Raw genomic sequence first — 288,358 nt, 5'->3', positions numbered from 1 at the left:
ATGTGTGCTATAGAAGTATAGTCGCTGCTATTTTTAAAGTGCCAACTCTCATTTGTACCTTTAGAAAAATCTCTCTGAGAAATTAATTCCCGTCGCTGCTCAGCCTCTGAGCAAACGTAGTTAAAGGTGCCGACATCACCAGTCAGAAATGCAAGGAAGCTTGCAAGAATGGAAAATCCCTGTTTTGCTCAGCTGTGACTGCAGAGGTTTAGTGTAATAATGGGGTTCAGAAGAGAAGTGCTGGGCCTGATTCCCCCCCGGAAATACTGGCATGGTGTAATGCACACGCTGTGCAGGTGCAGCTTTGGCTGGTACCTGTGCAAAGCACTGGCACGTGCTGCCGAGTCAAGCATGAAGTGCCTGATGTTTGTGCCCTGACTACAGAGGAATTCAGAGCTATGCAGAGGCACTCCATAGCTGTGTGCAAAAATCAGTTCTTTTCACTTCCTAAAGCACTTTCTTTGCTTTATTCTTCTTACACAGTGGGATAAATATCCTTACCATCCCATTCCTCCTTTTACCTATTCCTCATGATCCTGAAGATCACAATTTCCTACTGATTTGTGAATACCCCCATGGAGAGGAATAATCCAATGTTAGTTTAACAACATGAATGTTTCTATTTGTCATTGCTAATGACAAAATATTTATGTCAAAGAAAGTTCACAGCTGATCACTTAGTTCTTATAATAAACACAGTCATTATGATTTACTCCATGGAGATATCTGGCAGCAATAGATGAGGCATAATGGGGCCAGTAAATGTGAGCAAGACATTGATATTAGCCTTCTCTCAAAAAGCTATATATAGAGCTATACGTTGTCATTGTTTCCACTACATTAAGGCAGACAAGGTTCAGCCTCTTGCTGTCATGAGTTGCTCAGTTTGTTTTCAAGGCCTAGAGGCTCAGCTCTGTCATTGGCTGGGTTAGCTTCCCATGCACTAGGACTGCGAGCACCAGCACTGGGGTACCACTGTATCATAGTGGTAGATGAGCTCAGGCTTGGTGGTTGCTGTCCTTGTGAGGCAAAACTGCTTTAAGGGCTGAGTGGATAAATCAGCTCTGTGCCACAGACCTATGAGCTGGCAACAGCTGGCTCCCTGCCCCACACACTGTCACTTAACTGTCATGCCTGAGCTGCTTTGGCACTCTAACCTTAACATGACCTTGCCCTAAGTTTAGTCCCTGGGGCAATAACCACATGTTCACTTCTTGGTGTTCTTCATTGCTCAGTACAGCAAAAATAAACCTTGTAGTAAGCTTCCCCACTGGGTTTGGCTGGTCTCTGGTTTCTGGCTCTCCTAGCTTTTCTTGGCCTCTCCTGTCTGCTTTACAACCTGGCACTAGCTGAACATGTTTATCAGCAGATTTTGGTAGGTCTCATTCTGTTTTTTAGTGAAAAAATCTTTTCTTCATTCTAGAGCAAGCCTGTAGCAGTGCTGAGCACCCCTAGGTGAGCACCATGCCTTTGTACCTGCTAATAGCCCCTCCCAAAACGCTGATAATTAAACATCCAAGCATGTTTATTTTCTAGGTTCCCCACTAACACCAGCAGCCCCAGCCCTACTTCTGTGGAGGGTAAAACTCCATTGAATGTAATGGGAACAGATGAGTATTATGATGTCTATGCTCATCAAGCAAAGCTCTCAAAGTGCTTTGAAAAGATGGATTAGTTAAGGCCAGGACAAACCTGTGGTATATGTATTATCCTCATCTTAAAGTGAAGAGGTGATCGTTGCCAAGGTCAGTGAGGAGGGTCAGGGCATTGCTGGGGGGACCCTGGCTTTCCTCTGTCCCCAGTACATTTTCATGGTGTAGGTGAGCTTCCACTGGCCCCTGGCTGCTGCCTCCCCTGAGAGAGTGCAGAGGGAAAGCTGGCAGCCCTCTGACAGATTACCCAAGGGGAATGGAGGTACCTGTGCTCCTTGTTTCAGCACAAGTATTCCTACTTGAATGAGCATGGGAAGGTTCTGGGAAATGTTGTCATGTTTGAGGAATGAGTGGTTGAAGAAAGATGGCAAGGTTTCCACTGGTAGATCTAAAAGCAGAAGGTATCTACTGCAGTGTTTTCAGGGTGCTCTGTGGCAGTTCTGACTGCAGGGAGGGAATGTTGTTAAGCTGATTTGAATAGCAAGAGAATACTTATGTTAGACGTATAGAATTATGTCAATGTGTAGAATGTATTGTCAAATTATGAAATAAATTATAATACCTATGCAACACAGTATACATCGACATGTATGCACATATACTACATTAAAGTTGCCCTTCCTAAGGGGAATTCCTTTGTACCAAAATTAACCTGCATAAGAAAGGTATTTGTTTTCAATTAAAAACTAATCCTAGCAACCAGCTCCACTTTCAGCACAGCAAGTATAATGAACAATTCAAACATTACTCAGCAGTAGCATCTCCTCAGACAAACGTGTTCCAACCTTTGATAGGAACAGTCTTTGTGTGAATGTGAGGGTCAGAGAATGTTTTTTTTTGGTGTTGTGGGAACTCTCTTCAGCCTGGCCTTAAAGAGGTACTGATGTTCTCAGGAATGTTCTCCTTTTCCCCATTCACAAGTCTCTCCTAGACACGTCATGATTCCTGTGAGTGGTTTAGCTGAAGCTTGCAGTTGCTCTGGTCCAACAATGTGGATCATCAGTCCAATGGCTATGGACGTTTTGTGACTCCTCTCCTGAGATGCTGGCACTGCAGTGTGGGGAAGGTGGCCTTAACTCAGTGCTCTGCATCTCAGCTGTGTCAGAAACCCAGGTTTGGACAAGAAAAATACATAGTAAAGCAAAACCTGAAGTATTTGTTGGTACCCGAACCTCGTATTGACAACATCCATCAGGCATCCATCAGATCTGATTAAAACCTATGTCACTAACGAAAGCTGGATGAACAGGTCAAAACAAATGGAAGGGGCAGTTTATTTCAAAGTTCATTTTTTCTGCAGTACATAATCAGTTCCAACTATGATGAGTCGAACTTAGTGCTGTTTGGACTAAGATTCATGCAGAGCCTCTAGCCAGAAGCACAGATTAGTTTTGTTTTATTTAAGTCCATTTGCTCTTGCTCGGTTTTTGAACAAAATGGAGTTGTAATTCTCATTTGCAGTGCTTAAAGAGCATAAACCCCAGAAATGTGCTTTCATTGGTACGGATGAAGAAAACATGACTGTACTTCCCAGATTTTATTTTAAATCTAAGATTCCTTGCGGGCATTTATTAAAAAGAAAACAATTCTTTTTGCTAGCAGAATGAACTGAAGATGCAAGCAGAGACGTCTGTCTTTGTCTTAATATTTGAAAGTGTTTGTAGAGGGAAAGAACTGCACTAAGTATGCTTTCCATGACAAGAAATCTCTGCCATGTGCCAGGTACGCTTTGCTTGGCTGGTTTCAGTAGTGTGTGAGGGTAGCACAAACTGGGAATGGTAACATGCTGTAGCACAGAGCACCAGAAGCAGCTTCTTGCTTCCCTGAGGATCCTTTTATATGACTAAGTCCAGTCTTTTGTTACCATTTTCTGCAGCAATTCAGCATCAGCTTTCTCTACCCTAGCATCCAAATGCGTCATAGTGTGTTTGCCCTTCCAGTTGTCCTGTGAAGGAGAGCAGCACAGTTATCCCAGTTTACTTGAGAGGGTACAGAGGGACTAACTGGCTTCTCAGGGCCTGTGATGGAGCAAGGAATTAAGCCATAATCCACCCCTAATCCCTGGACCACTTTCTTCTCTGGTGCAGCTGGATTCCAGCCATATGTGTTCAGAAGGCAGCTGTAATACACTTCCATGAAACTGCCTAGGAATTAATCTCAGATTGGGTTTCTTCATATTTCTTGGAATCTTGTGTGTATTTGGCACATTTTCAGCTCTGAAAAACTTCCTTCACATGGCTGTAATTTTTGTTCATTTCAAAATATCCATCTACTGCTCAGCACACTTTATTTCTTTTGTATCATGTGCTTTTATTAACTGTACTGATCAGACATTAAACAAACCCTTTATTTCTTGTAATTGGAGCATTTAACCACTTCCACTATGAGCAATTACTGTAACATCCTTGTAGTTCTCCATGTCTGCTGTTCTTAAAAACTATAGGTTCATTGACTGTCAGGATAGGAAAGGAGTGTAACCCACTTTCTGAGGTGATGTTTGCTGTCTGCTGCCAGAAGAACCCAGCCTCTCTGGTGGAATAGGGAGCTTTCACTCTTTGTTTGCTTATCTGGGAATTTCTGGTAAATGTGTTCTTCATAGCATGAAAGTTCAATCGCTTTAGAAAAGAAAAGGAAAACAACCAAAAAGTGTTGTTTTCTCTCCTGTCAATGTGCCAGAAGTTTTATTAATAATACATAATAATTATACATTGCGTTTCTTAGCTTCTTTCATCTGAGGATCTTAAAGTGGTTCAGAAGCATTAATTAAGTAATCCTCATGACTGCCTGGTGCAGTAACTATTGCTATCAATTAAATATGACAGTGTAGAAGAAAGAGTAAATAAGAGAGTCTCCCAGAGACAGGCAAGAGCAAACCTGGCCTAGAAAGGGTAAAGCAAGCGGAAAACCATCATTTTGTTGTTGTGTTCTGTGTGAGTGAATCTACCAGTCTGCCTGTCAACAAATGGGAGCTATCCTACCTCTGAAGTTGACTGGTGTTGAAGAGGAGACCAACACAGTATTACCTCTGCTGGCAAGAAGAAGGTTGTGACTGGCAGCACTTAGGACTGGGTTTGTTCTCAAAGAATAGCTTTTGTTAGGGTGGAATAGAGGTGAAAAATGCTAATATTCTGGCATTAAATACCCCCTCGCTTTACAGCTGTACCTCTTGCCAGTGAGATGAATTAAACTTAGGTTAGTCAACACATGGTTGTTCTTAGCCTCTAATCTTCCCCAGGTAAGAATGTGATAGATCTCAGCAGGTTTTGCAGCACTTAGCAGAGAAAAGCTGTGCCTTGCAATGTGTTACCTGTTACTATGAGGAAGGCAGGCTCACACAACAGCAATTTTGGTTTGCAGTGTCAGGTACCCACCAGTTTTTCCAGTGTATGAAGATTATGGCAGTGTTGGGAGGGACTACTTGGAGGTGGCTCAGCCCAGTTTCTCAGGAGTGCTGAAGAGTCTCTGGAGCTACGAGAGCTCTCAAATGCATTCTGCCTTCTGGAGGAGATGCCAAATGGCATGACTGGCGTTTATTTTTTGCTCACTTTGACAGAGTTGTGGGTTTGGCAGCTGACTCCGGGTGTGCTGGGTCCTACTTATTGTTAGTTTGATCCTTCAAGGTAAATTTGAAGTTGATGAGGTATAGCATGTGAAGTCTGATTAATTCCCACTGGTCTGGTGCATGATCTCGCCCTGCCTTTGCTGAAGCAGATCTTGTCAAAGGCAGCTTTTCAGGAACGGGAACCTCAAACTTCACACATCATTCATGCCCCTCAAGGTGACTGCAGACCCAACACCCACTGTATGTGTTTTGACCTCACGTTTGTGTATATGGCTTAGCATGACAGGACACTTTGGGGCTGTTCCGATAAAGTGATATTTCCACCAAAGATAAGATGTGCTGCGTTCTAGACCACATCAGGTGTCGGAGTTCATTTTGCTAATTGACATGTTTGTGCTCTCTCTGTTTGTGTTTACACACAATGTTATTCTATAGGAGTAACTTGAGACTTCCAGCAATCCCAGGGAACGGTCTCATCTAACACCTGTAGCCCTGGCTAAAGCCAGCCTTAGCATATGCAATCTATCTACTGAAATATGAGATTTCCATCAGGCCAAGCAAATGCATTGGGTCCCACTGCAGTGACAGCTGGCCTCTCTTTTCTCTCTGCTGGACACTGGGGCAGGTATAAATTCCATTGGTTTTGCATGTCCATTAAGCTAAAAAACAAATTTGTTCAAGTTTCTGGCAATGAATGAATAACCATGAATGAAATCCACTTGACTTAGTAGTTATTTTAAAGGATGCTCTTAAGAGCTGCTTGTGAAATGGCTGTGAAATACTTCTTAGTTTGCACAGTCTTCTAGAGAACTTGCTTCATGGTGCAGATTACTTGGGCATGGCAATGCCTCTTCCTGGAGTTACAGATGTAGTTTATTTCATTCATAAACTCTTTGTAGGAAGTACCTTCTTTTTGTTGGGTGCTTCTATAGCACTGAGTGCAAGACTTCCCTGACTCTCAGCTTGTGTACAGTACCCCAAAACAAGATTTTTACAGAGAAAACAAAAGCCAATGTAAAAAGGTATGGGGTTAGTTTCCATGATTGCTAATCGTGTAAACAAACTGGCCTGTTTCTTGAGGAGGAATGGCAGAAGGATGGTGTGCCTCTTCCTGCTCTTCAACTGTGCTGCTCACTTCATCACCACTTGGTTGCCAGAACTGGGATCCCGGTTGCCAGCAGAACCCTGAGCTGTGCAAAGCATTGAGAGATTAAAGGACCAATTTGGTCATCCTCCTCTAGCACAGATGCAATGATCTTCAAAACAGTCAGTGAAGAGAAAGTTAGGGCTTTGGCTGTCCCTGCTTAATTCACCTAAGCTGGTTGCATCACAGGTTTTGTTGCTATAAACTAATCCTAAAGCAGATGGGAAGCTCTCCCCAGGTGCTCCATGCCGGTAACTTGAGTGTGTTACTGATACTTTCCACACAGACGTAATCTGTGGTGTTGATTTGTGCAAAGGAAGGATGAACAGTTAGGTGGTTCACACAGTTGCTGTGATTTAGCATGCAAATTGGGTAGTTGGAATACGCAAATGTATCTTGCAGTTTATACAAGCAATTACTTAATCTCTGTGTGTAAAAACAGGATAATTGTGTGCAAATTAGACCTATCATTGCATACAGTGCAGTGGTGTGTTTAAATGGTCACTAAATCCTTTCTATCAGTAATTAATGACTTTATATCCTAAGGGAAACTAAGTACTACGCCTCTTCCTAATTTTATTCTTTTCTCCTTTTCCACCAGGTCCTGAAACAGGTCAAATTTCTGCTGTCATTTCATCCCTTGTTCCCTTCATTATCACCTACCTGCTGGAATATTTCTTTTCCTTAGTGTTTTCTTGAGGTGAATAAGCCATAAACACTGTTAATAGTCTCCCTTTTTCCTGCTTGCGGAACCCTTTCTATCGGAAGTACATTACAACCCTCTCTTTAAAAGCCTGTTTCTTTCAGCAAGTGTCCTTCATCACTGACCTCCTTGCTGCTGTCTTTCCTGAAGTGTTTCTGGTGAGTCCAGTTAGTCAAAATATAGCTCCGTGTTCATGAAATCAGCCCCATGGCATTGTACTGCTCTGGTTTGTCTTCTTTCTAGGCAGAAGGATGAAACCTCAAGCTGAGACAGTCTGTTGGGCAGTGATATGGCTGATATTGGCAGAGCGGGGGTCATGGCTTTGTTGTGTGTTTTCTGCACAGACTTCACAGGGTGCTTTTTATCCCTTGCGCCTCTGCCCAACATTGGCAAAAGATGGAAAATCTCTCTTTGCTTTTCCCATGCTTGTCTTGGTAGGGCATAAATTCTTTGGGCACCACTTCTTTGTTCTGTACTTGTACATCGAAGCCCTAATTCAAGGGGCAAAACAAACACAGTCTGTCTTTTTACTGCCCTTCTGGCACAACATCATCATTTCTGCTTGTGTTCTTCAGAAGGAATGCAGATAAAGCTTAGTTTAGTCAGCTGTCGCCCTTTTGATTTAGTATCTTAGGTGGTCAGCAGCTAATGATTAATCTTAAATGTCACCTCTTTTCCTTTCATACTGACTCCTTTAAGCTGTTGGGAGCTTACATTTCAATACATTTTAAGTAAAGCAATGATGCCCTGTGCCAAAGAACAGAGAGCCAGTATGGCGAAGCTCCAGCCTTTGCACCTGTTCTGGTTTGCTTTTTCTGTGAAGTGCTGTATAATTGTCTTCTTCATTAGCAGCCTGCTGAATTCTGGTGTGTGAGGGATTAAAAATCTAATGAATATGGATTATTTCAAATATTTTCCTTTGGGACCCAGTAGGAATGGAGATCTTTGGAACTGCATGTTCGTATAATAACAAGGAATGGAAGATGCCTTCCCCCAGCCTTTTTCAAAGTTCTCTCTTAAGAGTGAGTATCAGAACAGACGGATGATCCTCCTGCTCTGCCTAGGGCCTACATGATGATGCTTCGATCCTGCTGACCCTCTGGCTGGATATGGCTAGAGGTGAAATGAAAACCCTGTTAAGAGTGGAAAACTTTAGCACACACACAACTTTCAGCATATGAGCAGCCTCCTTGAAGTCAACAAGTCTTAAGCATCTGCTTAACATAAAGCATGTAATAAAAAGGGAGCGAGTTATGATGCAATTAAAGGGCTCGCTTTGCTGAGGGGGACAGGAGTGTGTGTTTGCTGTGTTTCTATGAAATAAGGACATTTTTCTCCTCCTATTAAAATTCTTCAGTGCTTAAGGTTAAGGTGTCATCTGCAACATCCAAGAGGCCTGGAGAGGTTGTTTCTGGGGAGCAGATGTTCAACAATTTGTATTTTAGATTTTTTTTTGTCAGTTTGGATGCTTTCTTGTTTCTGCTTGCAGAAATAGCGTCATTCTCATCTGCAGGAAAGGCTGTTCTTTGCCCTGGTCAGTCTCCATAGTACTCTTCCCTAGGGGATCACAGAGTGCTCTGTAGGAACCTGCTTAAGCCCTCTTTGCAGGCAGGGAAACTGAGGCACACTGAGACACTAGCAGCTTTCCTAACCGCCAGGTCAGGTTTGAGCCACAGGCAAGTGTTTCCCACACCAAGTCAGCCATGCAGGCAATGTATGGCTGGTGCCCATCAGATGTGTGCTGTGGCCCCTTGGCTATGGCTCACAGCAGGCACACCAGTGGATGACTCTCTCAGCTGATACATTAGGCTGTGAAGTGAATGCACATGAGTGAAGTGAATCAGGCATACGAGTGAAGCACCTCATGAGCCTGATCCTAGCATCTTATGTGACCATTAAGGTCTCATCTGCTTTTTTGTGGCTGTGACTGTGACAATGCTGGGTGCAGGAGCTATGAGGTACGGCTGAAATGGGGAAGGGAATCTGTATTTCTTTAATTCAACCATCTGTCTCCCATTGCACATTCAGATCAAGTCCTTTCCCCTCCCTGGTGAAAGCAACACTAGGATTCTCTCCTGCCAGCATTGCAGAGCCAGTCTCTCTGCAAGAGTGTGGGACTAAGCAAGGAGAACCGATTTTTGACCTCATTTGCAAATATCCTCCCAAACTGCAGAGCAAACCCCCTCTCAAAGCAGAAATCCATATGACAGCAGCTCTCTGATGGGCCAGGTTTCTCACTAGGGTGAAGAAGTAGGATGCCCTTGCAGGTGCCCAGTTAGATCAATAGGCTGGTAGGGGTAGGGTGGCTTAAACCCGTCTGCTATTCTGAAGATTTTTGCAGGGAAAAAAACAAAGGGATGAAACTTTTACAGGAATTCTTGACCGGTTCCTGAAGTGGCGTCCTGCTGTAGGGGCAGCAGCTGAGTGGCTCCCCCAGGAAAGCCCCCAGCCAGCACAAGCAGATGCTTTCTCTCCTGCAGAGAACATTGAGGTCTCTTTTGCCAGATAATAAATCTCAGTCCTTAACTGGCTGTGGAGGGATACAATTCCTCTCCAGGTGAAGAATCACATGGCCATAAAATTCTCTAATATAAACAGGGCAGACATGGTCAGAAACCTATTTGGACAGATTTATAGCTTGACTACGGAGCAGCAATCTTGGCTGGGCTTTATGCCACTGGTAATTAATATGCATCCTGGGCTCTGTTTTCCTTCTGGAGAGTGTACTCTTGCATGCTTGTGTTTTGGACTGTAAGCATGAGAGTGTGCTGCCTTCTGACAAAGACTTTCCTGGGGATTCTGTGCTGGAAAGCTTTGCCCTGCAGATTGCATGGAAATGAAAGGTAGTGAATAGCCAAATTCGGGAGAGAAGTGTTTCCCAATGTGCTTAAAGCCTCCAGGTAGCTGGCACCGAGTCTGTGCAGTGATTGTCATAAAGACAATTAATGTTTGCCATAGTTTCTGTCTACAATGAAATGAAGAGGTTGCTGGAGAAACCACGTTTTGTCTGTTGACTTTTGACAGTGATTTCTACCTCTCTTCCAAGTCTGTGGGATATTTATGGGAAACAATAGTGTCTAGGTGCAAGTGCCTACATCAAATCTTTGAACACTATTTCTCTGCTGCTAATTTATTTCAGTCTAATTCAACAAAGCATGTACATGTAAGGCTTCATTTTCAGTGTGTGCTTTCATAACGTGTATATGTCTCTTCTGAAGAGGTTCAGTGCCATGGAAGAGTTGGGTGTCTGTTGAGACAATCTGGAGCATTTTGGTGACATGAGAGAGGCAAGGACGTCTGGGAGATATTTATCACCAGCAAACCCTCCTAGCAGTAGGGCATTTGGCCCATAAAGAGGCATCAGACCAGATGAAGACAGGCCATGCTGTCTCAGTATTTACCTCCTGTCCTTAAGTGCTGGGTGAAGTCTTCAGTTTTTCTCTTGATGAGGAGACATCAGTGCCCTTCACTGTCCTCGCAGCCAGAGGTGACCTCAGGATTCACCACCCCTCTGAGCTGCCCAGGCTTGCCACTTTCCATCATTCACCCTCAGATCATCTCTTCATCATTCCTTTGCAACCTTTCCCTTGGAAAACTTAGAAAAATAATGAAGGAATTAAAGAAAAAGGCAGGGAAAGGAGGGAAACTTTCTTCAAGTTATTCCAGGGGCCATGATCCCAGTACTGGGTACGGGCATAGATTTTCAACTTGGACAGTCCCTTATGTATGAAATCCCTGCTCAGCATCATCCACTTCTGTAGCCAGAAACTACTCACAAGAATACAGTTTTTCATCTTGCATAGCAGCTCTTCTCTCTTCACTATCCTTCCCCCTTTCTGTAGGTATTTAATCACAGTGCTTGTGTACAGAGGAGTTTTGGCATTGTGAGCCCTGTTAGTAGGGGTACAGTATAAAAGATGCCTCTAATTAATGACCAGTGACCTAGTGCCATTCACAACTATTCCTCATCAAGTAGGAGGAAAGATGCCAAGCACATTAAAATCTGCCACCTTTTGGATTTGAACGCGAAACAAGCTCTGTTGTGTTTCTGGGTTATTTGTTTTATCATTAATGAGATTTCTCTGCACTTCTCTGTCTCTGTATGGGTTGGAGAGCACATCTTGGTAGGCTGGCAATCCTAGAATCATAGGCCTTAACAACAAAATCAATACAGTTTCATTAACTTAGTGCTTGGTGTGCAATTATGTTATTTTCTCAACAGTAAGTGGCTGTATCAGCCCAGGCAGGGAGAAAAGCTTAGCTGAAAGCCTGCTGAGGCTTGCCTGGGCATGGATGTTGGGCTGCTGGAAGCCAGGGCTTGGGTTTACCGTACACCAGCTTTGTACTAACTCCCCACAGTGATGTGCTTGTGTGTCGCATGTGTAAGACAGTTTACTCCTTGATTGCGTGTTTGAAGCCATGGAGACTGTGGACAGCAAAGGCTACCTTGTGTTTATGCTTGAGTTAGTCACTGAGGGTTGAATAAAAGCATTCTGCAGCAAATGATTCCATCGCAGGTGCTCTGTGACCCTACCACACATTATCCTAAAATAATTCAGTCAAAGTGGTGGTTTTACAATGTGTGTATGAGCCAAATAACTTTTTTTAAACAAGTAGATAAGGTAAAAGGACCTGGTTTTCTGGTTAATGACTTAAGCTATACTGATCAAATGACAACCATTCTGAAAGGCCGGTTGCCTTGGGATTGTCTGATTAACTCCGTTTTGGGGTGGGTGTTTTGAGGTTCTTTAGGTTCAGAAGTCAATAGTATAGCTGCATTAATGCCAAGGCATGTGGCTTGGTCTGGTTTATACTTTTCCTGTTATTTACAGAGATCTCACATGGTTTATGGGATTTCATGTGGACAGCAAGATGCAAGTGCGCTTTGGGATGCTCCAGAGTGCTGTGCTGATGAATAACGTTTCTTATGCTAGCAAAGACCTGAGAAAACTCTGCACTGATGTCTGCCTTCATATCTTCATCCTCATTGAGCCCTTCCCAGCGCTGCCTGGCAGCGTTTGATCAAAGTCTTTAATTTGAGCTTCGTGTTGCAGAGGAGAAGCAACACAAGCGAGTGCTCTCCTTTACTTCTAAGCAGAAGGTGTGAGCTGCTTCTGTCCCAGCTATGCCCGCAACTAGGTCTCCTCACCAGGGTTTTCAAAGCAGTAGATGTTCATTGTATAGTACCACACAGACTTTATGTGTATTTCTAAGCTTCTGGAAAGGTTCACTAAGTGTGGGTGGAGTGGCAGGTTATTTGTTATTTGAGGTGAACAATACACACTGCATTCAAAAAGACCTAACCAGTATAATTATAGAGCTAACAGCTGTGTTATAATTGAGATTTCCAAGTGAATGCTTCCCCCACTGCTGGGGAAGGGTGTAAAAGTGCATAAACTATCAAATCTGCTCCTTTAAAATTTGTTTAATTATATGAGATTTGTATAGAGTAAGGTGTCCATACTGGCAGCACTAAGAATGGTGAAGGTGACAGGTAACCTGGAAATGTTACCTACGGGATACACCTCTGAATCTTTTCCCACTGCCCTCGTGTTCCCTTCCCATTATTAACATTCAGGGATGCTCCAGGGAAAGGAGTATTCTTAAAATTTCATACCCTCATAGGTGCAAATCAGTCCTGGGTCTTGCACCATTAAAGAGATATTTGCAGTTATCAGGATGATGAATGGTAAAGGCTCCCGAGCTTCTCAGAGGAGAGCTACTCATTGACTGCTGAATGAGAGGTTGTTTAGAAGGTTTAGCACTCAATAAATCCATCACAGGAGTACCAAGATATAATCACTTGGGTTTGGAATGTCCCAAAAGAGCTCAACTCCCTGGCAATTTTGCATCATTTATATACTCTCAGCTAGATAATATGACTTTCTAGAAATGGATCAGATAAACGGAGCTCTTTGAAAGAGGGTCTGCCTCTCCTATTCTTATGTTTCTTCACTTTGCATTCAGCCAAAATAATAATTTTCCTCAGGGGCACCATTCATTCATATGCTCAAAACATGGCCACAAACGCAAACACCAATAAAATTCCATGTTTTTGTAATTAACAGCCTTGGAAAGCACCACGTCAGGCAGGTAGATGCTATCAGCACTTCAAAACAAAGTACACTTAGAACCAGGTGTAGCTATTTACCAAAAGCTTCCAGAAAGGCAGCTGTAAAACTGTTTGTTTTTCCAGCATATGTTGTGCACTCACCCCTATTTCTGTAGGTGGAGGGAGCCATCCATGAGATGGTAGCGACACACAACTTAGACCAACACAGCTGTAAAATGATGCTAGATAAACAGAAGCCAAAGGAAGTCTTCCTGGTTTACAGCTGTATCCTCTGTGTGAGGCAGAAAAGGTTACAGGGCAGGATCTTATTTGAAGGGTGCGTTGGGCAGTGTTGCACAGAGGTCTGGATGCAGCTCTTAGCAGAGAGGACACCAGCTTGTAAGGCAGGTGGGAACACAGCAAGATAGCTCGCATTGGAAGCTCTTTGTTGCAGGATGGGAGCAATGAAATCGGTCCTTTGAGATGAACTCAGCTTTCATAGAAACCAGCAAGGAGATGTGATTTGTGTTTTCCCTTCTGCAGTAACGTGCAGTGCAGAACAGAGAGCTGGAAATAGAGCAGGAGAGACACGTCTGAGCCCAGGAACAGCTCTTTACCTTGGGAAAGCGTTGGTGGCCGACACCAACAAAAGGCAGGCAGAGGAAGCCCTCGTGAGTGGTGGTGGGAAATCAGGTGGAATTAGTTGCAGGCTGCAGAGAGGCTGTGAGGCATAAACTGCATTGATTGTGGACCTGGGGAGTCACCTGGATTCCATGGGGAAGGTCTCATGCGTTGTCACCTGCAGGGTTTTAGATGCAATGGTGATATAGTCTGGCATTATGTAGAAAACTGCAACTCCAGAGTGGTTCCGAAGAAATGGTATCTGCTGTTTCAGACCCAGGGACAATGGAAAAACTCACTTTTCCTAAAATAACAGGCATGTCAAAGCTCAGATCTTATTTATTGACCTTTTCAAAACACCATAAAATAATCCTTTTACAGAAGTACCGGCAGCCTCGTGCTTGGCTCTGGAGGCTTGGGAGGCATGTGAGACCCAGCATGGCCACTGCTGGTGTCACTGAGAGCAGGACATGAGATCTGGGCCCTTGAGTGTGCGCTCATACAAAATTCACTGGTGTGCTTCCTCAAAGGACATGAGCTCTGTCTTGTGTCAGCCACACACTCCTGACTGATGAACTGCTGCTTCTTTCACTTAAGCTCTGCCCTTGTTCTGACAAAGGATTTCTAGTGGTTTGGTTTTGATTACAAACAGCTTGGTAGGAAGCTCGACACAGACATTACTCTCCTGGTAATGCTGAATTCCACTGCAGTGGGGTATTTTTTCAGCCTGTCCATCAGACAGATAAAACAGGCTCCTTTTTATCTCCGTTGTCAGATTTTTCAAAGGCTTTTTCAAAGCAGGTGCATAAATTATAACAAAACTGAAGTCAGAGGAAAACTCTTAAGTCTGCACCCTGCTGAGAGGGATTATGGGGAGTGGAAAGTATGAGTCATGACGTGGCTACTTCTTTTAGACAGTTAATACAGCTCCAGCCAGAGCAGGAGAGAGTCCTCTGGAGGGGCAGCTTGTTCTCGCTTCTTTAAAACACATTTCCAGCCCTGCAAATCTGATCAGAGTTTGTAAAAAACACCCAAAACCAAGCAACCAACCAAACCCCAACCCACCAAAACAAGAAGGAAACAAGTCAATAAGATGTGCTCATCGTTTGATCTTTCCCTAAGGTCCAGTTTCTTGGCTTGATTTACAAGTATTTCAGTACTAAAACCAGCAGTGTTTAACTCTAGTTTGGCAGTTCAGCCGCTGCTCCCAGGGGTTTATCCTGGCTGCTCTTTATCTTTGCAGACACGCTTACGCATAGAGCCATGGATTAAATGCTCTTGGCTAAAACTTTGCTTTTGATTCTCTCATCTTCTGTGTTGCATTGGGTGTCCCATGGCAGCCAGGGAAGCAGTCAGTGCCTGGCCTGGGGTAAGATCTGCCTCCCTGGACCCCCTCTCTGGACTTTCTGCTCATTATTCCTCCCCTTCACAAACTGAGCTTTATAAATATTAACTGAGGGGCTAAAGGAGCCATGTACGTCAGCTCCCATAAAGCTCCCATGATACCGAAGAGCTGTGTCTAGGGTTGCCTTTGTCTGCCTCAGCCGAGGGAAGCGAAGGGGATGTCTGACACTGTGCACCCTCCACCGAACAACGCGGGCACCACTGTGAAATTGGAAATGTTCACTGTGAAATTGGCTTCTTTCTGTTCTGCTCCCCTGTGATCCTCTTCTTCAGTCTCTGTCAGTCAATGGGCTGTTTCCCACTGGGAATTTGTGGGATCCTGGCATGCAAAGCCTTGAATTTCATGGCTCCTTGTGAGTGGGAAAGGCAGAACATGACAAAGGTCACTCAAAACTGATGCAGGGAAGGGTTTGCTTTCCTACCAGCTCGGGTGGAGTTTAAACCTGTCTCCCCAGTGGGAAGCAGATTTGGTTCCATGTGTGCACTGACCAGAAGCGACCAATGCACCCAGATGAATTTGTGTTAGGAAACAGCTGAAACCAACACTTTCTCAAAAGGTTCACTGTGATCTGCATAATTTTTAGGTGTTTTAATTAGAAGTGAGCATAATTCTGGGTAGGATAGCCTTGCTCAGCAGTGCCCTTGCGAGCATGCAGTTTGGGTTTCTTTAAAGCACAGATGGTGCCTTCAGTTGACAGAGCTACATGCTGCACCAGAAAGATGTCTGCAGACCTGTTGAGCCCTGGAAGTCCCCTCAGAGTTGGAAGGAGGATCTTGATTCTCCATCCTTCAGCAACAGCGTCAGAGTTAGGGTTGGCCTTGTGTTATCCTGGTTAAAAAGGCCAGGATTTGCAAACCGAGTTCATTGGTCACTGTGCAGTAAGTGAGCTTCAGATGAGGGGATGCTTGTGGCACTACCAGCACGCTGCCATTAGTCTGGAACTCCCATCCCTCCCAGAAGAGCTCTTTGAAGAGGCAGAGAATAAAAAATCCCCAGTCTGTACTTCCGAAGGCTTCTAAGGGAGCAAGGTTAATAAGGGCTGCCTTAGTCTCCAGTTGCATAAAGGCAGGTTACATGGAAATGAGAAAACAAGGCTAATAGGGTTTGTATTTTTTCCCTAAGCAAACACAGGAGATGGATTAAACTGAGGGATGCCTTGTTCTTCAGTTTATTCTCAAGATACAACACATAACCAGAGGGATATGAGTTTTCGTTAAGTTTACAACACTCTGTTAGATCCATTTCTGATGATTCACTTGTCACAATAAGAACCTCAGTTGAGAAACAAACCATCATGGCTCTTCCACCACCCTTTGCTCTGCCCAGCAGAAGTTTCTCTGATGATGGCCACAACATCCATCATAACCTGCACAAGTTCTCCTGCAGTGGTGAGCAGGTGCCCTGCCACCCCTGACTCCCTTGGGGATCCCTCTCAATGAAGGTGATCCACTTTGGATCGCTGTTTGAGCATGCTTGGATTCCACTTCTCATTGAGGAGTGAGATCGTTTGGTCTAATGCTGTTTTCCATCCCCTCTGCCACCTGATTGACTGTGTCACCACAGATGGCAGCGAGGGGTAATCACCCTTAGAGGAGAAATGTTCTCTGTGCAGCAGCAGCTTTGTTGGCTTGACACAAGTGGAAGATTAAAGTGTCAGTTACCTGAAACTGGGGGGGGGGGGGGGAGCTTAAGACATTAAATTATGTGATAGTGTGTGGTGACAGTTATGGGTTCTGCCTTGTATTTGCGCTGACAGCTCATCTATCCATGTTCTCTCATAGAATCATAGAATAATTAGGGTTGGAAAGAACCTTAAGATCATCTAGTTCCAACCCCCCTGCCCCTTGACTCTCCTCTCCTCCTGCACCTGCATCTACCTCCTTTGTTTCAGTCTGGCCAAGCTCAGCCCACTTTCCCATCCCCACAACAAGGGGGTTTGTGCCAGGCAGGGCTGCTCACTACCTGCTCACACTTTGGATCCTCTCGTTGATCATCTCTACGTGCCCTGGGACACCATCTTCCTTTCCCATTGATATATAAATTTCCTGTTACTATATATTTCTTCCCTTTCTTTGTTGCTATATAAAATGCAGGTAATAAAATTTACAGGGAGATTCCCTCCCCTCTTCCAGCTGTGAAGTAAGGGGGAGTCCTACTGCCTTGTGCTGAGCTGCTTGGAGGTTTGAGGGATATTCTTTTGGGGCCATAAACATAGCTGTATTGTGTTCAAGGTTGAGGTGGATCAGTGTAAGGTGAGAAATGTTCTGAACAAAATCCTTTGCACTGTTCAGGCTGTGAGGAAAGAGTTCTTTCTTTTTCTTGCTGTGAGCTGAGCTTTCTGCCCTGGTTTTAATTTCTCTTCATTTTTTGAAGAAAGCTGCCCTGCAGACACTCGCTCCATCCCAAATCCTTGCTATGTAAGCACAGGAGCGAGAGGGAGGGACGGCAGGGTCTGTGAAGGGGCAAGACCCTTGCGTCTCAGTTTCACTGGGAGATGCCCTGCTTCTCATTATATTTTCTGTAACTGAATTTTTCCATCTTTAACTGAGCTCAGGTAGCTGCTGAGGTTGTGATGGCAGGTCTGTCTGTTCCAGTAACGCCCGCCTCGGGACTGGTGTTACTGGGACAGACAAACCCAGCCTGGCCAGAGGTGATGAGACGGGCAAATGTGGTCGGGGAAGAGATGTGCAGGAAGCAGAGTTATATGAACACTGACAGGGAACCAGAGGAGCTGGTTTTTAAAATTTGAGGTGACCTAGCCCCAAAACCCTGGGAAAACCTTTCCTAGGTCCTTGCCTCCACTCAGGCTTTAATATAGAAATGCAGCACAGACCTGCCTCAGGGTGATGGAGCAGGAAAACCTGGTGAGAGACCATACTTTTAGAGTCAAAAGAGGCTCACGTGGGCAGATGTGTGATACCCACCGGGGCTGTCACCCCACCCAGGGTGTTCCAGCCACCTCAGCACACCTTGAGCTATTGTAGCATCTTTTCTCTGTGCAGCACCCACAGCTCAGGAACCGGTCCTCACAAAGGCTGGAAGGATGGGCACACATCAGCAGATCATCTCTCTCGCTAGGTTTAACTTTCCCTTCCCGTAGATTCTTGCCTTACAAATACTTTGTGGTTTTCAGCATCCTCACTAATGGGCCTTGTTGACAAATCCACAAACATTGACATGATACACTTCTAATTCATATTTCCATTGTCTTAGCGATAGCCTTAGGGAGAGGGATTGCAGGCAGCACTGCAGCAGCTCGTTAGGCATGCAGCTCTGTGAGTAGAAGTTTTTCAGGGCTGTTGTCAGTCTGTACCCTGAATAACTCTGGTGCTGCTGGGCAGGGGGAGTGGGTGGCTCATCCACTGCTGCCAGGGGTCCCTGCCTTGCTGGGCACATAGTGGAACAGCCTCAGCTCCCTCAGTGCTCCCTCTGCCCTTGCTTTTGCTGCTTGTATTCCTTTGATACATCAACTGGGTTTGAGCTGATGTTCTCAAACCCCTCCTGGAGAGGGCTGTGGTAGTCATGCAGTAGCAGCTCTATTGCCATCCCAAGCCTTTATAAACCATCCCAGCCTCCCTCAAGCCAGCCAGGCTGCACCAGCCACCAGTAACTGATTACCTGGGGATGACTGTCTTGACATGGTTATATTACAGTTATTAACAGCAGTATGCAACACACTGCCCATAATTTTAATCCAAAACTGTGAGTTACTATGAAAGCAAAAGACTGCTATGTCATTTATTCTAATTCTGGCCTTTGTTAGTAATGTTAACATTTAATCCCTCTTCCCTTCTTGTAATTTACCTGTTGTGAAGCTTCTCAGCTGGTGTTAGCCCAGCCCTGTTGCTAACATAATGCAGTGGGTTAATGTTGGTTGGTGCCAGCTCAGGATCTGACACTGCAGGCTGATAAAAAAGAATGCTCTTTGGTATTATTTTCAATGAGAAGGTCAGACACTTCAGATTACTATGAAAGTAATTTTCTGCCAACACTTAGATCAGCTACACTGAACTCACATGTCGGAACAATTGTGATGATTTCCTTCATGCTGACTAATGCCATCATGAAGGCTGTGGCTCGTTCCACCTCTTCAGGGCATTATTCACCAGCTTTATTCAGATGATCAGCTGAAAAATTCAAAGCTAGGCTTTATGAATCATATTTATTTATATTATGGTAATGCTCGGGAGGTCTAATCCCGGGTCGGGAGCCTTCTGCACTAGGTTGCTGTGCAGGCACCTTGCCCCAAAGGCTTTACTATGGCTTTTAAAAGGAAAGAGAAGGGAAAGCAGGCAAAGGCAGGGGTCACCCCATGTGAAGACTGGGGAACAGCATTTGTAGGTTTGCCAAGTAGGAGATGCTGGGAATGAGAGAAAGATTTTACTTTCCTAGATAGGGGAGGGGACCGCCCCAATGTGCTGCAGAGCAAATATTTCCTCTCTAGAATGGTGCTAAACCCAGCTATTAGTGTGGGATTGGCACAGGGGTTTGCTTTTTATTGGCTTAGAGTGAAAGTTTCATAGCAAAGCTTCTCTTTGAGGAAAAGATAAATGCTCTCCGCATTGGCAAATTAGTGCATTATCCCCCAGATTAATTACTGTAAAGTGAAATAAGGTGCTCGTTATTTATTCAAAGCTTCACTAGAAATCCTTGGTGGATACTGAGCTCAGAGGCCTGACTTGATACAGAGGAAAGGACAAAGCCACCGAGGTGGTGTGTAAATAACCACGCTTGTCTCTGTGCTGGTGAGGAGCTGAAGGGAAAGGGAACCGAGCGGCTTCCCCACACAGAGAGCAGGTCGATCGTGGGGCGGCTCCACACCCGCAGTGTGGGAAGAGCCCGTTCTCACAGGGAATCACCACACTTCCCTCTGTTCCCACTGCTGACACTCTTTTACACATGTCATTTCAGTGGCATCTCCACCGAGTTCTCTATGCTTGCAGGCAGCTCCTGTTTTCCCTTAGTAGTAGTGAAAACTCCTTACCTTTTAACCAGTTAACTGGCCAGATCACCACTGACCTGGCAGCTCTGTTTCACCAACCTGCTCGGAGGCTGCCCAGCGGTGCGATGCTGGATAACCAACCTTTTCACATGAAAAAGTATGTAGAAAGCTCAAAACCTGTCCCATGTGCAAACTGAGGTCAGCAGTGCCACGGCAGGGATGAACTTGGCCTTGGGCAGTGATTTCTGCAGCTCCTCAGCCTTGTGCAAAAAAACAGCTGGATAATTGGCAGGTTTGGGTGTTGTCTGCTTCCTTGTTTGCTTTTTCCTTCCATGCCTGATCGTGGCTTTGAAATGCTAATTGCAAACTTTATGTGGTCTGTCAAAGGGAGTTTGAGTTATTTTGATGTATATTTGATGCGCTCTGGAGCTTCACGATTAAACTTTGAGGTTTACTTAGGAAGGTAAGAACTGTTCCTCATCGGAGATGACAGCCAGAAGCAGAGCAGGAAAGGGGCTGAGAGAATCTGCAGTAAGGGCTGAAAGTTGAAGTGTCTGTATGGAACTCCAAGGCTCACGTGGAGGTTCAGGCATCAGTGTGTGGAGGCTGGAGAGGTGTCACACCAACAGCGCTCTTCTCCGCGGGTGTTTGTGTGTGGGTACCTGGAGTCGGGGTCGTGCAGTTGCATGGGGGGGAACTGGCTTTTATTCTGCTGCATTAAGCATCACCCCTTTTGCCTCTATTTCCCCAGCACACTGATCTATTTAAACTTGGAGCTGCTGTGGGCAGAGCTGGCCCTGTGCATGGTGGGGAGCACAGAGCCAGAACATGGGCTCTGGGGAATATTTTAGGCACTGGTGTAAGACAAATGAGAAGTGCCGTTCCTTCAGTGGGCTACAGAAACTGGGTTGTATTGAAAAGAAATGTTATATAAGGGGCTAAAATTAGCAGGATGGAAAAAGAATTCTGCTAAATACTCCCGTCTCTCTGTTGACACAAGCAGGCTTCCACCAGAAGGGGTGGGCTCCTTAATTATACTTTTCTGACGTATTCCGGAAATTAGGAATTGAGAGAGTCCATGAGCTCAGGCTGCCTACCCCAGCGGGTCGCTTGCATGGGCATGATCCAGGGCTCTTCCCTATGGCCACAGCACCATGGGGTAGGAATAGATCCTGCCCCATCCTCTATGGGAAGGGAACCTGCCACTGGTACAGACAACATTGAACAGGCAAACGGAGCCGGCACTGGTAGAGGTGGATTTTTGGAGGTAGCAGGGTGGGAGCCATTAGCTCATTCTGACAGGTTAATACTGGGTTTGCATCCCTGTGGGAGGAAATGGTGGACCATTTCTCCCAGTGAGGCACCCAAGCAAATGGATTTATTACTTTTGAGGGACCCTCCTGTGGATTTTGAGCTTGTTGTGCGGTACAGCTGAGGTTCATTCTCCCTGCTTTTGGCTCTGCCCCCTCTGTCAACAGACTGGCTTATTTGCTTTTCATGATTTATCCCCTAAGCTGTAACCTCGGAGACCTTCCGTGTCCTGTAAATTCCAGTTGTATTTTGCTCTTTATCCAGAGAAATGGTATGGGGATATCAGGTGGGCCCGGATGGGTGCTGGGGAGATGTTGCTATTTACACTGCACTCTTTGGGGGCTAGGGCTGTGTACACAGCCATTGCTTTGCCCCTGCCAAAGCGCCCTGCAGGACATGGCACGAATTAGGTTGTTTCACTGAGCTGTGAAAACAGCTTCAGCATCTCAGTGGGAGGGAGGGGATTAAAGCAGTGAAAGGACAGTGGAAAGCAAATTCTCTTCCCAAGGGATGCTCCCATCCGCATGGCAGCGCAAGCAGCTGCATCACCCGCCGCTCGTGCCTGCCTTCCCAGCGCTGCCACGCTGCGGGAAGCAGACGCTCACCCCAGTACTGTCATCCCTGACAGAAAACATCCATTTTGCTGACACCCACACGCTCGGCATCACAGGAAATCAGAGGCTTTATATAGAGGTGGGAACCACACTCCCCAGCCGCCTCGGCGCGGAGGGGTTGCCTCACACGTGTGCTCACAGCACCTTCCGAGGAGGAAGGAGGAATGCCGGGATCCTTGCTCCAGCTCACGGAGAGCCCAGCCAAAGGGCCCCTTTGCAGGGCTGTGTCCCTGAGCCTAAAGGAGAGCAGGACCCATGTACAGAAGCTTCCTCACATGGCAAAGTGGCCTCTTGCCTGCAGTTCCCTCCCTCTGGCAGCAGACCAGCTCATCCGCTATTCCAGTGCTTTCCTTTCCCAGGGCCCCTGGAAGCAATTTCCAGAAAACCTTTTTCTAACTGAAAATACATTTCATCAAAATGAAGGGTTTTTTGCTGGGAATGTGCTGGTTTGGGGATTTTTTTTTTTTTCCCTATAGACCATTTGGATTTTTTTTTCCAGAAAACCTGAAATGATTTGTCAGTGCTTTTGCAGGGATTCATGGGAGTCGTAGTCCTGTGCCTTGCATCCCTCCTCTTTCCTCTGAGTTCTCAGAATAGAATATACTTTGTGATGTACCACATAGATTTATGAAGGGGAGAAACTGCATAGTAACCGAAGTTTGTTCAGAAGCTGTTGTCCAAAAGTTAAGATGAAATTGAGGTTTTCACACCAAACTCGGCAGCAGCTGTGGTTGGATGCCGCAGAGAATAACAGTCCAAGAACTAAAGCTAGAAGTTCTTATAACTTGAACAAAAAATAGTGTTTTTTTTAGGGATTTTATGGTAGAGCCTTGCCAGATGCACGGGAGGTCCTACAGTGTTCACAGTGCCTTGTCTGAGCAGAGATGGATGTAATGTCAAGGCATCTTAAGTATTCCCAAGTGTGTTTACCTGCAGCCATCGACTTTGATTCCTCTTTCACCCATTGCTTTGCTGGGATACTGCTAAGGGCAAAATGGGAAATTCACTGATGAAAATGAGCTGAGTTATTTTTGGCAGAGGCTCGTAAATCACCTCATATCTGAAGGTTTGGGTTTGAACTTTGCTTTGAATTCAGACAATGGAAAATAGGTCTCCCAGATCAAATAAGAGTCTATTGACAGAGAAATAAACATGAGCTGCTTAAATATCTGTAGAGCATAATTTATTAATCACATGAGAATGAAAAAACACAAGCGCAGTGTGATCTCAAGAAAAGTATGAGTCTCAGGGGTGCACAAAAGGCTGGGAGAGGTCAAGAGCTGGAAAATGAAGCAGTTGTGGGTTCCAAGCTAGGATGTGGCACATACAAGTTTTTAATGTCTCCAGACAGCACCGGATAGGACAGAGTGGGGATGCAAACCAAAACCATGTCCTCTGCAAGGTTTCCAGATTCCCGTTCATGCACCAGAATGGACAGTTGTAGCTGAGGCTCATTTCTCATACCCTTGAGCTGTGTTGGCAGCCATGGAGATAGCCCTGGTCTGAAGCTGCCTGGAGGAGGCAGGACAGGATCCTGGCACAAGCATGTGCTTGTATGGCTGGCACCAGCCACTGTCCAGGTCCTCAGCCTCCTCCAGAGAAGCTCACATGGGGATGAGCTGAGCTCCTGGGGCCATGGGTAGCATGCAGTGTGCATGGAGCTTGTGTTAGGATGAACAAGATGCTCTGGCTGAGAGGGATTGATCTCGTTCTCCAGTGCCTTTGATAATGTACCTCCTCTTGGTCATGTATGTGTCAACAAAGGTCCCTCTCCACTGAACCCTGCCACCCTGGGACACCAGGCTATGAAGCATCATGAATTCAGAGAATATGTTTGCACGTTCCCTTTTGCAATTCCACTATCCTTAAATTTTAATTTGAGTTGTCTTGGTCATCTTATAAGCATTTTACAAAGGGGATTGGTTTGAGGGAGTTCTTACTGTAGTAATACAATAGTGCGTATGTATATATTTATTGAGCATGTATATATATGGTACCTTTATTCATAAGCATCAAATACCTGCTGACCAACTTCTAGCATATGGGCTCTTCTCACCCTCTAGATCTACCTGGTAGTAACAGACTTTTCCTACAGTGCATGCATAGAGCAGTTTGGAGCTGCAAGTGCAGGTTTAGGTGTGCATAGATATTTGACCAGTCATAGGTAAAAGGTGGGTCCAAAACAGCAATCATTCTTCAGCAAAATAACGCACCAGTATTTCCAGTTTGGAGTAACTAAACTTTCTCCTGAAAGAATATGTAACACTCTGAGAGGCTGCATTGCTCCATAGTTTTTAACTATCACTCCCAATCACTACCCAATGGCTGGAAACCTGTCACGGGATAGCTTTTTTCTGCCTTTGACTGGCGTGCTTGGAGTAACAGCCCTGTTACTCCATAGGGACAAACCGTGTCCTTCCCAATGAAAACCAACAGAGGCTGTGCAATGGGAACTGCACACTCAAAAAGGCAGAGCCACGAAGTCTCAAAGTCAATGCAGTATTCCCAGAGGGACGTCCTCGGGCTCAGCACGCTGCTGTGGGACCGGGACGCGCTCCGGGCAGCACATGCTGCCTGTGGAGGGAAGCATCCAAGGGGAGTTGGGAATCCCATCTGTTCACTGCATCAGGCTGCTTGCTTTATGCCAGTTCTCAAGACTTTTCCTTTCTGCATCATGGAAAATCTTTTATCTGCAAAGAAGGCTCTAAGAAGTGACTAAGTCATGGGTCTGTTGAGCACACGATCACAAGCACATAAATCCATGAAGGAAAGGACTTAGGGAAAATGTAAGTTAACACTTGCAAACCTCACTTTTCCCTTTCCCATGGTACTGGTTTCAGTCAATTTCTGTTGTGCTGGACCATGTGGGAAAAAAAAAATCACACAATCCCTGACAAAGCAAAAGCAAAATTAAATTCCAAGTAAATGCTTCACTTCTTCAGTAAAATCTCTGCAGCGAGCAAGCTTACTTTTGACTTTGGAGACAACCAACTTAGAAAATAGTTGGGAGGTGCTTTCCAGTAGCCATAAATCCAAAGAGTTTGGATAGTTTTGTCTTTCCAATTACAACATGAGACTTGTGCTTACTATCAAGATCTGAATTTCAAAGCTTTCTCCAGGCACTTTCTTATTCCAATGCTTCAGGCAGAGTCTCTTCAGGCAAAAAGGCTCAGACTCTCTTTTTACCACATTGTATCTCCAACTCTTCTCCCCCCTTGCTGTGGAGATACTGGCTTTGCAGCTGTGGGGCTTTTACAGGCCTTCAAAAGCCTCAAATGGGATCCGGGACCCAGTTTGCTGCTGTCAGGAGGCAGAGCAGTGCTCGGTGCCAGTGAGCCAGCCAGAGCAGGCAGGGATGGGGCTGCCTGCAAGGCCTCAGTAGGGACGGGAGGAATGGTCTGCATCTCCCAAAAGAGCATCAGGTTGTGAAGGGTTAGTAAAGCAGCTTGCACAAGGAATTGACCTGGGTAGTCATGTCCCAAATGCAAATGAACACCACCTTTCTATTTTGGTCTTACTGGAAGAGGATGAGATTGGGGTGGTTGTGTTTTCCCTTTGACTCAGATGCTAGTAACGTGCCCATGACCCAACCAACCAAGTCTACTGATAGCATGGCTTCTCAGGGACCCCATGTTCAGGTGCAGGGACTGGAGAAGAACACACTACGAGGGGACATGGTGGCCTCCCCAGGTTTGGGTGAAACATGGGGTCACAAGAACAGTGTGTCCTTGGCTGCTCAGAAACTCTCCTGAGGACCATACTGCATTCCTGGCTCACCCTGGCCATGCCACAGCCCTGACAGTGATGGCAGTGCCCAGGGAAACGTGCTGTTGCATTTAGGAAATCCCAGCATTTAAAGCTTCACTGCTCAAAAAGTAGGGATGGAATTTTTTTCCAAAACTAGAAGAAGAGACCGTGAAATCCTCTGGCTGCCTCCGAGGTTTGCTCTTGCTGGGAGGGAGGCCTGACCTTTCCACACTGCCTAAATCTGTGCTCTTCCACAGAAAGCTTCTGCTTTTCTTCACACTCCAGCATCTTCCCCAGCCCTTCTTTGCCCTCCCACTATCAGCAGGAACCACAAGCACATACCGTCCTGCTTCGTCTTCTGAGCAACTTCAGATGCAGAGTTTTGAAGGGAAAAAACTCAGTTAGTTCTCTTAAGCTGGACATCTCTGTGACTTTGCATTAGTTTTAATAAACAATTGTCTTTTAAGGGCTTACCAACAGTGAAACCTGTCTTTCTGTCTGCCAATGCAATTCTTATTACTGCGGTTTCACTTCCAAAAGCTGACAAGCAGAAAAACAAGTTCTCTCCTCCCCTCCATCTTTTCCTTCTGTAAGTTCAGGCAGCTGCAGAGTGGCTGAATTCCTCCTGCAGCCCTTCAGGGTGAGGGGGCAGAGGCAACCTGGGAGGTTATTGGTTTTATAGAAAGACACCCAGATCCTCAAAGGGGACCAAAGGAACGGCCTGTGTGTGTGCAAGGCAGTGCACGCTGCCCACCTGGAGGATGCCTGTATGTGATAAATGGGTCATTTCTTTACAAAGTCTGTGATTCCCATCCAAACCAGAGCAAAATTCTCTTGAAGGCTTTGTCATGCCCTCGTTTTTGAAGCAGGAGGATGCAATTTAAAGGGAAGAAGTGACTCACCCCACACTGAGCTAATGGGAGCTGGAGGGTCAGGAGGAGCTGACCCTTTGGTTTCATGCCTCTAAAGTATGCTCTTTTTCTCCTGTATGCATCTGCTCACTGCATCTGGTACATCTTGAGGCAAGGAGCTCCAGGCAAATGCTTGATGAATTTTCATCAACCTGGGCAAGATGAGAATAAAGGCTCAAGAAGCAAAGTCAGGGAGGGAAAGAAATCAGGAGGGGCATCCTGGGGGACTTACTCCAGAAAGGTTTAAAATGAGGAGTTAGGGGGATTAAATCTTGGCTGATGCATACCTGGAGCTATAGGAAAGGAAGCTTCACTCCTGTTTCTTTTCAGGGAACCAAGGCTGTTCATTCTGCATAAATAAGTAGGATTTCATCAGAGAAATGCCTATGTCCTTTGTCAATTTTCCCTATTAGTTAGGTCATCCAGTGGGGCCCCAAACTTTGATTCAGATCAAACAGGGGTAAATCTGGCTGTCAGAAGCAGAAGCAGGGCTGGTATCACTGCTGAATCTGATGGAAGAAATGACCAAGCCATGCACAGAGCCTAGGACCTTAGGCCAAAAGACTTTAAATGAAGGCTTAAAACAAGAGGCGGAGATCTTGCAAGAGGAATTAAAGTAGATCTAAGGCAGCTAGAGGCTTTGCACAAGGAATTAAAATGAGATTAGAGCAAATTCTAATAAAGAGCGTAGGCTTCAAAAAAAGGAGTTAAAGGAGCATCTGAAAGACTCCCAGAGAGGCTGAAAGATGCCTTGCAGGCAGAGATGGAGTTTATGCTGGGGAGGAGAGCACAAAGCATCCCAGCAGGCGGCTGAGCACAGATGCAGTTGTGCCAGTCCTCCCTTGGGACTGGAGAGTCAAGAGACTTTGGACCAGCATAGATCTTGCCAACCAAGTGTGAAGGAGCTGAAAAAGCACCTACAAAAGAGAAAGAAAATAGGCCAGTAGAAATCAGTCCTTGTCTGAAAATGAGCCCAGAAAAGGTCTAGCTCCAGACCAGGGTTTTGTTGCAGTTTTCTTTACTGTCAAACCTCAGAGGCCTTGAGAAGAGGTCAGGCTATCTCCATTCAAGCAGTCCTTGAGGAAAAAAACTTCTGAGGGAGACTTATTGCTCAGTTGAAGATCACTGAGCACAGAGCTGGCTGGAAGGTGAATACCAAGGCCTTTTCCAGCTGCAAGTGACAGCGACCCAGCTCTGCTGGTGCTGCAGAGATGGAGCGATATCTGGTTTAACACAAGGGGTTGAAGGTTAGAGAGAGAAAAGCCTGCCTGAATTCCTGACATTTCCAGGTGCCCACAGGGGTTTCCCAAATGAGCTGGCACTCGATCAGCCCAGAAGGTGTTTTCTCCAGAGGCCAAAGGGGCTCAAGGAGCACATGGGATGAGCAACAGAGCAGGGACCTCTCTCTGCCCTGACAGTGAGAGGAGCTGAGCCCTGAGCCAGCCTTCAATGCTTCAGGAGCTGGGGAGGGAGTGTGTTGCTGCTTGCTCTCTGCTTTGCTTTAGTCCTGCCTGGAGAAACCTGCATGGGAAACAGCAGAAAGCTGAGGAAATCCATGAATGTGCTCTGCTCTGAGAGACCATCGAGAGCTTTTGCATCGAGTGCCAGCTGCAGGAGGTGGCAGGGAAGATGCTGCTAATTGCTTTTCTCAGGTACAGGATGGGAAACATCTCTTTGTAGCTGAGCAGATTTCCAGGACATGCAAACCTGGCTGTGTTGTGATAATGAGGTGGAATTCCAGGGAGCACTGAGGCAAACCTGGGCGCTAAGCCTTGGTTATTCTGTACGGCAGAGGGATCATACTGATAGATAGTGTCAACGTCTTGATTTTTCTGTTAAGCGGATGCCAGTCTTATCCAAGGTCTCTCTCTCTCTGTATAGTGAAATTTTGTGTCCCTGGCAACAAGGGACCACCTCTGATTGACAGCACAAGAGCTTCGCAGCAAAAAAACTTGGTAGGAGCTTGGCAGTTAAAACCTGTAAATGGCATTTCCCTTGAACGCTAGATAACTTAAAGTGATTAAAGACGGATTCACAACAAGTGAACAAAGCTATGGATGCACCCCAAGGTGATGCATTACTGCTTCAGGATCCTTTCTTTTGATTGTCAGGGGTGAAGTGATGTTTGAACACCAGACTTGAGCCCTCTTGGCATGATGGGGTGCAGGTAAATGGAGAAGGTGGAGGGTTTCTGTGGCCCCTATGATAAAACCCAGATGCATCATCCATCCTCAAACAAATGAAATCTGTGCCCTCTCCTCTCCTTTCCAGCCATTGCAGCTTTGCCTGCAATGTGCTCTGGCAACACTCGTGTGTTCTTTGGTCAAAAGAACTTCTAGCTGGCTTGTGAAATCCTCCCTCCTCTCATTAAAGAAGCGGGCAGTCAAATAACCCAGATACCAAGCAGAAGAAACCTAAAGCTGGGCTGTGCGGTGAATTACTTGCACAGTAGTTTTGTAGCCATTACTCTTTCCCCACCTGTGTCCCTGTTTTTGCTGTCTGGGCATGTCTTGGACTTGGCACGCTGTCTTCTGGGACAGTTCTACAGCTCCAGAGGCCTTGTTCCCTGGGGCTGGTACAGTTCATTAATCCTTAAGCTGTCTGATAGCTCTTGTCACAAGAATTGCATTTAGTTGGTTATCAGTCTGTCAAAATATCCCTCGACAGCAGTTTCAGTTAACTTGCACAGATCTTATCTGCTGTGCTTATCTCAAAACTTATTAATCAACAACTAAGCTGGGATGTTCAGTGTTGGATGGTGTGAGAGCATGGCTCTGACAGCAGAGGATCCATCAGCAGGCTCTTCCAGGACTCAGGGTTTGGGTGTTTGCATTTCTGGCTCTCTTTCCCACACCTCAAGAGAGCTTTTTTGTATGCCTGGAGCAGGAGATGGGGAGCCAGGATGGCACCTCTGCTGTTGTCAGCATCCTGTCACCCTGAGCCTCTGACCCTGGGCCAGATTCTGAAAGGCTTCTGGGTACCAAAGATGCAGACTTGATGGTGGCTTTATTTGGGACCTCAGGTAGGTTAAGTATCTGCTGACTTCTCTTAAATAACATTTATGGGTCTGTAGTTTTCAAGCTGCATCATTAACACCTCAATTTTCAGCAACTCTGGGTAGCATGTGGGGTTTCTGTTGCACTTGTGTTTTGGGATGCTCACCAAACTCTTTCAAGCCCACGCTGTCACCAGCACCAATGAAGCTTTAGGCTTTGAGGGTTCCTGCCTCCCACTGCCTTGGTGCATGCAGCTCAGCACTTTCTGAGTGCAATCTCTTGCCTCCTTTTGCCCGTCAGCCTCATTCAGCTGAGGAACTTGTGACTTATTGACAGCGCTTTGCAATGCCCTAATGACAGAGAGAGATGTGGGTGGGGGATGATGCGAATCATGGTCTACCTGCAAGAGATGGAAATAGTTCTTTTTCCCTTGCAAGTCTCATAGCGCCAGGAAATACCTTTGTGGCAGCAAATGTCATTGAAGGAAACTCGTTAGCCCAGGACAAGACTGAAAGATCTGGATTTCTCTGAATTTCTGGCTAATGATCCCTTTGTGCCCAGCATTATTTGCAGTGAATTTGCTCCACAACGGGTTTCAAAACCGTTTATCTTAGCATTGCAGGCGTACACCGGATCCCACAAGGGGTAGCAGGGGTAATTTCAGAGTTGCGTGTCTTGGGGAGGAAACGCTCTTCAGCTGTGTGTTAGGCAGCCACTGTTAGAAAAGGGCATTTGCAAGGTTTCCATGGCAGCTGATTCCCACTGCTGGAGCTGCAAGCTGCGACTGGGGACACTTTAAAAGCACAAGAAGGAAAATCCAGACACCCCGCTCGTTTGGAGCCTGCAAAGCCTGCAGGGCAGTTAGTGGACCCGGTTTGCTTCACAGTTATGTGCCAGCCCCAGCTCCTGGAGCTGTCAAAAGGCAGATGTGGGCCTGATGCTCCCTTTGGAGAGAGGCTGGGCTGGACCCTATAGACGGGGGAATCCCAGTCGTGTAGAGATGGAGAGAGGCTGTGAGCATCCCTCCCTCCAGCATCCCTGAATTATCCCCTATTTATTGCATGGGCAGCACATGTCATGCACAGTTTGCACAGGAGGCAAAGCAGTTTGTCAGTCCCTGGCATCCAGCACCAGCAGAGATTACAGTGAAAAAAGGAAGCCCCAAGCATGAGACAGATTTACTGGGGTTGCTGCAGCCTCTTTATCCCCTCCTTACTCATTAGGCTGGGCCCTCCAGCAAATAGTTTTCCACCCACAGTGAGTATACTTGAGATTTCCCCCTCTTTACAGCTGATGGGCCCTTGGTGGCTGGTTCAGGGGAGGCAGGAGACCAGCACTCGCACATGCTGCTGGGTGGGAGGTAGAAAACCCCTTTTGGGTCCTCTTGCAGAGGTTGGGCCACATCTTTATTACTGGAGCAACTGCTCAGGAGCTCCCAGTCAATACCCACTGTGCCATTGGACCGAAGAAAAGGAATCCTGCTTTTCCAGCACATCCATGGTCCCTCGCAGCCAGCTGCAGCATGGAGTGCTTTTGCGAGCCCCGTGGTGCACGGGGCTGGTGGCTGGAGTGGGTTGTATTTACAAGCTGGTGTGAGTAGCAGCAAGGGAATGTATTTAGTAGCATTGCATAAGCATGGTATTTGCAGACGCAGGCGAGTTCTTGTGCTGATGTCAAAGAGCAAAGCTCAGCTGGAGCTGATGCAAATCTCCACCTACTAAGGATCAGCCTGTGGTGCCAGAACTCTGGAGTGTTTTGTTTTCAGGCACCAGGAGAATATTTCATCTTTTTTTTGCGCTCTCTTTTTTCCCCCTGCAGTTGGAGAGTTGAAGTAAATCCTGGCACAAAGCAGCTGTCTCAGTGCTAAGGACTCTGCTGGACAGGCTTTTTGGCAGCTAATGGAACCCCAGGACATTTCAAGAGGGTTGGTTGTTCCTCAGTATGAGACATGGTCACAGGCCAGTGTTAAAGACCCTGCTCAGATATTCAGGTTGAGACCTTTCTGATGCAAGACCAGGTCTAATGGCACTGCAGGTTCCTGTAGGCTCTCTAATGGTGAGCATAGCTCTCCTGGGCTGAGGAACCCCATCAGTGGGAAAAGGACCTCCTTCCAAAGCTGCCTTCCACCAAGGCTGCCAGTCTCCTTGTCCTCCCAGCTGGGGAGGCAGATTCCTTGTGTGTCCTAAGCACTCTCCTCAACCCTACTCATACATCAGCAGTTTTGCCCAGCCTGCAGTTTTCCTCACTTTTAATGGATTGCCCTGTGCATGGTTTGCTTTGCAGTCATAGAGAAGTAGGTGTGGGGAATTAAGCTGCTTTGGCTCACCGCAGGGATCTGTTTAATTGGGAGGGAAATTGCAATGGGATTTAAGTTTTCCCACCCTTTTCCCTCTACCACAGGAGGTGCTTTGGGATGGTCACAGTCTGGGTATAGAGCGATTTGCTGGTGGATTTGAAATAGGGTGGGGAGAAACTACTCAGGGCTGTCAGACCTGTTGAGATGACTGTCTGCAAGAGTAGAGGTTGGTGAGTGATCAGAGAGGGAGGGTATTATCAAATCTAAGTGCAGTCCTTAACTGAACAAGGAGCAGCACTGGTCCATTTTCTTACCCGGTGATGACTCTTCACATCGACTCCTTCCTCACACTGCTGGGCTGTGTCCGCTGGTGATAACAGGCATCCTGACCTGAAAGCATGTCTCCTGCTTGTTTTTTCCTATATTTTGTGATTCCTCTGTTCAGCCTGGATGTGACAGTTCCTGGGTGAAGAATCAATGCTGTGTCAGACACCGTTGCCTTCCATCTATGTGAGCAGCTGCTCTCGCACTACGCTGGTCACCATGGATTTTGATACCAGATACACAATGGGAATCTTTTGGAGCATGAATTGGTTTGGGGTTCCTGCTGTTGGACAAGGGCACATAAGTTCTGGTCAGAGCAAAGTCAGCCCAGCTGAGACGTCCTGAAGGAAGGCAGTCAGATGTATTACAATAAGCTGTTGCCCTGTTATGAGTTATGAAATGCAGTGCCAGCACCTTGTTACCCTCTTGTGCTGGGACTTGCTGCTGAGTCAGGATGCTCTGGACTGAGAGCCCTGGAAGATGTGTTTTCATCATATGCTGGCATTTTCTGATGGGCACACGGTGGTGTAAAGAGGCCAGGGGGACCGAGCTCATATGTTTTGGAGCTGTTCTGAGAAGGTTGTCAGCAGCCCTGGAGAGGGAGAAGGTGTCTTGTAAAAGTTCTATGTTCAATTTTCTATGTCGCTCTAAGACTGAGCCATGTCATAATGTGTATGGTTAATAGTTATTCTCCTAATAAGTGTGTTTCTGCCTGTGATCATCAATCTCTTGGCAGGCAGAAACAACAGAGAAGCCAAGGACCAAGTAGATGGCAGCATCCATGTAGATAACATGTGTTGGATAAGGACAAGAGGAATTCACTCTCTAAGGGCACTTTTCCAGCACACAACCCCTTTGAGCAGCCACGGGGAGAGGTGGCAGCCTGGGTAGCGACTCCTGTCCTGCCCTGGGGGATGCTCCTTTGCTCTGGACCACCTGGTCCGTGCCTTCGCCTGCCTTTCTGTAAGAAACCTGAAATTAGACTTTGTGTTCTACACAGACTGTTGGCTCTCAGGAAAAGGCTGGGTAGAAGCAGGGTCCTTGCTGCCCAGCACCGTGCTCTTGGCTGGGTCCAGAGAGTGGCTGCAATGCTGCCAGCACATGGTGAGGCCCTGCAGCACTGAGCCTACCTTATGTGCCACCCTGAGACAGCCACTGGATGTTTCAGGGTCCGGCAGCCTCTATTGTAAACTTTGATGCCTGCTGGATCAGCCTCTGCTGTGCTCCTCCAGCTCTCCTTGCAGTAATTAGCACTAAAAACATGTCCTGTCTAGAGCTGCCACCACATCTCTGGCTTCTTCTCCCTTCCTTCATCTTTGAAGGGGTGGATAGTTGACAGGAGAACCTCCTCCTGCACTGGGGGCAAGGGCAGCGGGGTGCTCTATGTATCCCTGCCTGCATCCCAGCCTGCTGAGCAGAGCTGCTGGCAGGAGCCAGCGCTCTGTCCTCTTGACCAAATTCATAAAAGGAATTATTTATGTCTTCTGCATATTTCTGGGCTTGACTGCCAAAAATGGCAAGCAGCACTGGGGCACCCTGACAGTGAGGTGGCTGGAGCAGCAGCTACGGCTGGGGACAGGCAAACAGAGACCCACCAACCAACCTCTACATCCCTGCTAATAGTAGGGGGAGCAGGCAAGGGGAAGGGGCTGGGAGGCACTGAGGATGAGCAGCTCAGCAATTCCTGATGGATTCAGTGCAGTCTCTTTTTCCCTGAAGTACTTCTTAAAAAAAATAAAAAAATAAAAAAATCATCCTTTTTTTAGCTCTCTGTAATGCACAAAAATAGCGAATATGTTGTAAGAGAGACAGAGGCGTGCCTGCCCCGAGAATCGCTGTCCTGGTTTGTGTCCTGAGATGTTTGATTGCAGCAGCTCTGTCAGATGTCTGCTGAGGAAGGGGGAAGAGCTGGCTCTTAAAAGGAGGGTTTCAAAGCACCAAAGTGGTGCTGGTCTCTTGAGAAGAGAGCAGGGAAGCCTGGGGAGAGAAACTGGATAATGTTTGCTTAAAAATGGTGGGGTTAAGTAAGCAGGAGGCTGCGGGGCAGCAAAAGAGGAGCAGGGACTGTGCTCCCACTGGCCAGGAACAGCCTCAGGCTCTGGAAATGTTCAGATCTTGTCCAGGCTTTTGTTAGGGCAGGACTGTGCCTGAGGAAAAATGGCTTTGCATTAAAGCCATGTAGCATAGCTAAAAACTTTGGTTTTGTTCAGAAATCGGGCAGCAGAACCACAGCGTTTCAGCCGTGTTCATATTAAGATGCTTTGTGGGTTGTGTTAATTTTGTCTGAATTCCCCACTGGAACAGCCCAAATGAACTGATGGTCTTGTTTTGTTTAATTTTGTTTAAATACAGATATTATATTTAACTATAATTTCCTTGTTATAGTTAATATTCATATCACGCATATCAATCTTGTTAAAGCACAGCGTTTCAGTGAGTCAACTTTTTCTTTAACTTCATTCCATAGGAAATGTCAAGATTCAGGGCTGCCTTTTTTTTTTTCCCACCAAGGCAGAAGGATTTTATTAAACTAAACCCATAATAATCAGGATTTCCTGCGGCTGGCAGTCCTGGTTCCTGCCCACATGGCTCCATCAATCCCAGCTGCTGCTGTGCCCCTGGTGCTGTGCTGGGGCTGTTCTGGTGGCTGCGGTGCTGTGCTGGTGCCACTGGCACTGCTAAATGGGAGGGGGGGGCAGGACCAGGTCCTGCTGTGCACAGGGAGATGTGCTCTACCACACACAGACACACCCCTTTTGTGGGGGGTATTATTGCTTGGGGTATATGTGCTCACTAGGTTTGCATCTAATCATACCAAGCTGGGTGGCAGCATGCTGTGTAGGGGCAGTTATTGCAAGCTATAGGTACATATGTGATTTAGTCTCTCATCTCTATGCAACCATCCCCAAACTAGGGACATACATGTTGATGAAATCATGCTGTCAGATGCCAGTGAAACCTTGAATCAAGGACCCCATGAAAAATGCATGGACGAACACTTCCCTGCCCAGACCACAGGTTGCATTCATGATCAGGAACTTGATCTTTTCCTTTTTCCTGAAAATGAGAGTAGAAAATGCCATCCCCTGAAGTACTGCTGAGTGTCAGGATGCAGCATGCAGTACAGCCCTACGAGTGGAATTACTAATAACCTCCTAATGAGGGAAAATGACATTAGGCAGTCTTTAGCTGGTGCTTCCTTTGGATAATATAATCCAAGCGTGCAGGCTGTCAGCCTGCAGCCTAACCCCACTGCCACGGACAGGGAGATTCATTGGATATATTGACATTTATCTCATAATAAAATTTGTCAACTTCCAGAGTTTCTAAGGCTTTGTGCTGCAGAGCCTCTGTGCTGAAACCTGCTATGGCAGGAGATTAAACCCTTAGCTGGGCTGCAATGCACGGCCCTGATCCTGCTTCTGGGTGGGGAGCAGTCCTGCAGGTTCTGGCTTTGCTCTGCCTCTGTTCAAAGACAAAAATCCCATTAATGTCCACAGCCCCCGAGTGTGCACAAATGAAAGGGAAGTGCTTCCGAGGTGCAATCTTTACTCGGTTGATAATAATAGAGGTTTTTCAAGGGGGTTAAAAGGCAAGCAGAGGAAAGCTTCAGCAGCAGGGGAAGGCAGGGTGAGGGACTGGTTCTTCCATTCCTGGTCCCTGGCCATCAGCGTCGTTACAGCCTGCTGTCTGTGACGGAACCAGTTTATCTTGGAAATGCCATTATCCCACTGGACACCCAGTGACTGCTCTCTTTGCCAGAGCCACCTGAGGAGTCTGGCAATGAGGAACCCTGGGCACTGGGTCCTCCCCTGTGCTTCCTCCGGGATGGTAAGGGAGTGGTTTATAAATGCAGAATAGTTTTCCATCTGAAAGCACAGCTTTGTTGGATTTGTTGTATAATGACATCAGTTACATTTCTTTTACACTTCTTTCTTCTTCACGTAAGGATGAACCCTTTCCACTGCATTTTCAGAGGTGAGCAGTGTGAAGGTGTAGTGTGCTCATTCTCTTGGCTGCTTCAACACAGTCAAAAAACCTGATTTGGCATTGCTCTAACAAAAGCTGTCTGCATTTGTGTTCTGCGGTACACCTCAAACCCATAGTTTTCTCCCTTTATTTTGGATCAGAAGCTCTGTTTTTCCTAATCCCCCTTGTTGCTCTAATGGCTGACTGCACATTTTATTCCAGGGAGCCCATCAGCATGGCGTCTGGGCCTGAGAGACAGAGACCTGCCTTAGATAACAGTGCACAACTGTAATTGTTCATCTTGGCTAGCATGAATGCCTGAATGTACTTGCGGTGCTTCGGGACTATTGCAAGATCAAAATCTAAGTATCAGGAAACCCATTCCCATCCAAAGGCAGCCCGGGCGATCAGTGGGACATGGCTGCTTTGCTAGGGCTGAGCCTTCCATGTGTGAGATCTGAACGGCAGGTCCGGCCTCAGATCAGCCGTCCTCATCCCCTGGGCTTGTTAGATGTGGAACAGAGACTTTCATCTTGAGAAGCAAAGGGAACATGCGATGAACAGTCTCATTGGCATGGCAAAAATCTGGTCTGCTCTGAGCAGAGGGAAGGAAAGCAATGCCTGTTGTGTGTCCTCCATCCTCCCTGGGGAAATCAAGGCTTATAGCAGAGAACAGCACTGTCCCTCCTCCTGGGGACATGGCGCAAGTCCTGTTCAGTTCAGGGCTGGGCCTGGTGCTCCCTTAGAGGCTTTTTGCTGCTGGAGGTGTGCATGAGCATCCCTGTGGATATGGTGACTCTGAGGAAAGCAGAATATCTCCAATCCGTAAATGCCTTTTGCACACCCATGGTCTTGCACATGTGAACACATCTGCACACAGGCTGTCATGCGCATGTGCATGAATGTACATATGCATCCCTACATACACAAACCTGTTCCTTCTCTTAGCAACTCTCAAAATGAAAAATGTGCTTGCAAATTTTGTTGAATTCTGTGTTTAAGTCCTACTTTGATAGTATTGGTTTATCTGGTGATCTATTTTAGCTTGCAGTCTGTTGCTTCGTATTGTGGATTTCTGCCCCTTTCAGCTATTGGGATTATGTGTCCTGCTGACATGTTATTGCAAACCATCTTTCACTGTCAGGATTCAGTCCTGTAGCTGTTACCTTTAGAGCAAAATTCTGCAGATTTATCCTTCCTCGCCAGAGTGACTGAACCAGCCCCATCTCTAAGTGACAGGGGAGTGGTAGAATTTATCTGGAAAGGGGATTTGTTTGTTTAATACTGGGGACCGCATATTTAACCATTACTTGAACCATTCAATCTGGAACCTCTCCATCTGTGGCTCCTTTTGCTGTTCCCAGGGATGCATGCAGTTACATGGCCACTATTTAGTGGAACATGCTTGGATTGCTTCTTTCTCCCATAAGCTGTTCAGAACTGTTTTTCTTGAGAAATGAGATATGAATAGATGAGTATTTCCTGCCCCCTGATGAGGAGGGTGGTGCAGAATGGCTTTGATGGGATCCTGCTCCTGCAGCCCGATCAGGAGCAAGTGCCACATGCTCAGGATAGGAACTTTGGCTCTTTTCTAGGAACTTCTGCTCAGAACTGAGGCTGAACAGCCCTGCAGGAGAACAGAGTGCAAGGGAAAGCGTGGCCAGAAGTCGCTGTCTGTCCCTAGCATGAGCTGGGCATGACCAACCGAGCATGCCATTCAGTAGCCTTTTGCTGAGATACCAAGGAGACAGGACTTAAACAGGGGAAGTTTAGATTGGATATAAGGAGGAAATCCTTTCCTGTTAGGGTGGTGAGGCACTGGAATAGGTTGCCTAGGGAGGTTGTGAATGCTCCATCCCTGGCAGTGTTCAAGACCAGGTTGCACGAGGCCTTGGGTGAGATGGTTTAGTGTGAGGTGTCCCTGCCCATGGCAGGTGGGTTGGAACTTGATGATCTAAAGGTCCTTTCCAACCCTACCTATTCTATGATTCTATGACTGGCTGAGCTGGGGCATGGCTGGTTTTCAGGCTGTTCTGCATCAGCTGCAGCACAAAGATACTGTCAAACCATCCACACAGATAGCGGGCGAGATATCAGTGATTTTTCTTTGTGGTCTTGCGGTCTGAAAACTGAGGCACACCTCTGTGTCAGTATGACATTTCCTCACTCACTCCTTGATGTCCAAGACCAGCTTGGTTAGATATGCCTGTACGTGAAATAAACCAAGGGGTTAGCATTCTTCTAGGAGATTCCCAAACTCGGGCATGTCCTGGAGTGCTTACTTTCCCATGCAGTTCTTTTAGCTTGACTGATCCCTGCTCATTCCCCACCAGACCAGTGAGGACCAACAGAGGACATGCCCAGCTCCAACATATTATCGGTGCTGCTCCTGTCCCAGTGGGAAATCACATATGGATCTCTGCTCTTATGTGCCTTGTGGTGCCTCTGCCTGAGAAGGCTCCATCCAGCAGCTCCTGGAGACCTGAGCCCTTCCCAACACACAGGCTTGGGAAGTCAGCAAACAAGAAGCAGAAGTAAATAGGGAAGGCAGACAGAAATCCCATCAAAACATAACCGTGACAGACAAGCTAGGAGCAGCAATGAGGCTTTATTTACATGCTAATCAAATCTATCCTGCTTTGTCAGCCACATTATCTGAATTGAAAGAGGCTATAAATACTCAGGAGCAGAAAGAAGCTCCCAAGAAGAAAGCATCTAATTCTGGTGTGGTTTTGCTGTAGATAGAAGGATACACACTCTCTACAAGACCTGACAAAGAGTTTTTGCCCCTGCAGTGCACAAACAGCTATGCCTCCAAACCTCAGTCTGGACAGCTGTGAAGTGTCTCTTGCTATTTCCTTTCCCTGGCTGTTTGATATAGCACTCATGTGACAATTTGTGTCATCTTATGTCAGATACAACAGCTTGCGTTGTGTTGCTGCTTCTTGTTGTGTGAGTTTATCGCTTGCTATAACGCGGCGTGACTCCGCGCAGCAGCCTTCGTGCACGGGAGCACATGGCTTTGTGGAAATGGAAGTGCATTTCCCTACTCTCCCTCCTTTTATGCTTTTCCAGGGTCACTCAGAACGGAATTCAAAACTGCAGTGCTTTAATGGATTTTCTAGAACACTTTCATTACAACAAAAAAAGGATAAATAGGATTGGGAGCATGGGAGGTAACCGCTGCAGCCATAAAGCAGGATTGGGCTTTTTTCAATAGGCAATGTTGGCATAAAATTGTAACTTCTCGGAGAATTTCAGTATTTGAATCTCAGTATCTAGCATCAGGATATATTTCTTAGCAGAAAATATGTTCTCTACTATTGTACCTGCTCTTATCACAGTGGCAGACTGAGTACAAAGGGTGTAATACCAGTCTTTGAAATGGGAATCTTGCCTCGGCTTTAACGGGATTAAGACTACAACTTTTTGAGGAAAGTCAAGCTAAAAAGACATGGTGGATGCTGGTACATAAGAGGACAATTTTAAGATACTTGACAAAAGTTGGTTTAGATTTTATATTAGTTTGAGTAACATAAGAAAGGCAGAAATTTATTGCTTTCTTTGCGAACATACATGCTGTGATTCACTGTGTAGATGTCCTTTAGGGACAGAACAGTATGTAGTTGTTTAAGATCATAAAACTTAGAAACATGCATGGATGTCCCTGGCAGATAACTCCAGAACCTATTTCAGCTCGCTTCTCTCTGCATAATTTCAACAGCACGTAGGTGGTGGGTACTTTACGGCTAAGAAATAATCCATCGAACTAGGAAAACAAACACATTATACTGTAGTGGCTATGTACAAATGGACTGAGGGCTTCAGTACAAGATGTCCAGTCTCTTAGTCATGCTCTCTTTAAAGCCTTCCGTGACAAAACTGAGACTACGTAATGGTCTCGACTTCATATAAAAGAAGAAAAGAGTCTCAGGTCCTCATGAATGCAGGAGAAAGCCTGAAGATACAGATCTAAAGGTTAAAAAAGCAGAAAGCATTTAAAAAGCCTGAAAAAAAACAGTATTGTTGTACCCATCTCATGATCTGAATCTTTAAAGTTATCAGTATGTCCCTCTGGGTGTGATTCACCTAGGTCTTGGCATGTATGCAGCTGTCTGTAACAACCAGCGCACACACTGTCCTCTCATCTCCTGACCTCCACAGTGTGTATGGAGGGTGCTGGCACTGCTTATTCCCAGCTAGGGGAAACTGAGGCACTGGCTGGAGGGAGACCAGGAAAGCAGCACTGGAGTTGGGAGATGGGCAGCTCCAGGCTGGGTTACTGCCCTGGGCAGTCTCCTGCACGCTGTCCATCCATCTGGAGACTGGTGTGGGTCACAGGCATCAAGCTGTGTGTGTGTTCTTCACCACCAGCTCCCTGCCTTATTCAGCCAACAGTTTTCATCGTGTTTCCCACCAAGAGGCCAGGCCTTTGCAGAAGATTTTCATGCATGGTTCATAGAACTTGCACACCCATGAAATTGCCCTTTCTCTTATGGGCTCATGGACTGGATGGCTGGAAGCCACACACTGAAATTTTACCACATCATAGCCATGGGTTGGAGGACAACCAAATTTTTTTTATGCAAGTTTTATTCAGGTACTTTTCATGTCCACGTTTGTGAAATTAGGACCTCAGGTACCTATCCTCTTTCTTTCATCCCTGAGACACAGGCTGATCATCCTTTTCCTTGTACCTCTTCTTCAACAGGTTCAGCTCCCTGTAGCTCTAGTAGACATCCTCTGAGCCCCTCCTCCCCTACCAGCTCATTTGGAGAGACTTTTCTCTGGGTGTTCTAAATAAAAATAGGTCAGTTGTAAGTAATTATTATGCAATGATTCTGCTATAATTTACCAGTTATAAAAATCATACAGTTGTAGCAAACTCTTGTTTTGGACATAATGGTTCCACTCCAGCTGTTACAGCTCTTCATATAAGTTGCTCTTGAACATTTTTCGGTTGTCAAATATTGTTCTTCCTGCAATGAATGAGCAAGTCAATGAAGTGTCTCTTTTTCTTGAGAAGAACTTGAAAAGACTGAGTATGCCAAAAATGTTAAGTGATAGTAGAGTTTTACATCCTAAAACTGTCTTTCAGCTAAAAACCAACCAAACTTCCAATCCCCATGTGGGTTAAATGAACGTTAGGGCTAGCTTGAATCTTAATTTTTAAGCGCAGCAGGTTTGAGATATGTATGCCTTAAATACCATATTTGCTGAGCATTTAGGGCTTAGCTGGACAATGAATTCTCTATTGTCTGTGGCCTGTGTTTGAGCCCTCCATCCTCACCCTCCCTACCTCCTCCAGTCAAGGCTGTTGGTCCTGCGGTGACAACCTCTGCTATGGTGCTGGTTCAGGGATCAGACACTGCAGGAGGCTTTGCCTCCTCTCCCTCTATGTGCATGCAAGCATCACAGCATGTGGCTCTCTGGGTCTAATGCCCTGAGCCAGACCAAAGGGTGAAGGATTCCAGGTACCCAGACTGTGACGAGCCTGACCAAGCGTGTTTCTTTAGCGTGTGGAGAACCTAAGCAATGCTCTTCTCCACCTTTTTCACATGTACAGAAGCAAAATGGATTGCTGTCAATTTTTTTTCTACCTATTTCCCCTTTCTAACATCTAGATTTTAAAAAAGTTCAATGCAATTTGTAAAATCCCCTAAGTTCCATTAGAAATAAGAATCTGCGTACAAGTGGCTGCTCTTTTATCTGATGGTGCAACGCAGTAGGACATGTTAGCTGGTATTTCTATTATACTCTTTTGTATGAATCTGAAGCACTGGCACTCCCAGGCCCCATTCTCTATTCTGAGTACAAGTTGTGCACTCTGTGAATAGGATCAGAGTTTCCTTTCTGGACTGATTAATGAGCATAGGCAGATGAGAGAGACTCAGAGTCAGCCCTAGGAACCAAAATGTGTCCATTTTTTCCTCTCCTCATCTTTTGCTTCACTTGTATGAACCACCTCCGCACCCAGAAACGTATTTGCAAAGTCTATTTTCAGCCTCAGAAGGCAACATGATACATATCGGCTCACATTTATCGACTGAAAAGATGTTGATTGGTTAAAAATTACAGAGCAAACCTCCCTGGATGTAAACTGTGAGAGCTTTCTAGCCATTCATTTATACCATCTACAGAGCTGATACTATTTTTACCACTAAATATTAAAATGTTCTTTAATGCATAGACTATGCTAACGCTCACATGCAATTACTGGGAATGCACAGGCAAAGGCTATTTGGTTCTGCAACTGCAGTAATTAAACGTGCATAAATTAGGTGCATTTTTGTGAAACACGGCTGTTTGAAATGAAAAGTTTTTCACCTTTTAATTAGTAAAAGCTCAGATGGCTTATGAGGGCTGAAAAAACTAATGGGAGAAAAATCCATTTTACTGGGGGCCTTAGAGAGGGGAAAAAAGGTTGGGTTTGGTTCTACAAAATTCTGTTGCCTTTCAGCGCTGCTGATCAATGTTATCACTTAGAAACACGTTGAGGATCCACTTACAGCTGTTCTTCTGTCATCCCATGGTCATTATGTACATGAGATTGGCTGCCACCTTGCCCTAGAAGAATCTTGTGGGAAACTGTGGAGTCTGAGCTCTCCGTGGGCCTGAAGGATGTCCTGGATGGGAGTGGGGATGAGGGGAGCAGCACTCCTGGCGTGCTGCTCTCAGCTGGGTAAGGACAGAGTACAAGTACCCACAGGCCTGCTGCCCTACACACAGCCAGCAGCAGCATAAGGCTGGTGTTTTGCACCCCTTCTTACATGGAAAGTGAGTTTTCTGTCCCCTCAGTCACTATACATTCAAGCAGCAGATGTCAGGTTGTTATATCTCATTGTCAGACTAAAATGTCTCATTTACATTGTTCAGTAAAAGGTCACTGGCAAAAGAGGTTACAGTCTGTGCTGGTCCAGCAGTGAATTCCTTATTCTGCCTTAAACATGCTGTTGCCTGTGCCTCTCTCTGGAGGACTTGGGTGCCTTCTGGGTGGGTGTTTACTTGCTGGAAAACAAAATTGTTCTTTTCATACAGAGGCAGTAATGCTTCAGGGTATAAATTGTAGTCAATAAAAACGTGGCTGTAAAATATGCATCACGCTGACGCAGAGACTGAGCAGCACTGGTGTGTGCCTTAACGTTATGGGCAAGATTGTTAAAATTACAGCTGGCTTTTTGTGTCTTGCTCTTATCCTCCAACATAAACTCTTGTAATATCATCTGATTTTATTGTATCGTTTTCCTGTCAGTCGCAGCAGACAGCCCCACCAAGGTAAAATCTCTGGAGCACTAAAAATCAGCTTTGTTTTATTTTATTTTGAGTGTTAGTTCTTGCTTATTCTTAACATACCAAAGGTGTCCTGGGGACAATATAGTAAATACATCCTCTCTCATTGATTAGGTTGTGCAGTACATACCAGCAGCTTGCTCACATAAGACAGGCTGGCCAGCTGTTAGGGGACACAGGCAACCCATCTCTAGCAGAGAGATGTATCAGACTCCATTTGAGTTTAATGGGAGGGTAATGGAGCAGGAGAAATTAAGGCTGTGGTGTCAAAGAGCCTTTATTTTGATGTGCTTCAAGTCCATTGGATTTGTGTGTGGTGATCAGGTCAATCCCATCCAACACTAACAGCTGTAAAGTCAGAGGGCTCTTATGCCTTCCCTTGGGACCCCAGTGCTTTTGACTTGCTGCAGCCTTTGGCTTCCTTGTGCTCTTCTGGATGTTGGCAACAGTGGAAATAACTCCTGTTTGCCCTTGTTGTTGTATTACCTGTCTGAATATATAGAGGTCCCCTGATGCATCACACTTGAATTAGTCTTTCATCTTGCTCAAAGTTGAGTAAGCAAAGCTGGTGGAGGTACTATGCAAGGATCAGGAAAAGTCAGGGAAGGGGGTATTGTCAGCCAAGGCATTAATTTAGGCTCTACAATCTCCATGCAAAAGTGGTTATACAGTAAAAAAATAATAAAAAATAAATTGCCCTGTACATCATTTCCTTGTGTAAAACTCGGATACTGGCACTGTTACTGCCTAACCTGCAAGATTCCCACTCATTCAAACTGAGATTGGACCACATCCATTGATTATGTATGGCAAAAAGATGAGCAGAGGACTGTCCTGTTCCTCTGTATTTGCCTTTCATTCTTCCCAGACCAGACCAAGGTATTTAAAAACAAGCAACCTTAGAATATGCATGTTTTAAAAAGGAAAAATAGATCAGTAAAGCTGTTCAGACACAGCAGAGCGTGCTCAGTACACATTGTATTTTGGGAGGGACAACTGAGCTGTGCTCAGGAAGGCTGCTGAGCTAGAAGTCAAGTTTGGGAAGCTTTGCTGCTATGAAACGTTTCAGTTCTTCCTTTTTAAAATCCTGGTAGATGCGAATAGGCTCTTCCCAGTTGTGGAGGATTGAAAAGCACCACCACACCTTTTCAGTGTGCCCTGGCAAGAGCCTGTGGGGCAGTGCCTGCTCCCAGGGGAAGTTGCCCACAGAAATTCCTGGTTTTGTTTGCAGCACGGGCAAATGATAGGGGTACATTTTTGGAGAGGCTCTTGGGCAGCAGTTACTGTTAGATGACTTCAAAGAAGAGACAGTTCTGGAGGAACGCAAAAGTGACGTTCACCTCCAAGAGATTCTGGACTGCTCATCAGGTTCTCTCTGCCAGTCTCTGAATCATTATGATAATAATATAGTAACAATAGTAATAAACTGTGACCATCTGCAGTGGAACATTAACCATTTACCCACTGTCTGTCATAGTTCTACAAAATCAGCATCATGGCAAGTCAAAAATATTCCCAGGTCATTAATTTCATCCTGAGATCATCATTCACCACTGTTTTCTTTAAGGCCAGAGATTTTTGCCCCAAGAGGTCTTATGCATGTGTTTTCCCATGAATTTTCAAAGTTGTTAATGCCCAAGGGATAAGGCAGTGATGTGGAAAATAGCCGGCCCTCATACGATTAGTGCTCATGATGATGCCATGTGCTCTCTGGTTCATTGAGGATAAAACAAAATTCCAGTCCAGCTTCCAAAAGCTCCAAAGTTCCTAATTCCTATGCAAATGCTTAGCAGCATAAATCTATTAGTCCAGCTAGGAATTAAGTAGCTAAATATTTTGTTGTTTCTTGGCATATGTATTTGACTGTGGCTCCCTGCAGGGCAGAGCAGAGGATGGTGAGAAAGGACCAGGGCACCTTAATTCTGGGCAGAGAGAGGAGACCATGCATAACCTTTTCTTTCTATGGAAAAGTTCCTAATCCTCTGAAGGACTAAAACATGCCAGGCAGGATCCAGCTATCTGACCTCCAGTTATTTCAGCTGCTGCCTCTGAGGATTAACCCCTGTATTTCACTTAGTGCTGAAGCAGCTGTGAAAAGCTGGAGCCTGGCTGAAGTCATGAGTCATTTGGAAAGAGGATAGTGCTGCTGAAACAGGGCATCCTGAATGCCCCTCAGTCACTGTGGATTCCATCTCCTCTTCCCAGCCTTTTTTCTTCTACAAGAAAGGAATGAGGTCAGAAGGACCCTGAATATTTTCATTTTTAGCTGGCCAAGAGGTCATTGCCCTTTCCATGCAAAGAAGGTTATGGGAGCTGCTGGCACAGAGTTATTCTGTAAAGCTTTTGACTAGAAATAGAAAACTTAGACCTGTTCTGACCCTCATCTTAGCATGCACACAAGCCGACCCAGGTTTCCATTTATGATTCAGAAGGAGATGATGGGCCTTTTCTTTTCTTTGTAAAAATGCCTTTAATTCACACTTTATCTAGAAAATGTGTGAAACAGTCACTCTTCAGAGATCAAGAAAATTCTGTTTGAGTTTAGCAGGAGGATAGATCCAGGGACTGTGTGCATCTTCTGACCAGACTCTTCTAACTTCAAGTGAGGGAACATGTAACTCCTTGGAACTGATGTCTTTTTCCTTTGAGTGCCCTGTTGTGGTCTTATTTTTGGTGTCATTGCTTAAAGAACATACAGTGGCTCAGAGAAGACATTTCTTGTAGCTGAGCAGACTTTGTGGGGAAGTTTTAAGGGATTAAGTCCCAGTCCTGTTGCTCTTTGTGCAACCTCACAGCCCTGTGGCACTGTGATTACATCACTTCGTGGCCATGATGCGGTTATGGGTAGAGGGTAGGCAGCTCTCTCTGGTGCAGCCTGGAGATCCTGAATCTTCCAGAACAGATGGAAAGAAAAAAGACTTTGTTTAATGCAAGACAGAAAAGGAAACTTCCAGTACATAATTGCTGCTCTATTCGTATTGTTTAGACATTTAAAGCTTGTGAAACTCCCTGGAGAGGAATGCGATCAATGACTTTGCTGTCTCGTAACATTTTGTCTGTCCCAAGAGCAACAAAAGAACTGAACTGCAAGCTAACAATGAGATCCCTCTGAGTTTCCGAGTGATTCAATGTCCCCTTCTGCTGCCATGGCAGAGAGCACAGAGCTTGGGGGAGAGCTCGCTGGCATTTCGGTGGCTGCCCGCTTGCTTTGTGCTCCTCGGCTCATGGGTCTGGGTACAAAAACTTTCCTGTTCTGTAGCTCCCAGGGCTTGTAACCATGTATGGCATAGATCTACTCTAATTGCATATTTCTGTGGCAGCTTGTATATATGGTTTGTGGCATCTCATGAGCAAAACCGATTGCAGCTAGTCAGGAAAGTGGCAGAGGGAGGAAGGAGTTTGTCATTCCTCAGGGTACCCTTTGTGTTGAGGGAGAAAAAATATGGGGCGATGGAGAAAGAAAATCTACTGCTTTCATGTTTTAAAAGAACAGGTTAGAAGGACCATGTGGTTATATTGAGATCTGGGAACAATCTGATGCTGTAGAAATGCTGTTTGGGAACTTGCTGGTGAAATATTTTGGTTAGAAGATGACTGTTGAAGCTGAAGCTGCATAAATGGAAGTGTCAGTTTTCAGGGCTCCCTTCTTTGAAGCAAGTTTAAAACAAGAGTTTAAAAGAAGCTTTGAAACGGGATTTTCTCATGTGTGATTCAAGACAGCTGTTATAATGAAACTTCAGCTAATTTATGCTGAAAATTGATATTAAAATCAAACAATTTTTAGAATTCTGAAAAAAAGGATTTGAAATAATATACAAATAATTTAGATTATCCTCCTTGTATGAACTTTTTTATATTTTCAATTTTTATATTTATATTTTATTTTCTTTTTTATTTTCTCTTCAAATTTGGGCATAAATTTTCCTTCACTCTCCAGTGCGAATTTAGTCTAGGGACTGGGTGAGGTTGGAGGATGGGGCACCTGCTTCCCACCAGTGCTGTTTCTTGGTGGCTGTCACCTACTCCAAAGAAAAAGGGGTCTGAGTCTTCTAAAGCTCCTTTCTCACTGTGCTGCTTGTAGTCTGTCATACCTGCCCCTTAACTCTTGATAGGTAGACAGTTTGGCACTGGGATTTGTGTTTGATTTGTGGTGGGAGCATCAGTAATTGCTACAGCTGAGGATGTGTGTACAAGCACCTTGTGTATCTGCCTGTCTGACAGGTGGACATGGGAGATGCTAAAAGACTGTCAAGGCCAAAGGCAGAACGTTTTCTCCTCCTGGATATGTTGCAGCAAGTCTGAGGGTGTCCTTAGGGAAATGATTCACCCCTGCTTGCAAACACTTTGTCATCACGAATGCCAGCCCTGGAAATGCAGCCGCTGGCCTTCAAGCACCGAGACCAAGGAGAAAAAGCTTGACTTCATGTCTCTGAATGATGTCATTGTGGCTACTGTGGGATAAAGAGGGTAGAGACTTCCTGAATTCTCAGGCAGGGTTCCTCCTTTCCGTCCCATGTGGGAAAAGCAAGTAAAGTCCCATGCCAACCCCAGCCTACACCCCCCCAGGTACGTGTCTTGCTGCATGTCCATCTGCTCCTGGGGCCTCCAATGAGAGTTGTTTCCTCAGGACCTTAGGAGGAGAAAGGGCATTCATATACCTTGATTAATAATCAACCAAAGCTCCTTGGACCTGTTTCCATGGGGACCGCAGCATGGCTTAGGCTTATCTTCAATGTAGTTAATGTGTATAATAAAAGCAATGAAGACATCGCAGAGCAGACTTCCAACCTGTGTCTCCGTGGGTGGGTGCACTGTGTTGGGGCTGTTTCCCTCCCTGCTGCTGTTGCTTATGCAAAGGGCAAGCATGAGGCTGGAGAGGGATCCCTGCAGCATGCTCTGAGGCTGTTTCCAAAGCCACAAGAGGGCCAGCACAGCAACAAAGGGTGGCAGGGTCATTGTTTGAAGGATGCGATGAATAGGCAGCAATGCAAAAGGTCACTGGGGGGGTGAAGTTATTCAGCTGCTGGTGCTGTGCTGTGACTGTTTTCACAGCTAATGTGATCCAAAGGGCTCCAGGCTCTGTCTTAGCACTCCAGATGCTTCTGAGATGCATCAGCCTAGGTGTTTCAGGGCTGAAATGGTTAGCCAGCTCATAAGAAAAATTTAGGAAGACAGGAAGATATCCAGGAAGTCTTGCTTAAGACCTTTGCTAAGACCCCACTTTATGCCTGAAGTCGTGTTCTCAGATGAAGAGCTTTGGTACGGTCGAAAAGCCATCAAATGAGCAGGAGTACTTTTTAATGGAGACAAGAAGGAATTAGCACAATTAACAGCCATCGCTACAGACACTGTTGGTTCTGGTGTTAGATCTGTGTATTCCAGGTGGGAGTTTGTATGCAGAATGAAATTTTTCTTTTGTATCCCACCCATATAGAATCATAGAATCGTTAGGGTTGGAAAGGACCTTAAGATCATCTAGTTCCAACCCCCCTGCTGTGGGCAGGGACACCTTACGCTAAATCATATCACTTCTAGGACCAGTAAAATGCTGTCCTGTCTGGTTTGTGATCTTATAGTATTTCTTCTAGTCAGAACAGAACAGAGGTGAGCTGAGATAGTCAAGTATTAGCCCCCTTGTTTCACTCTCTCTGTGAAGAAATAAGCTGGTCCTTTTGCCAGTATGGCTGATCTTGCCCCAATATCTTTTGAATATCCAGCTAATGTAGCACATGAACAGTGTTGTCCTGGGGAACTACCTCTAGGCATTTTGAAATGAGACAAATAGTTGAGAAAGAAAAAATTCTTTCATTCCAGGCATATAAAAGGCAATCTGTATGATGATCACGCATGTAAAGTGCATTAAGCAGCAGGTGTGAGAGGCTGCTCAGGTTCTGCCAGAGACCATTACTGCAGCAGAGAAAGAGGCAAGCAGACCCACAGGATGCTAGCAGTTCCTCTCCCTTTTTTGACACATTTAGTATCTCAGCATTCCATGCAAAAGCTGCTGGAGCTCTGTGAGCTTCCCAAACCAAACATGCTACGGATAACAGGGGGAGTGTTGTGTGCTGACCAGTCAGATGGCAAGTTCCTGCCTAGCCAGAGCCTGGCACACCTCGGTTGGGTTGGCTCAGACATCGCGCTCACCTTCCATCTCTGTCCCAACAAGAGTTTTCATGCCACTTCAACAAGTCCACTCTTCACAACAATCACAACTGATTGCCCTCATTGGTCACGTGTGGTGTGAAGAGATATTACAGTCACTTCAGAGAGACAGGCAGCCCAGCCCTGCTGTCAGTGACACCCAGCCTGATGGTGTCCTGTCACCCAGCAGCATGTTCAGTGAGGCCCCTCAATTAAAATGAAAGTGCCAGCCACTAGATACAGGGCCATCCAGAGGGTCTGCAAAGCTTGCAAGAAACAAAGCCCCATCCCACGTCTCCTCAGGGTGGAGGCACACCAGGACTTCCCCTGCATTCCTCCAAAAGTTGCTCTTCCTCCTACTCCAGCCTGTCGTCTTCTGAGCTCAGAGGCTGTTTTCATGCAGCAAGGCTGGAGCTTAGCTCAGCTCATGGCTTCCAGTTTCTAATTCTGTTATGCAGGACCCTGTTGTTTTGTGAGCAGTTGTCATGTGTGAAGAGCAGGCGAAGCTGAGCAGTTGAAAGAAAACTGTGGAAAGGAGTTTGCATTGTAGAAGTCTTGGGTTCTCCACATGTTAGTTCCATACCTCTTTTGTAAGGTGCACAAAATATTCAGCTGCTGTATACAACATACATTGCACTGAATACCTTTGGATAAGACCTAAATCATCTTCTAAAGAGGTAAATCTCATCATCTCACCTTCTGTCTTGAGGGTGAGTTGATCATGCCAGTAGCTAACAAAATGTTAAAAAACATCCTATTTCAGACAGCCTGGCTCTTCATCATCTTTTCCAAGATCAACTCGTTCTTCAAGCTCTGAGTAGCATCATGCAATGTATTCATGCCCCCAGCTTCACAGGAGCTCCCACATAAGCAGAATAAACCGGTGAGAAAACAAAACAGCCTTGTTTTGAGTCAGGATGCAGCACAGATTACATCTTGTACAGCTCCCAGCACAACTGGAGCACATATTTGGTTGAGGGGCTATGGGAGTGATGGAAACAGACAAGAAGACAGCAATAAATTCCTTCTTGCATGCCAAAAGCTTACATTTCTACAACACCATGGGATTCAGAAGAGCTGTTCCTGCTTCCGCCAGTGTATAGAGGAGACCCAAAGCTGGAAGAAACACTGTGTTTCCTTTGAAAAGAGATGCTAAGCAGCAAGAGCAGCTGGCTTTGGCAGTCAAGATAATAATAAGTTTGAGAGGTAGATTATTTACAGCATTTTGGATCTGAAACAGTGATGAATACAATATGAACACTAAGGCTAGGCTCTGCTGAAGGGCTGGCAATGACTGCTGCTTGTTAGGAGAGAAGCATATAGTGTGAAACACATAAACAAGGAAAATCACTACACTGCATAGGATAAAATGTTCTCATCTTACTCCAAGGATCCAAGCCGAATAAGTCTTTTATTATGCTTAGGATTAATGACGTTCTTTGGGCAAATTATTCTAGTTATTTCCCTTTTCTTTTTTGAGCTTTCTCAAAGAAAGGAAATGAATCTTTAGCTGTGTAAAATATTTTCATTTGAATCTTGGCTTTTTCAGATATTCATTTTCTACTCCCACACCTCCATAGTTCATGTGTCATTGAATGAAATAATGAAGCCAGCATGGCTTGTTATCAAACAGTGGTTTAAGGGCCGACTCTGACCTCGCTCTTACAACCATTTGATCTACCTTGTTTCTGTTGACTCCAGTACAGTTTGTCCTGCTTGGTCTCATGGAAATTGTAAGAGGATCACTGCAGACCTTATCCCAAGCTGTTCAATTAATTTGCTTTTCAGATACCTGGAATGGTTTGGAGCCAAGCCCTTAGTCAATTCCAGCATTTAAGAGTTCTTTTAGAAAGTTGTCCAATAGATCACAAAGCTCTTTCATAAACTTGTCCCAGACAATCTCTTCAAATTGGGAATATGGTTTTTCCCGACAAGGTTTCCAGTATTCCTGTTTTTCACAGTTCTGAAAAGCTTTGAGAGCATGGATTAACTGCAGCCATTCAACACAGCCAGTTCTACAGGACAAAGAGATATAAAAACTAATGGTTGTTGTCCCACTCCCTCCCCCTTGAACTCTTTCCAAACATCAGCATGGTTTTGATTTGGTTAGAAGGCACTGATTTATTGCCGAATTTCTTGATTCTTAGGATTAAAGCTGTGAATGTTGTTTTTTTCCCCCTATATCCTGATACTGTGTAACTCTTCTCTGTCAACCTGGGATTTTGCTAGTTCTCTTTCTTTCTGCAGTGTTTTTGGATTAGAAAATAGAAGTGCTAAATAAGTTATTAGTCATTATAACTAGGAACACTACTAGAATGACATAACTAGAAGCAGCTTGTGCTTCTAATTCTGACTAATATGTTTGGGGGAGCGGACTGAGGACTCCAAAGTCATTTAGTAATGTTTGTCCTGCACATGGAGCCTCCAGAGGATCTCATCAGGCTCTCGGGCAGGAAGGCTATCAGCATGTTGTGTAGAGATGAAAAAAATGACGACTTGAAAAGTACGTGTATGGTAAGTTACTCTGGACTTGGGAATGCATTCAAAATGCAAGTCATGCTCTCTGAGAAAGGAGAAATCAGGAATATCACCATTCAGTCAGCTTCCTTGGCAGGAGAGAGTCTGATGGGAGAAGTCAACATACCACAAAGGCCCCGAGCATGCCAAACCCCTGCAATCTACAAACATCAGCTGTGAAGTCAAATCACAAACACGATTAACTTCCTTGAGCTGGGAGTGCAGTGGGGCAGGTCTGACCCCCCCAGGTGTAGCTGAAGTGACCCAAAAGAGGGCATAGGGAAGGATAAGACACTCTTCAGGTCCTTCCAAGGGCTGTCTCAGAGCCCAGAGTAATGGCCTAACAAAGGGATTAGCTCTAAACGGTTTTATGTTTTATGTTTGTAGGCTCTTTCTGTCAGTGCATTTGCAGTTGTGTAACTCGAGTGTTTGCTGTAAGTTTATTCTGCAATATGCTTGAAGTAAAAACTCAAATGAATCTGTCAGGCACAAAATGCTCTGCTTTCTTCAAAGCCGTAAATCTAGGTAACACTGAGTTACAGCTCACTGAGGTACTTGCAAACCAAGTGAAACCCAAGGATCTCACTGGCTGAGATGCATCTCTTGTTACGAAAGTTAGGAAAAAGGCTGCTAATGTATAGGATTAGGTTTTGGTGGCAGTAAAGAGGAATAAATCGCTATTGCTAAATAGTGAGATAGGGCCCCCCTGACAAAAATTTGGCAGTGAGGAGACAATCTCAACAAACGGAAGCTATTAAGCTAGAGGTTGTTCATTTGAGTCTGAATGCTGAATAAATGAAGAGCACTGTCATAAATATTCAGTGCTCTTGGGTCAGGTGTCCTTCCCAGAGTCTATCAAATGTTATTATATGGTGACCGTTGATGCATTTTTGACTCTTATTCAACATTTTTAGTGAACTCTGGTGAATGATGCTTCTCTGCAGAGAAACATCTCTACTCCTTGAACTTTGCTCCTAGTGCATCCAGTTTAACACAGGGATGGCAGATGCCTTGTCTTTTCCAAAGGCTGATGGCATGTGGGAGAGGCCAATGAGGTGCAAAAATTTCACTTGTGCTTAAACGCAACATAGAATTGTAGAATCATAGAATAGATAGGATTGGAAAGGACCTTAAGATCATCAAGTTCCAACCCCCTTGCCATGGGCAGAGACACCTCACACTAAACCATGTCACCCAAGGCTCTGTCCAACCTGGCCTTGAACACCGCCAGGGATGGAGCATTCACAGCTTCCTTGGGCAACCCATTCCAGTGCCTCACCACCCTAACAGTAAAGAACTTCTTTCTTATATCCAATCTAACCTTCCCCTGTTTAAGTTTGAATGAATAGTCACTGCCCTGCATCCCTATAGGCCCCCTTCAGATACTGGAAGGCTGCTATGAGTTCTCCACGTAGCCTTCTCTTCTCCAGGCTGAACAGCCCCAACTTTCTCAGCCTATCTTCATATGGGAGGTGCTCCAGCCCCCTGATCATCCTTGTGGCCCTTCTGTGGACTTGTTCCAACAGTTCCATGTCCTTTTTATGTTGAGGACCCCAGAACTGCACACAATGCTCCAGGTGAGGTCTCACGCTTTATCTTGTATCCTGCAGTATCTGAGCCTTTCCATGCACTAACTGTGCTTTCATGGGAAACCACAATCCTACCTTTCAGAACTTTGCTTGTTTTCATAAAGACTTTCTATTTTAAGGCATTGTTTTGTCATATGTTTTCGTAGCTCCAGGTTAGGACCTCTTACAAGCTACTGTTAGCTCCAGAAATCATTTTGTCTCACGTTCATCATCAAACAGTGTTGTAATATTGATGCGTCATTACCGTGTCAAGATAGTAATCTGAAAACTCATTTGTTTAGTGAACAGTTGGACAGATGCTTACTTAACCTTATTGTAGCTGCTTCTGAGGTGTCCAAGGTTTTATTAGACCTCTTTGAAACTGCAGGAAAAAGAGCCTATTCGCTGCCTCTTCTCCACTTCCACCCCATGACACCTGAGCACGGGTCAGACCTATTTGCTTATTCACATCAGGAATTCATTTTCATATATGACTTCTCAAAGTTTATTCCTGTCTGGGTGTAAAACCCCACCTCAGGACAAATGTGCAATTCTGCTTCAGGCAGGAGGAGGCTCCTCCAGCCATCTGGAGTGAGGGACCCAGCATCCCTGGCCTCTCCGCATCAGACCTCCACCGGGATGCAAGGGCTGTCACAGGCTGGCTTTGTGGTGTGCTCTGTCACTACTGTTGTCCTTCAGCACCAAGCACGGACACAGCTGGACCCTGGAGTGGCTCCAGACAGATACCTTAAGCAGTGTAAAAGGAACCCGCTTAAATGAAGTTTCCTCTCCTGCAGGTGAATTGGCTGAAAGGAGCAGAGCAAATTACTTTTGGCTAGGCTGTTTCTTTAGCAGACAGAGAAAGAGCCCCAGAGCAAGAGAGAGACTGTCTCAGGTTGCAAAGGTAGAGAAACAGCTTAATTGAGGCACAGATGATGTCTCTGTTTTGATATTTTAATAATTGGCTGGCTCAGGCACTGCTCTGCAAGCAGGTGGCAAACACATGTCCTCTGAAGTCAAAACACAAAGACAGGGTGTAAGATTTCTCCTCCATAGAATATTGAAGGGCAGACCTAGAAATATCAGGTGTTCTGAAATAAAATCACATACTATTTGGCTTTTGCATTTAATTCCAATTTTTATTCCACCTGTACCAGGAAAGCAATATACTGTAGAGCAAAGTATTTTCCACTTTGCACTACATTGTCTTGTTTTCTATTTATTAAGATACTTCTTGGGTACTGAATAAATCAGATATGCACTTGTTTCTTTAAGTCTCTCCTAAAAAAATCTGTAGGATTTTACAATGGATAATGTTCTTTCTTAAACCAAGTATAAGATGATGTAGATAAAGTATAATTCTCAGGATCATATGATTCTATGGAATCATAGAAATCACTGCATAAATTTCTCCATAAACATTTTATTAATGCCTGCAGGTTACAATAATGCCTCTAGCAATGGAGCTGATTTTTACCCACTTTGTCCCTACAAGTATCTGAGAGACTTTTGTAGAGGAGGAGATGAGGCAGAGCATCAAAGGAACTGATTCACGTGAGATAGGAAAGCGCTGAGGCTCACATTGCTCTTGAGTGGCTCTTCATGCCAACAGAAAAGAGCTCAGACATGCACAGAGACCTCCTGCTCCTCAATGGAGTTCATAAGCCTCATGCCAGAGCTGGGCAGTCTCCAGCCTCCCAAACCCATGGGCTGACTTTTGCAGCAGTATTTCAGGCCTGCCCTCCTCCTCTGCAGGGTCTGGGGGCATGAGAGAAGGCTTTGGGAGCTAAAGCACCTCTAGAGGAATGGCAGACACCCCACACAATGCCCAGAATCAGTCCTGGTTGGGAAACCAGAGACATTTTGCACCAGTGTAATGATTTTCCAATGAGCCAGTGCAGAGCCAGCACCTTGAAGGGAGCAGGAGCTGGCACAAGAGGGACAGAGTTGTGATGTTCCTGTTATGATGGCCGGGGACTCCCCAAATCCTCCTCAAGTCAGAAATGTTTCACAGAAGCGCGCCAGTACCGACTAAGTGTTTGATGGGAAATGTCAAATCATTTTGACTTTCCTGTTTGGTTTCAATAACATCAAAGGTGTTTCATTTTGCTAAGGTAGAAATGTTTCCCTTTGATTTGATCATTTCAATTTGAGTCAGTTCGGCTTCTATGTTAGGTGAAAATACAAGCTTTAAAATGTGAGTGTATAAGACTATAAGGTTCAGATGCTGTTTAGTCTTTTATAGTAGATTATGACTCTGCAGTTTTAGCACAAAACATTGTACTTCATCAAACTGAAACAATTCAACATTATCAAAGCACGTTGTAATCCCTTGTTCTCTTTCCTGTTGTCCCAAAGAAAACAAAAGTAACGGCTCCCCAGACCATCACAAGTTTCCACGACACAGATTTTTACGATTAGCTTTGCTAAAGGAAAGATAAAAGCAGCATGCTACCTGTTGAGTTTGGAGGATTGAAATCCGTCTGTGGGGCGTAAAATCAGGGACTATCAGAGTGGGAAATGTGCAGGCTTTCTCCTTTGCACTTTGTCCCTCTTTCCCGCATCAGAAGTGCCTTTTGGAAGAGTTCTGGCAGGGTTTGTCAGCATATACCTGTGGGGTTTTTAACTTTGCTGTGCATAGAGATACTGACTGAACTTGGAAATGCATTTTCAATGCTGCTCTTAGTTCACGTTGAACCAATATGTGCTATTATTTCCGCTTCACATGCTCCATAGTTCTCTGCTAATAACTTTCACAAGCTGCTACCTTCTCTGCACAGCTCCATTGCCATTGTGCATGTTCCAAGTTCCCAGCTGGGTTGCTCCAGGACAACCCATCTCACAGGACGAAGGGCCATTCCCACAGTGAATGGGACTCCAAAAAAACAGCTCCATCTGACTTTATATCTGCAGTGAAAAGAGAGGATAACAAACCCAGCAGTGCTTCACAGCAGTTCATATAACACATTAAAAGGCTGAGTGTATAGCAACCATATAACTGCCTTGGCCATTAGAGAAAGAAACAAGCCAGAAAGCACTGCAATTTGGGAAGAAAAGGGAGTATTGGATTCCATGTCTATTTTAGTGCAGCTGGGAATATCACAGCACCTGCCATGCCGGGCTGACTTTGCTCTCATGAATTTCTCCATCACCCCACCATCCTTGCAGATGCAGTTGTGTGTATCTTGGGGAGGGAGTAAGATTTTCTCCATCATGCAAGTACCATGCTGGAAGGCGGCAGCTGCTCCTGGGCAGTCCTGCCGCTGTGTCCCTGTAGGAGCTTTCAAACAAAAATCACCGTAAGTAACACAAACAGGAGCCAATTTTTGCCTTATGCTCGCAGGTTGGGACTCAGCTGCAGTGAGTTTCCCCCAGTTCGTGCTTCACTGTGCGAGACAGGAGATCTCCAAGGCTTCACTCACAAAACGGGGATTCTTGGAGGTCCCTGGCACTATAAACTCAAAGCTGGACCTGGGGGGGAATCTTTCAAGCCTGACTATAACTGGTGCTGAGGGACTATAGATCTTCATCTCTCAGACACACAGAGCATTGTTAACAAAGGCAGAGTAAATTTACTTCTTCATAAGATTAACAATTAATAATTCAATATCTCTCCAGCTGCAGCTGTAATGTAATCATGGTGTGTGTTTACCACTTGGTTTCAGCTCATTGCAAACTGATGATTCTCAGGTTAATTCTCCCGTGTGCCAACCTTATCTTGTCTCAGAAGGAAATTATTAATAAATTCTCATCTATCTTGGGGAAGCCATTCCAGATTTACATTTTTTTAGAGTGTATGGATTCTTTCGTTCTCCCCTCAAGGCCTTTCAGTCTTATCTAAACAAAACATCCCTGTTGTCATACCAACCATGTAAATTTGTGTTCACATATCTTTCTGGTTTCCTACTTACTTTGTAACTCAACTCGTATCGCTTCAGAACATAAATTCCTACAAAATAGGACAATGTTATCCTGCCGCCTATCAAAATGATTCATTTCATAAGTTGGTTTTCGAGGAAATGGATAATTCTCCAACTGCCAGACTTTGAGCAGTGGAAGGGTTTAGAAAAGCTGTTAGAATTTTGACTTCTGGTGACAGTGAGGCTCAGCGGGAGAATCCCAGGTTGTATTCCTCCTCCTGTGTTACGTTCACAGGCTCTAGTTAGCCATTCCCAACTGGTGCACAGGAGAAACTGATTGCAAAGTATGATTGCAAAAGCCACCGTAAAAACCATGTGAGAGCATGCTGCTGCATACACAGTCCAGGAAACAAATGCAATCAGAGGGATAAAAAAAAGTGAGCATTTGGGATTTAGCCATGGCTGGGTTTTGCAGCAATCAATGCAGTCCACTCAGGCAACATAGTAAAAGCAGATAGTTGAGCTTTTCTGTTAAACTGTGTTACACCTACTCTAATGGGAGGCTGGGGGGTTCTCAGGGCTTGACCAAGCTGCTGAGAATTGAGAACATGAGGGCTCTTCTCTCAGCTAAGGTGGAGATACAGATTTCAGGGGACCTAGGAGGAAGCAAGCAATCAAGAGTAATGGATTCTTTTATTAATATGACATTGATAAAGTCCTTTAACCTCTGGAAGACACAGTGTCATCAATAAAACTGGGGCAATGGTCAATTTATTTCTGCCACAGATGCCACTTGGTGATGGAAATGCAAGCAAGGAAAGGTAAGACCTGGACATGGAGTATTAAAAGGGTGGCAGCTTCCAGAGGAAAACTCACCTCTTGAAAATAGTGTTATCACAATGGCATATTCAATTTGCTTATCTGAATAGGATGAAATTCGGTCTCCACTGTTTAGGGCTATGTATTCAGGAAGAAGTATTTTTAACCTCCCCTCTGTGGCTTGCCTGCTTGCATGCTGCAGATTCACCAGTGGCATGAATATGAAAAGAACACAGCACGAAAATAGCATTGCAGGTCCCAATCCTGCACTGCAATGTGCTTTGCTGAGTCTCCTTAAAATCATTCAGATCTTATTTCATTGCTGATATCAGCTGTACTCACCAACCTCATGGCAGACCGAGGCCTCTGAAATTACACTACACATTTGTCTTTCCCTCTAGAAGAAGTCTCTGTTCATTCTGCCATACGTGGTAGATACTCATTGATCTTATTATTATGCACATGTGTATTGCCAGCAGCAGAAAAGGGCTGCTGCTTTGGGGAGAGGCCAGTGAAGTTGTATTGTTCCATATGCATTTTTGTGCCCGGGCCTGCTTTATCCACCAAGTTTAATTTTTGCTCCAAATAAGTATTTGAAATGGTTCTTGGCAGATGTGGGTGAGGAAAATGTGTCCTGTTGGACATGACTGGCATTGCACGTTTGCAGGGTGCTAACTGCAGAAAGTGCTTTGCAGAGCTTGTTAATTAGAGTGATTTCAGTGTATCTGGTGGTCATTAGCACAACCAAGCCCAGCTGGCAGGCATAGTCCAGCTCAGGCTGCAGTGGTCTTGAATAGGGAGAACATGGACAAGGAACCAGATAGAAATGGCACAGAGAAGGGCGAGACACTTCTTTGTAAGCCAAACTTCTTGAGTCAGCTGTCAAGGGAGTGACCAAGTTTCTGTTAATAAAACATGGGCAACAGCAGAGAGGCACTGGTGCTGGAGTGTTACTGGGAAGGGGAACAAATGGGAACTGGCATGATGCAGCAGCTGAGAGGAAGAAGAGCACACAGCCCTGCCCAGCACAAGGCAGGCAACACATGGGAATGAGCCTTTCTGCAGCCTGGGTAGAGGCTGCAGGTTCCTTGGCCAATACTCAGCCCAGGAGAGTCTGGGCATGCCAGCTTGGTCCCATATTGCTGTCCTTGGACAGCAAGGTATGGATGGGTCCAACAGGAGGTCTGTATTAAGGTACAGGCTAAGGTGAACAGTCACAGCATGGTTTTCTAGGTTGTGCCCTCTTCATTCAATACCAAAGCACAAAGCTTTTACCTGGACACATGGACTGTGGGTCTCGGTCACTCCACTCTATCATAGAATCATAGATACCACCACTTGTCTTTGGTAGAGGAGACCTCTTGAATGGACAGTTTGGACCAGACTGGCTTTCTCTGAAGGCAGGATGTTGACAGCTGGCATATCTGGGCACTGACACTAGCACTGCCACATCATTTTAACTACATCTAGGCTAGTCATACATAGAAGTACACCAGAAAGCCTGGTCCTACCACTGTCCAAGTGGAGAGCACGGACAGAGCACCCTGTAGCTCCCTTATGATCTGGGTGGTTGAGTTTCCATTCTTCCAAAGCCAGAATATACATGCATAGGTGTATATAGATGGCTTTCAGCCTTCCTCAAATGTGTGCTTTTGCAACTACTCATGTAGTAATGCTAAATATCACAGTCACCTGGCAGAGTCTGGCCCCAGGATTTACACATTAGCAACCAAACAAACATTACCCAGGCTAACCTCAATATTTACATTCTCCCCCTTCCCCTGACAGACACTGTTAGTCCTGGCGTTGCTGAAAACTAACCAGGAGCCACTCAGGGGGTGAGCTACCATGGGCCCGCAGGTAGTGATGGGGAAAGATGGATCTGCGGTAAATCTCCCAGTAAATCTCAGAATATCTGTTCCTGACATTTCACATACGTCGGTTACAACCAGCCTCTCCATGGTGCTGTGCAGTAATTAATCATCTCAGTACCCATGATGCAGCGAGAGTGTTAGTGACTGCCCATAACCCTGAGTACCGGTACCCAGTCAGTCTTCCTAACCCAGCAGGCTCCATCACCTGTGCCAACCTTGGCACGAGGACTTGTGCATAACTTGCATCCTGGTCAGTGCCAAAGGGCCCTCCAAAGCAATGGAAAACTAACTGTTGACTTAGAATTGAGGCTGATCCAGCAGAAAATTAGATCACATTTGTTCCCTGAGGCTGTACTGCCTGGTCCTGGCTGAGACTGAGGAGGTGCTGCTGACATGGACGGGCTCATAAGGTCTGGGGCTGTGCCAAGACACAGTTTTCTCGGCTGGAAGTTAGTAGGAGGATTAATATGATAATGGATACATCCTTAAATTTACTTCCTTGAGCTGGTTTGATGTTTTTTTGGGATATATCCCAGCATCTTGGAAATTCTCCACATGGCAGAAGGACTGGCTCTCCTGAACAATGCTTGTAGCCAACTGGCCTGTGTCTGCTGGACGGGAGAGGAGGTGGCCTCCAGGACAGGGGCTGGGCTGGTGAAGTTTTGGAGAAGTGAAACATGGGAAAATAGATAAATATTTGACTCTAATTTATAGAAGACCAAAAGGCCTTAAGTTGGCAGAAGCCAAAATGTTACTCTTCTTACCCCTTCCTTACCCAGTTTTCTCCCTCTCTTTTCTCCTCTCTGCTATTTTTCATCCTTTAATGCCTCCCACCTTTGTTTGCTCCTTAGTTTTGATGGGGAAATATAAGGGATATGTTCTGCGAAATTAGAAAATATATCAAGAACTGCATGTGCTTTATAGATGTTGTTATAAAGACACTCTTTGCAACAGAGTGCTGGAGAGATGAAAGCAAGAGTGCCATTTCAGCATCTTCCATGGCATGAGTCAGAGAGATTGATAGTTATCCTTGCAATTAGAATTTTTATTAGCACTGCCGGTGGCCCTTGGCGTGCTGTGAATGGATGGCATTTTCTTGGAGTGTTTAGTCTTTCATAGCGCTTTAGAGAAAATAAAGTTGGGCTGGAGTCACTCACCATATAATACTGAGGGGGAATCATGTTTTATGCTGCCTCAGGCTGGATTTTCAAGCTCCAGACACCAGTCATAAAACCCCTTAGGTATCTGCACAGAGCAAAGCTCAGCAGAGCTCACATGTCCGCAAGGCTTCGGAGCACCAGGAATGGGCTGAGGCTCGGAAGTTGGGCTGGCTCAATAGGTCTCCCCATTCCTGATCTGAATTCACAGAAAGGCACCTCCAACATCGGCCGCTAATGCTCAGTGATGTGCATCAAAACTGCATTTCCTTCCCTAAAAGAACTCGCCCTTCTCTACTTTTTGTTTCCTTGAGGCAGACACAGACCGCAGACTGACCCAATGAGTGTTAAACAAGCCATGGCACTCTTCTGCAGCATGCTATTTTTAAGCAACTTCATGAAAATCCTGCTATCATACAGAACATCTTTTCCCTTTCTAGAGGATTCTTATTACCAGGGAGAGTCTAACACCTGTGCTAGAGCCGAAGAGCAAACAGGAATATGATTTTTCCCTTGAGACTTTCAGCAACCCCTTATGGTTTTCAAAATTAAACTCCTGAGTAATGCAAGAAGCTGCTCAGTTCAACTCTCCATTGCCCAGGTTATTTCTGTGGCTTTCCCTGATGTTTCTGGGAGGCAGGGGAGCAATTTTCCATGAGCCACCCTCCCAGATCTCAAACTTGCCTGAGAAATGCAACAGGGCATTCTCTGAGCCTTCTGAAAATGCATCCTGGGGATCAAGCCCCCATGGTGATGCAGGTGCTTCCTGCTCTCTTCCCAAATACTGCAGGCTCTGGAGCACCTGCTGGAAACAGGGTTCTGAGCACATCACAAGCATTTCACCTGCTTTAAAGTTACTGACAGGCAGAAATGCAGAACCTGTGGTGGGATTTACATTGCCTTGATCAGTGCCCTGGAGATGGGCTTAGGATCTGTTTGTCTTCTCTGGTGCCTGTAGCCTTAATGATGGTCTGCTCTGCGGTGCCTGTGCCTCTTTTGAGAGCAGAAGGCAGTCTACTAAATGAAGTGCTTACTTCTGAGCATCACACAGGGCCTATGTGCTTGTGCCTGTATCCTTGTGCCTCCACAACCACAAGCTGCTGCAGGTCCCCAGGTCCAGCCCAGGGCCATTCAGCCAAGTGTGTGATGAGCAGGGTGCTGCAAGGGAAGGAGCCCTTGCGTGTCTGTGCCCACCCAGCAGGGACGTATGCTGCACAGAGATGATGAATTACCTCCTTGGGTAGTGACACCTGCTGAAGGTCTCACAATATGCCAACCAAACAAGCCTAAGCTGAGCATACAGACAAGCCACTTGTAATTCAAAACAGGCCTGATTTTTCCTTTAAAAACCCATAATATGCGGGTTTATTTTCTGCAACTCTTCCAGGCTGGTTACCCCAACTGTTGGCAAACTGCGAGGATGGGGTTGCCATGGATACGCTCCGCACTGATTCACATGAAATACATCATTGCATTATTCCCAGAGTGGTGAAAGCCTTTCACAGCTGATAATTTTTAAGAGAATGATTCATCGTTAAATATATCATGGTGCATTGTTTGCTCTTCCTTGGAAGCATAATCTGGAAATAGGAAGCTCTTGGGATGCTCCTGAAGTTGAGAGTGAGACTGTGAGCAAGATGCCTGCCGCAGAGCACAGTGGCACTTGGATTTCATTCAGCCTGTGCTGCGAGCAGGAAAGGGTCCTGTGTAGCATGGCTGCCTGCTGCTCAGGACCAGCTTCTAAGGAAGAAACACCCCACTCTATATAGTGTCCCACTGAAACCCACAGTAATTGCACAGATGCTGTCTGGGATGGTTGGAGGAATCACAGCCCAGTTATGTGGCTCTCAGGGCCAGGGCTAGAACAGCTTCTGTCATTTTTGGCACTTACCTCTTGAGGGGTTATGCTGTACAGTTAGGGGAAAAGCAAAAATCCACATTAGAGGTGCCTGAGAAGGGGACACATCTCTCCCTTGGGTGCTATGCTGCATTCAGCACCCCTTACCACTTGGCACTGCCTAGGAAACCAGATCACCATTCATCAGAAGAGCTGGGATGAGTCTGTGGCTGTGCACACCATGGGGAGCTTCCCCCATCCTCCTCCACCCCTTCCAGCTCCATATCTCCCATCATCATCAGGCTGCATTGCCCCGCAGCTCTCCCACTGCTACAGTGCACTTGGTCCTCCCATCTGCACCTGCAGGGAGTGGAAGGGACTTCATTTCCTGCCATATTCCCCAAATTACCAGTGAACACAGTCAGCCAGACATTGCCAGCTGTGCTTCAGGTTCCAAACAGCTCCCTGGTCAAGGCTGTGAGGGGAGGGAGGTTTAGAACAAACTTCTTCCTCCAGGAAAAGCTAGTGTGAACCTAGGGATCACCAAAAGCCCCTTTTTATCACTGTGAGTAATGAGGGAAGTCCTAGGACACACGGACAGACCTGGCATGAGTGATCTGGGGCATAGACAGAAGCACTGAGCCCTTGAGTGTGTATTAGCCCTGGAAGAAGGGATGATGCCAACTCTCTCCAAGGGACAGATGTTCTCCTTAGTCCCTCAGAGAACTGCCATGGCACAGGCACAGGGGGTGAGCACGGAGAGCGATCAATGAGCAGTGGGTGGGAGAGATGAGTGCCACAGAGGAAAAGAAATAGAAGAGGGAGGATAAGGACACATGGTGAAGGTGGGATCTGCAGCCATGTATTTACTGTTTTCCCCCTGTAATTTCTGTATGTCTGAGAGCAGAAGAAGAGCTCCTATGCCTCCTTGCTGGGTGATGGGAGTCTGCTGCAGCAGCTCAGAGGCACATCTGATGTCCACTGGCTGCATGTGTGCATAAGGTCAGGAGGGGAGTCAGCATCATCTGGATTTTAGCTGGCATCATGGGAAACCGTTGGGTCAGTGGATACCCTGTTCAACTGAGATCAACCAAGAGGTCTCCAAATGCACATAAGTGCTATGGCAGATTGGCAGCTGGGACTTGCAGGCCAGTGCAAAAGGCTCACACATAAGAAGAAACTGAGAAGCAACAGTTTTCTGAGATACTTAATGATTTTCGACCCTTTTCCAGGCTACATAGCCCACTGATTTGATTTTGGTGTCTGTCCTGGGTTCAGCTGGGGGTGAGTGCTGGGGGCTTCTTGGTTGGATTTTCACATATAGAGGCACAGACCTCAACTCGGAATGGGGTTACATGCGAGGCTGCAGCCCTGGAGGTGGGGAAACAGGCACTACACAGCCATCCCTGGTTTTGAAATGGTGCATTGAGAGATTTTGCAGAGAACACAACAACTTCATTTTCTGTAGGAAATGGGCCCTCGTCAAACAGCTGCCTGCACTTAGAACGTAACCCAAAACCAACTGAAATGAACAAACACTGGGCTGTGTGTTCTTGACTCCAGGCCAAAATAATCCTCAGTTATTCCCAAGACGAAACTGTTTCCTCTGTCCCTAAAAGCCAAAGACGCACATTTCATGCATAATTAAAGTGAGATTTTAGCATACATCAGAGCCTAGGGTTGTATGAGGCACAAATGGGGCTTTCCAAACAAGCCTTTTTATTACCAGTCATTTTAAGTGCAGGAAATAATGGCACTTCTGAGTTCTCCAAGCCCTCAGAGAGGAATTTCTGTCACGACTGATGGCTCCTGGTATATTAGGGTTCCAGCGACTATAGCAGCTTTCCCTGAATGGATGGAAACACTGGGAGAGACTGGAATTGCTTAGACCATTAAGCCAGGGGGATGGAGACCCACACCTTGTGCTGTGATTGCCCTATGCCGACCGCTCTCACCTAGCTTGTGGCAAACCAACGCGCACCAGGAGTATTTTTGTAGCTCTAATACCCAGTGAGTTTTCAATCCTTTAATCCCCATTTCCATGCTTCTGTGAGAGCAGCCACAACTGGGTGAGGGGCGAGGATAACAGTTCCCATTTGTGCCCCACTAACACTGCAGCTAAACCTCTCTTCCTTGGGTCAGGCACTGCATGGCTTTTCCCAGGAGACCTTGAAAGATTTAGCTCTGCTTTTGCTGAGGTCAGTAACTATCAGTATCATGAGGGTAGTAGGCAAAAAACTGACTCCATTGTGCTGGGCACAAACCTCATTCCAGTGTCTTCTTCTGACACCCTTGGTATGATGCATCCAGGGCTCGGGAAGTGTGGCTGGTACCCTGCAGGGTAGCTTGCAAATTTCCCATATCCCCACTCCCATCTATGCCAAGTTTGTAAGGAAAACACTTTGTAAATGGAGGTGCCTTCCAGAGCCCCTGTATTGCACGGGCTCTCCTGCAGCGTGGAGTACAACATAATGTCCTCTGTGTTCCACATAGCTCACCCCCTTCCTCAGCAGCCCACCGCCTGCCACCAGCTTTGCACCATATCACAAGTAACCCTCCCTTCTATCTGGGCTCATCCCAATCCTTATTAAGGGTTTGCTTCAGATAAGAGCATTGAGAAAACATGATCTCCTTTCCCCTTTCTTGCTCCCTCTCAATGACACTGTCCCCTTCCCAGTGAGAACAAGTTGCCTGCAAATCCAAATCCACTGCCTGTGCTGGGGTCTCCTTCCCCAAACGCAGGCACAGTACTGACCCCACACTACCTCCCCTTTCTCCATGCCTAATCCGCTCTGTCCCCAGCTATGACACAGGCTGCTCATCCCCATAGAGATCTCCATTACCTCCAGCACCCTCAGCATCCTGGGCTGCAGCGAGGCTTGAGGGCTTTCACTGGGATGACATGAAGTGGGGAAAGGGGAGCTGCTCCGTAAATACACAGCTTATTGAAGACAGATGAAGCCACGTATCCCTGATATCATATAGGGCTGGAAGCTGAGCAGTCATCCTCAGAGCCAGCCCATAAGGAGCTAGCGATGCCTGCCTGCTGCTGCAGGGTGAAGGCTGTAAGCGCTGTGAGTCCTGTCAGAGCTTCTCACTGCAGGGGTGAACGTGTCCCCTGTTTCTCAGCCCATGGACATCCAATGATCAGTAGAAACAGGTCAGAATAATTTGAGGCAAAAAACGGTGTTTTAAGAGACAGATGTGAAGAAGAGAGATGTACAGTGAAGGAGAACTGTGGCCCCTTCACCTCCCTCAGTCTCTTCTGATTAGGAGCAAAAAGCCATGTGATTTTAGGTGGATTTCCACTTGATATATATCCATATTATTAATACTCCTACTTCTCTTTAATTCCCATGACAGCTCAGTGAGGTTGCAAACAGCTGGAGTTTGCTAGGCCTGCATTAATAATTGATTTATGGAAGGATGTTGACATAACACTGCTTAGGATAAAAGTCATCCTTGGGGCATGGGAAGACTAGAAGAAGAAAAGGAAGGAAGGAAAACAGTTTTCCTTCTCCTGCATGGAGCCATTTGGCATCCTGGATTTCAAAGGTCTCCCAAAAACTTCTATAAGCTGGTAACAAAAAAGTAGGTCACAATTAAGCTGTTGGTTTCAAAAGGAATCTGCTAGGAATGATAGATGATGTGTGTAATTATACCAGGGATTGTCTGAGCTGCAGAGCTATTCACTGGAAAGACTTTGAAGGTGTTCTGTGCTTTGCAAAGGCAGATCACATGCAGTGCCCCATGGCAGGGACCAGGGCACCTTCCCTCACCCCTTCTCCAGCGGCACTTCCAGATCCTGCTGGCAGGAGCCAGGGGGTGAGCAGGGGGTTCAGACTGTCTGACCCGCTCAGCCCTTACTGTGTGGCAGCATCTGCTCCCTGCAAAACTGCAGGCGAGTGGGAAATGGGTAGAGCAAGCAGTGGGTTTGTGTGGAATGGGTTGTAAGAAATGAGATGGAGACCTCCCCTTCGTCTCACAATAAAATCCCATGCCATTTTCTCAGACACAAAAACTCTGTAGGCCACCACCGCTTTGCAGGATCCCCTAACCCATGTTCCAGAGGCAGAACTGGTTGGTGGACCCAGCTAAGGAGGACTTTTCTCTGTAGGAAGCTCAGCAGGCAAAGTCAATAGGAAATCAGTATCTTAATGGCCACATAAGACCTGGACTTGACTTGCAGTCCTCTCTCAGGACCATAGTAAAGCTTTGGTCATCTGCAGCTCATGTCTCAAGGGGGTTTTTGTCTCCGGTTAGTTAGGAAAATGAAACACCTTTGAAAGAGCAGCACGGTGTCAGGCTCTTCTTCTGGGAGTTAAGGGGGAGCTGTCACTCCCCTAGTAAATAGCAGAACAAACCTCAGTGTCCCACCAGCTTGCCCAAAAGCATTTTCCCTGGCTGGCACTTTCCTCTGCCTTGCAGGCTCAGCTAGCCCAAGGAAAAGAGGGATTTCCAGACTCAGCTTCTCCACAGGAATGCAGGAGCTCTTCCCAGGGGCAGGTCAGCACCTGCGTCAAAGACAGCAGGTTAGCATGAGCAGGACGGGAAGTTTCTTACAGCAACGGTGCTGAAGTGGCTGCTTCTGATAACACTTTGTCTCTTAATACGTTCCTGCATTTCTTTCTCTGGATTTTAATCTCCTTTGGATATAGCACTGCATGCCTGGTAGCTCGTTCAGTCTGCTCAGAGCATGGCAAGTGAGAAGCACAAACATAGAGCCCTGAAGTGTTCCACCATGCCCCACTCTTTAAAGAAGGGATTTCCAGGTGGGAGAGATTTTGGGTTCCTGAACAGTGGAAACACTGCACATGGTCAGGGTGTGTTTCTGGTCTCACCAGCCCAGCCTAAGGCAGCACAGGTGGCATCTACAGGGCTCTCAGAAGATGCCTGACAACCTGCACTCCTTATAACCAAACCCACTGGATCTTAAGTGCTCAGTGCTGCTGGAGCAGCCTTCATGGACTCAGCAAGTAAGAAGCAGAGGGGAAAATTCTCTGCTGCTGGAGGTGCAGCTTTGCATATTTATACATTCATTCATGATCTAGGGTGCATTTTACGTGTTATATAGGTATCATGGGGCTTGTAAATTAGGCTGTCCATTGAGTACCTGTATTGCTCTACACTTGCACTTGCTGGATGTGAATGAGCAGTATTTTAGGGGTCAGAAAGGGTGTGTAATGAAGAGCACAGTACTTATATTCATTTTTATAACCAGAACCAATTCTGTGGTTCTTCTACCTCAGTTTAGAGGACCAGAGGGAGTCTCTCAATTAGGACAAATGCTGATACAGTTATAATACCCCAGGTTCTCCTTCTGCAACTCATAACTTGACATTTGTAAGTGTTCACAAAATCAGACATGGGTCAGTTAACTTTGCTTGAGCCCTGAGCTGCATTATCTAGTGAATCCTTTAACATCGTACTGTTTTCCAGTGGCAAATTCAGTAAATGGCATCTTGACCTGTTTGCTAATGGATCTTACTGCAGGCTGAAAACATTACTGGATGGTACAAGCACAGCTCTGAAGTACTGTTAAACCTGCAGTATAACAACACACTTGAGGAGCAGAGATGAAATGCAGTAGTTAGTAGGCTTCAGCTGTTCTGGGTAAAGGAATTATACAAAACTCTGGAAACCAGGGAGGAGGAGACAGCTTCCTGCCTGGACCTCTTGATGCTCCCATGAACAGATGAAGTCCCAGCCCTATGCAGTTCATGTTAAAAGCAGGGTTTGCAATGTTCTTCTGAAGCCTTGCAGTTCCGTGTTTGGGGATTACTTTGGGCTGATGTAGCTCACAAAGAAGCAGGTCTCAGGTCTCTCCTGAGTCTGAGCTGAGTCTGAGGCCATGGAGATGTGGCTTTGCACCCGTTGCCTCTTTGTGCTGGGACTGCCATATATCACACCCAGCACAGCAGCTCCCTGGGATCCCTTGACGTGGGATTACTAAGGGCAAAGTGGGGTTTAGTCATACTGACTGCTACCTACCAAGAAATCAGCAGTTCCCTGTTGGTACCTAAACCCTCAAAGCTGCCCAGGCAGTTTCCACTGAAGTTCTTTGCCTACAGAAGCTTGTGTTTTGTTAAAATTCTTGATTCCGTGGCATTTTAGCTCTGCAGACACAGTGTGCTGACCTGCGTGTTAGCCCAAGTCAAGTTTGGCCAGCTCTGTTGGGAAAGAGGGGCTTGCATGAGTGACCGGCCTGAACCAAGGTCTGCTCCCCACACAAGCACAAGGTTACCTGCACAGTGAGATGTTTTACCTGCCTGTTCTGGAGTGTGGATGTCAGCAGAGATGTGAGTTGTGGAGGAAAACAGTAAGGAGATACCGTGTTTGATGAAGCTGAGATGGTAAAACTTGAATTCAGTTTTGGAATGACTTTTCTCCCTAAGACTCGTCTTATTTCCTATTGCACAGGTAAGAGTGTTTCTTAAGGTCATGGTTTTGGAACGGAATTCTTCAGTATTCTCAAAAGGGTTTTATTTATCTGAAACATATTTTCAGAAATGCTGTTGTGCAGTAAATATCAAAATGTCCTTGTTTCCTATGGGAAACAAAAACCCCTGCCTCTTGTCAAGTTCTACTCATAGCAAGGAGCTGTTGGTTAATGGCAAAGACCTGAGGCTGCATACCGGCAACCTTCAGCTCTCTTCTTTACGCACTAGAAAATTATATATAGTTGCATAGAGCTATTATATGGAGTGACCCTTAGTCATATTGTCTAAGCTGCTTATCACAACAGAAATAATATATATATATATATAGTAATCTTCTTATACTTACTGAGAAACCTAAACAGGGCCAGTACTGTGGTGGGGTCACTTATCTCTGGCTATAATAAGGTTACTATACAAGGAGATGTTAATGGTGGAAAAAGCTTGCTGGAGGTTTCACATTTAAGTCAGTGTAATTATTTCTGCCTTAAATAGGCAAATGTAGGTTTCCATAGTAGTTCATGAGTGACTACCCACCCTCCAGAAAGGAAAAGGAATGAGCAGGACATCCCCTTAGGATGTATAATTCTAAGTGTCTTGTACTGCTGGGGTGACCCTCTTCACTCTGTCTTCTCTAAGCAAGTCTTGCAAAGCCAATCATGTGTTGTAGCATTAAAAGATCATGCTGTCTGACAAAGAGGTGTGCGTGGAGTACGTGTCAGTGTTGTTGGAGTAAGGGTAAGTGCTCATTTTCAGTAAAATTAAGAGTGGAGATACAGGTTTTGTACCATAGATGGACGTGACATGCAGATCTGCCTTCCTTCCAAAGAGTGGCCAAAAAGGCCATCATTGGCCTTGGTATGTTCCTGTTCCCTCTACGAGCTCCTTCTTGCACATCCTGCCCAAGCCCATAGGCTGAGCAGGGAGCTCAGGCAGGGGAAGGTGGGGGCACATCCATGTCACAGCTCTCAGGGCACACAGTGACAGCAGTTCTTGCCTTTTAGCCAAGAGATAACTTTCAGTGGGGGGGGGGGGTAAAAAGAGACAGCGGAAAAAAATAAGAGCCAGGGAAGAGTTAATGTTTTTATAGAAAGAGTTACACCTTGTGTTTGAAACTTCAACAATGAAGAATTTTCTGTAAGGAATAAAAAATGTTTTAGCAAAAACCCCTCTGTTTATTCCCTGGGGAAAATATATCCCAGTTGCACTAGCAATTCCCAAAGTGGGATCCACAGAGGGTCTGTGGAACATTTTGGACTTGTTTCGTAGAGGCCAGAAGTGGTCCATGACAGACATTTTCTCTTACAGTACTTTGCGTGGAAAAACTGGAGTCATCAGCTCACATAGAGAGGGGTCACTCTCAGGGCTCAGCTTATGTGTAGGCTCCCCTCTAGCAAGGGCTTTTTGAGACACAGCAGTGCCCGTGAAGTGAGGGCAGGAAGGGGCTGGGGTAGATCTGGGGCAGGAATGACCTGTTGGCCTCTCTCTTCCATCTGGCACCAGCAGAGGTTTGCGTTGGCACCAGTGATCCTGCAGCACAAACTGGTTTATGAAAATAAATCTGGAAGCCGGCACTGGGCCAGTTTGCCAGTGCTGGATGTGATGGTCATGGGAACAGTCACGGGAACAGGGAGCAGGGGCATGTCACAGAGATCCCTTTAATAGAAAAATCACTTTCCAGAAGCACAAACCTGAGACTGAGCAATGAATTTTTGGGGTGAAACCTAAGCCATTAATCTCAGTTGTACTGAATGCTTGCAGCTCCTGTTCAAAAAATGCTTTGGAGAAAAAGTCCCTGAAACAGTGCTTAAAAGATGAGAGGGAGCTTCTGGTTGGTTTTCATCCTTGCTTGCTTGTACGTTATGGATGAGAGAGATTTCTCGCAGGTTTTGGTTGGTACCAGGCCTATTGCAGCTGGTGTGGAACAGTGCATCATCTTCCTGAAGTAATCACCTGGGGCATGAAGCTTTGTAAGCATGTGTCTGAAAACAGGGGCTGTGTAAAGGAAGCAAGGGAAACCTTACTCCAGAGGTGTTTGGGTACTCAGTTGTCAGCCGACAGAGGGCCTCCACTTGCTGGAAATGCCTAATCCAAAATCGTTGTTCATCAGGCTTTAAAAATATAGAATCAAAGAGAGCATCCAGATCTCAGGATTCAGCAAGGCACCAGGCAGAGCAGTATTTCTGAGCTCCCCTGGTCTGGCTTTATTTTTGGAGGTTTAGGGTTTGATAAAGCACACAGTCACACGCAAAACCTAACCACAGCAGCCACCTTGTAATGCCTCTGTCTATTAAAGATGAGCATTCTGAAAAAGGCCAGTTATCCCACCATAATGTCTGTGCCACCCTGTCTTCTCGCACCACTCCTTTTCTCTCCTTCCTTGTGATCTTGAAAAGCAAGAGGCAGCTAACTGCAAACAAAAGGGAGAAATTTAGAGGCCTCATCTGGTTTTGATTGCTCTAAGACATGATGATGAATTAGACCACTGGGATGATCCATTGTGTAACCCATCTCTGTTGGCGTGGGCCAAGCCTGAACCCCGCCATGCCCATGCTTACAGCTTGGCTCTCCCTGCGGTGGGTGAGTCACTGTTCATTCATGAAAGTCAAAAATGGCACTTGGGAAATGCGCCAGATCTTTTAGGAATATTGGCTCCTCGATTACTGACAAGTTTTACCGCAGATCTGGGGACAGGACAGGCATACGACACGCACTGCAGTGAGCAGTCAGAGCTGTGATGGATGGCACAGTGCTGCATCTCCTCTGTCACTGGAGTGTGCATCCTGCTCTACAGTGGAGCCTACGCCTCTGAGGTTGGTTTCTTTCCAGCAGCATAGTGATGAAATATCTATTGTGCTCAGAAACCTCTTTAGAAAAGAGAACAGCTCTATCCTATCCGTCCCTTTGCCCTTTGGCAGATGACTTGAGCTCTTCTCTACCTGGTTAGCCGGGAGATTCATTTTGTGAGCAGGGTGTCAGTTCTCATTTACCTAAAAGCTCCTGATAGTCCTAGTGCTTGCAGATACTGCTGCTGTCATGGCAACAAGGTTATTTATGCATAATAGATACCTACTTTTCTTTTTTTTTTTTCTGTGTTGGTAAGTGGAGATAGGGTCAGAAGGGCCATAAAATGGAGAGGGAAATTCCCAGCCCCGTGCACATGTTAATAAGCTCTCCAGGCATCCTTCCTCTTTGGCTGACCTGGTTCAAGTCCCTGTAACTCCCCTCAGTCCAGCCCTTCACCTGGCAGGAACAAGTGACAGCCGAAGGGCATGTGGAGATTGAATGAGAAGATACTGACACCCCTTTCAACACAGGCTGGGATGCGCTGATTCTACTCAGAGCAGATCCTGTCATGAATCAAAGTGCCATTTGCCAAGCTGCCTTCATCCACCTGACCCTTTATGTAACTTGATTTGTAATGTATGCTTTATCAATACTGCTGTTCAATTATTTAATAGCCAGGCCACCAAAGAAACAGGCTGATCAACAGGTTCTAGGGCTGCAATTTCAATTTGGTTAAGTTCTCCTTTAAATTTTTTGTGTTTTGTCTGTCCATTTTCCATGGCAACCAGCAAGCACCAGAGGTCAGATTGGGAAAGAGGGGATAATTTTATTTAAATTAGATGAAGCTCTGTTAGTCACTGGAACACTTCACATGTGAAGGGTTTTCTATGAAAGGGGCCCCTTGCTCAAGGAGAGACATAGCGTTTGTCCTGGCAAACCTCCCTCTGTAGAACTTGGTTGTTTTCCTGTGCTGAGGAGCTGCTTCTTAGGACCTAAATCAATTCTATTTATGTATAATATTGAGTCCAAAAGGTGGAAAAACCCTCCACAGAAAGAGGGGAGTAAGTGGTTGCCCATAAATCATTGTCAGATAATGATCCAATTTCCCAACAAATAAAAAGCTCCTGCATGCTGCCTCACTTGGCCTTGCAGCTGCCTGCCTCCAATACACCCTTTGCTTTGCTGGGGTTCAAACACCCCGCATAGTGTAACGCTGGGCGGTCACAACAGCAGTTCTCCCTGAGCCCAGCACGCACACATTTGCTGGGAACTCTGATGCTGGGCATGTCTGGGGAGCACCCCTGAGACCCCTCTGGGTGGTCAGTGCCTTTGCTGGCACAGCTCTGGGTGCTGTTTGCAGCCCACCCACAGCACCAGGTCCACGGCACACGGCTGGGCGCTCTGACCCTTTGGTGCTACCGCTCCCAGGTACAGCGTTACCCCTGCCCAGGGCTGGGTGTCAAACAACTCCACAAGCTCATTCATTGCCATTAAATCCAGCACTCAGAGTATCACAGAATCACAGAATGGTTTGGGTTGGAAGGGACCTTAAAGCTCATCCAGTTCCAACCGCTGCCACAGGCAGGGACACCTTCCACTAGAGCAGGTTGCTTCAGGCCCTATCCAACCTGTCTCAGTTCGGAGGAGCTCAGCTTCTGTTATGTTGAGGTGTCAGAGCAGAGAAGCACAGGGAATTTCCGTGTCCTAGGCATCCTGGCAACAGGGGGAAAAGGCAGGAGGTAAGGGAGGAGCAGCACTCATAAATCAAGTGTGTCCTTCCCCATCAGCATCGGATGCTGTTCCTGCAGCGCAGATCCCCTCCTGAGCCCCACCAAGCAGAAGTTAAAATAGCAGGGTGCGCCTGCAGTCGCTAGGCAGGCGGGAGCGAGGAGCACTGTCCTGGGGAAAAGGAGGGCACGTGAAGGAATAACAATACTTTCCTCTTATGTAACTCTTGCCTAAAATACTTCAAAGTGGGCTCATAGATAAATAATTGAAGATAATACGGAATTAGCTGTCATTTTGCATGTCAGAAAGTAAAATTCTCCATTGCTTCTGTGTTGGTTAGGTATTGAAACCACCCCAGTTTTGCGCTGATACGAGGCCATGTGGCTTCAGAAGCTGACCAAGAGAGCAAAAGTGTGCTCACAGCCATTGCGGCTACTCAATGTTTAGGGCAAAAATAATCTACTGAGAAAATTTTGCAAGTAATTCTGAATAATGAATAATTGAGAATTTTCAAATTTGCCCAGAGGCAGTTTCTGAGAGTGGGGAGTGGGGAGCAGCATTTGTCAGATAAATTATTTGTGAATTAACCACTCCGATGCTCTCTGAAGTCGATGGGGTACTTGCATAAATAAGACTATTCATGGAGAAGACCAAGACTTTAATGGTACTCTGAGAATGGTAAATTCATTAGCTGAAAGCGCTGATTATGAATCAAAGGGATAGGGAGGGGAGAAAATCAAGTCACAATTAGTCACTTAAATTGTATCAAGTAGCAAGCAACTGATTTTAAACAAGTCCAAACAAAGGGGAAATGGTTCGTTCTGATTAAGTCAATCTTTCTTGCCCTTTTAAAGATTTATGAATTAATGTCAATAAATCATGGTTCTTGGGACTCAACCTATAAAAACTCCGTGGAAACACAATATAATACAACATCATACAAGTAGGTTAGACACAGTGGAACAGAAATTAAATGCATATTTATTAAGGAGGTATATGATGAGTCTTATGTCACCCAAATATTGACCAGTTGTCTCTAGCCTAAATTCCCACTTCTATTGCTACCAACTATCTGTCTGGCTGCTTTTCTCATTTATCACTGATAAGCTTAATTACACTGCTGAAGGTCATCTTGTAAAACTAAGTGATATGGCTCCAGTATGACGCTGGTGTATTATACAGCATACACATAAAGACCTATTTGGAGTTTCTCCTCTGCCCCAGTGAAGCGGAGCAGAGCTAATAGAGGCATCCTAATAGTGCCTCACAGTAAGATCAACTTTCCCCAGCATTTTGCATTAAGGAAGAAATGTTCTCCTGTGTGTCTGGGTACTGGGGGTGGTTCAGCTCAATTCATCAAAGCACTTGGGTAGATCATAGAATCAGAATTATTTAGATTGGAAAAGACCAAAGATCATTAAGTCCAACCATTAACTCAGCACTGCCAAGTCCACCACTAAACCATATCCCTAAGTGGCACATCTACATATCTTTTAAATAGCTCCAGGGACGGGGATCCTACCACTTCCCTGGGCAGCCTGTCTGATGCTTGACAGCCCTTTTGGTTGGAAACTCTACATTAAAAGTGGGAAAGATCCACGAGCAGTCAGCAGTATCATGGTGCAGCCCTTCAGCAGAGACCTGGCTGCTGCGTCAGTTGAGCTTGCGGTTGTGTCTGTTAGGGACTGTGCTGAGATTTGCCAGCTCATTTTATCTCCACCCATCAGACACCACTGGAGAGATCCTGCAGGCTGGATTGTCACCTGCCTTGTGGATGCAGAAGGCTTTGCTTCACCAAACTTCTCCAGTCCCCCAGCCCTGTCCTGCTCTATTTTTGGTATCAATAATTCTCTTGCAGACATCCCCTTTGTCACAGCCTGTTCCCCAGCCCCAACTCCGGAGGCTTTTCTCTGTTCCAAATGTAATTGCTCTTCATCCTTTCCCCCCCCACACCCTTTTTCCTGCTGTCTGGAACCATAGCTCATCATCCTACACTTCTCATTATCTTAATTAAACCAGGGTAAATCAAGGGCCTGTTTTATAACCTGACTTTACCCTGTGCAAGTTTTTAGCTCAAACGATGTGAATTAGCACTGAGGTATCTCCTCAGAGGAAATTGGCACCTCAGTTCCCTCTGCTTTTAGTACCGTGGTTGTTAGAGGAGGGCAGAGTGAGAAACTGAGCTGGGCCCTCGGTGTGCCCCATCATACCAGGTAAAACCAGTCTTCACCATAGCAGCCCAGCTCCTTCCCACTGTCTCTGGTGCTCACATATGGCTCCTTTAGGCGAATGTATTGCCTTTACAAGAGCAGTGTTTGCAGGCGATGCATCAGGCACAGCTCGTGCCCCACTGCACACAATGGGCATCAGGAGGTACAGGCTGCTGAACCACAGCATAGGGAGGCTTCTCAGTTCTGCTGCACATCCCAGGCAATGTCCCTTGAACTGATTGACCCTCCTCACAGCTCCCCTCTGAGCAAAATACTGGTTTATGTCATGTGGCATCTGAGGGCTATTAAAGGCAACAGGACTGGCATGTTCCCGGTCCACACAGTCACATCTTACCAGTACAGATTTGCTTTTGACTTGATAGCGTTGTTATCTGGATAAAGGTAGTTTAACTTTTCTGTACTGAAGCTACATGTTTTCTCACTAGCCTTTCCGGAGATCAGGTTCTGGGAGGAAAGGAAGGAAAAAAGAGAAGAGAAGAAAATAAGTTAAACCAACATTATTTAATTCTGTCTGGGGGACATGGCCTTCCTGTCCTTTTATACCACAAGCAGTAAGAGCATTTGGATCCCTTTACTCAGGTGTCTCATCTTGTCATGCTTGGGTAATGCTTCTGAAAGAATGGCGAAAATGAAATTAAGGTGGTTTAGAAGTGCATCCAGCCAGGGATGCTGGGAGCTAGGTAGCATCCCCACTGCCCCCAGGGATGGGCACGTGTATTGACCCACGCAGACTGGTGCAAATATGGGCCAGTCATTACATCCCAGTTCTGCATGTGTAAATGTTGATGGTAAAAGTGCTATTCTGGCCTTTCAGAAGAATTATCTGCTATTTAATTAAGCAATGTTTGTACAACATCTAGAAAGGTTCTGTTGTAAACATATGGTGTGCGTCTCGGAGTGCATCGGTGGGGAAGCTGCCGCTTACTTGTATAGCAGTAGCTGATCTTACATTGTGCTTTGCTCCTCTACATTTCAAGATGAGCTATGGAAGAAAGGAGTAGTGCCATTAGCACATCTGGATCTTTGGATTACCGAGCTCCACAGAGCCTCTGGGGGCCACCCTCAGAGGGCAGCTTGTGCCTTTGGCTATCTCACCCCAGACTCATTTCTCTGCATAATGAACAGTAACGTTTTGTGTCATCAGGATGGCCCAATGGGACTACCTGGGCCTTGAGATAGCAGAGACTCCAGAATAGATTACTCAGAGAGTTTACGCTTTTGATCTCCTTATGTTGGTGGTATTTATACTGTAGTTTCAGGATTTATTTTGGAGCTATTTGGCTGACCTGCCAGCCTGGGCAATGGGGTCTGTAGACCAAAAGCAGGGTCCATCTGGGAACTCCTGCCCAGGAGAGGTGCTGGGAATTGTACCCGAGGGCTTGGAGAAACATTAACGTGGTATTAGACGTGAGTCACCAAACACCTTTCCTTAATGAGCTTCAGAAGTGGAGCACCATCTGTCCTCACCTTCAGCACCTCAGTGATACGAACATCCTGCAGCTGCGTATTCAGGTGCACCAGGGAAGCTGCCTTGTGTAACAGGCTTAAACCTGTGGGGAATGCACTGTCCTTGGGCTCTGCGGCTTTGGTGAGAGCAAGAGCATCAGTATCTGATGGGAGAAATCTGGTGGCTCAGTGGCAGCAAAGAAAGTGCTTACAGAAAGGCTGTGGTCAAGATGCCTGTACCTGTGTTGCAGCAAAGGCAGTGGGAGCAGGAGGGGACCAAGTGCTGAATAAGATTTTCCTTGCAATGAAATTACACCTTTAAAATCTCATATAAGGGAGATGTCAGTTCTAGGAGAAAACAAAACAACTGACTGCTTTGATTTTACAGGGAAACAACAAATTCAGATGGTATTGGACATTATTTCTTTACAAAACACTGCCAGAAATATTTCCATTTTTATTCCAAAGTGAAAATGCATTTTAAAAACATGCCTCCCCCCCTGCTGTCTGGCCACTGCAAGACATTCAGCAATATTAGCGGAGCTGATGGCTGCTAAATGGCCTTCTATCCAGCAGTAATGAGCCGCATTTAATAATGGATTAAACATCATTAACCGAGGAAGTTTTTGGTGAATGCTTCTTTAATATCATTGTGCAGCAATTATCACTGCAGTGAATTGCTCAGCTCTGTCCAGCTGCATGATTTGTCATTATTTGGAGGAAACAGTAAAAGCACTCTGGTCCAGGAGGGCTAATAACAGTAAATGACACTGAGTAAAGTTTAACAAGTGTTTCTGTTCATCATGCAGACCACAATAACTAAGATGCTTAATCCTGCTCCACCTTGCTCCTGAGGCTGGATGACCCAGCTAGGCCAGCTATGTTTCTGCAGTCAATGAAAGCCCCTCTCAGTAGGATCTAATTCATGGATACATGAAGTTTCTTTATTAAAAATTGATGCACGCAATTAAACAATGATAAAAGATGATAATGGGAATAATGAAGCTATTTGGTATTAGCAGTCTTTATTGTACAGTGTTAATCCACAGTAATGAGACCTTCCAGACTTATTTATCATGTGTAGTTATAGGGTCAAATTCATAAAAGCATGCTTGGTACTTTTCCAAAATTTTTTCCCTTTAAAATAATGGACTTTGCAAAAAAAAAAAATTATTCAAAATAACTATTTACTGGTATTTGTTTGGCATTTCCTCACTGCCCTGGCTGAGCAATATGTTCTTTAGCAAATCACGTCATTGCCAAATACTCCTTTTCAGGAGAAGAGGGGACATTGTGCCTCTTACAGCCATGGGGAACAGTTCAGTCTGCACCAATAAGAAGTGAGGTTCAGGGGTGACAGCTGAACATTTTATTTGGACCGATGAAAGGAGCTGGTTTGTTGTAATCCTGTCTAAATGAGATGGTTCCCCTTTCATTTCTGAGACAGCGCTAAGGTAACCTTGCTGGTTCAAAAGTATTAAAAGTCTTCAGCTGGGGGCGCCTCCATTCCCAGGCTGTGCCAAGTGCTCAGCTTAGTGCAAACAGTCGCAGGACTGATTGTACTGTTGCTCCAGAGTGTTCCCAGCTGGAATGCAATTAAAACCCAGGAGGAATTTCCCCATCTCTCCCCCATGCGCCTGTTGGCACATTCAGCAGCAGCGCTGTCTCTGCAGCACAGGGTACCAGCCTGGGCAGGGGGTCATAGGTGCGTTATTCGCTGCCTTGGCTCCAGCAGCCCAAAGATGCTTCTGCCAAGGCTGCAATTGCTGAGCCACTTGGGGCTCAGTGAAAACACCCATTTACTCCCCACTGGTATCCGGCATGAGCACAGGCTGATCAGCTCCTTCTTCTTCCTGTTGGATGATCAAAATATTTACGGCTCAGTGAGTGGGGCTGGCAGCAGCCCCAAAACTTTGCTCTTGATAGTAAATGTCACATTTAATATTGATGATGTGGGCTACTCAAGTCACACTTGGATGAGTTATTAACCATTGGGAATGACATCTATAATAGGAAATGCCTAAAATGTGAGCTGCCTTATAAGCACACAAAGCTTCATTTTTATAAAAGATGTAGAAATCTAAGCAATTCACTAAAAATATATGGATGCTGTTCATTGTTATATAGCCAGGAGAGCCCATCTGTTGTCCAGGCTGGTATATTATTCACTATAGCAGGGGATAAAACTGTGCCCTGTGGGGGAGCAGAGCAGTTATTTAATCATCCTCAACAAACAGAGCACAGAACAACACTGCACCATGTCACCGGAGATGGTCCCTTTCTGCTGTCTGACCCCCCAGTTCTGCTCCCTTGCATCCAGTTCCCACCTCTCTGTTAGGTAAGGCCGAGTCTTGCATGAGGGCTTTTGGATTTTCTTTTTTATTGTGCACTGAAATTAAAATAAGTGACTTTTCAGGGATTCCGGCCAGCACTGACATGCCATGAATGAATTGGGCTCTGCATTTTGACACCACCAAAAAATAGTAAATTGTACAGTGAATTTGTCATTAGCGTTCTGCTGGGAATTGCCATGAAACAGACTGTACATTACCAATATTATGGGAGACAAGAAGTGAATATAAAGTTGCAGAATGTCAACATTTATAGCTTGTCGTAAAAGGGTTTCTTATTAGTGGGAGATAAATTCTCTTCTCAGGTATATTGGTGCAAATGCTGGGTATTCATAGAAATGCAGTAATTTGGTCAAACCATACTGTAGAGTTCATGAACTACTGAATCTTATATGAATGCTCCACATCCCACTGTGTGATCCTTGCGTTACCAAAATGAGCAGCTACTCTGGGCTCGAGTGCAGGAAAAATGGTTGCCTACGGATCCCACAAATCCATTGTAAGCACTGTTTTTCCAAGGCTCTCAAATACAGACAGGAAGGCTCTGTAGGGAGCTTGGACTGTGGAGGACTGTTGCACATTGGGAATCTCAGCTTCAGTAAAAAAGAGATTGAAAATGTGGTCAGACCCCAAATGCTGTATTTCATGGATTTTTGCATCACCTTCAGGCAGCTAACAAGTTTCCAAGGCCAATACTTCTACTATGCTTTATAGCTAGGTTAAAAAAGGAGTACAATATTGTGTTATTCTTCCTGCTTGGCTTCCAAAATAGCAGTATGGATTTCAAGATGAAGGGTGGAAAAGCAGGTAGTCGTACGAGAAGCTGCAGTTTCTTACCCACAGTGCAAGAAGCAGCTATTCCTCTCTGCGGGCTTCTACAGCTGGCAGAACTCACTTTGCTCCTCCTCACGTTGCTCCTCTGGTGAACAAAATCGCAAACCCGCAGCAGAGGTGACCCAAACTGGTACAAACTCATCCCCAGTGAAACCCAGAGACCCCCAGCAGTTCCTCTTGTTCCCAGTGCAGGCAGCTCCTCTGGCTGGCTTTGTGCCATTGATACAGCTGTGGTTAACGCCTTCCCCAAGTACAAGAAATAGTAATTATTTGAACTCTCTACTCCCATAGCATCTCCTGGCATGTCACAGAGTTGCTGTGTGCCAAAGTCTACCCTGACTCATACCTTCACCTAAGCCAAGAGAAGCCAACCTTTTTGAGCAGTAGCTATTAACCTTCTTTTACAGATGAGAAAACTGCACAAACAGAATAAATTATTTACCAAGGTCACAGAAGAAATCCAAAAGGCCATAATTAGAAAAAGGACCCAGACTGCCTAATTCCTCTTCCTGTGCTTTAATAGCAATTGTTATTTTTCCTCCTTGCTGTGACTTACTCTCCTTTGGACACTCCGTCATCTACACCCTACCTCCTCCACAAAGAATCTCTTTCTCATTTGGTACCTATCCTACTCCTTCATTTCTGACTCAGCAGTATAGCAGTGCACACCTAAGTAGTCAGTCTCAGTGAAGCATTGTGTCTGGCAAAGTAAGATTTGCATCTGACTCTTTAGCACTCTAAATGCAGATGACACGGTTGTGTTGAGGCACTGATTTATACTAATTTCTGCTCTGTTTTGCTTTGGTAAGAGCTACCTGAGAGACTGCAGCTTATTTTAACCTTTAATAATGGCAGGGTTTTAAAAGCTTGCTCTGTAAAGTAGTGGAACTGGTTGTTTCATCAACTGAAATTGTGGTTAAGTTCAGTCTATGGGCACGCTGAAGTCTTTCAATCTCATGCACTTCCAGTCTCCCAGTCATTGTGGGGATAACTCTGATTATCCTGATGGCCTCACAAAAGGCCCTTTTGCCTGTAATGAAGTTTGAAAGTGTCAAGAGCAGGAACTTCATCCGCATGATCATCATCAGTATCTGAGTTAATTTTAACTCCTTGGTGCATTAACTGGATGAGGCTTCTCACAAGACAAAATGAGTGGTATATTACCAGAGTTTGCAGGTAAATACATCACATTCCCTTGAAACATTCTCAATCAAGAAAAAAAAGACATTAACAAACCACAAAAAAAACTCTCTACCATTACCTACAGGAGCAAAGCAGAAATGAATTTAATGTGCAAGAAAGGGAACACCTAAATTATAACCCAGATCTCTTGAAGGTCTTAGGAGAACCAGACAGGTCCGTCCCCCATCAGGTAAAGGAGCAAGCACTAAGCTTAGCAGTTGATTTCCTGCAGAGGAAAACCACTGCAGATAAAACTATCAGAAAGAGCAACTGTAGGTGGCAATCAGCACAAACAAGGTGTGCTGTGAGATCTTCTGGAAAATCCCTGTCTAGGTTCAGCCCGAGGGCAAGGGGCTGTGCTCCCGCTATCACAGTTAATACCTTTTTTCTCAACAATTCAAGTGAGAAGCTTTAAAATGGCAATGATAATATTTAAAAGGTGTTCTTTCTCCCTGTCTTTGCATCTTGCGTGCAATGAGAGAAGCTTTTTGACCTGCAGACCTATCACGCTCCAAGGCACTGCAAAGCAGGGGGGGCTTTCTTTAGCAGACACAACGGAGCGTGCAATGAACACCAAACCTCCCGGGAGGGTGCCGAAGTGCCTGGCTTCCATTCCTTGGGCTTCTGAGAGCCATCTCCAGATATGCTGGGAATGACAGTGACATCCCGAGAGGTGCCCAAAAATCACCGGGAACAGCTGGTAAAAATGCTCAAACCTCCCAGTGCCCTTAATATACCTTAAACAAATCTGCTTCATTTAAACCACACACAAGGTGGTTTAGGAGACTTGCTGCTAGATTTACGGGCTTTATTCGTTGTTATTGCCATTCCCAAACATAAGATATGTAAAGCACTCTAGGAACAAACACTGCTCTGAAGGAAATACTTTAAATCTTCTCAGGTTGTTGCTAATGTTTCAAAAAGACCTAAAGCTCTTCTGGAATCCTGTAAAGAAAAATGTATCATAAAATTGGGGTGTTTTTTTCTGTTTCTGGCCAGTCAGAGCAGCAAGACAGCAGTCATCAGCACTGTCACACACTGCAGCTGCGGCTCTGGTAGAGGAAGTCAATATTCACATGTTTTGGCCAGGGTTTTAATTAAGGTTTCAGGTGCCCACCTTCTGCCATCCACTCCATTTAAGTAATGATGAGCAAAGCCCAGCGTGTTTCTCAAAGATTAGCAGCTTGCTGGGAATATTTAATTGTCTGGAAACAGAACTGAAAGATCCTGCAGCAAGTCCCTCACTTCCAGGGAAGCTCCTGGGGCCAGGATTGATGCTGTCATTTACGGGATTAAAATCCCAGTGTGTCCCAGAGCAGAGGTGGCTGAATTCCAGTGGGGACCAAGCAGTTCAAAACCAAGGACACATGGCCTTGACAGCAGGATGGAAACTGTCTGGCTTAAGGTTGCTGTGAAGTCATCATGAGTTATTATTATGGGATCTTGACATCTCACAGCGAAACAGCACTAAATTATTTTGCACTGCTGGTTTTTGTAAGTTCATAAGCATGAGGAGCAGAAGCACCGGGCACATGGGGTCTCAGAGAAGGTCTAGCCCTTGGCTGGTGGTTTTTCTTGGGCATTACAGCTCATTGTGCAAGCATGTGTGTGTGCAGATGTGTTTACTGCACACGGGTAACATTTGCTTCTGTACACGTGAAAGACGCTTTCATTATCTTCATACAAATTCGATCTTGTGTTCAGGGCATTAAAAGCAGAAACCTCTTGTATCACTGTCCTTGTTCCTCTCACTGTCACATTTCCACTCTCTAGTGCCTTAAGTGGTCACTTTAAAAACCCCACTTACACAGGCTTTTTCTGAAGAGCCACCCTCGAATCCTCCCATGCCCCAGGGACTAAAGCTCAACAGCGCTGTCGGGTCGTTTCCCTCTCTGCAAGGGCTTGTTCCAGCCTGGAAGAGCAAGGATTAGAGCTTGGTCTGGCTCCTCTAGCCTCAGATACACCCTCCAACCCTCAGGGATGGCAACATCTTCTCTTAATCCCTTTTTTCCTAGGGGAAAGGACTGCCCTGGTGTAGGTGTCCATCTTCTGCAAGTTCCCATCTGCCTTTTACGGTGATGTTTAGCTCTGCCCCAGCCCAGGATTTCTTATGCTCCTTTTAGGCTGATCACTAGGCAGGTCTGTGATCCCATTTCTCAGGCATTTAACTCTTTGCCTATATAATACAGGCGATGTACAGCCCAGCAAAGAGGTCTCTGTGAGGGCAGCCAGGTAGGACACTGCTGAGCTCAGGGTCCCTGGAGGGGTTTAGGTCAGATTTGGGAGCTTCAACAAGAGGCAGGTTCCAAGTCAGGCATTGCTGCTACCTTTGCAGAGCTGGCCCTCTGCCACCCCACTGCACCTCTTTAATTCAAGTGGTGACTCACAACCTGGAACTATTAGGTAGATGGCATATGCAGTTAGAGAGTGGTACTTTTCAGTGCTCATTTACTTATTATATTATATTTTGATTTATAATTGTATATACAGTACATTCCTCTCCCAGGTCCAGGCATCCTTGTCGACATTAAAAAGTACAGTTAGTGAAAGTAAAGCTAGCAGATGCTCAGAGCTCTCTGTCAAAAATAAACAACCAGAGCAATTCTTATTTCCACCAGTTCTTCATATATTTTCTGCTCTCCCTGCACTTCCTTTCCCAGGGACATCGGGATAAGGAAAGCAGCCCCCAGACCAACACCTTGACCCCACAACAGCAATGTAGAGAGCAACAAAACCGCTCCCCAGATCAGGAGCAGCATTTGCTGGTATTCCCAGGTCTTCCAAATCACTTTGTACTCCTGGAAGGTTTTAATGCTAGGAGAAGTGTCTGTGCAATCATTAGGTGGGATTTGCAAGTGCCTGTCAGAGGAAAACATCACCTCTTAGTCTTTAGAAACCTTTCTTGTTCAAAGCAATTCAGTTTGATGTGAAGAGAACTGGGGGGGCTAGGGTGGGATTCCTGGAAAGATGAGGAGGAGCAAGTCATATACAAGGTGTCTTACACTGGTGTATTTGTATGAACAACACAAGTTATTCTAACTGTAGAATCACTGCTCTCACCTTTCCTGGGGCAGCGGCTGGGGTTGGTACCACCATAGGAGATGAAGGTGGTAACTCAGAAGCTGTCTTTATAGTCATCTGTGAAAGAGTCAGCTCAAAGGGCTTTGCTGGCAAGGGCTGTGCAGCCAACACCAAGAAATCACCCCCTAAAAAGCCCTCTGTGTGATTTTTAGACAAGGTGAGGTAATACTTAGGGATTTGCCTCTACAAAGCATGACTGGCAGCAGGCAGGACGGCATCCAAAGAGCCAGCCAGAGCGTTGTTAAAACTGCCAGCCAAAGAAAAAGCACCATTTCATAATTATTCCTGGCTTCCCTTGGAGATCAAAGAGCAAAGCTATACAGGCCTGGTAGGGAATTGTCTAGATATAGTGCTAGGCAAGGAGAGGGTGATGCTGTGATTACTGCTGGAAATGGCGGATAGGGGAACACCTATGGAGCCTGCAGCTGATTAAGGGGAAAAAAGTCTTGCCTTTTCCCATTACTGATGTAAAAAGGAGACACAGGCTGACCAGGACAGCAGGCCTCCATGGGAATGTTACAGCAGGGATGAGTGTGGAGCTCTAGCATGAATGCAGCAGGTCTGTCACAGTGCTGTGTCACACAGCTGGGTATAAGGCTCATGAATTTGATGAGAGAGATGCTAATTTGGGTGAAACTTGAAAATTCCATTGAAATTCCTGCATCTTGTAAAGGCTGCTTGTAAAAAATGTCAGTTTTAATCAGCAAATACAGTAAGAAAAGCTCATATGCATTGGGTGTCATCCCAGGAGCTGCAGAGAAGGTCAAGCAGAGACTGGGCAATAAATCCTTAAGGCACAGGTGGCAGAGTGGAGAGGTGCAGAAAATAGTTGTTTTGTTTAAAATAATTGTTAATACTTTAAATCCTACATTTTGGGCCTGAATATGCAAGAAATTTTATTTCAGTAATTTCAGACCAGAATATTTCAAAACATATTCTTAATTTATTTAAAATTAATTAACCAAACAAGGGAAAGAAGGCATTTATGAGCTCAAAAGAGAGGTTTTCATTAATGTCACTGAAAGAGAACATTCTGAATATGCAAAAATATGCAGATGTTTTTTAACCAGACCATAGGAACCCAGCTCTTGTTCCCAGAATGTTCCTGTTTTGATAAATGATTGTATTGTCACAATTATTGCTGTTATATTTCTGACCTGGACAAGTTCAGAGCAATCAAGCTGATTGATCAGGCAAAAGGGAATGGACTCTGTATGGTGGGGAAGGACAGCAGGAATGGGAGTCTTAAAAATTTGAGTTAAAAGTTGAACTGAAAATACTGTGTAACTCTAGGTGAAAAATCACACAGATTTAAGGGTATAATGGATTCTCAAGGTTAATCAAACTTGATTGTATGCAAAGAGTGTTGTGGTGCTCAGAGCCTCTAGGGACAAATTCCTGCCACAGGACATGAGCACTGGGCTCCTTTGGAGCTAGGTTTTAGAATATCTGAGCAGGAATGAGAGAGATGGTGGAGCAGGCACCACCTGGTTGGGACTGGGGTGGTTTCCTAAGTCAAATGCAGAGTGTGCTGTGCTGTCCTTGTACTGCTGCGGCAAGCAGGGGGAAAGATCTGACTCCTCCTGCCTCTTCTCTGCCCATTCTCAACATAAGTAGACCAGTATAATCCCAAGGACTGGCAGGATTTTGCTGTGTTAAATGCACTTGGAGAAAGCCACTCTCTTCTGCTGGTTTTTGTAGTCTTAGAATATTTATACTGAAGCTGACAGCTTGAAGATTAAGATCAGTGCATGGGCCAGACAATACCCAGCAAGGCTGAGTGCAGTAGGGCTTGTCTGTCTTATCCTAAAGTTTGTGCTTCAGCCACTCTTCTCACTAGTGTACTGCTGGCAACTGGGAGGTCAGACTCGCCATGGGTCCAGGGTCACATTCATGTGCTCGGTCCGAGGGAGAGTTTTGCTTTCTCAGGGAGAGATTTACTCTCCTGTTTAATAAGCACAATTATAGCTGCTGGTTTTGTGTGTTGGTGAAGCTTCCAGATGGCCACTTGTGTTTCCTGAAGGCAAAGAGAAACTCAGCAGCCAGTGGTACCAAAATCCAACAGAGAACAGTAACTCTGGCTCCAGAAACACCCGATTCCTTTTACTAGCTCAACGTTAAGTAACAGATGTTGTCTGTGTTTTAAGATGTGATAGAACATCTCAAGATTTTATCTATTATAACAACTGAGGCAGGAATATAAGAGGATTATAATAATTTCTCTGGCCTGTGTGGGAGGATGTGATTTCTGCTTTGGTTGGTTCACTGATAACTGGACTCTTCAGCAGGTAAGTGATTGCATTCCTGGCGCAGGTTGCTGATCTCTCTGAGACATGCAGTGAAATGGTAAGACTTACAGCTATGAGGGTTAAGGCAATCCAGGGAGATATTTGTTGCAGTGTTACCCTCTCCAGGTAGCTCTCTCCATCTCTTGCCTGAATCCAAGGCAAAAGCAACTCTGTGGGGCACAAGCAGAGCTTGACCCAAGCTGCTTTCCTGTCTGGAATGTCTGTGCGAGTGCAGTTGAAGCTCTGCTGCTTTATGCTGTTTTTGAATCCAAGTTTTAGGCACCCAGGGATTTAACAGTGTTGTTGCCCAGTGAAGTTGGTTTCTGAAACTGTTTTCTAGTTTAATTTGTTCAAGGTTCTTTTTTTTGGTCTGGAAAAATAAATTGATACAATTTCTGCTGATAAGAAAAAGCATTCCTGAGGATTCTGCTGACAAAAAGCACCCTGCCAGCAATTACTTAAATAACACCTTGCTGACATTTCTATGAATCAGAAATTTGCATTCCCCCAGCTCCTATAAAGTTAAACCCCAGCACTGGTTTTGTTTACAGGATGGTTGGGTCTTGGTTATGCAGCATTGTGGAAAGGGAGCAGAAGGCAGCAGGGACGTGGCATCCACTTGAGAAGGTAGTGGCCACCTACCAGGAATGAAGCCAGCAGGGGATGCACTAGCTGACAGGTGCAGTTTCTCACAGAGGTAGGCTTTAAAGTGGAGGCAAAGCCTTGGCTCTTAAATCCATTCACAGATACATGACTGAATGCCTATACTTCAGAGAGCTTCCTGCTGCAGATGTCAGTGGAGGGAGGTATGACTGACCTCTCACTTCATGGCATCTTCTGGACTTAGTTATAATACTAGTATTAGTAATAATAATAATAATAATAAATAATGTCCCCAAATGCTGTGTGCTCAGGTTCATGCCAGTCTGACTGCACACACACCATTTCCCCTCCAAACTCTGACCCCTCAGCCTGCCTCCATCCACTCCAAACAGGACCTGTAGGGAATTCACACTGACCACTGTGAGGCCCACAGACACCTGTGGAAAAGAGGCACTGATTCACATGGCTGAAGCTTCCATAATTACTGAGCTGGGAAGTTAATTAGTTCTTTAATTATACTGAAACCATGATCAGAGTTTTCAAAAATCAACCTCTTCTACTTGATGCCTGAAATCCAGCCTCAGCCCTCACACAGCCCTCCTGAAGCACAGTGAGATGCTAGGGGAGGACCTGAGCTGAGAGGGCAGGACATCAGTGGTGGTGGGTGTCTTAGGGGCTGCAGGGCAGTTTCCCCATGTCCCACTATGGGCACACACCACAGTAGGAGCTGGGAGTTACAGGGTTTGGGTTCCTTAGTCCTGATGTGACAGCAGCACCATGTGGTAAAGCTTGCAGCAACCAGAGCCACGGACCAGCCATCAGGAAATGGTTCACCTTGAACCTTGGTGAAGACCTGCCAGGTCCACATCTTGAAGCATCACCAATCTTCACGCAGAATATATGAAGATAGTTTAGGAAATGTGAGAGTTTCCTTTTTAATGATCCGTATTGACTTCTATCCCTGCTGCTTAGCCGTAAGGATGCATACATTTCATGTTTGCATCCAGCAGTAGCCAGAATGGTGCTGGTGGGGCTTGCCTGAAGCAAACCTTGGAAAATCAGGGTCCTTCCATCCTCTATTATTTCAACACACTCTAATTTGGGCAATACAGAAAACTGGTGGACATTGTTAGGCTGTGGTTGCCAGCCAAGACTTTTGCTGGCAACAAAAGTTGGGATGAGCTTCCCCCTCACCTTGCATTGATCAGACCATTCACTGGGCATTTGCCCCCTTTGGCCTTTTTGTATGCTGCAGGCCCTGCCTGGCCCCTTTGTCCTGAGGAGCCAGCCTTCCTTCATCTAGCTATTTTACTGCTGGTGTCAACATGAATAAGCCATATTCCTTTTAAGCTACCTACAACTTTTGACAGCTACAGTGCTGTAAATAAAGCAGCTAACACAGATGCTAATATTAATTCGCATGACCCAGTTGTGTTTCACTAGTAATATCTGGGTTACCAGCTGGGCAAGACAAAAACACTAAATATTTAGCCTATCTCAGTCTGTTACACAAAAGAATCAAGCATTTGAAGACACTGATTTCTAGAGCTAAGCCTCAGAGGCGCCCTCCATGAGGAAAAAGCACAAAGAAGGTCTAAAAAGGTCACAGGAACCCATGTTTAGTGATGGATAACTGTTCAGCCATGCTGGCTATGTACGGGGTGATGTCAGCACCTCTTGCAATGCTGCAAACGTGCTGTGACATCCGCAGAGCAGGTTTTGTCCTGTCCAGGACGGGGCTTGCATTGCACAGACTGTGCTGCAGTCGGAGATGTGCTGTTTGCAGGATGCGAGTTGCATTGTGGTTTTTAAAGCAACATTTAAAATACTAGTTATCTCTATTGCGATTTCAGGATAATCACCCATACAGCCCTTTCCAGCTGCAGCTTGTGCACTCCTGTTCATCCCTCTGGTTTCTGCCCAGGAGCTTCACTGACATTCAGCTTTTTCTGGAGGAATTCAAAGACTGTCAAATGTGAATAGTGTGAAAAGGTGTTAGGGGAGGAACATGAATGCTGTCACCCAGCCTTATGCAGCTGACACTGAATGGCTAGGCCATTCAAATCTGCCTTGACACCCTCAGCACAGCCTGACAGCTCTCCAAACTGTGTGCGTGCTCTGAAGGTTCATGCTGATGTTCAGCAAAAACTGTCCATAGAGGCACTGGGGCTGCTGCAACCCAGCTGTTTTTCACTGGCAGTAGGTGTGATATTGCTTCTTTAGAGGCTTGAAAAAGCTCCTTCAGAAAGGCCAGGCTCAGGTACCAGCTGATCAGTACCGGTTGTATTTATCCTCATAGGTACGCAATGCAAATATGGAAGAGCACAGAATTAGTCTTCAGCCTCAGCACAGCTATTTGCAAGAGCAGAGTTATTGCCATGCGTATGTGGTTGTGGCTTTGGGCTCTTAGTGATACAGAATGAATGGGGCTACTGTTCCTACAAAGAATTTGCCTTGTATTCGCTAAGAACAATGAAGCCAGGGAAGCAGCCTTTGGTGTGTGTACGGTACGGGTGTGCTGCTTGTGTTCTCTATGATAACACAACTGTGCGGCTACAACCAAGCGGAATTGTGCTGCTCGCAAGCAGGCTCGGAGGCATAATTAAGCTTCTAGTGTTCTGTAAAGTTCATTTCACTATTCGGTGGAGGACAGTTTAGGATAAGCATAATAGGATTACTGCTGCTAAATACAGCCTCATAAGCCAGGAAGTCCTCATAATGGGCCTTTACCCAGTAGGAAAATCCTTTCAGAGGATGCTTTTTATAAATGGCGCGGTTACGCACGCTATGAGTGCTGGGGGAAAGGCATCCTTCCTTATGTCGGCTTGCCCAGGTAACCGCTTTGGCATAGCACGCGTTTTGCCATGCCAGGCACACTGAGGTTTGCCATTAACAGCACAAATCATGTATTTGCTACTGCATAGAATGGTCTTTCCTTGTAAGCATTACCCCTGATACTAATCCTGGGACTAAAGTCCAGGTGCCTTCAGCCAGGTAAGCCTGGCCTCACATGGCACCACAGGGAGGTGGGTGTCCGTCTCCCTGTGGAAGTGATGGGATTCAGCAAGTCACAAGGCGAGAGCATGGTTGTGTGAATGGCTAATTCATCAGCATGTCTTATTAGGAGCAGAGACAAGACTCCTGGGTCTGTCAGAGCCAGAGCCCTGCTGGTGCTTCGGGAGCCAAGCCAGGCTGAGTCTGATGCTCTGACACTAACTGGGAACAGCTACAAACCCTGGTAGTTATCCATGGCCCATGCAGGGCAAGCTGTCCTGAAAACAAGGTGGATTTTTAAAAGCTCCCAGTCCTGAGCTCTTGCTCAGGCTGTTCCAATTGCTCTTAAGAGAACTACCACTTGGGAAGCCCGCATTCAAGATGGGCTCTTCATACCAAGAGCCTCCCATGGCTCTGCAGCCCAATGTCATGGTCTACCCACCCATACTGCTCAGGAGCTGGTGCACACAGAGAGGGATTTTCCCCTGCACCACAATACCCTGGCAGCACCAAACTGAATGAGATGTGCCAGCAGGCACCCTTAGTAAGGCATACTGTAAGCAAGAGGTCTCTTCCCACTAGCTCTAGTCACTAGAGCGTTTTAATGCTGTACTTTTAATGCACTTTTAAATGCAGAGGTGATCAGTGAGAGGCACCTGCTGAGCATACGTAGCAATGCCAGCTGGTTTAGGGGCAGCAGGCATTGCTCGGGCTCCCCTGGCTCTGAGAGCAGCACCCCTCTGTGATACTTCCACATCACCCTGAGAAGCAGAGGCAGGGCTCTGTGAGCAAAGAATCCCACTAATGCTGTTCCCAGCATGGCTGATTCAGCCTGGTTTCCTTATCTGTGCCTTTTCTGCACAGCAGCAGGTAATTCATAGATAAAACAATCACTGCTAATATACACACACAGACGTTCAGGAGCTATTCTTAATCTTTCCAAATCCCTTAATACACTGTATGTATGCGGCTTGGAACTTGTAGATTTATCATGATAGATGGGTTTCACACCCTATCTCAATGGAAAATGACATTAATAACTAAATTCTTATTTTTCTTTTAGCCCTGGCTAAGCTACTTCAGAGCATTGAACTGTGGTAAATCTGCTCAGGGCACAGCAGCAATGCAGTCAGACCAAGTTCTCTGATTGTGTCTGGTGTTACTGCCTGGATTATATAAAGCCCAAGTTGTGGTACAGCCACAGGAGAATTTGGCCAAATAAAACTGCAGCTTGGGCATATGTTATAACCAATCAGCTGGAATGATTGTATTTATTTTTCACAACTCCCCCAAAATGGATAGAATGGATGGGAATTGAGTGGGTCACACAGATTGACAGGGGAAGCTGCTATGACAGTTTGAAACAGATGACTCAGGTTTTTTTTGCTTCATGCTTTTCTGCATGTACCACCAGGAATTTCCAAGAGGTTTCTCCAGTAAAAGCAGGCAGACAGAAACACAGAGTTCCCTTATAGCCATCCCCTAGTGAAACTGGGCACACATGCTCATGTCCCTGAGCTGTCCTCTCCCCAACACGCTCTCACCTTGAGCAGCTGGTGTTTTTGAGAAGCGTTTACAGTGCTCACACGTGGAGCACACCATATGCTTGGCAGCCCCAGGAGCTGTGTCGGTGCTCTCGCCAAGCAGCGCCCAGCCTGGCTTGGGAAGAAGATGGCTCATCTCAGCCTCTGGGGACTGGTGAGCTACCACGATGCCCATAGGCACTGATGAGCACCCGCATCTTCGTGCTACCCGAGCTCCACCATGGTGTGAACTGGGAGCTTCTCCGCACACAGATGTTACCCTGTGGCAGTGAAGGTGTGAATTAGTGGCACCTTCTGCTTTGTATGGATGGCACATGGTGGGCTTCATTTTGCAGAGCAGCTGAGTTTGCCTTCGGAACTACCTTGCAAGCAGTGGCCAGCACAAGCAATGCAGACTGGTTGCTGTGCATCAAGCCTCCTGCCTCGATGACAGCACCCGCGCTCTCCCACACTGAGACGTCTAACAAATCGGCTCCCCTTTCCTTGTGGGCATAGCGATGCTGGATAATCCTGCAGAGCCCTAGGAAACTTGTTGCATGAGTGCTCACCAGACAGCCTCACACCAGAGCCACAGAGCCTGGGTGTGCTTGGGGTCCAGGCGTTTTGTGTCTCCAGACGCAATGCTGCAGTGCTGTGACTGCACTGCCAAGCACAGAGCCTTCTGTGAGTCTTGCCTTTGCCTTCAGAGGAAAAAATGTTTCCACTGCATAAATCAAACTATGGCCAGCCCTGGCTATTGTTTTGTCTATGTTTTTATGTCCCTTTCAATATACATGTCAGCTCTGCCACATCCCATCTGTTAGAAAATGCCTGCGTTTACACATTACCTCATTAGTCTTACTGTCTATGAAGCATTTTTTTCCATCCTGCAGGCTCCTCACTCCTTTTACATCACTGTGATTAAATCATTTGCTTAGGCCATTAGCAACAAGGCTTAGTGTTTTGATACTCCTGGCTCCATAGGAGATGATGTGGGAGAGGGCTGAGTAGGGGGAATATGTTGACTTTTAAGTCGCAAGCTGGGGATGTCAGCATAGAGCAGCACGAAGACCGTGCATCTTACAGTGCCGCTGTCGCAAAGCAACGCAGCAGAGCAGTGGCTTTGTGTCTAGAAACACTGTGCAGAGCAGTTGCTGTGTTTATTGTTTGGAGCAGCCTGAACTAGTAAAAGAAAAAGCCCAGAAACCTCCTCTAGCTTGGCTTTTCTGGAGCTGTTTCCCTTGAAAACATGGCTGAAGGCTCATGGCCTGTGCTGGCAGCACAGCTCCAGAGCAGGATGTGCTCAACACACACAGGATTAACCAGTGGCCTTAAAGCACGGGTTTTCAGAGGCTTGATAGTACTGCTGCTGTATCGCCCACTGGGGCTGGTGTAATTAAGGTTCTGTCAACTTCCAGCAGCCGCCTTTACACGCTGTGATTTTCGTGGGGGTATAATTTAACCCAAAGCTCTTGCTTGGCAGCACGTTATTTTACAGGGTTACTTAAAAACATGTTTAAACCATTTCAAATTACAGATTGGCCCCCCAAAAAAATGCTTTCTCAGACTAAGGTCACCCTTTTAAGTATAGGCATCAAAACTTGGCTGGTAAATTATCTGGGTGCCTGTTGGGTGTGGGGTTTTCAGGGGACAATTAAGGAGCGCTTGGAGGCAAGAGCCTGTAACAGCACCAGCCTTTACTGTAACAGCAGGCAACTAATAAACTCTTAAAAGAAAGCCTTTTGGAGGGAGGAGATCTGCCTGGCTCCCTATCCGACTATTTCCAGGTGATCTTAAGAACAGCTTGCTGAAGCCGGGTTGGTTCATAGCCTGTGCTGTAGTGGATAGTCACATCTGCTGCTGGGGTCTGTTTACACCAAGCACATCTGTGCACGCAGAGCAGCAGTGCCCTGCTGTGTGGAGGCAGGGGAAAGGCTCACTGACACTGTGCACATGCACAGGGTGAGCCTTATAGAGGATTTTAAATCGGGCTAGACAACAAGGGGTGGGTTTTTTACTTAAAGTCCAGGCCCTTGTGAAGGCAGGGATGAGGCAGACCAGAGGCAGCTGGGATGGACACACAGACACCCGTCTTAGTGCACCCCTTTCAACGACCTGGATGAGGGAACTGAGTGTACCCTCAGCAAGTTTGCTGATGATACTAAGCTGGGAGGAGTGGCTGACACACCAGAGGGCTGTGCTGCCATTCAGTGAGACCTGGACAGGCTGGAGAGTTGGGCAGGGAGAAACTTGATGAAATTCAACAAGGGCAAGTGTAGAGTCCTGCATCTGGGGAAGAACAACCCCATGTACCAGTACAGGTTGGGGGCTGACCTGCTGGACAGTAGTGAAGGGGAAAGGGACCTGGGGGTCCTGGTGGATAGGAGGATGACCATGAGCCAGCAATGTGCCCTTGTGGCCAAGAAGGCCAATGGCATCCTAGGGTGCATTAGAAAGGGTGTGGTTAGTAGGTCAAGAGAGGTTCTCCTCCCCCTGTACTCTACCTTGATGAGGCCGCGTCTGGAATATTGTGTCCAGTTCTGGGCCCCTCAGTTCAAGAAGGAAGGGAATTGCTTGGAAGAGTCCAGCGCAGAGCCACAAAGATGACTGAGGGAGTGGAACATCTCCCTTATGAGGGGAGGCTGAGGGAGCTGGGTCTCTTTAGCTTGGAGGAGACTGAGGGGTGACCTCATCAATGTTTACAAATGTGTAAAGGGTGAGTGTCAGGATGATCAGCTAGGTGTTTTTCAGTGATGTCCAGTGACAGGACAAGGGGCGATGGGTGTAAACTGGAGCATAGGAGGTTCCATGTGAACATCAGGAAAATTTCTTTACTGTGAGAGTGAGAGAGCACTGGAACAGGTTGCCCAGGGGGGTTGTGGAGTCTCCTACGTTGGAGATATTCAAGGCCCGCCTGGACAAGTTCCTGTGTGATGTACTCTAGGTTACCCTGCTCTTGCAGGGGGGTTGGACTAGATGATCTTTTGAGGTCCCTTCCAACCCTTGGGATTCTGTGATTCTTCTGGCCCCAACCGCACATCCAGGCTGTGCAACCCATTTGGTCACAAGCCTGGAGCTCAGCACAGGTGCTTAATGCAGGGATACACCCTTAGAGCCCATAAACCCGCTGTGTTTTGGGAGGGAAATCCCGGTGACATTGCACCTGATTGTAGCAGGAGGAAGGGACTCGAGCATTGAGCCGGAGTCCGTCAATTTGGTTCTCACACAACTGCTCCTCTGCCAAAGAAAGAACACTGATTGACTTATTTTCTTCAGAATAATAAAATAAAGAAGCAACAACTAAGCCAAGAACATTGAGATGGTGACAGCAGGAGTCTGGCTTAAATACACCAAAATAATACCAGCTAGAGCCTGATTTCCAAGCAGCAGACACTGCAGATGCAGAGTTGGTGATTTGTTATGGTTTTTCTTTAACAGAATTTTGTTTAATATATATTTTTATATTTCTTTAATTTATCCTTGTTATTTTTCTTTGAGTAACCATATAGCTCCCTCCAAATCTCGCATTCCTTCCAAGTTTTCCACCATCTTCATATAGCAGGAGATTGGTTGCAATTGTTTTCTGCAAACAGCAACTTGGGAAGGGGGATAGAACATCCAACCTGGGTTTCTCTGAGTATCCAAAGCTGGAGGGAGAAGTCTTGGAAGTGACAAGTGAGCCGTACAAAAGGCATTCAGACTTCAGGCTGCCTCTCATAGGAACTGAGCATGGTCCCACACTAGTTTCAAGCTCATTTCTTTGAGTATCGTGTTTTGCTGTAGAGAGGAGGTTTTGCAGCAGGCAGAACTAAGAGGTGGAGGTCCATCGCATCGCATATTGCAGTCTTTGAAGACCCTCTGTTTAAGCAAGTTTTGCTCAGGCTGCAATAGTCACACTCTTAGTGTATGAGCCAGGCCAACAATCTCCCACCGATGGCAGTGTGACGGTGCAAGGGAGGGGGGTCCCACATCCTGCACCCGGGTGTACATGGAGTAAAACCCTCTCAGCATGGCCATCAGATGCTGCTGCTGGCAGCAAGGGGAGACGCGGCCTTTGCTGTCACTTTGACAAAGAGACCCTGCTGCTGTGTTGCTGTTCGTGTTGATAATATTTTAGCAATTTTCAAGGGTTGTTTTATTTGAGAGATCTGCAAGGCAAACTGTCGGCATCTCAGTGCTCCCCCACGGAGCAGTGAAATAATCCAGATACATGGCTTCAATGCCAGCCAATGTTCTTCCTTTGTATCTTCATTGTCTCTCCCTTTGGTAACTGGGGTCTTTGTCAGCTTAGTGGTTTAACTGGATTATAGAGCAAAATCTAGAGGTGTAGAAGGGGCTGGATTTGATCAAGACATCTTCAAATAGGAGCCGTCCCTTCCCCTCCTGTCCCACTGATAAAGTATTCACAACTCTTCATTTGGTTTCCAATAGTGTCATCTCTTCAATGTGGCTTTAATACAGCCTGAGTAACTTTTCACATTTCCAGGAGCAGGGTTTCATCCAGAATGCTCCATTTTTGTCTGGTTTGGCATCCAACTTGCCCAGAGCCAGAATTCAAATGGGTTTAAGCCTTCAAGCCTCCCTTTGTGGGGCTGGTGGCAAGAGCATGACTGGGCAGGCAGCAACTGCCCCACCAGGGTAACAAGTGCAGGACCCAGTGTTTGCATCCTTTTTGGTAAGAAAAAGACTTCATCCCTCTATCCTGTACTGTACTGTAGCAAATAGAATGGGAGGAAAGACCCTTGGTGAAACAGTGTCCTACTGAAACAAGGGATTTCTGCCTTTAGGTCAGAAGCAGGATCCTGTAGCTGACTCTCACCTGTCACAGTACATGTAGATAAAGAGATGGTGAGTGGGGACTCACCACATGAGCACTGCAAAATGCATAGAAGCTGCCTGCATTACAGAAGAGTGTGAAACAAAGCTGCTTTTTCATCATTTTCATGTTTCCATTATATTTTGATTTTAAATTATTTTTGTCGAGACTTTTCCTTTTGACCTCTTTAACCCTGAACCTCTGTTATTTTCTGCCTTTACTGAATGTTCCGTAAGTGACGAGTTTCAAAACTTCATAGAAAAAGTCCATAAATAAGAACAATTCTGACTTCTTCAGCCCTTCCCCAGGACACCACCTCACAGCCTGTCCCTGCCTGTGCCCCACGGCTGAACAGCCTCTCTCCTTGCTTTACGTCCCGCTCAGCGTGTTCCCTGAGCTGGCACCTGTAACCTCTGCTCCTAAAGTGGGAATGCTCCTGTTTATGTCCAGCTGCTCAAAGACTGTGTACCTCACCTACACTTCCCATGGGGCCACAGATATGGTCAGCACAAGCCTGACTTGCTGGGGCCTCCTTTTAATGGCTTCTGGCTGGGAGCTTGTGCTGGCACATTCGCAGTGGCACAGGATGAGACCATCCAGAACACAGCATTATTTACTCCTTCTGCAAAGGTGCAAAGCCTTAGAGGAAATGAGTTAACGCACTGACAGGCCCAAAGACACGCATCTTCAGTCAAGCTTAGCTGCAGTACCAGCTCCACATCCAGCTTATTCACCCCAGCTCCCTGCCTTCCCAGGGAAGGTGTCTGCTCCTTACCCTGCTGATCTCATGCTCTAAGTAACCATTACCTAAACAAGTCCACCAACTACTCATAAATCTGAAATAATCTGATAAAGGTGTTTCTACCCAGAAGACAGTGGAAGTTTGGCATCAAAGATTTGAATCTCATAAGAGCTTGCTAGGAAAACTCTGCAGAGGGGCAGAAGCTGATTCTCTGGAATATTGCAGGGAGCAATGTATGAGGTGTTAAGAAAACGTTTGTTTTCTGTAAGGCATTTTTACCACTGCATCCTCTCTGTGGTTACCCATCCGGGCAGCTGGAAGTTGAACAGCACAGTTCAGAACCTCAGGATTCACCATGTCCTTTCTTTTGCCTCGTGCTTTCAGTGGCCACTCGCCCAAAGTTAGTTTGGGAATTTCCAGTCCACGTGGAAACCCTTCAGCAACAGGCTGCAGTTTTCATACAAATCACACAACTGCAACTCATGAATTCACCCACAGCAAAAGCTGGGACCAGAGTGCAAGTGCTGTTGGTTTACAGAAATGAAGCAAGTTTTTGGGGTGTGCAGGATGCTGGGATCCTGCTGCAGCCCCCGAGCTCTGCAGTGAGCAGGAATACCACCAGGCTGCAGCATTCTTCAAACCTGGCTGGGAACACTTTTGTTCCAGCTTTTTCCTTGCTATCACTGAAAAAAAATCAAATCATCTCTTGCCATTGGAATTGTTCATGTTCTTTTAAGAAATGTGTGTCTGAAATGATCAAAGGGGTTTTTCATGTGATGGGGTGAGCAAAGGAAGCTCTCAAGGTCAAACCCAATACGGCTTAATGTCAATGGGACTCGGATCTGACCTCCAGTAGCAGCAATGAGCCAGGAGATGAGCAGTTCAGGAACCAGAAAATGAAGCTTTTGAAGCCAATAATACCCCCTGGCAGTGAGCAATCAATCGCCAGAGAAATGAGAGAGAGAAAAAGCAAAAAGACCATCCGGCCAGGCTGCAGGAAGGGCAGCACCATAAAGCAGAGCTATCTCTTAAATAGATCAGCACCTCTTTTCCTTCTCTCTTTCCAGGGGAGAGTGGCCATGGGAACAGTCATGCTTTGTGCTCTCTGACGGGGATGCAGGAAGGAGCAGACTGACCCTACCTGCAGCAGGTTAATTGGGACACATAGCTCCGGTATTGCTTCTCTTAGGATGCACTTTCCTCTCAGGGAAAGAAAGGAAAACAATAAGCCAATATTAGCTCCTCTGATGAGCCTGGCCGTTCAGGACTGCCTTGGGAATTGCCAGCTCATTCCACGTAACGCCCTCAGCTGCTGGGGACTCTCATTCACATCTGTGCCAGATTGCAGCCATTGAATCTAGGTTATTCCTAGATCCCTTGACAATTTCTATAAACTTATTTCCCTGCCATGCTGAAGTGTGGTGGTTTTTTTTTTCCTTAGTATTTTGCCTTCTTTAAATGGCTCCCAGTTGGATTTGTTCTTCCCACTCAGCAGTGGGTTTCTCCCTGTGCCAGGCTTCTTTTGTGTCTCATTTCCCAATGGAAAGGGTTAAGCGCTGCCCTCGGGAAGGTGGGTCTTACCAGTTTGTCTTGATGGAAGAGCAGAGCGCTGAAGCATCTGCCAGAGCTTGTTAGGGATAATGCAACCTGATTGGAGACAGAGCTTTATCCGGCAGCTAAAGGAGCCCACAGGGTGGCTTTGGTCTGACCTTGCACTGGATTGCACAGTCTCTTCCCAGGGCATGGCCTCTGCAGACCTGCTCTCTCTTTCCAAAGGAAGTTATTGCAGGTGGAAGGGATGGGTGCCTTCGCTGTGTGGACCATGGCACCCAGGACGCAGATGTGCCACAGCCCATGCATGTGTAGAGGGACAGGTTGTTTTCTAGTGGCCAAGAAGAGCTTTAATTGAAACATCCAAACAACACTAGAGCTGCTTCCCTGCAGTGACTTGGGAGCCACAGCAGGATGAGTCAAGGCGAGCCGTGCTCCGAGAGAAAAACAGTGTGCCCAGACAAGGACTGTTGAACTGCAGTGAGATTTCAGAACAGAAACACAAAAGAGAAGTGCCCTGGCTCCAGTCCACACACAGTATGTGTTTTGCAAACCCCAAAGCTGCTGTGCTCACAGCCTGTTTGATGGGCGAGATAACGGGACCGTGAGCCTGACAGAAAATCCCAAGTTTCCCAGGACATCAAAACCGCACATTTCCCTGGAATGACAAGTTCTATCTTTGGCAAACAAAAATCAGGCTCTTTTACATGCTTCTCCCCCAACGCGCCATGTTAGCATGTGTTTGTTTAGCAAACAGTTACTAGGAGGCCTCGGTAGGATAAAAAAAAGCTGATACTGGGTATTATTATTCATGGAGGGAGGTGGGGAGGAGAAAGAAAAACAGTGCTAATTTAGCCAACAAGTTCAAGTAAGGTTCAACTTTGCTATTCCAAAATCTGCTGCTATGATAATGAGACAGTCAAATCAGCTCAAATTAAGAGCTCAGGAAGGCTCAGCCTTTCAAAGAAGTATGTTCGTGACAAGATTTATTTCTGCCAGCCAGTCTATAGCGTGGTCTCATCCTATACTAACACAGAAAACCCAAATTTAAAAAAAAACGCAGCTGAAAAATGCACTGAAAGCCAGTAAAGTGTCATCTCCCTTAATCTTCAGTGCTGGTCTTTGCCATTCTGTAAGGGGATTACAGTACGATGTAGCACTGCTCAGCTGCCATTTACAGGAAGCCTTGCCTGCTCCCCTCTCTTCAATAACCATTCACTAAAAGGCAGCACAGCTGCATTTTACAAACACTTTCAGGCAACTTTTATTAGGGTTAAGGGCAAAAAAAATCAGTAAAACAGCCACAAAAAAAAACCCAAACCTGAAAGAAGTAGCACAAACCCAGCTCTGCTATCAAAATGGCCTGAGTGGCTTTAGCTTTCCTTTTTCTCCTTTATTTTTTTCCTCCTTTCTGTTCATTGCTGGTTTTCTGCAGCCCCCTGAGCATCGCTAAAGCCATAGTGAAAGAAAAGTAAGTTTCTTGTTGTAAATGTGGTTCTCAGGTACCACAGCAGCATAAATGAGTCTCTGCTGCTGACAGTAGCGGGTGGTCTCTGAGGGCTGTGTTGAGGAGAGGGAGAGAGAAGGAAGGGACTGCGCTGCATGATGTGTATCTGGTTGCTGCCCTGCCTGTGCAGTGTCTGCTGGGAGCATGCGATAGCATAGGAAAGGCTATCATAAGAGATTTAGAAGCTATCAGAAAGCCAAGGGCTATCCAGAGTAGGTGTTTATTTCATGTGGTTTGGAAAGGCTTGCTGTTGTGTCAATGTCCAGAAGTCAGTAAGCATGGGATTGAGCGTTCCCAGAGTGCCAGCTGACACTTCAAAGAGTTAGATCTGTTTTCCAAGCTCAATAGAGTTTAAAAATGGTCTTAAAGTCCTTTCCAACCCTAACTATTCTATGATAAAAAAGGAAAACAAAACCAAAGCACACAACCCATTTCCCAAACCCCAACAAATAACCAAGTGTACTTCTCCACACTTCAGTTCCATCCTCTGTGTTTATAACTACAGTGCATCACAATTGTTTCTTACTCAGTCGAGAAGAAGCTCTCTTGTTGAAATGTTTTTTGTGTTCAAACAGATTTGCTATCCGCTGTCTCTACTTACCACTCGCTATGGCCTCATACTACTGGGAATGATTAATTGCCAAGGATTAGCTTTTAGCTGCTTTTGCACACAGTTTGTATACAGTTGTTGCTATTTATTAAATATGTTGATATCTAATCCAGTGTTTAGTGCTTACAAAGGGAAGAACCATCTGTGCCTGAGATTAAAACACTTCATTCGCTTTGTGCCAAAGCCCTTACCGAGGGCTCTGCTGTTGTTAGAGAAAAGCCTTGGGAACCCAGGCTTGGGAAGGGTGGATGTGTCCCTGCATCAAAGCCCTTCTGCCTGATACAAGGTCTGCCTGCCAAACACAAAGATAAGTGTGGGCATGATGGAGAGCAGAGAAGCTGATCAGGAGAACAAGAGGTTTTAGCAGAATAAAGGACTAAGAACTAGGGAAGGCACTGAGAGCCTGGAGGGGTCCTACAGAGACATTTCCCACCACCCACAGGCTTCATGTGTCTCTTGCAAAAAGAGGGGTGCTAATATTCTACTTCTTCGCAGGCCACTTGCAAGGAATAAACAATTAATGGCCAAAATTCCTTGTGGGAGCCTTTCTCATCACTGCAAGATATGCCACCATAGGTACTCTTACATCAGTGTATGGAAGTCTGGGGCTGTGCACCCTGGGGAAAGGCTGCACCCACGGCACGGGAGGATTTGTTTGCCTAAAGGAGTACACCTCCTCCAGCTTGTGAGGCACCACAGATGCCTCAGCCTAAATTTTGTGCCTTATTCCAAGTATGAATGGAAAAATCCCCTCTGAAACCTGATGGAGAAGTCTCCCATGACCTACAGAAGGAGCCGAGATGCAGCAGTCCAAATAACCAATACTGGCCCCTAGGAACAGCCTCCTGAAATGCTCAGATACTTGGGCAACAGGACCATGCTAGCATCAAACATTTAATAGGTAGAGGATATTGCCACTGCCTTTCTATCTATAGGGATTTACTGTTCCTGGAGGCTTCATAATGTCATTAGTGTGACTGATGTTGGTAACTGGATTTGCCACTTCTCCTAACACATTTCTGGAACAAATGTTAAACAGGTCACCAATTTTGCAGACAAAACATCACTTGAGCTCTGTTCTAATTTCCTCTCTGTGTGGCAGCCCTGTATGGTATCAGTGACTAGGTAAATCTCCCTGCAGCAGAACTCACTATATCTTTTGGTGAGAAAGCAGCAATGGAACTGGTTCAGTCTTCCAAAACAATCCACACTATAAGGTGCAGGACTAATGTGCATCAGGTTTGAAAAGAATTAATATCAATTATTCTCATGCATATTCATGAGAGGAAGACTGGTTTAGCAATCAAGCTAATAGTTTTTACTTAATTACATTTGGTTGATTTCATGCTATCTTGGCACATTCCTGATTGAATTTAACCACTTAAAAAAAAACCCTCCCACAACTGCTCCTGCAAACACCATCACTTCAAGCTCAGCATCCCCTGTAAATAGTGTCTGAGGCTGAGCAGACTGCTTGGGACAGTGGGAGTCGATCACAAGCGCTGTCTTTGCCTGCTGCAGGGTAAAATCAGGAAAGCATCTTGAGGAGCCGTTCCCAGTGCTGAGGGTTGAGGCACTAATTCTTCATTTTTAATTTTTCTGAATTCAAACCATTGTCTATTTGGGTGCAAGGTAGCTGGCAGGAATGGGAGATGTACCCGAGAGGGAGCACCGAGCTGGAAGGAAGGGTTTGACTGGGTAGGTAGTCTGGAGCCTGAGTGGATAACAGCTCATGACTTGCTGTAGTGCAAGGAGCTGAAGAGCGGGTGGGATGTCCTGTGTGTTGTATTGGGGGGATTCACTATTAGGGTCTGGCTCTTTAATTGTCTTCCAGGGAAAGATCAGGCTGTGCAATACCACACTGCCATTCCAACTTCTGTGTTCCAAGACCAGCATATTGCATGGCACAAAGGGTGGGAACGTGCAAGTAGGATGAAGACCTAATGGATCAGGCAAGAGGGCTGCGAAGGGTGAAGGTAGAAGTGCTTGTGAGGGTCAGGCTGGTGGGGAGGTGGCGAGAATGGGCGCTGAATGGCTGGAGCCTCCCTTGGGAGCACATATCACCTTCTGATGTAAGGCGTGAGCAGAACATGTTCCGTGGCTTGAGGGTGGCATAAGGCCTGTTTGCATGGACGTGCAAGGTGGACGCACAAACAGTTTGGGTCTGTCTGGTGCTGTTGGGGCTGGATACAAGCACTACTTGTAGTAGTATTGCTTGCTGGGGTTGCAGTTTCCCTGGGCAGAAGGCAAGGCCAGGATCAAAATGGGAGACTTGAACTTCAATGTGCCATGCATTTGTTTTCTTTGATTTTCTCCATGCTAGCAGCAGCAGTAGGGCAGATGCTCCCTTTTCAACCCTCTCTTGAGCACTGTCACTGCACCGATGTCTAAAGGCAGTGAATGGTTTTGAAGTTTGCCTATTCAATTATTTTCATTTATTTATCATTTTCTTCTGCATTGCCCTATTTGCATTTGGGCTTTGCTCAGAAGGAAGACTGACACTATTTATCACTTAATGGGGCTTGATAGCTCTCTAACAGCTAAACATGTTCTTAGGAGCATTAAGGAATTTACAGGCAGCCATGCCTGAAGGCTACTTTTCTTCCCACTTTAGCTTAGTCAGCAGCAGTTGTAGCTACAGCTCTTTGAGTGCCTGTAGGCAAAGGAAGCTTTGACATATAATCAGCAGAGGTATTGTATCCCCTTTTAAACCAAATAGACTTACTCTCTCAGCAGATGAAGTTATTACAGCTATAACTGAAATAAAATAATTAACCATTGTTCAGTCTGGGCTTTTCCAGGCAATGGCAAAATTAAGATCTTGTATATTTCCGAAGAAAAATATAAATGGGTTTATCTTGACTTTGTTTTAATGGAATTATACTATGTAATACTTGCAGAAGAGCAGATGAATTTACATTCTCAAGGTCTGTGGGCACAGTCACTGAGGGCACCACAGTGATGTGAGTGACCTGGTGTGTGTGAGGTCCTAACCTTCCAGAGCACAGATCTGGTGCAAATGGATCTCAGGAACCCCCTTGGGGAAGGATGCAGAAGTAGCATGTAAAGTGCCAGACCAGGTAAAACCCTTTGCATTGTTTTCTACTTCACAGGAGTCAGTAAGACTTAAGGGGTTTGGACATTCAAGGTCTTACATTATATCTTAGCATCCATTCACATGAAAAAGCAGATTAAAGGTTCTATGTATTTCCCTTGCAACCCTATCTCCAAGTTTGGCCCCAACCTCTTGTCATGATCCAAGATGCAAGTGTTACCTTTTGTTATGGCCTCAGCATTTTCTAGCAATAACATCCTGCAAGCCCCATGATCAGAATCATGACATCAGAAGTGACCATGTTCTGTGCCTATTTATTCATTAACAGTCTCAGTTAACAAATAAATAGACATCCTCTAGTGAAGAGATGTTTCCTTAAACAAGTCCCCATCAGTAAATACCATAGACATGTATAGCTGTCATGAGCAGGAGACGTTATTCCAATGCAGAATGAAGCAGGGAGGAGATTAAGGAGCTCTCCATATGGTTCTGCACTGGGGAGCATGTGGGATATTGCTCAAAATACACTGTGCTCTCCATTTCTCAGAACCTGGGGAGACAGAGCCTGGCATAGGCATGGCAGGATGGAGCTGGACAGTCTGATTCAAAGTCTATTGTTTGCTTGGGGAGGTAGGGAGGCTGCAGGAAAAATCCCTTGATAAATGGAGCATATGAATGAAACCTGCTCCTGATGCCAAGTTTATTCTGCAGGCCTCGATGGAGCTAAAAAAGCGCATTAGACAAAACCATTATTGAACTTCTTGATTACATAACAATTTCCTCATCGTATTTCCAAGAATATTGAATCTATATTCAAACACCCTCCTACTCTCTCCCACGCACCACCCCTTCTCCTTGCTATATCAGCTTCATTACTGAGTATGAAGACAGAAAAAGTATAGGGCACGTTGCCATGTGCAGAGAGATCTCAGATGCTTACACTGGGATTTTAGAGCCATCTATGGGATTTGTACAGCCAATTCTCATTAATTTTAATGGCCTTGAAAGTCTCTGGTCTTATGCCTTGACCTTAGTTAAGGTCTTTAGCAGTGCAAAGATCAGACAATCAAGCAATAAATATCACCAAACCTAAATGTTAGCTCCTGCTGCCTAAAACTTACCCTGCTCTGTGCTGTCTGGGGGGTGGCATACACCGTTTTGCTGCCCACAAGCTGATGCTATCAGAAGTTCAACAGACTGATGGGAAAATTCTGAACAGACTGGCTTCTTTATGGGAGCCCTGTTCCCCCCAGGGATGAGCTCAGACATCCAAGACAAAGGATAAATCCCTTGGGCATCACACAGCAAGCAGGATCAGGCCTGGTGCAAGTGGGTATCTCCTGAAGGTGTACATTAGAGGCTGCCTGCCTCATTTTGGGGGGTATTTTGGAGGGGGTGGGGATTAATGGCTTCAAGCATGGCACATCCACCCTGCCTCAGAAAGCAGCAGTTGCACACAGACTAGCCGCACTTACGCACATAATCAGCTTGCTTGTCTCATTTGCATGTGTAATAACCATCATGTGTGTACAATCATGCTAATCACTTCAAGGCAATTGCTTTAAATTCATTCAAAACCTTGCCCCGCCTGTCCTTGGCTTATTTAGCTTTCACAAAAGATCCTCAGCAGCAATCCAGAGATTCAACTCTGCAAAAATCTTTGTGAAACAGTCAGTTTAGTAAAGGAGAAATCTTTCTCTGGAATTCTGCCTATACACACTGAGATTTGCACTTCAAGCCAGTGCTGCCATTAGGAGACCATCCAACACCTGCTGCAAGTCACCGAGATAAGCACCTGATGGGGAATTTCACAGTTTATGGTGTGTTGCTCCAGGTCAAATGTAAGAGTAAATACAGGAGCAAAGAGGAAGGGAACTACACAGCTTGCCCCATGCATTTTGCTGGCAGAAATGGTCTGAAAGTTGTGCAACTAGTCTTAAAACTTATCAGCTTTATCAGCGGCTGAAGGATATCTGTGATGCTTTGTTGTGGATATGTGCGCAGTAGGACTTGTTCTCTCGGAGCTCCTGTCGTTGGTTCCAATGAAGCCCATGCACAGACAGTGGAGAACAGCCCTCATGGATGTGGCACCAGAAGTACATGGATTCCCTCACCTGCCTCAATTGCTGATGTAGCCGCTCCTCAGGCTAGTCATTTCAGCCTGTTGTGCCTCCAAATTTTAGACTGCAAGCTTTCCCATTGTTTCAGCTATGTGTTTTGTAGGACCTACTGCAGACATGGGGCATCCTCTCCCCACCCTTGTTTCCATTTCAAGCAGTAGTTAGCAGCTGCTGCTGCAGCCAGGTTTTGGGTCAATGCTCTGGAGCAGGGACAACAGGCACTTTTTTCCAGAGTCTGCTTACCTTAACAGTTGGAGCCTCATTCACTGTAGAGAGATTGCTCCTGCTCAAGTCCACATTTGTCCCATTGGCTTTTCTTGTTAAACAGAAGTAAACCTGGAAGAGGAAGGCAAGGAGGAAAGGCCAGGAATCAAATGAAAAGGCTGCCTGCCACACAGAGCATCTCTAGAGGCATTCTTGGTGGTATAAATGTCTTTCCTTCATCTTTCTGTCTCATTACTGACAGTGGCAAATGCAAAAGCTGCCAAGCTAGAGTTTCAGTATGGCCAAGATAAGAAACCTTATTAAACAGACAGGTAGTGATTTCTATAATCTGAAGTCCCAGACAGTAAATGCACTGGGATAGAGCACTGTGCCACTGAATGCAGTGCTAATGCCTGACAGCAGCAACTAGATCTAGTTTTCTGTGGACAACGGCTCCTTGGGTGCTTTTTGCTGGATGGTGGATGCTACCAGGACAAGGTAGCATCTCCTTTAGAGAAAAAGGATCCTATAAACCCTGCTGGAGATACGGCATCTCCCAGGTTTTTGTATTTTCCAACTTAAAATTGCTTTCAATACCTGAGGACGGTCAAGTCACGCTTAGAAGTTTTTCTTAGCCTGACAAGATTCCTGAAGATGTATGATTGCAGTAGACCAATAAGGGGGAAAATCTGTATCTTAGAAGCAGAAGTGACACCTTGCTGCAACTTGCAGGAGAAATGATGAATGTCTCTTTCTGTTTATTGCTCAGCTCCGTGGCTAAATCTGCTAAACCAAAACCAGATTTTACCCTCAGATCTCCTAGTTTTCAAATTTATGTTCATCCGGCATTGCCTTGATCTTCAAAGCAGGAAGCTGTATCAAAGGAAACAGAAGGTTTGACACCAATTACTGCGGCTGGATGCCATCTACTGAATAAAGATGGAGTGTTTAATATTTACACTGAAAGTGAAGAAGATAAAACACAAGAGGTACATCTAAGTCTACAGATAAGCCTTTCTGCATATAGTGGGCAGAGATAAAGCCAAGCAAAAAATTTGAAATTACCATTGAAAACATCCCAAACACCTTCAGAAATGTTGGGTGGTAAACAAAGAAATGACAGCAAAAACACTGAAAGAGCCTTCTAGGAAAGGAAACCAAGGTTCCCAGCTTCTGAGGGGCATTACCTGATCTCTGGGGGATGGTCTGTTGAAACAAACATCAATGCAGAAGTAGTTATCTAAATTTGTCCCCATTTCACCATAACGCACTTGACTTAGATTTTATTCTCTCAAGTCTGAAACCATCAGTTCAAGCGCTTTTCCCTGCATCCTACTCTGCTTCTCTTCATCCCTTGGTTCTTCTTACGTTTTTGCGAACCCCAAGTCTTTCCCATAGCTGCTTTGGTTCTTTCACCTGAGAAGTCTCTCAAAAAAGGCAAAAGCCCCATGGCACAAGTTGTTGTGGGGATGTTTGTATTTCAGCAGTGAATTCATAGGAGAAGAAGGGAGTGACAAGGAGGGGAAAGGCTCCCTAGCACTGTGAGGGTGCACACCACAGCTAACAACAAACATTCTTTTATGCAATCTGTTTATAAAGGAAAAGGAATCTTCCTAGCATCTTTCCTGGCAACAATTTAGTAACTGAAAGTGAGGCTATTCTAGAATTCCCGGTACTAGAGCGCTGCATAGCAGGCCATTTACACCATTCAGTTCTTCCATTTAATCCACTTTAGACAATGAAACCAGAGTGTTTAATGGAGATAATTTTTGTTTCTAGTCAAATCTCAATCTTCAGATTAAATTACTGCGTCTGCAGAGTCACGTATGTATCAAAGTTATATAGTGTGTTTTAGTGAGTTAAAAGGTAAATGATACTATTACATTGACTTTGAAGAAGATATTTTCCTAACAGCAAGTGGATTTTAAAGCACTTGTTAAAATCAAAATTTCAAAATTGAAACCCTTTGGATTTTTTTAAGATACATGGGCTTTTCTTCTAAAGCCATAGCTTTAAGCTTGGCATATGAGTTAAATTCAAGTAAAGCTTCCAGCCTTTTCAGACCATTTCTGCTTTTCAGCTTTGGAGGAAAGGCAAGGCTCTTCTTGAGAAGACCACAGTGTTTCTGAACTGTATTGGATGTTTCTCCTACTGCAGCAAGGCTTGATCCATTGTAGTGTTTATATTCAGATATTTCCTGGCTGTTAGAATGCCTGCTGTACTGGGCTCGGCTGAAAAGAAACCCTGCAAGAATTTGTTTCTCCAGTGCCCAAGTGGTAACTGTGGATATTCTGGTATTGTGAGGCTGGCTGAGTAAGGTCACTTTGAGGAAACTTAGAATCTAGTTATATTGGCAAGGAAAGAGTGCGACAGATTTGCAATTCACAATGCAGAACTCTTGTCATATGTTTTTTAATTCATTGCTTAATATTGTGTATCTAGTCATCAGGCACATACGTTGCAATTGATTTCATGCTGCTTTTCTATCAAGGAGGAGAAAAGCGAGCATAAGGGACCTGCTTACACTGAAATATATACATAAAACATTAGTCACATATACGTGTATTTTGAAATCCTTGCTGTATTTTGGCAGTAACCTAAGAAACTAGATATAATCCCACCCAATCAACAAACCAGAGAAAGAATTCACTAGTAGAAAAAGACAACCCTCAAATTGTCTGTCAGCTCTAAAGCCTCCCCAAAATGACTTTAAAAGAAGATGTAATCAGAGAAAACTGGAACGTACAGTATTAATGTCTGCAGGTATGGAAGGACAGATGTATATACACTTGTCTAGCACTTCATGTTTCACAGCTCTGTGTAGAGTTGGTGGCCCAGGATCTGATCAGATTTATGTGGGTTTAGAGAGGCTGCTCACAGCAGACCCTTCTCTTCTCATTGCACTCTTTAGCCCAAGAGCTAGTTTCTGATAATGCATGAACTCTCCAGTGGTTGAACCTGCCCTGCCTTGACTGTCTCAAGCGTTGTGCAGTTTGGTTTGCCTGGATGAGTTTGCTCAGATTGCAATGAGGAGCTAGGAGAGCCAGTCAGTCGCATGCAGAGTAGCTCAAAATGATTTAGAAAGGTTGGTAAAGTTTTCACGTATTTCACAACCATCAAATTTCAAGTTAGAAATGAGTCTTTAAAAAGAGTGTCCACTTATATGTGGTAGAACTGCACACACAACTCTGTAATAAGCCATAGGCACCCAAAATTACAGGCATACCAGTGCATTAAATGGAAGACATTGCTCTGATCAAATCTTGAATTCACTATTGCATTCCTTCTTGCTTAGATTTCAGAGCCTGTTGTCCAGATGGGCTTTGTTGGGCACCTAATTAGTAGCTAATCAAAAGCTCCTGCTGTGAACTGCTTCAAGCCCTCCTGGCATGCTTGGCTGCTTGGTATGCTTTCCTTGACTGCACAGAGATGAAGGCACATGAGTTGAAATAGATGTTTTATCTCCTTTATGTATTTGACACAACTAAAGCACTTTCCAAAATAAAATCACCTCAGGATACATTAGTGATCTGACTTCTGCGTACTATGAGCAAAACTAGTCTTGAAACGTGTAAGTGGAAATAGAGCCATCTGTTAATGGCAATGACAGACAGCATAATACATTCTGAGATGAACTCACTGTTTTCTCTTTCCTTTCCAGATTTTGGCAATCATTTCCATCATGTTTATTGTACTATCTACAATTGCCTTGTCCCTTAACACACTTCCTGAACTACAAGGCATGGATGAATTTGGGCAGACCACAGATAATCCCCAACTTGCCCACGTGGAAGCAGTGTGCATTGCATGGTTTACAATGGAATACCTCTTGCGGTTCCTATCGTCGCCTAAGAAATGGAAGTTTTTCAAAGGCCCGCTGAATGCAATTGATTTGCTAGCTATCTTACCGTACTATGTCACTATCTTCCTCACAGAATCCAATAAAAGTGTACTTCAGTTCCAAAATGTACGACGAGTAGTCCAAATATTTCGGATTATGAGGATACTCCGGATTCTAAAGCTTGCTCGGCACTCAACAGGTTTACAGTCCTTGGGGTTTACGCTGAGGAGGAGTTACAATGAGCTTGGATTACTCATCCTGTTTTTGGCCATGGGCATTATGATCTTTTCCAGTTTAGTGTTCTTTGCAGAAAAGGATGAGGATGATACAAAATTCAAGAGCATCCCAGCTTCTTTCTGGTGGGCAACAATCACCATGACAACAGTAGGCTATGGAGACATCTACCCCAAAACACTTTTAGGTAAAATAGTAGGAGGACTGTGTTGTATCGCTGGAGTGCTGGTGATCGCTCTTCCCATCCCAATTATTGTCAATAACTTCTCTGAGTTCTACAAAGAGCAGAAGAGGCAGGAGAAAGCCATTAAGCGCAGGGAAGCTCTTGAAAGAGCAAAAAGGAACGGCAGTATTGTTTCCATGAACATGAAGGATGCATTTGCCCGTAGTATAGAACTCATGGACATCGTGGTCGAAAAGAATGGAGAAAGCATAGCCAAAAAGGATAAAGTTCAGGACAATCATTTATCTCCCAGCAAATGGAAATGGACCAAGAGAACACTCTCTGAAACTAGCTCTAGTAAATCTTTTGAAACTAAGGAACAAGGGTCTCCAGAAAAAGCCAGGTCATCTTCAAGTCCCCAGCATCTGAATGTCCAACAGCTAGAGGACATGTATAACAAAATGGCAAAGACGCAGTCCCAGCCAAACCTTAATACAAAGGACTCGAGTCAACCTGGAAAGCAAAAGGAAGAGCTAGAAATGGAAACCCTTCCTGGCCCTATGGTGCCCTTGCTGACGACTCGCACTGATGGGATCATTGACATGAGGAGCATGTCCAGCATCGACAGCTTCATAAGCTGTGCAGCAGAGTTCCCTGACTCCGGACGGTTTTCCCACAGCCCGCTCGCTACCATTCCCTGCAAAGGTGGCATTAACATGATTCAGGAGCAGAGCAGGCCAGAGGGGAGCGGTGCCAGATATGTGGACATGAACCCGAGCTCCGAAGGCAGCCACCGTTCTGCTTTCTTCATAGAGAGTCCCAAAAGCTCGGTAAAGGCCAGTAACCCTTTAAAACTAAGATCTCTGAAAGTCAACTTTATGGAAGAGGACACCAGCACATTAGTACCAGCATCAAATGTACTGAGAATATATTCAGACCCCCTTAAGAGCCGGGGAGCTGCTGCTGCTGGCACAGATACTTCCTTGCTCTCTGACAGGTCTCTCATGAGCCCAGAACCCTCCATCTACACAACCGCGAGTGCGAGAACACCCCCAAAGTCACCAGAGATGCAGTCAGCCATAGCTTTCAACTTCCATGATGCTGGTATACACAAATACATAGATGCTGACACTGATGATGAAGGTCAGCTGCTTTATGATTCAAGTCCACCCAGAAATGTGAGTCCCAAGTACAATGTTACAAACAGTGGCTATCTAAAGCAAAAAGACAATGTTTATAGAACAGACAAGAACCATCTAGAAGCTGCTGCTTTACCCACCTCCCCTAAGCTGATAGGGCAAAACTGCATTTACTCTATGGAAGGTATCACTGGAAGAACCCAGGGCAATCAGGAGACTGTCAGACTAGAAAATCACATTTCCCCAGAAGTCCATGTGTTACCAGGCAGTGGAGGACATGCTAACACACATGATCAAAGCATCTGAGATGGGCTCCAAAAGAACTAACTGAAAGTTTAAAGGAATGTCTTTAAAGTCAACACAAAAAAAAAAGAGCTTCTGCATGGCATGAACTTGGCTGAAACAAGCTACCTGTTTCTAAAAGTCTGGGGGAGGTCCAGTGTGGGTTTGTGAAAATGTCCTTCTCTGAAACAACTCTAAAGACGTTGCCCACATCAGTCAAAAGTAAGGATTGCAAATCATGATCACACATTGATCTCCTTTCATGTTGTCCAGTGAAGCCAATGTGACCAAATATCCATCCATTCCCCTTGAACACTAGAGCTCCTTTTGGAAATATTAATATCTGATTTGCATTAGTTCCATAAAGGATGCCAAGGCAGCCAGATTTGAACTCTGGAATAAATTGCTGGGGTTGGTATAAAGCTATCAAAAACACAATGCTCACTGCTTCAGGGCAGCTGTTCCCCATCTACATCTTTCTCTGATGGATATTATGTCTAAGGGTAACAGGGAACACTTGCAGTATTGGAAAATCTAAGTGAAAACCACTTAAAACAAATAACAGTCTAGAGAAACCAATTATTAAAATGCTCTGTGTGTGTTTAAACAATATGATATCCTGTAGGACCTGACGTTTTCTTTTGAAGTATCAGCAGGGTGAGTTGCACCACTTGTACCTAATTCCAAACATCCCCTAGAACATAGTGAAACTTGCACTTACCCTCTGCTAGAGATCGATACCTGCCCCAGGGCCAGCGCGTGGCCCGCGGGGGGACCCACAGCCCACGCTGGGAAGGTGTAAAGGAGCCATGCAGAAGCAGGACTCTCCGGAGGCATCGCAGCCAGACTCCCTTCCCGGTGCCGGGGAGCATGGGGCTGGAAGGAGAGCTCCGCTCTCGCCTTGCCCTTCCGTGGTGGGGAGATGCTCGCTGCCCTGCCCCACGGGGACGTGCCGGGGGTACCGGGGTGGCTCCCAGGCCTCCCCTTCCCACCGGCACGCTGACTCCAGGTCAGCCAAAGTCTCGCCCTTGGCGTAGGAGAGGAACCAGTCGGTTTGAAGCTTTTTGCGCCCGAGCGGCGCAGTGAAAGATATGCAAGTGTAACATAAATATGCAAATAGAGGGATTCGTTAGCGACCCGCCCCGGGCCTGGCTGTGCTCTCTCTCGTGAGGATGTCGGGCAGGAGAGGCTCCTGTGAAGCTGTAGCACGAAGCAGCTGCGAGAGACAGGAGACTCAGGCCTGATGTTTTAATAACATCCAGTCATTTTTAAATGAAACAAGAAAAGAAAAAAAAAAAAAGAAAAAGAAAAAAAAAAGGGATCTGACCATTTTAAATGAACAGAACTAGCAGCCACCAGCCTAGGTTTTTAAAATCTTATTGTTTCAATAAAGTTATGTCAAATTGTGTAGGAAATAATTTGTCTTTGGTTTTTAATCTCGGGAGGGGGGGAAAAGCACTTTACGTTGACTTTCTGTTGTTGTTGTTGCGATGCTGGAGTAGGATAGCAGAGTGTAACAATCAAGCACTTTAACCAAGCACTACTTTAATTTGTGCCTCCTGTTGTGACCGTGATTTGTTACACGCCTGTAGCAAGTCACAACCTGTCCTGTGATAACTGTGATGGTAATCCTTTATGTTGTTCTCTGTTTCTACTGTAAAAACTCAATTGTAAATAACTCTGTCAATGAGCGTTTCCTGACCTATCTCTGAGTACCTGCCGGGGCATGTAACGATCTGCACGCAGCAGGTCCAGGGACATGCTGAGACACGGGACGTGGGAGCAGAGGCGCACAGGCGGGAGGAAGACCCCAAGCCGCTCGAGCCCGCAGCATTTTGTTCCTACCTATTGTAAAAACAAAAGCCGTTGGTTAGTCCTGAATGTAAACGTCTGTCCGTCCTAGCTGTAGAGTACTTCTGTCTGTAATCCGTAATAGTGAATGCAGCATGTACGGACAAAAGCAATAAGCACATATATGTTTTAGGAACTATTATGGGTTACAGTGATAGCTTTGTTAGGTCTCTCCTTGGCACAAAACTGTACACACGTTGGCGTTAACTCTGCTCTGCTCAGCCGACCCCATCCCCGGGTGGTGGGACACAGCCCGAGGTACCCGCTCAGATGTCACCCTTGTGTCGCAGCAAGGCGAGACCCTGGGGAAGGCACAGTAAGACCTGAGCCACCACCTCAGGAATTAGCCTGCTAGCAGAGAAAGAGACCTCGTGCCATGCCAAGAGTGACACGGGAGGCACTCAAAGTGAGTCCAAGGCACCTATGTGTGCAAGTGATACTCTCCAGAGTATTTACACAGGGCCAATTCCTGAGGTTCATTAACTTTTACTCTGCCTTCCCTCAGCCAACACCACCGTTCCTCTGAGTGGGCTCTTTGCCTGGTGAAGGACTTTAGGATTTGGCCATAGTATATACAAGTGTACTTAGAGGAACCTGTGTATTGCTGAGATATTAGTTAAGATCGAGTCATCACGAAAAAAGTCAAGTGACTTTCCAGCAGATAAGCTTTAAATACTGATTTATTCTGTGGCTTTCCGAGGCCATAGAGCAGCAATGAGAAATCTTAAAGAGAACAGTCTTAACATAATCTCTATGTTTCAGTGATCATTCATGTCTGCCATCAGCACAAATGTAAAAAGAGGAAAAATCAGGGAAAAATTTTTTGATAAAGTAAGTAATAGTGAATTCCAAGTTAAATATTTTTAGAGCTGATGCTTTCACATGGGAAAAAAAAGTCATATTTTACATTTCACAGAAGTGAACGTATTTAAATATAGCCATATAGTGTAGTATCTACCACACTCTCATCCAAATTAGTGTATTTGGTTATAGATGGCACTGACAAAAATGTATAGATCAACAATTCTATCATTTTATAACTGATAATCAACTGGTGCAACTCTCCTTGTAACCAAAGGCCCTCTGTCTGCCTTGTGTGATCACTCATGACACACACCTTATATCATCTATTTAGTCCTACCTTTAAAGTAGCATTTTATTGAGTCACTTTTGAAAGCCAGATTCAAAAGTATCATTAAAAATCTACCTTTTAAGTCTGAATAGCCAAAGTCCTATAGATTTCTTATAGAAAGCAAATAATTTAAAATTAAGCATATAATATGCTTGAAGAGCATTTCTTTCTTATCTGTGTATGAAGATGTAGCTCTCATTTTGTGCCCAGTTAAAAAGGAAGTATGTTTAATTTATTTTAATGAAATAAAGTCTGAATATGAAGTATGTATCTATATATGTGTGTGTGTGCATAATACACATATATATAATGTAAGCACTGGGAAATCTACTCTGACATAAAGCTATGATAGACTAAATCTGTACTCATTACAAAAGGAAAGGCAGTGCTTTGAAAACATAACGCTCACCAAATCCTATAGACACTAGAAAGACGATTTCATTTTATAGTTTGTTTGACACATTTCCCAAAGCTCATAACAGTTGGGGAAAATATGCAATATCTCTTGCATTGAGCTAAAGCGTGCAGTTTAATCACTGATATTTGGCATTCAGGTCTGCGAATTTACTGTGCATCATGTATCAAGCAAGCTGACAGAGTTTCACCAGCTGCTGCAGAAGACATCATATCTGAAAGGACTATGTATGTGTGATGTCTGCGCTTGCTTGTACCTTACGCCATCAACATAGTTTTTAATACATATATATAAATATATATATAAATATACATATGCAGAAGGAATGGGTGCAGTTTTCTTAAACAGGAGGCAAAGATCCTTTGAGTTTTAGCCTTGAACATGGGAAAACAGCAGTCACATTGCAGTAGATTTCTCAGTGCCTTTTCTTAGAACCTTCACCTAAGCACACTTACAGAACAACAAAAACAAAACAAAAGAGTCTCCTGTGAAATCCATGTTTTTCTAAGAGGTTTGGAAGTCAATAAAGGTAGAAGAAGGAAAAAAAAAAATAAAGGAGGAAAAGAAAACCCGCGGAACGCACATTCCCTTCCTGAACATGCCGTGTGTCAAATGCCGGGGAATATCTGTCTGTGCAAGTCACGCAGAAACACATCCGAGGCGGTCGGTTTCTTTGGCAACTATGGCTGTGATAAACTGTAGCCTTTTCTTCCCTTGCAGCTAATAAGATACACATTTCTAAGGAAAACATATTCTCTTCTGTAAAATTGTAATGTATTGTTAATATTTGTACCTATTGTATATTTATGTCTTGACAGAATTATGACTGGTACAGTTTATAGTAAATAACAAGGGTATTTAAATCTCATCACAAAGACAAGGTTTCTAAAGCCAAGTTCTCTCTCTCTGTCAGTAAGCTCCACATAAGATGATCTCCAACAGTTTTTAACGCCTCATTTTAAAGTGAATAGTAGAATTACTGAATAAAGTAGCCAAGCAATGGAGACCGTGTGGCACCGATGCCCTCCTGTGCAGCTCAGTCAGGAGCGAGATGGGGAGGTGGGCTTCCCCGGTGACTCCAAATTAACTCCAACTTCTTCATGTTTGGTCAGTCACTTCTGCTTACGGTAATGAGACCGAACAAGTGTTACCTTAGGTTGCTTTAGGATCACTCACTTGGGGAGAATATGGCTTTAAATAGTTCTTGAATTAAGTACAGATGTTCTAGTTACTTCTGTACCTCCTGTTTGCCATTGTGTTGGCTTTATAAGTATCTGATGTATGGAAAAGTCATGTGACTTTCATGCATTCCAGAGTAGTCTATTTTTCTGTTCAGATTAAAAAAAAAAAAAAATTATATATATATAAAAATATAAATATATATCTGTATTTTTAGCAAATTTATAATAGGGCAATCAAGTCAGATTTCTTCTTTTTGTATTACAGAATAATATATTAGATGCTTTCTTGGTGTCCATTTACATAGCTGATCCCCTAACCTTTCTGTTGTCGCTATTTCTTTTGTCCTGAAAAACACCTGCAACATTCCTCCTGGAAGTGCGTCTGCGAAAGGTCACTGAGCTGTCTGATGTTGTCGTGTTCTCGTGTTTTCCTGTTTGTGGCACTTCGAAATAACCAGGGACTGGCTATGGAAACTAGGATGTTCCTTCTGAGAAACAGAGGGGGCCAGACTCTGCCCTCAGCTATGGCAGCATAAATGCCAGTGAATGAATGCCCCTGGCTTCAGTGCTAGCCACAGCCTGGACTTCAGTGTTTTTCCAGATTTATGTCGATTAAGCGGAGAGCATAAAGAAGAGACGGGGTTTGAATCTGACTGTCTCAATAATTGTGATGCAGTTGGGATAAGCATCAAAATTCAGGCTCTTATTGTAAGGCAGTGACCTGATGATGCTCAGGCAAAGCTCCCACCTTCGGGGGAGTTTTCCTGAGTTAAAACAGACAGGTCAAGACTTTCATTTTGCACTGGGCTTTGGAATTTCTATTTTCAGTCCCAGACAACATCAGGAAACAAGAAAACAAAATTATGGGGGAATGAAAAACCTGGATGTAAACGTTCAGAAAGGGACTGGATTTGGATTTGGTTGTGGTAAAGTCTGTCCATGTATCTGCTTACTGAACGATCTTTCTTGCTCCTTTATAGCTGTACCATCACATACATTGAATAAAAAGCCCATGAGATAAATGCTCCTCCTGAAGCTATCTCATGGCCTGTTGAAGTTCAGCATGACAAAGAGCTTCAGACCAGCTCTGCACAAACATTTCCTTTTGAATCCACTTAACAATCTGGTCATTGACCATGGGTTTTTTTCCAAAGATGGAGTTTTGGTCCTATCTCCTTTTGTTTGTTTCTGTGATTTTCTTACATGCACACCACACCAGCCAATAAACCCAAACCCGAATTAATTTGGGAAAACGTGCTTCAGAAGGCACAGATGCCACCTGAATGAACAGAACAACCAGCAAAGTTTTGCATTTGATTATGTATCAGCAAGACCCATTCACACATGGAGGTATTAAAGCCGGCCGGGCTTTTTCTTTCTCTAAAGGCAGTTAACGCAGTAGCCCACCATATCTACCATCAACGGTCACATAAATCCCTTCAAAAGGCATTTTCCATATCAGTAAGCATGTTTGAGCTTAGTCAACAAAACCACAGAAAGCTTCTAGTCAGACCAGTCTTAAATTCGCCCCTGCAGGTAGCCCTCCCACAGCACAACAGAAACAACCCAAATACCAACCTTCTAAGAAGACATGGTTATTTTCCAGCATGTGTTTCGCACCCCATGCTGATGAGATTCAGGCTCTTGCACTGACACTTTGTCTTGGCCGGACAAAGGAAACCTTAGGAAAAAATGAAAGTCTGCATTCAGGCCGTGATCCCCTTTGTTGCTGGTGTTACCTAAGCCACAAATAAGTGTCCTTTGACACCAATGGTAGGGTGCCACAAGTGTTCATACCTGTAAATACTACTCAGAATTTTGCTTTGCTTGATTCTGGCTTCATCGCACAAGAAGTTTTCAGTCTAGAGGCTTAGAAGAGAAAGCTTCATTTTTCTTTTTAACTAGAAATAATACTATTGGTATTCTGTAGGACGGAACAACGATTAACCTTTGACAGTTTTAAAGGGGTCTTTTCAAGACTGTAGTGACACTACCCTCAAAAACTAATAATCTGGCTGGGCTCAGTACAAAGACCCTCCCAAACTAGAGCCTGGTGGAAACCAGGGAGCCAAATTTGCACAAAATGCCAAATTCTTTGCTGCTGTAAGTAAAAGCCCACTGAGGTCAATGGAGCTGTGCCCCATTTAACCCACTAATGAATTTGGCTCCGTATCTCTAAAAGCTAAGAGAAAACTAAAAGCTCTCTATGACCTCAGGGCTGGAGGTGTCTGTCCACAGCACCTACAAGGAAACCAGTAGGGTGAGGGAACTGGAAACAGAGACAGGTCAGTGAAAGCCTGGGAAAGGAAAGAATCCTTTAGGCAAGAGGATGATCATCATGCTATCCCAATCTTGACTGAGCATCCCTCCATGTCAGCTCACTCTTCATGGGCTTGATGCCCCAAGTGGCATCCCAAACTCACAGGTGACTGTCCCTACAGCAGGACCACAAGCTCAGCCACATGGTTCCACACTCCCAGCCTTCAGTCCAGCCCTCAGCTGCTGGGAGGACACTACTGGCAGAGGCGCCATCGGTTACCTTTAATTGTGAGGCAACCTCTGGACCTATTGGTAATCTTCATTTAAGACCATTTTAGGATTCATCAGTTCTTCTCTACTCTCTGTATTTCATTTAGGAGCTCTGCCCTTTATGCCTCTTCTTCCTGTTACATGTCACTGCATCGAAGTACTATTAGCCACTCACTGGCTCACACGACCACTGGGATTTGTTTTGTTGGCTTGTGGCAAAGATGGAGAACCTTTGTTTCCCCATTCTTTCTGGCTTTTTGGTTGTGGGCGCAGAAAATTGCTTTTGCATTGAAACATTCCCCACTGGTGGGTTTGGGTGGGAGGGTTTGGGGAGAGCAGCATTTCCATGTTCCCTTGAACTCTGAAGCCATGACTCTGCAATCAGAAAGGCCAGCCACAGCTACCAACCAAACTCACTTTCCAACTAGATTAGCGTGAAAAAATACACCCCAACTTACTGCAGCAGAATCCTGCTTTCTAAATCAGGCGTGAAGCAGTTCCTGAATGGGGAGAAAACACTTAATGAGGCACTGTTGCAAGTGCTGTTTAATAACAACTCCATGCCTACAGAAGGATGCCAGGTGGTGTTTGGCTGTGCTGCACATTGTGGCTGCTCAGTGCTTCACAGGGCTGGGGAACAGCTCAGGTCTTCCTTCTCCAAAAGCACAGGACAGCTGCTGGGCCTGAAGAGCAGTCCATGAGCCCTGGGCAAGGGCTTCCCAGTGCCATCTCCAAAGGGCAGCAGTGAGCATCCATAGTCACTGAAGGATAAGAAAGCTGCAGGGCTCCCTTTAAAAGAAAAATGTGATATTTAACAACAAATAAAACCTGGGAAAATGTAAGTTTCCTGTGGCTCTGCTAGTACATGTTGATCAAATTGCTTCTGTCTCTGGAAATTGAAACTGACTGTGACCCAGCTTGAGAAAAGGCAGAACATGACAGGTTTCTCCATTGCCTTGCACTTCAGTTAGTTTTTAACCTGTGCAATGGGGAAGCAATGGGGAATCCAGTTCCGTGTGTCTGTAATGAAGGGCAGTGCTTCGTGCCTCTGCCCAACAGCCCAGCCACTCCTGCACGACTTGCACAATCTCTTCGTTGGGTTATATTGGATCAACCCAAGGGGCAATGCGTCAGCAGATGTTTTCTCCCCTTTTAAGCAATGTTTCAATACCCTGGCACTCTGGGGCGATTGCAGCAACATTAGCCATATACTGGTGTACTTAGAGTCTAACATTTTTTGTACCTTTGATTTAGTCATTCTTTGTTGAAGTTTCTTGACCTCTCCAGTTGTTTCCGTAAACAAATTATTACAAAAACTAATAAAAATCAGTGTCTTGATATGCATGTAGTAGTATGAAACTGTGATCAATGTGTGACATTCAGAAACTGTACTGTCTTGTAAAATATGTCCAAATGTCTAAGGATTTTAAAGCAATGGTCCCTTACTACAGACTACAGAAATAAATAAAAAGGTATGGATAAAACCAAAGCCTTTATTTGCTCTGTTTCATGGTCATATATACTGGCCAAAAACACAACTACCATCAGCTGGCACTGAGTTTCTGCTTCAGCTCACTGCAGTTGACAGCAGGTTTAGACATATGTTATTTGCTCACGGATAAGAGCATGATTCAGGAAAGCAGTGCCGAGCTTGACACCTCCTGTTTTGTCTGATGGATTCCATGCATAAACCTGTGCGCTTCAGCCCTCACCCTACATGGACAAAATCTACCTGCATCTCCTATGGCTACGGCTGGGCTCAGGGACCAGGACATCTCCCAGCTTCTCTGTGCATGGACCAGAGATGTGGTGCCCAGGGAGATCCCTGTCACAGACACAGCTCCTCCAGGTAGCATCTTGGTCTTGTGATTGTGCAGATGCAGAGCCACATGCAGATGGGAGAACAGCCAAGGTTTGGAGACAAAGAGCTTTGGGTGTGAAAACTAGACAAACAGGCTGCTTTTGCTGCTACTTGAGGCAAAACCTTGGGCTTTCTGCTAGAGACACTGTGGTTTTCTTCTCCTTTAGATCAAGCAGTGGGGTGGTTAAATTATGCAAGTCATCAGAGCAAAGGTATTTAAACTGCTCAGGAGCATTTTCTTTGAGTTGATTACATCAACATCTTTGTATCCTGGAATGTAGCTCTGTAGGAGTCTTCAAAGCCCTAATCTGACCCCCCTGATTTATGGAGATGTTAGTTTATGGCCATTCAAAAATGAGAAAGAGAACAAATAAGCACAAGCTTCTTCCCAGGCCAACCACTTGTTTATGTAGTTCTGCACTCCACAGACACTTACAGGTTCCCGCACATTCAAATCACACGAAAAAGGCCAAGTGCACACAGCTCTACATCTGATTTTATAGAGCCACCACATTTGCAGATGGAAACGGAACACTTAAAGGCACAAGTGGACAAATCTCACAGAAGTCCTTGACATTTTAACAGGATGTTTCTGCATTTACTTGTGTTCATTTTCCCTTTAGCGAGAGCTTTTTAAGAAACATCTAAATGATCATTAGAGTGTTCACAGCAGTGACAATGACATCTGATAAGGTGAAAGCACTGAACTTGAAGAGAAGTTTACAAATGAAGAACTAGAAAGTGGAGGAATTCCTATACCATATGTCTTCCGCTTCCACTTTCTGCTAATGACTTTTCTTGTTATTTGCCTGCTAGCCTGAGCATGCAAGCTCCTGAGTTATAATCTGGGATCTGTAATTATACTGTCCTAGGAGATTTTCTTTCTGAGTTGATTTACTTTATCAAATCAATTAAAATAATGCCTATCTCCTGAGGCCTTGTGGTTCATTATTGTGTGCCAAATCTATAGATATGAATTATTTATGTCCTATTTAACATATACTACAGAAACTTTTCTTTGCCTTGCCCAGACCCTAACAAGCTGGTTAAAGTAAACCACAAGGCAGAAGCACCATGTGGAAATCAGGATCCCCCCAGCCCACATCACCAGTGGCAGCTCGTTGCCTGCTCAGCACTAGCCTCAGCATTACTTCAGGCATCAGAAGTTACTGATCTTTCCTCTCTGGCTCCATCAGCAATAACCTCACCATTGCTTCCTTCCCACCTGGATGGGTTTTCCTGTGATTCTTCTTATGTAGGCTAAGCTACGCACCTTTTTGTTTTCCTTTGTTTCACATCATCCTCTAGATCACCTACAAAACCACTGTATCTGTTTTCCAAACACCCTGAGCAAGTCAATGTCCGCCTTGCACCGAGCAACACAACAGCCAATAATCCCAAATGTTAATCAAACAAAACCATCTGGCAAGGGAGTGCACATCCTGAGTCAGGGCAAAAGAGCCCCAACAGTGCTGGGGCTTGTCCAGCTCTTCCTCATCTCCCTGTTGGGCAGAGGGACCCAAGAAGAGCCGCGGGGCTGCAGGGACACACCACACCAGGAACAGGCAGCACTCATCCGTGGCTGGGCACTCCTTGCTGTGTCTGCATGGCCTGATCCCACTGCACTGTGTAGAGCTTTACTTCATACAGTCAGACACAGATGTTAAATACCTACTAGGCAATGACCTGGCAAGTGCATGCTTTCTTAGGCCACAGGCACTTTATTGGGTTACTTTTAATTCTCTTTTTAATAAACCCAATGGTGTTTTTCCAGAGTTGAACTTGGTGTGCAGTGCTGGAAGTTGGGCTTGAAAGTACAGATGGTGCAGCATGGTCCTTGCTTCTGAAGATGCTACTGCCTTCTCCAGGGACTTTTCTGCTCCCATGTAACAGCATATCGTGGTACCAAACCCAAGGAGGCTGTTTAGGCATTTCAACACAGCTGAACAGCTTTTCAATATAAGTTAATCATTTTGGAAGAGTAAGTAATAATTTAAATTGTTTACAAAGGGTTTTCACATGAAAATCTCTGCTTATAAAATAGGGATTGGATTCTTCCATGCTGTTTCTACTTACTTATCTTCATTCCTACTTTCTGTTAGGAAACTTGAGCTACTAAGAAATGCGACATCGTTATTATTCAGCAAGCAAGAGCATTTAGAGCTAACTTTGCCCCAGAGTATCATCTGCAACCATCTAGGCAGAGGCTGAGACTAATGTGTCACAGCAGCTAAACTTTGTGGTTTCTGATTAGAAACACAAGCACTGCGCATTAACCTTAGCTTTGGAAAATAAGAGCAAATCTGTGCAACACTGCATCATTCAGTTTAATCCCTATATAATTAAGCAAGGATCCCACATCTCTAATCTGAAGGTAGGTTTATGTTGTGCTGTACCCAGCGCTGTTTTTATAATGTTGGCAGACATGTGGTTAGCAATAATTGACATTGAAATGAATTGGTCTATGTGCTGAACATAAAAAATACATAATGTAATCCACTGTTTACACATCTTGATGGTACTTGAACTCCACAGGGATGAAGCTTCTAGCACTCTCCTGGACAGTGAAGAGGCGAACACAAGGGGACAGTGAGAATAAGACTGATGCAGCCATGAAAAATGTAAATGTAAACCATTTAACAATCATTAACTGCCATGGATGTTCATGGTCCAGTTTTATTCCTCTTTACACGCATATTTAATAGGCAGCTGATACAATAAATTGCAGACATTATTTTCTGAATCATGGGAGGCCGGCAAAACCAAAAATCCCTTAAAAAATCAAGTCCCAAAAGTGCAGGAGTCTGAGACAGAGCTTATCAAACACCTACAACTCTACACAAGCACGTGCTTACCTTCTGAGCATGTGGTAAGACATAGTGCTTGTGTGGCTGTGCAGAAACTGCCACCCTTCATTGCTCTTGACCCCAGCACAGCCAACACGATGAGGGTGACACCAGGCATCTAGCTGAGCCATAGAGGAAGGTAAGAGCAGCCATGCCAAGGGCGAAAATAGACCATAGGGTTTACCACTGGGCCCCCCAACCCGCAGCGCAGCACCTCAGGCAGTATTAGGCAGGAAAGAAATCCCAAGAGTGTCTCTCTTGGCTTGGTTAAAGCGTGGGAGGATGACCTCTCCTCTAACTTCATGGCTAAGGTCCAATCCTGTACAATGATAACGAGGGGCTGGGAAAGACATGTCACTGCTGCTGTGGGCAGGTCACTCAGTTGCATCATTATGTAAACGTGCAATCTGCCTGCTGGGAGGATCCAAGCACAGGGCCCCATTCCATCGTCACAGTGACAGTGGCTCCCCAGCGTCCAACCAGCTGGGCCCACGCCGCTTATGGCAAAGTCTGGATGTCCCAGGAGCTCCAGGGAGTTTAAACACTTTAAATGGCAACTAAATGGGAAAGAAAATCACAGTACAAGACAAAGAATAGAAGATACAGAAACCCTCTGCCTAATGATATAAAGAAAAAAGTTGTTCATTCTCCTCCATTAATAGAGTAGCCAGTAAGTTGTCCCGTACAGCTTTTCTTACACATCTTCCCCAGACAACCAGTGCTGACCAGCTGGGCCAGGTAAGGTGAGTTCTTATAGCAACTACATCCAAACTCTAAAACACAAGCTCCTGGCAGATAATGTGACCACAGCTTTAACTCTGGGTTGTCCTGTTTGGGTGTTCTTTCAATGACTAGTCATTAAAAGCCATGAGGCCGTTGGAAGACAGCTATTAAGTGCTATCTAACTGTATACAAAAGATCGAACACTTTCTGAAGGTCTAATTGACCAGAAGACTCTGTGGTTTTCTTTATTTGTTTTTCACATCAGCAATATTGGGTTCCACTAACATCTCCCAGCAAACAAACCTTTTTGAGGCATTTCAGTATGGAAAAGGATGGCTGCATGGAAAAAGCAGACCACCCGCTGCTCCACTGGGAATCCAGCAAAAAGGAACAGTTGATTTCCTATTAATATAAATGAGCTTGTTGGCTGGGCTGATTTGAGACTGAGTTCAGCAGTTCAGAGCCTCCATTCCAGGAAATGTAGAACTTATATAACAAAAATAAAGAGAAAGTGAAGGAAGGATTTTGCAAATGCCTGTCTCCTGACTCCATGCTTTTGGCATTCTGGTGTCATGATGAATGGAAGCTGAAATGGGATACTCTGCTGACTAGACCATACCCAGAGCTGTAGGAAGCCTTTATAGACATACTGGGGCTCCTAAAGAGGATTTCCAGGACACCAAGCATCCTGTGCTCTGTTGCAGTTTTCTTAATATATGCCTACATTATGGTTTGTGCTATTGATACTCTTGTAGAGTTCCAGAATAAACTCATTGAACAGCAGTTATTGGACTTCTTTATGTGAAGCAAAAAGCTTGAAGGATGGGGAGTCATTACCACTCGTGTTGCTGTTATGAGCTTCTACGATGACTCAATGTCTTTAGCATAATGGTGAGGCCTGAGAATGCCTGGGCTCTGGTCCTGTATTTAACTCTAGCCCTTTGTTCCTGAGCACCCTCCAATGGGGAGAAAACTCATATCTATTTCCTAAGAGTAATTTATTAACATTACTTAGTGATCTGAGAACTACACAGTGTATTCAGCAAGATAATTAAGAGTGCAGTAAGAGGTAGGAATACAGTTTCATGGGGAAAAAAGTGCTCACAGTGAGAAAGAATAAACAAAAATACATTACTTTTGCCACATCTCATGTTAGTCAGGAATTACTTTTCTGATTTTATTCCCTAGCTCTTTTGTTAGGGAATAAAACCAGAAATCTGTTGCTCTTTCTTGCTTAATCACTCTTCCTCATCCTGCTCCCAGAACATGTACCCCATTCCTTAAGCAGACACCTTGCCCTCCTATAAATAGCATGCGTCAGTACACACTGTGCAGTTCACCTGCAAAGCAACACCACGACCAACTGCAGGGCTGCAGGGGGAGCAGGGATGGCTCTGACAGCAGATCAAGCATGTGGAAGTTAGAAAGATCAGCACAGCAGTCGTGCCTTCGCCTGCTCTCCCGGTGGCTGGGCACGACTGGGGGCAGGATGCAGCAGTCATGCTCCAGCATAATGCATCAGCGATGCGATGACAATGCAAGAATCGCACAGGAAAATACAGATCGGATGTTGTCTGAAATCCAAGGTTTGTGTTTTGCAAGTTAAATAACACCCAGATGCACAAATGGGGGGTGGGGGTGTTTGGGTGTTTTTTCCCCCTCTAGACACACACAGCTGCCTGTTCAAAACAGTTTCCCTTCCACAGTCACTGTCCCAGCATCCCCCAAGCACCTGCTGAGAGCATGAAATGTGCTCTCTTTAGCCTTATCACAGTCTCTGGACATTGACAGACTGTCCATTAGCTTTGCCACCTCGCAGGGAGGAGCATTGCCCTGCGTGCTAACAGCACCCTGTGGTCTTCTCACTGCAGAGAAGCCCTTGTCGTCCCTCTTCAGAGGCCATGAATCACACCACAGCCTCTCCTGACATACCCACTCCTGCGAGCTGGTGCCCGGCCCCTCTGCACAGTGAAAACTTACAAGCCCTGCTTCACAGATGAGGAATTCTACAGCAGTTGAGGCTCAGAGGTGCTGGCTGCCCATTAGCTCATGCTAATGCTCACTGCTGCTGAAAATTAACTTCTGAATGGCCAAAACAGGGGTGCAAGTGACCCCACAGACACCGGATGCTTATGCCAGGAGGGGCTAGGGGTATTCCCAGGGGTGGGATTGTAGACTTCCAACTCTCAGGCTGCTGGCTTAAGTATCCTTCTGGGAGAGGAAATGTAAAAAACCCTATATTGGAATAATGATCCCACATTTTGGATATATTAAGTCCATCTCCTCTATTGTATCTCCCTTATTCACTCATGCTTTAGAGAATAATCTCTCAAAAGCTTTGCAAAAGCTTTTTTCAATATCATTCCCTGCCTGAAACAAGAATTTTCTCCACCATGGGTGAAAAAGCTGAGTGCCTCTTTTCCTGGCTGCTACTTAAGGTATAAGATCCATATCCCTACACAAACCATGCTGGGACTTCTAATTGGGTTTTCCTCCCACTGTAACTCCCTCTGCCATCTGTTTCTCTGTTTCTCTTGGATGACACATCCCTCAGTCACTGAGCAGTGCCACTGGGATGCCAACCCAGCCCTGGAGACTCAGCCAGAGCAGCACCTTCCCTGTTCCCCGTGCCCCCAGTGGTCAACAGCCTCAGCTCCTGGTGTGAGGTGGGACTTCAAGTAACCACCTTTCCACCTGGGGACACGGAGGGGATCAGGCACTGGTGGCATGTTCAGTCCCTGTTCTTGGCTGGGTTTGAACTCCAGCTTGGCCATAGGTTTTCTTTGAAAAGGAGGCAAAAACCCCACTGTTTCTGAAGTCCAGAGCAAAACTTGCATTGCTCTCAGCAGGGCTGGCATCCCACCCTGCTCTGTTTAATAGCAGCAGAGCTGCTTGGCCTATGACACAACTGATTTTTCTGCTTAGCTTGAAATCACCGTGGTGCTCGCAGCAACCAGAAACTCCCCGCTGCTAACAAAGGGCTCTGGAGCCTCTCTGCTGAGATAATTAGTTGCTCCAGGCTTCAATAGGATCTGGCCACTGTTTTCCACTGCTGCATCTAAGGAGATTACTAAACTGTCGGAAACATGGCTACTTCTTCTGGCCTCTTTCCAGACCCCCAGTCATGTTAGAGTTGAGCTACTGCAAATGAAAGTACATTAGAATTGTAAATCAGGACATAAGTGATGCTTGCTCATTGGGAAACTGGAAACTTGTGTTGCCTGCAGCTATTACCAGTGTTTTCAGAAATAATTCATTAACTGCAAAAATCTTCTTTCATGTCTCAGGAGATGAAACAAAAAATTAGCTATTTTACTTTGCTTGTTAATTCTTCCTTTCAGTCTCCCTCATCACCCTCCCCTTTCCAGGCTGCAAAGTCAAGACATGAAGTCTTAAAGCTAGAGACCAGGGAGACACGTTTCAGATCTTGGCCAGGTACCATAAGGTGGCAGCTTCCACCGGTTCCCCCAGTAATGCTTACTCATGCATAGGCTTTTCTGAGCAGGGTTTCCTGAGCCATCAGTCCCCACCTAACAGAGGAGCAGCAGCTCATTTTCAGTGGTGGCCTCTCCATATCTCAGCAGCTGAATACGAAAAGGCTGGTTGCATCAGCATAATGCCAAAGTAGCCTGTCGCATACCCAAGCATTAAGCCACAGGGAACCAATGCAGAGGAACTTCTTTTACCTGCAGTAACTCTAACTACTCAATTTTTCATGCAGCGAGGAAGAGCAGGAAGATCATTTTCTCTCTGCACCTCGGCTCCTCTGCTTTTGATCCCAGAAGAAAAGCAGCACACAGAAATGAACGATAGAGGGAGAGCGCAGGGTTTTGTAGATTTTCATTCAAAGGAAACACACCAAGGGTTGAAGTCAAGTCCCATTGGTTACTCCACCAAAAAATGGGGGGGGTTAACCTCATAATGCCTGAGGAATGTGGAATTAAATTCCTTGCAGTTTCAGGGCTCTGACGAATTGAAGGCTTTTCTGAAGGTCTTGGAGAGCACCTCTGGGCTGGACTAACTCTGCACCTAGCCAGGCTCCTTGCTGCAAGCCTGCGTGAACCTCCCTTTTCCTGCACAGAAGGTTGCCTGAAGCCATGCCTCTCAGAGCAAGAGAGGGAAACAGCCACAGAGTCCAGCACAGGGTTCATGTTTTCACCCAGCTATCTCTCTCATACACATCTTAGCTTTCCAGACAAATTCAAGGAGCACCCCTTTTTTTCCCAGGCTATGGAGCTGCTTCAACATCTCAGCAAAACAAGACAAGGATGCAAACGATTCTCTTATTGTTCTGGAGGACGTTTGGCTGAACCCATCTCCAGCAAATGTAATGCACTCAATGCCATCTGCAAACGGCATCGTCATGTGCTGCTCGGTGTACCCATCATACCTCCGTCTCAAGGCAAGGCAGCACCGGGGGTAACAGATCAGGCAAAGACCCTGACACCTTTGGTGGGTACCCACCTCCACACTCAAGTGCTTCTGCATTAGGGCTGCTTGTCACACCCTGTCCCACCCAAGCTCTGCACACTGCTTCAGGCTCCCGTTTCTCCCTTCACACACAGTGGCTGTGTCAGCTGGTATCTGGAAGGGAACTCATTTTTTCTCCTTAGTGGTTTGACACCTAAATTAGATTGGGTTCAATTGCTGGGACATTACCACCTGCACTAATAGCCAGAATTGCTTTCAAAGATAGACCACAGTGTTTTCCATTTGGAGAAAGATTGCTGTCCCTTTTAATTACATTTTCTGTCCATAATGAGACAATTATAAGCATTCCAATAGCTCCCAGTCATCAGCCTTCTACTGTATGAGAGTGCAGGAGAAAAAGGCAACCCCACCTCCCCCTTCTCTTTCCCCTTCCACCCACTAATTTCTTTGAGCAATTCACAAGCATGCCATGTACATTCATCTCCATTCTGGCAGAGATCCTGGCAGCACTTAAACTGCCCTGAGTGTCCCCATGCAACCACTGCACTACTCCAGCGGTGGCACTTGAGGACCAAACCCCCATTTCAGTGACCTTCAGCAGGCAGCACATGTGCAAAGAACAGTCACACACCACGCACTCCACTTTCCTGGCTGCCCCATCCCTGGCAGTGTTCAAGGCCAGGTTGGACAGGGCTTGGAGAAACCTGCTCTAGTGGAAGCTGTCCCTGTCCACTGCAGAGGGTTGGAACTGGGTGAGCTTTAAGGTCCTTCCCAACCCAAACCAGTCTGTGATTCTATGATATTTACAATCAGGAGTGCTGAAATCAAAGATTTTCTTTATATATAGAGAGATAACATCTCAGAAGTAAAATACCACAGGAATACAGAAGCTGCTACACCAGACCAACGCTGGCCTACCAGCTCAAGTGGTCTTCTCACAAGGGTCGGTAGCTTCAGCGCTAGAAACATTATTGGAAAATGAACTGTTAGCTCAGGACTGTGCTATATGGTATCTGAGTACTTGAGAGCTGATTCCTTCCAGCTAGGAATCCTTTCAGCTCTTGAAACCTGAGCCTTTTAATCCTAAACAGCATCAAATGTTATTATTGTAAGACTGCATAGCACTGTGAATAAATACTGCATTTAACATACCCATGTAATGAAGTACAAAGTTCTGGTCAAGAATGAGAGTTTATTTAAGGCAATACGAAAATACTGTCTTTATTCCAGGGTTCTGGTACCCTACAAACCAGGATGCTGGAGAGCAGCCACTGTAAGCAGGATAAATTTAAATGCTTCCCCACATGCAGGCTGCCATGATAGCTCTTTGCTGAGTCACAGGGCATCTTAAATGAACAATGAAGATGCTCCCACGTCCCATGGGTCTATCTCAAAGATCCCAGTTAATCCAACCCAGCTGAATGCATGGAAGGAGGAAGAAGAAAGGAGAGTTTCAGGTGCAAATCTTTAATAAGAAGCATTATTAACCCAGAAAGACCCAAGGACCTTAAAGAGCAAGACCTGATCAGGGCCTCCCTTCTGTCAGCCCATAGACTGAGCTCCCTTTCCTCAGCCCCTGGACTTCCAAAGGCCAAACAAGCCCTTGATATACCTGAACATAACCCTGACGCATGCCCAACCACCCCCAGGATCTTCTAGCTCCTCCCTGATGGGAGGGTGAGTATTGGACAAAAGGGAAAACAAGTACTTGCTGGCTGGATGTTACCAGTTGGGAGCTGGAATATATTGAAATATCAAGGACTGCAGCTGCCTGCTTATAACAGATTGAATGGCCCTGCATCGGGTGCATGGAAGAAAAAGAAACCCTTCTAGGAAAGCAGCTACACCAAGCAGGCTTCAGAGGAACACAAGACTGGTTTATATGTGGTATCTACAGCCACATGGGCTGATGCTAGGTTTTGTGATGTTGAGAGACTGGGGAACAAAGAGCTGGGACTCCTGGAAACAATGAATTTCCAACTAAGCTGGAGGGCTCAACCAAAATAATCTCTTTTGTGTTTCTTTTTTTGTACAGCTTCTATAAAATAAGCCTGAAAAGAATTAGCAGGGCTCAGAGCTCCCCAGCTACAGCTCTGACACAATGACAGAAAGTGCATATTAAATAGTTCCCATCAAAAACCCCAAGCGGTGGGGCCTAGACAGTTGTGTAAAACTCTTAACAACAGCCTGTCCTTGGGAAAACTTCACTGTGAGCCAGCCAGATCTAGGACTTACCATCTACCCCGTTAAATATGAATCACTGTTGTCTGATTAAAGATGATGTTCCCAGTACTTTTCTGCTTCAACCATGCTGTTTTGACATACTAGTTCAAGAGCTGTCACCTAATTATGAGTGGTGGTACAGAAAACCAGCAGCAGCAGCAACAACAACAAAGAAATTATAAATCCCCAACTCATAAAACCAGAGTTTTAATGAGATTAGTGGAGACAGCTGGAGGAGACTGCACGCTCTTTATATACGCAGGAAGAAATGAGCATGCTGCCTGCATCCAGAGCATCTCGCTGAGGGGCTCTGAGCCCTTCACAGAAATGGTAAGGTTTACAACCCCCCTTTGACAGCTGGGAAGATGAATTGGAGAAAAGAAGAGCTGCACTCTCAGGGGTGTGCAGGAGGCCAGGAGCTAAACCAGGATCAGGGTTCAGGTCTCTCTGCCATGCTGCAGCTGGCAGCACTTGTGAGATATCAAAGTGCTGAGGCTGCTATCAAATTATTGACATTTCCAGCTAAGGCAGCAGGTAGCAATAATCAAGATTTGCTATTTGAACTTTCTGGGGGGAGGAGTTGTTCTTTTCATAGGAACTGGCTTCTTAGTAGAAATAAACTTCAAATCTCCATTTATCCTTCAAATTTCCTTCAATGCCTTTATTTAAGAAAGCCTTCACAGACATCAAAGCTACCCAGTTTGTGTATCACCTTTCAAGCTGACCCAAGATTGTGCATTCAGGCCGTGAGAGAAGCCTTTGTTTTGAGACTTGCATTTAGCAGAAAATTAAACACATTCATTTCCACCAACCTTTCTCACTTAGGAAAAGCCTCCACAACGGCCTCTGTCCAATCCTGGTTCCTAAAAACACAAGTGCTGTCCCTCCACAAAGCTCTGGGTTTTCAGAGCTCACCTCTCAGACGCCACCATGACCCACCACTTGTTTTATGATAGTGTGATTCCTGCAACTTCAGGCACAGAACACCCAACCAGTCCAGCATCCCTGGGACTCTAAAGCTAAACCTGCTACCTTAATGAATGAGCTGGGGGAGCAGAAATGAAGAGGGGCCCTCACAGCAATGACTTTGTGATGCCAGGGCTCAGTGACTGGGGATTAAAACCGCCACAGCTTTGGGATAAATTCTGAGACAATTTATAACGCAGAGCTCATATTCTCCCAATCCTATTTAATAAAGCAATAAGAAATTGCACTTCCAATGGCACCCTGGGCATATTATTATACTATGTAATTTCCTTCTGCGAAAACCCAATTAACTGTACATGTCTGTACCCATTCTGCCAACTATATCATTTTATAATTTCAGAACAGCAGCACAAACTGCCTGGGAGTTATCATTAAGAACTGTTCTGCAATAATTAATAGATGCAAAGATTAAAAAAAGGAGCAAAAGAGGCACACAAATTAAGACAGTCAATTATAACGTAGCTATCTACAGGCGCAGGATCTTGTGTGAAATGGATTTCCTTATTAAGCTTTACCATCTCCCCCCATGTGACAGAGGTCAAGGAGGAGACTGAATATGAGCTGATTTGAGAACTGGTTTTGATTTCACTCTGTTTGTGCTTAAAGGACAGAGATCTGAGAGCAAGCAGAGTTGTGACTGTAGTTTGGGGTCTTAAACCATCTCTGACCCCCTTCCCTCTCACCTTTGATCAGTAGGCATGGAGTCATGATGACAAAAACCTTCCATAATTGATGTTTCTCTCTTATCCTAGGCACCTAAAGCCTTTTATGGATCTGGCCATTTTATACCCTTACAGCCCCCTTGCGAATACACCAGTACGGACACTACTGCCCCCACCATGAAGCCATCAACAGCCCCCTTGGAGATCACTGACTTCCACTGGGTTCCTGGCTGCACAACACTGGCTGCTCAAGGCATGGAAGGCAGTCAAACATTCAGCTTTATCTGACTTGCTTCAGAGCCTTTGGAAAATCCATTCCCATCCCATTTTGTGGAAAGCCTCTGGTTACACAATTGAGATTCTTCCGAGAATGGCAGGGTTTGCTGTAAGATGGGAACACAAAGCAGAAGACAGACTATTAAAGAAGCAATTCTGCTCCACTCCAGAAACTAGTACAGAGCATGAACATTGACTTGTCATACTGATTCCACATAAGACTTCCCCCCCTCCTATTTCAGGTAAAGGCCTGCTTCTCCTAATCTTCTCAACCTCCTTTCCAAGACCACAAACGCACTGAAGTGATAGGCTTTTTAATCAAATTCTGCACACAGCAAGTGAGAAGGCAGCACAAGAGATAGACCAAGGAGGGACCTCTTCATGTACATTGTCTTTCAAGCTTGGCCCAAGGCTGTGCATTTCTGGAGAGGGTTAAAGGATCTGGCTGGTTTTAAAGACACCTCAGCCTGCCATGCTCCATGAAAGTGAGGTTGCTTTCCATATCAAAAAGAGGGAAAACTGATTTTGCATATCCATGAGCTAGAAGGAAAAGTCTGTATTTATGCTACCTCTACCCACTTCTTACCAAAGGTCACAGGACTGACTAAATCCATTGCAGGCATACAGGATATATTAAAACTGGATGATCATAATCCTGGAAAATGCATTCACCTAATTGCATAGCTCCCACATTTCCCAACAAACAACTTCAATACAGTCATTAAACCATTTTTACTGAAATGTACTACCATAAAGCAAATGCATTTGCCATTGCATTCTACAATTACAGCTGTTTAATAAACCATTCCCAATACATGAATGTAGCAACCATTCCAGCCTGTTCATTTGGAAGTCAGTGCTTAAAATGCCAGCCAGAAGTGCATTTGGAGATATACAACATTATAGAGTGCTTCCCTTGCTACCTATTAGCAGAGCAGTTCCTCTCCCCTCTCCTGCCCATCCCTACATGCCTCTTCTAGCTAGGCACCCTTCCTCCCCCCATCCAGCAGACAGAGGACACTGCTCCTTGTGACACTTCTGATTTAGTGGATGAATTTATTCCCACGACTACTCATGACTCAGTGCTGCCCAGTGAAGCTCAGGGCTCACACAGCAATTGCATGGTGAGGAACCCTTGAACACATTTGTTGTCTCTGGTTGTCCCAGGCACCAGGCGGTCAGCAGATGTGCTGTCCTGCTTCAGCCCCAGCTCTGCTCCTTCAAGGATGCAGGTGACATGCTGCGATTGCACTGCTACCTCCAACTCAGGCTGCTGTAATGATGTTATAATGATGCTGACATGTCAATGTCTACATTAGTAATATCAATTATTATTCCAGTTATGGTAAGCACTCCCTCTCTCTGATACACACAATCACATCAATTTCGTTGTACTTTGGTTTTTAAATGTCATCTCTGTTTCCAGGAAACCTCTGTTAACCACCATTAATGTTGCAATTCTAAATGTATAAATAAATAAGTATATAAATCTTGATGGAGCTGAATGAATGCTCAACTCTGAAGCTCCATTCCTGCCATCAGTCTGTGGTTTGACACAGAAATTAAGCCATGCAGCCGATATGCCAGAGAAACCATCACACATGCCCTGTAAGACTGCACCAAAGGTTTGATGTTAGATGTTCATCATGCCACACAGGTAGGGCCATTGTTCACAAGGAGCAGCATCAACCCTGGGCATCATTTGCATTTGAAGGAAAAAGGAAAAGCCCATCCACATCATAATTAAACAAAAATCACAGCTATTCCTGAAAAGTTGGTATCATGATAAGAACTATAATAGAGATAAATGCAGCTGCACAGCCAAGCAGGGGTTTACTCGGGAGGTGCCCTGTGCCACCAGCTACTTACCCCAGCTCACACACAGCTTTTCCTTTCCCACATTCAGCTGGATTCTGGATCCTTCTGTTGAGTTTCCTACTGACTTGCAGGCCAGCTGCTCCATACATGATATCATAGAATCATAGAATGGTTAGGACTGGAAAGGACCTTTAGATCATCCAGTTCCAACCCCCCTGCCATGGGCAGGGACACCTCACACTAAATCATATCACCCAAAGCCTCATCCAACCTGGTCTTGAACACTGCCAGGGATGGAGCATTCACAACCTCCCTGGGCAACCTATTCCAGTGCCTCACCACCCTAACAGGAAAGAATTTCCTCCTTATATCCAATCTAAACTTCCCCTGTTTCAGTTTTAACCCGTTACCCCTTGTCCTTTCACTACATATGAGATGTACACAGTAAATTCTGCCCAGTACCCTATGGATTAAGAGTAATAGCAAGTTTGAGCTATTGCTGGCAAGTAGAGACCACTTAAATTCAAAATTGAGCTAGCTCAGATTGAATTACCTCTGGCTCCTCAGGACGGGCGTCTGGCTTGTTCTCTGAGCTGCCACCAGCCAGGACTGTATGCATGGGAGACGCTGTCAAAGATGGACCTGTGCTTCTGTTGATACCTGATATACGGTTACCTTTACCAGTGTAGGCAGTCCTGTTCAAGTCAAAGAAATTGCTCTTAAGAACTGCTCCAAAAATTCCATTAGGTTCAAGGATTTTATCATCAAAATTGAGAACTTCAAAAGCTAAACCCAGGTAAATATCTACTGGATTATTAAAACAATGACTCTGAAGGAACAAAGCAGGGGTGAACATTGGTTTATAGGACACAAAACTGATTTGCCTCTGTGTTCTTCAAGTATATAGTATTTGCAAAGAAAATGCTCATATAAGGAAGCAGTGTTAGTGGGTAATGAAGACTGTGAAGCACACAGGGGCACTGCTAGGGCTGGCTGGTCTAGCATATATATATACTTACTTCTGTTTTGACGTTTGCTGTTTGACTGCAAAAGCTTAGCCAGTTTTTGGAAGCGGAGATGTTTATGTTCACCAGGTCCTGCAGTTCATGCTCCACTCTTCTGTGGCAGAAGGTGGAGATTTTGCAGATTCTTTTCCATGACTTTCTTCTTTTTCCTGCCCTTTTTTTATCAAGCCTTGTCTCACAGGGCGGCAGCCTGCCAGGGAGGTTTTCTCTGGCCTGCCAATAACACCCTGCCCCTGTCAGGACATAGGGGCCATTTCATGTGCCTCCTAGCAGCCAGGCAGCTCTGAAGACAACAACAACAAGAAATTGTGTCTTAGATCAAAAGTGCTAACATTTCATTAGACCCATGCTGGTAGCAGGCTTATGGTTACCAAGGGTAATTTTGTACAGAGGAGACTGCAACTCACTTTGCCACCTCCCAATTGATGATAAGTTCATTTTTAGGGGAATCTATTCCTGCATAAAGCCCTGATATTCCCCCCACAGCCTGGAGGCTCTCCCTTTCTCACAACACAGCTCCTTTCCAATATATTTAGTTGTTAGAGGTAAAAAGAGGCAGCTTTATGCTGCACTCCCCTGCATACAAGTGTGCTGCCTGGGTGGTAGCTGTGCTCCGGGGGATTGTGTGCTTATGTCTTTTGGGGTTAGCTGTCAGTCTTCAGTACACGCTGTAACTAAGACTTTCCAGCCTAGCCAGCATAATAAAGAGTGGTGCTTTTCTTGGAAATATTTAAGCTTTTTTTTCCTGCCTTAGAAATATGAATGACTTATGACTTTGTTCCTAAATTCATTAGGAGCAATTCCTAAAAAATCCTACAAAATAGACATCAGAGTGCAGCATGCAGAAGAGCTCAGCGCATGAACCCATGTACCTGTCACCCTAAACAGACAAACAAAGGGGGAAAAGCCCAGCAGAACACCAGCTCCACAGCTGTGGGATTTCATAACACCCTGTGATCAGCTCTTTCCACCAGTGAGCACAGGCTGCGTTTCCACACTGCTATGCCCAAAGAAGCACAGTCCCCAGCAGGGAGCTGAGGGCAAGAGATGGGTGAGGAAACTCACATTGTGCCTGAGCATTGTTTGTGAAACTACTCACTCGATTATCCCCTTGAATAGAAACAGAGCCTCAAGCCACCCTCCTTGTTAAAGCATTTCAGGGATCTGCTTCCATATTGCATCCAGCTGCTAAACAGAGCTAGAGAAAGGAAAAATAACAGCATCCTGTTGTCATGTCAGAGAAACCCAGTTTCTCCAGCTAGTATCTTTCTAACACAATCAACAACTGTTTCCCAAAGACTCTCTCCTACATCCCATCATTTGTCCCAGCAGCCAGGATGCTGAATTGGGTTACAAGTGTTGCTTGAGGGGAGCCCATATGGATACAGATGCACTCTCCCTTGGAGGGGGGAGATGTCCAGTCACACTTCATGCTCTCAAACAGGAGCTCTGAGCATTCACAGATCAGTCTTAGCTTGTGGGTGAGCAGCAAGGCACAAGATTAAGCAAGCCAGAGCACACTGGCTTTCACCAGTGAAATGACATTGAATGAGCTGAGCAACTTCCATTTTTTAGACAGCTTTTGCTGTTAATGGCTGAAATATGGCACAAGGAATAAATCACGAACTGGTTAGCTAGTCTGAGTATCGTTACGAAAGTGGAAGAAGGTGAAAGCCCATTAGCACCAGCATCTCCCTGCAACATCCTTCCAGTAATTCAAAAGCACACAATCAGTAGTATGGAAAGGTCACAACAGAGCTCAAGTAAAACAAGCACCAAGCACAGCAAGTAACAACAAAAAAGGATACACAGAAACATGGTGATGCTGACCTCTGCACAGCATCAGCTCTTTGATCCTGAACATTTGGGAACTGTGGTAATAAGAAACCTTGCACCTCCTTTCCAGCATTAACCAGGGGCAGAACTCATGGCTTTGGGGGAGCACGGGGTCCAACACTGTGCCTGAACTCATGAAGAAAAGGTAATATTGTGATATTTATCAGTACTCATGGACAAACTGCACCATGGTTCCACCTTCACCCTTTCCAACATCAATTTAAGATGTTTACAAGATGCAGCCAAGCACATCCTGTCCTGAATAAGTGTCTCAGTCCCGCTAGTGTCACAGCAAGTTGCGCACATGTGCCACAGGACAAGAGCAACTGGGAGTACCATGAACCAGAGCCCGAAACCCCTGCATATCCCTGTGGGTTTAAAGAGGTGGTCATTTGCAGAACACATAGCACAGTCTTCAGTATATGTGTTTCATCCAGCCTGAGAATGGGAGAAACCAAAGTGTTTAAAAATCAAAGGGAAAAAAAAGTATCTTGCTAATATTTGGGTTTGTAGTTTTAAGCTGCAGGAGATGTATTTACAGAACAGAATAATCTCTGCTGGTTCAGACTCTCCTCTCCTTTCTCACCTCTACTCCTCCACTTGCAGTATCACAACTATCACTAAGCAACTAATGTTATAACTGGAATAGACTTAAAAAAAAACTTTTTAAAAAAAAAAGGGAAAAAAAAGAGTTGATCTTAATATTTAAAGTCTTAAGGATAAAAAAGAAAAATAGGTTCGAAAAGCTAAAGATAACAGAACAGTCTCATTTCTGGGGAAGTATTGCTAACTCCTACCATTCAAGAAGAATGTGCTCAACAAAAGCAACAAGGCTATTTCAGAAAATTACTTTTTTTGTTGCTGTTCTTTTTCTTCACTTTGGTTTCTGAGCTTTCTGGGCACATTTTACCTCTTTTTTTTCAAATGTACAAGGGCTTTCTCCTTAAGAAAGGAAGCAGATCCTCATACATTCAGATGACTGCAATCCCAGGTATCATGACACACAGGGAACTGATAGGCCTAATGAAGATCCCATGGTAACAAATGGTCTTTTACCACCTTCTGTTTCAAATGCAGGAGTAAACTATTGAATCACAGGCTGGACACTACAGCGTTAGGGTAAAGAAAAGCAGAATTCACCCAGGGCCTCCCCCTCTCTCCATCCCATGACAATGACAAATTTCTCTACAACAGGGAAAATCACATGGCTTCTTCAGCAGTTTGTAAAATGGCCTGGATTTTTTGCTTGGCTTTTCATCATTAAAAATTGAGATCCTCAGCTGGAGAGCAGAGGGAAGTGCAGGAACATCAGTCGAGCTTAATTTTCCTTTTACATAAATCCAGCTTACCGGTGCTTTGGCTTTATTTGCTCTTCCTTTCATCTGAAGCCAGGCTGGTGCCTAGAAGGTAGAGCTGCGTGTGCACAACTGGCAGTTCCTTATTATCAGTGCCCAACAGGATGATTTATGGAAGATGAGGACTAAGCTCCTGGCTTCATGTACTTGCTGTGGGAGATGTTCTCCTGTTGATACTCAATGGTGAAAGGTTTTTAGTGTTGTCATGGGAACGGCTGTCATCTTCAGCGAACAGCCTTTCCTCAGTGTGAGCCTGCCTTGCTTGTTTACTGAACAAAGCCATTTTTCAGGAACATTTTGCCTTGGACTTCCAATAGTCTTATCTTTCCCAAAACTCAGGAACTAGAAATTATGGAGGTTATGATAATGGATGGTAATAAAGCCCCTAGAGAGAAACAGGCAGGACCCAATATGTGTCTACACCATGAGCTAATCTTCATTTGCAGGGAAAGTGACCGGACAGCTTCATTCTCTTCCTCTACTAAAAAAGGCTGACTCTTGCTCTCTCTCACACACACTTGCATCTTTCCTTCCTTCCCCAGGAATTTACTGATAGGATTTGTTTGACCAGTCACCCAAGGTATGGAGGTGAAGCCAGGACATTGCACAGCTCTTTTTAGGATGTGCTGATGCACTGAGGCATTTGCAACGTCTTGTTTCATCAAATGACATAACCCGTGTAGAAGTATAGCTGCTACAAGGGTCCCCTGGGGGCTAATTCTTTCATACTCCTGCATCTCCAGGCTACGGTGACAGAAGCAAAAGACTGGAAGTCCTACCATCAGCAGCTCTTGTTAGGACCTCATGCTGTCAGCTCTCAGGGATGAGGCAGCAGCAAAGACAAGCCTGACCAACAAGTCACTGGCCATAGAAACAGACTTTGTGCTTACTAACTTAGTATCACAGCTGTCTCACAAGCAGGACCTAGAAGAGAAGACTATTGATAAATACATCATTCTGATCAATTCAGAAGGAGGTTTTTCCTCCAGCATTTTCCACAAAAGAGAAACTTGAAAACAATGAGGGGGTTGAACAAAATATTCTGTTCGACTCGGATTGTTTCAGTCTTGAAATAAAATCCTAAAATCAAAAAATCAAAACACTTCACTTAGGAGGTATAAAAACATTTCACCACTTCTAAATCCCTCTCTTTCTTCTGTCTCCATCTACAAGGACTAATCATCAAACCTGGCATGAAATCACAAGCAGCTTCAGTCAACCTAAAATGCATTTTAGCAAACCTACCCTGAGCCTCAAGAAATAGTCAAGCCCAGATTCTGTAATAAACTGACCCAGAATACTATTTCTGAGCAGCCTATTCTCAGACTTCTCAACTCTCACAGCTACCTTCACTCGAGAGACTGATTCTGCAGAATCCCCAAACATCAAATTCATATCAAAACTGGCTAAAGCTTCCTGCTGTTTCTGCCAGAATAGGACCAAGCATTATCAAACAAACCTCTCTGAAGTCTCCCTTATTCTCCAGACACTGAAGCAAGAGGGCAGTCTTCTACCCTGAAAGGTTCACAGCCAAACAGGTTGACTAAATATGTCAGGACTAAATATCTGAAAGCAAGTGCATTTAATAAAAATCTTTCACATAAATATAGTACACCTAACACTTAAGTAGTCAGTAAATTAAAGGGATTGCAATTAAGGTGTTTTAAGGTGCAACATCATTTCATTGATGACAATAAAGGCTTTTCCCTTTTGACTATCATTTATAACTTAGCAATACTGCCTTTTCCTACCTGACTGGCTCTGATGTTGTAGAAGACAGGCACTGAGGTGAACGCAACTTGTAGAAGATTTGGGTTTTTAAGCATTATTAAGCAAATTTTATAGCTTCAGTACCCAACTCTGAGAGCACCTGACAAGAGCAGGGTTTCTTGTTGTCAAAAGTTTGGGTAGATTCTGAAAATGAAAAATATTTTCAATAGCTGGATCCATTCTGCTCCTGAAAAGAGCAGCCTCCTATTTACAGTCCTGGTGCCTAATATGGGGCTCCTGCAGGACAAATTAAAACTTCCAATGAATAAGTGCTACTATGATTACATATCTCTACCAAGAAAATGAAACTGGCTTCCAGCTTGATAGAAATTCCTCACTGCAAAAACTGAAACGATGTACACTGGTTACTTATTCCCAAGCCATCACTCAGATTATCACATCCCTCTGCCCACAAACCAGCAAGTACTCCTGAGCAGGCCACAAGTTAGTGACAGATTATGTCAGACGATGAAGCATAAGCCTTTATTTTTCCTTTTCTTTAAATCTTGTTACTCTGAGATGACATCACCCCTCTGTGAGTCATTAATCCACAGAGACAGCTTGTAACATACAATGAAAAGCAGAGCCTTGCTCTCAAATCCCTACTGTGCTGGCTAAGAGGCATCAGGCGCTTTCTGACCGCTCATCACCGCACTACACACTCCTCTGAGCATCTCAAGCATGTGTCCACAGTGCCCTTTAGTATTTCCATGAAAGACCCTAAACATGGTCACTAGATGAGTTTCATGATCCAAATCTAGACAGACACGAGCATTAAAACTCTCTTCTAGAACCACCCACAGCCACTAACCTGGGTTTTGACAGACCTAATTACCTAGATGCTCACCACTGCAGCACTCTACCACAAAGGGCAAGTCCTTTCTGTAACTTTGTTTAAGCAGATTCGGAAGTATGTGTATATTAAAAGAAAGACCACATCCACTTCTGCACAGCAGTCGGTCATCGTCCTGGACTTCCACCTATAAGTCCTGGATACCCTGTAAATCCACCTGTAAGTTCTGGATCTGGACAGCAGCAACTTTTCCTCTAGTCTTACCTCCTGGAGCAGAGGAGTCAGCTGCAAGATTGGCTAGAACAAATTAGGCAGGTTCAGGAACTAAAGAGGTGGAAGTACACAGATTAATCAACAGATACACACTGGGAGAACATGTCCAAGTCTCTTTTATTTTCATTTATAGAAAAGTATGAATATAAGTCAGGGAATATAAAGAAAATATTTCAAATATTTTCCAGTCAAAAATACAAGGCTATAGCTATCTCTCCTGGTGCAGCTGGGATGACTTCCAATTCAGAGCCCCAGGACTGCACTGTATTTTGGGGCAACTCAGAGATGCTCCTTGAAACCTTAAGTCCAAATCCAGTTTATCCCTGATACCTTCTATTCTCACAGATTTGAACTGGCTCATTGCTAAGTTTTGCCATTATCTCAGCAGCACAAGATCAACCATCAACCCTCTGTAAGACTGAGGATCAATATGAAATGATGAGACCAGGGAGGGTGAAAACAAAAGGAAATCATATACAAGTATAAGCAGAAAGCACCCATGAAGAAGTGCTACTGCCATGAAAAGAAGGCACTTGAGTTAATTTATTCTGCATTGTTGATTCTTCATTGAGACTTTAGAAAAATAACAATTAACCCTGGGCTCAAACAGACTTTCTCGTCCTTATTCATATTTGGTGAATTCTTGTTCATCTCAAGAAAGGGGGAATTTGCAAGATGTCATCAAGGTCAGACAGGCCTCTCTCAGGGATGGGTGGGCACAAAAAGATTGGCACTTCACAGCCAGCCTCATTCCTTTGGAAACCAGGAAGTACACCCAGACAGAGGGGATTCAGGGTCCGCCAGTACAGACAGAAACCTCTTGAAGTTAAGAGGCATAGCCTCTGACATGGAGAAGTCACTGTTTTGGTTGTGGTTCCTAGTGCTGCCACATGCAGGTGCCAGACAAGCCATCACAGCACTCGCTTGCTGAGACTGTCAGAAGTTAGATGAACAAGAAGCTGTGAACAGAAGGACAGGAGCAAGTGTCCAGCTGGCGAATTCTCTTCCAGGTTCCCTTGCAGCGAGGGTTCCCTACTGCCTGCCAGTGCAACAGCTGATTCCTGAAACAGTCATAAGAGGGGAAAAGTTAATGTGCTGCAGCTCCACTGCAGGGCTGTCACTTGTACTTAAATCTGGCTTCAATCACCCAGTAAATCCCATTTAGTTTTCTAACATCCATTTTCACTTTATGAACCCAACTCTGCCTTTCTACTGCTGTAAAGAAGCAGCAACACAGTGACCCCCATAGGATTATAGTAAAGCCACAGTCAGGAACACTGGACTGGAACAACCTGGAGCAGCACATACTATAGATGTCAAGTCTAAAAGGATGCACAGAAACATCTACTTGAGGTGCCCAGCATTGCATGCAACAGCTCACAAAGCACACTGAAATCCCCACAACCCCTGTATTGAAACACCCGACAGGTTGCAAAGTGGGCAAAACACCTCTTTCTCCATTTTTCTTTATAACACCATGCTCTCTCAGCAGGCAGACCTCTATTGCCACCCATTGCCATCGAGATGCCGAATAAACACAGCACAGGTCTGTGTGAGCAGGTGTGGAGACATGAGCATCTCTGGATAACCACAGTAGTGAAAGACTTGCCCAAGCTTTTCCACCTTGCTAAGAGCTACACAATAACACAACTTCTGGATGGCAGCTGGCTGGAGGTACCAGACCCATAAGTGCTGGAACAATGTTACTTACAGGCCTCTTAAGCAGAGGACAACAACCAACCAACCTCTTTTCTCCCAGGCAGTCCATCAATACATTGACCAGAACTGAACAGAGAAATATCTTATTAAAACAAGCAGATCCACAGGCCACTTTCCACAATCAGTGGCTGCCCAAGCAATGCTGGCCTATCAGTGACAGAAACTGAAATTTTGTTATAGCACTGCCAGATTTCAGCATTTAGTGGTTTAAGAGAATTCCTCACATCACTGTGTCCCAGCCCTTTGGAGAAGCATAAATACCACAACTGGATCAACTCTTGCCCTGTGCAGAGAGCTGTCCACAGAATAGCCAACAGACCTCTAGCTTCTGCTTGTTTTTAGTTCTGTGGAAACTGGAATTATTGATCGAACTCCACAAAGATAACCCTGCCCTTGGTTTAATGAGATGTCATGCTCCAGAGCGGGGGTTTACGCAACACACATGGTTGCAGAAGGCTCACTGCATTTTTCTTTTGGCTTGGGGTCATTTCAAAGTACCAGAATGTGCACAGAGAGGATTAAGATCCCAGATAAAGCAGGCAGTGCACAGAGCAGTCCCATATCCTTCAAAGCTCTGGGCTGCAGTTTTACCTTTAAAGGGCTTTGCTCCTTAAACACATAAGCTAAACCTGCTTACTCTCATCTTGCTGGTGGGGAAGGCAAATACTGACTTTGCTATAAATCAAGCATCCTTTCTCTCCCTCCGCTCCATGAGCATGGGCATAAACTGCTGCAGTCTGGATATGTTTGTGCTACAACCACTACGTCCTTTGCTCCAGATGATGAAGAGCAACTGATGCTCCTAGACACAGGCTGAGTAACAATTTCACAGATGTCAAGACTGTGCTTTATTTGTAGATCTTTCAGAAGATGATCCAAAATGAACAAATCCCTTTCTTAGCTCCATGCTCTGCCTTGTTTAATCTCGTAACCTTCTAGAAGAAAGAAGCCAATGCAAGCAAGATTTTCCTAGTGCCCTCACCTGATGGCCATAAACCAAGGACTTTGGTAAACCTCCTGCACTTGCATAACAGGGGTTTAAATGAACTAGCATCTTCTACAGAGTAGGAGACAGGTGGAACACACAGACAACAGGCATCTCTCTTTAACTTGGAGCATATAAAGCCAGACTCCACTTAGACACAAGAAGATAATTAGGAAATACTCACCAAAATATACCAGCATTGCTGAGTTTAAAATAAACTCTGTCAGATGTTTTCCTTCCTGAGAGTCACTCTTGGAACAATATCTCAGGGAACTAAATGCTGGCACAAGCTGCCAAACTGACAGGGCGAGAAGCAAAGCACAGGCATGGTGTGAGTGGGATGGCAGCAGCTGTGAATGCTTCCACACGCAGCCCCGGCCAGCAGCCCCAGAGAGCTGGGGTCAGCAGCATCACCACTGCCCTGGGGCCACCACGAACTCTCCACATCTCCTGGCAGAGTTACACCACCAAAATTCACAGCGAGGGTGAACCAAGTACACAGCCAGAGACTTCTGAGCAGATCTAGGCAACCTCAACACATGCTGCATCCTAAGCTCTGGCACCATCCTCTTTCTCAGTTGCATCCCTGTCTTCTTCCATCTTTCTTTACAAGCACCACATTTATGCCTTCCATATCTGGCCAGGACACCCCAGCCTGAGAATCTCACCATGCAACCCCCTCAGAGCACTGCTCCCTTGCAAGGCTGCATGCTCAGATATGGCCACTCACTCTAACAGAAGGTAGAAGCCTTTCCACAGACATTTCCCTCATCCCACTCAATGGCTGTTCCCACCAACAGTACAATTATTTCCTCAGAGATTAGGGAAGTCAGTTTTTTCCTCCATGAAACCTAGTGAAAAAGACTATTATTTCTGGGAACAAATAAGGGGATAGCTCTGTTCATATAAAGAATACCTATAGTAAATACTTGCACTAGAGATGTTCGTATCAAGAAAATCAAGCAAGATACCCAACCCTGGACAACAATCAATTTAACCCACTGCAGTAAAGTGAAAGAACACCAGACCATGCCCTGGAGGTTACCTATTTAGGGAACATGTGGGAGTTATCCAAAAGATCCACATGAAATGTAAGGGAGGCTTCACACACACATATGATGAGGAAGCTGCAGACCAGAGATATCATTCATGTTCCACCTGCCAGTCACTTATCTCTGACAAAGCTGCTAAAGAATTGCTGGTTCAAGGAGGCCTGAAGTACATCTCCATTGCCTTTTGCAGATAGGAACTTTTTCCACTACTCAGGCCAGCCCTGCCTGTCCTTCAAGCCTATGCTACTCCCCTGCCAATAAATCCAAGTGAACACACATAGTACCTCAACTTGGCACAAACACAGAGAGCTAATACTAGCCTTGAAAATGACAAGAGGCATGACTTCATTTGACGTTATAGGCAGTAACGCTGGAGGGATGTGTCAAAGGTTGGCTTTTCTGCTGGTTTGACATGCCTATAACAAAATGGATCAGCCAGTTGATTTTACAGACATCCAGCAAGGCTCTGGAAACTATTTCTAGGCTCTGCTCAATTGGGATGGATTTAACCCATCTGCTGAGACGTGGGCTGAGACCTGACTTCAGTGAACCAGTCACACTCAACTCCATTATCACTACCCATCTCCAGCCTTAAGCCTGCCAGCACCTGGCAATCAGATCAGCATTCCTAAAGGGCACAGTCCCATTTCCTTTGTGCTTCCGTTCCATGTAGAGTGCTGTTCACCAGATCAGGTGAACAAAAATGCCTCCTCTTTTTGCAGCCCAATGAGGAAATGAATTCCTGAATACATTTTTTATTTTGCTTAATCTGATGTTCTTGTCTGGCTCCAGGGTTTTAGTAAAATAACATTACTGTAAGCTTTTATAATTATTTATATGTTGAATGCAGGTAAGAGCTACTCCTGGCCACACCAGTTAATATTTTCTTCTTTATCTTAAAGCTTTTGGAACATTTGCATGTAACAAGCTGAGGCAGGGAAGAAAAAGCCTCCAACATGACTTCCTCTTACTAAAAGCCTGTGAAAAACCCTGTCTCAAAAGACCATTATTGGCAGTCTTGGTAGTACAATACATTGTGTGGTTGAGGCCTGACAATCCTAGTTTAGTTTCTAATTCAAATGAATGTGCTTGTTTCAATATTTATAAAAGTTTCAAAAATATTCCTGCCTAGACTAATGGGCAATGATTTTCTCAAGCAGGGATGATATAAAAAACTAGCAATAGGGTTAAAAGTATCAAGATAAAGGCAGTGCAGAAACTGTGCCTCCAGCGACCACAGCAGAGGACTGGGAACCAGAACTCTTCTGTTGCTGGCTCTGCCACAGGTGTGTTTCACAGCTTCAGGTCAGTCCCTTCATCTGTGTTGAAGTACGCCCAACATGTACAAGCTGTGTGGTCACCATCAGTCACCCCAAAGCTTCTTCAGCTTTCCAGGGAGAAGATGCTGAAAGTACACAGATTCAACTGTACTGCCATCCAACCTCAGGTGCCAGCACATACCCCAAGTGCCTGAGCCAGCTGCCACTCACTAGGAACACTAATAAAGGATCAATTGTAGAAACAAAATCCCCAGTGCTTAAAAATCAGAAACAGATTTGGTTTTATCTGACAGCACTGCTAACCTTAGAAGCATGGCTGGAGTGTCTTTAAAACAAAAAGACTCCACAAGTGTACCACTTAAAAGTCAGTGAGATTTAGCAGACTAAGTGCAGGTACTCCCACACTTCAATCCTGGCTCTGCAACTGGTTTACTATGTGAGCTTCATCAGGTCATTTCATCTCTCCAAGAAACACATGGTATGCAACAAAGACCAGTTAATATATGTACAGTGCTCCAGAGAGCTGTGCTGTGCATTATGAAACTGGGAAAAGCAGATCAAGAGAGAATAATTAAAAATTTTACACAAAACCAAAAGCTAAAACTCTTACTTTTTGCTTCCACTGCCATCCCCATAACAATGTAGACTTCTGGAGTCTAAAGCTGGGTGCTGACACTCCACGCAGACAATGTGGCCCTCCCTGAGGTACTGCATCCAGTGAGTGTATGAGTGGTGGCTGTGCAAGCACCCCGGCGTGATGGCCACAAGCTGGAATTCAACACAGTACCTGCAACCAAGATAACCAAGTAGGTTAGCTCAGTAACCAGATTAGAGACCTCCACGGGACTGGGTGAATAAACTGGGTGACCACAGATCACTAACTAAGGAAAACAAGAAACAAACTAACCCACACAAGGTTATAAAACCCAGAACAGTGTACCTGCATTGTGACAAGGTTAAATGGGAACTAAACCTACTCTGTTGGTGTTTCCAACTAACATATCAAAAAACATCAGGTATTACTGGCATCTGTTTTTCAAGCAGAGACACAGATTAGACAAGTATTTCACTAAAGCCAAGAAAACCCAGCAGACAGGTCTTCTGATTCCAAGTCTGGTATCCATTTGTTGCACCACTTTATCATCTGCTCTGTTACTTCTAATGGATTTTGTGGAGCAACTTGATACAGGAGCTAAGATATGGTCTGTAGAGGTTTTCCTTGTGATGATCTCCCTCCTAAAGACAGAATGAGGTTGTCATATTCCAGTGGGAGGACCACCAGATCACATAGCACTTCTGCTCTGCTCAACTGTAATGATCTAAAAGCCCAGCAGAAAATTGGGTTCTAGTCTAGACTGATTCTGTCTCAGTCATCACGAGGCTTTCCAAACACCTTCAGGGAGCACACTGAACCATGTAAGCAGTTTGCTTCCCTGTCTTATTTGAGGGAAGGACAGCAAGGATGAATACACATGCAGTAGAGCTGTGCTCACATTTTTGAATTTTAGAGCGAGACGGCTCAACTAATGAGGACACCAAGGGAAGCTTAGGGTGAACAGATGTTCTTCCCTTCAGACACTTAAGCGAGGAGGATGGATGCACTCACGCACTATGGAAATGCTTACACGTACAACAGCACGTGGGGAAATCAATCAACAAGTGTATGGCTGCTTCGTGCTGCAAGAGCACGAAGAAACTTCACACAGTGTTTACAGGAACACCAGCTCTCAACAAGAACCAGGAAAACCCCAGGACTGCAATAAGAACCCCTAGGAACATCTAGCTTGCAAAGCTGTGTACAAGGGGCTACACTGTGGAAGGTAACCTTTCCCATTTCCACTGTGTCACTGTTAGTGATGACCCCAAACTGCGAAAGAAGAGAAAAGAGAACAGGAAAGGTTAATGCCAGCTCCCATGTGTTTGAGACACCAGCCTGGACTCAGAGCAGCCGACAGAGAGATGGCTGTGTCTCACAAAGGAAACTGCAACAGAGCTTTCTGTACAACCCTGTCTGTACCTGCGCTGTGCAACAGTGCTGCAGGGGAAAACAGGCAGTATTATAGCAAGGGAGCTGAAATGGGAAAGATGCTTCCCATGTAATCAGATAGCAAATTCTGCCCCTTGTGAATTTCCCCATTTACTAAAAAAAAATGCAAATTGCACAAGATTCCACATTGGGAAGAGCTGAAGTGAACGGTCTTTGGCTGATTGATCACACAATCTTAAACAGCAGTGATGCCATGAACAATGATCTGAATTTCGGTCTTGTACTGGCCTTACATCAAGGCAGACCCACAACCTTCAGACATACTGTAGATACTGCTGTCACTGAGGGGAGAGCAGCACCCTGCTCTAGTGAAGCACTGCTCTTCTGCTGGGAAATGCCAATTCTGACTAGCAAAAAACTGGGGCCAAAACTGCAACCAGAGAAACATTGAAGGTAGAGTATAACTGGGCCCCTGTGCTGAGCCTCCAACTTACCCTGCTCTTTCATTGCCATCAGCTGCAGCTCTCTTTTTCCTTGCTTTTCCAAACCCTCCTGTTGTTATTAACGCTGGGACTGTGTATATTAAAGAAAGAGAACATAATGTAAGAGGCAATACTACACTAAGGCTGTTTATGTCTAAACAACAGTAAAGATTGGCCTTTAATGTCATATGGTTTTATCTTCAGCAGGAGATAAAAACAGTGATAACTTGGTATTTTCATATTATCCATGACCATCAACCATTTCACTGAAAAAAGAATCTGTTTGTTGCCAGATATTTGCATGAGCAGCATAAGCAGGCACAGCCAAAAGACAGAGCAAGGGGACAATATTCGCTTAATACCAACTTTAAACAGGTTTGAAGAAGTCGGTTGTAGCGAACATCCAGACGGGACAGATTTTGAACCCAAAATACCAGCAAAAATGACATGCAGTTATTCTAAAACTCACTACAGGTAGGTCATGAAAACTGGATTTGAACACACTGTAATCAGACTTTGTCTCTAGAAACTAGCTGGAAGTCCCCTTTGCCTGCACTCTGCTACAGAGCAGAGAAGTCATATCATGCCTTTGATGGGTATCGCTCCTTCATGACTTTTTGCACGTTACTCATAAAATACATTAAAAAAGTGCTCCACACCCACTTAAAATGCCAGAGATTTACACTCATATACATGAGATCACAACAGGTCTTTGATATTTCACTTTAGACAGCAGATCACAGCAAATGGCAGGCACTCCCTTCAAATACTGTCCTCAGAAGGACACCTCTAAGCCTCTGTGTGTAAAGCTCAGTTCTCTATTATACCAGACAGGCCCAGAGCAAACATGCTGCTGTCTGAAAACAACTCTTTTCAAATACAGTGGAGAAAGATCAGCTCTGCTGACCCAAACAAGAGTCCTCCCCCTGATTACCCAGACACTTACATTTTCAGTGGACTTACTCAGGGACTGTTTGCACTCTGTTCCTTGCCGAGTCCAGTACTCCATGCAGCCAGCCCTCTCCTCCAGAGGAGGGCATGCCTCTCCTCCATTCCTGGCCTCCTGGATGATGTGTCTCCTCCGAACACGGTATGTTGTCTTGCAAGGCTCTGCACAGCCACTCCAGACACTCCATTGAGATACAACACAAGGGATAACTGGAGGAAGAGTAACAACCAGGGATGTGGAATGTTACAGAACTGACAACAATGACATCCCTGCTCCAGAAATGACACTTTTCAATGTAGCTCAGAACAATCTTCCTTACCTGTCCCACAGTTGTGTTGGGCAGCACCCAGCACGCTCTGCTCCCAGGAAATTACCTGCCCAGAAGCTCCAGCCACCCAGGGGCCAGTCACCTCCCTCTCCTACACCACTGCAAGCCTCCCCTGCAAACTGGGACTTGCACTGGGTGAACTGAGAAGAGTTTTAGAAGTAGATGAGGTCAAATCCATTAAGAGCCTCTACGCCCAGCATCTTACAGTAACAGACATTCACACTCTGATTTCCAAAGGCATTCAAAAGCCTGTGCCTCACTGATTTTACTGGGACATATGCTTCTAAATGCTGCTGTGAACCCAGCCTTTCTGAATAGCTTAATGCTTGTCCTGCGGGACACAGATAACCCCTAATTACTGCATTAACCTCAACTGAAACTGCCCTTGTCTTCAAAAACTTTAAGAAGATCTTTCAAATGCTATTGCTCTTTGTCTAAAGTCAACATAAGCAGCTTTTTTAACCTATTAAAAGATTAGGTATTAAATCAATTATCTGAGTAATTGAGACATTTCTTATATGCAGCAGCGCACCACAAAAATATAAAAAGCCTGTGCACAGGATTGTAGGCTACCCAACATTATGACCCTTTTGTGCATCTGATGTATTTGGAATGTTCTGCTCTCTTCAGCTGTGTTTGGTGTCAGACAATAATGCCTTTTCCTTAATATTTTGCGCTACAAGTCAGTTTATTAAAGTAACTCTTCAGTGGTGGGAGAAATAAAACTACCAAAAAAACGCCAGGCTAAGGCAATATAACTCAAAGCAGAACTGGGTTCCGCACATCCAGCAGAATGAATCACAAGAAATAACACAGAAATACCTCATTCTGCGTAAACCCAGCTTCCCCGCCTGATCTCCGTAAGCAAGATGCTGCTATTCCTCCGGTGAGCCACAGGATGGCACCGGGATGGGCGAGCACAGCTAGGGCTGCAGCTGGGACACTGGCACTGCTGCCAAGGCACCCAGCACAGAAAGGGACCAGTGATTGCCCTCTGCCAGCCCCTCATAGTGCGCAACAACGGCCTGCGAGCACGTTTTTCTTATTACTCTTCCATAACATGAAGCACAGACACGAGGGCTGCCTGTTTATCCCTGTTATCCCTAATGACTGCCGAGAGCAATTAGGATTCGGACACAGTGGTACTGAAGGATATCAAAGGCATTGGGGCATCCAACCTCAGCAGCAGGACAGCCACACTGCACACCTGCACCAGGGCAGAGGTGAGGCAGGTTTACAGCATCCTGTGGGCACCAGTTCCATGCTCTCTGCTGCACTTGGGAGTTGTTGGTCTGCAGAGCCACTAGCCTGTCCTCATTCCCAGACACAGCTTGTTTAAAGCACTTCGCAACAAACTTATTTCCCACCCATTTTCCAGCTCTCTCTTGACTGAAAAAATGCAATTAAATCATAGGAACGTCTGCCCATCTGCCTAGAGCAAAACTGTGCTAAGGCACGTGCATGCGTGTTTGAAAAAAGAGAAAAAAAAGCATTATGTGAGGAGGTAAGTCACTTTGAGGATGCAGTTTGTGGGAAGGGAATATGAGATTGTACCACTCGTTAAATAAATCACTTCCTTAATTCACATCCACACTTTAACAGAAGGCATTTAAGGAGGGAGTGCTGCTGTGCTCCTGGGAAACGTAGCGCTGCGGGGACCCCAGCACTCAGCTGCACAGGCACTGCTGTTGAGTGCCCGCATCAAACGCTGTGGCCGCTGATGTTGATGCCTTTTGCAGGGAAGCACGGACTAACAGGAGCAGCAGATTTGATCCCATCCACAGTAATTCAATCCACAAGAGGGAAAGGGACTGGGAGATCCTGACTCGGATAAGAAACGCCCTCTTTCACGTTCTACCCTGTACAAGCACGCTGCACCCTGACGTGACCTGGCAGGTACCTGCTGCTGGGGACCTTACACCCCTGAGAGCCACAACCCGGGAGGGGAGCGCAGTGTCTCCAGCATCGCTTCCTCAGCCACCTGCACCGCGCCTGCCCCTCCTGCTTCTCCCGGGAGCCAAGCACCCCGAACGCAGCCAGAGCCCCTGGGGACGGCCACAGCCCCGCCGGCCACTCACCTGGGCAGGCCTCGGCGTAGTCATGGCAGCAGTCCAGGGTACGGGCGCAGACCTGGTCGCAGTAGCAGAGCCCGTGGGAGCCGTCGGGCCGGCGGCCGGTGCTCAGGCAGGCCGGGTCGCGGCCCGGGCAGCACAACCCGCGGGCGGCACAGCCGGCGGCGGCGCGGCGGGGCAGGGCCGGCAGCACCAGCAGCGCCAGCAGGGCGGCCCAGCGGGGGCAGCCCGCCATGGCGGCACGGAGCCTTCGCCCGCCTTCGTGCCCCGCCGCCCGGCCCGGCTGCCGGCTTAAAGGCGCTGGGTGTGGGCGCTGAGGGGGAAGGAGCCGGCCCGCCTACCCCGCGCCCCGGCGCTGCACGGGGGAAGGCGGCGGGCCGGGCCGGGCGGGGCCCCGGTGCCACCAGCACGCACGGTGCCTCGGCTCGGGGCCACCGGAGCTCCCAGCGCGGGCAGAGCCCGGTCCCCGCCGCTGTACACGGGCAGGTGCGTGAGCCGGGCCGGCCGCTCGCGGCTGCACCGTGTCCCGGGACAGGCTGACAGCCACGGGAACCCTGCACACAAATACCCATTGTCCTCCCAGCGCGGACACAACGCTTCTTTGCCTTAACCCTCGTGGCATCGCCTAACGACCGTGTGTCCAATTTCTGCAGGCTTAAAAGCTAAAAGGTATCATTTCCTCACTGCTAGCATTTATCAGCCCAAAATCACAAAGATTATGATGAAAAACAAATTATAAGAGACCATTTCTTGCCAGGTTTGACTTCAGCATACCTCAGGAGCCATTCAAAACCTGAAAGTACTTCACTCCCAGTACAGCAGCTTTTAAGAAACACGATCCAGCTGGCTATAGTGCCTCTCTACAGAATTACTCCAAATTTTCTCCTTACGTTCAAACACAAGAAGCTTAAAGGGGTTACAGCCACCCCTGTGAATTATTTAGCTATTCACTAGGATGCTAAAGGCTTTACTGAAACTTTTTATCAAACAGGCTTACTAAAATATTGATCACAACAGATGTCCCTGCCCATGGCAGGGGGGTTGGAACTGGATGATCTTAAGGTCCTTTCCAACCCAAACCATTCTATGTTACACCCTGCTCAGCACTGAAGTGGGATTTATAACACCCCCCCCCCCGATAATTTTACAACTGATGATGCTGTTCTACTAAGACTGAGTATGGGCAGAGTGTTCCCACTTCAGAGAGACTGCAGCAAAGATGCTTCTAGAAAAAAGCACAAAATAATATTAGAGGACAGGCTAATCATGTGCAGTGCTGGAGGCATGGGAGCAGAGGAGAGCTGGCACCACACCAGCTCAGGCAGAACATGGAAAAGTGGTTCAAAAAGATAAGGAATAAAAGGAACTTTAGCTTCTTAGTATGTCAAGAGAAGTCTGTAGCAAAGGGCAGATGTCTCATTTTCTTGGCAGTGGTCAGATATTGTCACCTTGGAAATCTCACGTGTAACAAAGTGTAACAAATCCTGCAGCGGGCAAGAGACAAAAGGGCCAGGACAGGAAAGAGAAGAGCACTTGGAAATAAGTGGCCATGGGGTCTGGGAAGCAGGAATTTAACGATACCAGGTGTTAATTCCTGCCTCTGCCAGTGAGTCACTTGCTGTGTGACCTTGGACAAGTCATTTAATCAATGTATGTCTCATTCTCGATCCAGAAGAGAAAGAACATTTAGAAGGAGATTGCATTACTCAGCTAATTAGTCAATGCAAACCAGAGGCCTGTGCAGCTCTTGTGCAATTAACAGAAGGGCAGTAATAGAGCACCAAAGCACGTTTCCCAAGTGCTTCTGTCCAACTGCCATGCTCCAAGTCCCCCTGCCAACAGTGGCTGAGGTAGGAGGAACACCTTCACATCATTCTGAGACACAGAGAACTGACTGAATGAAAATTAGCTTTAAAAAGCAATGTGTCCACATAAAGACTGCAATTTTGATTGGCCCTGTGCTGTAGGAAAATTGGATCTGGGTCCAGACATCTCAGTAGGGTTTATGTTCAATCCACTCCCACCTAGAGGTCTTAGGAGCAAACTCTGTTGCTCATCTTACATTCCCAGTCTGCAAGCAGTTCTATCCTTGTTCTGGGTTGACATAGCTCTATGGGATTTTTTAGGGTTTGTCTGGGTTGGTTTTTTTCCCTGGCAGGCTCAAGATGGTAATGTTAAGGAAGCCAAGGGAAACATGTCCCAAGCCATGCTGCACCACATCAGCCCAGCAACAGATTTCTTACAAGACAATTGCAGAGCCTAAAAGTAGGACTGTTGGCCACGTGAGGAATACTGGAGCCAAGGCAAGTGTGCTTTACAGACAGGAAATGTGGCTAATCCATCTTACAATGAGAGCTTCAGAAGCAGAATAGCTTACAGGGCTGTCCTTGGCAGTGAAGATTGTGTCTTCCAGCCTTTGGGAACACCAAGAGGCAGCTATAGATAGAGCAGGTAGAAATGCAACTTTATCTGCTTGCTCCAATGCAGCTGCTTTCCTGGCTGGACACGCAGGGGTCCTGCCTTCTTGCTCATTTTCCTTCACTTAATTAAGCTGCACTGTGCTGGAGCTGCCACTGTGACCCAGTTCCCAGAGGCCCTCCTGCTCCCTTCATTAACTCTGAGGGGTGGGAGAACAGTTGCAGATGGAAAGTCCCTTCTCCAAGGGACAAAGGGACTCTTACTCTCACTTTCACTATGGATAGTTAATCACTGATGGCTGATCCACCCATCTGTGGAATGGGGAATGCTGTCCAATACAAGCCCTTTCTTAAACATTATTTCACCACAAATTTCACCCTTCCCCTCACCCCTCTCTCAAAAAAAAAACCCAAGTATTTGGGGCATGATTTAACAGGTTTTTAAGTAGAATTTACCCTATCCCCAAGTGTTCACCCCTTTGCCTCTCTGCAGTACTTGGATTCCTGTGCATACCAGCAATAAGGAAACTAGCAGAGCTACGAGTATGCAGGATTCCCCCCAAAAACCAAAAAGGATTCTGGTTTTAGAGTGTTTGATTTTACTTTCCATTGTCACAGCCAAGTCTGTAAAAGCACCAAAGGAAAGCAGCCAACCAAGTGATCTGATTTCTTGGAGCTGATTTCTACAGATACATGAAGGCCACAGAAGAGCTGGCTGCTACTTCATTCAAACCCTTCTCCTAGGCTATCACAAGGGCTGCTTTGCTTGCTCATTATAATTCAGCAAGAAGCATCACCAGTTCACACAAGTTTTCCAGAACATGACGCAAATCAACAGCAGTGGCAACAATACTTGCTTAAAAGAAGGCAAAGGTCAACATTTCCACCTACACTTTTGCTGCTGTTAACAGGTACTAGCTTGAAAAACCAATTTTTGCAGCAAAGTCTGTGCTGTGTTCTGCTGCCTTTCCTATCACAAGCATGCAAGGACACACTTTTCCAGGCTCTGCTGTTAAGAGTTTTGGCACACATGGTCCTAAACAAAGTAAGTCCTGCTGGGCACAGGAGTGCACAGGAGGAATTCCAGTTGCACAGAGCAGCTTTGTTCTCAGCTTCTAAATATCATCAGGGAAGTAGAGAAATCCTCAGAAACTTTAAAGTTGTCAAAGAAGAGCTGGGGCAAATGCTCAAGCTTCTGACAACTTACTTATCTAATAGAAGCAGCAAAACTCCAACACCAGGAAACCCAGCAGATGCTTCAGCATCCTCTAAAACAGACTGTTTCATTTTCAACAGTATTTACATTCCAACACAAGCCCTACCTTTTCTCTTGCTCCTCTGAGGCTGCTGCTCTGGGTGAGCAGAAGCGTTTGCTCTTACGCCCTGCCTGCCTGAACTGGAGACAGTGCAGCAGAGGAGAGGACCACCAACATGAGTCCAAACAGAGAATGAACTGCCCTGCATTACTCGTAACTAACTCTCCCTTTCAAACTGTCCATTACGCTTTGTGCCTGACTGATCAGGCAGCACAGGGGTAAGCTGGCCTCATGCCAAGGCCAAGGGAACTGCTGTGGTTTTGTGTTCACTGCATTTATCTGATTCTGCAATTTGCTGAATGTTTTCCCATCCCAGATCCTTCCCTCTGTGTGGCAGATAGAAAAAAAGCCTCCAGCACAGGAAAAGTAGGGAACACGTGCAAGAAACACCTGGCTGTCTCTGAGGATTTTACCCTGCCTGGCTAGTCCATTGAAGCCATTCAACGGCTCCATTCAAGAACATCCACCTGAGGTTTTACTGTTTGTTTCATTCAAGTGTTTAACTCCCTTCCCCATACCCTGGCAGTAGGAAATCTTTGAAGCATCTCAGCCATTCATTACATCCAACACCCAGAGGATTCTGCTGCCTTAGTCCTGCCAGACTCTCAACAACCAAGCTCAGTGCACAGCTTTTTCCTAAGACAGGTCAAAGATACCCTTTGCACAAGCTAGTGCAAAGTGTCCTCTTATTCCTCCTCAAAACTGATCTAACCATACGAGTGCAAGAGCAGAAAAAGGAATTTGAGCTATGACTACTGCTGATAAATGCTCAGCTTTTTATTCACCCACTAGAAAAGCTGCATTGAGTCAAAACAAAAACCTATCTCCCCCCAGCATCTGTCTTCAATAGTGGCTAACAGCAGATGCCCACGACAGAATGTAAGATAGGATAAATGTACAGTAGTATTTCCCAGAATACTTCCATATTTCTGGTAATTTCACCTCCAGGATTTTCTAATAGGTGATACCTTTGCCTCAGTCCATGTCTTACACTAATTCTCTCCCATCTCATATTGAGCCCATGTGAACTTTCAATGCCCCCAGTCTCTCATGACAGAATGCCACAGAGCACAGGGCACAAAGTTGTTTTGAACCTAACATTAGTTAATTTAATTTGAATCTTCAGTTCTTGTATTGGAAGAGACAGGGACCAATCAATTCTCATTTACTTTCTCAAGGCCACTCAGGATTTTATAGATCTCCATTGAACTGTCTCTCAACCATCCATCCTGCAGGCTGAAGAGCCACCCTGCCACGAGGGGCTGCCTGGCCAGTGGTTTGAGTCAGAGGGAGGTTAGCTAGCCTTTGACAGCAAAAGAAATCACTGCTGTGAATGTGATCTTGCTTTCCCATGCACCCTTCTCATAGTATCTATTTATGCACTTAAGGCCAAGATGAAAACAAATTCACACAGGCAGATAACAATATCTCAGTGCTGAGAAAAAGAGACAAGTCTTATGTATGAAAATATCCCAATGCAAGAATTCAGTCTGTTTCTCTTTTGACAAACTCAATAATGTAAGAACTGGAGCAGCTGGCTTATTTACTTCCACACCTGCTCCAGCTTACTTAAAATCCCTGTCTGCCTGCTTCCCCAAGGCACCCTGTGCAGAAAACCATTATTAAAGGAGTGTTGGGAGGAAGAGGAGTCAGGAAAGGGAGGAAGGTGGACCACCAAGTCTTAAAAAAGGCTTATTTAAGAAAAGATTCAGTGGAAATTTCTTTTGTCAAAACCAGTAAGCAAAGAATACATCTACAGGGTTCCTAATACCTCTTTACTTGGAGGAGCTTCAAACTCTGTACTGTGATTCTTTCTTTCGCAGTATTCTTAGAGATCTTACAATAGAAGTGAAAAGACCTTTTAGCACCATTCCCCTTCTGTACACATCTGATAGTTTTTAGAATACAGGGACTTGAGAGAAGAGTTGATACCAAACAAGATTCAAATTTTCCTGAAGAAAATGTAAAATACAATTAGATTACAAGCCCACGTATTTAAGATTTTTCTGAAGGGAGTTTTGGCCAGCACACCTGAAATGAGCTATTGACTCAGGAACCAGAAAGCATCTCATTGAGGAAAAAAAAAAAAATCCCTTCTTGTTAGAACTGAACTTTTCTGCATCAGAAGGCCAACAATTGCTGCACACCTCTTCAGATGTGCCATTGCCACCCTTGTAAAACTCACCATCAGCTGGCTGTGAAGAAGAGAACCACATCAGCTTTGCAGAGGGAGCACAAAGAGTGGACTAGCAGAGGGCGGCAGTCTTCTCTAGAGCCCCATTGTATGACCAAATAGGTCCAAAGCATCTGCTGGCTTTCAGGTCACCAGTTTTGTCCTCAAGGTACTGCCAAGAGAATCCACACCACAGCAGAGCAGTTATGGCTGAGAAAGCACCTTCTTGTATTTAAACCCCATTATAGCATTCACCCTTGATAAAGACTTCCTCTCAGTACAGCAAAACTAGTGTCTCCAGCGGACTCCAACACATGGCAAGTGTGATGTGTTTATTCTGCCTTCTCCTCTCTCATATGTAATGCCACAGTAAAAGACCATGGGGTAAGTCAGGCTGGAAGAGAAGTAGGGAATTCCCACTCATTCAGATGAGGCCATATGCACAGAGAACACAGGTGTTGCCTTCTCTCTTCTGCCAAAAGCCACTGCAAAACCCCATCATGTACTGCCTCTCCATAGAGAGCAGGGCTATGACTCACCCCAGGGCATAAAGGAAACAAACTTGTTCTCATTAAAATGCTATTATCTTTAATGAAAGCTGGAGAAAGTTTGAAGTGACCAAAAATCTTATTTAGAAGATAGGAAAGATAAATACTTTAATAAAAAGCTTTTAGTGGTTTTCTGTCTGGGTCTTTTGCTTTCCCAATGGAAGGGAAAGAAAACCAGCCAACTTTTCTGAACCTGGTACTTTCAGTTAATGTTTTTCTTTTCCTAAGAGAAAATAAAGGATCAGTTTGTGAGAGTCTGAGATATCAGAGGGGACCCTGTGAACAAGGTAAGGCATGTTCCTTTCTCAAAGCACAAGAAAAGCCTTGAGCAGGTTTGCATTCAAGTCAGACCTGGAATTTTTCCTGAGTCTGTGAAGGCCCAGAGCATTATTGGGAATTAATGCCCAAAGCATTATTGGGAATCTTTTAAATCCAGAATGACAAGGCACATTCTCTAGCAGAAGGAACACCATGCCTAAAATCCTATCAATTCCATAAGCTACATGACCCTCTCCCAAATTAAATCAAAAGCAGTGCCTCACTTTTCAGATTCCTCCCAAACTAGCTCCATTCTCATGCTTTCACCAGCTGCCTCCACAGACAACTGCCTCCTCCTCCAGCCCTTGCACCTTTGCATCCTCCTCCAGCAATGCTTCTTCTGCAGCCCACACCATGCTGTGAGATGGCTCCAGGAGCAGCAGGCAGCAGCGGCAGCCTTCCCTCCCTCGAGCTGCAGCTCAGTGCCTCCTGCTTCTGTAGCCTGTGGCATTTCGCTGCTGGTGTTTGTGGATGAAAGAGATAAACAAGACCATGTATAATACAGCCAGAGACTTCTCCTAGCAGGTCTTTCCTCACTCTGAAAAACCCACAGCTCAACAAGAAGATGAAACTTTTTAGTTTCTTTAACATAGATTATTTTATTATCTTCCTATGAGGAATCTCCAAGTGTGCATGAGATGCTACCCCAAGAAACAAGAAGCACGCACGTACCCCAGAAACAGCAGCCCAGTTCACAGCCCACAAGATCAGCCTTCCCAGTCACCGTCAGATCACTGTCTCACACAAGTTGCTCTGTTTGGCTGATGTGTTCGCGACATAAGAGCCTGGCACTCCGGGCCACCATTTCTCCTCTTTAGTCACAAGGCAACAGTTACAACTGCACAGGCATTAATACAGGCCCTTTTTTTTTTGACAAGTGGCTATTTATAAGATTAAGATGAAGTAGATAAAACATCTTCATTTTCTGGAACTAATAAATCTAAGAGAAACAAATTAGGTTGGTTTGGTTTTTTCTTTTTTACAATGGGTTTCCTAAAAAGAGACAAAGCATTGATATTGTCCTTCCATGCAGCATAAGACTCAGGATAAATGAATCCACCCACAACTAAAGGAAGCCCCATTTATTTACTGAAGTGTCATATCACTCAAGCTGTTCTGTAAGTCAGCAATTGCAAATGGGTCATAGGCAAGTTGCAGCATTAGGCTCCGACGTGACACAGCACCACTTGTCCCCTTGTGACCCTGTGCAACACAGAAGAGTTGGAAACAGCCTTCAGTTTCTTCAATGCAGCTATCCAGGCCACACATTCATCACTCTGCTAAATCTCTCCCCAGATTTTAGAAAGAAAAGCAAAGCAAATCTTAAAGCGGCATACACGCTGCTTAAACAGAATGCTAAGGGGTCTCTGAATTCAAGAGCATGCTTAAATGTGGTACTCAAAAACATTACACTGCACACAGACATAACTGTTCTGATTAATCAGGCTCTGTAATGAGCTATACAAGCTGCAGAACAAAGCAAATACACTTACTACAACTGGTCCTTAAACTACGAGTTGATTGCACATCCTAAGAAACCTAGGCTTTAAATGAATCTCTCCAATAAACTGAACATGCATCAGGATCTGACTGCAATGGGTGAAATTTGAAAGGCAATTGGTTTAGTACCAAAATACATTTCAGAAATTTCAGTTGCCCAGATGGAAAACAGGTTGACTATTGCCAACATCAGCCAAGCTTTCAGCTGACACTGGTAACAACATTAAGAGAAAAAGCAACTGATTTCTGATTACACTGTCTGGATCTCTTCAGTCCAAGTGCTGCCTGTATCACACAGTCACACTGACTTTGTTTTATACATGGCAATTATCAAGAAGTCAAAGAGGTCAGAGAATAGACCCCAGTTTAATCTCTGCTGTGCAGAGTTCCTGGAGTCCACAAAGGGGAAGACTCCTGGTCTGATCCATACCTCTGCCTGCCAGAGATAATGTGAGTGCATTACAATCTCATGGATGCAATGAGTCAGACACATCTGGCACAATCTGTCTACCAAGTGGCACAGAAATCACTGTTTCAGTGTTGTAAGCAAAGCTTGGTCCTGCTGAGTCCTAGCTCCCAAATAGGCCTCATTTGTGCTGGCAGTTCCTTGTCCTCACTGGGTCTTTTCACTTGACTAAACATTTGTAAGACTAGACCAGAACAAATGAGTCCTGGTTTCTGGCACCCTCCTCAGCTTTGGAACCACATTACCTCTTAAAATGTGCCCATTTTCCCTTGTTTTAGCAGGAAAAAGGTAGTAAATCGACACTTGAAAATTAATGAAATTACAGCTAATCTACAAATATTATGTTTATTTGCAATTGGGTACCACTTAGGTGATGAAACCAAAGGCCTTATCCACAACTAATATATTTCCACTTGAGATTCAAGGTCACCAATCTGCACAAACCCAGTCTGAACATGGAACATTAAGAAGCAGCATAGAAATATGACACAAAATAGAGCTAAAAACCAAAGCATTGACCCAACTGACAGAAGTCAGCTCTTGGCACAGAGACTCTTTCTGTGCCTGGCATTTCTGAGTGCAAATAGGAAGCAGCATGCAGCAATAGCAGGGATGACGATAAACAGAACCTCTAACATTGCCTCACCTATTTAACAGCTTTATTCAATTGATGCAATTTACATGATATAAATGGTCACATTTATTTTCTTAAATGACAGCAGAAGCTGTCATGGGCATGGGGAGGCATTGACCAGTCAAGCATTCCTGTTCATGGGCAAAACCAAGTCATAGAGTGCTCTGCACTTTGCAATTTAGTAAATGCAGAGAAAAATAGTTTGCTTTGTTTTGCTTGAAATAAGGTGCACTGATTCCTTTTTTTTTTCTCTCCTCTAGAAATTAACCTTTTTTTACTATTTTAACACTATTTCGGCAACACTCAGGTTTGAATTATAAAATTCTGGGAGAAACTTAATTTACCTCCTTAATGCACATTCCTCTCTTCAGTTGAGCTCTTCAATCTTTCAAGGCTCCTACTCAGATCCATGAAAAAATGATGCAGTAAATTACAACATGAAGAAAGGTGTTGTAAACAAGATAAAGAAATTAAGTATATGAGGAAAACATTTTTACCCCCTTCACTGTTAAAGTGTGTTTTATATAAACAACCTGTAAAACTCCATCAAGGTATTTCCAGTGGAATTTAGTTTTTATTGCTAAGAAACTTGCTATATTTTTCTCATGGTAACTGTAGGAGGTAGCATATTGAAGACTTGACTATTAAAGACTAGTGGCTTCTGGAAAGATACAGGGTAAAATAAGTTTGATCTAAAACAATTCAGCAGATGGAGATGTTTCTAGACAGGGTGTTCAGAAGACTGCAGTGTGTGAGTCCTTTGTTTCTTATCAGTAAGGATAATTGCATAAAACAGGAGTTTCCTGTTATTCCCTTATCAGGAGGTGCCTTCTTTTGTCAACTAAAATCACAATTAGTCACTATGAAAGTTTTTACAATGATACAAGCAGAGGATGCAAAGATTTGGGGAGAATGGGTTAACTGCATCTTCTAGTTTTTCTGAACCGTTTTTGCCCTGGGACCTTACAGCAAGTTTACACAGGCAGACTCCCAAGTCCAACTCTCAAGGTCCTCTGGTAGGATCTGCCCTTTAGTCTATTGCCTGCAGGATGTGGGCCACAAGTCTACAGTGTGGGGATCATTAGCAATATTTGACAAATTAGCTTAATGGTCCTATGGATGGTGAAGGGATGGCTGAATGACCAGAGCTACCTGCAGACCTCGCAGCTATTGTGCATCAGCCAGACCAGGATTTTATCCTGACACATTGCAGAGAAACAAGTTAAGAGCTTTTTTGGTTTCTTTTTGTAAAACTGTATTTCCATGGACCTAGGTGATGCTGCCAAATTAAAAATTAATAGAAGTGCTGTACATTTCTGTTCCAACTGCAGCATAGCATTGCTATAAACACTGACTCAGAGCCTTCAAGAAAACAGTCAGCAGTTGACATCTGGATGACAGAAAAGGTCGCTAGGCTTTAAATAACATTCTGAAGGGACTTTAAATAACATCTCTAATGAGTCCAGGAAATTGGCATTAAAAGCCCAAGTATTACTATCTCTGCTGATAATGAAAATAATACTTAATTGGCAAAGGGGACACAAAAGCCGCTTACAAATACCAGAAATCTAAATCTTGAGGAAACTTCCATGTGTGAATTTCAGATTTTAAGAATTATAATTGTGTTAATATACATGTCTTAAATCCACAGAGCTTTGAAAACAGAGATGGATGAAAAACGATCCTGAAAAGCTTTTCCAGTGCCTGTCCCTACCCATGCAACCAGCTCATAGCCATAGAATTGCATTCTTTTGTTTCCCTCTCTGTATGCAAGATCTTCACCAATATAGAAGGAACACTTTCAACAAACTGGTCAATCACAGACACTTGGAACACAGTTGGCTTCAACTACTTCTTGGTTAATCTCAAAATCACCCTGACGCACCCCCTTTCCAGGTAGGTCTTTCACTTGTGTGCTATGTGCTTACATAGCTTATTTGTACTTTCAGTAAACTAGGATCAGACAGAAGAGGCCACCACAAGAAAACCCCAGGTATTATATTTCCCAGTAAAACAGGTTACCAACATTCAGCATGAAACCAACCCCCTACCTACAGTCACTGCCTTGACTTACGTACAAAAAGCTCAGCTATGGGAAAATGGTGTAACTGCTGTTTAACCACTGCCTTGAAGGCAAAACCAAAGCAATGACATCTTTCCACCTCCACATGCTTGGTGCTCTGATCATAACAGATCTCTGAATAAGATGACCCAAGTAACATCTCTTACAAGGACTGCACAGTCCGGTTGTACAGTCTTTTGCAACATGGTCCAAAGAGAGCAAAATAAATTTTCGCTTCTACAAGAAAAGTTAGACTGCCAACTGATCTGCTTTAGACAACTCACTGTGACAGCAACTTGGTGAGTTACAGCTGCAGAAGCCAAGAGCCAGAGCATCATGCATATGCCTACAGATCTCAGAGGATATGGGAACCATTCCTACTGTTTCAGCTCCTGAGGTCTTTGCTCCCAGTATGAAGGAAATGAAGGTGAATAAACCCGGTGATGATGAAGATGAATAAATCCTCTTAACACTCCCATCATTGCAATTCTCTCTACAGGGCTACTAGCTGATCTCTCAGGGATCCTGTGCAGGTTTAAGGATAAGGCAAACCTACAGCGAATCACAACTCACCAACAAGCCTCTCACCCGTGGCTGAACCCAGTGATGCACTCCTGAAGGCCTGAGAGATTTTGTCTTCTGTTAACCTTGTGGACCTCCCATATAGCTTTATTATCTTCCTCCTCTCAGCTCTTGAGCCACAGTCAGGGAAACAACAATGCTGTGACTCCCAGCAGCTTCCCAGAGGTGACTTTATCAGACAGAAGGAATATCTGACAACAGCCAGATAAGGGTGAACTTTCCTCTTCAGTGCGAGAGAAAATCATTAGGCTCATCCATGGAAAAGTGCCTTTGCCAGATTCCTGCCACAATTCAGACAAGGAGAAGGCAGCGCATGGAAGACTGTGACCTTTCCGTTACCACTTTGGTACCCAGCGTATCATCCAGAATCAGAGGAAAGACTAGCAGGGAGTACGTGCCATAGTTCAGAAGAGCAATAGAGAGGTTTTACAGATGAAATCACAACCAGGAGCACAAAGTATATGCTGCCCTCATGATAACAATAGCTGTTGTGAAGCATGTACCTGATGGACAGGTTTAGGGAAGCTAGGAACAAGAGACGCACACTGCTCTTAGCACCTTTGGCAACCACCTTTTCTCCAAGCAGTTTTGCCAAACCCTACTGAGGTGTTTCCACAGCAACAGAAATGGCTGACTAACAAATTTCTCAGATGCTACCAGTTCTCTCTAAATTTCCAAGAAAATTACACTTACAAATACCCTGTTGTAAAAAAAGTGATGGTGAATACTCAAAGTCAGTTTTGAACTGCTGATGTCAAGGGCCTGATCCACATCCACTGAAAAAGGGATTCAGTCTTAAGACAGGCCTTCCCCCATGAGTGCTATATCTCATGGAAAAAGTAAGTTTTTCTCTCCCTTTGGTAGACAAAATTCTTGCAAACATGAATGAAGACTAAGCCAGTGTAATGTGTAACAATTACAACAACACTCTCACAAGCCTGCAGATGGCTTGCATCCATCTTTTTTCATCAGCAAGCCATTAAATTCTCCAGCTTGATTTGGGAAAATTGGTGGAGGTAAGGCAACGTCTACCATTGCTACAGTTACGTACCACAAAGGAAGTGATCCAAGCTGCTAAACAAGGGCAGAGGTAGAGCTTAGGATTTCTCCTCACTGAGGAATGGTATCTAGAAGTTAGCTGCTGCCTGCAGGCCAGGCTCTATCTTGGACTAGTATGCAAGCATTCCAGTATATGTGGGAGGATCAAAAGCACAACCTCACCCTATCAATTAAAAAGCAGTCCTGAACCAGCAGCAGTGAGCTGTTGAAAACATTATGACCACCCACAGTGGGAAATGGAAGCATATGTGGAGCAGAAAGCATGTGTGCTACTCCAGGCCAGCCCCTGGGTGCTGACATACCACCCTACCTTCAGAGAGCTGCTTTCAGGAACAGGCTTCAGGGAATCCATCTGAGCAAGCAGCACCACACAGGGCTGCATCTACTTACCTACCGCCCTCATGCACCAGATGAGCCTCCTCAGCCCTCTGGAAGGACACCTGCCACCCTGCTGGAGATGGAAAACATCCCTTGTTTCTTTGTCCAGTCAACGCTGAGACTGCATCTCCAAGTCTCTCTGGAGATCCTCACTGAGGAAGGTTAAATGAACTCAAGGGAATCTGCATAAAGCAGAGAAATTAGGACAGCCCCTGGCTTTAATATTGCTTTGAAAAAAGACTAAGGAAGTCAAGCTTATTCTCAGCACTGGAGGGAAGACTTCAAGCTCACCCAGGCACAGCATTCAAAACCAAACACAGCAAGTGACCGGCACAGCGAAGTGCAGACTATCCAGTGGAAACTTTTCTAGCTATAACACTGAAGAACTGCAGATACTCAGGTAACACAGAAATGGTCTTGAAGCCATTTCTATGAACCCAAATCAATCTTAGAGAACAGAATGGAATTGCTTTGAGTTATAGAATAGTTTGGATTGGAAGGTTCCTTTAAAGGCCATCTAGTCCAACACCCCTGCAATTTATCTGATGCAGGGATATCTGATGTACACCATGAACATGGTCTTGCATAAAGAACATCTTTACCTATTACCAAGACAACTCTACCTGCAAGTTGCCAGATGTTTCCTATCCGCTTTATAAAAGACTTGAGCCCATTTCAGTCACTGGAAAGTGTGTGAAAGGGGCTACATCCAGTCCTTGCTAGCCTTACATTGGCACTGAGCAGGAAACAGGTGAAGAGAATTTCTTCAGACACCAGAGTACCTGTTTCTGTAAACATGAAGATAACTAGCACTTTTCTCCAGTTTAATTTACTGTGGAACAATCTAAAAGGCTTTAGCACCAATCTCTGGTAGGTATCACTGGGCAAAGGGGAGATTTTCGTGGTGTGTGCTTGGAACCTCAGCAGAAAACCAGAGCTCTCACTGTCCCTTCTCTTTTCACCCTGTTGACAGCACACCAGTCCTCCCTCTACAGTGAGCTCAACCTGAGCATTGGCCAGGTGGTCTGAGCAAGAAGTCACAGCAGGGAGCAGAGTGACATAAACTGTTCTGCAAGATGAAGGCTGCCAGAAGACAACCAGTCAGTGCCCAAGTGCCTCAGCCCTACCTGCACCCTGTGCCCAACACTTGGATAGGAAAGTGCCCAGGAACCCTACATGCTATAATAAACCAGCAGATCCCCCAGCACAAAAATGGAGAATCAGGCTGAACCAAGACACTTAGCTACTACTACTTAGAGTAGCTACTACTTAGATCCCCACTACTGAAAGGGATCTGGCATAAAGAGTGAAAGAAGAACAGAAGCCTACAGCTGCAGAACATCTAAAACACTGGACGCTGTAGGACAAAGAAACCCTCTGCTTCAAAAAGAAGTCTTCCCCTTAATACCTGTGTGGCAGTCTGAGTGTCCTGAAACACGGGTCTTCTTAGGGCAATCACAAAACCAAGCTTTGCTTCATTGCTGTCCATGATAGCATCTAGCCTGTCAGCACAGTCGATGTGTCAGATAACTTAATCCATCACTGAGCAGAGAGGGAGGCAAACGAAATAATGCAAAGAGTAGAAGCAGCAATGAGTAAATGGACCATGCTATTTCATAAGCTAATGCAGCCGCTTAACAGATGGATCCGAAAAGAAAAATCACCATGCAGTCAAAATGATGCCTGGGTCTTTGGGAATATAAATGTTAAACCTCTCACTGTGTATGAAAACATGTCTATTAAAAACAACATCAGACAGAAATAATCTGTGCTATTTTCCTCTCAAATGCTCAAGGCACCAAGAAACAGAGCTGTTTGAGAAAAGTAAACATTTGCTTAAACATACCAGCCTAGTGAGTGACTCCAGATTTCAGTTTTAGAGTTATGCTCAAGCGTGCACAGCATTGTCTGTTCCTGCTAGACCTGATGGAACCTGATGAAGACAATTCTGCCTTCATCCTCACTGCCCTGTTCAGGCACTTCACAGCAGCTCAGCAGAATACGAGCTCAGGACATGCTGCGATAACCCTTTGCTAACCTCTGAGAGGTAGCAGGGAGCATTCAGTGCAGAGAAAAAAAGCTGTGAATCAGCCTTTGCCCAAAACATACCTCTTGGCCTTCCTCTCCTACCCGTCTCAGGAGTTCACCAGTACCTGCGGAACTCAGGCAAGCAATGGGGCAACAAATGCCAAAGACAGTTCTGAGGAGGAGACCTGAAAATTACCTTAAAATTCAGTGCTAACACCCTCCCCATCTTTTATCAAAGGGCTATCTATATTAAGGGATTTTCAAATGGAGTGATCTTGCCTCCATGTTTGTTATAGACAATAAAGTTTGATGGTTTCTGTATTAACTGGGAGGCCTACTTCATTGCTTGACTGTCACACAGTTGTACTAGGAAGTCCACTGCAGCTCAAGGCTTTGAATAGATTATGATTACACACAGAAGTCACACGTTTGAGCATGGTATGTGGAAGTTTGGAGCAAAGGTGCTGAACGCATACCAGGGGATGCTCTCTAGACTCAAACCAGTTCCAGAACTAGAAAAAAAAAACACCATAGAGACAGATATAAAATGAAGGCACACTTATGGAGCCCAACTGTTTGCAGGTATATCAGCAATGCCAGCAGATGAAAGCTGTGGAAAAAGAAGCCTGTCAGTATGGATGACTTCATCCACCTCAGCTCCTCTAAATAAAAGACTGACAAGTTCAGATGTTACTTTCAGGGTTTGTCTCCGCCTTGCCATACGTCTTACAGATAAGCTAATACTCACTGGTCCAGAGGTTTATTACTGCACACTGCTATAGCAACAAGGTGAAAGTACCCCGACTATACACACACAGAACAACTCAACAAGCAGTTTGATTTAGAAACTCATCTGGCCCTAAGCTTTGGGTAATGCATGCACACAGCACCCCCTACAGCTGCCAGGTCAGGAGAGACCCAAAGTCGCTTTTCAGGCAGTGCACAGGTCCTCCTCCTACCTAGCCCCTGGCATCCAGACTAGAGGTTGCCTACAGTGGATCAGCTATCAGTTTTGTCTTCCAACCCTATGCATGTATGCAATAGCAGTGCTTGAATCTTAACCTAAGCAACTCTTCTAGAAGAGGTAATAAAACATGGAAAGAGCATGTTCCAGCTACATCTGTCCTAACAGCTCCAACTGCACAACCAGCACTCTCCATTCCTTAAAGCGTGCTTGCTGGTAGGTATGCTCATTAGAGTATGAAAGTAATTATATTAGCAGCTCTGATCCCTCATCAGTATGTTTTTTCAAGACATCATGCTGCTTATATTAATTGAATGAGAAAAATCTCTACCCAGTTTAATATAAGACTGCTTCAAATGCTAATAGCTAATTTTCCATCACTGCTGTTTCCTACTGAACATACATGCCAAAGGCCACTTTCAGTTCAGTTTCCCTCCCCTAACCACTGAAACTGTTATTTATGTTTTTAAGTAGCAGAAATACCCTCTAAACTTGTAGTTGCTGTAAATAATCTCCAATCCACTATAGTATTAATTAGGCTGTTCCTATTCAGCAGTAAAAGTAACACAATATTTCAAATGCTGCAAGACATCATTTCTTAAACATTTCCTCAGCCTACTACCCACACCTCACTTTTGCCCTTCTGCTTCTTCAAGCGCAATTGCCCCTGTTGGTCTAGCTAGTTCACTGCAGCCCCTGCTTCTTCCAGGCAGCAGCTCCTCAGTTGGTATTTACCATGTATGACCCATCAGAGAAAGGCTTCCACAGGCTCAGAACTAGCAGCACAGGAACCTTCAACAGCTGCCAGATAGCCCTACTCCTCAGGAACCTAATGAAGCTGCAGGAGAATTGGGTTTTAACCCCAGCCCTAATGCACATACCTGCTGTGCTGCTTCCCTCCAACAGCACATGGGGATCACTTCCTTCCATCATTAGGCCCAGGGCTTGTCAGAACCTGCTGTCTGAGAGACTGCAGGTTAATATACATTCCAGTTCTTCACAACAGATTGATCTGAAGGGGCCATGTACTTCATTTGCATTGCCAGTGGGGTATACAAACGCTACCAGACCAGGACCTGCATGAGACATCTGCCGAGGTCCATTTGTGCATCAGACATCACTCCTGACTGCCAGGCTAATGGGCACAGCAGACCGAGAATGCTTTCTCCCTCCCTGCAGAACACTCACCACCATTTGACACCTCTGTGTGCAGACATCACACGGCACAGGTACATTTACACAGAATTTTCACTCCTGCTGAGGCCGGATGTGTAGTCAACTGATCTGGGATACACAAATCAGAGGTATGGGAAGCAATACATCTTGGGGCTCTTGGCTACCTCTCTGGCATTAGAAAAATCTTTAGCTTCCTCCTATTCAGTGGTTCCCGACTTGAAGCACATACGTGCTGCTCGTATTAAATTCTCCTTCTCTGCAAAGCTGGAAGTTTGCCAAAGAACATCCAGGGGAATGCTGCAGGATCTGGATGAACATCTGTCACCAAGTCTCTAGCCAGAAGCAGTCATTCCTGCTAGATGAACACATGACACAAGGGAAATGTCCAATTCCTCACAACAGCTGACATCCCTTTCCCCTCTTTCCCAGACTGCTGTCACTTCTAAGACTCGTGTATGAAGAATTTGTAAAGCCAGTGAGTGACTCACCTGGGAACATGCTGACCTGTAACTTTTACCAGGCCAGCTAAAACCACCACTGAATCATGTTTTACTCTAAGGGAGAAACTGAGGGAGAGCCTTTTTGCAAACACAGTGCAGACTATACCTCTCCCTTTGGTCCAAAAAACAGACCCACTGTCAACCTTTTAGCACTCAGCTGTTATATGCAGAGACCTGTACCCCCATGTTGCTTCCTGCAGTACAGCAGCAGCCACAAGTCTTCAGCTTAGCTAGCGCTTGTACTTCAGGGTATGTGAAGCTATGACCATGAGGTCCCAAGGTCTCCTAGCTTGAGGCAGCAGACACCTCTATGTAAGCAATGATTACAAACAAGCATTCTTGCCATCCAACTCCCAAAACCAGTTAGGAGATCCAGAAACTGGCTGTTAAAGGCATGTGAAGAGAATTTCAGTCACCAGCCAAATTCATCTAATACTCAGATTTTATTAAAAACAGGCTCTAAACAGTACAGAAATGACACTGTGCTGCAGCATCCACTTCCCCACTTTACAGGCTGCCAATGATACATCACTAAAGTTTCCTGGATGACAGGAGAGAGCCAAGACTTGAATCCCACCCTCTTTACACAGCAGTGCATCCTCCCCAACTTGACAACTGCTCTGAGGAAAAGCTTCCTTACTTCTCATGGTTGTGGTAGGGCAGCATTAGCTGTCAGCCCTTAGAATGCAGCCCTCGGAGACAAAAGCATCCAATTACATTAAACATACAGCTAGTTCCAGAATCCATGACAGTTAAATGCCTCATACCAAGGGAAAGAAAAATGTAACACCCTCTGTCTGTAAGTTGGCAGGACACCAATTTATCACTCCTGCTAGGTCTGAGAAAAGACCAGAGCCGCTGGCAGGGTGATGTGAATGCTGTAGCTTGGACAAGTGATCACAGGCAGCAGCATGGAGAGGGACATCATTAGCAGAAGACAGCTTTCTGCTAGTGCACTGAAATCACAGCAGGTCCCAGGACAACTTCTGACAAATCTCAACCTGTCAAGAAAACAGCCAACATTTGTCAGTCCACTCTACTGCAAACAGTAAACATACAGCTTTCAACTAGCCCCACAAAACTATACAGCAAGGGTTCCTCTGCAAACAGCAGAAACTTCTCTGCCAGGCACCCCAAATAGGACATACTTAAAACTGCAGGAGCTATTCCAGTACTTGATAAAAACCTGGGAGAGCTGAGCAGAGAACACCAGAATACTGTATCTTGTCAGCTCTACCAGCTTCACAACCTGACACAGACCACTTTTGCCCTACAACTTCTGAACTCAACGGTACCATAAGAAGGTCACATTTATACTCTCCATAGACAGAAGCTACCAAAAAGACATTGATATACAATAGCTGAACAAGAGGCACCTAAACAGCAATGCAAGGTTGTAACTAAATGAAGCCAGTGACAACAGCTGCTTATCCAAAGAAGTTCCATTAAGCACATTTTTCTAGAGCATTAGTGAAATACCAATCCAACACTTGAGCTTTCAGATGTCACAATCATAACAAAAAACAAAAACACCTAAGGCAATCCTCCTCCTGCAAATATACACACTGCTGGAAGCTGATTTTCATCCATTTTCTGCAGGGCATTGAGAATCTTCTACTGGAAGGGCCAGGGGGAAAGTATCAAGAAAAGCTCCCTGGCTCTCTGTAAGAAGCACCTCGTTTAAACGCTGCTTAAATGGGGCAAAAAAGCTGTGCCCTTAAACTGAAGTCCTTCAGAGCTCTCTGCTATTAAGATCTTTTGAAAGAATTTTTACTTATCCTCTCTTACACATGTCAGATAGCATTATACAATCAGTGTTACTGTATGTGCAGACAGCACCCTCCAGTGCTGCCGACCCTCTAAGCATGGAATGTATTTCCCTGCAATAGAGGTGCAAGTGCAAGTAGCCTCAATATACACCCACGAGGAACTGAAGCATCTTGCATCTATGGCGTCAATCAATCTGGCTAAAACAGAAGATGCATCAGCATTGCCAATCTGGTGGGTTAAAAAAATCCCTTTAAGTCATTATAACAGATGCTCATCAGCCAAACATTAAAAGGCAATCAATTACATTGTGAAAAGTTTTCATGTCCTGAACAAGGGACACAGTATTATAATCCTTACAGGAAAGATGGCAAAAGGCAACTGGAGTTTTTCAACAGGGACTGATACCCACGTCCATCCTGATATTTAAAAGGGACCCTCCAGCAACACTGTGTCACTCTACACCTCTGTCACATCTCCAGGGACACAAACCTGCCAAAGCACTGCAAAGCAATTCCCTTGCAGAAAGGTGCAACCCCTTCCCTTTATTTAAACCAGTGAACATAGGTGATCAAAGACTTACCATTCAATCTCCCCTGATGCAGCGGCACATGTGGTCAAGCAAACCAAGCCACTGCCCTCATCACACAACTGATTCACTAACAGCTACAGCCACCACATCTTGTCTCCCAGAGGCTCAACAGCCCAGAGCCTTTGCAGCACCCTATAAATAAAACCAAAAGGAACAGTTAATACCAGGCCATACTGCAACATGCACATAGCAACACTTCCCCACTGGTGCATCAGACATGATCTGGCTTGGAACAGCAAGAAATCAACACTGTCGCTCTGATGGGGAAAAAATTTAGTCATCATTTACACCAGCAGTCCCATGGGGTTAGGTGGCCGCACACCCACAGCAGCTGTGCACACTCCCACCTCCTGTGGCAGATCTGCAGGGAGGGAGTTAACTTATGGCAGAGGAAGTGGCAAAGCCATGCACATATATGGTGACCACTGAGTGCTGAGCAACTCCCTTTCAGAAAGGTATATCCCCATCTTTCATTTTTTTTTTATTCAATTTAAACCAGTGATCAGTTACTACTCTAAAGACTTACCATTCTTACTTGCTACAGATTCATCATGTTGGAGTAAAACCAGGCCACTGCCCTCATCACACAACTGATCACTAACAGCTACAGCCACCACATCTCGTCTCCCAGAGGCTCAACAGTCCAGAGCCTTTGCAGCAACCTATAAATAAAACCAAAAGGAACAGTTAGCACCAGGCCATACCAGCGGTGTGGAACACAGCAACACTTCCCCACTGGTGCATCAGACATGATCTGGCTTGGAACAGCAAGAAATCAACACTGTCGCTCTGATGGGGAAAAAATTTAGTCATCATTTACACCAGCAGTCCCATGGGGTTAGGTGGCTGCACACCCACAGCAGATGTGCCACACTCCCACCTCCTGTGGCAGATCTGCAGGGAGGGAGTTAACTTATGGCAGAGGAAGTAACAATGTCATGCATATGTATGGCCACCGAGTGCTGAACATATGCAATCCCCTCACACCCCCTCAAGTTGACCAGCATGGAAAACAGCAAAAAAGACTCAACAGCATTTCTCTTCCAAAGGAACACGCTTCAGCCAGGACGACTGCTTCCTCCCCCTTACTGGGGCAGCTGCTCTGATCAGCAATCACCCATAGGTCTCCATGCAGTGTTCTTAAAATGAGCTTTCTGAACAGAATGCATCAGCGACAATGGCACAGACCTGTAAACCACCATCCTGCTCCAGCTCAGCCTGCACTGATGCAGCGTGCAGATTCCTGTTCACTAGCCACACTTTGGGCAGGCAGAACAGGAGCAACACGAGGCACAAAGGACTCAATTGCAATGCTTCTGCCTGAGGGAAACATGTGCTTTTACTTCTGCAACACCTAGGCTAATGCTCAAATTTACACATCAGCCAAGTCGCTAGGGAAAAAACGGAAACAACTCCCTTGCAGAAAGGTGTATCTCCCCCTGCCTTTTTCACTTTATTTAAATTTAATTTAACCAACAGTTACTCCAAAGACTTACCAACCTTACTTGCTAGAGGTTCAGACATGGTGGAGCAAAGCAGGCAACTGCCCTCATCACACAACTGATCACTGCCAGCTACAGCCACCACATCTAGTCTCCCAGAGGCTCAACAGCCCATTTGCCTTCACAGCACTCTATTAGAAAAGCAAAAGGAACAGTTAATACCAGGCCATACTGCAACATGCACACAGCAAAACTTCCCCACTGGTGCATCAGACATGATCTGGCTTGGAACAGCAAGAAATCAACACTGTCGCTCTGATGGGGAAAAAATTTAGTCATCATTTACACCAGCAGTCCCATGGGGTTAGGTGGCCGCACACCCACAGCAGCTGTGCCACACTCCCACCTCCTGTGGCAGATCTGCAGGGAGGGAGTTAACTTATGGCAGAGGAAGTGGCAAAGCCATGCACATATATGGTGACCACTGAGTGCTGAGCAACTCCCTTTCAGAAAGGTATATCCCCATCTTTCATTTTTTTTAATTCAATTTAAACCAGTGATCAGTTACTACTCTAAAGACTTACCATTTTTACTTGCTAGATTCAGCATGTTGGAGTAAACCAGGCCACTGCCCTTATCACACAACTGATCACTAACAGCTACAGCCACCACATCTCGTCTCCCAGAGGCTCAACAGTCCAGAGCCTTTGCAGCACCCTATAAATAAAACCAAAAGGAACAGTTAGCACCAGGCCATACCAGGGGTGTGGGACACAGCAACACTTCCCCACTGGTGCATCAGACATGATCTGGCTTGGAACAGCAAGAAATCAACACTGTCGCTCTGATGGGGAAAAAAATTTAGTCATCATTTACACCAGCAGTCCCATGGGGTTAGGTGGCTGCACACCCACAGCAGATGTGCCACACTCCCACCTCTCCCAGCAGGCGCATGGGCACTGAGTGAATTCATACAGATCTTCCCCAAAAAGAGCTGGATGATTGGCATGTTTAGCAGGCACACTGGATGGTAATACTTCAAAAATCCAGACAAAACACACTGATGTATGGAGCTTCAGCAGCAGAGTACAAGACAGATTTAACAGAAAAGCAGGAGACAGGAAAGAGATGAGATTACACACTCCTGCAAGCCCAGCCTTTATGGCCACGTGAGGCATCCACCTTCTAATGTAAAGGTAGGTCAGCTCGGCCACAAACGGCACAGGCCATGCAGTGAACGCTACTTCCAGCAAGGGGCAGGGCAGGAAAACTGCAGAAGCAGCCCCTCCTCCAAGGGCCCACTGCAACCAGCCCAGCTCTGCCCCATGCCACGGCTGCAGCAGAGCACCTGTCTCCAGCATGGCCTGGTCCCCAGGGCACTGGCCTCAGGGCAGAGCTCTCAACCTCCCAGACTGTAGACTTCTTGACCTGCTACCTTGCACGTAACAGGAATGAGACAACGCAAAAAAGGCCTAGTGGCAAAGCTTCTGCAGGAAGAAACCCTCTCATCTCTACAGAACATATGCTAGCTGTCACACCTACACATCTATTAACAGAATCATATTATTAAGGCTGGAAGGGACCTCTAGACATCATCTAGTCCAATCCCCCTGCCAAGGAAGGGCCACCTACAGCAGGTTACACAGGAACACGGGCAGGTGGGTTTTGAATGTCTCTCGACACGGTAACTCCACAACCTCCCTGGGCAGCCTGTTCCAGTGCTCTGCCACTCTCAGCGTTAAAAAGCTGGTACTCATTTTATGGTTTAAACTTCTCATGTTTTAGCTTATCGCCACTGCTCCTTGTCCTGTTGCTGGACAGCACTGAAAGGAGTCTGGCACCATCCTCGTGGCACCCATCTTTGACATACTCATATGCGTTAACGAGACCCCCTCTAGACTAAACAGGCCCAGGGATTAAACGTCCCCAAGGACGCCAACCTTACAAAGCACTGCAGAAACAGCTCGTTAACTTTTGAAAAAAAAAAATAATTTACAAAATACTTATTTTTAAGCCAGTGAGGCAGAGTTACTTTAAGGACTTACCATTCCCCCCTGCCAGAGGCTTACGCATGGCAGAGCAAACCAGGGAACTGTTCTCCTGGCACGCCTGACCCTGCGGCATCAGATCTCCGGGAGGCCCTGTGAGAGAAGCCAAAGGGAACCGTAAGCACCGAGTCTCGCAAGTGCCTGGGACACAGCGGTGCTTCCCACTGGTGCATCAGACACGACCTGGCTTTAGCGGTGAGAAGACAACACTGCCGCTCTGACGGGAAAAGCCCGTCACCACCGAGCCCCCGGCCCGCGCCGCGATCCCGCCTCCCCCCGCAGGGCCAGGGCATCAACCAAGACGTCCCCGCGAGAGGCGGCCGGGCGATCGCTTACCCGGAAGAGCCGCAGGAGCGCGCAGCAGAGCCCTTGGGGACGGGGCCCCGGCGCTGAGCAGGAAGAGGCGGCCATGCCACTAGGCCTCACCGCTCCCTCAGCGGGCGGGCAGGGAGATGAGACCGGCGGCCGCCAGAAACCCGCTCAGGCAAGAAGAGCTACGAGGAGGGCGCAAAGAGCAAAGACCCGAACCCACCAGCCCTCCGACCTCGCCCGCAACCCACCCACAACCCTACATACCTCAGCCACGCCGGAGCAAGAGGACGGCAAGCTCCGCGAGAGGCACTTTATAGGGTCCTCGGGGCCCGCCCCGGCCCCGCCCGCCTCGAGGCAGAAGGGCGGGCTCCGGCGCCATGTTGGGCGGTGCCGCTCGGGCTGCTCTCGGGATCCTCTGTGTTTTGCCCCTTATCTTTCTGACCTTGTGGTGGAGGGTTCTGCTCCTCCGGGGGGCCGTGGGCAGAGCCGTCCGCTGCCCGCTCCGTCAGGCTCGGAGCTGGTGGTGGGGTCCTGAGGTACTCTCAGCAGAGGGGGAGGCCGCTGCCGCCATTTCGCGGCGAAGGGCAGGACGAGCGCGGGGCCTTCTCGGCCGCGCCGCTGCGCTCTGGCTCCGCTCGCCTCATGGCGGTGCGCGCGGGTCGAGCCTGCAGCCCGCCCCCGGTCGTGCCCGCGCTTTGTGTGAGGAGAGGGCCTGATGCCGGATTAAACAAGTGTGTCATTGTGTATAGAGGTACAGACAAGGCTACAGGATAAGGCGTGCAGCGAGATGACCACATGTCTTCTTTAGAATTGATGTGGGCCTTCCATCAATCAGGCCCAAGAAATAGGTAAACAGCTGCAAAAGGAAACAGTTAAAGGAGCTTCTCGTAAGCTAGCCTATTTGTAATTGTAGTTAATTGGCAGGACTTACAGTGTCCGTAACTAACAGAATTCCATTAAAGGGTAAAATGAGTAGGGGTATTTCTCAGCAGATGACTCCCAGAGACCACTCCTCAAATTCACAGGGCCTACGCTATGGCCTTACCTACCAAACTTACCATATGCAATGAATAACAAGAATTGGGTGGGCATTTTTTTGGAATTATGATTAATATATATATAATAAAGGTATATAAGATGCAAAATGTCTGTTCTGGGTGTGCATGGTAGGTGGAGTGATCCCCCATGCACCCAATACCATAATAATGTCAGCTCTCTAACCTGTCTCATTAGACAGTTTATTCCAGATTTTGGTGACAGGGTGAAGGCAGGCGAGTTCAGCCATGTGCCTCTCCCTGCGCTTGGAGTTGGACCCTCTGGCTGCAGCCTCCCACCCAGATCTGGCACCAGCACTGCAGGGAAGCCTTGGCCCAGTACAGGCACCAGTATGCACAGGGTGTCACACTGCATGAGTGCCTGGAGACAAACCGGTGCTGAGTGCACCCGGGCTTGTGGCATCAGTACATGTAATGTGCTTTGCTGGGATGAGCGAGTATAGCTTTGGAAGTTAATTTTATTTTTATTTTTCTCTTAGAAAATAAAAAATCCAGCTTCAGAGATGTTTAGTGACTTGTCTAAAGTGCAGTGGCAACATCAGGCCTGTGATCCAACCTTATTCCAGAGCAGGAGCTCCCAAACAGGTAACTGAAGGACTGCCAGTTTACACCACTGCTCCTCTCTCAGCTCAGGCTCCTGCTGATGTGTGAGTGGTTCCACTCAGGTTCATGTCACTTAGGGGATGCCCACTGCAGTCTGGGGAACACAGCACAGCAGCAGTTATCTTGCTTTTAGTGGCCATAGACAGGCAATTTAGGTTGTGTTAAATAGGTTGCTACAGAGTAATGCGAAGAATGGAACAGACAGCAAAGGATGTATCTTGAATGAGAACAGCCTGGCTTGTAACCCAAGCACTGCTGCGTGCTGCGGTTTTACAGCTGTAAATTCACCTTGGAAATGGGGCGTGAAGGTCAGCCAAGCACAGTGTTTATCCTTCACCAGAGGTCGCTGCATAGTAGAGGGTGCCACTGTGATTCAGAAATATTCTCCAGCCATGGGCCCCCCTCCCGCACCTCCTGCGGAAGGTAGGAGGTCTTGTCACTAGAATAAGACTTAACTAAAGAGATGGGGTTGAAATGGAGTCAGTTGTAAGAGGCAGGAGGACAGGCAGGGGAAGGCATAAAGCCATATACTAGTTTTACATCAGCAGGGTGGTCTTTTGGGCTAAACACAGGAGTTGCAACAACCCTGAGTTATGCAGTAAGCAGCTCTGGTCAACATCATGTAATTGCTCCATGCTTTAGTTTTTTTCTGTTTGTAAAATACATACTGGTTATGCCAAGGCACCAGGCGTAGCAATTCAGTTGCTCACTCGCTCACTCAGTGTTGCATGAAATGGGATGTGGGATTTGTCACCTCAGTGCTCCAGCAAACCAGCTGTTCCTTTGGTATCAAGCTTCTACTAACTAAACAAGGATTCAGTGACAAGGGGACCAGATCAAGCTGATTGCAAGGTGAATACATCCTGTGGGACCAATGGAAGGGATAGGTCAAGGATGGTGCTTGAAACATGGTAAGAGCAAGAAAAGGCACATGGTCAGTTTGTTGGCTAGTTTGCAAGCATGCAGCTGAGGCTCTGCAAATCTGCCAAGAGAAGCCACGTGAGGTATTTTAGACACTCTGAAATGAGTAAGCCTATCTTGTTTAATTCACCTCCCTAACAGTGTCTACAGACATAAATACTGCAAGTACATATATAGGCCTTAGAGTATGTTTGGTGTAACACTGCATAATTCAGCTACCCATTAAAATGCTTTTACCAAATTAAACATGTTTGTAGGCAACTAATTCTTGAAAGCAGTTTATCAAACAGGACCTGTGGAATAAATCTCAATCCCATTAATCCAAGTTCCAGAACACCAAAAGATGAAAAGACAATCATGAAAGACATTTTAAGAGGATTACAGGGAAAACTAATCTTGTTATGCTGCAAACCCATGTCACATGTTCAAGAGGAACTGTGAATGTGATTTGCCTTGCCTTGTTTGGCAAGGAAGGAGAAATGGGAAGGTCTGGGATGTTAAACAGCTGCAGCAGAGCTTAGTATCAAATTTACTTGACTTCAGTGGGTTTTATTCTCCTTGTCAGAAAATGTTGAAAATCTCTTTAGCTAGCTGAGTTCTTCAGTTCAGTCAGGGCTCGTTGTAGCAAGACTTATTGAAGACAGGAATTTCCTCAAGAGGCAGCAAAGTCAGGACATACACAAGTCCCAGTTCTCCTTGTTACTTCAGAGGGACCTCTTCTGTGTGTCATTGCTGGCCAGGGCAGCCAGGCCATGCAAGCTTCCCTTCACAGCCGATTAGCAGGACTTTTTGCTGCAGGATAGCTATGCGATTTTCTTGCACAGTGTGGTTATTCCCACCAGCTGCAGGCACCAGCAATTGGGGCTGGGCCTCTCCTGTCTTGTGTCCCTGTGTGTGTCCTGTAGGAGGTTTTCCTAACCTTACATGCGTGGCTAAAGCCAAGGAAAAAGGCAGAAAGGCAATTCAGTCACGTACATGTTTTTAAAAGTATCACAACTTCTGAAGAATGCTGTTGTAGTATATGCCAGCCTTCACAGGGACACGTTTTCAGCTTCGTCCAAATGCCAACACTCAGTGCTAGAACAGAATCATTCTTTTCTCTATGAAGGGGAAACCTGATGAAAGAAGAAATGTTTCTGAATTGCTAAACAAGACCTTGTTAATCTTATGGGATGATTAAATATTTCACATGCCAGCATCCAACTGCTACATTATTACGTTCAGGGTTTTTCTTTTCTATCAGAACTGAATATTGCAGAAATCCAAATTTTAATTGGGATGCAACCTCTGACTTCCCAACATAATAACCTGAACTGAAATCCCAGTACCTGATGTCTCCAATATTCAGGAAAATTCTAATACAGATTGTAATTCTCTAGCATAAAGTTTTGTAATATAATAACAACAAAAAAGAAAGCTATGCATCAAGAAGCCATGAAAAGTTCTCTCTGAATTGTTGGGTCAGCAGCTTCACTGTAGAGTATTATGGTAATTAAAATAAAATAGTGCACTGACAGGGCATTAAAAAAAAAAGTGTGAGCATGTGCCAAATCACACACACTGGTCCTCTGGAATATGAAAAATTCCAAATACAAAATTTACAGAATGGATTAAAGGACAGTAAGAAAGAAACTGCCATAGTTGGTTGTGGAGCCAGAATTTTTCTAGCCTGCAGCTGCAACTGGAAACAAATGAAGGCTGTGAATGACCGAGCTGAGTTTCAGCAAGAGACCCAACAGGGAGATGTATTCAGATTTATCAGTTTAATAGGCTTATTTGCACAGAAATTATGTTGTTTTTTTTTCTTTCTTCCTCCAGACTGTCAAGGGTTGCCATCCAGAAATGAGAGAAATGGATCACAGCTGCAGCATGACTGTAGCAGAAACTTCGGGCCAGTTTGAAGCAGCAGGTTTAGAGGTCAGTAGCTGTGGATCACAAGAGATACAATGCACTCTTATGAAGAGATCTCAACATTCATTTTTTCATGAACACAAGTCTTCCCTAGGACACTGCACTGAGTCAGGGTCAGTGCAGAGCACTATACCTTGCAGGACCAGGTCCTTTGCTCATTTTTATGCATCTGCTCAGGTTTAGCCTTATTCAAAATGTTCTAACGGTATTTCTAAGCTCAGATAAACTATTTAAATGTGGAAACAATAAATGCCTGTTGGACAAGCAACTGCCTTGTTAACAGCTGGGTACTAAGGATACAGAATTTTCTGATGCTGCGTGACACCAGTAAGATCTTGCAAAATTATTGGCTAGACTCTACAGAAAACATTTTTGGAGGGAGAAGAGCTTTGGTGGTTTACAGATTACTCTGTGATTATTAGCAAATGAATTTTACATAGGCATTGATAAAAGACACTGCTCTGTCAGAAAGAGATGGTGCAAAAGACAAAAGAAATGGTAGACTAATAGGGTACTACTTAAAAGTTACTTTAGAAATGTTTATATCCTTCTTTATCTTGCAAAAATAACCAAGTGGTTTTAGTTCATTTACATGGGACAAGTTTCAACTGCAGCATGTTGAAAGAACACATGCAAGAACTCAAAACACAAGACTTTTCAGTTTAAAACAGATGGAAACACTTTGGTTCCAGAGGTAAACAGCAGTTTAGTTCATCTGAACAGTGTGTTACTAGCTATGATCAGAAAGGCACCACATGCCTTGCTAGTGGCTTCTTGGGATCAGAGTGTGTCAAGGTAAGCAGCTCAAGATGAAGAGAACACATCTAAGAAGCTGTCCTGTTCACAGAGCAGTACTTGGAGCTGTCTTTCAACCTTTTTTTGCACTGAGGATAACACTCCAGGGTACTTGGGTGAGGAGCACAGAACTTCACACAGCCATGATGGCAGGTACAGCTTGCTCTGTTTCCTGAGTTTGGAAGAACACCTCATAGAACATTCTGTTGAAACGTGTTTCTCTCTAGGGAGAGGAAAGATGCTTCATACACCTCACAGGTGCAGGAATCTGCCCATCACAAATCAGATCATCTTAAAGCCTGCTTTAACAGATGTTAGTCTTCTAGGAACAGTAGGAGTTCATGGAGAGGAGGGGGAGAAACCCTCCATAAAGTAAAAACACTAGTAGAAATGGAGGAGGGAACATGCCACACAGCTAAAGGCTAAAACAGTTTTTCAAAAGAAAGGGCCAACAAAAAATACTGATAGACAAGAAACTGGGAAGTAATGCCAGCATTTACAAGGAATTTGGAAACACTTTTGGTCCATTCCCTTACTGGGTGGACCAGAGGACTGTGGGCTTAAGTGTGAGGAGATGCAATATGTGCAAGCCTACACACAATATAACGGTTTGAACACTGGTCATGTGCTTTTTTGAAGGGGGACTAGCTTTGTTTAATGTCCAGACTAAACACAAACACCACATTCAGCATGTGGCAGAAGGCCACTAAAACCAATAGTCATATCTAGCTGACTGATGAATGACAAGACATCTGCATTTGACCCAGTTCAAGTATCACTTTAATCTAGGTACATCTTCCCTGTCTGCATACAATAATGGACCAGCAGAATGGGGAGGGGTTAGACAGAAAAAGCTCTTAAATAACCTTTTTTCTCTTTTAAACAAAAATCAGCTGTAATTTCTACATCAGTGCTTTAGCAGATGGAAATACAAGAAGTTAAAACACTCACTGAAAACACCACTTAGCTTTGAAGTCAGTACAGTACAAGAGAAAGCACAACAGAGTTATTGCTAGAATGCTTAAAGAGACAATTATTTAAATGCAATTAGCCTTTGTGAGTTTGAAGTAGCACATTTTCTTCAAGTTTTTATCCGCTTTATTAATTAAAATAACTTGGTGGCTCAACATTTTAATAAGCTTCTTCTCTACCTACTTAACAAGCTTTAAAGGGAATTCACAAACTTATGCGAATGCAGTGGCAGTTTGTAGGACAGTTACACTGAATTTTATTTATGGCAAACTACTGATGGATTTATATTTTCCAGTGATGCTTTCCCTTCCCAGTTGTTTTTTCTAGGCAAGAGCTAAATGTTAAAACCAAAGTGCTGTGTGAAAACAACTATGAAAGCAATGCTTAGCAACCAGACAATACATATGCCTGCTGTGATGTGCCTGGTAGTGGCTTTAAAATGGGAGAACAGCAGTTTGGGAGACTGCACCCAAAATAAAATAGGGACAAGGAATTAGTGTCTCCTGTCCCCAAACAGATTTTGCATTTGGGCTTTGACGTAAAACACATCAGAGGTTTTGTCCCTTAACACAGGGTTGGGATTGCCTTCTTTGGGAGCACTAATCTCCCTTTTGAGGGGGACAGGGGAAAAAAAGAGGCATTTAAACATTAAAGACTATCTTTTGATTGGAAATAATAAAGATAAATGAAAGAATGGTAGCAGAGGATGAAAGCATTGAGAGCATGCCCTGTGAAGAATATTTTCTGCATCATTAACATGGGACACTTAAAATCTACAACATCCCCTATTAGAGGGATGCCAAAACCACTGTGAGATTGGAAGTCGGAGAAAGACTGAAGGTTAAAAGCACTGTAATTTTTTCATTGCTAATCAAATTTTTTTTTTTTTTGCATTAGGATACTGCCAGTGGTATAACAAAAGAATTATATTGAAGAATAGAATACACTCTTGGTTAGGTATTATTGACCATCTGTATGCTTTTACTCAGTTCTAATCCAGAGGTTAAATGAATACCCTAGGGATTTTAATTGGCTCCAACAACTTATTTTTCCCCAGCCTCTTTCCATGGGGTGTTCAGTTCTTGCTCAGAAGTTCCTGATTTTTAAGTAAGTGTACATATCCATTTGGCAGTTAAAGGGAAACAATACGGGATGTCACAGCCACAGAGATGAACTTGAGTACTTTCAGATTTGTAACCACCTCTGAAGCAGCATTCCTTTGTCTGAACTTAAACAAGCAGTCTAAATAAAATCACATAAATATAGAAGCCCTTAAGGAAGGTATCATATCAACTCACACTTAACTCTGTTGGTTTCTGTCTGCAGACCTTCAAAATAAAAGAGCAAACAATTATGTGGTTGCCTCACAAAAGATGATCAGTGAAGTGGTTTATACACCCTCTCACTTCTGCAGTTAAGCACTTTTGGAATCTCCACCATTTGTCTTCATACATTATGACAGAATAAAACAATTTTTAACTTTGATCAGTGGGTTAGAACAGAAATTTTTGTTTCATCCTTCAGTAATGCAGTAATTGCAGCAGAACTCCATGTACAGCTACATTTTGTGTTACTAAAATTTGGCCAGAGAACTGACAACACAAATAACTCCTCTGCTGGTTCCAGACTCCCTAGTTGAATCCATTCAAGTAGGACTTATCCTAAGGAAATACCAGCTGTCTATATCCTAAACAAAACCTTACAGGAATGTGTTTTAATATATTATGGAACAAACGGGTATCACAGTGAATCCAGGCTAATTCACATTCTTGAGGCATGTTTTAGCTATCCTAAGGTCAGCATTCCCCAAAATAAATTTTGGAGAAATCCTTCTTTTCTGCAAGATCTCCATCCTGAAACCAAGAATGATGGATCATGAAGAGTCATGTTTCTTCCTCTGGGGAGTCAGGACTTCCACTAATGAATAAAATACTCTGCTTTAAAAAAAATTCCTGGACCAATTTTCATTATTCCCCTTTAACTTTCATGTGATGCAGTTGTTTGCCTCAAGGACAGCAAACTGACCCGTTCAAGAAAGATGATATTCCAAAATCCCTGGATGAACATGGACTACCTTCCTTCTGGTACACCAGCTTCAGAGTGCAGCATATTACTTCAGATAGGAGACTTGAGCAGGAGTCTTCAAACTCAGTAACAGAGCACTGGAACAGACTTCATTTGCAGCACCATCTACAAAGCCACTCTTCAGGTTCTTATACAGGGCATTACAGCCCGATATTTGCCTGCACCTCTTCAAAGAACAGTGGCATGGCATTACTCTTCTGACAATTACATGCAGCTGTGTAATTGGACAAATAAGAAAAGGCTTGAAGGAAAGCAGTGCAAAACCTGACAGAATTTAGAGGTTGCCTTAAGGCTTTGAAATCTGAGAGAACAGTCATAAGTGCTTTCTTTCCAGTACCAGAAGATTAACATGAAGACTGGAGTCTGTCAAAGTCTAGACATTTGAAGGAGTACAGGCAGACAGGACATTTTCTTTGGTGGAGGAAACCGTATTACTTACACTGTCAGGTCTCTGCTGATCTTACTTACAAGCTGCTGCTGGAAAATGGATGTCATTATTTCCAGAATCTGGTTTCCAAACTCCTCAGCTACTTCCTTTAAGCCTGTATTCTCCACATAGGGAAGTAGGATGGGCAGGCATTAAGAAAGGTCCAAATGAACCTTTCAAGTTATATATAAGGAAGTTCTTTAACTGTGAGAGTGGTGAGGCACTGGAATGGGTTGCCCAAATAAGTGGTAAATGCTCAATCCCTGGCAGTGTTTAAGGCCAGGCTGGACAGAGCCTTGAGTGACGTGGTCTAGTGTGAGGCATCCCTGCACATGGCAAGGGGGCTGGAACTAGATGATCTTAAGGTCCTATCCAGCCCAAACCATTCTGTGATTCTATGAACAAGACTGAAATGCAGTGAAATTCAGTGTCTCATTCTGCCACATCACATCTTCCATCCCTCAGTGACCTGCCTCCTCAGGAATCGCTGCTAGCTGGCTGGACTGCTGCAGTCAGAGAACTGCACCTTCACCTCAGGTTTCTCGTATTTGTATTCTTTGTAGAACATTTTGGTATCTGTTGAAGTAAAGTGTCATATAAAGCCTTCAGGGGATTACATATTGTACCATAATCTTCCTAGCCTTTGCTGCATCAAGCACAAAGCAGACAACAGAAAAAGAAAGTGGCTGTGATGCTGTAGAAATAACACATTTTATCTAGAACTCCCTTCGGCTTACCTAGAATCCACACAGTGACCTTAAGTCTTCCATAATGCAGCTGTGGTTACAAGGCCTATGACAAAAGAATATTCTCTGATGAAGCACCTCTAAGATGACAGATGCATGTAAGAGTATTGAAACAGAGGGATCTACAGAGCAAAGTACCTTAATTCAGGATCATATGAAACAGCATTCTCAAGAAATGAGTGCTGCAAAACAGTCAGAAGAATAGGCTCAAGTTCCATTCAGAGAGGAAACTTAAGTAGCAGCAGGTAAAGGTAAGGAGACCATTTACATTGCTATCCATGTGGTACCTGTTTTCCAGTATAAATTATTTTGGTAAATAGTTTGGTAAGTTGTAAGAATTTGCAATACAAAGCCTCAGCCTAGCAAGTTTCTTTTAATTTTTAAATGTACAGCATTTTAGTTCTACAAATGTAAAAAAGGAAAAAACCAAAATGAAACAAAACCAAAGAACCCAAAACCTTTACAATGTTGAGTCTTTTTCTGCTTATAATGATCAAAACCAACCTGATTCAATAAAATTTGGTATGCAGTTAATGTGGCCCAACTGCTTTCAATAATGCAAATAAAATAGCAGAGACATTCAGCATTGAGACACAGCATGTGCAGTAACTGCCTTCTGTGACAGGCAGTACCACACCCACTGCAGACAGGTGTTTACAGGTGCTGCTGTATGTTACCAGTTAAGCACACAGGGAACCTAGTTCACATCCAAATGATACGCTGTCATGTGTCAAGTCTATGGTGCCGGTTTCTGTTGCTAGAGGGAAAGTTCTGTTTTGAAAGTACTACCCTCCAAAAATTACTAGGTGCAAGGCAAGGTTGTGACTCAAATTACAAGCAAACAAGGAAACTTAAAAGTAGAGACTTAAACTTTGAAATCATACCAACCTGTTGTGCCAGGTTTCTTGTCATAATCGTAACTTTAGTTTAAGCTTCCATTAATACAGTTGCACTAACACACTGTGGCACAAGTAACAAAACGTACCCACGTTACTTTTGAATTTCCTTGACCTTGCCAGGTTTTCACATCCTCCACATTACTAAATAGTAGTTATTTATATGTAATTGATACCCATTATACAGTTACTCCATAGCTTTACAATACTGCCCGTACTATATCACAAGCATTACAAATCCTATAAAAAAGCAGCCCCTGTAGTGGCATACAAGAATAAATTAACCAAAAAAAAAATTTAGTATTACCATTTATTGGTGACAAACACTACGTTTTACTTACATTCCATGGGGAGAAAAAATTCCAGCGTAAACAATGAACTGAAGCAGTACTTAACTTGCAAGGCTATCGTGCTTTACCTGGACCATATGCAAAAACTTTATTGCGCACAGTTCGGTGCGCAATAACACAACATCAAAAGCAACACAGTTTATATATAAACATAGGTAATTTTTTTCAGCCCTACATGGAGATGTAATTAAACAGTATAAAGCACTCAAGGAAAATCAATCTGCGGTTTTATATGCACTACACTGAGATCATATCCTGTAATGCAGTGAGCTGTGCGCCATCTATACACACAATCCTTAAAACACAGATCAGAGATCATTTAAAGTCACGTTGCATTCAGGTTCCCCGACCCCCCCCCCACTCAAGAAAACTAGAAATTAACCAAAAATGATCAAAGTTTAAAATTCCTAATGTGTTTTAATTCATTCAACCGTTGAATAATTAAGCTAAATGCGAAAATCCTGGACTTTTTAAAATGGTGGGCACACAATTTGTTTCCAGTGAAACTTCGCTATTTCAATAAAAACAAAATAACCACATACATGGATATGATCTTCCCAAGTTAGTTCACAGATAACATGTCAGTCTCAGAAGACAAAGTTTCTAAACTGTGCTATTGTTCTAGATACAATTAAGAAACTTTTAAATGAAAAATTTATAGTGTCATTTCAATCAAAACAACATAATGAAACTAAAAATTTATCACTGTTTGAAGAAAAAGCAACGGTTATGATTTAGACACTACAGTAGGTTGTGAGGACTGTAGCACTCTAAAACAGGTTACATTAATAGGAAGCATTTGATTTTCTCTGGTGCTTTCAGGTTTGGGTCCAGTCAAAAGCCATTTTTAGGCAGTGCTGTCCAGTGTTTGTCCCAAAGTGTTTGAGTTAGCCGGTTTGAGAAGAGGATCACTTTCCATTTCTTGTTTCACACATCTAGAAATGAGAAAACACCTGTTACTTAGGAGATAAAACACTATTGCCATGAATAAGGTGCTTCTAAATCATATACAAAGAATTTGAGAGGCATCTCACAATTTGTTTCCAGGTAACTTCCCTCCATTTGTAATCAATCAGCACTTTGTTAATTCCACTTAATTTGAAAGTTTGTTATCTAAATGGGAGGTTAAGCTTTTTCTTTCCCCATGGTCAAAGGGAGTAATTTGCAACCCCTCCACGTGTCTGCTGAAAACAAGCTGTGAAACCTACTATAGATTGTTTATATGTTGTGTACAGATTTCTAGAAAGAGCAGCTGTATCACTTAAACACATTGAGGAGTCGCACTGTTTACAAATACATGTAAATGAATAGTTGAAGCAGAGGCATCACAGTCAGAATTGCTCTGTCACAGCCATCACATTTTAACCACTTGCTCCTGCTTAGTAATTTGCATTTGACAGGTAAAAAACAACAAGCTTGATCACAAAACCTACCCTCTGATCCTTCTGAAGAAGGTAACAGGCTTTGGCATTTTAACTTTTCTGTCAAAGGAAAAAAGAACCCTCACATTTTATTTGTTTCTAGAACATCACGGGGTTAGAGGCTTCTGTTAATGCAAGGGAAAGTCAATGGGTCACACTCACACAGACATTGGTCCATTTCCCGTTCTTGGCATCTCTGTGGTTTGTTGGTCCAACTCAGACAGCAATTTTAAAATATTCAGTGCAGCCTAAAGAAAAGAGAGAGCACTCAGTAATGCAACCTGAGCCCCTTCTGTTAACACAGTGAAAGGACCAGGGCTCACTTAAAGTAAATACACTGATTTTAGTAATGTATTTCCTAAGATGCGTAATTACGCTGGACAAAAATGCAATGGTGTAGTTTCATCTGGCTACATTAAACAATCAAATGGTGCTGCGGCTAGGGCATTCCTTTGTGTTTGTTTTAGCAATGGGGAAAATTAATTACTATTACTTATACATAATTACTATTAACATCATAAATTAAGTACTATTAATATCAAGGAAAAAGATGCTAACTTAGTAATGGCTCAAAAACTGTACAGAGCTTAAGATAAAGGACATTAAAATACACAGAATCAAAAAGTTCTTTGCAGAAGAAGTTACACGAGAATCAAAACTACAAAACTGATAGGGCACATGGGACTTTGAAACAGAGTCAATGTGATGTGCCTACTGCAAAAGTAAGTCACCTCCTCTGAGAACTGAAAAGTTTTGTCACCTTTTTTCTGATCATTTTCAGGTTTCCCTTTTCAGAATACGCCTGATGCATTATGGCATGGGCATTAGCAAAATGCTGAGTGTCTGAACAAAGGCAGTTCTCACACTTTCAGGAGCTCTTTACAGTCTGATGTAGAGATGGGTGGGAAAATGTCAACATTAAGTGACAAAGATCAAAGAAATCTGTACCAAATTATAGCTATTAGAAAATGGCTGCAAATGGTTTTAGTATAAAGTCAGCAAACCCAGGTTCTCCTATGCATTTACATATTGGAAACTGTTTAGTCCACAGTCAGTAGTCAGGGCACCCCTGGGTATGGAAATAAAAGAACCTGCTACCGTTACAAAGGAGGCTTAACAGATGTAGAGCATCTCCTGCTATCTAATGGGGAACTGCATTTCTTCCATTTTGGATTCTTTCAGAAAGTCTGGTAATGTGAACCCGGGTGTTACAGTGCCCAGTGAAATATCAGCCCATTCTGTCACAGAAAATCTGATAAGCTCTTGTATCTTAAAGATTCCTTTCCATACGTTTTCTTTAACATGTGCTCATGCAAATAATATCAAGATAAAATGCAATTTTAGTAGATAAAAATTGTGAGCATGTGTTAAGCATTTCAAAGGTTATTTAGATTCAATTCAGATACTGTTAATCAGAGATTCAATTCAGATACTGTTAATCAGTTGTTTCAGCAACCTGTGAAATATTAGACAAAAATTAGCCAGGGAATTGTACAGCGTTTAATTCACTGCTGTGCAGCAGTAATATGAAACCTTAGTCTATCTGCTGCATCCCTCAGTTCACACTGAAGGGCAAAGAAAAAGCATTTCAGCAATATTCATCATACCATATCGTGGCAAGACTCTACATCCTTTCCAATCCCATGGCTGATCAGTGGTGGCTGAGAGGAACAGTTTATAAGAGATACAAACTCATTCTTGTTATTTTTTGGAAAGTCTTTATATTCAACCTGAAGAAAAGAGAAGGATTTAGCTCTTTTAAGTTAACCATGTACAGAAAATATATCACAACTGCTACAGATTATTACCCATATATGAAGCTGAACCGTACTTCTAATCATTCTGCCAGCCTAAACTTTGAAGTTTGTCTTCACCTGCAATGTTTTTTTAGTAATCATGAGAGCTCTGCAAGCCTGATTAGAAGTGGCTACTTAATAATAATTGTTACTGGCACCTTTTTTCTTATTAGAGCCATTTAAAGGTTTCCTTCCCACACTTTTTAATCCACTGAGCTCCTTTAACATATCAATATAGGAACTTATATGCAATTCTGATTAAAGGGACCAAACAGAAGAAAATGTACTGCTTACAGCAAATGTTAATGTAAGAAGGATTGTTCAAAACAAACCTGATTTCAGATCAGCCACGTTCAAGTTCATACTATGTTGTTCCTACATCATGACAATCACAAAATACTAGTTTTGGTTTTATTCTTCCAAGACTTCAGAATAGCACTGAATTAAGGCTGAGGAAATGCACATTTGAAAACTACATAAAAAAGCTGTAAAATTCAGTACATTTCATAAATAAATCATTTATATGAATTTCAGCTTAACAGGCAGCCTTCAGAATATGTCAGCCACCAGCAGAACTAAAAAGCTTTAGAACAAGCAACAGGTTGGACCAATTTGGGTAGCTTTGGAAGAAATCTTGCAAAGCCAAGCACTTACCTGGATTCCTTGAACATTAGAAAGATAGTCCAGCTGCTCAGAGGGCCGAGTAAGTGGTCCGTGGGGTACGTGGCCTGATGAGTTGTTGTTCTTTAGTATGGTCTCAGCAGTAGGAGAAGTGCCACCATACAACAGCTCTCTAGCAATCATGGCTGTTACTGTGGCCTTGGCAGGATTTGGGGCTGCCCTGTTGAACTCTTTGGTGTGGTGTCCTTGATTGGCTCCTACAGCTTGTGCGACCTCAGGGACCATGGGAAGAATTCCAGCAGGAAGCTGCTGATGGCTGAGATAAGGCATCCTAAACTCATCTTCTTTATTACCTGAGACAAGAGAGGTACACACTAACCATATGCTAGACAGTTCTGCGAGGCCTTCTGCAGGCACACAAGGGCAAAGATAAAGCATCAAAAGCCACTTCTGAAAAAAACAATGTGTTTCTGATTACTTTTGAAACACTAACAGACTTAGTGAGCTTGATTTGCCTTTGGTGGGTCAGAGATTCAGCATCAAGACAGAGTTTGCTTATTGAATAAATAATTCAACTCCAGCTTCTGCCAAACACTTCTCTGAACCAGAAGCTGATCTCACCTCCTCCCCTTACCTTTTTCCCTACACAGAAATTTCCCCCACTTAACTCCTGCGTTGGTTGAACGAGACTGGTCCCTGGATCAGAACCAAGCTCAGTCCTGAACATTAATTCTTGTACACCTCTGCTTATTGCTGCGTGACACTACTGAAGGGACTGAGAACCATATCTTACACACACACCCCCACCCCCCAACAGGGCTGTGCTTCTTTCAGTTAGGTTACTTACTAGTTGAAGTCTCTTCAGAGCCTGGCTCAAAGAAGGTTACTTTTCTTCCATCACCTGGTTTCTTCACTGGTGTCTTTAAAATAAAAAGAAAAAAGCTAAACACACAATATGCCTCTAAAACTTTATCCCTCTGCCCCAGGTTTTAAAGTTTTTAAGATGTAGATGATCTGAGTAGTCAGAATTTTACTGAAAAATCTACTAAAAAGCCTCAATTATTACACAGCTAAGAAGAGACAAGTTCAGTGATTCTCACTGACTGACAAAAACTATCTACAGAACAGTGAAGTGGTATTAAGAACGGATACTGAGAACTAGATACCATAATAAAACCAGTTAAACTCACACGAGTTACTGGAGTTGCTGAGGACAACATACTGGACACAAATGAGCATATACATGAAAAGGATATAACTAAACCCAGAGTTGCTATTTTAACTCCCTGGTAAGATCTGCTGAATCAACAGATTCACATAAGGCTCTTCCCCCTTTAGGGGCCCACCAAAGGAAGAGACCTGTAACAAACTGGTTTCGACTGCAATTTCTGCTGAGCCTATATAAAACCTATTGCTACCAAAAAGTCCTATAACCTACATGTCTGCAGATTTCTCAGGCCAATATATCAATTATCACAGATTATGAGCCATTCTATAAAGAAGAAATACATTAATTTAGCCTTGATTTACTTGCAAAATCAAATCCTTAATGTATCCAAAACACACTACTCTAAAGAACAGTCACCTCAATACAATTGCTTCTTGGCTAGAGGAGGAGACATGAATTTACAACACTGTTGCTGCCTTGCTGTTGTTTCAATTCAGCTTTTGCTGTAGTATTAAACAGCAGTTGATTCTTAAAGACTCTTACCTTCTCTTCTGTCTTTAATGCTGGCTTTGGAGGCTGAGGTTGAGGGATTTTGAAACCTAAAAGTTCCAACATGTTTTCAGCTGCATTGCGTTTAGCAACTTTTTTGTTTGTGCCCATTCCTTCAGCTGTGTGTACCCCAACTTTCACCTAGGCAAAGAGGAAGAAGAAACAAATAGATTCTTAAACAGTAGTGTAAGGATTCACTTATTAGCGGTCTGTGTCTCAAGCACTCCATGAGTCACAAAACAGTTCAAGTGATCATTTTTTCTAAGCAAGTTGTCATTTACTGTCAATGATCATTGGCCTCCAAGCACAAAACCCCAAACAGGGGTCACACAAACTGTTATATTTCATCATATCACCTTGGCAATAGCTTAAAGGCTCGAAACTGGTAACACAGCAGATACAGATTTTCCAAGCTGAAGTTAGAGGTTTAGAAGATTTACTAACGTAATGGAAAGAAAGAAACTGTCTTGGCTGGAATAGGCGAGAGGTCCAGAAAATGCACTTAATTATTAGAGCATAGTAGATACTCAGTATTAAAACCACTGCTATGCTATTGGGATTTGCAGTACTATGTGCAGAAAGTATGCACTCTAAAGCAAAAACAAAAACTCAGGAGAAGGAGGAAATGAGGGATACCTAGGTTCATGTTAATAAATACTATATTAAAAAATATAAGCGCTCAGTATCTCTTCACAGAATATTAATACCCCTGTTAATTAAAACATTAGGCAGTTACAACATAGACTTCTGGTGCCCTATGCCATTTTTTAAAAGACATGACTCAGATCATCTTTATTGAACCTTTATCCTCCTCAAATGTAGCCCACTAGATATTTTCTTAATAAATTTCAGGAATTTGGCCATAATTCTGTTAACTTTGTATATCATTGTGACAACCTGATTTCTATAAGCAAAAAAAAACAAGACATCACAGCCATGCAACTAGATTTTTCAAATCAACATACAAACCTGCATCACAAACTCCCTGCGCCTTGGAAGACCACGTTCTGTGATGAGCATGTACTCTGGTTCCTTCTCTTTCTTGGCCTGCTGTATCTGGGCAAGCCTGCTAATGGGATTCATTCCTTGACCATATTCTGGACTTGTTTGCAGCTATGTAGAACAATGTTTAGGAAATAAGCCAAAAAATTGTGAATATTTGGTTTAATAGACAAAATGCAGCATGCCACTAAATTCATTAAACTCTAGAATATAAAAACTCTGCAATAACAGTTGCTTAATGAAACACTGTCACAGCCAAAGAGAAACACTCAATTTATTTGGCTCTGCTGTTACAGCTGACCACATTTAACCTACCACTGGTAACAGTTTTACAAGTTTGAATCCTGCTATATGGGAAAGGACAGGCTTGCAGGAGAATTTGCACAAGCAATAGGGTGCAAAACCCAAAACTGTTAATGTCTAAGGCTTGAAAGTCAGAGCTTGATTTTTATGTGCCACTCATTGTTTTATAAGGTTTGTCTTCCATTCTGAATTTACTGGTAACTGTTGTAAAGGTGGTGTCATAACCCTATTTAGAGTGGGAGCAAAATATCATTTCATTTGTAGTACCAGACTGCTGATTAACGCTGAGCAGTTGAAGAGTGTTTATAATTAACTCAGAAACTCCTCTCAACTGCTGATTATTTATAACAGGCAGATTTCCAACCTGTTTGTCTCTTACCTTCACTATTGATTTTGTTTTCTTTTTGATTCGTGGCTTCATTTTCTCAACTGTAGGAAGAGGTGGCAATTTCTTCAGTTCTTCTAGGACCGCTATTGCAGCATTTTTCTTTGAAATCTTCTTGCTCTTTCCTTCACCTTCACCCATGAACTCTCCAACTGACACCTTGGTTACAAAGCTCTTCATATGGGGAGGACCACTTTCCTTGGTCACCTGTTTCAGAGGGAAAAACTGAGTGAAAGCGTGATAAACACTTATTAAAAATGGTAGGGCACATTGTTTATAGCAAACTTCTCTCAAGAACTACAGATAATGACATTTTAGATTCTCATACAATCCATAAAGTAAACATGTAAATCACACGCACTCTAATAACCTAATCCCACCCAAATAAACAGATACTTTAAAAAGATCAGATGCAGCAAGCAGTAAACAGTATTTACATGTAAGTCATTAACCCATCTCATTTAATTTACTGATTTACTCCTTCAGTATTAAGATGTGACTTCTATCTCATCAGCACGTACTTTCACAGAGTTAACATCACCTCATTAAATACACCATCTTGTGGTAATGGAACATTGCAGAGGATGCAATTCTATAGGATCTAGCATTTTAGTTTAGAAACCAGCAACTCTGGAGACATCTAAGAGATAGATGCCTACTACAGATTTAGTCTTTTAACTCCATTCATAACAACACATCCTACTTCAAAATAATTATAAAGTCAAAAAGTAAAAATCGATTAAGAACTTCCACCCACAACTGGCTTTGTGTGACAGTATGTTTTTACCAGTGATGCTCAAGCTAATCTGCAATAATTGAAAGCTTCATGTAAAATTTCATAGAATGGTTTTAGAAGCAATTTAGTTACACACAATTGCATTTTCTTACTATAATAATTCAGATAGTTGACTTAAATATTACTCTGCCAGCTCAGGAAAGCAGCATGATAAATTAATACTTTAGTGAAAGAGAGATGCTCCTATGGAAGCTATTGATTTAAGATAACTACCATGATCAGGGAGGGGCAAAGAGGCAGCAAGCAGCCAGGCCAAAGGGAAAGGAAAGATGCACATGAGGTCACCTCATGGCAAGAAAAGAAACCTATTTGTGAGATTCTGCACCTTGTGTGTAGTCCATATCAGTGCTTAATTAAGCAAATACTTCCATAAATGTCTTTTTGAGTGAGCTATCCTTGTTTGCCTTGACTCTGCACTTCAATGTTATAACCATTAATGTGGAGTGCTGTTTTGTTTCTTCACTGGAATATTGATTTTTCAAAAAGCTTGGAAAAAAGATTGCACAGACAACCACAGCGTAAGCTGTTCACTCATGGAATGGCTTTAGGGCATGAATTTGTGAACAGGTGAGTTTTTCTTTTTACTTCACTTTACCATATAAACCCCAAGACAATCAGTGTGACTGTCAAAGGTAAAAGTGTATTCACAACTAACAAGACATGTTAAAAGTCAGTTGTTTGGATTATCTAGAAGATACTCAACTTAATGTGTACCCTTAATATTCTAACAAAAACAAATCTAGAGCTTGTAAAGTAAACATACCTCAAAATTCACAGGCAAGTTCCTTTTAAGTGCAATCTCAAAAACTTGGCTTATTTCAGATTTATTGAGATTTTCATCATCTGGTTCTTTTCCGTTAACCTAAAAGAAGCATACTCTATTTAAAATAAAGATCCTATTAAATTGAATTTTATCCATCCAACCAGTTTACTGAGCTCTCCAAAATTTTAAGTAGTCTAACCTTTACTGCCATTTTACGTGAATGTGTAGAAATGCAGCACACACACTATGGAACTGAAACTTAGGAAGCTCATTCAAGGTGTATGTGTAAAAGCTAGCAAACCTTCATATTTTCATGTGCTCGTTACAGGAAAGAACAAATGGCATATGGGCCAATATAAAAATCTATTTCTAAGTAAAACAAACTGATGTGTTAAATGAACTGATTTCCAGATGGAAGTACCTTTATGAAATGCAATTTTCATATACTGATTGGACATTTGTACCAAAAGCACTAAGACAGTATCAGATAAGAGAAAGGGCAGGAAAAAAAAAAAGAATTCTGAGAATGGGACCAACGTGAATGAAGGATGGCTAATTAGATCCTGGCACAGTTCTGTCTTTAACATGTTCCCTTGCAAGTGCTTCATCTACAGACTTTTTGCTCATTTAAAGAACATACTATCAGGAACTTGCCTTAAATCAAATGGTGTACATCTCTGAAACTTACACTTGCTAGGAGGCCAGCCTTGCCAGCTGAAGCTTACCTACAGGCACTTCTACATATCTCCAGGTAAAATTCTGATTGTGATTCCAAAAATGTTTTCACTGATGTTGGGACATGAACTAAGAGGTGTGGTAACAGCAACAGAGGAATTTTCAGACTGTGTCTAAGCAGTGATATTGGAAAGATTATGATAAAGATGAACAGCAACAATTTCACCAATTATATCACGCCACAACACTAGTTATGCAACCAGGTAATAAAAATGATTTAAATATTTTATTGGAGCAGCAGAAATAGGCTAGAGAGCTCTCATTGACTGAAACTAGTTTTGATGGTAGCAAGCATCCCCAATGTCTGTTACAGACAAATTAGATTAAAACATGAAGGAATTTTTTTTTTCCAACACTTAAAGCAGCCTCTTCCCATCTCAGACAGAAGTATTAATAAAATCAATCTGTGGTTTTCACTCCTCCCACTGTCCCATCAGGTTCTACACCGTACTTATGGGTTGACCTTGTATTTCAGGTTCGAGATGCAACCGTTTCGGAAGAGCACATATAGCCCAACATCCTTTTACAAAGATAACATCTAATACTTCTAATCCCACTACTACATCCAGTCTCCAAACTCTCTGTGGAGGTGTACTTAGGGCGATCTTCGGGTCCCTGAATACTGAGACCACACGATGGCACCACTCCCATGGGAGCAAGGTAGGTGCACTGTGACTGCATGAGAAACGAGGAGGCAACACCTACACTGGAGGAACCATACTATACCTCAGCAGAAGGCACAATGCACATAAAAACCAAGACTGAACACAGGAGTCAAAAGTCTTGAGCATCATATTCTAAAGCCTATTTTAAATGCAGTTGGTAAGTTCAAAAGGAATAGCATCATATACCTAGAAAAAAATATTTGAACTACTAACGTCTTATTATGGTCTAGGTGTTACAGCAAGTTTACCACTGTCACCTCTAGGAATAATCTCTCACTACCCTTACTGTCAAAACATTAGCACAATCACTTTAAGTACAAGTATTTTTCCCCTCCTAATTTCAGATACATACTATTTTTTCAAGTGCCATGTTTCTTCCTTGCAAAGCTGATGAGGACTTCTTTTATGGGATTAGGTTTTTCCCATTTAATATCTTTTCAAAAGAATACAAATAAATAGTACGGGATGCTTTACTGTATCACAGTATGCGTTCTTGACATATTAGTTCTGTTCACACGGTGTAAAACACTGGTACTTTTCTTCAATACCTCTACCTAAAAGAAGTAAATCAATCGCAAAATAACACTTAAGAGATCTTAGCTATTTTACCAATTATTTTGGTAGACCCTTCTACTTTGGAGGTCTCTACTTGAGTTCCAGATCAGTTTATTTTATAAATCAAAACTAACTATATACACATGCTCTCCCTCTTTCTCTTTCCCTGCACACCTCTAGGCAGATGACCTATAAAGTCTGCTTTCAAAGTAGTTTGCATGTATGCATACACTAAACTCACCAAGGCCTAAATTGGAACGAGACCACAAATACAAGCTTTTACCACTCTCAGCTCTAATCAAATTGTTCAAGTCCATCTCTAACAAGTGAAAAAAAAAAAAAGTCCCAAAGGAAACAAAGTGATAGATTGAAAAACTCCCAAGCAAACTGCAGAAGTAATATACTCCTTCAAGAGGAATTTGCCCTTCTAGGAACACCTTCAACATGCACTTCCTCAAAGACTGCTTGTAAGCAAATTATGAAAGCCACTGGAGTTTCTGATTAGAACGACACTGATGTCAACACAGCAGTCAGTGTGGCTGCTTTCTTCCATGTTACAGGTATAAAGAGCAGCTGAAATTTACCAAATAGGTTGGCAAAACACATAGAAGCAATTCTAGTTTTAGTATTTTCAGGCAAAAGTTAGAATTTCTGTCTAAGAATTGTACTAGAAAGCATAGCTTTCTATGTTTTCTAAGTGTCAAAATCGATGATTTATCATCTCTGTCTTTGATTACACAAAGTAACCGTGTTCTGCAACTTTGTCAGTGTGTCTTAACTCCAGTCAGACTAATTGAGGTTGGAAAGGTCTGTTGGAGGTCTCTTACAACCTCCCACTCAAAGCAGAGCAAACTTTTAAATTCAATTGGGTTGTTCAGATAGAGCTTTGTCCAGTTGAGAGCTAACATTACTAATTTTTTTCCTGCCACTTGCTTCTAGATTTGCAGTCTCAGAAGGTGTGGGAAAAGGTCACATTACCATAGAGTCTAATTTTATTCAATGATTTCTTCTTAGAATCATAAAATCATTTAGGTTGGAAAAGACCTTTAAGATCATTGAGTCCAACCATTATTAAGCACTGAATATTCTATTTTAAAAATCCAAGAGTTAAATCTTGTAAATACAAAAATTTGTAAAATAATAAAATAAATAAAAAGCACAAAATACTGCCCTAAATACAAGAGTTCAAGCTTAAGCATATTCTGTTCACACACACAAATGGGATACACAAAAATAAGTAGATTTAAAAGGAAAATTATTGAAAATATCAAATGACAGGTAGGAAGCATCAAGGATTGTGTCTGCTTCTGAAATCCTACTTTGCCTCCCCTGTAGATACCCCTTATAATAGCATCTCCTGTATCCTTCAAGGACCTTGCCTCACTGAATGCAAGAATGAACAGTGCTCGCTCTGTAGTAGAATCCTCCTCTCTAGTGCAAAATGCTGCTACAAAATCAGCAATTCCCCCAGTTATTTCTAAAACTACAATATTTGAAAGCCATTTAAGACCTGATTTATCCCAGTACAGACTGTACTCTCTGTTCAAAGGACTGCTCTCCTTAAGCATAGCTACAGTTCTTACTGTTCTTTTTGTAGACAAGTCAAACAAATAGAAAAGTAAAATGACAAATGCATGTTTCTCATGAAAGTGTAAGTGAATTGCTCAGCAAAATAGCAGGGTCAAGACAGCATTCAGTTCCCAGTGAGCTGGCAACTGATTTCTTCATAAAGTAATTCTCTCTTCTTCAAATCTCCTGCATCATTCACAATAGTATTTCCCTTATGATGTCCTTACAAAAAGGAGAGACTCTATAGGTTTTCTTCCTTTTCCTCCTGCTTTACACCCCTGACACTGAAGGAGACATCTTACAGAAAAGGATACGTGGTCACAAAGACAATCGCAGTGTTTGTTCTGAAGACCTCACATTACTCAACTTTAAACACAACTCTACCACTATTCAGAAAGTCACTTGTACAGAAGCATTTCTAAAAAAGTGAACAAAAGGATCACATGTGATCCTATTATGTTCCTCACAGTTGGACTCCTTAGGTCCAGTATGTGGAACTTTGCTACTCGAGATGAAAAAATGGCTGATGATGGTATGGTATCTTTTACAAGGGTGAGTGCAAAAAAGATGATGTTGTGCATCACTGGCACAGAATGACAATACTCAAGAATTTGGGGGTCACCCTCAGGTTTGACCTCTTCTGCATGAAGCCTTCCAGCTTGTCTTTGACCACACTCTGCCTATTACCAGTTCTGGATATCAGTGCAGAACTCATCTCCACTCTTTCAGCTTTTACTCCCTGCATCACTCTCTTCTCCCAGTAGCATTTGTAATCTCTTGGCATCCTCCATCATTCAATAATCTACATTTCTCAAGGAGAGCTTTCTGTTACCCAAAGCAATACCATCAATGCCTCCTAGGCCTCTCCCCTGAACCATAAGATGCAGTGTTTTGGCTTAATTATCTGAGCAATACTTCCTCCCACAAATACACTTTGAAGTTTTAAACTCAGTGTCCCTTGGCTTTACAACACATTTCCTAAATCCTCTTGCTCCACCATTCCTAGTAGTTCCCAGGTATTTTTTGTTCCCAGTCTGAGATCCTTTATTACCTTCTTGCCTAATTCTTCATGTTCCTTCTTTCTCAGCACACAGCCAAGACTCTGTATCTATGCAAGTTCTCATGATTGTAAGTTACCAGTCTGACCTCCACTTCCTCCTCACCTCTCTGGCAGTGTCCTAGTCTCTCTTGCTTCTAGGTTTGCACTGTATGTCCCCCACCTCCTCAACACGATCTAGATGCCAGCATGGAGTACATCAATGGGTCTCTTGCTCTTGCTCTTAGTTCTAACATCAAGCCCTCATAATTCAGGTATAATGAGCCCATAAAGGAAAGACTAAATACACTCTTTGTAGCAATCAGCCAACACCTAGGGAGGGGGTGCACACAGTCAGCCAGCCCAAGAAGCTGTAACTTGTGTGTGCACAATGAGACCTGCCTAAAGCAACCTAACAAAAAAGCATGAAAAACCCCTAGTGGCAGGGTCTCAGAAGGAAAGTGCTGGACAGCTATAAATATACTGAGGGACAAAAATTTGTTTCTTATATTCATATTAAAATGTGTGAACAAGGTTATTACTTCCATGAAATTCCCTCTCTTCTAGAATTTCCATGGTTCTTTCAAAAAATCACACAGGAATTTTGCCCAGGAAGCAAACCTATGCGCGATTTCTAGGTTGCCCATACTAGAACACAAGCACCCCATTTACATACTTTTTCAGAAGGTTGTATGTGATCTGCACCTGATAAGAAATTAGTTCCTATCTATGCTTCCAGTGCTCTGACAGAGCACTAACATATCTGACAGAGGTCTATAGCATTACTGTAGAAAAAAATAACAGCAAAATAATTAACATAAATTCATTTAGAAAAACCTTAGTTTCATCAAAATTTATGTTTTTAAATCAAACTGTTTCTATTGTCACAAGTAGGTCAACATTACTAAGCAGAACTAAATTTCACAACTGTCCTTTTCTTCTTATTAAGGAAAAAACCCCTACAACAGTATCTCAGTTTATCTGAGAAGTTTATGCTTACAACACTAAGATTAATTCCCACCTCTGGTTTCTCAGGCAAGGGCTCATTCTGCAGAACTTTCAGTGCTTTAGCAGCTGCGTCATGTTTAGCAGCTTGTCTTGTTCTTCCTTTCCCGTGAAACTGCTGCCCTCCAATTGAAAGCTCAACTTGATAAAGTAAGGGCCCAACAGGAAATGGGTAAAAGTACCTGCAAAGAGAGGGATTTAAATAAGCACAGAGTTTGGCCTACAAAGTAAACAGAAACATAAGTTATATGTGGATGAATCTCTCAGATATCAGTAACCATGACTCAGCACTGAAGCCCAAGTATTAAAAAGCCAGATTCTGATTTAAAATCTATAAAAAAAAACTTTAGGGAGAGATTTCTGAAACAGAATATCAACATTTCTTGTTTTATAATTGTTTAACCAACTAGAACAGAGAAAGACAATGTAACCACGCTTTTATAGGTTTGGCAGGCCAGTGAGTTTGGAATTCTCAATTCCTATGCCCATATAAAATTCTTTAAACAGAAGCTTTCTTTTAAATAGCTTTAGAAATAGCATAAAACTGATTCCTTCACTTTTGCTTTTCCACAGAAAGGAAACACAATAAATATTTAGCTAATATTTAGCTATTTCATGAAGCTGGCTATATCCGAATGCTGTCAAAAAAGCTTTGCTCTTTGGTTCAGTTCTCTTTTTCCTCCTCTTGCCCTACTCCCAAAGAAAAAAAAACAACTTAAATAAGACAAATTACAGATATTAATAGGGTGTACTTATCAAAACCTTTGGCCTCATAAGATGGCTGTGTTTCAAGCTGAATATCCCCTTAAGGGCCATTCTATTTTTAGCTAATTTTGAGAAGATAGCATCGAAGCACTCAGATGATGAGTGGAAATGAGACTGCAGACCCAAAAACTTAAGCAATACATACCGTGGAGGATAAGTACCACCTCTCATAGTATAGTTGTAAGTGGATCTCATCCCTGTGTAAGGATCAATGGGTTTGTACATAGGTTTCTTTCCCAGTTTCATGCAAAGTGCATTTAACTCCACTGTGGGGGTTACGCTGTCTAAATAAAAAGGAATATAGAGTTGATACAGCTGTCACAGGAACTGAAACTATCTAAACTCTTATGCTGTCTCAAAGCAGGGAAAAATAAGCTCAAGTTTTGCCACATGGAGTATCTTAATGAATTCTGAATAGAAATGCTAATGAACACAAAGAAAAAAGTCTATTTGATGCATATTAAATTAGCAGACTGGTATTAGTTGTGATAAATACTGATACAGAAAAGTGAATTTGCTGGAGGCTTTTTCATTTGTTTTGCTTTAAAGTTGTGAAGCTACCAATTAATTTGGTTTTAGAGGGTATCTAACAACATGGTCTGCAGAACAGAAACTTCCTTCCCCCCAAATATGTTTAAATTGACAGACACGCTACATACCTTCTGTGTCTGTTGTTTACTGAGAATGATGAAATGTTTCTCTTTGTACTTTATGACCTAAGAAGGGGGTTTATGACTCTTCACTTTTAAATTGCAACTGGCCTATTCAAATGGAAGGTATATTGCCACCGAGGGCTAGAAACATTTCTCTCAATGCAGATATCATGTGGATGAAGAATTGACTCCCTGGCTATTCTCATTTGAGAAAGAACAGTCATGTAAATGGTAATTTTTTTCTATCACAGGCCTCACTGGATCAAAAATCCGTGTGTCCTCAAGTATAACAGTGCTCTGTTGTAGGGCAGTTGCCAAACAAAAATGAAATTATGGAACAGATTCACAGACAAAATTAGTAATTGCTAACTTCTAATATTTTCACTGTTGACTGTATAAAGTGTTTCTAAAGAAAGAATTCAGGTAATATCAGAACACAACACAAACCTTTAACCTAGATTAAAGGTTTGAACCTTTGCTGAACATGCTAATACTACCCCAACAGCTTTGAATTCAAGTCACTATGAGTAAATCCAAAACGATCTCATGTACAGCTGAGATGTGAAGCTAGTTCATACTAAATTTTACATTTTAAATATATCTTGAAAGCAATCTCAGTAAACTAAGAAGTTCCCTCAACACAGTAAACTACAATTTAAATGCCCTTATACAAATCAACATCTATGCCTCTTTAAAGAGGTATAAATGAAGCAAATTCCAATCTGATCCAATCCCTCAACACAAATTTAAGAGGTTGGGGTTTTGCTGGGTTGGTTGGTTTGTATTGGGTTTACTCTTAAATGATCATATCAGAATCACTAAACACATTCTTCTGCCTGTGCGAAAGATTATTCCTTGCTGTGACCAAATCTGTCATGTGTGGCTGGTTGGTTTGTTTGTACTTAGGGTTTAGGGTTTTTTAAGATGAGGATAAACATCTTTTCCAGGGTTTCACCAAGTGTTACAATACAAAACAGTAAGCTAAGCAGTGGGTTCTTCAAGCCTGAATGACTTGATGGAAAACCCCTATGACTTTAATTTGTTAATATGATGATTTTTATCATGTTGCCTACAACTATCAAAGATTAAATCAGGAAAACTTGATGACTGCCACTGTTAAATACGCAGAATTGCTGGGTTTAATCATCCTTATGCAAGTCCTATATATATATATATATATATATACACATATATCAAAACCAGAAAGGTTTATTCTGTGCACTTTCTTTCAAATCAGTTTGTTGTGGCACATACCTGGATTCTTGCCTTCACTCCGAGATGGACGAGCTGTAGGCTTAGGGAATTTTGTCCCTTCCAAAGCTTTGGCAGCTGCCGCATGTTGCGCTTTTTTAATACTAGTTCCTTCAGCTTCCCAGTGCTGGTCCCCAAGGGTCAGCTGCACTGTAAACACCTCAGAAATAGAAAACATGAGGTTTATTATGAACTGCTTTGGAATTCACATAACTTACTAGACCCTCTTACACAAAACAATGAGTCTTTGAGTGATGCAAAAATTAAGAATATGGTAATCAAAGCTTTCCTCAACTACTATGTTGTCTCCAGACTTTAAGCACCTTGGACATGAATAGGATTTTCCCGATTCTAAGAATTTCACAATAGTTGTAGCTTGCAACCATCCTGCATCCTGCATGAGATCATACAGGCTAAGAAACAAAAGACACTGTGTGCATAGAGGTAACAGCTACGTGGGCAGCTGGCATGCCAGCATTACTCTGAACAGCAGCCTTGAAATTCAGACTTTTGTATTCCACATAACTCGATTCTTGCTTTAATAATGTGTTTTGGGTTTGTTTTTTTTCCACTATATTTTTCAGGAGCTTGAGAAAAGATACCTTCCCACTGCAGCATAAAAGCTCCTACATGCCCACAGGTGAGCACAAGCCTATCTGATTACCAAGCAAAGCTCTGCGGCACTTTTTAAGTATGTGGGGTAAGGAAGAATATCTATTGCCCTAAATTTTCACAAATTAATCAGACAACAGCAAGCCAAAGTCTCCTTGGTAATTAAATGAAGTTTAATTTCAATCAGAATGAAAACACAAACGGACAGCTGCTCTGAATGTTATACCAATATTTTTTCTAAATGCAAACCTTGTCTCCTTTGCACATTGACATTGACATTACACATTTTAGTTCTTAGTATTATTAAACTCCAAGTTACTGGAATCTAACATACAACAACCACTGTTCCAGATAACACCTTAAAGAGACAATGTCACATTAGACAAACACATCCCAGGCTGATTTCCCTCATATGCCTGGACCTCACTTCTCGTACAACAGAGCTCTTCAGTAAGGATTTAAAAGGTTAGTAATGCTAAAACTCACTTCCCTCAGTGTTCTTTAAACTAACACAAACTGCTTGTATATTTGCTGTATTCCTGACAAACTCTCTCTACATATGAGCAGAACACCAGAGGAATTGTATATAACCAAGATTTTTTACACACTGTAAAAGATACACCATGATATGGAATGAACAGCACGTGCTGATCTAACCTTGGCATTCTTGCAAGAACTAAAGATTATTTTGCTAAAGTAACTGTTCCAGAACAGGTGAATGTTCTTGAACATTCTGTTCAATCATCCTGTACTTCGGGCAGTAAAGAATATATACTAAGATCCTTGTTTCCCAAATATTGGGCAATTAGGATAGAAAGGTTCAGTTTATTTACAACTTTTTTATTCAAAACAGAGCAACAGCAAAGCAACATTCAGTTATGATGTGCACAAGAGAGAACAACTCTTAAATACTAAAAGTTAATCCAGACATACCAACAAATACAGATTTGTACCTTGCCAGCTACATAGACAAATGTACGTAGTAAGCACAATTCCTTATATAGCCTTTTTCCTAAAGAAACACAACTGCCCTAGAACTTCCTGCATCTCACAAGATAATTTGGACTAATAAACTATTTTAATCTTTTAAAGATTGGTGGGATTAATATCAAACCATTAAAATGCACCACGGGAATAACACAGAAAATTTGCATAACAGGCCAGATGCAAAACAAAAGCTAAACATCGTACTAGAAAATGATTGTAAAACATCATCCATATTTAATACATTGTTTTTTTAGTAAAGAGTGCAAAGGACAAACCTGGATTTATTAAACAAAAGCCAGGCATTGCATAATGCAGCTAACATAAACAACTCTTCAAAAAAGCTAAGTAGCTTTAAGTAACAGGTAAATTCAACCTCTATGTACTTTGAGAAACAAACTTTTAGTACACGTCTACCAGCTTCACACTTCCCTACCATCAATACTTTGGTGAGCTTCCTATTCCTCTCTATTATTCTGTATTATCTTGCACCAAAAACATATACTTCCCTTCTCCACTTATGAAACTGAAAGAGCACAAACAACAGCAGTAAGAAACTTCTATGACTATTTACCTTAGAATGAGCTGGACCTTGCTCACTCAAAAGCTTATACTCAGGCTGAATCTTGTTGAAACGGGCTAACTCATTCACAAGACACATTGGGGTTTTCTCTTTGGGGTTTGCCATGTTTGAAGGAGCTGAAAGATTACATAAAATTAGATGAATGAGCAGGTAGCTAGGAACTCTACTACACTTTTTTAATAATAAAAAATCGCATTGGCTTAAAATTTAGTTGTCTGCAATACACCACTTCTCAGAAAAGATCTGCTGGAATAGACAGCTTTGCTGTTAGGCAATCTGGGAGCCATCTACTGAACTCTGGGATTTCCAAGCAAATCATGTGTCTAAAAGACAGCATCTTTAAATGTAATGTTTCAATGCAAGCAAGAAGGCTGCGGTTAGAAGACTCCCGCATTTAGCTTGCATCTTATGTAGAAGATTTCAAGAAACAAATCTTCTAAGTATCCTTACTTTGAGTAATTTCAGAAAGTGCACTCATTTCTTTCTTTTTCCTTCTGTTTTCCCCTATTATTTTTTTATTTATTTATTACCTTTTACTTGCTCTATTAGATTTTATTAGCACAATACATTTTTCATTACACTGGTCATAAAAGAACTAAAGGTGATAGAACTAAACAAACTATTTCAAGTAACACTTCTTTTACATTTAAAACAAGCCACTTGTAGAAAAGCTGAATAGCAATGTTTTAAAAAATTCAGTTTTACAATGTTAAATATTATTTACTATTACAAACATTTCAGCTGATTATTAGTACTCCATGGAAGAGTATGTTTCTATCTGTCTCAAAAAGACTTCATTCAATATGGAGAAAGCATTACAAGCTACTGCATTTGGATAAATATTAAAGTATTTGTAGATGCAGGACCCCAAGAATGTATCATGCCAAACTATGAACACGAAGAATACTGAAACTTAATTAACAGACACTCAATCTTACCTGCAGCTGCATTGGTGGACGTAACTGACGCAGAGGGTAAAGCAGAGTTTTGGATAGGTCTACCTGCATTTTCAGAGGGCAAAGAACTAGTAGTAGAAGGAATACTCAAAGGCTGTGAAAGAGATGGGGTTTTATTCAATATTTGGTTCCCTGCAAGGGCAGCAGAAGGATTCTGAATTTGAACTTGAGACATGTTCACTTCCAACCAGAGCAAATTACTGTAGGGAAACAGCTTTGAATGCAGGCAAACTCAGTGTGATGAAGCCAAATTGCTGACCTAAAATGCAAACATGAAGAAAAAAAATTATACTAAATATTCAGCATTCTCTAACTATCAATCTATTGAAATTATTTCTTCCATCAGCAAAAAGGGGCAGAAGTGTTCAATCAAGCATCCACTTTCCATTTTGTATGCAGTAAGTCATGCATCCAGTTTTAATAGCATATTCAATCTATACACCCTATCATTTAAGTTTCACATTTCTTTCATTTACAAAAGTAGTACAGAACCTTTGTTTATGCTTGTTCATTTAAGAAAACTACCCATCTGTTTCCCCTATCATTGAATCCACTTACAACACAAATCCAGGTACTTAAACTGATAGCCACAGCTTATATACTAAACAAAGAACAACTTTCATGAACAGATTACATTTTAGGCAATCTACCATTTGAAGTTAAAGATTTTGATTTCGAAGGACAAGCAGTAAATGCAGTCTTTACAAAACAATAATTTGGAGCATGAACCCTTTATTATAATTGTGTACTTTTTACCCCAGGATGACCAAGAAGAATGCCCAGCCATTTTTGTGGGGAGCACAAGTGGTACCCAGCAGAAAATGAGTACCTATGACTGGGAAAAGTGAAGGTGCAAGAGTTCCTAAGTTTTAGAAGCTACATGTGTGCTTGAAGGTTACTTCTATTTAAGCCAGAACATGTCTCAGTAACAGTTCAAGCATCAATTTAGATTTATTTGGCCTCAACACCACAAGCAAGAGTTGGATTTGCTCATAGGCATCTATGTTCATTTAAGGAAAAACACCTCCAAGTGATGAACTTGCACCAGTCAATGTGAAGTACTGGGATAGGTCCTTCCTCCACCAACAAATTAGTGTTGGATTTCTCTTCCACATGGATGCAACAGTATCTTCACGCTCACACAGTTATACCTAAATATACTCTAACAGGTTGCTGTTCTGAAGGCTGCCAGAGCTCAGCTGCCCATATCCGCTTACGATCCACGTATCCATGTATTTATTAAAAATAAATTTTACAGCCAAGTAAGTACATTTCACACACAAACACACCCCCTTGTGCACACACACACACTGGTCACTGACAGGTTTTATTGGGGCTGCAAACAAAGGTTTGTTCTCTCATAATTTATAGATGGGAAGCAGAAATCACTGCTCCAGATACCACCAGGGAGCTATTAGTAGCAACACAACTCCACTAGTGCTCTGTAAGCTTCAAATTCTGAACCTGTGAATGGACTTCCAAATGTAAGAGGAGCAGCAATGAGTCAGAGAGAAGCTTTTAGCTAGTTACTGACAAAACAAACCTAAGAGGAGAACCTAGGCTAAAACATTCATGGATACGAAGATCAATGTATTTATGTGTTAAGAAGAAAGAAGCCAGAGGGAAACAATGGATACACCAAGAGATCTACCATTTAGAATATTTTTTCTTTGAAAAAAACATCATGAACATGTCAGGCTTATCTTACTACTGGTTGGGTAACTCTGTGCTAGAGCACAAAATCAGTTCAGATCTCGTTAGTTCAGAAGACCTGTATGTAGATTATACTCAAAACAAATCCTATCCTATATTTGACTACTAAATTTGCAGAAATTACACGTTGGGTGCACTGTAACTGTGAAAATGGTATTAGGGAGTCAATCTAAAGGAACTCCAAGAAGTGTTAAGACAAAGATGAGAAGGATGTAGAATAAGACTCCAGGGTAATAATTTTATAATCCCCACGTTTCATTCCCAGGAGCATCACTAGAAATGCTGAAAAATTCCAAACATAATACAACAATAATAATTGCCTAGAAAAGACTATAAAGTCTTCCCATGCAATAAAAAAAGCTAATTTCCCTTTTGTGCTGAACTGCAAAGCCCTTCACAGTAATTGAAGTTAAACAGTTTCGAACCCAAACGTTTTGAGAAGATGACACCAAAAGGTTTTATTTTGAAGTCAGTAACTTCAGGATCTTTCAGGTCAGGCTGGAAAGGAAGCCTGAAATCCTTTTGTGAAGACTCTGCCAGCCAGAACTCTGCTGTTAAAGCAAGGCATTATCCTTCATTTACTTGCCATAACCTGGTTTTACAGAACATGGAATTTCTGCTCCACAATGAATACATTAAATTGGTTTTCTAGTCTTACAATGCAGAGAACAACATACCAATCCCTGGTAAATTTTCTCCCCCCAGAAGGGAAGCCACTGACAAGGATATTATTAGTTCACTTTCCGTATTTACAGCAGAGCACTATGGAACCTCAGCAGTACAGCTCAGACCCCTCTCTACCCAGCTTTCTCTCCATCAAGAGTTACAGCCATCAGTGTTCAGCCTGGAAAAGCTTTTCTTTAAACACCTCTGGTTAGAATAATACTCAGGACAGACAAGTCAGCTATTAGTCACAAAAATCTGTGGAGACTTGAGGTCACATCCGAGTGCTTGAAACAATAAGGTTTTGGAAATTGATCCCATTTCAAACAGACTTCAGCAGTGCACATTAGACAAGCAGACCAAAAAACACTGCTACAGAAACATCCATAGCTCGTAACCTGCTTATTCTCAACACACAAACCAATCACCTGCTTCTTCAGCAGTCTGGCTGCTTGGTCACAGCTAAACAGACAAGGACAGACCTAGGAAAGTGTTTGAAGTACACCTCACTGGAATCCACCATGTGCCCTCCACAGCCCTTCCTCAAACTAAAGAGTTCAGCCCTCATGTATCTTCCGGGAATCCAAAAGACTTTCAGCCTGACAAGGAACCAAGTATGAAGAGTTCAAGCTCAGCTCACTGTATGCATCTGTAAGGCAGTAACAATCCCACCCATGTTTCTTTGCAGAATGCTTTGCAACTATAAATGTAACCATGATTTCATAACCAAAATTGCTGTATTTGTAATGTGGCCTCTGGAGCCATTAATTTATCAAGAAAGAAAACATGCACTCAAGATCTTGGGAGTGCTCCTTTCCATGACTGTTTCTAAAGGCGGAGGAAAGATAAGCTGCAATGCCTAACCAAAAGGAAATTGTAGGGAATTGGTAAGCTACATCTTTACTTGAAATGTTAATCTGAAACCTGTAGAACACATTGCTGTCCAGGTTTTATCCCCAAGACATTCAAGTAGCTGAGAACTTGGCCATGCACAGCTGAAGAGAAAGTTATTGTCAGGGAAAGAGCCGATGCAACGAAAATAAAACTTTCCCAACAAAGGTATCATTTTTAACCTAAGCAAATATAATGCTTGTTTCTTCATAAACTGCTGTATCATTTCTACATAAATTGCTGCTACATCATCATTATGTTTCTCTCTCCTTCACGGATCTCACATGTTTTATATTCATATCAAAAGTCGAATCTACATCCTGCAAGTCATCAGCAATTCAGAACTACTTCAGAGTTCATTAGACTAAATTCAGGAGGAACCAAAACAGAGTAGGCATTAAAAGCATCTTGTGAATTGCTGAGATTCCACTTTACAAATTTCTGAGTATTTTACACACTACACAGTAACTTAAAAGATTATACCTTGCAAGTTTATATGCACAAATATATGTTTGCTTTTTTAAAACACTCAGTTCATACTTTAACAAGCATCTTCAAAGAACAGGCTGACAAAACAAACAGGAATGATGTCTGTATTTTTTCAGCTACCTGTGAAGTTTACAATGCTGTAGTTGACTCGTGTGAAGTATTTCACTAGGACACAAGAATAGTCCATCGTTGCACATTTAATTATAGGTCATTTGAGGATTCTATTTTGGGTTTACAATGCTTTTCTAAAGTAACATGCCTTCTACCCTATAACAGGCTTACAAAATCCTAACTATCCAAGAAAAAAGTACCATTATCTAGAAAGCTGAGACTATCAACTTCTAAAGGCTGTTTCAGTGGATACAGAAATAGAGATGCCAGAACTTCAGGTGATTTTTCCATGTAATTGGGGTTAGTCAATTCAAATTTAACAAGACAAACAATAGTACAGGTAAGTGACCCCTATACAACACACAAAGAATGGTTGGAACTTAAAACCACTCACAAACATTGAAAGATAGGTGAACAAACAAATGTTCTACTCACAGCATCTTTGCCAGCAACTAATCACATAACCTGCTCCTTTCCCACCCTTCCACACTTATGTTTTGCTAACTCAGATGTTAATACTTTAAATTTTACTGAGACAGCGTTGCACTAGAGCATTATCCTCATGATGGTAATGACTACATCAAACAACTCAATGACCTATGGACGGTAACAACCTCAGAGATGGATTTTCAGACGACAGAGCACTGTTCCCCACTCCAGTTTTTAGATTTCTATTTTCTTCTGGCACAGCACTGCCTGGAACATTCCCAGAAATGTTGAATACATTAAAATGCAAAGTTCGGAAGTCATTAAGGTAACCAAAAGGCAAGCAAAGAAATGCACAGAGATGTGAACATTGCCTGCGTCCACTCAGCCAAAAGTAAAATCTTCCTCCATAAAAGCAAGAATCTAGCATTGTCAGATAAAAGTTCTCTTGGGGCTTCTTTGTGTTATAGTTCTCAAAGGTGTTGCAGATAGAAGCCAGAGGATCAAACAAAAACCAGACACTTCCTGTGGATAATCATGTTTTACCACAACTCGTGGTTTATTTAATACGATGCAAATGAAAGGTAAGAAACTTTAATGTTTTAAGTAAGTTTCCTGTACCTTTAGGAGATCCAGAGAGTGCAGATTTGGATTTAGTTCTGATAGGATATTTATGATGTAGATTGCCTAAAAGGAAAAACAGAGAGTTAGCATTTTGCTTCCTAAAGCTACAAAAAAGATCTTCTGTATCAATGTCTCACCACTACATGCAGTTTGCCTCATCCATTTGGATGACAAGAATTTGTCTGACCATTAAACTCTTACTGACAGACCGCTCAAAGAAACTGTTTTTTTCCAAGCAGAAATTCCAACCTGATCTAAGAATCATCTTTCCTTGCTTTTTCCCCTCAAACCCAAGTGATTTTTCTTACACAAGCAGTGCAATCTCACATAGGGCTCTTTGCAGGACTGTAAGAGTCGCTGGCCAATTTCCTTTCTGTAGTAAGGCTTCCAGTTGTGCTGAAGTTAAACCTCTTCCTAACAGCCCTAGAGATCAGCAACTGAAATCAGACCCAGACCTTAATTCACGCAGCCAAACCAAAAGCAAGCCACCAACCGGAGAAACTCTGGCAGCTATTAACTGCAAAAACCTGATACAAATTCTACCTTCTGGCTACATTTCCAGTCTAATGATTTCACTCATAAACAGGCATATAAAAAGAAATCAACCTAGTTAAAACTGTTTTAGAATAAAGCTGTTTCAGTACTGAGTATGAAACCTGTCACTGCATGGACTGCTCTAAATGGAAATCAAAATGTATTTTATTCTGCTTACAAATATAGCACAAAGTGTTTAATCCTTCTTTCCCATGACTAAAGCCAACTGCGCAAAGATGCTAGCAACATTACTACCAGTATCATGGGCAAGATTTAGTCTTGATTAAGGTTAGAACACAGACAACCAAGTTCTTGAATTTACTTCAGACATTTCAAAATCCTACAGGGAACCTTAGAGCTATAAGCAGTTATCTTGGAAGAGTCCTGAAGAACAGATGAGGACACAGCCTGGAAAAGGCAAACATGGTGCCTAATTGTTTAACAGGAGAGTGAAGAAGGAAGACGTGAGGATTACAGTCCTATCAGTTCAACTTTTCTCCTCCAAGTCTTTCTGGAGGCTTAATTAAACACCAGGAAAGTAAGGCAATAGATAATGTTCCCCAGGCAGAATCAAAACCCAAGTTGTACAGACAATTGCATGTTCTCCAGCCATCTCTGGAGGTTAAAACAGGCTCAAGAATGAGTCACTTGACCACAGCAGGAACAAGTACAAGGTTCTGGGCAGGTGCTGTCTGCAGATCAAACACAGCACAGAAAAAGCACCAACTGACACCAGTGGGGTGGGAGAAGAGCTGCAACCAACATAACACCATTACCTAACACAAGCTCTTTTAGGAAAAGTCATCAGCACACTGAGATGCAGAAATGGAAAACAACCTGAGAGATACCTGCAGAAGTCCTCTGCACTCAGCGTTACCGAGCCCTCAGCAGGAGCACTGCATCCACACAAGTACCACGCACCAAGATAGATGTGGACCCAGTTAGCAAAAACAAAGTAGGAAAAGCACAAGACACTCAGCTTTAGAAAAACATAACCTTTAAGAAAAAAGAAAGGATTTGGCCTTGTGTGTGCTGAAGAGAAGGCAGCTGGGGCCTGACAACCAACAGTCTTCAAGCACGTAAAAGGTTTCTGGAGTGGAAAGGAATAATCTGTTCTTCATGCTTAAAGTGGCAGAATTAGAGGCAAGAGGCTTAAAAGTGCATCAAGAAAATGCTTTCCGATAGTAATGGTTGCAGTAAACCATATTGCTTTGGGCGACAGAGGTGACTTCATTGTTGGCAAACTTTAAGTAATTGATAAATATCTACTTAGAAGGAGGCTGGCATACCTGACCCCGCAGAGGGATGGGCTGCTTCATTCCCTCCAGTCCCTCCTATCCCAGATTCCCATGGCTCTGAACACACTTTTGTGCACCTGACTGTAACAGCACGTTTCTGTCTTTGACCAGAGGAAGACAATGGCCTTGTTGTTATGCCAAAGGTTTGGTAAAAAGGGGCTCTCACGTGGGTCCTACCACAGAATTGCTCTGAACCCTGATAAACCACTTGAAAATACAAAAGAGACTAAATCCTCAAAGAAATATATCCTGGAGACATTCCAAAGCCACCTGGACATGTTCCTGTGTAACCTGCTCTAGGTAGCCCTGCCTTGGAAGGGGTTTTGAACTGGATGATCTCCAGAGGTCCCTCCCAACCCTGATGATTCTGTTCTATAGGTTTTATTCATTGTCAGGACCAGAATATGGAAAGGTTATAATAACTCCTAATATTCCTCAGGAGACACAGGCTCGGAAGGATGGAAGTTATGACCTTCTCATTATGCTACTTGTTACAAACATGGACATACCCCATTTAAAACCTCCTCTGCATTCATTCATGACTCAACTGCACCAAGGAGGGAGGGCTTTTTACAGAACGAGAACAGAACAGAATGGGAAACAGAACAGATACCTGATAAACCCATCAAGGTTCAAATTACAAGGACTTCATGACACCACCAACTAAAAATCATGCCATAATAACCAAGAGAAAGTTTTAGCTATAGGAAATGAGGTTTTAAATTAAGCATTGATTTCTTTCTGAAAAGTAGATTCCTCACAACGCAGTGCATCTGAACAGTTACTGACCCTTCACTCACAGAACCAGGAAGATTAATTGCTCCGCATCAACAAACTCTGTTCCCAAAGAAGGGAAGTTCATTTATTCCTATTTCACAGATGAGCAACTAGAGCACAAACCCCAACCAGGGCAAAAGGATTTAGAGATCTGAGGTGGGAGCCAGGCAGAACTGATATACCTAAACAAACACTGGAATGCACAACATTTACTCATTAATCCCTTTGTCACCTGTATTTTTACACTGCTGTAGCTGTATTGCCACTCAGGATCAAGCAACCCTCATCTGAGCATCACGACAGCGCTTGTCTGCCACGCAGGAACAATCTGCTGAGCTGGTCCGTCAGAGGCCAGCCCCCCCCAGCTCAAATCAGAATTTACAGCCACGGCAAAGACAGACCCTCTATTCAGCAGCAACAGTTTCACCTGTTGTCTGCAGGCTGGGGAATACTACAGAGCATTCATCACCCACATAAAGGATTGGGTAGAGATTCCCTCTCCCCTCCCTTTTTAAAAGGGGTTTTAAATAATTCAAATGTGGTGGCTGAGTCTCTTTTGTCCCACTCTGACCATTTTGGAGCATGAAGAACAGATTTCCACAAATCCTAGGCAGCTTGTGGAGATGGTTTCTTTCCTAATATACCTTCCAAACCCCCCATCAGTGGTAGCTTTGTGATATATAGCGTTAAATTGTAAAGTGTTTGACTGCTACAACAGTGTTTAAGAACATCATCAAACTATTTACATTTGGAAAGACTGAATAAATAGTCACTACCAACCCAGAGAAAAAGACTACAGATCTTACAGACTTGAGGCTATTTACACATAAAGCACCAGCTGAATAATGCTTTCTTCCTAGAGAAATCTTTTTGTACAATATTTGGGCAAGACAAGGTACACCTCAAAGGCAACAGCCACTGTAGGTACAGATGATCTTTTCAAGTACTGGTAAGATTAATTTCGAAGGGTGGAAACACTAAATATTAAGCAAATGAATTGGGGAGCTAAGACATTATTAATACAAACAGGTAATGAAAAGCTAACATTTGAAAGTAAAATCTGAAGGGAAAGAGGGAACTAACAGATACACACACAAAACAGCTCCAAACATGATGCAAACTATGAAACCAGAAAGTGATAAGTCAATCATGAATAAAGATAAAGGCTTCAGTGTTTACTTCGAGCTGAATTAGTTACTACTGTGACAACATACTTCATGAGTTAAGGTTTATTCCTGCTGCAGAACAGGTCACAAAGCCACAGCTACTGCTCACAGCTACCAGGGCAATGAGTGCATGGATCAACTCTATTGTTGCAGTTGCATCTTCAAGAATCCCAATAAAATCATCGACCCCTTGGCAAGGGCTCTAGCCAAAGCAATTCCATCCGTTTTGAAAGTTCCTATATCCTCCAACAAAGTTACTGTTCTTCAGCAAGGCGCGAGAGGCAGATTTTAGTTTTGCTCTGCCTGTGCAGTTAAATCACCTCAAATGTATTTCAACCTATGAGCACTTTAATTTTGCCACAAAGCACCTAATACTGATACTGAAAGGATAATTAGTGATAAATGGCATGGAAAATGTCAAACAAAGGAAAAGTGGCTGCTTACAATAATAATAAAAGAAGCATATCTGGCATGGATCCTTTAAAGCCAGTTTTGAGGTGAGATTCTGAGGCAACACCAGAAAATCAAAAATACAGTAAAACATTCAACCCGCTGGCCCTTTAAATTTTCACCTCTTTAAGCGTGACCATAGGTTTGTCACCTACATGAGATGATGGGCAGATAAACCAGAGATCACTTCACTACCTCACAGCTACAGCTGCAGCATTAAAGCTCAAGTTTGATGGTCAGTGGTATTAAAGAAAAATACATTTAGGGCCGTTGGAGCACGGGAACAACAGAGCACACTTGCATGGTCTGGCTGGAAGACTTTATAAATCTACTGTTCCGAAAGCAGACAAAGGACTTCATTCAGATATTTTATTGCGCTGCTATACATACACCTAGCCTTCATTTACATTCCAGATGATGCTCCTCCCAGGGTTGCCTTAAACCGATGAATACACCAGAGAACTGGCTGTCAACATGACCGGCTGTAGTATCACCTACACGGATAACCCAACCACACCAATCCCTGTATACCCCCTCTAGGACAGGCAGAAGCAGTGGAAAGATTTAAAAGGAACTTGTTGCTGCTCCATCTCCTGAAAAACTCGTGTTGTGCTCAAAAAACCGTGCCAAGTGAGCCCTGTGCAGCAATGGCTGCCGAGCCCAGTGGGCAACAAGGAGAAAGTGGGATGATGCCAGTGTTCAGAAAGCAAGCTAAGGCTGCTAATGCCAGCTGTCTCAGTGTTTGCACTGTAAGCTGTGCAGGGTGGGGGTGTCTCCTGCTGTTGTCACCGTACCTACACCTCTCATCGGAACAGTCAGACAGCTCAGCCGCGGGAGTTTTGCTACCAAAATCATGTGCCTCGAGACTCCGCAGCCTGGCACTTGTCACCCGCGCCGGGCAGCCTGGAGAAGCAGGACGGCTGCAGCCACCTTCTCGCGGGGTTCAGAGAGCCTGACCCAGCTCTGCGGGCACCAACCCCTGCTCCTGCGGGGCCGGAGCCGCCACTGTCACCCTCCGAGCTGAAACGGGCACACCGGGCAGAGCAGGACTGCCGGCACCACCTGCCCGGGGCACCGGCTACATCCCCTGCCCCGTCCCACAGCGCCCGAGGGGCCCACACCGCCGTCGTCACCCCCCTCGCCGGGGCCGGCCCCGCCACCTGCGGCCCCCTCCACTCGCCCCAGGGGCCGGGGCCGCCGCGGCCGCTCGGACTCGGATGGCGGGCGGGGACCCGCGCTGCCCCCACTAGCGGCCCCATCGAGGCTCAGCGGGGCCGGCCCCGCGGCTCCCCCGCCGCGACCTGCCCCGCTCCCCCCGCGCCGGGCCCCGCCGGCCGAAGGGGACAGGGCCGGGGGCTGCCCCGCCACCCCCCCTCCTCCTCCCCCAGGAGATGGGCAAAGCCCCGGGCGGGGCCGGAGCGGCGGCGGGAGGGGCGGAGCGGGGCGGGGGGGGCAGGTCTCCCTCTCTCCGCGGGGCTGCCCCCTCCCCACAGCCCCGCCGGCTCGGCTCGGCTCGGCCCCCGCTAGGCCCCACCGCCGCCACCCCCCGCCCCGCCGCCTCGGCGCCGGGGGGGGAGCCCGGGCCGCCCCCCCCCTCACCTGGCTGCCTGGGCTGCGGCTCCCGGGCCGGCGGGCGGTGCGGGCCAGCGGGCGGCTCAGTCCATGGGCCGGGTCCCGGGGGGGGGGGGGCCGGGGGCGACCGCGGCAGCGGAGGGAGGCGGCGGGCACAGGGCAAACACTAAAGAGAATGAGCGGGGCCAGCTCCGGCCGGGGAGGAAGTGACGGCACCGCGGCGGGGAGGCTGGGCAGGCAAATAGCCAATCGAGCGCCGTCGAGCCCCCGCGGGCACCGCCCTCCTTGAGCTCTCAGCCAATGGGCGCAGGGGCCGGCTGGCAGCACCGCCTCCTTTGCGGCGACTACAGGTCCCGGCGTGCCTGCGAAAGAACCGCAGCCCGGCAGGGGGCGGGGGGACTACAGCTCCCGGCGTGCCCCGCGCGGCGCCCGCCTGCCTGCCAAGATGGAGGCGCAGGGCAGCAGGGGCCCGGCCGCTGCACGGGGTCGGCACCCGCGGTTCCTCCGCGGGCCCTTCAGTGCAGGGCGGCGGGGACGAGGCCCCGAGGGAGCGGAGCCCGGTTCGGGGCAAGCGGAGGGCGGTGGGGCCGCGGAGCTGCTCCGTGCGCCTCGGCTGTGCTCCGAGAAAGCAGAGGCGCGTTCTGGTGGCAGCGCCGCGCTCGTGGGAAGGGTCTGAAGCGGAGGGAGCGCAGGACGGGGCCGGTCCCCGGGCAGCGGGATAAGGAGAGGGGAAGGCGGAGGGCAGCACAGGAGCGCTCGGGTTCAGCGCCGGGGGAAGCCGTTTCCAGATGTGTTAATGGCGACCGGCGGCAGGGAGGGGGGGTTTAAACGAGCGCTCAACTTCAAGCTCTGCTTCTGAATCTAAGGAGTGTACGTGAAAGGTAACGCTGGTTGCTTGGACCCTGCGCACGGCTTTAGGTTGCCCCCCCCATCTATCCCCTGTTTCCCAAAGTCCCCCAACAAGTGCCACCACCGCAACCATGGGATTGTTCCTGCTGGACTCGAAATCAAGTCCCTGGAGTGAATCCATGTACATCAGTTGAGTCAAAGCCAAGATATAAATGTGTATTTTACATTAAGAAAGCAGAAGTTCCAGCATGTAATTCCTAATAATTGTAGACTTGCACAAAACGAGCCTTCAAATGCTGTTACATTGCCTCAGACACCACAGCTGGAGAGAAAACTGGAGACTACATTAACAGTAGTGTGCAGCTGTGCTGTTCACCTCTGACACAGCGGGAAGTTTCCCTTCCTGGGTCACTGGAACAATGGGAATGCCCTACGAGCTTTAAATAAATGGCATCATTAATTGCTTTAACGTTAAAAAGCATTAAGTGTATTAAAGACGACGCTTTTCCAGTGTGGTTTCTTAAAGCAATACAACTGCTTTACTGCAAAGCAGCAGACCAAAATCACAGTGCAGCATTCACCAGGCCCCTGGGGCGCTGGAATAACTCAGTCCCTTCTGTCAGGAAAAGATACTATGAGAACGTTTTGGTTTAGAAATACTTTATCTTTCTTAATAGGTAAAAATACATTTGAAGTCACAAGGGTGCATTTAAACCCTATGGTATCATTAAACTGCACGTCGGTAATTTCTGGCATTGTTCAGCAAAACAAAGTGGCCTTCAGCCTACATTTTACTGACCCAACACATGGAACTTAATGCTACAGAAAACACAAAAGCCTCCAGTTGGTGCAGAGAATCACAGACAGTGTTTCAGCAAACCCAATCAGAAATAAAACCCAATACACCTAAAGCTCCATATCCACTTCTGTACTTAACACCGATATGGATTCCAAAGATACCATAAAGAAAATACATCATACACTTAAAATCAATTGACAATAGAGCATTTAGAAGACATTCTCCAGTATATAAGTATATAGATATATAACCCATATCACATTTAAACACCTATTCAAATGTTCGTGTGGTCTGTTGCATAACAGTATGTGCTGTTTGATGCTTTGAGTATTCCAAGCCAGCAACAGTTATATTTCAGAAGGAAATGCAACTTCAACTGTTGTGTAACGGTTCCTATAACAGCTTCACGCTGTCTGTAACAGAAACATGGGTGCAGGTTTTGTGCTGAAAGTTCAATGGAGACAGGGAAGTACAAAGCTCGCTTTCTGTTCCCAGACTGAGTTACATTAAAACTTCAAGATTTATGTTCTCTGGAACTTCTGGGGTAGTGTAAAATCCACAGGATTGGGATAAAAATGCATCTGCAGCCAGATTACAAAGTTGAACATAATTTAAACAAACACATACGGAATTCAGAAGTCCAAGGAACACCTGGCATAGAACCTCAAATACCCACATTTGTCCTTTCATTTGAAGGATATTTGCTCCTCTATTACATGTATGATTATTAGGTATTCAAAAATGTCACAAAAGATTCTTCACTCTTTATGCAGCAGCTTAAACAAGGACAGAGACTTATTTCTAGCTAACAATTAGTAAAATATTTGGGACTTTCATTGTCTTTTACGCAGCAGTCTGCAATTACACTGTTTTCAGCTGTTCATGTAGCAATCTGCTCTTTGTTATTGATACATTTTCTTTGTGAAATACTCATTTCAAAATACCCCTATATGAGGCACAAAACCAATGTGAATTTCTCTTCACAGCTTTTGAAAATAGCAACTTTTTACTAAGAAGCTAAATATAGGAACTAGCTGTGCTAAACCCCATTTTGCTTTTCTGACACATTACTCACTTGTAACAAAATATTTTTTACCTTCAATTAAGATTTATTACTTTATTAAAGCATTTTCTTTTATGCTCATCTTGAATACAATACAGGAAGTCCAGCATAAGCTTTGACTTCATGTGAGTTAGATTATTGACAAGTTTTAAGCCTGTAGTCACTTTGCAACTAGCTGTCAATGGAAGAACTGAGCCTTTCATGTACCAGCTGGTACCTGCTGTTACAGCCCACATTCCCCAGGAACACCTCAGATTTCCTCTAACTTATATTAAAGGCAATAATGATTTCATTTAAATAAGTAAGGGCAGAAAGCAAAGGGAAAACAGAGCATTTATCCTACTGTGAGGGCTGGTGAGTTTATAGGTGGATTTGAATTTCCAGAGAGATCTCATGCCTGGAGCATGTCTCTGGCAGTTCACAACTGCACAATTCTACAAGCAAACACCTTAAACAGGAGATGCTTCGGTGATACTTCTGCTGAGGGCTAAAAGCGCGTTATGATTCTCCTCAGCTTTAATTTATTGATGGAATCAGCAATACAGGTAACAGGTATTGAGCACTCCTGCTGGTCCTACGAAGAAAGGATTAAGCTGTTCTAAGACAAATGTTAAGGTTTGACACTGGGGAGCTTTGGCACAAGAGAAGTAGCGGGCATCGTGGAGCACGGGGTGTAGCTATATCCAAACTAGCTTTCCATGCAGCACTGCACACAGTCTGGCAGAGTCAGCTCTGTTTGTCAGGTGAAACAATTTACTCCCCCAAATACAGCTGGATGCTGACATCCCCATACTGCTACAGCCAAGCTGGTTTTGTTATCCAAGCTCATGCAGGTGCACGGATCCCACACTCCAACCTTCTTCCAGAGTTTTGTCAAAATGTTTTCCAAGTGATTCACCAGCATTTGTGACAGTTTGAAGCGTGCAGGGTTGGGACTGACAAAGGGAATGACACCCCTTTGCTGTACAAGGATGGGTGAACGTCAGAGAAAGGTGTAACTGAATGAACTGTAAACAAAGATTGCTGTGACCAGCCAGAATCTCACATCATGCCTTACGGCTAACTCGTGCTGGTTACAGCAGAGACATGCTCTGACAGCTTCAATCTGGCCTACCCCCACTTCTTGACAGTATTACAGCTCTCAGAAAGGCTGCTCCTGTTGGAAAGGTGATGGAATGAGTACAGAAATACACACCACAATCAAAGATGCAAAGCCCAATAGAAGAGCCTAAAGAAGATCAAGGTGTCTGAAAGCAGAAGTCAGCTGAGAGAGGGTGCTTTGGCCTCCTCAGAGAATTTTCAGAATGAGATGTCTGACTCACTGAGAGGATGACCCCCATCTTAGCACATACTTGTATGAAGAAACAGGAAAATAGAACTCTACTTCAGTATGTGCTGCCACCGCTGTCATACAATGGCCCAATTACAACCCAAGAAAACAAGAATATGATTGGTCTTGAGGGTGGTGGTGACCATCGTCCCCTCACCTTAAACCAGCAATAAGGTATTTCTTCTGCTACAAAAAGCCTGAGGACATTATTTAGAAGCTGACAACCACAAGGCAGTCAGTAGGCCCCAGAAAAGGAGAGCAGATTATAGATAAGAGTTCTGTGGTGTCAGAAGATCTCACAACACGTGTCCCTTTGCCCATTTCATACTCAGAAAGGAGTGAGTAATCTTATTCCCCCTGCATTTGAATAACCTATTAGAGTTGCAAGGGAGAATTGGCTACTTATTTTCAGAAGAGTTTCAGAAGATCTCAGGCTAACATTGCATTAGATGCTCCCAAGTCCTCAGAAGATCCACTGACATCAGGTTGTTCCTAGCTTAAGCTTTCTGAAGCAACTGGCATTTGCCCAACTGTTTAACAAGGAATACACTGAAGGGTGGCCTAGAGAAGTTCAACAATCTGCAAGAACACTGTTAAGACATTACTTGCATCAGTTCCCACTAAAATTAACAGATCAATGTAGTTGGAACTGTGTTACCTTCTGAATCTTGAGAATGGGAGGTGTCAGAAGCAGCAGTAAGGTCTCCACCTAAACAAAGATGAGGGCACTGCCAGTACCATTTACCTGTACCATGAAGCAGGGATACACCTGCTTGTCTGCACTACACTTGAAAAGTTCATTTCCCCACAAGCGTCAGTGCTCTGCAGAAACACTTGCACGCCTTATGAAATGTGCAGAACACGTCAGGACTAAACAACATGTCACTAATAGTGCCACAGCCACATCCACAAAGTCCAAGTTACTTTGAGTGGACTAAAGGGCAAGTATGCCACTGGTATCTGTTGATCTGAAGTCACTTAGGCACTTACTCACACGGAATGTCTGTCCAACAACAAAAAGTCACACGTTGCAGAAGTGCAAGATCGTGAACACCGAGATTCACCAATATGTTTCCATTCAGAAGAGCCAATTTTTCTCTGGCTGCCTTTCAAAAAGGTTCTGGCTTGTTGCTGTAAATCCTGTCCAGTTCCAGCTATGTTGGTACTGGTAAGATAAGAAACATCTGTTAACTTGCATATCTCAGCAACCTGACCCCTAAAGGAATCTTAGAACTGCAGAACTAAAATGGTCTAATACAAACCCCTTGATATTGCATCATGCTCAAGAACCCATTTCAGCACAAGGTTGTCTAGCACACATGCATAATAGGCTGCCTGCTTGAAGAGATGCAAGGGTAGCATGTCACAGCACTGCTACACGACCACCAGTACCAATTTAATTCTGGTTCTTTGAGGCTGAGAGGAAAACGAGGTCTGCAAGTTCTCTGCAGAATCGTTCTCCCTGTTATCCAAGGAAGAAGACAGAGCTGCAGAGCAGATTCCTGAGTATCCTTTCAGCTTGCAGGTTTTAAATGACCACAGCTCAATTAACATTGACATTGGAGGTAGGCATTCAGTTCCTTGCAAATGTCACACATCTCTCATGTGGTTTCAGCCTGTCTATTGAAATTTATTCCACAAGGCGCTTCGGCAAACTTGTAACACACATCACAGTCTCTCTCATCAGCATTAAGGCAGATGCTTTTCTGATCACCACTGTATTATTTCACTCCTGAGAACTGCTTTCATTTCACACCTAGGAACAAAGAGGGTCTTACACTGCATGACAGACCAGATTAAAGAAAACCTGTTGACACTGACTCATTCAATCCATAATTAGGCACTTAGTAATTTAAATCCATTGTCTAACAAGCAACTAATTTGTGATATATAAGGAGAAATGGCCAGCGTGTGCTCTCACATGGCAGCCACAGATACTAAGAATGAACACTCGATTCTGCCCTCTGTTTTCACCCTCAGTAATTTCAGTGACATTCTTGATAGAAGGCCTGGCTTCAACAGGCATTTTAACTACAGAAAACCAGTCCTGATTCAAGTCATCTGCAGCATTTCTGTGGACAAGTAACTAAAATCTGTCACATAGGACATGGCTTAATATGACACTAACTCTGAGACTTCACTCTTATTCAGGAATTTTTCAGTCTATAATTACATCTATTTATACCCCTGCAGTACCAGTGCTCTAAAAGCCTGTGTGGTCTAGTAGCGTGCTGCCCCAGCCACATGAGAACACAGTGAGGCTCAGGCATTTAGTCACTTAAATAGCTGTAACTGCAAGGTAAACTGTTGCATTAGAATTCAAGGCTACCAAAGCTAATCCATATATTTATGAGGAGGCAGGGAGAACTTCTAAGTTAAGTTTAACTCTAAGATCACTGCTTTAATACATCACCAAAAATCCACCTGGAGACTGATATCCACTCTAAGAGGGTGTATTTGCTTTTACTGCACTCCACTGACTTATCTTGTTCAAAAGAGAAGGGGTGCACCTGTTGGTGAACATCAAGAGTGATAATAACTTTGGATCTTCTGCCAAAGTTTAAGATTTGCTCCATATGATCCTACAATGTACTTAAACTATTACTTAATGGATTAAGGAAAATCCTCACAGTCCCACTGTCTTATATTCTATCTTAAGTTTAAAACATCAGCTTCTCTTTTTAAACCAACTACATTCTTCTGAAACAGTAAGCGCACAGTGACAGGCATTTTAAACAAGTACTTCTTATTTATTCACAATTTAGATAAAGTTTAAGGAAAGACAAAAGAAATACAAAGGACAACATCAAAATGAAAAGGAATTTTAGTGACCAAAGTGAGTTTCTACAGCCAGTGCTCTCCATACACTGCAAAATGTTATCCAAACACTGCAGATTGCAAACAAATCCCATAACAAACCACTATGACTATTCCCTTCAAAATTAAACTGGGAATGAAAGTTAGCCACCTTTCATCTATGAGTACACAAACCACCACATTCTTTCCATTTCAGCTTAAAGCCACATTTGTCTTGTACAAGATGGATTCTGCAATACATTTTCAAGTAGCATTTTTCATTATGTCTGAGCTCTGCTATAAAAAAAAGTCAGTATCAACCTTCTGTATAACAAAACCGCTTTTGATCTTGCTTGTGGAATATATGTGCAACTCAGAGCAGCGTCACACTTGCAGCTTGGAGGTATCCCTGGAGATACTGCAACGCTTCTGCATTCAGACTAGTACTCAGCATTGATGGAACCTTAAAACACACGACAGAGCAGAAGTGTCAATGTGTGTATACATTAAACTACTGCTACAGCCTGTTAATCAGTGCGTCAACATACGGTATGAAGTCAAGCGACATTCTGAGAGCAGCAGTTTTTCACTGTGAAAGCGGTTGCTGGAATTACAATTCCTGATGCTGACAGTTTTATGTACTACTTAGCTGAATCAAATCCAAACGAAGAGTAAAGAACACCTTCAGTTATTAAAGCAGGTATTTGGATCAAGAAAACATCAGATGTCTCTGGCAATCTTTACTTACCAAATCTTGAACATAACAAAGATGCCTCCGGTTAAAACAGTTAACTGCAAACTGAAATGGTTTAACTGAATATGAGCTGCCCAGAATGTCCCAAGTACATACAGTTGAACTGGAGAGAAGTCTTAGTTATGTAAAAGCAGACCAATTTTCATTTAAGGAATGGCATATTTAACCTTATTGCTAAATTAGGTAAAGTGAAAATACTGCCTAAGGTTACTAGGGAAAAAACCTTACAAAAGCTACATTCCTGTACAGAGTAAGAGAGAGCAACACCTTGCATTCTGGTTATGATGTACTTCATTTTGGTGATTATCAGGCATCAGCAAGAGAAACCCATTATCAAAAAGACATTTTTTCTCTGTAAAATTCAGCATTAGCATGCATGTATAGAAGTTACCTACCCTGCCTGGGCACGCCGTAGACAGTTTGTGGAGAGACTGTGCCAGATGGATTCTAGGATTGTTCACCATTTGACCTACAGGATCGTGTTCTTTTTTTCCAGCAAAGGCTAGCTGAGAGAATGCAGTCTGATATCCTGGAGTATCTTCAATGTCAATGAAGTGTTCTTCATCAGGGATAGTGTCATCCTCAGGCAGTTCAAAGAGGCCAATGAGGGCCTGCAGCAAAGGAGTCCTTCATGGGAAGAGGGTAGGATAAAATTAGAGTGCTTAAAATACATTAGGACAGCGGGTATTTTACAAGAATGTTCAAATTACTTGGAACCCAGTACAATATAGCCCTTGCAGGTACTTGCTTAGCTAAAGCAACTGTAAGCTAAGCTAGAAGCATTGTGAATCTGTGTATTTTACAGGTGTCATGTAGGCCCCTACTGAAAGCATCAACAACGTATTTATTTATCAGGTTCAACTGTCACGAAGGATACCTAAAAAATTACTTTCCAGATGATATCTTTTCTCTTAGTACATTAAAAAATAAAGTTCCATTTCAGGGATGCAACTACTGTCACTAAATTCTGGCTGCCTGACATCCCAGACAGCCACACAGTATTTCCAGAGAGCTTTCCAGAAAATTCTGCTTTCAAGCTAAGATCTTGCTGTGCCTCTGTCAGGTCTCTTGACCAGTAGAACAGGAAGCAGTATGAAAAGCCTGAAACTCAGCCTCAGAACAACAGCAGGGGTGAATACATCACAGTGGAGTTTATTTGAAGAACTTATTTTGATGCTAGCTTACATTTTCAAAACCTCAAACAGCCTCAACTAACAGAACGCGAAGAAGTGCTCTACATACCACAGCTTGGTGTACTCGGTGTCCATCATAGCAGGACATTCTGTTAGTATTTTTGTAATGCCAACAGCACAGATTTTCTTTTCAACTTGCCCAGAAACTTTCTGGATTTCAGGAATTATAATTTTATCCAAAACCATTCCAAACATCCTATTGTGACATCAAAAAGAAAAAGTATTATGAAGCCTTATCAGTCATATGGTGAAAAAGAAAACCAGAAACAAGATGAATCCCTAGGGAAAAGGGAAAACCAGGTCATTTAAGATGCTGCCCTGTGGCAGTGGATGCCTAGTAGAAATTTGAGCATAGAAACTTTCCACAAAGGGAAAGGAACAGAGCCATGACTCTGCTGTTTGTAACTTGCTTAGGAGATTAATATCTTGAACTATTAACGAGGATCTATGGGCACCAAATCAGAAAGAAACATTGCAAGACAACCACACTAGAAGCAGCATTTTGTCAGTCAAATTAGCGACATACAGTTTGCAATTTTATCTGAGAACTCTTCCCTACTGTAACAGATAAAAATTACACAGCAGACTTGAATTAAAAAGATACTCATACTAACTTTGGCTGTATGCCATCAAATATCTCCTGCAGAGCCAATGCCCCGTATTTTATGCAGTATAAGTTAATGAAGACTAGGAAACCTGTAACAAGAGAAAAGTCAAATTAAAACTCAAAAGCAAAGAACCAGCTTTAGAGTAAGCAGCAAAATACACTCAAGTTTTTCAAGAGGACAGAAAGGGCAGTCTTTAGAAATGTTTGGTTTCACTGAAGTACATTAACTTGCTACCTTGAAACCTGTCTAAAAACTGTTGATCTCTTCACATACTGCAAGACAACTAAGTCAAGATTCAGTCTTTTTTCCCCTTAGAGCCATTATAAAGCATTAGGAAAGCCATTTACAATTTTGACCAAAAGAACTCAACACTTTCAGCCAGAAACATAATGCAATGCAATTTTTCAGATCAGTTGTGAATCGCTTCGCTTGGCCTTTGTACCAGAGCGCAGATGCAATGCATTAATAGCACCACTTAAATTCTGTTTGTGGAAGACCATTAAAAGCAATCCTATCATTCTCACTGCTATCAGGTGGCATTAAGTAATAGACATTGTGTAATTTGTGTAGTGATAGTATCATTACATTAATCAGTATGACAATAGTTTTCTTGTTAGAGCTGGAATAACCAGTATATGTATTTCAATCACTCATCCCAGCTTTGCTAGCTTAATATAAAACCTTATCATAACTTAAGCAATATTAAGGTAGGATGACACAAATGGATAAAGTACTTAACAGTAATAGCACACAACTATACATGACAAAAGAAGTCTGGTCAATACGACTATATGACTGTGTTATGTGAGAATCTGCTGGTATTAGTGGAAGATTAAAATGGGAACTATCAGAAAATTGATGATACCACAGAGTAAGAAAGTAAGAGGAAACCAGAAGTCTTTTCCCATATTTTAGTTCCTTTCCTTCAGTTTTCATAAAATAAGCGTCACCTGCTGTGGCAACTGCCCTATATGCCACCCTTGATTATACAAGTAAGCTGAACCAAGTCACTGATGTTAGGAGTCACTAGTATCCCTCCATCTACATAGTCACAGGACACGACAGGATACTTCTTGAGTACTGCATGTTCTAAACTGCTGAAGCTTTTCATATAGCAAGGAACTTACTTTTAATAAATTTTGTTGTTTTGGAATTTTGAAGTCTTTGGAATAGTAGAATGAAGATCTGCTTCCTGTACTGGTCAACTGATTCACTGGAAATTTAAAAGAATAGTTATTCAATTCATACTAGGATTTAACTAATGTCACTTCACAGAAAACATGTATACAATTGAACAAATCCGTTTTACTGATGAGTCATTTTTCAGCTGTTAAACACTAACCATGAATTGTACAAACACACCATACATTAAACTCTGCAGAAATTAGTTTTCAATGTAATTTCAACTCATACTTACGGAGGCATGTGCTCTATGATACTGTTTAGGAGATAGAATCCTTGATGGTCATTAGCTTTAGAAGCAATCAACTTCTGGAACACACCTAACAATCCAGGCTGTAAACAAAGCAAATATAAAACTATGCAACAGTTCTTCATATGTGATCTATCAGAAAGTTGGCCTTTGCCATCTAAGACATACACCAAGGCAAAAGCTTTCATAACCTAAACCAGGACTTTGTTTCTGCAGTTAAGGACACGAGAGACAGGTTTCTACCAGGACCAAGTGATGCTGCTTTCAGCATTAAGATTAACTTTGAACAAATGAACACCAAAGCCAGTTTGAGTACACACGTCTGCTTCATCAGTGGCATGGTCTAATCAAGTCTGACTATAGCAGATCATGCAGCAGAAATAACAGAAGTATGCAGAATAAATCTCCCACTGAATTCACTAATCCCCAGATCTCCCAACATTCTGGCTCCTCTTCACTCACTCAAGACTGTCCTGAACAGAACTTCTGCGAGCTTTCCTGATACACAGCCCAACATGAGGCAAATGAGATGGGAAACTGTGGAAACCTACCTGCTTGTAAAAACTACGTGCAGGAATATTACATCTTACTTGGCAAAAGCACCATGGTCCAGAATTTACCTCATCCACATAACGAAAAAGCATCCAAAAAAGCCTGCATGCATAGTGGGTTTATTTTATTTCCATGCAAGCACCATTCATTTAAAGTACAAGCACAAATTCTGCACAAATCCAGCTAGTCACTAAAGGAAATAGTTCCTCATAATTTTAAATCTTAAATCAACATGTGACTAAATCAGTCCAACTTACAATTTTGTCAGCAGCAGCACTCGCTATTGTATTGGCACCCCGCTCTAAATAAGCCTGCAGGAGTCGGACCAAAGGAGGAATGTTTCCTGTCCTTTCCCATAATACTGGCTGAAGTAGATGAGGAAATAATGCCATATAGGATGTTGGGATTTCATTTTTATGCATTTCTAGAAGTAGGGACATCACTTGAAACACATATGGAATGAACTCTGGAAAAGAAATTATGACATTTACAAATTCAGCAAATAAGGTCACTGTCAATTCCTGGGAACCACAGATCTATTGACCGAAATGACAGTTTTATGATATTAACACACAGATTTCAACAAATAAAACCCTGGGGGAATGTATCACTTCCCAATTATAAACATTCCCAAAATTTGCAAGCATTGTATATATACGATTTCTATTTCCTCTATTTGCTAATGTTTCAGCAGAACATGTAAAACAAACTACTAGAAATAAGGCAATATAATTAAGAATAACAAAAAGTTTGGGAGCAGTGATTGTTAAGTATTTTTAAAGTAGTCTGCTTTAAGAAGTTAATACAGTTGATACACCCTATGGAACAACCCAGATGCTTCCTAGAAGTGGCTGTGAACATGCTGTGTTCTCACTTGAATTTCCTGTGTTACAGAAAATCTGAGGTAAATCATAGCAATCAATTATAGCAGAGAGAGAGCACAAGCACTTACTGATTTTAATTTACCTTGCACATCATTCTGTAGAATCTCAGTGAAAACCATAAACAAAGCCTCTTCAAAGCTTCCAACTGCATCAGGGTTTGCTTTGCATGTTATCCTTATCGACAAGCATATTGACTCAAACATGTAATGGTTAAAGTGAGGTTTGCTTGGATTCTAAAAACAAGTCATAAAAAGAAATCAACCCAAACTTGCAGCCAAGTCATTTATTTCACAAAATACATTTTTCACTTCAACTGAGTTAGCAATTAGGAATAAGGATACTTATGACTTATTAATATGCTAATGACATTAACTGCATAAAAGCAAACAAAAACCTTTACAGCATAAAGGAAGGGTGTGTTTTATAAATATTTTAAAGATACCAAGTGTTTGTCAGAAGCTCAACATAAACTGGCAAGCACATAAAGTATCACAACACAAAACCTGAAAAGTTATTTCTCAGTCCTGTGTCTCGTCAAACCTTTGTTGAACACTTCTTACATGCTGCAGTGAGGTTTAATACGTACACAGAAGGGTTCTCGATAGTTGATATTCTAAAGCATTCCCTAACATCAACACTGAAGACTATGAGTCCAGTCTGAACAAAACTCTAAACTAAGAATTTTACCCACCAAAAGTAGGAGGGCAATTTATTTAATTTAATGCCACATTTCAGTGCCTAAATTTAGTATTCAGCTCAGAAGCTTCATGGACAAAGGAAAAAGGAGCTGTGAGAATGACAGATCATTGTAATGGTGACCTCTGCACAAGCAAACATTCATGCTAGATTTCATATGAAAAGGATTTCATATGCTGTTTCCAAATTTCAGATGAGCAAGGGAAGAATGATTTGAAAGTATGTCCCAGAAGAAAGACAGTACTTCACTGGAAGGCTGCTTTAACTCATTTTAGCCAGAAAATACTGAACAGTATTCTAAGAGAACACAAACAACAAGGTATACATAAGTCTTTAGAAAGACTGCTCTAAAAGTTAAAAAGTGAACATTTTGCTCAGCCTGTTTCTTTACCTTACTGACAGCCAGCAGTTTCTGTGTAAGCTGTGTGATGACAGAAGGGATGTATGGAATTATTGTTTCTTGTAGCAGAGAAAAACTCCTCATGATGGCTGCAAATAAATCGACAGTATTACCTTCTGGAAGACAAACATACACTTCTGCCATCCATCATATGCCTAAATCCTTTCCCTTTTACTATTAAACTGAATCCCAAGGAATTAGGTACAATACAAAAGAGCACTTGCTGCAAGAACAATCAATCTGTAACCATGACAAAGGATAAAGCAAAACCTCATTATCCCCATTCTACAGACAGAGCATAGAAGATTAACCGACTTTGCACAGACCATCATTTATCTTGGGCAAGTATCAAATCTTGGCATACTATTAGCCATAACTCACTTGGATCTCCTACTGACGCTGCTCAGGTAGCTGTACTGACTACAGAGAATACCATTTGAGAAACAATTTGCCACAACACTGTTATGTTTAGTGTTTCACCTTGGTACCATAAATTCAGTCAGAGACAACTTAATACAGGCTGGTAAATAATGGTAGGCTGCTCAAAACTCTTTAGCATGTTTGGATAAATTAGGTTTTTCAAAGAAAAATCTCACCGGCATGTAACTATAAGCCTTGACCTCAAGTTAACAAAAGTTACTCTTATATTGCAGACCACAAAGCATTTACCTTTCATAATGTATTCATTTTCAGATGAGCCAGGAAGTGTCAGCGCTTTAAAAAGGTTTGTTAATAGCACTTCCACAAATGGTGCCATTTCTGCAGCTGTAATGCTGTTAAATAAAGCACAGCTCTTTAATGATCAAAGATATCCACAAACTTCAAGCATTTTACAATATTGTAATACTAAGAAATAAAAGATCCCCTATAGATATTTCTCTGTTCTTATGGACAAAACCTGTGTAGCAGTGAACTTATTTCTACTTGAAAACTTACAGGGTAGTATTATTTGTCCCCCTCATGGTAAACAGTCTTTCAAGAGCATGGGCTGCGTAAGTATGGACCACAATACTTTCTGCTTGAAGGTGATTGATTAAGAGAGGAATAGATATTAACAGTTGTTCTTTAGGTACCTACAAAAATATAGCAACAAATTATACATGTGTTACATAAAACTACAGATGGTTCAACACTAGAGCATAACCACACTGAGCTCATCAGCTGCAAACTGAAAGCTTGGCAAAGGAAGAAATCTTAGGAGGCTCCTCCAGTTGCTAAATTGCACCTTGACAACCAAGAGGTACCTATTTCTGTCATTGCCTGCATACTTCCCCCGAACATTAATGTTACATTTGTTCAACAGTAAATGCATATACTGCAAATGTGTATTTCTTTTTCCATTTTACTGTAACAGGCAATTAAAAAAAATACCAAGCTTAAAAGAAACCAAACCAACTACAGATATTTCACAGGAGATGAATAAAGGTAATCTACCATGTAAAATTACATTTTCATTACTGCATCTCACAAATCAGAAAAGCACAAAGTTGCTGTGCTCTGTTTAACAACCACTGCAATGATACGAGCAATCAAGTATATTTAGACTAACATTCACTTGGAAAAGCCTGAGTGTCACAGAACTGAGCACACTAAGATAAGATGTTCAGTGCTCTCACAGCATATGGAGAGCATACAGACTACATGTTAACTGGATATTTATAACAATATCATTCACTTTCAAAACTAAAAATGCAGCTTGAAGTGTTATATATGACTGTGAAACACCTGTTGAGTTAACATATGGCCAAGTAAGATAAATTAGGCTTGGCAAGTATAAAGTAACAAAACTACAGTATGTTTTTTCCATAAGAGTAAAGGAGAAACTTACTTGGTTTCTAAAAATCATGATATATTTGATACCATCTGCTTTTAGCACAGGGAATTCATTCACTGCAATAGAAAAATACAAGAATTGTGTTGACACTTTTCATATATATGTGCCTACTGAACATATATATAGAGGTGACATTAAGGCATGATTTTACTTTTTAAAAAGTAATACACACAGTGTTGTCCTACATTGCTTGGTTTCAGCATTTCTGTATGGGCACTGTTTGACAAAGTATCAGCTTTAGGTACAAATCATGCCCTAGTACCATTAAGTGTAAGGTCCAACACTTTCACATGACATTTCCCCTTTGGCTCCCATTTTAGCCTCCAATTACATATTCCAAGACAACCCACTACATTCCAAATATAAGATAATTGCTGAGGCATAAATCATGTGGCTTAAATCTAGACATCCATAAGCTCGTCAATATGGGCTGATATTCAGGGGTTTGTATGGCACAGAAGTTTGCCATAGTCTCAAATACAGAAATCAAATCACTCTGATTCAATTACTTCAAACATGTAGCTAATAGCAACCATGTGCGTGCATGCTCTGATCTTGAAGATAGCATGTGGCAATCCACCTTTGTTTGAAAGCTCATTCACTGCTGGCCAAACAAATTTGAATTGCTTCTGTGTGCCAGGTGACACAGCCTTCTGTCTCAGATTATGCTGAGATAGGAGTTCTTGAGCTTCAAGAAACAATGGTCACTGTCAAGACTGTAGCTGTATCATAAAAAATGTCATACCAAAATTAACACAGACTTACCACTTGCAGACTTTAAGTCAGGTTGAATGTGATTCACAAAGAATTCTGTCAGATTTACAAGTTCGTTGGCTTGTGTTATTCCATGCTAAAAAAGCAAAAAACAAACCAGCTCTGGTTTTAGATGTTGATATTCAGCTAGTTTTATTAAAAGCACATAAAAAGGAATAGGAAAAGTAATCTGAAGTGTGCATGCATGTGATGACCTTGTTCAAACTATGTTTATGACAGAGAGCCACCCAATTTCTTTTTCTTAATTTTTTAGTGTCTAGGTTTCAGCTGTAGCGCTACTGAGGTTCAAAGTTATCAACTCTGAGTTGAGGAACAGCAGCATATAGCATAGTAATAATCAACCACAATTTTAGGTAGAAAATATCAGCATCTCATTAACTTGACCCTTCTTTTTATGATAGGCCTTTTAACAAGGGAAAGTTTAGGAGTCCGACTCCAATTCTGAATTACAGCCACAAAATAATGACTACTTAAGTTTTCTCTTACAGAAAATGCAACTGATTTTTAAAACAGGGTTTTCAGATGCATATTTTATCAATCAAGTGTTCTAAGTGATGTTATCCCATCTTTGCCACTGAACAGCACAGAAAATGAAAGATGTACAAGTTAGCAGTTTACTAACTGCTGGAAGACCCTGGTTCCCAGTACACAGTACTATTACTAGCAACTGCTGTGCAGTGGTTCGTAACTGGAGTTTCAGGAAAAGACCAATAACCTTCAGCAAAACTGTGCAGCGATGCCATGCGACATGTTTTACTAGGTTTGTCTCAAAGCTGTCTTGTAAAGCCACGGAGATCTGAACTGTAATAACATTTAAAAACTTTATTTTATTTGGTATTATTTGATGACATGCTGTGGAGCCAGGCTGGTTCAGCCTGGAGAAGAGAAGGCTCCAGGGGAGACCTTAGAGCAGCTTCCAGTACTTAAAGGGGCTGATAAGAAACCTGGAGAAGGCCTTTTAACAAGGACTTGTAGGGACAGGAAAAGAGGGCATGGCTTTAACCTGACAGAGGGGAGATTTAGATTAGATATCAGGAAGTTCTTCCCTGTGAGGGTGCTGAGGTGCTAGCACAGGGTGCCCAGAGTAGCTGTGGCTGCCCTATCCCTGGCAGTGTTCAAGGCCAAGCTGCAGAGCGCTTGGAGCAAGCTGCTCTAGTGGAAGGTGTCCCTGCCCATGGCAGGGGGTTTGAGCTGGATGAGTTTTAAGGTCCCTTCCCACCCAAACCATTCCATGGTTCTATGATTAACTGTTGTATTAAGATCTGTCCTGAGACATTTGATACAATGATACTATTTCCAAATGTAGTTCAGGTCAGGTGTGGCTTTTCAATGTATCAAGCCAATTAGTTACTCTCTCCAAACAAGTAATGAGATCAGTTTCCAACCATCATTATAATTCACATGCCATTTCCAAATCATAAACACTCAAATAACAGCAAACTTAATGACAAGAACTGTAAGTCACTTTCCTTCTAGTCTGCTTAACACTTCTGATTATCTCCTGTAAAGCTAAATTTGGCCTTCCATGGCTTACAAACTGGCTCAGTACTGTTTAAAAGTTCAGAGGTTCTAGACCCAAGCTAATTGTGTAGCACTGTATAGCTGCTTCATACACGCTAGTAAGACCCACCAAATGGTCGTTGACTTTGCCCAATCTATCTGAAGATCAGACACCAACAAATTAACAACTGTAACAGGATTATGTAATGGGCAACTTTCAGTCTCATCAAAATTAAACTACTAGAAACACAGTTACTGCCATTCTGAAGCAGCATAAAACGAATCACAGTCCTCATGCACACTGTAGTGTTTGAATGAATATGGATTAAAATGAATAGAATGTGCAAGTACCTTCTGTGTTTGAGCTTTGGATGCCAAAGACGTAACAAGGTAAATAGCTGCATCTTTGTGCTTCCAGTTGACAGATGGATTCTTTGCATATTCTTGCAGCATAGAATTAACATAGCCAGAAAAAATCCCTGTCACAGGTCCTTCAAAAAATCTGCACAAGCCTCTGACCAGATCACAAGCTGCTCTGCGCCTGGTGTCAATATCTGCATGAGAACCAAATATTCTTTGGCTACAAGAAAGCATACAGCTTTTCATAGTAATGAACATAACACACAATATACAGATTCTCAAACTACAGCCACACCTTATGTTAATTATTGCACTCCTCCACACTGATACATAACAACACATTTTTAAGTCTTTTACTAAAAAGACTGTTACTATCATAACAGGGACTATTTGTACAACAAAGAGAGGAATGAACACCCACCAATACTGCCTGTGTGCTCCGCAGGCATGCAGGGCCAGGCTTTTAATCTTGACAATTATGCACCACAATGTACTTGGTCTGGTTGGGATGGAGTTAAATTTTCTTCATAGCAGCCCATGTGGTGCTGTGTTTTGTACTAGTGACTAAAACTGTTGGTAACACCCCAGTGTTTTGCTTGTTGCTACAGAGTGCTCGCACAGTGTCAAGGCTTTCTCTGTTTCCCTGCTCTGCCTTCCCAGCAAGTAGGCTGGGGGAGGGCAAGGAGTCGGAAGGGGACACAACCTGGACAGCTGATCTAAACTGACCAAAGGCTTATTCCAAGCCATGTAACACCATGCTCAGCAATAAAAACTGAGCAGGGATTTTTGGGGCCGCAGCCATTGCTTAGGGGCAAGGTGGGCATCAGTCTACTTGTAGGAGGCAGCAAGTCATTGACTTCCTCACCCCCCTTGTCTTTTCTTCCTCTTTCTTTTACTCAAACTGTCTTAATTTCTATCCAGGAGTCTTCTCACTTCTACTATTCCCATTCTCTCCCTCATCCCACTGCTGAACCAGTGCAGTTTTGAAAAGAAAAGAAAAGAAAAAAAAAGAAAAAAGGGGAGGAGAGGGAGAGGATCTGTGAAAATGCCTTAAAAAAAAAAAAAGAAAAAGAAAAGAAAAAAAAAGTCAGATGGCCTTTACTACAGTGTACTAACAGAAGGGAGAGAAGGAAAATAAAGCAAGTCAATTTAAGTGCAACAGAGGACATTTCTAAATTTATCTCTGAAGAATACAAATATTTCTTGCCTCTATTCTCTTAAGAGCAGAAGTAGCTGACAAACAAAAGCTTCACAAATACCTAAAATGTAGCTAATCCTGCATGCCTATATCTATTCATCTTAATAGATTTAAGAATCTATTTCTAAGATTATTACTGTAAAAGTGTTGCTCAGCAAACCGTGAGCAGCACAGAACAGCATATCCAGAACTGTCACACAGACCAAGATCTGGTTCGTTTGTGCTCTGACCTGGCTGAAGCCCAGGCAGCTACAATCAGAAAATCAAGTAGCTCTCTTAGCACAGCAGTGTGCTTTCAGGGCGGTTACTGTATTGGTTTGAACACAGTGCCTGTGTACAAGGGCTGGCTGCTGTCCAGCTAGCTTGATTACAGATTTGCATGCAACACCAGTCAGAATTTCAGTTAAACATGAGAGACTACTAAATACAGACACAGTCTCTCCATGTTATTTAAAACTCTATGCATAGGAACTAAATACACAACTGTGGCTACTATTCCGTGTTGACTTACAGGCTATATTTGCTGAAATGAGAACGTGTGCAGTGCAGGAGACATACCAATCCAATTAAGGAAAAAACCCCATAGGAACATTTTTAAAATGAGAAGACACTGTGATGGGAAATCGTGACAGCAGACTCGATCAAAACCTGGATAAAATCTCTTGGAGGAGGTGGGGGGAACCTTCCCAATTTAAAAATTGTTTCAACTCTTCAGAGCTACATTTAAAGACCAAGTATTCTTAGTATAAATCTGTGGATTACCAGATCCTTCCAAATCCCTTCTTATATATTCTTCAGAATTATCTTCAAATGCTTCTTCATCAGCAGCTGAAAATACAAAATGCAGAGATTTAAATACCGAAGTCTCTAGTGTTTTTTTATGATAAAAAGGTGTATTACCATCAACTTGCTATTTCTTCCAAGTACTTTCCTATAGCACTAATACAAATTAATCAGAAGTATCCAGAGTAGCCTGTTTAGCTTGCTGCTGCCTCACAAATCGGTCTTTCATACTCCTGAGCTGACTCATTCCAGGTTTAAAAATTGGGAAAAGCACAGATAAACAGAGGCAAGCCATATTCAACACTAAGTGTATTTAAAGAAGATTCCTGGCTCAAAGACTTAAGAAAGAGGGAAGTTTCTATCACTGCAATATATTTTCACTGCATTTTATATATTAGGATCAATGTGACCCCCTCCAAACGTGGATAAATAGATGTTACAATTTAGTAGGCTTAATATCCACACCTATTTATACTCCTTGATACAAATGTTAAGCATGAAAAGTTATTAGTGGTACACAACCTACATTTCCTATACTAGCATCTCAAACTGAAAAGTAAGAGAAAAAAATTACTAGATATATTCACACAATTCTACTTAGGACAGCAATAAGTTACAGAAACTTAGTTTTGAATCTCGTACTAAAGTACATAAGAGATAATCCTTGGTTCTTAGTCCAGCAAAGCAACATATCATAATTACAGTTAGATATTATTGTGTCTTTGAAAACTTAAGACTCAAACAGTTACCTCTAAATTCCATATTGGGAACAATAACTTTTTCACAGATGCTTGTCAATGTATTCTGGTCTTCAAACAAATGCTTATAATGGGGTCTCTCACAAACAGAGGCCAGAAACTGGATTGCATTACTAACCAGCTAGAACAACACAAACAGAACATACAGTTTTAGCATGTCTGACCAACTTATAATTCACTATTAGACTTAACAAAATCAGTTTAAAACAACTTACCAAATCATACTTCACTTCCTGGCCCGTTGTGACTAACAGATTCCAGATTGCTGTCACAAAACGTGGCAGATAGGGCTGGAATTCTTCATCGTATTTTTGGGCATATAGCGCAGCATTATCACAAATTTGTGATTTCAAGAGCTCCAGTAATCCAGCTTCCTCTTCATCCTCACATAAAACAAAACTAACAACTTAAAACATCCAAACTTCAACACTACATAAAAGTATAGACATCTCTGAAGGAAGTATTTATGCTATTATTTTAGCTTGTTCTAAATAGGTGAAAGAAATCCCTCTCATGTCTCTTCAATTAGAGTATTTTGCTGAAGTATACTGGAACTGCACTGCAAGTTATAAATCATACCTACATTTCTAATTAAAGTACTATGCACTTTAAATCATTTAGACCTGATACAGTTTGACATGAAATTAATTTACAAATCTAATAGGGAAAAAAGACAACACAAGGCACTGAGAACAATATGCTTAGAAGACATTGTATCTTGCTACTTCAAAAGGCAGTAGTTGTAAAAGTAGTCCCATTCCCCATACCAGCACAAATGGTCATGGAACCACAAAGGAAAGTGAACTGGGAAACTGAGCTGGAATTAAAGCAAACAAAACCCCAACCAACCAACCACCACCCCAGTTCTGTCTCCATCCAGTCCCCACTTTTCAGTTTTAATGCCTATCACTTCCTGACTCAGTTCAACACACAGCTGCATAAATGTCTGTGCTGGGAAATAGCCCACAGACACAAGAGAAAAGAGCAACAAAGCTTCTCCCAGCAGCAGCGTTAGACTGAAACAACTGTGGAACTCAGAACACACTCAACATGCCTCCTTATGTAAAGAAATTTACAGATTTGATTTGTCTCCACCACGTGGCAAACTATTGTACTGCATCTCAAAGACATTTAAAATGGAGAAAGCTTGCACAAAATTCAGTTGAACTTTGATGACTTGGTATCATCTTTCACACGTAAAATTACTATTTCTCATAACTAGACAAAATGCTAAACTGAAGTACTTAACGATGTCATGCCTTCTATGTTCAACTGTTTCAAGTTAAAAGTACCCTGGTTTTCTAAAACATAGTGCATCGAAACACCTGAAAGATACAGAAAACCTGAGCACTCTGACTCTAAAGACCAAGTTACTTCAGCAGAAGTCCCTTAAAGAATCTACTCATTGATGAGTATCTGTAATTTGCTTTCCATGCACAGCTGGGTATACCTGTAACTGAGATACCGCTTCAAGAACTGGACCTCAAATTTAGACAATGCAACTCCTCTTAAACCCCCATCTCCTTATCCTCATTCTATTCCTTTGTTTACCCAGTAAAGGAAACATTGCATTGTTCAGAGTTAGATTAAGTTCTCCCTCTGCACTACACAGATGCAAACCAGGAGGTTTATGCAGTACTTACATCAGTCTGCAAAAGTTTATTATCTAAAGTTAAGAGACTGTGAAAATTTGTCATCCACGTTTCCATGTTATCTTCAAAAAACTCGGGAAGATCCTGTGAAGGAAAAGCATAAATCTAGATTTTAATTTCAGCTTGCATTGCTTAGATAACACACCTAGTAAGTAGTATGTATCCACCTTATAATCTAATGAGAAACCACAAAGTGTGGAAAACAGTCAGCAAAAAAAACACTTCTCCCTCCTCCTCCCAAATGAAATCCCTCCAGATAGAGGCTTTCGAATGGTTTTTCCAAATAAACTAGTTGCTCACACCCTATACAGCCTACAGCTTTGTAAAGAAAGGTTATTGCTTCTTACTCTCAGAACAAGAAAGCACAAGCCTCCCGTTTAATTCCAGCTTGCTCTTTTGCTCAATATGGAAAAAAAGCCCAAGCAATCAAGGCACTTCACAGACTCCTGTTCATGTTGAGACACTAAAAGTATATGTCACCTCAAAGTAGCTTTTTAGCATTTTTTATATAGTGCATTTATTTAATAATGTTAGACATTAACATCCAGTTTCAAAACAAAAAACCCACACTCCTACCAGAATTACTCACTGTTACAGTGCTACAGAGCTACTAGCTTTTAACTGACTTTCATCTACATGCCTGAGTTCATGTCAGTAAAGACGTATGTATTAAGAAGGACAGTGAGTACAAACTCAGGCACTTGACTTCTTTCACAGCTCATACTCTGGGAACTACCTGCACAACACCTCCTTGCTACACCACCAGCTTAGACTCCTTGAACTTTTTAGATAGGGCCAAACTAATGTGTTAACTAACCCCATCCTTACTGTGCCTTTACTCCAGCATTGATGCAGACTGTCAACTATTATTTTTGTGATAAAGCATGGCCTTAAGAGCTGCCTCAAATTGATCCTATAAATAAGACCATAACAGCTCCACGAGATCAAAGTAGAACTATTAGAAGAACAAGGAGATTCACCTGAAAATTTAAACTGTAGAACAGCTTCGCAATTAGAATGAGGGAAGAAAAGAGAACCTTCAAAGCACTAGCATCATTTGCATGTGTGCTGCAAAGTTCAATAGTTGCCTGGAAAAAGACATATGATTCAGCCATGTAATACACACAGACCACATTGGCAAGTACACCGAAAAGTCATGTAACTTCATTCCTTTTTTAAACCAGAAAACAGAGTTCCTTTTCCTTCCCTTTAGTTCGAACCCCATTAAAGTTTCAAAGCAATTATTCCTGAGTTTTCATTTTACAGCATTCACAATAAGCATTACAAAACTTTAAACCTGTTTTAGAAATGACTCAACAAGAAATACCTTAAAGAGATTTGTCAAGGGCAAAGCAAAGCCATCGAGGACAAGTTTGATCTCTGTCCATAATTCATTTGACTTAAATTCATGGCGGTACCTGAGAAGTGGAAGAGAAAATAGAATACAATCTTCACATTCATTACCATTTTAACTTGCATACAATTCAAGTGCTGGACCTTAAAACAAATACTGTCAAGTAAACAAGAACTAAACAACATAGCTCAAGGCCATGCAAGGTGTAAATTAAATAAGCATTTAAAGTCTTACTAAAAATAACAGTAAGTACAAGTAGAGACCACAAGTGTAGACTTTGTAAATCTACAAGATTAAGCCTAACGGTAAAAATTTAGAGTTGAACAGCAATTTTACAATCCATATACTAACTCCCTTATTTCCAATACCTTTTAAATAAAGAGTGAGCAGTGCGCAAGACCCCATTGATGACATAGAAATCTCCACTTTGAAAGCGATTCACCATTTCTGTCAGCAAGTCTGGCCATTTCTGAGGAAAGTCTTCCCGACCAATAATACTAATAGCATCACTTAACTGGAAAGGAAACAACCATTACATGATATAAATAGTGAGTTCCTCACAGTTACATAAGATGTTGCAAATATCTGGGAAAATACTTGTTATTGTTGTCAGATTCAAAAATCATTGGGTTAAATACCTACTACTTTTCATCACAAATAAATGTCACATTATGTTTAGCTGCCTAATACTAGAATGTAGCTATAATATTTTAACTACCTTTTTAAAAATAAAATTAAAGCAGTTAGGAGTAGCTATAACAATACACTCCAAGTTATGTGGACCAGGATGACCGTGTTGGTAAGAGAACTGAGCTCTGCTAATAACCAGAGCCTCTAGACATGCTTAAAATACTCCAAAAGCCTCATGAACACAACCAGGAATTGACATATTACCTGTTTTTGAATTTGTTCTGGGCTGCTAAGCATCAAGGGCACTATGTTGGCTTTAATGGCTATCCTGTCTGATTCACATATTTTGTTCGGTTCATCCTCAACCTGAAATTAAACCAGTAATTAAGTCAGTACACTCCAGGAAACAAGTGACTATCAGCATTTCAGAAACCAACTGCTTATACTGACTTATGTAACTATGAGATTGTTAAAGAAACTAATAAGACCTGTTTAAAATATTGCCTATAGTGAATCTGTAACAGCAGCACCCAAAAAAAGCTGGAAGGAATTAAATCCTTCTGTAAAACTTTGAACTAGTTCTTTCTCCTTCTCTAATAGAAACTTCTCAAATCAGCAATTCAGCAGTAGCAAGGGTGGGTGCATTTGCCAATAATACACATGTTTAACCAACAGTCTCCTCTTCCACCACAAAATCACACCTCTATCCTCACTTCTGCTGACATTGAAGATCTGTTTTGTGCTAGCTGCCTCAAGCCATACTTTCTAGAAACTGTACATGAAGATGCAAGTTACACAATCAAAATCATAACACTGACTTTAAGAGTTATCCAATCAAAGTATCAATCAGGCAGTAGTGCCAAGCAGTACTAAATTACAGTCTCTACTAGAGACATAAAATACGGAGGCTTGTCACCAACCAGTGACAGCCATGATAGTCACACTACTTGTGATGACAGCACTGAAGTTTAGAAACCTAGTAATTACCCAGCAATTAAAGTAGGTCAGCACCTCCAGAGAGCAATTCAATGACCTTTAGATGCCATTACCCTCCTTCTCATGTCCCTTTCATCATGTTCCTGCAAACTTAAAAAATAACATAGCAATTTCAAAATTTCCAGTTATGCTTTGGCTCTAACATCAGTCAAATGTGATGCTCCTCAGGGCTCATTGGTGGGGCCAGCTCTGTTTAATATCTTCATCAATGATGTCAATGAGGGAATCAAGTGCATCCTCAGTCAGTCTGCAGGCACCACAAAGCTGGGTAAGAGTGTTTATCTGCTGGAGGGCAGGAAGGCTGTGCAGAGGGATCTGGACAGGCTGGATCCATGGGCCAAGGCCAGTGGTATGAGGCTCAACAAGGTTCAGTGCTGGGTCCTGCACTTGGGTAACAACAATGCCATGGAATGCTCCAGACTTGGGAAGAGTAGATGGAAAGCTGCTCAGCAGAAAAGGACCTGGAGATGCTGGTCAACAGTCAGCTAAATATGACCCACCTTGTGCCCAGGTGGCCAAGAAAGCCAACAGCATCCTGGCCTGTATCAGCAATAGTGTGGCCAGCAGGACTACAAAAGAGACTGTCTCCTTGTAGTCAGCACTGGTGAAGCTACACCTTAGAAACTGTGTTCAGTTTGAGGCCCCTCACTATGAGAAAGACATTAAGGTGCTGGAGCATGTCAAGAGAAGGTGAATGAAGCTGGTGAAGGGTCTAGAGCACAGATCTTATGAGGAGTGACTGAGTGAACTGAGGTTGTTGAGCCTGGAGAAAATGAGGCTGAGGAGACCTTGCTCTCTACACCTACAACGTCCTTTCAGCTAACAAGGTGGGGGTCAGTCTCTTCTCCCAAGTAACAAGTGATAGGACAAGAGGAGATGGCCTCAAGTTGCACCAGGGGAGGTTTAGATTGGATATTAGGAAAAATTTATTTACTAAAAGGATTGTCAATCATTGAACAGGCTGCCCAGGGAAGTGGTGGGGCCCCATCCCTGGAGATATTTTAATGATGTGTACATATGGGACATGATTTAGCAGTGCACTTGTCAGTGGCAGGTTAACAGTGGGACTCAATGATCTTAAAGGTTATATCCAACCTAAATGACTCTATGATTATATAAAGAAGCAGTTATAAAAATAAGTCACACAGAACTTGCTTTTCCTCTTCTATCACACTGCACTAATCAGAAGAATGTACAGAATAACTATACATACATTCAAAACCGCAAAAAGATGATATCTTTAAAACCTAAGGTTTACAAGTTCATATGATATGAAAAGCAGTGGTCAGAGTATGAGGCAGGGCTCACTGCTATGTATTCTGATACATGGGGACAGAGAAAGTGGAGAGCTCAGCAACAGCAAATCCTACTCTGGAGTTATAGACGAGATTTTTTCAAAGAAATGAGACCTTTTAACAGGACATGAGAGGCAGCACAGAGCTGAGTGTTCTGTACATCCTTCAAAATAAATTTAAACAAAGCAAACTCTTTTCTCTCCCCAGAAATGCTCTGTCCCTCTGGCTCTCCATGCTCTACCAAATTGAAGCCCTTGAATAGAAGAGACCCTTTTACTTTCACTGGGCTTTGTATTAGTCAGGTTCATGGCTGCTGAATTAAACCATGTGATGTAGGTAAGCCAGCCTTACAGCTGTATTTTATATTCATACAGCTGCTCATGAAATAAAAGCTTCAATTTTGGACAAAACAATGTACTTGAAGCCACAGAGCAATCGTAACAGCCCTCTGGATGCGCCTACTGCATAGCATATCCACCTACTCCAAAACAACATGTTACATCAGCAATCCATAAGAAGGAAGCCACTTATAGATTTTTCCATAACAGAACATTATTTCTACTTACAATATACTACAGATAAAGATGCAATCTGGGGGAAATGACTGAGAACACAGCATTACAGAAACCAAGTTCTAGAAATTTCATGCCAGACTGAACATGCTGATCTTATCAAACATCACCAGTTCTAGAACTGCTACAGCTTCCTAATGTTAATATGAGGGGTAGGGGAGAAATCACATGCAAATCTGTAAGTAGGTACTAGCTAAGATGTAACGATGAAATACCAGTTTCCCCTATAGTAAAGCAACATTATACATTTGCTATTTTCCAGATTCAAACAGTACTTTCAGTGAGACACATTCTGTTTAATCAATTAAAACCTCTCATTGCTGAAGGAGCTGAGCTCGTAAATGCAATACTTTCTACCACAAATTAGATTTCATGAATGTTAAAAGCTGAGTCAAAAACATTTCTGAACTCTTCAAAACAAAGGATTAAAAAAAGGATTAACCAGCAATACTTCTGTCTGATGTCTACAAATACTTCCAAGTGTTAAACTGGCAAGGCCACCAATATAAACTGCTCCACACTATTCTGTGACCCAGAAGCATTAACATGAAAGAGAAACTAGTATCATCACATTCAGCTGCAGGGCTGGCTTGAAATCTTTGTAACACCAGGACAATAGATACAGGCCAAACTGGCCAGCTCCTCTATACAGACACTTCACAATCATTTCAGTTTAAATAATATTACTGTTAGTTAAATGGGCTTTAAATATTCTGTTCTGCAAAATATGCATATAACAGACAAAATTATTTGTTCACCATTTTATCACCCAGCTGTAGCTCTTTTTAATAAAATGGACTCCAATAGTTCAGGTTTTAGTGCCCCACCAGTAAATTACACCTTGTTTTCTCTCTGAATGATTAATTTCTTTCAGAGTACAGACATACGTACGTTCTTCAAGGTTACTGTAGAATACCTTATTATACCTTAAAAGGACTATTAAATCTTAGCACAACTATTCACTAGGATACCTACAATTCTCCAGTTCCTTTTAATATAATTCTTGAATGTTACAGATGCACAAACTTTGATGACATTTTCCTGTGATTTCTCCAGCAGTGTTAAGAGTAACAATGGATAATTCTGGTTTCCTTCAACTGACTCAAGAAACTTTTCCGCTGTAAGAGAATACAGGAAGGTTAGCAAAAGCTGGACTGATTTTTCTAATAAGAGTCCCATGGTTCCTCAAGCGTCCACTTAAAACAATCAACACATGAACACTTCCCAGAGTTTCAGAAGAACAGAAACACAGAGCAAGTCTGACAAAAGGTACTGTACCTTCTTTACTAATTAGCCCTTTATAATGCTTCTGCTATTAACAAAAGCTCTCACTTCAAAGCAGGATGTGGAAATATCACCTCCCACCATTTTTAAAGGTCATAACCCGGTAGAAGTAAACCTTGGAAGAGCCAGAAAGAAACCAAACCTTTTTTGGTCAGTCATGAGAATCACTTACCAGGACGCCTTATAGCAGGATCTGGGTCTAGTGTTTTCTTTAGATATTCAGTTAAAGTCTGTAAATTGGCATCACTCAGCTCCATTTTGGCAGAACCTAAAACCCACAAGTAGTTTAGTTATAAATACAGATCAGGAAATCTATCCTATTAGATACATATATGTAAAACTAGATTCCACAGAAGGCACACATCAGTTCTTTCTGACCACACCTCATAAATAATGGCCCTATTTTCCCTACCTCACGCAATGAAACAAGTTACCATGTACTAAGCACAAATCAGAACACATTCTATTTCTTCAATGACAAGTAACTGTTATTTTTTAGTTTACTGGAACCAAACTCCTAGAACAGAATCACAAATACAGCAATCACAGGTACAGCCAAAATATGATCTCTTGCCCTTTCAGGACAAGAGTTTGTGTTTGCTTTTGAGAACTACTCTCAGCCCTAAAATCATATTCTTAGTTGAAAAAGCAGAATAGTCCTGCCCTACAGAATCGTAAATAGAACACTTCAAAGTACATTGGAGAGTCAAGGCTTGCTTAAAATTAAATACACTTCATTAATGAAAACACTTAACAGAAACTTAATTTTTTATAGAGACAAAAGACTGTGCAAAGCCACAGGGTTTGTCCACCCTCTAAAATTACCTGAGAGGAGGGTGGGAGTTAATTTAAATTGCAATACCTATTACAGAGTTACTCTGTGCAATAAGTCTAAATTACTCCTCTCTAGTAACCCTCCCACACATATTCTCACACTAACCTCAGCGATCTATTTACTTCACAGCTTTAATTGGAATAATTAAACTTACAGTAACACTAAACCAGCAGCAAGTCATGCTTTAATGGGCATGCTCAGGATACCCTCGTCAATCTGTCCACCCTTCTTAGCACCAGCAGCACAGTTCACTCTCTACAGAAGTAATGAGGAAACAAAGATTTCCATTTTTAATCTGGAGTTTCTAATTATCAAAAGAGACTGAAGTTTGCCCATCTCACTTTCAATTTGTTCTATGTTGATTATCAGTGCAATAAATAGTTACTATTTAAGCATGCCTGCAAAGGCAGTGGGCTTTAATGGCAATTTTCATTTGAACTATGCCTTCTGTATCAGTAAAAGAGACAGCAGCAGTACCCTCAAATTAACCGAATATTAAAGGAGCAATCCAGATCCCAACATATTTTGCTAGAAGTCAAAAATCTACCTAAAGAGTCTTGTCTCCCATGTTTCACTCCCTTCACCTTTTGGTGGTTTACTTGTCTGCAGTCCCATTCACCAAGTCACATCAAGCAATAAAACCCTGATAAAATTCAGCACCAATAACAGCTGGCTCACCTGTTTTACAAAACAGCCTCATGCATCACTACTATGACGCTGAAACGAATACTCAAATCTTTCATAGTTAAAACCAAGTAAGTTATCTGCTCCAGGGAAGTCTGTGCAGCTGAGATGCAAACCTATGCAGAAATCCTTTACGGAAACTAATCTTGACTCAAATGGGAAACCAAACTGAAAGAGATGACAGCCCTGAATGGCCTTTTACAAATACCTCACACACATGTGCAACCCAGGGGGCCCATGTGAGAAACACACACCTGCAGCTGACCCTGAGATCACTCTAAAAGCCAAACGTGAGGATCTGAATCCATCACTCAACCCTTCACACAAAGTGACAAATATTTTCACCTGCTCTCTACTTGCTCTGACTTCCTTCCCTTTCTCTAACTGTTCTCTTATTCGGTCCGTTTTCCACTACAAAAGCCTGGTGGTACTTGCCCGAGTGACACGATGCTTTTCCCTGCGTTGTGACATACAACTCCCAAAAAGGCCACAGGAAATAAGAGTATTTTCAGACCACCCCTCCAGACGAAAACCCATAAAATATGCTTAATGCATTAACTCCTTCAGGCACATTAATGACAGACCACCTATGGAAAATAAAACCCCCCAAAGACCGGCTATGCTCCACAGCTTGTGAACAACTCCAGAGAACTCTGTTCTTGCATTCACTCATCACAGCACCCGCCAAGCACCATCTACACGCCTGAGGACATTCGTGGTCCAGATTTAGCGGGGAAGGTTCTCTCTACACCGCACTGAGGATCATTAAGCTCACTTTCTACTTCACTACACAGCAGGGCCCAGGGACCCATCACTCCCTCGCCGCTGCCTCGAAGAGAAGCGAGGCCACTGTGAGGCGGGGCGGCCGTCCGGGACAGAGCGGCGAGAGGAGCCCTCCGGGCCTGGCCTCAGCCCGGCTGCCCAGCCCCAGCTCCCAACGGGGCGGCCCGGCCCATCACCTCCCGCGCCGCCTCAGCCCCGCACACCCCGGCCCTGCGCTCGCCCGGCCTGAAGCCGTCAGGCGCTTTACCCGACGGACGCAGCCGCTCGTCCCGCCCGCCGCCAGACTGCGCCTGCCCCCCGGCGGCGCTTACGCTACCTCATGCGGTGGTGGCGCGCCTGAGGCCCCTGCCCGCCCGCAGCCGGGCCGGGCACAACGCGGGCTGAGGTTCCGCCGGGGGAGCCCCAAGCACCATCGAGCGCCCTCAGACTAACTTGCTCCCCTCCCCCTCCCCGCCGCCCCCAGACTGGCAGCAGCGAGAGCCAATGAGAAGAGCAAACGGCGCAGGGCCAGAGGCCTCGGACCAATCGCGAGCTGAGGGAGGCGGGCCGAACCACCCCAGCATGGTGAGCTGCACCTCTCGCTGCGCCCCGGGCCCAGCGCCCGAGCGCAGCGCGGAGCAGAGCGGAGCGCACCGGCGGCAGGCTGCGGGCCATGCGGACCGCCACGCTGCGAGGCAGCCCCTCCGCCAGCATCGCCGTTCGGCGCGGCTCGGCCTCACCTGTCGACTCCCCCCGGCGCTGGCGGCGGCGGCTCCGAGAGCTCCGGCTGCGCTTCACATTCAAACCGCGGTGAGAGGGCGCGGCGGCGGCACCGTGACCGCATCACGCAGGGCGGCTACACCGCGGGGCCGTCGGACCAATCAGCGGGCTCTCTTTCCGTGACGCGCTCCGCTGTGAGCCAATCCTTGCCGCCCTCCCCGCCACCAATGGCCACACTCTTCCCACAAGGCCCCAGGGCGCCCCTCGAAGCCGCTGGGCCTCCACCGGGACGGGCGTGGGGCTGCGGTTCCGGAGGCGGCGGCGGGGCCGTGCCGGGGTACGAAGAGGTGGCCGCGGCGGAGGGACCGGGCTGGGGCGGGCTATGGGAGGGCAGAAAGGGGGGAGGGCCGAAGGGCGGGGGCTCTTACTCGTTAAGAAAGGGGACATGGCCCCTAGGGCGAGGAGCGGGCAAGAGGAGGGAGGACGGCGGGTGTAAGGCGTACTTAAAAACACCCCAAAACACAACTGAAAACAAGCCCTAAACCACCGGCGATCCCTGCTCCCGGTGGAAGAGCAGGCGGGAGGCTCGCTGCCCTTCTAATAAACAACGTGAAAAAACGAGCAACACTTCTTAAAACTTTATTGATTTACCACTTGATTAAAGCATGGAGTATTATAACAGTATTATACACAGTATTTTCATGTAGAAAACTTTACATAGTTTTTTTTTCATATTATATAATTTTGTTATTCGCTCAAAAATGTATACATCCATTGGCAAGGAATACTCTCCTTAAATTACTCATATTAAATGCACTTAATACAGAAATCTTAAAAAAAACAAAGGACATAGGGATTTTAAATATGTGAAAACATACATTTTACACAGAAAGAAAGGTGCTGAACAAATGGAATTTACATACTAAAGGAGCTGCAATTCTGACAGAAAAAGCTTAGTTCTACTTCAGACTGAAAGTTAATATTTTTAATCTTTCTCATTCTTCATAGTAAGACTGAGCTAAAGTTTGGGGGGTGTTTGCCTGTATTAGTGAACATGGGTTTAGATGGTTCTGGTGATCCAAGACAGGGATAAATGGCTGTAACTATTTTCTTGTACTGTAAGACACAACAGAGTCAATGTGAACAGGAGTTTTTGAGGTTTCCTCAGCATCCACCCCCTGCCTAACTACGTCCTAGAGGGTTCCAAACAAGATTAATAACAAAGATCATGCAGTCTCCCTACCTATACCACTGCAGGTAAATCAGTTTATGTTTTCACTTGTTGTGTAACACTACTTCAGAAGTCTAAGCAGTTACTTTTTTTACTCCATGTATTGCACTGATGCCTTGGTCTGCACTGGGCTGTGCTGACACAGAACCCTGTTCTCACTCACAGTCCTAGTAAAGCTAATTAAACCATTACAGGCAGATAGAATCTATGTCAGCAGAGTCAGGACAAGATCTGGAGCAGCCATGAGAGTTTTGGCTCAGCGGTTTTAGCTTCATTCAGGTGTCTATGGGTTATGTTGTTTCTGATTGCATAAGGGAAACCAAACAACTGATGTGAATACAACCATCTTGGGTTATCACACTTAACATATCATTCTTATTGCTTTAGCATGTACAATAAATTCCAGACAATTGACAGGATTAAGGCTGTTATAATCCAGTTGCATTCCAGTCCCCTTTCTCCTTTATGCGTTACAGTTTAGGAAGTTTTGATACCACACACCTAATTTCAGCAGTTTATAAATGGTATAAATTCAACAAAAGCTTTAATCAAAGAACATTCTCAGAACTAAGGCTGAAGGCAAGGATTGATTAAACACCCTTAGTCTATATGCGGAGATGGTACATATGTTGCACATTACAGTAAAGAAAGCCCACAATGCAACTAATCTAATTGAAAATTGAGAGACTTGTTTCAAGGTACGAGTTGTAAGGCTTTCAAAACTGTAAGATCCACAAAAAGCATGCAACGTCAGAAGTTTGTGTCTGGATAGGAGATAGGGGTATACAATGAAGCAGTGACACATTCAAAGGCTAACAAAGTTTCAGATATTTTCTTCAGGACTATCTAGGACCAAAAGAAAAGGAATAGCCTATTCTTACAGATTTAAATAGAATTAAAATAAATACTTTGCTTTTACTGTAATGGATGAAGTGACATTACCATGGAATGAACAACTATACTTAAATGCAACACAAAAGGACATTTCAAAAGCAGCAAAGTTAAAAATCAGCATTGCTTTTTTTTTTTCAGTCTCTTCCTATTGTAAAATATAGCCATATATCCTTTTACTAAATAGTAGTGTATAGATTTAATCTAATGGATGTTTAAAAGTTAAAGAACTACAACCATTTATTTTTCTTTGGTTAAAAAATAAAAATGTGAAAGCCTTATCACTACTATGGACTGCAAATCCATTCCCAAACAATGCTTAGGTAAAACAACCCAGTTTACTGCAGAGCACCATATGAACCCTTTGGAAACAGCTAACAGAATAAAAGGAAGGAAAGAAAAAAATTCTAACAGCTCTGAGAGTGAAATAGCCCCAGACAACCTCAGCTAAGGCCACCCTACCAGGAAACTCAAAAGGCAAAATAATAAGTTAATACCATTCAAGTAGGTTGGTTGGTTTGGTTGGTTTTTAAATACTGTTATATTTTAGGTTTGTACTATGGATAGCACAGCAGTTAATATTTAACACCTTTGCGTGCATTACTTCAGCCAGTACTGCTCCCATCCTATCACTCTTCCAGTCAGAAAAGTCTTAAAACTTGGTAATAAATTATTTCAAACGACAGACCTCAGTCCTGCAGTGTTTCAAGTGTAAACTGGCATTCTGTCATGGCAGCAGTTGTCACAGAAAACGGGTTCATTTCAAAGAAAGAAAGAGAAATCTCTTGGGCAAACAAAGCTGCTTCACAGATGCCATCAAAACACAGAAACATATTTGTAACTCTTACAGTACATGGATGAACTGCTTTAGTTTTGCAAGAGCAGTTTTGTGGGAATTCAGGCTTTTTTAGCTCACAAGAGGAACTAACAGTTGAGAACAAAACTCACTTTACACAAAAAGACAAATCAGAAGCTGCAAATCTGCAGTAGAGGCAGAACCTCATATGTATTAAGGACAGGACTTTCCAAACAGACACAGTTACTACTAAATGTACTCAAGTGTAAAAAAGGTGGGTTTGTTTGTTTTGAACCTTGTTTTTAATATTCCTGTATATGCTCTGTCCATGATCTGGCAATGTATGAAAGTAAAGGGAAAGTCTAAAAGTTGGTTTTGTTAACTCAAGACTAACAAGCTGAACAGGGTATTAAATTGTTCACTATTGTGTGCTCTGGATGCAAAACCTTCCATAAAACCTAAAGTAAGTCTTAGAAGATGAAGCACTGATACTAAAAAAGTTTTACAAGTGACTTTAGCTAAACAGGAGGAAAACCCCTTCCCTAAGTATCTTACAGGCTGTCCACTTCAAACACCATTAACACGCTGCCTTGTCTAGTCATGTACACACAAAGAAAGACCCAGAGTGATCTTAGGTGGTCATCAGCCACTGCAGTATAGTTTATTATTAATACATGTGCTAACATCACAAGGCTACACAACTATATTTGTTATTTCCAAGGGGCATAATTTCTATTGAGGAATCCAGCTGATTCATCAGATTTAGCTGAGATGTAAGACTGAACAATTGATAAAAGACTAGAAGAGACAGACTTGATCATAAGGATGCCTAGCATTGAAACAAAGACTTTACATCTACTGTATTAACTCTGTAAGCAATAATTTAAATAAAACCGCTGATCGTTTTGTAGGATGGACAGAACAGGATTTTGTTTTTCCTCTTCCCCAAATGCAACTGGTAAGAGTAACTTGCTGCTGTATTGATGCACCACGGTCCCATTTTTCCCCCATCCACTTTAATCCATCTCTGGAACACAGCTTCATGTACAAACTGAAGTAACCAACCCTACACTTAGGGCTACCATGAAGGTAAGTTCATCCCAGTTGTCCGTATCTGCTCCTCTGTTATGCAGATTTTGAACACAACACCTATACGCAGGAAGAACTTCCGCAGCACAGCTCGAAGCTCAGGAATCAGGTCAAACTGCATGATTTCACACAAGTATGGATAATACGTTGAAGCATGTGCCTTAAACTACCAGAGATACAAAAAAATAATGTTATTCTCTATTACTAGAGGGAAGCAGAGATTTTTTTCTATGTACATGGCTATAGCAACTCATTAAAACACAAGTCCTCACCCAATCAAAGGCCCTCCTGGGTGCCCAAAGGGCCAGCAAGCGCACTGTTTTCTGCAGCAGCCTTTGCAGATGCCTACAGGAAACCACCCACTGAGCATGCACTTGGCACAACTTCCCTAAACAGAGTCAGACTGTTCTGTGGCTCAGGGATTGCTCAGGCTGGAGGTGGTAGCAGGGACTACTTGTAGAAACACCCACTTCTGGTGTTACTTTGTCCCATCTGCCTCTTTAAATAGCCACGGTATGTAAGAAAGCCTTCCACAGCAGAACCAGTGCATGAAGAGATCTCTCCATTCTGCGTGTATTTGGTTTTTTTTTGCCCTTCGGTGACTTGACATCTGCAGAACATTCATTCACCATCTCTTCCAGTGTAAGAATCATCAGTCCTTTCCCTCTCTTCATGCTAATAGTGACTTTATGGGTGTCATTTTTATTTTTTTTCCAGGTAAAGGATAACTGAGTAAAAGTCTAACATACATACAGTCCCACGTATGTGAGCCAGTCTATATGCCTTTTTCCTGTTAAAATCTCTCAGCCCTTTTCCAGCTCTATGACACCCTTTTGACACGGGAATCAGAACTGCAAACAGTACTCAAGATGCAAATCTATCATGACTTTATACAGTAAGAAATACATTTTGTCCTCTATCCTTCCCTAATAATGCTCAGTGTTAGTTACAGGAGAAGTTAATGGGACACTTTCACCACAGAACTTTCTATAGTAAAAAGATACTGGGACTGTGTACTAAGGAATGGCCAAGCTGGCATTTTACCTACAAATAGTTAAAACTATTCTCACAGCACACTGTAGCCACAATGCTATCACTGAATTGCTGCTCCACAGACAAGCCAAGCCACCACAAATATTAATAAATTGCCATAAAACATTCCAAACTTCACAAGAAAGATGTGAAATTACACACTCTGCAATACAGGGCAAAAAACAAAAAGGGAAAATACACTTGAAAAAACATGGAATATTGGAAAGTTAGAAAACCAAAAAAAAACCCAACTTCTAGAAGTTTCTCTGCACATCCTAATGTAGTGAATATTTGCATTCACCTTTGCCTCAAAAGGGCTAAGATCCTGAACATTATTTTTTTGTCATCACTGTCAAGGAACCGCAACTGAGTTTTATAGTGGTGAAATTTACCTCTACCCTTCTTGTGCAGCTGTAATGCAGCACAAGCCCGTCCTCTACTGCACACTCAATGTACTTTTATACGCAAGTCCTACACAATCACAGAATCCTAAGGGTTGGAAGGGACCTCAAAAGATCATCTAGTCCAACCCTCCTGCAAGAGCAGGGTAACCTAGAGTACATCACACAGGAACTTGTCCAGGCAGCCCTTGAATATCTCCAATGTAGGAGACTCCACACCCCCCCTGGGCAACCTGTTCCAGTGCTCTGTCCATTAATGTTTCTATATGGCTGTGCATTTCATGGATGCAGTTTGACTTTTACAGTGTAGAATGCTTGCAAAAAACGGATGTAAAAACTGCTGTATTTCAAGGAGTACATGTAATGAGAGTAAGCAAACTGGCCACCGTGCATTACGGATGATAATAACAACTGAATCCAACAGAAACAGAAATGAAAAAAATACTTGAATGCAAAGAGAACCGACTTCCAGCCTGCTCTTACCTTTTCATCACTGATTTTTAGTGTTTTGGTTAAAAGCAACAGGAGGAGACTAGTCCAAGCTTCTCTGTGGCTTTCTGAATTCACGGTAATAAAATATGCCAGGGCTTCACTGCATACACTGAAGAGACAACACAGTTCAAACAAGCCATAAAGAAAACACATGAAAAGATTGTATAACACATATTGTTTGTCCTCTCATAGTGTATTTTGTTTCAAAGCAAGATGCATTCCATGTGAAGTCTTCAAGCACTTGCAATAACTTAAATTACAAAATTTGTCTCAAATATTTTTCTGTCACAGTAGTTGTTACAGATAATGGAACTGAAAGTTTCAACAAGGAGCCATGGAGTCAGAGATGGAAGAGTCCGATTTTCCTCATAAACATTATGTAATTAAAGTGTTGCCATCTTCAACCTGCAAGCATTATTTCCTGATCCTTACACTGGGACAGCTTAGGCAACAGCAATGGGAAAGAGCTCTCCTTTCACATCTAGACTGCTTTATTAAAAATCTGCTTGGCATCATGGATTAAAGAGGGATTACTATGGCATTAATAAGTTTCTGGTCCTTGATGTAGACCGTCAACACAAGGTATAAACTGTAGCACTTAGCAGGGCTTTTTTGGGGTGCCACTTTACCTGCAGGAGGCATGGGACCTCCCCTTTTACACATGAAAAAGATTAGTATGTCCACAGATGCTGATAAATCGGAATGCTACTGAAATCCACTGCACTAGTGCCAACAGAGAGTTTAAGAGTTCTTCACATTCGATTAGATCTTAATGTTCTGGACTTCTATGTACCCACAGCTCCTCAAATAAAGGGGACCCCAATAACTTTTTATACTAATTTGAGTGTTTTTATACCTTTACCCAAGTTCCAGGTATACAGCAGCTCAGACTGCACTCTGTATGCCTCTGAACAGCATTATGTACTCAGATGTGAAAAGTGTTCATGCACCACCACTTTTGTACGTATATACCTAATATATACCTTTCATGCTCTGCTCAGCAACTGAAACCAGAACATTTGCATGCAGGGATGCACCATAGTGGCTGAGAACAGAAGGCAGCAGAACCAAGTCAGCTTGCTCTCACCTCAGCAGCCGTTGCTGTATCACATCCCAGGAGTCTCGGCGGTTTTCATCCACATACATTCGAAAGAGTATTCTCAAGCAACAAGCCAAACTGCTGGTCTCTTGTTTTAAGAGATTGGGCTTGGATTTACCCTTGAACCCTAGAAGTCAGTTACACACAAGGAGAGAGGGAACATTCACATTTGTAGTTGCCAAGAGGTGAAGTTTATCAACAATACCTCCGCTAATGTACAGTAATGATTTCTTGTCCAGATAGTATTTCCTCCTTGATTTTAACTGAGACCAAATCTATTTATAAAGATATTTAACTACAGTGGTACCAACTGTGTATCTTTAGTCAAAAAAGCAGATAATTTAGCAAAAAGAATTATCCATATCATTAAGAAGGAGACAAGTAATAAAAGCATGCAACACTCTCAGATTAACTGCAGTTTATTGCAATGGTGTAGTTTTCTCTCTCCATAGCTAAAGCTCTAAGTGGAGCTCTATTTTTTATCAAACACAAATAAAAGCCTCACCTGCTCTCCATAACACAGTTCGCTGCTCATAATTTGAATTAAAGGCTTTTGAAAATGAATGAGACTCTTGCAGACAATCCAGTAACTTAAAGAGGTGATGTGAAGACATATATTTATACATTCCTTGGTCTTCTGTGTCAATGTGGATATCTGCATCCAGTGCATCTCGCTAAAGGGGGTGAGGAGGGAAGGAGGGAAAGGAATGTCAATAACATTCTTTTTATATAATCTTTAGAGACTTTGATACTTCACAGACCATATACCTTTAACTCCAGATTCCATTTTTACATAGAAGCAAAACAGTGCAATATGACACCACAGATTGGTCTCGCAATATGACACAAGAGATTCGTCTTTCAAATATCAGTTATACTCTTTTCAATAGGATATTTTACAAGAGAGAAGTTATGATCTATCCTAATTAGTGATAACACAAAAAAAAAAGAAAAAAAAAAAACAAAAACCCAAAACCAAAAAACAAACAAACAAAAAAAAAACAACCCACAAAAAAAACAACCACAAACTAAAAAAACAACCACAAAACCAGAAACAACCCAAAACTCTCAGGACAACAAGGAAAGAATCTCCCTTATCAAGGCATGGAAAAGTCCTAGCAATACAATATAAAACCTTTCCTCTCCTGTACAAGCTGACTGAGTAGGTCTGCTAAATTCTGAAAAAACACCAAACGTGGTGCAAGTTTAAATGCTGCACAGTGTAGAAGTTCCCCATCCTCGGCTAATGTCAAATTTCATTAAAAATGGTCAATAGTTTTAGCTAATTTCATTAGGAATTTAGCTATACCATTCCCCAAAACACTACCCTGAATGCACAGCTTAAGAGTAATGATACACATTCAGGGTAATGCTCAGTTAGAAACAGGAAGAAACTGTATACACTATTTCATAAACACACTTGAGAGCATGCCATGCTCTTAATACTTTTATTGCCACAACAAGGTTGTAAGTCTGACCATACCTGAGCTGCAGCCATGTGCTCAGCATCTTCCTTCTTGCTTGTTGCTGGATAGAACACTATATTATCAATGGTCTGTATCAATTCCAGCTGTACCACACACTTTATAAGGAGGCCAGCAAATAGTTTCTGGTCTAAGGAAATGGAGCAATGCAACTTTCAGAAGCAACTTACGACAATTCACTTACAACAGGTTAGCAAAACGCTACATTACCATTAACATTTTGAGATACAGCAATGCTGTGAATTATCTTGTAAAGAGAAAATCTCTGCAAGGCATAAACACAAGTTGTACATCTGTACCCCAAGTTTAAAGTGCCTCAAAACTTTCTCTACAGAACTACAAAAATGGACTAGGAATGGCTATGAAAGTTTATTTAATAAACTTGAATGTTTTCCTTACTTGTATAAGGACCACCTTTCCAGCTCTCATCTGTGGGATTTGAAAATTGACTTTGTCCTCTTTCTGAGGCGTTTTTATCCATGCTGCTTAAAGACTGGTGATCCAGGTCTATATCCTAGAAGAGAATGCAGAACAGTTCTAGCAATCCAAAACACTACCAAACAACTATCAGTTTGCAGACATCTTAGATTCAAAGGCTTCCTGCGTCCATTCCTTATATTAAATGCAAACTGATGTACTTGACAACAAAAACTGGAGTTTACATTTTCTACAGAAAAATATTTTGAAAACTAACCTAACACAAACCATTCAAGTCAGTTTGTTGCACTGAATTAACTCTTACCAAGTGTTTTTCACCTACATCTTCCTCCATCCCTGCAGGTCTCCACGTCAGCAAGCTTCAAAAAGTAAAACAAAAATAGATAAAGACTGTTGCTCTTAAAGCAAGTATTTGTATGAGAATTAAGTTTATGAACTTACACATGAGGAATAGTAGTTTTGAAGATTTCTAGCATACAATTGCATGTCTGTCCCCAGACTTCAGGGCTGAATTTCTGTCCATTTAATATGACCAGGTTTTCTAGGCAGTTTGTACCTGATCGAGCCAACTGCTCATTATCTATGAAAGAAATGTTCCAGATTTATCAATTCTACCATATCAATGAAAAATTAAACATTCTCCATTACTGCCCCATTAGACATTTTTACCAATATTGTGAAATTAATGGTATCAAAACCAAATAAAGTGTACTAAAATATCAATGTTAGGAACCTACTGACTAAAAAATAGTGTTTAAAACTAGACTTCACGAGACTGAAATCCAAACAGGGAAGACAAAGGACAGAAGAGAAGCAGAAAGGAAGCATACAGTGAGACAAAGGAAGGAAAAACACTGATTAGAAACTCATGATTTCCTGAAGGTAGTCCCCCCCATATTCCCTGTTGGCAACATGCAGGATTTCAGGCATAACAGTTGAAGCACAAAAGAAAGCACATTCTTTAGGACGTTGTATTTGTTCTATGCGGTTGAGTGAAGAAAAGGGGGAAGAAGGAAGAAAAAGAAAGGAAAAAAATCAGAATACATATGTACATATATGTGTGTGTATAGAAATAAATGAGGTATTTTATCCATGCAGCCAAATAGATAAAGGTTGTTGAGAGAAGATCAATGCAACTCTTCAAAAACTTTTGCTTTGTACAATAGCACAATAAACAGACGCACCATTAAGAGAAGAGCTACCTAAACGATTAAACAGAAAGATGCTCAAATATTTAGGACAGTGCATTCATCTGTGACTTAACATATTGTCCTAATAATAGTTTTTATTCTTCCAAAATTCAGCTAACTTTTCCCTTCTTAATTAATGGTCATTTCAGAAAAATACATTAAGCAAAAGATACAAGTAAAATAAGCTACCTTGTTTTACACACCAGTGTAACTGTGCAAGTATATCAGGAAGAAGGATCTCATTTAAAGCTTCATAAAATTGTGTAAATACATCACAGATTGCATAAAGTGCATGGTTGCATGTTGTGGTCATCCATTCAGATTTCTATGAGAAAAAAAGAAAAGTCTGTGTTTTTTATGTGAGATCTCTTCTGTGATGACAGCACTTGGCTTATGCATGGCTGTTCAACAAAGGATGTGGCCTCTGAGGAGCAGAATTTAGATTAAAGCTTCAGTACCACAGAAGGCTTGTCAGAAGCATTTAGTTGGTCACATGAATGCTGTTCAGAAAACTATGCATTTTCATAACAAAGAGTGAATATTCTCCTTGCAAATATTCAGACAGACATAGGTCACTGGATACTATGACAACTTCATACACATCACAGAACCTCATTATTTTGGGGGCAGTATGGGTTGGAAATACAATGCAAGACAAAAAATACCAACTGCTGCTTTGATTGTTCGAGTTCTTAAAAAATAACTCGAATATTTGCTTGCTTTTTGGGTTTTTGTTTTTACCTCTGTTTGTTGTTCAGGGAGCTTCATATTATCAAAAATCCGAAACACAATTCTGAACAGATCTTGCCACCAGTGCTTTTCAAAGGTATGGCCATAACTCTTCATTATTTCAAACATCACTGTTAAGCCTCTATAAACAAACCCACACAAGTGAATGAGGAGATGTTAAAATGTGCACCTGATCTCTTCAGTAGCTGAATAATAACAATAATAATAAAGCTTTATTACCTTGTTCGAACATCTAATTTGCATCGATTGATGATACAAGAAAGTTCAAATAAAATGGGAAACCATCCTCTGACCCATACTCTGTCCCCAGGAGCAACATTCATGTCATCACTTGTGTATTCTCTTAAGACCTTAAAGATGGGCAAGAAAGAGATTAAAAACAATAATCTCAAAAATCTCTAAATTTGACAGATTCAGATACCATTAGGGGCACAGAGAGACTTGAAAAGTTAGCTTAGTTTCTTCCATAACACTCTAACCCTGTAAAATATTAAGTATAAAACTGAGATATAACTATTTGAGAAAATACTGGGGGAAAAATACATGGAAAATGCGTATTTAAATCCATTTTACTTAAGTCCCGATAAAGGCTTTACAAGTTGCAGAGGTTTGGACTTCAGGACGCAAGTTTAACAGTGACATGCAACAACTATATAAATACAGATAATAAGGAAATTCAAGCTTGGCATAAAGCAGTTCTACACTTTTCTGGCATATGGAATACAGTGTACATGTCTTGCAATGGTAACATGCTACTGCAATCTAATTCCAAGCTCTTTTCAGGGAAGTGGTTATTATATTAAGTATTCACATAATAAACTGATATGTGTTGGTAACCAAACATAATCAGGATGACAGAACAAGAATACTGTTTTCCAGGTCATCCTAATACTATTAAAACAAAACAATTATTTCATTCATTTATTTCAAATTTGGCCTGATAAGACTCCACATTTTTTAGTTAGTGCTATTTTACTGCTTACATAATACCACACTGACTCCTAATTCTGAATAAGCTTTTAATACATATACTTGCTGCTGGAAGACTGAATTTTGAGTCCAAAAGCTCTTCTTAGTTACAAGGTTAGCCTCAGTTTTAACAGTACAAAATAACGTGAGAATACAAAGGGGGAAAAATTAAAACAAAATACCTGTGGTCTCTCTGAAACATATTTTGCACAATAGCGAATAAGTCTGATGGCTTCCATGCTGGTGTCCGGAAATGCAACGTTACAGGCAAACTCAGAAAGACATTTTACTGCATCCTGAAATGAGTCAATTGCTGCTGGGAAGTGCTGTTGGAAAATATTTGCTGTGAAGAGCAAACACACACACTGTTAAAAATTCACTGATATTGACATCCATAGATAAACTGGCATTGAGCTAGGTATGTCAGAAATGGTATATCACTACCAAAGGGACAAACATGAAGGGCCCAGAACTTCTAGATTAAATATGGGTCTATCTTTCCTTACAATTTTCCCATCCCACCCCACTGCCCCAATTGGTCAGCATAACATTCTCTCAGGTTGGATAATTACCAATTTTATAATCTAGGATTATTTCATGGCTTCTTATATGGCTCAGTTTCCTCCCACACCATATACAAGCCAAAGCTCTTAAAATATTTGAGAAATAACAGGAGTAAAGCTTTATGTAAGCTTGGGAATAAAGTTGACTAAATTTACCTAAATTACCTAAGCCTGCAACTATTCATATTCTGTAGCAACAGAGGAAAAAAAGAAAAATCAGCATGGAAGATCATTAAATGCATTCCTTAATGCAAAACAAAGTGTGACAGATGGAGCAGCATACAAGCTTATTGAATCTATTCCAAACTTTCAAAGTTCTATAGCAGGATATCTGTATCTAAGTCTTCCTGTCCATAGCAATCAGAAGACTTAACGGGTAAGACACAGCTGCACAGTTTAAACTGTCTGGCTGCAAGATCCTGTGTTTATTTACCTGGAAATACAAAAGTCTTATTCAGACAGGCCTTTTAAATCAGAGTCACAGCAGCAAATCTTATTTTGGGTACTTGCATCTGCCAAGCATTACTTACTAACTATGTGTGCTGTAGTTTGAAAGGCCAGCTCCACTATATTCCCATCATTATCTGATGCTGCTTGGTGGAAGACTGCAAAGATATTTTTCCAGCCTGAACGAATATTACCAGCTTGAGAGTTCACCATCTGAGCAATACAGCGTATTACCATGTCCCGAATAGTTGGAGATCTTAAAAAGAAAAAGGGAAGCAAGACTTTCACAAGTGGCACAACTTCACACAGCCACAAAGTAACTGCACCACTTCCATGTACATGACAATCTAACCCACACCAAGTAGCATCTTTAAGCAGGACTAAAGCAAGCTAACACACAGAGTGCAGTGCATCACACCTGTTTTTCTTCATAATATGCTCAAAAGGCCTTAGGAAGTCTTTCTGGAAGCGGAAGTTGGCTAATTCTCCCTTCTCAAGAAATTTCATTGACAGTTGCCTTAATGAGTCTACTGCAAAGATGGCGACATCTTCATTAGGGTTACATCCAACCTAGAATGAAAACATACTTTCAAACACCAGCTGACGTATTAGTTATGAGTAACAAATTCATCATTCAAGGTTTGAGTCAGTCTACTAAAAATCATTAGCACATTCAAGTTTTCAGATATTTAGAAAATAGCCATTACTTTCAAAGAGGGCTTTCTCAGTCATTTGACCCAACTAAACAGACCCATGGATTTTGTATGCAACAAATGAAGAACTATAATAGCCAGCTAGACACTAAAAAAATAAGCTCAGGTTAAAAAAGCCCCACTCAAACATGGTCCAGTTTCCAACAGAAAATAACTGTTATTCCAGGATCACCTGTATATTTTTTACAGAAATATAATTTTTTAGGAAAACTAACTTGGCATTTGATCAGAAGGGATAAGACAATGACATAAAGCATACTTACAAATACAAAAATCATGTCATGAAGTGATTAAAGATCATTGCCATAAGCATTTCCATTTCTATGCATACACTCTAGGTTTTTAAATAGGTGCTTCCTTTAAATGCCTTTACTGGATGCCTACACCACTTAGAACATAAAAGGTAAAAGCTGACTGAGTCCTGCTATTCATGTGTGTTCTGTAACTTGATTTTTAAAAATACCTTATTGAAGTGATCTCCAATCACATGCCAAATCCTTGACCACTGCAGCCTAATGCGGTTCATGTTGTAATAGGATATCTCCACTATCTTCTGCAGGCTGAACATCCGTGGGTGGTGTGGGGAAGCCAGCTCATCCATGGAAACAGCACACAGCCATCGGACAAAGTCAACTAACATTAGAAGACACTACAGTAAGTTCAGGATGTTACATTGCAAGAGTTCCTGTAACCCACAAAATGGCCAGCATACATACCAATTGCATTTCCATCCAGACGTGTTGATCCTGTAAATATCCTACGGAACAAATAAGTAAGTTGCAGTTTTAGCTGCACATCCACAAGAGTCAATCACATTTTACTGCTGTAGGCAAACGTCAGTACATATCCTGGAGGTACTTGACAATCCCCCGTGCCATAAAAAGCAACTGTTTTATTCTTACTCCTTGGCAGCAGTTCTTGTCCTGTCTCCTAGCCTAAGCATTCTTGTCCCTCCTGCTAGTCAGTCTACTATGCCCCTGCCCCACTGCAGGGAAGAGGCACAGATTCACAATTTTATCCAGAGCACATAGTCCTGGAACTCTCATTTTGGTGCCAGCATGTTAAATTTCATAGGGAGAATAAAGACATTAAGAAAGCTTTGCTGCAAGACATCACTGGATGCAGCCATCTGCTTGATCTTAACACGGTTCAAGAATACTAAAGCTGGGGCTGTCAAGACAAACAGCAGACAGACTGTGAATGCACCATTGTTCCTTCTCAAGAAGTCTTGAGGGGAGTTCAGACCATGTAAAGTGAAGAATGTTCCCGAATCTTTTAGACTTCGATATGGTAACAGACAAATTTATGTTACAATGAATACTGCAAGTCTCAATATATATGATTCTACAGACTTGCCCAATAGTTTCAATCATTATAAAAAGAAGTCCCCTTCTAACACATGGTTTATGATAGAAGCATCTCTTTAGGCAACATTTTTAGGACTGTTAAGAAAGATAACAATTCAGACAAGAATGCAGTGACAAATAAAGAGCTGAAGAAGAGCAACTAAAGAAATGTTGAAATACTGATGTTCAGAAGACCAAAACTGCATAATTTAATTAGATAATACACATATTTGCAAACCAAAAATACCTAAATACTGTAACACCAACCTAATTCTGGTCTTCACTAGCTTACTCTGAAAACACATGCATACAAACAGTGCCCCTTCTCACAATATACTACATTAGTTGTACTGCTATTTAATGACAGTCTTTGGCTTGTGACTATTACATGCCTAAAGAAGTCTACTTATTGGTTCCAGAGAAAGCACCTAAGTATCCGCATCTGCCTCGCAAGAGAAATGGGCTTTGAGAACAAAAGCCCTTCTCAGAGTCTGCAAATGAAGTGAGGATGGTCAATAACTTTGGGTCACATTTTCCCCAGATAGAGATGATACCCCCCCCAGTACCTGTCTACTGCTACCACTACGCTCTGTGAACTGGTCTCTCCCACAGACTCTTGAATGCTCGCCATATGCCGTTTATCAGCTCCACTTCCAACGAGGTTACCTACAATAAAAACCATTAAACCCCAGTATTTAGCATCACGAAATCATGATTTTATATTAACCCCAACTTTATACAAGCAAAGACACATGACTACTGCTTCTAATTAGCTTGGAATTTATGTGAGCAGATTGTGCCTTTGCCTCTACCAGATTATTACAAAACTAAATATCCACTAAGAAGTATGGGGTTTTTTTCTTAAGGCGTTGTGTTTTGACCATCACATTTATTAAGATGATAACAATGCTGTTAAGATTAGAAATGATAAAATGTTATTTTAAAATACGATCTCTAATTCAGACACAATTTATCAATGCTGGGCACAGCTGTTATATTCAGCATTATCGTGCATAGCATCAGCTCCAGAGTGTTTTCAAATGGAAGTAAATATATTTTAATATCCTGTAACACTGATCTTTCTTAGCCATCATACTTGATTTATATATGGATCTTTGTGAAGCTCAAGATTATTACTCTCACCTAATCCCAGGCCCATGAACTCTTCCCCTCCAGATGCATAACCTTTGATGCTTCCTTCCCTTTCACGCCCAGAGCCAGATAAATACCGGGTTTTCACTCCAGTTCCTATTAGTTGTGCTAGTTCCAGCTGGCTAATACATTTCAAGATCTACAACAAAAAATATTTAAACACTGTGTTTCTGGAAACCGTCATATTTTTATTCCTAGCATATATATATATTTAATATTTGTAACTTTCCAAGTTATAAATAAAAGTTTTAAAGGTTACTTTCTCTAACCTTTAAAATTACTTTGACAACATTAACAGTTGTGATATAGCTGAAACATTACTAATACAACTGGAAATAAAGTCGAGTGATTCACTCAAGATCACCAGCTGCCATGAATCATTCCAAGACAAGAAAAAAAAAAACCAGTACCCACAAAGTCTAACTTGGATCTCTAACTAGTAGAGGAAACCTTTTTATTACTTCTCACAGCATCAATTTCCAAACCCACAAACTTGGAGTTGATCTTTGAGAGAATTCATTGTCCCAGGGAGGTGAAAAGACTGAATTATTACAGCTACCACTTTGAGTAACGATGTTCCAACACTGGCAGTGAGAATGCCAAAATCGTGCCTTGCCATCAGGACAAAACTGACTTCCTTCTTACTCCCCCACATAATCCCTCGGATTGGCACAAGCATTTGTGATGGTATGCTGTAAACCAGGTCCAAGCAATATGCCAGCTAGAGTACCTTCTGGCTCGAATTATCACATAGCCAAAGTGTGATGCCACAGAACATAACACAGCAGTAGTAGTAGAAGAATAAAATCCTTCAAAAGTTTTCAAAGAAAACACAGTTGCACTATTGAAACTAATCAAGATTTACCTCATGCCAAGAGTTCCCAAGATAGTTGCCATCTGTGTGAGCAACTGTAATAAGTGTCTTAATGGTATCTATGTTCTTCTGTTTCATTTCTGTAATACTGGAACTGGCAGTCAACAAGGAAAAGCGAGCAAGGGCCTGTACGTAAGCATCCCGTTCAAGCTACGAAACAGAAACAAGCATAATCAAATCCCTGTAAAGCTAGAGAAAGCTACCTCTCCAGCATGCGTACAGAGTTTTCTATGTATGTGGCGCTATGAGAGCACTTTCCAGTTGAAGAAGAGTAGGATGCCAGTTAGCAAACACTCCTAGTAGAAGACTCAGCAATAAAAGGAAAGCAGAGATGAAGAAATGCTTGGTGGGATATCGAGATCTTAAACTAAAACAAGATGATAATATTTTATTTTACCATTTCAAGCAAGTAGGTAAGACCGCTTATTTTCTATGCATAAGCTTGTAATTCTTCATTTGTCTCCCAGGGCCTACACTGCCCTTACAAGCCCCATGCCAGATCTGACACAAACCTGCATTCCAAAGATACAGGCTATTCTGACTGCACAGCGTATTCCTTCCAAACAAAGGGATGCAACTTCTGTGTCATCACAGTTCTGCAAGCCAACACTGTAAGCTGCCAATAATGGAGTCCATACAAGCTAAAGAAAGGAAGAAACTAAGGTCAGAAGTCTATTACAATTTTAGCCCAAAACATGAGGTAACTGAAACAAAGAAGTCCAGTGTTGCAGCACTTAATTCTTCAGAGTAGTTTTCCACCTTTTTTTTTTTCATGCTTAAAACGCTTAGCAATGAAGGTACAAGGAGAACTTCACACTCACTTTGAACATGGGTCTGACATGATCCAGATGAGTGGCACTAGTAAAAGGAGCCTTTGCGTGGCTTACTGCTTCCATGAGGGCTTTAGCTGTTTTAGCCATTTGTTCCATTTCCAAGTTGTACAACAACCTCCGCTGCTTCTCATTAGCTACACCTACGGGGAACACCACACAGTTGCACTGGTTCCTTTTTTTATGAGAATACTGCATGTCTTCGTATTGAGCATCACAAAATGTTAAAAGCATTGCAAATAAAATCTGAACATAAAAATCTTCCAGAACGTTCAAATTCAGGAGGCTCTCATACATTACAAGCAAGGAACTACAGCACCAAAACCCACATCCCAACTTAAGACTTAATTCTATACAAAACAACTAATTCAGGCCTTTATTATATGCCACATGTTAAGATCTATCATTTGAGAGGCATACATCATTAATTCACTCTGCCAGCCATTCTGAGTAAAAGAGTACAGCAGGGGATACTGGTTTATAGTGTACACTACGCAGAGTAATCCTCATTTGGTCTAGATGAGGATAGGTGATTAGGTCATGATAAACTCTGATCTCTTTTTCAAGCATTATCACAAGGAATGTGGCACCTGCCAGCCTCTGAACTATGACATGATACTGACAGGGAGGCAGAAAAACCAACTCAAACCTGTTGTCTAACACGTGGAAACAAGACGTTTACTTTAAAAGTGCCACCTTCAGTTATTCCACCATTTTCCCCTGTCTGAAAACAAAACCCAAATCTAGTTCCTAGTGCCTCTCTGCGATGGTGCCAGATGCACTTATACAGCTGTTTCTGTCACAGAAGCAGCACTAAGTAATAACTAAGCCACTTTCATTCCCAGTATCTGTATTAGCCATTCTAAATGTAATTTACGTATCGCACAAAGATGTTTCTAAAAAGGAATGTGAACTCCACCATGACATCCTGAAAGTTACTACAATAGTTCAAGAGCACTGTGGTCTTTCCAATTTCTAGTTCCTTCTTACTTGGTTTACTAGTCTTGGTTGTAATTGCATATTCTTTTGTCTCTTTCATTGCAATCTTCTTTCCTTCTATTTCTTCATAGATTGTGGATAAATACTCTACTGGCAGGTCTTTACTGTCATTGATTCCTCGATTCATTTTAATGTATTGCTCCTTTGTCATTTTATTTTTTACCTGTAAAAAAGCAAGGAAGTTGGATATCTGATTCTGAGCTCAGTTCCAGGAAATTAGAACTTCGGGAAGTTTGAAGTTTGGGGGGTTTTAAATGCTACCTGTGGACTGTGCAAGTCTGTAGTCAGCATTATAATAGAGTAGGCCAAAACATAGGCAGTGTCAGCACTAGCAAATAGTGTTTGCCTAGCAAAGAGGAAAAAACAAAACAGGGTTTTAGAGCTCTACTTCCTCAATCCATTAGCTCTATTTCTACCTGCAAGAAAAGTACCCAGTAGTGCTGTGCATTCAACCAAAGAGCTAACACAGCCTAAAATTGGTCTTTAGAAACGCACGAAGCCTCAAGTGTTTTAAAATGCAAATAAAAAGGGAAATAATATAAAATCATCTTCTTCACAATTTCGAAAACTAGCAATGAATGGAATTTTCAAGTACATACTCAAAAGATTAAACATTATCCTCCTTTGGGTAATCCCATGAAATCTGAAGAACAGCTTATTTTTCACCACCAAGGTTTCATAAAGAATTATACAGAACCAATGCAGTGATGCATCTACTGGACTAACGAATAACATCCAGCTAAGCCTGAATATGTAGCTGAAATTCAGTGCTAGTTAACTGCATTAGAAACAGGAGCAACGCTGCCTACTTGATGTCGACTATCATATGTACATTTTGTTTAACATCAAATGGGCAAGCAAAGACATATACCATCTTATTAGCTATTTATGCCATGCATTTTCAGTTTTAGCAATTGCTACTGCTTATTACTGTTGTTTATACTTGACTGATCTACATTTGTTTAAAAACTGAACAATTAATACTGAGAGACTTTAACATACTTGGGGCTTCCTCTTCCAATAATTCCTTCTAGCAAGGATGTGGGATTTAATGAAATGTCAGCATCAGTGTACTTCCTACCCAAATTTTCCATTTTGCCTAGGTTCAGCACCAATACCAGCAACAAGATGTGCTCCTCAGAACAGCCTACAGAAATTCCTGACCCAATATGAGTACAAGCTGCGTCTTGCCCCTAAGGGCCACAAACAATACAGCCCTCTTCAGGCACTTATCCAGTACAAAGGTTTTGAATTACCGTTGGTTGCATTCAATATATCTAGCAGCAAACTTCTCCATTAATCTATCAATCTTCTGGGCTTCACCTGGCAGACGAAAACCTTCCAGAAATATACGGAGAGCAGAGACAAAGTCTTTTCCACAGAAATCAAGCTGGTCTACATAGGCGTACATCACTTCCTTGTTAAACTTGTTGCTTTCCCCAAGAAATTCCCCTACTTGAGTCTGAAAACACAAGAAACAGTTATGACTGTGCAATCCAACTGCCAGCTTTGCAAGAAAGTTTATAGCACAAGAATTGCATAGCTGTCAGTTTTGTAAGACTGATACGCTTCACTGAGTAAGCAGAGCAACCGTTAGAGGGAAGACAAAAAACCAGTGTCATTGGAAATGCCTTTAGTCTGCATATTGTTGCTTCCTTCACTTCCCAAAGCAAGATCTGCATTACTGTGAGCCAAGGAAAGCTGAACTGCGCTCAAATTCATGTGCGGCAGAGAATGCTTTGCCACTGCAGTACCTGATATTCCTTTGTTGGCAAGACACCATTAATGCAGAAATAGAAAAAAAATGAATGTTCCCATTTATGGGGAATCCCTCCAGTGCTTTAATGTAAGCAGAGCTACTTTACTAAAAAGCCTGGGACAGGAAGTAAATAGAAATTAGCATTATTAAGTACCTTCATTAGAACCCTTACACTTCCAGTTATCCATTAATGAAATATGAACTACAGAGAGAGAGAGTGCATACAGACATCAGAAGAGAGGAAGATGATGATGGGGCAAGAGTATTTTATTAATTACAATGTAGTCTTACAGAACAGAGGCGTTCTTCTTGGTGCAAAAATTGCGCAATGTCCTCTGCCGTAGTGCCAAGCATTCCCTGCTCCTGAAGGTACTGTATTCCTCTCTTTGGTTTTTTGTTAAACCTGTTCAGACAAAAACATGGTGAAATTGAGACATATAATTGTAAAAATATCACATCCTATAAATTGTTAGTTTTACAGAGTCCTTATAAACCAAAGAGAGCAATAGCACAGGATAGTTTTCTTTTTCTAGTTAGAAGAAATGTATTATCCATATTACACCATAGCTTACATCTCAAAGTACATTCAGTTGCTAATAAGCTTAAAAGCTATTGCTGGAAAACTCACTTAACACCTGACCCATTTAAAATATTAAAAATTGGAGACTTCCCATGAAATGTCAAAAATGTTGCTATTCAAGACCTTCTTATAGCATTTATAGACAAAGATCCTCAAATTAAGGAAGAAAAGCTGAGCTGGACAATGATTTAATTCTCCAAAGCATTTCAATAAAAGACAACAAATGATGTAAATGATGAAACAACATTAACTGCCTGCTCACATCAATTTCTCTCAAGGTATATACAGACACTTTCCTCTCTTGTGCAGCTGAACCATCACAAGCTAAAGCTGTGAAACCACCTTTTACTCTAGATTTTATCAAATTCCTTTTAACTACAATAGCCTCCAGTGTAAGCTAGATTTTGACAACAGCAGGCAAGTGTTTTCAGCATTAAGATCAATTTGTAAGTGTCCCTGCAGGTTTGACTGTGTGAAAACCACAGCAATATGGTTATACACAATATTTATTTTACTAGTGAACTTCCATTTCCTTGTTACACTAGACTCACAGTTCTATCCCATGTTCAATTATTTCCTTTTGTTGCTTGATGACTTCAAATTGCTCAGGATCATCTGGGACAGCAGTCTGAGTACCCACACTTCCAACTCCTGACGAGACAGTGGAGTCCAAAGAACTGACGCTACTCCGTCTCCCTCCACTGTCAAGGCCTTTACCTTCAGCCATTTCCTGTTCAGATGGTTTATATGAGCCTATTCATAAACAGGGTGAGACTTCAGTTATCCTGTTCAGTCAAAAGCTTTTAGTTATAGTATTTTTTAGTTGAAATGTGTGAATCAATATTCTTATTTTACCATGTCTACTTCATGGCAGTCTACACTATATGAAGGTGCTTATACTGATGCAATTCTAAAATGATCCAACAAAAAGCAGAAGAACAGCAGCAGCTATGGAAAAAATCTTGCATTTCAACTTAGGAACTGCAAGATTTGTCAATGTTTTGTTCTGCATGAGCCAGCTTTTATAGTGTAGCCAATGCCCTGGCTAAAGCTCTTAAATAGAACCTGGTTATCTGAAGCAGACACCTGGGGTGTTGGTTGTTGCAACAGCATTAACAATTGTTCATAAAACACTTCATTTGTATAAATGAATTGTTATGTAAAAACCTATCATCTACATTTCTGAAGAGCTTCTAACCACTGAATAAACACAAGTGCAAACTTGTTAAAGGAAATAGTCTCTCTCTCCATAAAAAAAAAAAATCTTACCCAAGCTAGCCTGATGATTGGGGTTCACATAAAGGTCTTTGCTCCATTCAACCATACATTTTAAGATAGAAACCAAACATTCAAGTCCTTTTTTCCTCAGGCTTAGTTCCTAAACAACAAAACAAAACCCAACACCAAAACCAACAATTAAAAAAAGCCAAACTATAACGAAAAGACCCCCTGAACCACCCCCACCAATATAGGTATACCAACAAGCTTTTAGAAGGCATTACATGACACTATTCAAATCTTAGGGATTTTGTCACTTGGGGGGAAATCTATTGGTTATACAAAGTTTCTGCCCCTTGACCATTTAGGTTGGATACATCTGGGCCAAAAGCAACTGTAACCATACTGACACCAGAACACATTCCAGCTTTTTTTGTCAACTGATAACTGACAAGTACAACCAAGGGGCAACAAACACCAAATCCTAAATACAGCCCCTCTACTGTAGGAATGATTATGACCATTTACTGAGTCTCTACAGTGTCAGATCCTTCCAAAGAAAGACAAGTGTCTCACTACCTTAACTGCACAGCAAACAGTTCTATTCAAAATCTGAACAAAGGTGTCCTGGTTTTAAAACCCATTTTCAGATCAAAGAAGCACAGTAAAACATTGAAACAATTCCAGTGGAACATGTGAGGTGCATTCAGTTCTAAGACCAACTTGAGCACCAAGTTCATTTCAGCCCTGAAAGCCATGAGACTGGGCTAGAGAAATAGTGCTGCAGGACAATGCCAACATCAGAATAATGTGTTCTTGCTGAAAGCAGTCTGTACTCTACTCTCCCTCTAAGGATTGGGAAAGTGTAATTTTAAAAGCAAAATACTTGTGGTGGAGATATGGCACAAAAAGCTTGGACAAAGCAAACACAAGATGAAGCTACTGAAGTAAAAGGTACAGAAAAAAAAAGTTATTTCAGTAAGGCAGAGAAAGGCTCATCTGATTCTCTCCCATGGCAGCCCAACAGAACAGCCCAGAACAAGCCAGTCTCACAATGAATCAAAATTGATCATGCTGCTTCAGCACCCAACTGCAAATGAACCAAGTAGTAAAAAGTACATAACATCAGTAGGTTACAGACAACACAAACCACTGGAAGTATCAACGATGACGCAGAGATAGCACCATTTATGGAAAAAATAGCACCTTATCTTCAAAGCTTTTTCTTACCTGTAAAGGTGTCATTCCCAGCTCATGGCCACTTCGTCCCTGTGCGATTTTGGACAAATCATTTACAAGGCGTTCAAATATATTAGCAGCATTTAAATCACAGTCATAGTTAACATAAATATCCACTACACACTGAGCATCTGGGAAATGAAAGAAAGTGTGAGTATTAGCATTCAGCGTAACTGCATTTTTAAAAGGATCCAGCCAGTTGGAGCAAGCAGCGGGGATGAATCCAGACATTTAATCCAAACACTATGGCATCAAATTTAGTTTTTCACACTTAAACATGATACACGACGCTTGTCTATGCAATAATTTTCATCTGCTGACAGAGGAAGTGACTGCTGTTCACAACAATGGCAATACCTGCACAAATCCTAGTTAAAGTCTGAATCACCATCCATTTGTGTTCAAATGAGCTTGAAGAAGTCTCTAAAATATTCAGGAAGATCTCTTTGAAGAAGACCTGCAAGATAAATGAAGTAAAGGACTTGATGATCTGAAGCTTATTAGAACCATGTCAAATGTACAAATCCATTTCTACCCACTAATTTCTCTTGAAGAGTATCATCCCATGTTTATAAGAATTTGAACACAGTCGTAATATACTAGTTTAGTAAGCAAACAAAACCAAGACATTAACTTCAAAGTTCCAGTTATCTTTTTATCATTGCAGTAATTTTGAGAACTAGAGCATCATACAAATTAAGATAGAAAGTCTCTCACCTCAATCTGCATTTTTAAATGGGTCTTAAAATTTGAAAGCAGCGTGAGAAAGATGGCAAGAGAGAGCTCAAATACATCAGGAACAGAAGAGACTCCATTTTTAGATAATGCTACACAAAGATATTGCTTGATTGCATTGATGAACATTTCATGTGTCCTGAAAACTGGACCAGCATTCTGCAGTACTGAGAGAAGAAGCTGCAGAGACACTATCTTAGAACGCAGTTCATGGGATCTAGAAAAAAATTCAACATTAGATATCTTTTTATTGTGTTTCTGAATACATACTTGTATTTAACATGAATGCTATGGCATTTGCTCCCCGTCAGAAGAAATGACTGCTATTTTAAGTCATTTCAATGTGGGGGTAGGTGGGGTAGAAATCAGCCCGCAATGATTTTGGACAACATCCACCACCTTAATTTGGAGATTTTCCAGCTGTATTAACATCGTAGTCTAGGACAACAGAAACAACTCAGTGCCACTGAGAAGTATTCCCTTACTCCCCCATCAAAAGCACCACAAAAAGCAAAATCAAGGCCACTCTGACTAGTAAGATTAATAAGCCCATTACACAAAGAAACCCTCAAGTATTTAATTTTTAATAATTTGAAGCAAACTTCAATCCTAGGTTCATCGGGTAACTAAAGGGCCTGACAGGTGCATTTTGAATACCAGCTTTACTCTACAGCAGCTACTTAACTGCCTCCAAAAGCTACCTGAAGAAGACAATATAATAAATATTGTCTCATTACTTGGGATCTGGTGGTCCATCACCAAGTGGTTTCATAGAGAGTTTGCACAACGACCTGAACACAAGGAAGGCATCCTTTTGTAGTACATGGGAAAATCTGGCAGCAGCTTGATGTCCAGATACATCTGTTTCCTTGAAAGCAAGAAACACAACATCAGATCCTCAGTGAGACACAGGAAGGAAGCAATTAAGAAGATTCCACAGCTCCTCAGAATTATCTACAATTTTTTTAACAAAGACACATTTGGCAAAGTTTAAATTAAACCTAAACAGGATTACAAGATATTCGGATCTTTTCACGTGTGTTAACTGACTCTTCCTTTCTGCCCCCACCCTGTATTAAAATACAGCCAACATAAGCAATTTTAGAAGAGTTTTCAGTATCTACTTAAATCACGGTTCCTGCTTCAGTTTTCAAACTCAAGGAGGACACATACATCAAAGCTTCTGCCCCTTCTCTCTCCAAAATCCCACTGTACTAGCTGGCATGATAAACACATTTCTTCTTTCCTAAATACATGTTAGCATCCAGTGAAGTTACTTACCAGATTATCAGTCGAGGAAACAGACTGCCCATCATCTGGAATCCCATTTGTTTGTACATTTTCATTACTAGAGCCAGAAAGAATTTCTGCAGTCTCTAATGCAGGTAGAGCTTTAACTGTTTCTGTTACCTGTTTTTCTTCAGCCACTAAAGGGGAAAAAGGAAAACTGCTTAAAATCACCCACTGAGGTTTTTGTATCCCATGGCTTTGCGAAGCTCTACAACCAAGTGGGACAGAATTAGCACAGGTAAATTAGAAAGGTTATTAGCTACCAGCAAACGAATAATATTGAGAGACAAAAAACAATTCTTCCTGCCTCAATAGGTGTTCTTGACAATATACTCGGTAACAAAAAATAACTTCCATGCTTTTATATTCACAGGAATACAAGTTTGTCAATGCACATGCATCTGGCCTATTTTAGGAGATTTTGTTACCTTTCACAGCTGACTTGACCACATCTTCTAAGATGCCTTTAACCATTTCCTTTTCTCCATCAGTTGTGACCTCTAATGAAACACACAAAGAGACAATTTTGAATCTAGTGCTTTCATTTTTTAAGGAAGATTAAAAGGAGAAACATGACAGAGGTAAAAAGGTTAAAAATTGTAGATTTTCTTTAGCAGTTCTCCTCTAAAGCCACTTTCAAGAAGTCACACAAAAATACTCATTGATGTTATTTCTATTGTTTATATCAAAGCACTCATTTTTAATGCCGTGATTTTGTCATCTGTATTTCTCAACAGCTACAAACTTCTAGTTTTGGAATATCCTACATTCCCAATTTGGAAGCAGTATTTGCTTATGACAAGGTCTTCATAATACATATCATTTTTACCACAGGACTTCAATTACCTCAAAGTGATTCTGTCACTTCCCAAGAATTGCCATTATTCTCCTCCTTTCCTTCCCTTTATCAACCTAATCAAGTCTAACTCCATTATAATTCTAAGCAAATAAACCATATATAATTTTAGAATTCTAGGGATAACATGAACCCTTCTTCAACAGCTATAATGTAGACACTATAATGTAGAGCTAAGGATGGCTACTAAGAAAAGCCAAGCATTATCTGAGTCAATAACCCCAGTCACTTCTCCCCAAGATAGCCTAAAAGAGCATTTTCCAATAGAAGGATTGTAACTGAAAGCAGCAGACACAACTATTCTTGCTCACCTGATGCTGACAGAGTCAGATCCTGCTCCAATTTCATGTCTCCATTTTCCACCCTCTCAGGCTCACCATTTGTTAATTCCACACTTACAGGAACAGTGGGTTTGCCTTCCTGATAGCTGTGCTTTAACTGACTGATCTTGGGAGACTTGGACACTGCTTGAATTGCAGGAGACTGGGATTTCTGCTGACTCATTTTTTCTACTTCTCTGGATTCCTGTATCTTGAAAAAACAGCATGAAAAAGTTAATCTAAGGCACAAAACAAGGTAAAGGAAAACGGATGTCTATGATGACTGATGTTCCTTTGTGAATTCACATGTTAACAAGAAAGAATCAGTGAATATGTAATCACTTGGCCAGTCAAATTAAAAAGATGCACTTCAAGCTTATTTTAAAAGCATCCCATCATTTGTTTATACCATGCCATTTGGCAGAAACTACAATGTGAAACCTTGTTATCAGAATAAGCTTCATAATTTAATCAGTCAGTGTGATTCACTGCAGGATTTAACTGGGGTTTTTGAAACTATAAATCAATAGATACCCAAGTACAATGGCAGACCCATTAAAAATAAAGACTTCTCTGTTCATTTGTCAAACCTAAACATTTGAGATGAGCAAAAGTAATCACTACTTACAGCTTGATTTTCCATCCGTGTAAAAATGACATTTAACATCTGTGTAAGGGTAGCTTTGGCAGTTGTCTGATTAATAAGATTTTTACTGGCCAGATAGATGTTGTAGCAGGTTCTAACAGTCTGCAGAATTGTTCCTTCATGAATTTCTATATACGGAGATGTTACTGCAGTGAGGAGAGCCTGAAAAAGTCCATAAAATAGTAAAAATGAAATCTAAGCAAATAGGCAGCAATACACTTCATGCAGGTCTTCCATACTGATCAGTGGGTTTGTTATGAAACACGTATCTATTCATAAGGTACTACTATGCCTTGTTGAGAACATACACTGCAGATCTCTCTAGAAAAACAGACAGGAGAGCAGACAGGCTAGAGCAGCAGCCCATGATACTGCATCACAGTTAGTGCCTTCAGATGAAGGCTGATAGCAATTCATTGGCCTAATGAACATGGACATTACCAGCCTAGATGAAGAATATCAAGCTGTCTGCAAGATAAGTATCTAGGCCACAGCTTAACCCAGAAAGAAGAACAAAAGTACTCTGCTTCACCAAGAGGAAATACATTTCACATGCCAATTCTGACATTGTAATAGCCTCCCTGTATTCAGTGACACATGTAACAAGGTAAGAAGTGGAGAAACTGGGCCTAATAATGCTTCCCATTATTGTATTTTTCCCATCATAAAATCAAAGACAGAGAAAGCAAATCAATACTGCACCAAAATGAACCAAATAAAATACCTTAATTATCTGCAGTTGTACTCCTTCATCTGTTTGAGGACCCTGAAAGCAATTGCAAATGGTTTCAACTATTCGGTCAATCAGCCGTTTTCCAGGAGCTCCACTGTCTGGAGCATTGCCAGTGATATGTCCATATGCAATGAGTTTCTAGGTAGAAAGAATGCAGGTTAGACAACCACAGATACAGTTAGGTATTAAAAAGACGTTTTAGACAATATACCTCACTTAACCAGTTTTAACACAAATTTAACAGCGCCAGTAGTCTGGCTACCAGCTACTTGGAATTTGCATATCTGGAGAAAACAAACTTAAGTAAGTGATACACAAGCTTTTGCCACCCATACCATTTCTTCATACTATAGCCAAACAGAACTTTTAAACATCAATCTTTATACCTATTAGAATCATAGAATAGTTAGGGTTAGAAAGGAGCTTAAGATCATCCAGTTCCAACCCCCTTCTATGGGCAGGGACACCTCAGACTAAACCCTGCCACCCAAGGCTCTGTCCAACCTGGCCTTGAACACCGCCAGGGATGGAGCATTCACAACTTCCTTGGGCAACCCATTCCAGTGCCTCACCACCCTTACAGTAAAGAACTTCTTCCTTAGATCCAATCTAAACTTCCCCTGTTTAAGTTTGAACCCATTACCCCCTCTCCTATCACTACAGTCCCTAATGAAGAGTCCCTCCCCAACATCACTACAGCCCCCCTTTAGATACTGGAAGGCTGCTATGAGGTCTCCATGCAGCCTTCCCTTCTCCAGGCTGAACAGCCCCAACTTTCTCAGCCCCTCTTCATACATGAGGTGCTCCAGTCCCCTGATCATCCTTACGGCCCTCCTCTGGACTTGTTCCAACAGTTCCAAGCCCTTTTCTTCACAACAGAAAGGTTCTGCCCACGCAATTAGCTGAAATTAAGCTGCATTTATTTTTTCTTTAAGAATCTAACGAGGAACAAGGTAGAAAGATTCCAGAGTCTGACCTCCCATCACATCAGCTCTGCAAGAAACACCATTGCTAATACTCCTTTTAGAGCACCACAGATGAAATACCGTTACTGAATAATGTAAGCATTCATAAGCTTCAGTAAAGGCTTACTTCACTGTCAACACTTCTGACTATGACAGGACACGCTTTCAGCCAAGTCTGATGGTAACCTATTTTATGTGGTTTATGCATCCAGATAGCCACAGTGGGCATCTGCACAGCTGTGTGCACTCTGGACAGTCTTACTGCTTCACTCCAAGAATGCACACAAGACATTTGTAACTGCGTGTTTCTCCATTCCACTCTGCCATGTTTAAACAGAACGCTTACCTGTAAACAATCCAGTGAAGTGCTGACAATGCGTGGAGACTTTGACTGGCAGGCTAGTTCAAAAGGAAGGAAATATTTATCTGCTTCAATGAAGTTTGCCTTTGGTGGAGTAGCAGTGCCTTCTCTAGGTCAGATAAGAAGAGTTATTAATTTTTCTAAACATGTGTATCACAGCAAACTACGCTTCCCCCTTTTCCAGATTTAAAGCTGAACGGTACCTAACAGCATACAAATGCAATGCAGGTTTATCTCACACATACTTTCTCAAAGGAAGTTCAATCTTAAAAAGCCACACAGAAAACATTTTACACTTATTTATATTGCATCTGACCTCTGCATATATTCTTCAACTTAACTCTTTCTTTGCGACACACCAACACTGCCCTACTACTTGAAAGACTAGGGAACTCCTACAGCTTAAATGATAAATCTATCAGTTATTTTGAATTAACTAAACAGGGCTTACATGAGGGATACTAAACCAACAGAAGCCCATTTTGGGGCTCATTTTAAAATCATAGCACAGTGGTGGAAGAGTGTTTTAAAAATGTATTCTAGAACTAGGAAGTTAAGAGGATATACTATCAAACAGGGGTTACCTACTGCTCTTTGCGATTTCCTTTCAGGCTATATTAAGCCCAGTAAAAGGAAGCGAAAAACTAGCAGCTTTTAGAAGTTTTGCAAGTTTTTCCATAGTGAAATTCAGAGGCAGTTATGGCTTGAGGAGCCATAGCCACAAACATTGTGTAATTGGAACACATGGGCCATATGTTTTTGTCAGGCAAGTATGTAACTGAGTATCCACAAACTCACTGCTGTAATGTACATGCACTCTTCAATTTCCACTATCAAATTATTCCCCTTGCTGTCTTCATGCATAGCTTACAGCAACTATTTACCTTTGCTTTTCCAGCTCAGTTTTTATCTCATCTGGAAGAAAGAAAAAAATAATCAGAGCACTGAACACCCAACATGTTATCATTATCCATGACACACATAAAGCAAAGCTGTTTTATACCAGAAGTCTTACACTTCAGTATTTGCTGCTCCTTTGCTGTAACATCTTCAGAGACTGTAAACAGTTACTGGAAGGTGCATCTCAATTTTTACATGAAAAAGCTAATTTTTCCAAACATTCTTAACAAAAGATACCTTTAGAACACACAGGTATGGTATGCAATTTTTATTCAAGAGTAAGTCTACATCACAGAGCTCAGGTCTGCAGAAGTCTTTAAGCCACTGCATAAACCATTAGTTCCTGTTAACTACAATGCTAGTTAACCTGCCTTTGTTAACCCTGACAACATGACATCAACTCACAAGAGATAAGAAATTCCACATGCATGCTGTCATTTTGCCAGCAGAGATTTTCTTTTGTTTGTTAATTACACGTTTAGAGAGCTTTTCATAAAATTAATTACAGAAAGAAAATCCAACCAAACCATAAAAGTTTCTTGTTACTCCTGTACACAGCAGCAAATCCCAAAGATCCCAGCATGGCTTTTTCAGGATTTCCAACATATCGCCATGATGCACAACACAGGCCAGAACTGCACTACCCCCCACACACAGCCTAAGCACTTACTGTGAACACTGACATAAAATCAGCCAAAACAGCACACGCAGTAAGGCTGCACAGCTACTATCATTTGTAACACCACATGGGTTCCTCTCCATCTCACCCTACATTATATGCTGGCTCAGTATCACGCCTGCAGAACTTCTTTTAATGGCGAAGTTATCAGAAACAGATCATTCACCCAGTACGTGTTTTCCACAACTCTGGAGGGGCACCACTGGTTGGGATTAGATGTGCGCAGTTCAGATTATTTTGGTGCTCTTTCTGAGCCTCAGTTGATTCTTCTGCGTCAGAAGCACCAACACACAAAACATACTAACAAACAAGGACTACAACAAACACATACTACAGTATGTTTTTGCACAGTCCTACTCTTCAATGGACATTACAAGAATTAATCCTTGCAGAGTATGCCTTTTTGTAACTTTACTACCCCTATTTTATAGGCAAAATGTACAGAAAATGCAGAGGAAACCTGCTATTCTATTTGCCATATTCTCTCATTAATGAAAGTCAACCTGACATCCATTAGCAATAAACGACATAACAAGACCTGAAATAACATTATCCACCCTCCAGTCAACAAAACAGCCAACAGAAAAATTGAAGAGTCACAGACCCACAGGGCTCCAAGGCTCTGTACAGAAGGCCATTTCCTCATGAAGTCCAGCATGTAAACAACCATGTCCAGCAGTTTTAAAGGTGAGACAATTCTCACTTGCCAGTACTGCATAAGCCAACAGCAAGGCACCAAACCCAGCCCATAGCCCCAGTGCCTGGGATTACAGAATCAGAAGTACCTTTGTAGCTCTGTGACAGTGCAAAAACAGCATCATCATCCCCTCATACTTCAGGCTTCAACTGATAAGGAGAGTGAACAGAATGGAGACTGTCCATAAGAAATAACCAAGGTTTCCCATGCCAAGGAGACTGACACTATCAATCTTAATACAGCACCACTTCTTGGATCACTGTTTACTTAATTTCAGTATCCAAGCTGGTTTACCAACAATGCGCCCATTCAGAAGTCAATTCAGCAAAATTTTAATTCAGTTCTCTTGATTTTATTAGTTACCCCATCCTTAACACCACGTTATGATCCACAGAGCTCCTGAGAACAACACACATTAAAGGACCCAAAGATGTACTGGAAAAATATGTAAGACTAGCATCCCATACAAGAGCAACAACCATCTCACTCTCAGAGATACTCCATAGATTAAATAAATAAATGTAACCCAGGCCTAAGTTCCCCACAATTTTATTATATAAAGGTGTTCTAAAGCCACATGAAAACATAACAGTACTTCAGTAGATAATGCTGGCAGAAAAGAATAAATGAGAGCACAAAACCAAATTGCAGGCATGCCTCTGCTACTGACTGCATCAAACTGGTTTGGAAATCTCCACATCTGAAATGCTCATTTGGTGCTCTGACAGCGAAACAGAAACCATTGCCTTATTGAAGTCCATTGTCACGAACACCTTGCCAAGCTCTGACCAGGCACAGCCAACTTCCAGAAACCTACTGCCGCTGCCACTCTCCTCTTCCAGTCATAGGACCGAGGGACACAGCTCAATTCCATTCTGCAGAAGAGAGTGAATTTTGATCAGCCTCTGGTCACTACAGCACAACGCTGACCCCTAACTTGGTGGTTTTGCTATAGAGCTACCTGCTACTCCCAAGGCCAGAATATACCAGCATACATCCCACCTATTTAGCCAGAAATATCTCCAACTCAGGCACTATGTGTGCTGCCTGCTCAACACAAGTCTTTCAGCATTCCTACCAGGCAAAAGAACTGGAATAACAAGCAAAGCCTTGCAGGAATTTCTTCCAGAGCTTCTGGCCATAAAAAACGCAGGATGAAGCTCATGCTGTGAGCAACTACCTTCCCACAGTAGATGGATGGTTTAAGTTTGCTTGTACTGAAAACTACATATTAAACCAGAGGAAATACCTGCCTGCCTGCAACTATATGCATCCTATGCTAATGTCAGTCAAGTTTTTTTTTTCAGTAGAAGCAAACTAGTTCCTGTGCAGAAAATGGCATCGCTTGTGTTAGCACAAGGACACAAGCAATGTCTTCCCATAGCTTGTCACAACTCCAGACAGCAGTGCCGATACAAACACATGGAACAGCAGCAAAAGCTTTCTTCCTCCCAACCCAGACAAGTCTACTGCATTGCCTAATTCCAAGCTACCTCCAACTTCAATAAAAAACCCCTGACACCCCACATTTATTGATTCTACTGATCTATAGAGAAGCCTTTAGACAAGGCTGACACAATGAAGCAAGACTATCTCCTCTGCCCCAGAGCTGTCAAAACACGCTAGCCAAGAGGTTACTAAACTAAGAAACACAAACTTGTTTTAGACATCCATCATCTATAGAAAGGGACGACTTAAACACGCAACTAGATTCCCAAGTGAAAGCATGGCTTAAGAGATGATTTTTTAACAAGCTAACTAAGCAAAATCTGTTCTTACAAAGCCTGAAGATCTGTACATGGAGGTGCACAGGCAATCAAAGGACGTCACATACCCAGGCTGGCTGCATAGCATGTCATTAAAAATAGCCCTAGTAGGGCAAGAGTAGTAGTTTATGAGAGGCTCAGGCATACAATTAGCATTAGACCAATATGAACTCCTGTGATACATACTGTGTTCCACTGCAAAGTTTTCAAGGTAGCGATTATTTCAGTACACTTACTAAGAACCATGTGTACCTAGAGCTCCATGTAAATGCTTATTAAGCAACTACTTTCATACAATACGCTGGCTGTCTGCTAAAAACAAGTTTTCTTAAAAACACAGTTTTCTAAAGCAGAGCAGAAAAGCTGCTCTGTTTAAAACCCCCCATTTCTCCCTGTCTCTCCTGGGGCTGACTGGCAGAGAGTACAGGATACAACCGTTACACCTACTGATGAAGCAAGAGACTGAATGCCCTATTCAAACTCTGCTTGCTCAACATTTAACACTGTATATTTCAAAGGAGGGAGTGGAGAGAGCGAAATAGAATCCCCCCCCAAAAACACCACTGGGAACTAGTTCTGTTCCCTTTCTTCCATACTCCTTGTGTTTATGTCCTGTTTGAGCCTATATTATTTTTCATGTCTACAAAACCATGAACATATTCTGCAGTTCTAGACTGACCAGTATTAGTCCAGTGGAAGGTATAGTACTAGGAAAGGAAGAGAAAAAAAAAGGTAAGAACATTTTAAATTAGAATGAAAGAAAATCTGCATTTCCTTCATAAGAAGGACAGCAATTTTCAGTAGTAAATTACTTTAGTTCTCAGGAGTTGAACATACTCAAAACTATGAAGAACTTGGGTAAAAGAAAACAAAAGCATCATTCCCACAGTTAGAAGTATAGTCCTCTTTCTCACCCAGCAAAAAATTTAAAGCATGTGCAGTCAATAGAAACACTACCGCAGCAACGCTACAGCAGAAACTGCAGAAGTGGCTGCAGGTTAACTTGCATTAGGTAGTTGTAGAACACAACTCTCTACTTAGAAAAAAGATACCTCATCGACTTCCCTACTTCCAACAGCAGATATAATTTACACACGTGCTGTCTCTGTGTTGAATGGTTTATAAATGGTACAATACCTCAAGGCTCCATTAAAAATACCATTGTACACACAATACAGCACAGCAAATGGAATTTAGTAAGAGGCAGAAAGGAATTATTGATAGCATGACAAGGAGAAAAGAAGAAAGAAGACAACAGCTGACACAATTACCAGCTTCATAAAGTTAACTTTATATTTCTCTCAAACTGAATTAATTTGACTCAGTTAACTCAATTTATTATTCAAAATACTGAAGCATCTTTCATCCAAAGCAGTATGTGTAGATTATGAAGTCTGGCCTCAGTTCCTCAGGCTGCTAGTAATGTTCTTCCCACATTTCTTAGCATATTTACAGGGCTTGATAATTAAGCTAACACTTTTGAAACTGAAATCATAGTCCGAGTAAACAAAGTATAAGCTTAACTAAACTATGAAAGTCTGATTTTTTTTTTTCATTTGAGCAAAAAAAGAGCTTAAACAGAACAAGGGGGGAGGGGGAATCACATGTAAATAAAAGAAACAATATTCCTCTTGGCAATTTAAAATGATGCAACATTCACCAAATATAAGAGACCCTTTAGTACAGTAACCGGGGCCCTGCTAGGGCAGGACAGTTGGGTAACGGAAGGTTATCTGTTCATGCTGACCTCTGCTTGTTTTAGTCCAGCAGCGCACATGGACTTTTTTTTCCAAGCGAAATTAGCAAAAAAATAGTCCATCATCACAGTCATTAACTACTCTCAGATGTACTGTACCCTAAAACATGCAGATACAGAATAGTTACAATCTACAATAGGTGGCTATTGCACAATACCCCTCTCCCAAAATCATAACCTTTGATGTGTTAGCAAACATAAAGACCTTCACTGGGAATCTTTCAAGAAAGCTCCTTTCTCACCCTCTAAATATATTTACCTAACAGCAACACAGTTTCCCCATCCTGTAAACGGTTGGGAGCATGCTGGGGAAGCTGGGGAAGATATCAGGAAAAGGAAGCAGTAATAGGAGTGTGCTGGGGCACACGTGTTACAGCATTGCTCACAATGTTAACTTTAAACAATACTAAAGAATACCCTTCTATCTGGTTAGCTTTCTCTAGATATCTCTACAAGGCAGGAACTGTAGGAAAGATGAAAACGACAGCTGTTTCTCAAGCTCGCTTTCACAGTGCATTGGTCAGAACTTGCATCTGCCCACCTTATGTACTCAACCTGCCTTCACTTCTCCCAAAAGGCAGCGTTTCCAAATTAAATGAAAGATATTGGTGCAAAGCAACCAAAACTGTAGGAGATAGGGCACTTTTGCAAATTAAGAAAGGCCATAGCGAACTCCAGCTGCTTTAAGCAGCTGCCTTTTCCCCCCTTCACGGCACACCGTATGCTTGCAGGAACTTTAACATAGACATCTGTATCACCAGTTTTGTACTTGCAGATTTCAAGATCAGGCTGCCAACTACACAGAAAGTGTTTTCAGTTCTGCAGGACACCATACACACCGTATGTATTTGTCTACACTGCTGACAGTCTTTACGCAGTCAAAACATGGGTTGAAGATAAGAAGTCAGTAGATTACCAGCCCTGGGAGACTTAAGATGCCACAAGCCGAGGGCCTTAAACACCTTGCTTCCTATTTTAAAAGTTTATAATTAATTTTCCCCAAACCAGTTGCAAAGTGACAAGCCCAAATCCCCTTTTGTTTCACATAGGGACCAGAACTTAACAAAACAGGTATATGGGGCTTTCCCCTCGTTTTTGCACGTCTGGTATTAAGAGAGAGAACTTTCTCCCCGGTCTGAAGTGCCGAGCCGCAGCCTGTCAGCTGGGGGCTCGGGGCTCTCCTGGCCCTCCGGGACCCGACGCGGCGGAGGGCACCTCCCATCCCGCCTCCCGCGCTCGGGCCGGGGGCGCAGGGTCCGTCACCCCGCCGGGAGGGCTGGCGGCTCCAGCCGGTGGCCGGCGGAGGCGGGGCAGTCCCGCGGGCCGTGCCGGGCGGACTCACCCAGCGCCACCTGGCAGGCTGTCCGCAGCTGTCCGTGCGGGGGCCGCTTCGCCTCCTTCTCCGCCAGGATCTTCTCCAGGGCCCGCGACACAAACATGCTTTTGGTGCGGGCATCCTGCTCCCGGGCCGCAGGCTGCATGGCGGGGCGGGCAGGGCTTCGCCGGGGCCGGTGCTCACACCCCCATCACCCGGAAGAGACGCGCCTCACTCAGCAGCCGCCACCGCGCCACCGCCACAGCGCCGCCATATTGGCTCCGTCACGTGACTCAAAGTACCACCCCGCCTTCCAACGGCGACCTCCGACCCCTCCGGCGGCGCCGGCAGCGACAGGAGACGGGGGTGGGCGGAGCCTGACACCGGTGTGGGCGGGGCTTGCATCGGGGGCGTGGCGGGAGCCAGCGTGCTGCTGGAAGCGAGCTGGTGGCTGTCATTAGCTGTAATTAACAGCACCTCCCTGCAGCTCTGCGCTCCTGGCGGGCTGCGAAGGTAACTGCAGCCACCAGGGCGTGCATGGATGCTGCTTTGCGCCCCCGACGGGTTCCCGCCCCCGC

The 288,358-nt window shown here is 43.3% G+C and overlaps 5 protein-coding genes, 1 long non-coding RNA gene and 4 other non-coding genes across 22 annotated transcripts in view; 1 reads left to right on the top strand and 9 right to left on the bottom strand.

Moving 5' to 3' along the window:
- Positions 1 to 118,662, top strand: part of KCNB1 (potassium voltage-gated channel subfamily B member 1) — a 128,491-nt gene extending 9,829 nt beyond the window's left edge. For all 3 annotated transcript variants that reach the window (XM_061441745.1, XM_061441741.1, XM_061441744.1), the window contains exon 3: positions 111,064 to 118,662. In XM_061441745.1, coding sequence (XP_061297729.1) covers positions 111,064 to 113,085 — 2,022 coding nt within the window. In that variant the 3' untranslated portion in view covers positions 113,086 to 118,662. The remainder of the gene's footprint in view (positions 1 to 111,063) is intronic.
- A 24,482-nt stretch (positions 118,663 to 143,144) lies between these two features.
- On the bottom strand, positions 143,145 to 154,276 carry LOC133262623 (somatomedin-B and thrombospondin type-1 domain-containing protein-like). 2 transcript variants are annotated; one of them, XR_009741368.1, is made up of 6 exons: positions 153,909 to 154,276; positions 151,517 to 151,711; positions 150,566 to 150,644; positions 148,695 to 148,871; positions 146,483 to 146,603; positions 143,145 to 144,109 (listed from the first exon to the last, which is right to left on the bottom strand). XR_009741368.1 is itself a non-coding variant. In XM_061441983.1 (5 exons), exons 1-5 carry the CDS (start codon positions 154,135 to 154,137, stop codon positions 143,992 to 143,994), a joined length of 798 nt encoding a protein of 265 aa, XP_061297967.1. In that variant the 5' UTR covers positions 154,138 to 154,152; the 3' UTR covers positions 143,145 to 143,991. The 2 variants fall into 2 exon arrangements, 1 of the variants encoding a protein (XP_061297967.1); XM_061441983.1 differs by lacking the exon at positions 146,483 to 146,603 and having other exon boundaries at positions 153,909 to 154,152.
- An 18,171-nt stretch (positions 154,277 to 172,447) lies between these two features.
- On the bottom strand, positions 172,448 to 176,050 carry LOC133262395 (uncharacterized). Of its 2 annotated transcripts, XR_009741292.1 has the most exons (4): positions 175,879 to 176,050; positions 174,909 to 175,044; positions 174,374 to 174,514; positions 172,448 to 173,024 (listed from the first exon to the last, which is right to left on the bottom strand). It is a non-coding gene; the product is annotated as an uncharacterized LOC133262395 (long non-coding RNA). The 2 variants fall into 2 exon arrangements; XR_009741291.1 differs by lacking the exon at positions 174,909 to 175,044 and having other exon boundaries at positions 174,374 to 174,502; positions 175,866 to 176,050.
- On the bottom strand, positions 174,585 to 174,676 carry LOC133262703 (small nucleolar SNORD12/SNORD106). The gene has a single exon (XR_009741393.1). It is a non-coding gene; the product is annotated as a small nucleolar SNORD12/SNORD106 (small nucleolar RNA).
- Positions 175,117 to 175,208, bottom strand: LOC133262702 (small nucleolar SNORD12/SNORD106). Its single transcript, XR_009741392.1, has one exon. It is a non-coding gene; the product is annotated as a small nucleolar SNORD12/SNORD106 (small nucleolar RNA).
- Positions 176,051 to 176,084: 34 nt separating the features above from the next.
- LOC133262701 (small nucleolar SNORD12/SNORD106) lies at positions 176,085 to 176,176 on the bottom strand. Its single transcript, XR_009741391.1, has one exon. It is a non-coding gene; the product is annotated as a small nucleolar SNORD12/SNORD106 (small nucleolar RNA).
- A 437-nt stretch (positions 176,177 to 176,613) lies between these two features.
- On the bottom strand, positions 176,614 to 176,706 carry LOC133262700 (small nucleolar SNORD12/SNORD106). Its single transcript, XR_009741390.1, has one exon. It is a non-coding gene; the product is annotated as a small nucleolar SNORD12/SNORD106 (small nucleolar RNA).
- Positions 176,707 to 188,053: 11,347 nt separating this feature from the next.
- On the bottom strand, positions 188,054 to 220,033 carry STAU1 (staufen double-stranded RNA binding protein 1). Of its 9 annotated transcripts, XM_061441777.1 has the most exons (17): positions 219,860 to 220,033; positions 214,033 to 214,098; positions 209,101 to 209,377; positions 208,154 to 208,278; positions 205,987 to 206,143; positions 204,225 to 204,363; positions 203,331 to 203,496; positions 197,750 to 197,848; positions 196,185 to 196,415; positions 195,470 to 195,613; positions 194,495 to 194,641; positions 193,631 to 193,703; positions 192,817 to 193,136; positions 191,974 to 192,096; positions 190,529 to 190,614; positions 190,379 to 190,426; positions 188,054 to 189,880 (listed from the first exon to the last, which is right to left on the bottom strand). In XM_061441777.1, exons 3-17 carry the CDS (start codon positions 209,291 to 209,293, stop codon positions 189,793 to 189,795), a joined length of 2,139 nt encoding a protein of 712 aa, XP_061297761.1. In that variant the 5' UTR covers positions 209,294 to 209,377; positions 214,033 to 214,098; positions 219,860 to 220,033; the 3' UTR covers positions 188,054 to 189,792. The 9 variants fall into 9 exon arrangements, with proteins under 9 accessions (XP_061297761.1, XP_061297760.1, XP_061297762.1 ...); XM_061441776.1 differs by lacking the exon at positions 214,033 to 214,098; XM_061441778.1 differs by lacking the exon at positions 214,033 to 214,098 and having other exon boundaries at positions 196,185 to 196,397.
- Positions 220,034 to 221,324: 1,291 nt separating this feature from the next.
- On the bottom strand, positions 221,325 to 251,352 carry CSE1L (chromosome segregation 1 like). Its single transcript, XM_061441559.1, has 25 exons — positions 251,200 to 251,352; positions 248,351 to 248,446; positions 247,870 to 248,012; positions 244,296 to 244,397; positions 243,770 to 243,915; positions 243,375 to 243,465; positions 243,028 to 243,135; positions 242,039 to 242,131; positions 240,611 to 240,778; positions 240,387 to 240,516; positions 239,617 to 239,682; positions 237,648 to 237,850; positions 235,788 to 235,872; positions 235,017 to 235,078; positions 234,125 to 234,261; positions 233,858 to 233,961; positions 233,180 to 233,277; positions 232,175 to 232,325; positions 231,466 to 231,674; positions 230,642 to 230,739; positions 230,352 to 230,437; positions 229,231 to 229,312; positions 228,666 to 228,812; positions 227,819 to 228,050; positions 221,325 to 227,132 (listed from the first exon to the last, which is right to left on the bottom strand). The coding sequence occupies exons 2-25, from the start codon at positions 248,433 to 248,435 to the stop codon at positions 227,043 to 227,045; spliced, it is 2,916 nt and encodes a 971-aa protein (XP_061297543.1). The 5' UTR covers positions 248,436 to 248,446; positions 251,200 to 251,352; the 3' UTR covers positions 221,325 to 227,042.
- A 450-nt stretch (positions 251,353 to 251,802) lies between these two features.
- On the bottom strand, positions 251,803 to 288,106 carry ARFGEF2 (ADP ribosylation factor guanine nucleotide exchange factor 2). Its single transcript, XM_061441647.1, has 39 exons — positions 287,808 to 288,106; positions 281,552 to 281,582; positions 280,653 to 280,776; positions 279,333 to 279,479; positions 278,591 to 278,770; positions 277,954 to 278,173; positions 277,215 to 277,286; positions 276,778 to 276,923; positions 276,234 to 276,364; positions 275,479 to 275,713; positions 275,119 to 275,218; positions 274,753 to 274,892; positions 273,574 to 273,682; positions 272,856 to 273,057; positions 272,016 to 272,127; positions 271,222 to 271,427; positions 270,227 to 270,311; positions 269,957 to 270,128; positions 268,958 to 269,109; positions 268,649 to 268,777; positions 268,128 to 268,286; positions 267,254 to 267,401; positions 266,677 to 266,776; positions 265,481 to 265,521; positions 265,228 to 265,397; positions 264,470 to 264,621; positions 264,135 to 264,307; positions 263,224 to 263,384; positions 262,292 to 262,422; positions 262,064 to 262,193; positions 261,512 to 261,647; positions 260,574 to 260,712; positions 260,437 to 260,491; positions 260,094 to 260,208; positions 259,694 to 259,824; positions 258,716 to 258,884; positions 258,199 to 258,337; positions 257,103 to 257,220; positions 251,803 to 255,352 (listed from the first exon to the last, which is right to left on the bottom strand). Exons 1-39 carry the CDS (start codon positions 287,944 to 287,946, stop codon positions 255,176 to 255,178), a joined length of 5,376 nt encoding a protein of 1,791 aa, XP_061297631.1. The 5' UTR covers positions 287,947 to 288,106; the 3' UTR covers positions 251,803 to 255,175.
- Positions 288,107 to 288,358: the final 252 nt, after the last annotated feature.

This window comes from Pezoporus flaviventris, unplaced genomic scaffold (assembly GCF_033815535.1).
Source record: "Pezoporus flaviventris isolate CSIRO_AGI_PZ_B2104156 unplaced genomic scaffold, CSIRO_AGI_Pfla_v1 ptg000213l, whole genome shotgun sequence".
NCBI lineage: Eukaryota > Metazoa > Chordata > Aves > Psittaciformes > Psittacidae > Pezoporus > Pezoporus flaviventris.
The sequence above is the reverse complement of the archived record's forward strand: the minus strand, read 5'-3'. Positions and strand labels throughout refer to the sequence as shown.

Coding starts and splice junctions, on each gene's coding strand:
- ARFGEF2 (XM_061441647.1), bottom strand. CDS start 287,946: ATGCAGCCTGCGGCCCGGGAGCAGGATGCCCGCACCAAAAGCATGTTT. Junction 268,778..268,957: donor ATGTCAGACCCATGTTCAAA/GTGAGTGTGAAG, acceptor TCCTTTCTTTAG/CTTGTATGGACTCCATTATT. Junction 264,308..264,469: donor CATATTATGAAGAAAAACAG/GTGTGATGCACT, acceptor TTTCTTTTTAAG/ATCTCCAACTATTCGGGACA.
- CSE1L (XM_061441559.1), bottom strand. CDS start 248,435: ATGGAGCTGAGTGATGCCAATTTACAGACTTTAACTGAATATCTAAAG. Junction 240,779..242,038: donor ATAAACTTTTGCAGACTGAT/GTAAGTACTGCA, acceptor GTTTTATGTGAG/GATGAAGAGGAAGCTGGATT. Junction 234,262..235,016: donor TCATGATTTTTAGAAACCAA/GTAAGTTTCTCC, acceptor ATATTTTTGTAG/GTACCTAAAGAACAACTGTT.
- STAU1 (XM_061441777.1), bottom strand. CDS start 209,293: ATGTCTCAAGTTCAAATTCAGAATCCTTCTGCTGCCCTTGCAGGGAAC. Junction 195,614..196,184: donor AAACAAAATCAATAGTGAAG/GTAAGAGACAAA, acceptor TGTTCTACATAG/CTGCAAACAAGTCCAGAATA. Junction 192,097..192,816: donor CTAATGTTCAAGGAATCCAG/GTAAGTGCTTGG, acceptor TCTTTTCTTCAG/GTTGAATATAAAGACTTTCC.
- LOC133262623 (XM_061441983.1), bottom strand. CDS start 154,137: ATGGCGGGCTGCCCCCGCTGGGCCGCCCTGCTGGCGCTGCTGGTGCTG. Junction 151,712..153,908: donor CTACGCCGAGGCCTGCCCAG/GTGAGTGGCCGG, acceptor CTCTTCCTCCAG/TTATCCCTTGTGTTGTATCT. Junction 150,645..151,516: donor AGAGTGCAAACAGTCCCTGA/GTAAGTCCACTG, acceptor TAATATACACAG/TCCCAGCGTTAATAACAACA.